This window comes from Spermophilus citellus, assembly GCF_964194105.1.
Source record: "Spermophilus citellus genome assembly, chromosome: 1".
Classification (NCBI taxonomy): Eukaryota; Metazoa; Chordata; class Mammalia; order Rodentia; family Sciuridae; genus Spermophilus; species Spermophilus citellus.
In genome coordinates this window covers 93445570-93677122 of record NC_138182.1, presented here as the reverse complement: position 1 = coordinate 93677122, position 231553 = coordinate 93445570, and the positions used below count along the sequence as shown (strand labels likewise).

General features: G+C 38.5%; 2 protein-coding genes and 1 pseudogene across 5 annotated transcripts in view; 1 reads left to right on the top strand and 2 right to left on the bottom strand.

The window, feature by feature from the left end:
• The first annotated feature begins 51092 nt into the window (after positions 1 to 51092).
• On the top strand, positions 51093 to 51847 carry LOC308645092 (malignant T-cell-amplified sequence 1-like; annotated as a pseudogene). The gene is made up of 2 exons: positions 51093 to 51194; positions 51394 to 51847. The product of its transcript is annotated as a malignant T-cell-amplified sequence 1-like (transcript).
• Positions 51848 to 61523: 9676 nt separating this feature from the next.
• Positions 61524 to 209165, bottom strand: MIPEP (mitochondrial intermediate peptidase). 2 transcript variants are annotated; one of them, XM_081304798.1, is made up of 20 exons: positions 208853 to 209165; positions 206100 to 206273; positions 203282 to 203370; positions 201643 to 201729; positions 196487 to 196550; positions 190973 to 191155; positions 190041 to 190197; positions 184312 to 184360; positions 182554 to 182614; positions 178681 to 178733; positions 163963 to 164169; positions 162446 to 162599; positions 160721 to 160798; positions 158878 to 159082; positions 157412 to 157521; positions 136209 to 136283; positions 130563 to 130682; positions 94842 to 94963; positions 91736 to 91809; positions 61524 to 61788 (listed from the first exon to the last, which is right to left on the bottom strand). In XM_081304798.1, exons 1-20 carry the CDS (start codon positions 209039 to 209041, stop codon positions 61691 to 61693), a joined length of 2349 nt encoding a protein of 782 aa, XP_081160924.1. In that variant the 5' UTR covers positions 209042 to 209165; the 3' UTR covers positions 61524 to 61690. The 2 variants fall into 2 exon arrangements, with proteins under 2 accessions (XP_081160924.1, XP_081160925.1); XM_081304799.1 differs by lacking the exon at positions 163963 to 164169 and having other exon boundaries at positions 208853 to 209164.
• A 7166-nt stretch (positions 209166 to 216331) lies between these two features.
• LOC308649884 (complement C1q and tumor necrosis factor-related protein 9A-like) overlaps positions 216332 to 231553 on the bottom strand; it is a 19101-nt gene continuing 3879 nt past the window's right edge. For both annotated transcript variants that reach the window (XM_081295739.1, XM_081295738.1), the window contains 3 exons: positions 227905 to 228092; positions 225757 to 225819; positions 216332 to 217265 (listed from right to left, as the gene is read on the bottom strand). In XM_081295739.1, the coding sequence (XP_081151865.1) occupies positions 216493 to 217265; positions 225757 to 225819; positions 227905 to 228070 (1002 nt within the window). In that variant the 5' untranslated portion in view covers positions 228071 to 228092 and the 3' untranslated portion in view covers positions 216332 to 216492. The remainder of the gene's footprint in view (positions 217266 to 225756; positions 225820 to 227904; positions 228093 to 231553) is intronic.

The following is a 231553-nucleotide window of genomic DNA, read 5'->3' as shown; positions in this document are numbered from 1 at the left end:
TGTTTTCCATGCTGTGGAAGCTCATGACAAGAATGAGACAAGGGTTTCAAGCACAACCAAGTCAAATCATGGGTTTTCTAGTTTTGTGTATATGGAATATACTTTTTAAATATTCTACTTTAGATCAGGTGTTGCTATTAGGTTAATCACTGCTGTCAGTGCTAGTAAAGAAAAAGAAAAAACCATCATTGCTTTAAGATAGTTTGAATAAATTTAGATTTCATTACTGTTTTGCAAACTAGAATTTATAAATTTGTAAATTATCATTTTCCTATACAAATAGTTTTGTAAGACTTTTTTATTTGTGAATAAAATCAATACTTGTGGGAGCTGGGGATGTGGCTCAAGCGGTAGCGCGCTCGCCTGGCATGCGTGCGGCCCGGGTTCGATCCTCAGCACCACATACCAACAAAGATGTTGTGTCCGCCGAGAACTAAAAAATAAATATTAAAAAAAAAGAAAGAAAAACTTAAAAAAAAATCAATATTTGTTGTTCTTATGTATGTGTCCAGTAAGAAAATCATTGGTTTTGTGGATACAGGTATATTTTTAAATTTCTTACCAGAAGTTCACTTGAGGGTTGTGCAAAGTCCTGTTCCTTCAGAGAAAACCCTCTTTGGTCCCCCAAACTTTAAGAGGGTGGATGCCACAAAATCCTTAGTAAGTTTCCTTGTTATATTTCTCAGGTATGTCAAGCTACTGAAAGATTCCCAGAATTACTTTGAGAAGTTTTTTTCCAAGATTTTATCATGATCTTATTTTTTCTCTTCATTTTATGACACAAAATGGTGGGAGAAAAACTTTTTAAAAAGTTTTGTGGTCCTTCATTTTGTAGGTCAGTTGGGTGTCTACCAGCCACAGAGTAGACTGAAGGAAGGAAAGAATGTCCACAGAGCCACAGTGGTCACTGCAGGAGTGTCTTTTTCCTTCATGGCTCAACTTTCCTTCTTTCTTGATCTCTTCCTTCCCCTCAGCAGAGCTCATCAGACCGTTACTAAATTTTGAGAGAAGAGTTTACACTTCCTGAAAAAAAAGTGTTATGTTCTTATTTTAAAGTGACACCCTGACGTCCCAATTGGCAAGTCTCTTGTGTTAAGTGGCACTGGGTTCCATGTGGAAAGGACACTCGTTTCCCATTATTAAGGTCTTTGCTGTTGGCTACTTGCTATTATGAGTTTGTTCCATTATAACTTGAGAAGGTAGTAAAGAATCAAAATGGCACAAATAAAAAATTTAAATCAAGTATCATAACCAGTAAAGTTATGAAAGTAAAATTTAAATTTATCAAGTCAATCATTTTCAAACTAAGTGGTATCTTGAGAATTTCCAAAACCTTCTATCCTATCTAACAAACATCAATAAAACTTGGTTATGTGATTATATAGATTTATAATTATGTTGAATAAAGGAGATGGTTCACAGTCATTTTCATTCTCTCACAGTTCAGCCAAAGGAGGATCACAAGCCTTCTACTCCAAAGATTGAGCAGACCCAGTTTGGGTCATTTCGTGAACTATCAGTAGCATTTAAGTCAGAGTGATTTATAGCTGCTTTCAAATTAGTCTTTCCAGAAATCTTGAATTTTAAAAACTTTGCAGCAAAAACACTTTCTCTAGATCCATGGGTGGTCTTCTGAGGTTTCAATTCTAAATCAATAAAGACAAAGGGTTCTTTCTCTTGAGTTTGATGGCATAAGCTATTCCTAGGTAAGAGCAAAATAGTTGTGTCCTATCAGGTTTTGTTTAGGGTGAAATGTAACCAGCAGAACTATGCAGAGGGATTTTCCTTACTTGGGTTGACTATTGACAGTAAACAGAAGATCTGCAGAACGCTCTGCTGGCCATCTCTTAATAGCAGGTTGGGAGAACAGGTGGCCACACATCAAGGCCCGAGGCACCATGTCGCTGCCTCCATCTAATTCCCTAAAGTTCTGAACACAGTCTTAACTCCTCTCAGAAGGCGCAATCTCCTAAGAGGCCTTTCCTTGTGTCAATCCTCAATTCAGTCATTTAAAAGGTGTTTATATAGTAGTATAGAGTGTTTGCCGGATTCTAAATACAATGCCAGGGCATAAGCGGATACTGCGAAATATGAGGGGGGCAGGCCTTTCAACTATTTATTAAATAGTTCTTAACTCTAAAGACATAGATGCGAATTCTTGGGCCCAGGGGAGCAGTGATGCTCTGGGCAGCCAGGAAGGAGCACAGGGTGGGAGGGAGGTCTACTCTGAAGACTCCCATGGCACTTACCAGGCAGGTGGGAGGCTGAGGTGGAAGGGGGTAGAGCTGCATGAGGAAAGGCACAGCTTGTTGAGGGGACGTGAGGAGCAGGGCGTACTGGAGCACAAGGGGCAGGCTGAGGTGGCCGAGGCTGACAGGGGTCCCGTGTGCCCCTCCCAGGGACTTGAACATCCCCCTCCAGAGGATTTGCTCACCTTTAAGCAAATGTCATGACATGAAAAACTCTTTAAAATGGTCAATCTTCCAGAAATTTGGAAGTGCAGAGTGAGAGGGATTTGACCTCTCTCCAGAAACAGAAAATTCCCACTAATGAGAAGTGGCCACTGTCCAGGGATAGAGGTGGAGAGTCAGTGCCCTGGTTGGAAATATTGAGCGTGAGCTCGTTTCCCCCATCATCTAGGTCACCTTGAGCCTGTCCCAACTTCCACTGCCCAGTGCTGACCATCAGGTGGAGGTGGAAGATTTGGCTGAGGTACCTAGCTGCTAACATCCAGCCAATATTCTGAGTCTTTGAGGATGCTCAAGGCAGGGATGACAAATCTCCTTGTGTGGCCTCACCCCTCCCTGCACCTGTTGAGAGCACCAGGCTTCAGACTCAGGGTCCTGCTCAACCAGAGCTCTAGCCAACCATGCCTGCAGGTCTGAGTCAGCCTTGAGGGCAAAACATCTTTGTCTACCTACTTCCAAATCAACCAGTCATCCTTACCCGAGGACTGACATCTTACCAAATCATCTATTTTTTTCTCAACACTGCCCCCACAAACACCCTTGTCTTAGAAATGCTACTGCCATGGCTGTTTGTTCTTTTCCTGGCTGAGCAGCATCCACAGGAAATCTACAGGGACTGGGAGGCTGGCCTGTGGCTTGGGGAAGGCAGCAATGCGTGTGCATCCTGTACCTGTGGGCTTTTCTGCCTGCTCACCAGGGTCACACCCTCCATCCCTCCATGGCTCCTCAGCACTAGCTTCTGATCATGTCCAAGAACTGTTCATATATTTTAACTGCAAATAAATTCACTGAGGCATTTAGGTTAATAAATGAGCCAACCAGAGGTGGAGCTCAAGCATAAAGTTGAGGGAACCCAAGAATCCTCCCCAGATTCTATTATCAGACCTGAGGGAACATGCTAGTATATTTTTGTTGTTGTTGCTGTTGTTTTTCAGTACCAGGGACCACATCCCCAGCCCTTTTAATATTTTATTTAGAGACAAGTTCTCACTGAGTTGCTTAGGGCTTCACTAAGTTGCTATGGCTGGCTTTGAAATTGCAATCTTTTGGCCTCAGCCTCCCGAGCTGCTGGAATTATAGACGTGCCGCTCTGCACACGGCACTTGTATGTTCTTGAAGGACCTAGAACCAATCAGCATCAACTCCCATGGTGATGTGACCAGAGGGTTGCATCTTTCTGTAGAATGAAGGTGTTGACACTAATGTCACAGAAACCTAGCACTGGATCTTGAGAGAGAAAGCTAAGAGGGAGCTACAGTGTCTTTCAAATGGAAGATTCAGGAAGTATGGGGTTAATGAGAGAAAGGGGCATTGGAATGAATTCTTGTAGAAAAGAAGTTGTTCCTTCTTTCGTTATTGCCTTCTCCTTCCTTCCATAGCCCTCATTGTGTTTCTAACAACTCCTAGAGTCTTGGTCTCCAGCTCTCCAGCAACATAGTCTGTCCAGCAGATGGAGAAGCAGTTTCCTCGGGGGTCTAACAGCCACTGAGTCAAATCACAGAGCAACACATGAAATGAAACAAAGGAAATGCAGCCCAGGGTCCCATCCCTGTGCATCTTACTATAGATTCTATTTCCTGGAGGAACCTAATATGGAATAAATCTGCACAGGAATCCCTGAGCATGGTGATTGACCCTAAGGACAAAAGCACGTTTACAGATGGTATTTCCTGAGGTAGAAGCTTGGTGAGGATGTGATGGAAGGTCTCTTTGGAAAATGTCTGCTTTCAGTTTATAAACCTGTCAACTACCAGTAACATTGTAGATCTCAGATACTGAGAAGGGGTCCAGGGATGTTAACTTTATGTGTCAGCTTGACCAGGCCACAGTCCTAGAATATATGGTCAAACACTAGTCTGGATGTCGCTGGGAAGATATTCTTTGGTGAGACTGACATATAACTCTCCATGGGTGGGCTTCATCCAATCAGTGGAAGGACTTTAAGAGTAAACACTGAGGTCCACCCAAGGAAAAGGGAATTCTGCCCAAACTGCATCCTCTACACTGAATCACAGCTCTCCCCTGGATCCCCAGCCTGCCCTGCAGATTTCAGACTTGACAGCCTCACAATGCATGAGCCAATTCCACACAACCATCCTAATTCCCTCTAGTAAGATAGATGGTAGATAGATAGATTGATTGATAGAATGATAGATAGAAGAGTAGATAGATAGAGATAGATGAATGAATAGGAGATAGATACAGATAATATATACAGTAGTATATTGATTAGAGATAGCTGATAGGTGACTAGGAGTGAGAGATTGACAGATCAAGAGATACGCACGCACACACACACACACACACACACACACACACTATTGCTTCTTTTTCTCTGGGACGCTCTGACCTGTACAGGAACTGATCAGTCAATAATTCCCCAGGCTAAACAGAACAAGTCTGTGGTGTGACAATCAAGGGAAATGTTTTAGTAGGGCAAACTGTTAGGCTTTCCAGGGACTCAGAGATTTCTTAAAAGCCCAAGTCACATAGCCCAGAAGTAGCCCAGCAATCTGTCAGTCTGGAATGGTTAGAACTTCTCACCTTTTTCTTCAGGCACCCAGATTTTTTTGCCCCTCTCCCTGACCCTTCCCCCACTCTTCCTCACAGTGTGGACTTTGCCTCTCACCAAAGATCAAGGGGAAAGGCATGGATCAAGTGGTTTCTGATGTGATGTCTGGATATTAGTTGGAGGAGAATAAGGGGAAAAAAGTGGTTGTTCTATTTCTGAAAGAATGGCCAAAATGATTTCTTTGGACATGAGCCCTGGCATTAAAGTATAATATTGTCACTTGTTATTAGACACAAAAAACAGGCTGTATGTGTGGTTTCAAGCTCTGAGAGCTGCAGTCCTTGTAATTAGTTCATCTCTCCCGGCAATCCAGGGAATTCTTTTCCCTTTGTGGTAAAGAAAGCAATGAAGCAATGCCCAGACAGAGCCTGACGTCTCCCAGTGACTCAGGAAAAATCCGAGAAAAGCCTATCTCCTACGATTCCCAAGCATCGTTTCTGAATCCAGTAGAAACTTGATAACTTCCCCCTCCCATAGAAGCCAGCCCCACCTCCTTAATCTTACAGGTCCCTTTGAAGGAATACTCTGTTTTCCTTCTAAGCACACATTCTGTGTAGCTCTTCAACTTTGGCATTTGGGATCCTGGTTACAGCATCCTCCAGGATATTTTCATTATTGGTCCAAAGTCCCAACATCTATTTCCATGAGTCTTCAAAGCAATGGTGTAATCTGTCAGTGTGGATCAGGTGCTTAAATTTTGGAAAAATATACACGACACATTTGAGGTGTCTAGTGTCATGACTAGTTTTTCATCAAACTTCAGTCCAAATCAGTGAAGAGGTACACAGCTCACCAAGCCTACCCCAGCTTTGAAGACACATCCAAGAGGTATATTTCAAAGTTTTAAGTAATAGCAACTTGATCAAAATGAGTCTCCCCACCAAAGGGCATATTTGAACTTCATGGTATTTGTCTATTCAAGGTTTGTTTATATTTCAATACTTAACAGCCTCACCTTGTACACTGGACATTTCTGTTGAAAGTCATGAATCTATTCAAACCAGAGTCTTCACCCAGAGCTTTGCTGATAATAATGTGTGATATTTAACGATGACTCATTTTCTATTCAGTACTTTTACACCCATTACTTCATTTGATCTTCACATTTCACCCTGTGAAAAGATGAAGTAACCAGCCCCAAACTTAGCGTACGGTAGAAAACGTGCAAACGTTTTCAGATGTTTCCAGCCGGTCAGTGCTAGAGCTGAGTGAGGTTTGAACCCTGGATGTTTGACTACCTCAGGCTCCTCTTTCTGCCATGCAGTACAGTTCCACTGAACGTGAACAGAAGCCCAGAGTTTCATGGCCATGTCCATGCAGAATGAAGTCAGAGGGTTGTTACAACAAACAAGAGACTTGTTATTAAACCTGGCAGCCCCAGGAAAAAGCTAGGAGGAATGTTTTTATATATGTAAAATGTTCTCAATATTTATTTATTGTGGTGCTAGGAATCAAACCCAGGAGTTTGCACATGTGAAACACTGAACTACATACCCAGCCTGCTCTAGAAAGAATCTTAGAGATTGCCTGGCCTAGTAGTTTCGATACAGTGATTCATGCATGATGCCCTAGAGTTTAAGGTGGATGCCTTGGGGAGTGAGAGAGGGGCCTGAGGTGGAGGAAATCAGAGGATTTGGGCCTTATTCCAAACACAGGACCATTAACCTCTTCATCTTTTAAGTGGAGGGACTTCATCCTTGGTCTCCTAGCTCCAAATACCCATGATTCATCCGCCTGACCTCAAGCAAGCAGGTCAGAGACCCAGGGACACTGTCCTGACCTGTTCCACGTCCCCACGTCCCCACATCACTCACGGCCCTTTCCAACCTCAGATCAGATCAGGCGCCTCCTTTATCAACTCCACGAGCCTCTCTGATCTCCCAGCTCCTCCAGACTGAGCATGCCATCAAGGCCCTTCACAAGGAGCCCGGTTGGTCCACTGTGCCCCTCCTCCCTCAGCCTCTCATTCAGTCCCCATCTCTTACCCCACCCCGTCCCCAGATCTCTGCGGTGGGCACGTGGAACTGGCCGAGCTGCCGGATGTGCCCTTTTCTTTCATCTCGGCAGCAGATATTTGCTCTGCCCCTGACCCTCGCCAGCTCTCACCTCCAGGTCTCCCTGAGGAATTCAAGCTCTAAGCCTCAAATCATTAACTAATTCCTATGTGAAGTTTTCTCGGTTTACAACTTTCTTTCCCTGAAAGCTTCCACTGTGATGCTTCTAGCAATTTCATCATTGTTTGGGTGCATGCCTTGCTTTCCTGTTGAGCTGCAAGTCAGGGTTTTTATCTTTCCATTTTTACAGTTTGCTGTGCTTCCAACGTGGACACCACTGAACTCATGTAGAGGCTTGATGCCTCCTGTGCGATGGCATTGAGGTGGTGGGACACTCGGGAGGCATTTGGGGTTGTGAAGGATCTGCCCTCATGAATGGATTAATGTTTTTCTCCAGAGGCTGGGTTTAGTTTTTTGAGACTGGATCAGGCCTTGGCGGACGAGATTGGTTGCCAGGAGAGTCTGTTGTTATAAAGTGGATTCGGCTTTCTCAGCGTGCCCTCACTTCCTCTCTCCCCACGTGATCTCTTTCTCACATACTTCTGCCTAGTGATGCTATCTGCCCTGAGATCCTTGCCACACATGGATGTTGGCACCATGCTCTTGACCTCCAGAAGTGAGCTAAATAAACCTCTTCAAAATACCCAGTTCCATCAAAAAATTTAACACCAAAAAAAAAGCCCAAACAAACAAACAAACAAACAAACAAAAATGGGCAAAGGAACTGAACAGATACTTCACATAAGAAGAAACACAATTTATCAACAAATATATGAAAAAATGTTCAACATCACTAGCAATTACAGAAATGCAAATTAAAACTACACTGAGGTTCATCTCACTCCTGCCAGAATGGCAATTATCAAGAATATAAGTAACAATAAATGTTGGTGAGGATATGGGGGGAAATACCGGAAAGCAGTATGGAGATTCCTTAGAAAACTTGAAGTGGAACCACCATTTGACAATGTTATCCCACTCTTCAGCATATACCCAAGGGGCTTAGAATCAGCATACTATAGGGACACGGCCACATCAGTGTTCACAGCAGCTCAATTCACAATAACTAAGCTATGGAACCAAACTGGGTGCCCTTCAACATATGAATGGATACAGAAAATATGGTATATATCACAATGGAATATTACTCAGCCATAAAGTAGAAAGAAATTATGGTATTTTGCCAGTAAATGGTTGGAACTGGAGACTATCATGTTAAATGAAATAAGCCAATCCCCCCAAAATAAAGGCCTAACATTCTCTCTGATATGTGAATGCTGACTCACAATAGGTGACTGGTGGCAGGGTGTGGGGGCGGGGAGGTGGAAGCTCACCAGACTGGACACGGGGGATGCAGGGAAGGGAGGGGGGATGGGAATGGGAAAGACAGTAGAATGAATTGGACATAACTTTCCTATGTTCCTATATAAATACACGATGTGTTAACTCCACATCATGTACAACTACAAAAATGGGAAGTTATACTCCATGTATGTATGATATGTCAAAATACGATCTACTGTCATGTATAACTAAAAAGAACAAATAAAAAAATAGCAAACAAAATATAATAATATTCAATTTCAGGTATTTTTATGATAACACAAAATAGGACATATTTCTAACCTAGAATACTGGTTGCTGCAAATGTTTATTAAACATTTGCTGACTGAATGAATAACTCTCAGATCCCTCATAGTCCCTTGGTTCTTGAAATAAATAAAAAATCTGTTATTCTGACTGACACATCCCTCCTGTGTCAGTCCTCATCTACCTCCCAATCAACTTACGCTGCTCTCTCAGCAGCTCTCTGAGGACTCCCTTCTCTTCAAACCCTGGACATTTGCACTTGCTCTTCCCTTGGTGGCTAACTCAGTCTTAACCGAAGACTTTGACTTTGGTGCATACTCTGAAAGCCATTCCCTGACCATCCTTATCTTTTTTTACATAGCACCCTGCTATACCACCATTGCCTTAATTACTTTCTTCACAACACTGAACAGTTATTAATATTTGTTATTCCTGGTCTGCCTCCCAAAATAATTATTAAGTTCCAAACAGGGAAAGACTTTATCTCATTTATCATTAAATCTCCAGACTGGAACACCACATGGCATATAGTAGGTGCTTAACAGATATAGAATTAAATAAAGTTAAGAAATCTGTGTGGTGTATTGATTTACTGGCTTCATGTGAACTTTCCTGACCCTTGGTACATTTATTTCTGAACGTTATCTACTTTTTGGGAAATTGTTTTAGCATCAGACTAGACAAAACATCTCTTTTGTATTTGAGGTTGACATAATAATCAATCAGATTCAAGGATTTTTCCTCAAAAGAAGGGCTGGATTTATAAAAAGGCAAATGAATACAGTGGTTGAAAGCTTTAGGTTCTGAAGCAGATGGACCAAACATGAATCCTGACCACAATACAGCTGTGGGACCCTGTCAAGGTCCTGTGGTCTCTTTCAGTACCTGGTGACTGCATTACCAAATGGAAACACAACTGTCTCTACCTTACTACAATTCTGAGATTTGAATGAGAACCTAATGCACAAAAGCCCAGGGTTAATGTTCATCCATTTCCCATTATTGCCTTATACATTTTTCCAGGTGCCCAGTGACTACTGTCCATGAGGGGAGGCTGGGCTTGATGAAAATGGACGCTAAGACAAGGGACAAAGAGGAACTATTCTAGTCTGACTTCTGCCAACCCGCTGAGGGAGCCCAGGCACATCTTCTCCAGATGTTGCTTTTCCTGTTCTATAAAATACAGGAGTCCGATTTCACAAGCTCTCTGGGGCCCTCTTGCTCTGCAGTGAAACCTGGGGTCCCAGGGGTTCCAGAGGCTGACTTCTCTCCTGTTGGACTCACCTTCTTCACCTGCCACATGCCTTCTGCAGGAAAATTTCCTCTCCTCTCATTATTGTTATCCCCCCAAAATGGCAGGACCTGGCTGTGAATTCCCTCCACCACCATTTCCAGACACTGTTGGAAGGGAAACTCCAGGATGCTATCAAAAGTTTGCAGACTGCCAGGCTCATGGCACACACCTGTAATCCCAGTGGCTCAGGAGGCTGAGGGAGGAGGACTGTAATTTCAAAGCCAGCCTCAGCAACTTAGTGAGACCCTATCTCTAAATAAAATATAAAAAAGGGATGTGGAGGTGGCTCAGTGGTGAAACCCCTCTGGGTTCCATCCCCAGTATCAAAAAATAAAACATAAAAAAATAAAAAGTTTGCAGACCATAGATTTTGACAGCTGTCAGGGTCCCTGGGAGGTCAGCTGATGTTTTTCCCCCTCCTCTCCCAAAAATGTTCTTCACCCATTGATGAATCAATGAATAACAAAAATGTGAAACATACATACAATGCAATATTATTCATTCTTATAACTAAACTTCTGACACACGCAACAGCATGGATGAACCTCAAAGATTTGATGTTAAATAAAATATGACAGAAAGATGAATTCTGTATGATCTCATATATAGGAGGCCTCTAGAGTAGTCAAATTCATACAGACAGAAAGTAAAACAGAGGTTGCCAGGGACTGGGGAGAGGGAGCAGAGGGAGTTCTTGTTTGAATGTGTACAGAGTTTCTGTTGGGGATAACGGAAAAGTTTTAGGTATAGATGGTGATGATTATGGAACATCGTAAATGTGATTAATAGCACTCAACTGCATATTTACAGATGGCTAAAACAGTAAATTTTGTGTTATCACAATATATTTTTTGATTTTTTAAAATGACACATAAAATTGTATATATTTACTACGTATAACATGATATTTCGAAGTATAAATTATATGAAATGAATAAATACAGTCAATTAATAAATGCAACCTCTCACATAATTATCATTTTTGTAGGAAAAAACCTTTACATCTGCTCTGTTAGCATTTTCAAAATTCCATTCATTATTAACTATAGTCATCATTCTGTGCTTCAATTTACCACTCCTGGCTTCTGAAATTTTGTACCCTTTGACAAACATCTCCCCAAACTTTCTCCTTCCAATTATCAAAAACCACTATTCTACTCTCTGTTGGGGAAGCAAATCAAGTCAAGATGGTGCCTGGCACTTTGCCAGGAGGAGTGGTTTGTGAGCCAATGCCAGCGAGCCATTAAGATGGTGAGGACTCCTTATTGGCTGACTGCTGTGTCTAGATGATGTTAATTGAGTTAAGCTGTGTGTAATGAATTGGGTATATATACCTCTGCTGTCCCACAGAGAAGCGGCTCCTGCTATCTTGGGTGCCCACTACTTTGAGTTCCCGCTCAGTTCCCGCTGAGTTCACTCCCAATAAAGTAGTTCCCGTTTCAACCTTCAAGTTGCTTGTCACCTCTCAGTTATTTTGCCCAGCCGGACTTTGGCAACTCTCTACTTGGATAAGACATTTTAGGTTCCACACAGGAGTGAGATCATGCATTCGTTTTCTTCCCGTGCTCAGCTGATGTCAGTTAGCATATATCCTCCAGGCTCATCCTTTTTCACAAATGACAGATTTCCTTTTTTTCTGAATCCATCAGTGGACACTTAGGTTGACCAAATCTTGTCTATTGTGACTAATGCTGCAGTGAACGTGGAACTGCAGATGTCTCTTCAACATACGGTTTTCATTCCTTTGGATGTAGACTCAGTAGCTGGATGGCTGGATCATATGCTAATTCCAATTTTAGTATTTTGGGGGAACTTCCATGGTGGTTTCCATGATGGCTGTACTAATCACATTCCCACCAACAGTGCCCCAGGGTTCCCTTTTCTCCATGCCCTTACCAGTGCTTATTACCTTCACTCTTTTTGCTAATAGCCAACCCTGAAAGATGCGTGGGAACATTTTTTAGATGTAATGTATTGTCTAAATCAGGACTCTCTGGGACCAACCCAAACAGACAGATCCCCACAACCACCTCGGGCCAAGTTGCAGGTGATTCTGTAATGAGGCTTGCAAACAGCTCATCCACTGTCATTTGACAGATGAGGAGATTAAGCCAAAGTTCCTGAGTAATTTCCCTAAGGTGCACAGGTAGTAGGAGAGGAAATGGTAGCAGACCCTCAGCCCAGGGCTCACACTGCCATCTCCAGAAGAGGACACTTTCCCAGCACTTTAGATAACTTGGGCACATGCTCCACAGAAGAACTGGAAGAAGAGTAGGAAACACCTGCCAGACAGAGGTGGTGGCTGAGCCTCCCTCTGCTGCTCATGAATGCCTTCAGCGTGCCCAGGCAGAGAGGGTAAGGCTGAATCACACTGTGTCATCTGTTTATTAAGACAACGGCTAAGGAAAGCCCAGGTCACCTCAGCAGCTGGGAACTGACAAAAAGTCCTTCTTAAATTAAACTTTAACCCTTGGGAGGGATAGGAAGTAGGGTCACTTCTTCTTCAGGGGCTCTGTTTCCATCCAAGGGAAAGAGAAGGACATTTGGAGGTGAAAGCTGATAGCGGTCCCAGTTCTGTAAGCTTCTGCAGCTGGGCAGGAAAGATTGAATCTGTGTTTCAGCCAGTGTCCAAGACAGGGCTTGTGCTGGCCATTGGGGGTGTGGGGAAAGGATAGGGTGGTTGCCTGAGTTTTGTCAGCTCTGAAAGGTTCATCCCAAGGAGAGTCCCTTTCTGTCCCAAGGTCAAGTCAGCATAACAGGCATTGACTGAGCTTTTTGAGGACCAAATTCAGGGTGCCTGGACCTGACATGCATATGGTCTTACAGTGTTCCTTAAGATCCAAACTGACCCACTCAAGGCCAGCTTTAGTCACCAAAGCGCTCCAAAAGGATCCAGGTTTCTGTGAAAGTCAAGGGAACTTGTGTCAGGCCAAATGTATGCCATGGTCACCAGGAAAGAACCATAGGGAGATACTGTCCAACACACCCTGTTCCCGTGTGCCGTCATGTTTCCACGTCCCTCGGGTTCAGTTCATCCCAACCCTACCCCAGTGATAAAAACCAACTCTTATGCTAACCTACTTACAGACATTAATGCATTTGCTCCCTGGGCTGTGTGGGAAAGGTATAACCAGGTAGTTTGAGGGCCTGGTCTCATGCTTTCCAAAGAGATGTGGGTAGGGATGGAGTGGGAGTGGCAGAGAGACAGAAGATGTTTCATCGTTCATGGTAGACTTCCAGATTAGGATAAGTTGGCCCAGTTTTGCTGCAGGGACCCAGCTAGGCCCACCTGGACATGAAAGCACCTCCAGAATTGGGTGTCAGGGCTTTCCACCATCATGCAGAAGGGCGGAGGTGAAGAAAGTGGGAGACCGTGGAGGAGCTGGTGGAGATTTCCCAGGAAATCTCCCAATACCTGGCAGGAAGTCCCCTGTATGCCTCCAGGAAGGTCATGGCAGCAAGGAAAGGTCCCTTCCTTGGTGGGTGGGGAATGAGGGGGGACCACAGATGCCAGGTCAGCAGGTGTGGAGGAAGCAGTGAGTCAGAAGAGGCACACAAGTGGCAGCTGCTGGGAAATAGGTCTCAGCAGATGGCATAGCATATCCCGGGCCCAGGCATTTGCCATGATTCACATGCTCTGTGGGGTTCTGAGATCTGACCCATAACTGTGGGATAAAGTTGTCTATACTCTGAGGGAATGAAAACTGACTTGGAAAAAACTCATTACCACATAATACCCAGAGAACCAAGAACAGCCATGGAAGCTGACTCATCTCAAGCTTAGGCACTGCCCATACAAACCTTCTGTAGAAGTCCATTGGCACAGACAGAGAGAGAGAAAAAAAAAAAACAAGGAAAAAGGACCAAACAGAGCCCTCTTCCCTGTCTTTCACAAAAATATCTCATAAGAGAAAATTACCCATCATGAACAAACCAGCAGACACAACCAAGGGCAAGATTAGCCCTTCAAGAGCTCGCTATAATATAGCCAGTGTCTAGAAGACAATGGGGAACATATTTTTCAAATGATTAGATATAAAAAAATATAAATTATGGGAAACAAAAAACAACATATTTGCAAAACAAATGAATAGAGCTTCTGAACCTAAAAAATAGAGTACCATCATCCTGTAGTATCTACAGAGGTTGTTTCCAAGACCATCAAGGATGCCAAAAATCTGGGAATGCTCAAGTTCCATATAAAAAATGGTATAATATTTTCATATGATACATGCATATTCTCTCATAGGCTTTAAATTATCTCTAGATGATTTATCATTTCTAATATAATGTAAATGCTATGCAATAGTTGTTATGCTATATATTTTCAGGGAATAACAAAAAAAATCTGTACAGACACAATTTCTTTTTCAGATATTTTCAACCTGCATTTGGTTTAATTGGTGAATGCAGATCCTACAGTCACAGAGGGATAACTGCAATTGAAATTTTGGACTCAATAAATACAGAAAAGACATGGTTGAAAAGAAAATGAATTAACTGGAAATCAAATCTGAGGAAATGGAAAGAATGTAATAATAATAATATAATAATTAGGAGTTCCAGAAAAAAAATGATTATTGAAGATAAGGGAAAGAAACTATTCAGAGCACATTTTTCAGGAACAAGGTTACACATCTATGATATCATCCTGAGACTCAAGTGAAAAGGGCCTTGCTCTGGGCCCTGCACCTTGGGGGAATCTGGCACTTTGTGGCAGCTTTCATGAGGTTTTCTACATCTCCTTCCACGTCCCCAGAGGCTAGCACAAGTATCATGTGGGGCACAGTCTTACGTCTCCCATTTAAGAGACTCTCTCTCTGTGCCTGACTTATGAGGACAATAAATACTCTGAAAGACTTGAAGATTTGTACCTATGGGCGATCCCAGGTCCCTGTAGCTAGGCGCTGGCTCCAGAGAGCAGCCTGATGAGTAGATCACTCTCTGTGGTCCAAGTACAATCCATTGAAATTCTTGGGTATGGAGAGGTGGCCAGTGCCTCATTAGGGGGTTCTTCTTCCTGCTCAGGAGGGTGTAAGCCTCCAAAGAAATTAAACTCTAGAATAATTAGTGAAGAATAAAAGACAAAATCAGAAAGATAGTTTCAAAAAGGTAAAGCCCCTGATAGAATCAATACACACAGGAGTTTGAGCTAGACAATTAGAAAATGGCTCCTGTGATTTACTTAAGGGGGTACATCAAAGGGGTAAGGTTTCAGGGGTGGAGTCTTGTTTTGTGATGTCTTGCAGTCAGCAGGCATATTGGCAGGTCACACCCATCTCAGAGGGGCTGTGTGACTACAGCAGGTCACCCCATCTCAGGTGCTGAATGGGACCTTTGGCAGAGTTGAATAGGGCTCACAATGTGTTTGGGCAGTCAGCCAGAGGAACTGTCCACTGGAAGTTCCCAGACACCAAGTTCTCAACTCATTACTCTGCGATGTGCCATGTAGTCCACGCACAGCCCACAGATGGCTCTCAACACTTGGAATTATGTGTGATTGGGCTGCCAGATTGATGCTGACGTACTGATTTTAATGATTAAAATGGTTTCTATAGCCAAGAACCCACAAAAAGTATTTGCTCAAGGGGCTTCTCACAGACTACCACTTATCAGCAATAATAAATATCCATGCATAAAGCTGTTAGGGTAAATTTAGAGGCTAATACCATGAAAGACAGACAGAACATCAGGCAGATGGCCTACACATGAAGGACAGACACGATGGCCTCAGAGTCCTCCACAGCCATAGAGGTCAGACAACTCTGGAACAATGTTTTAAAAATGCTGCACGAAACCATCAACCTAGCATTCTGCCTCCAGATAAAACCTGACTTAAATGCAAGGGTAAAAAATGGACATTTTGACAAAAATGGAGAGAATTTACCACTCACGGAGCCTCACCCCAGAATTTTAATAGAGAAAAAAGAAATTAACCTGGTTGAAAGAGTAAAGTGGAAGAAGCAATCACGAGCAAACAAATCAAATAAATACCTGGGCAAATCACTATGAGTTAGTTGTACGTGGCCATGATAATTCTGGTTGGTAGAGGATTTGGATCAAAGTGTGTGCTCATTGTCGTGATTATGGTGAGGTCAGTACACATGTTAAAATACCTCAAGTTTTACTCTTTAAAATAGGTCACAATTATTATTAATTGTGCTACATCATCAAAATTGCTTTAAGAGGATAGAAAAGTAGAACTAAAATTCTCAAGAGTGATTTCATGAGAGACCAGAAATAAGATCAGAGTTAAAGTTTCTAAGTTCTATTATTCAGAAGAAAGTTAAAGATACTACCATTAGACACCATAAAGTCAAGAATACAATCAAAAAATTTAAGTGTAACCTACTAAAATAAAAGAGAGATAGATGACATAACTTCCACACCATGAGAAGCAAATAGTTGGAATAAAGAAATCTTGAAGTTTAAAAAAGAAGGGAAAAAAACGAGCAGAAGAAAAATGATGGTAAATAGAGAGTACAAAATAATATTATTAATATCTCAATTGCTACAATTACAGTAAATCATCTAAACCTTAACATTAAATGCTAAGATCATCAGATTACCTAAAAACAAAATCTGGCTATGGACAAAAGGCATATCTGAAACAAAACAATGAAAGCTTGAAGTAAATTGACAGAAAAAATGTCCAAGGAAAAATTAAATCTAAATAATGCTGGGTTTGCTGTATTTATGTCAGATCAAGTAAACTTGATTCAATAAAGCAAAACTATCTTCATTAGGCCCTTTATAGAAGGTCATTGTATAATCACAAGAAACAACAGGAAAGTATAGCAGTATATGAACCCGATGGCATAGGTTCAAATATACAAGTGAGCAAAAGAAATATGCACAAAATATATACCATGGGCAGAATGACACAGTGAATGGGATTAATTGACCTTCACAGTGGGGATTTTAGCACACTTTTCACAATAAATTCAATAAAGCTCCAATCAAAACCCGGATGGTTTTCTGTGAGAGGTACCGATTCTAAGAATTTTCTGGAAGAGTGAAGAATAGTCAAGACATTCCTGAAGATGAGCTCGGTTCAGTGCATATCAGATGTCAAGACTCTATAAAGAGAAAACAGTTATGACAGTGCAGCATTAGCCAACTGACAAGTGGAACATATTGGAGAGCTCAGAAATCAGGCCACTGACACATGAAAACATGACATACAACAAGTGGCACTGCCCACACGAGGTGCTCAGTTCGTTTTTTTGTGGGCGGGTACCAGGGATTGAACTCAGGGGTACTCGGCCACTGAACCACAAACCCAGCCCTATTTTCTATTTTATTTAGAGAAAGGGCCTCACTGAGTTGATTAGTGCCTCTGTTTTGCTGAGGCTAACTTTGAACTTATGATCTTCCTGCCTCAGCCTCCCTAGCTGCTGGGATTACAGGCATGTGCCACCATGCCCAGCTTGCTCAGTTCATTTCTATGTAAACATCTTAAATAAAATTGGAGGTACAGTTCACTCCTGCCTCCAAAATAAATTCTGTTTGAATTAAATATCTAAATGTTCAAAACAAAACTTGAAAGTGTTAGAATAAAAGAAAGGAGATAATTTGAGGGGGCTTGTGTAAGGAAATATTTCTTTAATGAAACATTAAAAAACATAAACTATAAAGAAAAAGATGGACACACTCACTGACATTCAGATTTCAAATAAACATGCTTATCACTAAAGTCACCATGAATTGATAAGACAAACCATAGGGAGAAAACATCGCAAAGCGTATAACCAATAGGGGATGAATATTCTTATTGATGAGAAAAGAAAGCTATAAGCTATCAAGGTGGTAGATATTTTTAACTCTTAAGAAAAATTGAATGACAAGCATTTGGGAGTTGTGGTGGGGAGGAGTAGAAACTATAACCTCTGAAGCAACTTTGGAAAAACATTAGTAACCATTTAATCTATTTTCCAAGTGTGTATTGGATATCAAAAGAGGAGATAGGAGGTGCTTAGTAAGGAAGACGATCCAGGAATGGGTGACTGGCATTGTGCCACATGGTGGCATCGTTGGAAAGTTGCTCAGCATGAGTCGGGAGTCACTGGCTAGAGGATGAGGCAAGGTCAGGGATAAAGGCCCCACGGCCCAGAGACATCCACACCCATGGTGGGAACTCACCCTTGGGACTCTATGCAGACAGGTAGCCAACCAAGCTCTTGGAAAGTCCTCTTCTAATGCTGACAAGAAAGCAAGGTTGGTTGTGAGCTGGGGATGTACTTGGTGGTAGAGCACTTGCCTAGCATATAGAAGGCCCTAGGTTTGATCCCTAAACCACACACACACACACACACACACACACACACACACACACACAATGCGGTCTGTATGTTCTGGTTTTCATTTTATTTTTATTTCAGCAGGACAACCTGGGAAGGGCATCCAGAGAAAGTCCCTAATAACACTTGTAAGTTCGTTTCCTGATGTTTCTTTAGCAGGGCCCAGGCAAAAATTCCACATCTCTGTCACAGCCTGCAGGGACCCAGAGCCTTCTTTTAGCTGAGGGGGTTCAAATGCAGGACACCTAGCTCAGAGATAACAGACCAAGCCAGTAACAGCTTCTACCTTGGAAAGGACTAGAAGTCCCTGAGGGTGCCTTTCCCAAGACTTACCACTGCAGGTGCCCACAGAGGGCATGGGGGGCGACAGGTTCAGGAAGGTCAGGAGCCCTCTGGCCCTGTGCAAGCTCTTACACTCAGCACTGTGCTCTTCTTTTCAGCAGCCGGCTGGCTGGAGTGATGAATCTGATACCAGTCCTCTTAGCAGGAGCCTGGGAGAGGAAGAATGTCCTCCTTTGAGGGCCTTCGGCTCACATTCCTCTGAAGTCTCTCCAAAGCAGCAGGCCTCCTCCCCTCCCTCCCCTCCCTCTCTGGGCCTCTGCCGGTTTAGAAGGCTACCTGAAGCCCTCTGATCCCGGCACTGCTGCCCTTTCTCACTCAAACAAAGGGCCCTCAGAGAAGCCAGTGCCTTTGATTGGGCCCACAGAGGGGAGGAGAAGGGCCTCTCGATGACACGTGTACATGCAGGGGGCTCGGTATAGGTCTGAGTGTGACAAACCCACAGTGGCCTTTCTATGGCCACACAGTGGCTTTGGAGATGTCCTAGAGTCAGGGCTGCCATTGGGGCACATAACTTGTGTGGTTGCAGATGGCCCCCGACTCAGAAGGGTCCAGAGCTTGGATTCATGCTTAGCTTGCTGTCAAACTCCTGAAACTCAAAAATTTTTAAACAAGGGACACCATCTTTTCTTTTCTAACTGGGCCTCATAAACCAGGCAATGGACCCATTTCCTGAGATGCTGGGCCTGCCTTGTGGGGTGGAAACTTTGGGCCTAACTGGTCAGTGGACAGCAGCATTTTCATTTGAGTGGCAAGATCAGGAGGAGGCCCAGAGAAGGAGAGACTGAGGGAAGTGTGTGATGAGGCACCACGTGCATCTCCTCACCCTGACGTCCGACTTCTTCATGCCCTGAATGGGCACTCCGTTTTCTTTTTTTTTTTTTATTGATTATTTAAAGGATTACAGAGCTCATGATATATCATCTTTCATACATTTGACTCAAATTGTGTTTTTTTTTTTTTTTTTTTTTTTTTTTTTTTTTTTTATTGGTTGTTCAAAACATTACACAGCTCTTGACATAGCATATTTCTTACATAAGCTTTGAGTGAGTTATGAACTCCCATATTTACCCCCAACGCAGATTTCAAAATCATATCATTTAAATATCCCCATTTTTACAAAATGCCATATTAGTAACTGTTGTATTCTGCTACCTTTCCTGTCCTATACTATCCCCCCTCCCCTCCCCTCCCCTCCCATCCTCTCTATCTACCCCATCCACTGTAGTTTATTTCTCTCCTTATTAATTTTCCCATTCCCCTCACAGCCTCTTATATGTATTTTTGTATAACAATGCGGCTCTCCCTCCATTTCCATGTAATTCCCATTTTCTTTCCCTTTCCCTCCCCCTTCATGTCTCTGTTTATTGCTAGTCTTTTCTTCCTGCTCTTCCTCCCTTCTCTAATCTTAATTGCTCTCATTATATCAAGGCAGTCATTTTGTATTTGTTTTTTAAGGATTGGCTAGCTTCACTAAGCATAATCTGCTCTAGTGCCATCCATTTCCCTGAAAATTCTATGATTTTGTCATTTTTTATTGCTGCATAGTACTCCATTGTGTATAGATGCCACATTTTTTTAATCCATTCATCTATTGAAGGGCATCTGGGTTGGTTCCACAGTCTAGCTATTGTGAATTGTGCTGCTATGAACATCGATGTGGCCACTTTGGAAATCAGTATGGAGATTCCTGGGAAAGCTGGGAATGGAACCACCATTTGACCCTGCTATTGCCCTTCTCGGACTATTCCCTGAAGACCTTAAAAGAGCATGCTACAGGGACACTGCCACATCGATGTTCAAATTGTGTTTTGAACTCCCATTTTCACCCCAAATACAGATTGCAGAATCACATCTGTTACATATTCACATTTTTACATAATGCCATATTAGTGACTGTTGTATTCTGCTACCTTTCCTATCCCCTACTATCCCCCCTCCCCTCCACTCCCCTCCCATCTTCCCTCTCTACCTCCTCTGCTGTTGTTCAATTCTCTCCCTTTTCCCCCCTCCCCCTTGCCCCTCATGACCTCTTATAATTTTATGTATCATTGAAGGTCTCCTACCATTTCCGTATGCTTTCCCTTCTCTCTCCGTTTCTCTCCCCCCATTCGTCTTTGTTTACTGTAGTCTTTTCCTCATGCTCTTCCTTCCTGTTCTGTTCTTAGTTGCTCTCTTTATATCAAAGCAGACATTTGGCATTTGCTTTTTAGGGCTTGGCTAGCTTCACTAAGCATAATCTGCTCTAGTGCCATCCATTTCCCTGCAAATTCTATGATTTTGTCATTTCTTAGTGCTGCATAATACTCCATTGTGTATAGATGCCACATTTTTTTTTTATCCATTCATCTATTGAGGGGCATCTAGGTTAGTTCCACAGTCTAGCTATTGTGAATTGTGCCGCTATAATCATTGATGCAGCCGTTTCCCTATAGTGCGCTCTTTTAAGGTCCTCAGGGAATAGTCCGAGAAGTGCGATAGCTGGGTCAAATGGTGGATCCATTCCCAGCTTTCCCAGGAATCTCCATACTGCTTTCCAAATTGGCCTCACCATTTTGCAGCCCCACCAGCAGTGTACAAGTGTACCCTTTTCCCCACATCCTCGCCAGCACTTGTTGTTGTTTGACTTCATAATGGCGGGCACTCCGTTTTCATGTACTGAAACATCAGTTCCTCTTCTCACCTCTTCTCCCTACATAAACCTGGCCTGTTACTGGGGCTCTGGGTCTGGAAGAATGTTGGCCAACCTGTCCACAGGAACTCAGTCACCTGCCCCTGCCCAGGGGACAAGAATGCACCCGACTCCCTCTGGTTTCACTGAGTTGAAATCGTCTCAAATTAACTTGAAAATGAGGACTGAACCTTTCTTTGAAATCTTGATATTGCTTAATCAGAGGACACCAGATGATTTCCTAAGTATGGGGGGTGGGAACACCACCTGGCAGTGGCTTTATAGGGCTGCAGAGACCCTCGACACCAGGGTATCAGTGATACTTCTTTTTTTTAACTTTTTTTTATTATTGGTTGTTCACAACATTACAAAGCTCTTGACATATCATATTTCATACATTAGATTCAAGTGGGTTATGAACCCCCAATTTTACCCCAAAAGCAGATTGCAGAATCACGTCGGTTACACATCCACAATTTTACATAATGCCCTATTAGTAATTGTTGTATTCTGCTACCTTTCCTATCCCCTACTATCACCCCTCCCCTCCCCTCCCATCTTCTCTCTCTACCCCATCTACTGTAATTCATTTCTCTCCTTGTTTATTTTCCCATTCCCCTCACAACCTCTTATGTGTAATTTTGTATAGCAATGAGGGTCTCCCTTCATTTCCATACAATTTCCCTTTTCTCTCCCTTTCCCTCCCATCTCATGTCTCTGTTTAAAGTAAATCTTTTCTTCCTGCTCTTCCTCCCTACTCTGTTCATAGTTGCTCTCATTATATCAAAGAAGACATTTGGTATTTGTTTTTTAGGGATTGGCTAGCTTCACTAAGCATAATCTGCTCTAGTGCCATCCATTTCCCTGCAAATTCCATGATTTTGTCATTTTTTAGTGCTGCGTAATACTCCATGGTGTATAAATGCCACATTTTTTTATCCATTCATCTATTGAAGGGCATCTGGGTTGGTTCCACAGTCTAGCTATTGTGAATTGTGCTGCTATGAACATCGATGTGGCAGTATCCCTGTAGCATGCTCTTTTAAGGTCTTTGGGGAATAGTCGCAGAAGGGCAATAGCTGGGTCAAATAGTGGTTCCATTCTCAGCTTTCTCAGGAATCTCCAAACTGCTTTCCAAACTGGCCGCACCAATTTGCAGTCCCACCAGCAATGTACAAGTGTACCCTTTTCTCCACATCCTCGCCAGCACTTGTTGTTGTTTGACTTCATAGTGGCTGCCAATCTTACTGGAGTGAGGTGGTATCTTCGGGTGGTTTTGATTTGCATTTCCTTGACTGCTAGAGATGGTGAGCATTTTTTCATGTACTTGTTGATTGATTGTATATCCTCCTCTGAGAAGTGTCTGTTCAGGTCCTTGGCCCATTTGTTGATTGGGTTATTTGTTATCTTATTGTCTAATTTTTTGAGTTCTTTGTATTCAGTGATACTTCTTACCTGAGGATCTAGGGTCACTTTGGGTTTTTGCATTGCTGTTGTTGTTATTGTCGTTTTAAATCACTTTGTGTTTTGGAGGATGGGGCTCGGTCCTTACTTCCTGTGCCTTACGAAGGAGTCCTGAAAACCAGCATGGGGAGGTAGGAGCCAGTGGAGCTGCAGTGAGAGAAAAAAATTGGAAGAAAAGTATGAAAATTGAGTGAACCTCCACAAATTGGTAAAGGAAAAGCCAGAATCCTACATTTTTTTCTAGACCTCACAACACTTCAAATCATTCTTTCTCAAAAATAAAAAGGCCAGAAAAGTTGTACTTTATGGAAACTACAAGTATTCCTTATCTGAAGTGCTTGGGAACAGAATAGTTTCTGATTTCCTTTTTTTTTTCTTCAGATTTTAGAATCTTTGCATACACATAATGAGGTGTGTTGGGGAAAAGACCCAAATCTAACCATGAAATTCATTCATGTTTCATATAAAACTTATACACATAGCCTGATGATAATGTCATGCAATATTTTTAGTGCACTTGCCTTTCAGCTCTAACTGAGATAAAATGTGGAATTTTCTCCTTGAGGCTTTATGTCAGAGCTCAAAAACTTGCAGATTTTGGATTTTCAGATTAGAGATGCTCAAACTATAGGATTTTGAATAAGTCACACCATTCTTTGAAGATCATCCACCCAATTCTATGGGCTTTAGTCATAATGGGGTGGTATGCGGTATTCTGCCAATTTAACTCTACAGAGTAAATCTGAATTGGAAAGGACCTCATAGATAATTAAGAACCACATATAAACAAGTCAATATGGGGGGCTGGGGATGTGGCTCAAGGGGTAGTGCGATCGCCCGGCGTGCGTGCGGCCCGGGTTCGATCCTCAGCACCACATACCAACAAAGATGTTGTGTCCGCCGAGAACTAAAAAATAAATATTAAAAATTCTCTCTCTCTCTCACTCTCTCTCCTCTCTCACTCTCTCTTTTTTTTTTTATGTTGTGTCCGCCGAGAACTAAAAAATAAATATTAAAAATTCTCTCTCTCTCTCTCTCTCTCTCTCTCTCTCTCTAAAAAAAAAAAAAAAAGACACAGACATCATTTTATTCAAGTAGCAAATATATGTCTATCTCCAAATTTCCCTATGGTTTGTATAAATGTCCTCCATGGGTTTTTAATTTCCCATTCAGTTTCTTTTTTTTTTTTTTTTTTAATTATTTTATTGTTGGTTGTTCATAACATTACATAGTTCTTAACATACCATATTTCACAGATTGATTCAAGTGGGTTATGAACTCCCATTTTTACCCCGTATACAGATTGCTGTGTCACATCAGTTACATTTCCATTGATTTACAAATTGCCTTTCTAGTGACTGATGTATTCTGCTGTCTATCCCATTCTCCACACTCTCTCTTTAAAAAAAAAAAAAAAACAACAAGTCAATATGGGAAAAATGAGATCCAGAGAGGGGAAACAACTGGCTTAGAATCGTTTTTGTCATCATGCTCTCATCACCATAAATCAACAGAGACATCAACCTCACACTGTATTTGGGCACTGTGTTCCCCACTGTTCCCCAAATAACCATCGTGGTAACAGGACTTGAGGTGAAGTAGTTAGGAAATGCCATCAGTGTAGGGATTTGGCTCCAATTGTCCCACAGCTGAAATCCCTTCCTAGAGCTCCTGGCTCTCAGGACGGTTGATTCTGAGTTGTCAATCTCAGGTGGGAGATGAGCTCCTGAGATAGGGTTACAGGCAAAACGTCTTTAAAGTCAAAGATGAGATGTGCAGAGATCAAAGATGGCTCCTGGATCAGGAATGCCTATGGTAAACCTGTTCAGTCTCATTTTCTCCTAAACCAAAATAACTCTAAAGATCCTGAGATAAATAGCCGACATACAACAGAAGAAAAGCAAAAGTACTAAAAATGATGTCTTCAGGGCTGGATGGTGAGTCAGAAAATGTTGAATCTAAATCTATTGAAGATCCTATTTTTACAAGGGGTGGATTTGAGCCCTTCTAGGGATAGGACAGTCCTTGCTTTATTTATAAGGTTCTTGTAGGAGGAGAACCCTTCCAGTCCAAGAAAGCTTTCTTTGTCACATCATCCCATGCCATCATGCTCTCATCACCATAAATCAACATAGACATCAACCTCACACTCTGTTTGGGGCACTGTGTTCCCCACTTTCTCCCAAATAACCATCATGGTAACAGGATTAACTGTTGGGATGTTTTTTCTCAAATGTACATGCAACCCCTGCAATGATTTAAATATGGTTTAAGTGTGTTCCATAAAAGTTCACATACTAGAAGCTTGATCTGCAGTTTAGCCATGTTGGAAGGTTGCAGAACCTTTAAGAGGTTGGGGCTAGCGTGTAGTGATTAGCTCATAGAGGGCATCTCCCTCAGAAGAGAGTAAAGTAGTTCTCATGGGACCTATGAGAGTGGCTCTTATGAAAAGAACAAACCTGGCCCCTGAATCTCTGGCTTGCTTTCTCACCAAGAGACTCTTCTGCAGGTGGCTGGTTGCCTTTCCATTTCTCTGCCATGTTGTGACACAGCCAAGGGATGATCTGTGCTAGGCACCATGCTGGCACCATATTCTTATGCCTCTGGAACTCTGAAGTTAATAAACCTCTTCATTTTATGAAGTTGCCAAACATGAGTAGTTCGTTATAGCAACAGAAAATGGACTAAGGCAATCTCTTACCCTAGTATTATCCCATCTACATCCTGTGAAAGAGATGGGAAATAGAGTTAGTCTCCATCCATGACATAATAATGTCTCACCCGCAAGAATACAGAGAAGTCATTGAATCTATTTCCCAGTAAAGTGATCTCAGAAAATCTACATTTTCATCATCGATCATCTCTCTGAGTCCTTTCATCAGCCTTAGTGACGGGTCCTACTAGGAAGAACATGGTCAACTGAGCAAGCACTATCTAAGGGAGAAGAAGGCGATGTCTATTGGGTCCCTGGGAAAGTTAATTCCTTTTGACATTGCCTCCCTATTGAAAAGACTGGGTTGGACGACTGTCCATTAACTGAAACTAAATCAGCCTCCCACTCAAGGAGACTCGAATACAAATAGCAAGAGGCAATAATTAAGGGCAGTAAATAAAAGGAGGGCCAATGTGGAAAAAATGCAAGCTATTACTCTAAGGAGGACAAGAATCCCAAACATAGTTATTAATGGCAAGGAGATAAAGTATTGGAAAGTACAAACACTGAAAGAGACCTCAGGGGAATGAGAAAAGGCCAACAAATTATATGGGAGCTTGCAACATGATATGGCTGAAGCAACCACACGAAACACAAATAATTCTGAATTGCATAGTTGAGGTATCAAGTCAAGGACTAAGGAAGCGAGAGAGCTCCCCACAAGCCCCCAGGGACCCTGGTCAGAGCCCTCAGAAGGAGAGCGATTTAGATGAGATGGAAGGAATTGGAAAGAAAGTGAGCACAAAGGGCTAGGATCGGGGTGGGGGGACTGGCTTTAGACAGCAGCCGGCAGAGTCTATGCGAGTGGTGAGTAAGGACAGAGATTGTGCAGGTGAGGACCATGCAGCAGGATGACCAAGAGCCTGGCAGGACTGGATGGAAGAAGCAGCTAAGCAATGTGGCTGTAAGGTGCTGGGACATGACCAGCTGTGGGGACATCAGGAAGCTGCAGGGCCGTCAAACTGTCCCTTCTAAAATAGTAGGCACCCTGGAAGCCCAAGCAGCACTGCAAACCATGCTGGGGTCTATACAAAGGGGCAGTTATGTCCCCTGGGATCTTTGGGCATACTCAGTGGGAAGTCTTTATGTGCTTCATGGTCATGACCCCATCTGGGAACGCAAGGGCTCCAGTTCTCAAGAACCGAGCTACCTCTTCCCATCCTCACTCACCAGATGCCTGGCTTTTGGGAGATGCTTGGGCAACTCAGTACCTGCCCCAGGCTGGTAGGGACTAATCCATCTTTTGAGTCTTCAGCATTTTGTGACTTCAGTAAGTGCTGATGGAGCTGCTTTATGCCCAACCTCAGTCTTTATGCCAACACTGAGGTTCATGTTCTTTTTGCGTACTCTAAGCATCTAGCATTCTGTGCTACATGCTTATAGTACACAAAAAGAACATGAACCTCCGTGGGCCACAGGAACAGGGAAGAGGAAGTGGAAGTAGATGATCTCACAGGAAGCAAGAAATGCAACCATGCAGATGTGAATGGTGGTGGCTGCCCAAGCCAACAGGGGAAACTCGATAGAGAATCATGTGGAAGTTCTTGCAAAAGAAACGGGGTCTTCCCTGGCAGAGGAAGGGGTGAGGGCTGCCAAGGCAACCAGGCAGCTCTCCAAAGGCAAGAAGTATAACTTTGGGATGAAATGCACACATGCTGAATATGAAACTGTCACCCCAGGCAAGTTACTTCTCTGTGCCTCAGCTTTCTCTATAGGATAAGGATTAAAAACAGTATCTACCTCCCAGTGTGTCTGTTAAGGATTATACATGCTAATATATTAAATCCCTTAGAACCCCATCTTATAAAGTACAGAACCTATTCACAGGTTCTGCATCTGTGAATTCAACCAACCACACATAGAAAATATTTTTTGGAGGAAAATTGCTTCTGTATTCAACATGTCTAGACTTTTTTTCCTGTCATCATCCCCTAAAAATACAATATATCCACTAATTTGCATAGCATATACATTGTAGTAGGTATTGTAAGTTATCTAGAGACAATTTAAAGTGTACAGGAGGATGTGCATAGGTTTACACAAATACTATGCCATCTCATATAAGGAGCTTAAGCTTGCTCAGAGTTGTATCTGCAGGAGCCTGGAACCAATCCCTCTTGATACCAAAGACAACTGTGCTCATTAAATATGAGTGATTGTCTCTTTTGTCTTCTGCTCAGATAATCTGAAGAAAATTAGTTTCAGTGGGTGGGACAGGAGACAGAAGCCAGCCAAGGGCAGAAGGGAGGCACCGATGTTCTGGGTCTTCCAAAAAGTGAAATGAGAAATAGCTCTCAACATCTTATTTTACCAATTTAAAAATATATCACTTTTTTCATTATACTTAAAATTACTTTTCAATTACATAATATACAAAACTAAAATTAAACCACTCTGGTATTTTTAGATTGCATAATTCATGGAAGCTGTTGCTTAAACATGTATTTGCTTGTGGCCAAAAGAACAAACAAATGTCAGAGTTTAATTATTTGGCCCACACACAAAATGCATAACACTAGAGCAGTTTGAGGACAAAAAGTGGGTTCTACAAAAATAGATTATTATCCAAAATGGTAAAATTAGCAATCAAAGCAAAAATTTTGTTGTTGTTTGTTGGTTTGCAATGCTGGGGAAGGAACCCGGGGCCTTGTACCTGATGGGCAAACACTCTACCACTGAGTTCCAGTTCCAGCCCCACTAGAGCTGACATTGTAAAGCTCTTGAATTCCACCTGGGTGACCTGCTCCAACCTCCAGTCCTTCTTTCAGGCTCTTGTCCTGAAGGAACTAGGAAAGAGGGCACGGAAGGGCAGAGGGACAGGCAGATACTAGCAGAGAATGAATGCTTGGGGTCGGAGGGATGCTGATTCCTGCTCTATGATTGTAGAATCTGGATAAATTTCTTCCATAAGGAAGAAGCCAGATTTTTTTTCATATATATATATATATATATATATATATATATATATATATATTTTTATTGTGGATGTGTCCTTTTTGTTAGAACACATAACATAAAATTTACCATCTTGGGACTGGGGTTGTGGCTCAGTGGTAGAACACTTGCCTAGCATGTGTGAGGTGCTGGGTTCAATACTCAGCACCGCATATAAATGAACAAAATAAAGGTCCAAATAAAATAACACCAATTTTGTTTAAAAAATAAATTTAACCATCTTAACCATCAATAAGTTCACAGCTCAGTGTTATTAAATACTTTCATAATGTTATATAGCACTGTCACCATCCATTTCTGGAACTTTATTATAAAGCTGACACTCTTTGCACATTCAACAATAGTTCAGAAGTTACTGACTTCATACTACTTTCACCCATGCTTTTTGAATATGCGTACATCCCTTCCTAAAAGCTACACATTTTATAAGTAAGGGTTGAAGGGTGCAATGTGTTGTGCCCTGCGCCTCTGTGGGTGGGGACCCAGCCAGTCCCTCCTGTAGTCTTCCTCGACAGAGTGGGATACCAGCTGGGTTTCCATCAGGGGTCCTGGTGGACAGGGCCACTGAGTGTTAGCAGGTCTCTGTCCTGCTCTTGGCAGTGACCCCTGGGTGGGTCTGGCAGATTCCTTCTCTTCTCCACTCAGTCCACATGGGCCCTCATCTCTTCTATTCATCCAGCAGGTGGAAGATTTGGGGCAAGACTTGGAAAGAGGGGAACCTTTGGGGCCCAGTCCCCAGCTACATGCTCTTTCGCATTTCCAGAGTGCTTTGTAGCCTAGTAAATAGCAACAAACTACTTTGGTTTACCTGGACAGGGTAATTGGGTTGAAGAGAGGTCTCCTTCTACATCCCTGACCAGAGATGCCTGGGTAAGCGCAGAAGCTCATATGCCCGTGTCTGCAGCCGTAACAGCCTCTTTTACCATCAGAGCCACCAAAGCCCAAGTTCCTGGGTCCCTGATCACAGCTGATCCCTGAAGCCCTGATAGTGCCCACTCCGTAACCTAAGAGCCAACGATTGGGACATCAGAGGAACACACAAATGTCGGCAAAACTGAACTCCACTGCAGCTAGGGCCCATCGTTCCCACAAGTCCCATTCCACCCCTCACTGGGGTCTGGCTCAGCTAACCAGATGTCTCCTAAAGCACTCAGAAAACTCTGTCCTGTTCTCTGATGCTGAGTCCATCTGCTGGGCCATCTGCAACTTGGAAGCCAAACTTAGCGGGTAGTGATTATGAGGTGGAGGAATAAAGGGTTTGGAATCCAAAAGAGTAACACAATGGACATTATCAAGCCCTGGGGAAATACAGCTGCCCTGGAGGCCCATGAGGGTTCTTGCCTAAAGTCTGCTAAGAAATCTAGGCCCTTAATAAATAAGAAATGGAATTTGGGCTGGGGATGTGGCTCAAGCGGTGGCGTGCTCGCCTGGCATGCGTGCGGCCCGGGTTTGATCCTCAGCACCACATACCAACAAAGATGTTGTGTCCGCCAAGAACTAAAAAATAAATATTAAAAAATCTCTCTCTCTCTCTCTCTCTCTCTCTCTCTCTCTCTCTCCTCACTCTCTCTTAAAAAAAAAAAAAAGAAATGGAATTTGGTCCCAGAGATGACCACATGGCCTCTTGCAAAATTAAGGTAACTGCCCTTGGGCTTCTATTCCACTGTGCATGCAGGCTTCATAAAAGTATCCTTTATCAAGGAATGCTTGGGAATTCTTGAGGCTTTTTAAAAGGCTGAGGTCTGAGGACAGGATCTCATAAGGGCAGAAGTCTTGAAATAACTATCAGATAGGTGATTCCCTGGTAAAATGCTGGATGTCTTGATATCTTAAAAGGAGAATAACAAGTAAGAAGGGTCCCTCTCTCACTGCAGCATCCAAAATCTAAAGAGTTAAAAAAAAATGCTCAGAGGTCAGGAAACTCTATACTTGATTTCAACAGCAGCATTCCCTCAGCCCACACATTCCCACTAACCACCCAGTGACATGCTGCAGGTCGTGCCAGATGCCACTTGAAAGAGTGGTTTGCTCCGTGCTTGCTGGAACTGCAAGTCTGCAAATCGCAAGCCTTTGATAAATGTGTCCTGATGAATGACCCACTAACTCTCTGTCTGGATACTGTGCAGGGGGCTGGGACTCCCAGGCTGGAGGGGTGGCTGCTTTCCACATTGGCCTGACACAGATTGGCTGCACACGTAGCCAGAGCCTCCCTGCACTTTCTCCTCCATGAGAGTTCAGAGGACTCAATGATGCTCTCACATACCATGCAACTGTGTGTGCTGAGCAGTTATTGTGACCTACTGTGCTGGGAATAGATGTACACTGTCCGTCAGTCAACTGCCATGCCTGATGTTATCCTGCATGCTGGGGATGCTGTGATGAGTACAACAGTGATTTGCTGTCACACAGACAAATAGGTGAGATGATTCCTTCTACCAATGAATGCTATGAAGGAAATCACGCAGGCACATGGGAAAGTGAGTGATGACGTGTGTACAGTTTCCAACTTACAATGGTTGGATGTACAATTGTTCAACTTACGATAGAGCAAAGGCATACCCAGGCAGCCATCGTATTTTCACTTTCAGTACAATATCCAATAAGTTACAGAAGATAGTCAAGGCTGTTATTATACAATAGTCTTCGTGTTTCAATGTTTTTTGCCGCATTGTAAGCTAATGAAAGTTTTCTGAGCACATTTAAGATAGAATAAACTAAACTAGGGCATTAGGAGTTTAGATGTTTATCAAATGCATTTTCCACTCATGCTATTTTCGACTTATGATGGGTTTTGGGGTATGCTCCATTTTAAGTGGACAGTAATGGTGGAGCTGGGAATGCACGAGGTGCTGGGCTTCAAGTTGACCCCTCTGAGAAGAAACAGTTACATGGAGATCTGTGGGGAGAGTCTTTCAGGCAGAAAGAAAACAAGTTCCTAAAATAGGATTTGATTGGAGCCTCAAGAACCAAACTTGAGATGGTGAGAGTTGGAGTGTGAAAGGAAGGCTTTCCATGGAGCTGTGGAGACAGAGTCTGGAGTTTGGATTTGATTCAGGCTTCACTATGAGTCCCCACACCCAACCTCAATTCATGCCACTGCACCCAGCTCATGACTAACGCATATTCAGTTTAACTCATTCATGACTTTCAGGAAAGGCAGGCTGGCCATCCCCATAGTGCATTTCAGAATGTTTTGGCAACACTGGAATAACATGACATGAGAGTCAATTTTTTTTCTTTCCACACTTTTTATTGGTGCATTATAGTTGTACGTAATGATAGGGTCTGCTGTTACATATTCATACATGCTCACAATATAACAATATAATCTGGTCAATATAACTCCCCACCACTCCCCCTTCCTTCTCCCATCTCCTGATCCATTTCCTCCACTGACCTCTCTTTGATTTTCATGAGATCTGCCCAACTCCTTTCTTTTCTTTTTTCCTTTCTAGCTTCCACATATGAAAGAAAACATAGGAACCTTGGCCTTCTCAGTTTGGTTTATTTCACTTAACGTAAGTTCCATGCATTTTCCTGCAAATGGCATAATTTCATTTTTCTTTATGGCTGAATGAAACTCCAATGTGTATATATACCAGATTTTCTTTAAGCTTTCATCTGTTTATGAACACCTAGGCTGCTTCCACAGTTTGACTATTGTGATTGTGCTACTATCAACACGGGGACACATATATCACTGTACTATGATGACTTCAATTCTTTAGGATAAATACTGAGGAGTGGTATCCCTGGGTCATATGGTAGTTCCATGTCTAGTCTATTGAAGAAACTCCATGCTGATTTCCATAGTGGTTGTACTGACTAATTTAGAATTCTACCACCAGAGTAAAGGTGGTCCTTTTCCTCCACATCCTCTCCAGCATTTATTATTGTTTGCATTCTTGATGACGGCCATTCTGACTAGTATGAGATGAAATATCAGTATAATCTTGATTTTCATTTCCCCAATTTCTAGAGATGTTGAACATTTTTCATATATTTGCTGGCTATTTCTATTTCTTCTTTGGAGAAGTATCTATTTAATTTATTTGCCCATTTATTAAGTAGGTCATTTGGGTTTTTTGGTGTTAAGTTTTTTGAGTTCTTTATATACTCTAGATATTAATCCTTTGTAAGAAGAGTAGCTAGCAAAGATTTTCTCCCATTCCACAGGTTCTTTCTTTACATTCTTAATTATTTTCTTTACTGTGCAGAAGCTTTTTACCCATTTATTAACTCTTGGCATTATTTCTTGAGCTTTAGGTGTCCTATTGAGAAAGTCATTGCCTGCACCTGTGTGCTAGAGTGTTGACCCTACATTTTCTTCTAGGAGTTGCATAGTTTCTGGCCTAATTCATGGGTTTTCATTCCTTTTTGAGTTGATTTTTGTGCAGGGTGAGAGAGAAGGGTCTAGTTTAATTCTTTAACATATGGATAAGCAGTTTTTCTAGCACTATTTGTTTAAAAAAAAGCTGTCTTTTCTTCAATTTATGTTTTAGGCACCCTTTTCAAGGATCAGATGACAGTAAATATATGGATTTGTCTCTGTGGCTTTTATTCTGTACAGTCTATGTCTGGTTTTATGCCAGTACCATGCAGTTTTTGTTACTCTAGCTCTAAAGTATAATTTGAAGTCAGGGATTATGATGCCTCCAGCATTGTTTTTTGGCTTAAGTTTGCTTTGGCTATTCTGAGTCTTTAATTCTTCCAAATGAATTTTAGGACATCTTTTTTTTTTCTAGTTCTGTGAAGAATATCATTGGTATTTTGATGGGGATTGCATTGAATCTGTATGTTCCTTTTGGTAGTAATGCCATTTAAACAATATTAATTCTGCCTATCTTCGAACATCTTTTTGTGTCTTCTTCAATTTCTTTCTTCCAGTGTTCTATAGTTTTCATTGTAGAGGTCTTCACCTCCTTGGTTAGATTTATTCCTAGGTATTTTTAATTTTTTAGGCTATTATTAATGGAATTGTTTTTCTGATTTCTTTTTCAACAGTGTCATTGTTGGTATATAGAAAAGCTAATGATTTTTGTGTACTGATTTTGTAACCTGCAACTTTGCCCAATTTGTTTATTAGCTCTAGCAGTCTTTTGGTAGAGTTTTTTGTTTGTTTGTTTGTTTTAGATCTTCTACATATAGGAATCATATCATCTGCAAACAGTGATGATTTGACTTCTTCTTTTCCTACTTTTTATCCCATTTATTTCCTTCTCTTGCCTAATTGCTCTGGCTAGAATTTTTAAAACAATATTGTCTTGTTCCAGATTTTAAAGGAAATGCTTTCATTCCCCCCCCCCCAGAATATTGTGATGTACAGCCTAGTCTTCTTTAATATGTTGTTGATCATGATTTGCTAATATTTTTGTATCTAAGTTCATCAGGGATATTGGTCTATAATTTTCTTTCATACAGGTGTCCTTATCTGGATTTGGTATGAGTGTAATATTGGCTTTATAGAATAGATTTGATAGTGTTCCAGCTTTTCTAGTTTGTGAATAACTTGAGGAATATTGGCATTAGCTCTTTTTTAAAACTCTGGTAGAATTCAGCTGAGAGTCCATATGCTCCTGAGCTTATCTTTGTTGGAAGGCTTTTTATTACTGCTTGTCTCTAATTTCAAGTTATTGGTCTGTTTAGGTTTTCTGTGTCTTCTTTATTCAATTTTGGCAAATCATATGTGTCTAGAAACATATCCATTTCTTCTAGGTTTTCCAATTTATTGGAATATATGTTTTCAAAATAGACCCTAATGATCTGCTGAATTTCTGTGATGTTAGTGGTGATTTCTCCTTTTTCATCTCTAAGTTTATTGATTTGGGTGTTCTCTCTTTTTATTTTGGTTAATTTGGCTAAGGGCTTATCAATCTTGTGTATTTTTTCAAAGAACCAACTCTGTTTCATTAATCCTTTGTATTTTTTATTCTTAATTTCTTTTTTTCTCTCTGATCTTAATTATTTCCTTACTGGTTTTGGAATGGATTCATTCTTTTCCAAGGGCCTCAAGATGCATCATTAGGTTGTTTATTTGGGATCTTTCTGGTTTTCTTATGCAGACACTCATAGCTATAAACTTTCCTCTTAGAATTGCCTTCATAGTGCCCCAGAGGTTCTGGTGTGTTGTATCATTGTTCTCATTTGAATCCAAGAATTTTTAAAATTTTACCCTGATTTTTTCACTCCCCCAGCCATTATTCAAAAGTACATTGTTTAATCTCCATGCGTTTGTATAGTTTCTGTAGGATTTGCTCATGTTGATTCCAACTTCATTCCATTATGATCTGATAAGATGCAAGGAATTGCATCAGTTTTTTTTTTTTTTTTTTTTGTATTTGCTAAGAGCCACTTTGTGGTTGAGATAGTCAAATTTTAAAACTATGACCTGAATGCAAAGTATACCTGGTGGCTAAAATTTTAGAAGACTCTTCTGAAGTCTATCTAGAGACCAACTAGATTTGCAGCAACTGGATGCCACCAGCTAGTGATCTACAGAGAGATCTGTCTGACTTAGGATTCCTGTGGGATAATAGTCACCTACTATCAGGGACTGTTGCAAACAAAGGAACCAGGGGAAGACAGGATCCTCATTGACACCCAACACAAGGCCCTGCTCTGGGGCTCCTTGGCGGGCATGCATGGGGCAGGCAGCAATGGACCAGTGGGGAAGAAATCAGGAATTGCAGAGCCCTGCAGGTCACAGAGCTGCAGATTCTGTTCCTCTCTAGAAGAGGGAAGCCACCAACAAGGGCTACACATTTGTCCAGAGATTCAGCTTGATTGTCCCTGGTGACCTTAGGAGTCCATAAATTAAAATAATGCTCATAGGCTACTCATTGCAGTTTTCCAGTTCACTTTCTCAGTCTTGAATCCTCTCTCTGCCCTTTTCTTTTTATTGCCCCATGAGGTTATTTGCTCTGTTGGAAGAAGTGCTAGTTGGTCTTTTGGGGTGGTGTGACCTGCCTGGAATTAGAAGATGCCTGGTGAATGGCCAAGGAGTAAAACATCTCCAGGTGACCCATGTAGATGCAGGTACCTGGCTCCTTACATGGGGCAACCAATGCCTGGAGCCCCAACAAAGGTGGTCAGGTAGCTTCTTGTCTAAGTTCAGGTTGTTCAGCCCCTCCCTGTCCTGAGGCTGGCAGAGGAGAAGGGTTGCCTGCAAAGTCCAGTATTCTTGAATCATTGAAGTTTTCATTCTTGGAGGGGATCAGGTAAATTTTTCAAAGGCCAGAGCATATCTCAGAGGGTCTGTCTTCATCCCCCCCCAGAGGATAAAGAGGTTTCTACACCATGGGGACATCTCAGGCTCCATTGCTCTTGACATGAGAATAACTACATAGGAAAACAGATTCTTTTTAAATTTCTCTCCAAATAAGTACAGACAGTTCCTGTTATGGGAGAAAACATGTCCCAAACAAGGGTCTGAGCCATTCTCAGAGAGAAGGGGGAGCAGTGAATTTCAGCACGTGCCAATCAAAGACATAGAGGTTTGTTTAGGAAAGTAGATAAATATTCAATGGGAGCGTTCTCAAGGGAGATGCCTTTGGGGTAAGGCAAGAAATAGGCATTCAGGGAAGAATGAGGATTATCTCCAGAGGGAGGGGCAGCAACTCCTTGGTGTGGGGTGTTAATGTTTACAGAAGGGTGCTGCTAGGGACTACACTAAAGTGGAGGCAGGGTGGAGCTACACAATTTTGTGCCAATTTTCCTTGCACTTGTACTTTGCTCTCCTGTTATAAGGGCATGGTCAAGGGTATGGGGCCAAGGACTTGTAACTCAGGAGCTGGAATTGTTTCTGGGTGCTTTTTGCATTTCAATTTCTCAGTGTTTCCTTTGAGACTCAATATATCTCTTTATCCCAAATTCCTATCTCAGTCTCCAACCTACTAAGGTTCAACTTAAAACACTTCAACTTTACAATGATTCAAAAGCAATGTGCATTTAACAGAAACTGCACTTGGAATTTTGAATATGGATCTTTTTACCAGGCTAGTGATACCTAGTGACATCCTCTCTTGTGGTGCTGAGTAGTGACATGATCACAGCTGTTAGCAAGCCCCACGATCATGAGAGAAACTACTGGCCCTCTACAGTGTGCTTATAATAAATTCCATGAGATATCCAACACTTTATTATAAACTAGACTTTGTGTTAGATGATTTTACCCAACAGTAAGCTAACAGAAGTGTGCTGAGTGTGTTCAAGATAGGCTGTGCTAAGTTATGGTGTTTGGTAGATAAGGTGTATTAAATGCATTTTCGATTTCTGTTATTTTTAAATTTATAATGGTCTTACTGGAATGTGACCCCTTTGTGGTCAAAGAAACTTGTACATGTAAGGGGCTTTCACCTACCTCTCCCCCTTCCCTTTCCCAAAGCAATGGAAGGTATTTCCTAAATGAACTGTAGATGGAAGTCAATGTGTAAAGTCTGTCCTCCAGGGCTCCCCCATTACACACACACACACACACACACACACACACACACACACACAGTCCCCCAAGAACCCTGATGAAACTCCCAGGGATCTCAGGCTTTGTGTGAGACACTACAATGAGAAGTTCCCAGAAACAGCTCTGGCTGGGTTTGCTCTGTTTCTCTTGCTGCCCTAGCCTTAGCAGAGACACAGAGCTTCAGGGTACCACCGGACTCCATTGGAGGCTTCTCCTATTCGGTGGGAGGAAGAATGTCATAGATAACTTTGGAAATCTGGAGCTGACTGTGGAAACCCAGTCCAGGAAAATGCACACACATAAAACTTGCATGTAAAATTAGATGCTCTCTGAATGGCCCCTGAAGCCCGTTCATGCACAGTTAAAATGCACCACAGCTGCTGCAAATGCATCTCCATTAATGAAGCCATGTTCATCTTAGGTTGTGGGTGAGACCCGGCACAAGTAATTCTGTTGCTGAATAAACAGCATTTGGTCACTATGTGAGTCAACCTCTCTTCTAAAGGTTGGGGGAGTGAACAGTGATCAGATAGATGAGGTCTCTGCAGTCATGAGTTTACCTTTTGGATGGAGGAGTGACAGTAAACAAGTATTCAAAGCCACATGATAATTTCAGACCCAGTCATTGTTTCAAAGGGATAAATGAGATGAGTGCAAGGACATCACTCATGCAGAGACCCTTGGGAGGAGAGACCTCCTGGAGCAGATGGCACTGGAGTAGAGACTTCCAGGTTGAGAGGACTCCCTGTGAAGTGGGAGGGAAAACACTCAATAAGGATGAGGGAAAGGCAGGTGGCAATGAATCTGGGTGAGGAGCAGGGTGTAGGGAGATGCACCAAAGAGGGACACAGCCTAGTCCTGGTGAAAATCGACGAGTCAGGATGGAGCCGTGCTGTGCATACACAATGACCCTGGGGAAGGATGGGTGCCCTCCTCCCATCCACCCACATCTATGCCTGCCCGTGCAGCCTTATTCTACTCTGATGGGTCAGCAGGCAACTGGCTTCTGCCTGGAAATGGCCCATTCTGGTCTGCATCTTCTCTCCTTGAGGGCAATGGCAGCAGCTCTCAGATTTGCAAGCTTCTCATGGCTGTGCACACAGGGACTTGCCAATGCCTAGTGCCCCATAAATAGTTGTTGAAAGAAAGCAGCCACATCCTTGTGAGCCAGACCTCCGGCTGTGTTAGTGTTGGAATGATTTCTGACCAGCCTAAGGGCAATCTCAGCTGAACACCAAGGGGCCACCTGAAAACCCCACTGTTGGGTAGGCGGTTTATTTGCAGTTGTGGTGTACAAATGTTTTAAACATGTACTTGTGCCAGGTGGTGAATTTTATAAACCAAATTATTAACTATGTAAACAATTAAATGTGTAAGTAAATAAACTCCCCATGCTGTTTGTGGCAGGGATTTCCTACAGTGAGAGATGAAAATCTGGCCCATAGCCTTTATGAAGACCCTACCTGGGGCTGGCCCTTTTCTCTCTCTCCCTCTCACTCTCTCACCACACACACGCATGCACACACCCTGATGGAGAGTACATTGTTCAGATGCACAAAGGACATCAAATCATTCAACAAGTCCTTGTCCCATTTACCAAACCTGGTCAGTTTTCCAGCTCTTTACCTTTGTTCAGAGGGTGGCCTGCTACCATAGGTAGCTGCTTTGATATTCCATCTCACTTTAGGATGCTGCTGATCTTCCAGAGGGACAATTATAGGTAGGTTTCCTGCCTTCTTTTTCTAGATTCCAGAAACACAAGGGGTTTTTCAAGTTTGAGCCCAGCAGCTCCTGCAGGGAGGAGTGCCCAGAATAATGGATGAGGAGCTTGGGGCTGGGTCTGGTCCTGCCTCTTGCTGCCAGGACTCCTGAGGGCCACCGGAGGTGGTACCCAAGATCTTTTCTAAGGTGCCTGTCTGAGGACAAAAGCAGGTCATAGGTGGGAACCAAAGTCAGACAATAAAGCAGTGAGGAGAGCCTGGACACTCCCTTCCCTGGCTTGCCTTTAATTGGAGAGGGTAGGGAGATGGGGAGGGTAACTTGGCAAAGACTCCACACAGGTGTGGGTACACATCCTGACTGATGGACCCTGAATGTCACCGTCAGCCCCCAGATATGAGGATCATAGGCAGTGTACATAGGCTCTTGGGACAACTCCCAGGTGTAGAAATTCCAGGGTCCAGAGAGTTTACTGGGTAGTGTTTGGGTCAGAAATTCTGAAAGTATCCAAGCACTGCCAGCCACCTGTCCTCCTGTGAGGTCTGGGAGAGACAAATTTACACACAGAAAAGGGAGGGAGAAAGAGGTTGCTTGCAGATCTGCCCATCCCAGAAACAGGAAGATGATTCTAGAATGGGTGCAGGTTTATTCACTGCCCACTCTGGGCCATGTATTGGTCCCATTTTTTGATGAGGACATTTAGGCTCATCCTGCCTCAGGCCAATAGAACTATTAAGTAATGTATTTTTCCAGAATCATCCTTTCCCAACTTCAATATGATGTCTCCATAGTTGGAAAATAAAGTCTATGTATAAAAGTGAAAGGAAGAGGGATGACCTCAGGGCTCTAAGCCTTTGAAAACACTCACCTGTTCTTCTATTGTCTTCCTTAAAAACTCCTCCCTCCAGACTGCTCAAAACTGGCTGGGTGTGGTGCTGCATGCCTGTAACCCCAACAGCTCAGAGGCTGAGTCAGGAGGATCGCAAATTCAAAGCCAGATTCAACAATTTAGTGAGGCCCCAAGCAACCTTACATGTTAAGTGCATGCACTTAACATGCACTTAGCAAGACCCTGTCTCAAAAAAAGGCTGGGGATGTGGCTTAGTGGTTAAGTGTTCCTGGGTTCAATCAATTCCTGGTACAAAAAAAAAAAAAAAGACTGTTCAAAATTGAATTTTTTTAACACTGAAGCACAGATGTTTTGCCAATCAAGTTCACAAAGATCAACAAGAAAGGACTAAGCCAGAGTAAATGCATGTTAAGGGAACACGTTCTCGTATTACCAGTGTGGTAATGTGAATTTTTTTTTTGGTGCTGGGGATCAAACCTAGGGCCTCATGCATGTTAGGCAAGCCACTGAGTCACATCCCAGCCCTAAATTGATGTACACTCTCTAGGCGGAAATATGGCAAAATGCATTTTAAAACATAAACATGTTTAAATCCTTCAGCCCAGGAATTCCCCTTCTAGGAATTTATCTTGAGGAAATTACCATAAATTCACACAAAGATTAATTACAAGGAAATCTTAGTTCAATGTTATTTAAAAACAACCTAAATATACAACAGGCCCTTTGTGTGTCACGGGAGGATGCCTCTTCCCTTGGTTTGAGGGGTTTCCACAAACCTGATTTCTTTTCCCACTTTTTCCTTCCCTCCAAAGAGGGGCCCTGGGCTTTGCAGTGGTTGGTGGGTACAGACATTGGCAGAGGTGTCCAAAGATTCTTTACTTGGGGCAGTAGCTGCCTTTCTTTCTCTCTCTAGCCCTGAGGGTCAAGGCAGGGCAGGTGACAAGCTGTCTGCTCCCTAGATCTAAGCTTTTCCTGCGAGGATTCTTCTACGGAAGGGAGTCAGCAAGCTCACTGTCTCTGACGGTAAGGGATGCCTTCCAATTTCACCTCAATCAGGAGAAAGGCTCATACTCTGGTTCTCCACCTGCCGTTTCTTAATTGCTTTGAGTGAAGAGATGGGTGTTCCTTATCAGTTCTCTCAAAAACCCTCAGAATCATTTAGTGGAATACTTTGTTGCACAGTATGGCAAAAAAAAAAAAAATAAAGTAAAATAAAGTTTACAGGAAACAAAATATGTAATACATAACTGAGAAAATGGGGGATGGCAATATGCTGAGGTTCTCACTTATTTTTCATTTTCTAAATTCTTTACATAAATTTGTGTTGTTAAAAATAAAATAAAAATCCATATTTAATAAATTGTTTTCTCAGAGCAAAGCCTACCCTGAAGCCCTGGTCCCAGTCCTGGCTCCCATGTGACGTCACATTTTCCTCTGCATCCTCACCCCGCCTTCCACAGTTCCGCTACCTTGGTATATGTTATAAATGTGTGCTGAAATACCTCCTCATGCTAGATTGACAGTTCCTTGAGGAGGAGACCTAGCAGATTCATCCCTGTGACCACAGCCACCTGCATACTTGGTTCTCAGCTGATGCCTGGCCAAAGTGGAGATGAGCACAAGGACAAGCCACACTTTAATGAATGAGAGTCCCAGTGCCAAAAGGGCAGCAGCAGTAAAAGTGGTGAGCAGCTCTTCAACGCTGAGGCAAGGACAGTGGGTGGGAAGTCCAAAAGTGAAATCAACCCTTCTTGGAGACATGATCTTCCCCAAGGGGCTTCTCTGCAGTTGGTTACCACCATGGTCTGGGGGCAGTTTAGGTGTTCCTCTGCCTTAAGGAAGCGAGTAGCCCAGTGAACTTCAGAGTTTCCTCCACATCTGACTCCAGGTTATGTGAGACTTTGTTGCTCATTCTATAGATCAGGGCATGAGGCAAGCAAGCAGGGTGAGTTAAGATCTCTTTGGGACCCTGTAACCATTTGACTCCACTGCTCCCCCGGGTCTGCAGGGCTGGAGGGCTTTGTCTCTAGTCCACAGAAGAGCAGTTGCAGTGGAACCATCCAGTCTGTAGCCCCCGCCTCCGCCAGCTACAGGATGTCTGATCCTAGATTTATTTGCACCTTGAGCATCCTAACCACTGATGGTAGTCCTTCGGTGCTGGGGAGATACTCTGATAGCATTATTGTAAGAAATCCGCTGTTTTAATCAAGCTAGTTTCAGTTTGCATTCTATCATTTGTAATCAAGGGAATAAACACATAAAATGTTCCTTTTTTCTTTTTTTGTACCAGGGATTGAGCCCAGGGGCATTTAACCACTGAGCCACATCCCCAAATCTTTTCATTTTTTATTTTGAGACAGGGTTTTGCTAAGTTGCTTAGGGTCTCATTAAGTTGCTGAGGCTGGCCACATACTTGAGATCCTCCTGCCTCAGCCTCCCAAGCCAGTGGGATTACAGATATGTACCACTGTGCCTGAGAAAATGTTCATTTTTAAAATTGGTACATAAGTAATAATTATACAGAATCCTGGGTCTCATTGTGGCATATTTACATGTAGTTAACATAATTTGATCAATTTTAATCCCCAATTCCTCCTCTTGCCCTCCCTCCCTTCCTCCCCCGATTTCCTTCCTCTACCCTACTGGGTGGAAAGCTTCATGAAAATGAATGTAATCCTTGCACAAAGCCCATACTAATCTCCTTTGTATTGTTCCAATTTTAGTGTATGTGCTGCTGAGGCAAGCACCAAAGTTTCATGTTTTAAAAAAAACCTGCAGAAAGAAGTTACAGTGCCGAGCATGGTGGCACACACCTGTAATCCCAGCGGCTTGGGACACTGAGGCAGGAGGATGGAGAAATCAAAGCCAGCCTCAGAAAAAGCAAGGCACTAAGCAATTCAGTGAGACCCTGTCTCTAAATAAAATACAAAATAGTGCTGGGGATGTGGCTCAGTGGTCCAGTGCCTGAGTTCAATCCCCTCCTCCCCCACAAAAAAAGAAGTTGAAGTTACAGTGACAGAGTTATTTTGTATAACAAGAGTTTCAATTTTTGTTATTTTGTATAAGAATATTTCTATTTTCTGTGATAATATTTTATCCATCTCTGAAGATACAAAGACTAATAAAGAGTGGTTAAGAGGAAATTAAAGGAAAAGAGAGAGAAATAAGGATTGTGAGCATTAATATGAGCTTGGTATGTGAGAAAAATTACAATTTCACAACAAAATGGAAATCTTTCATCAATTGGAAAAGCAAGAAGAAACACTTGCACTTCTATCAGACATTGCCTTTTGAAGCCTGTCACTCTGGTGAGTAAGAAAAAAACAGTAAACATACCCGCCATGGTCAGAAAGAAAACTGTTATGGCAAAAGATCATGTAGCAAGAACTACAGGTTAATCTTCAATGAAGCAAGTTGATCTTCAATGAAGCTTAGATGAAGACACAGTCAGTGGAAATACCACACACCAGACACTAGAAGAGTTATGGGGTAAATAAAAATGAAAGGACGCAAGTCCTGGCCTCGATTTATTCATATATGAGTGGGGATATTAACATTGATATATAATTTTAGGATTCCTTTTTTGAAAAAAAAAACAAGCCTGCATTTTTGAGGTATAATTCATACAAAATTCACCTATGGTCTAATTTGATATCTTTTAATACTATATATATATATATTTTTTTTTTTCAGAGCTGAAAATTGAACCCAGTGCCTTGCATGTTAGGCAAGTGCTCAACCCATTGAGCTTCCCCTCCAGCCCTACATTATTAACTTTAAAAAACTGTGGTAAGATACAGAAGACTTTCCCATTTTAACTGTTTTAAGTGTATAATTCAGTGACATTAATTACATTTGTATCACTGTGCAACCATCATGGCTATTTCTAGAACTTTTTCACTGTGTGAGACAGAAACCCTATGACCTCTAATTTTGCTAATTCAATCTGCAATACTCAATGATAGATAAACAGGAATAAATGAGCAAGAACCAGAGAAACAATCATTCAGCACTAACTCTCTGGTTATATTGCTCCCATCTCCAGCCTCTGGTAATCTTTAATCCATTATTTGTCACTATATATTTGCTTATTCTAAATATTTCATGTTAAGTCCAACCATATAATATATATCCTTTGTGTCTGTTTAATTTCATTTGCATAATATTTTCAAGGTTTATCCATGGAATTCAGTACATGTGTCAGAATTCCATTCGTTTTATGGCTGAGTAATATTCCATTTTCTAAATACGCCACATTTGTGTAGTCCATCTATTGCTGGACACTTCTCTCATAGGTTGTTTCTATCCTTTGGGCTATTGTGAAGAAAGCTTCATTGGATATTGGTTTAAAATATTTGAGTTCGTGCTGTAATTTTTTTGGCAGTAGGAGTGGAATTGCTGAGCTATAGGGTAATTTTATGTTTAGTTCTTTGAAGAATATAAAAAACTTATGTTCCTGGTGATGATATACTAGGTATTTGGGTCAACTGTCCCATCAAAGACAATTTAAATCTGGATGAAATATGTCTCAAAGTATTATTAAAAGTATTCAAGAGCCAATCATGTAATATGAAACTGGTTGAGATCCTGGAAATAACAGAAGTTCAGAGTGAGCTTAACACTCAGGTATCCTTGGCAAGTCCAGAAAGATAGTTAGCTATGAGATTGAACTGTTCTTCTGAAACCTCTGGGAACACAAGTATAAACCAAGGATGGAAAAAGAGAAGGGAAGGTGTGAGACTGAGGACACAGTGAGGTCTATGTTTAACTGAAGACCCAGAAGACACAGACAGAAGCAGTATCTGAAGAGACAGCGAAGGACCCAGAATTTTCCAAAACAGATGAAAAAAAATTGATCATGAACCCAAGTTATCTTAATAAATCCCAAATAGGTTAATTGATAAGTAATAAATGAGATAAACAAATCTTAGGTATATCCTAATGAAACTACAAAAAAAGAGAAAAATCTTTAAAAGAGGCATAATGGGAGGGAATAAAAGCAGATTTTCGAAGAAGCAAGTCGTGGACTGACTGACAGTGTCCCAAGAGCAACAATGGAAGCCAAGACAAAGTGATATGTATAAAGTCATGAAAGAAAACTTCTAACCTGGAACCTTATGCCCAGAAGAAACATGCTTCAAAAATGGAATGAGAAAGTCTGATAATAAAACATTGGAAGAAATATAGATGTTCATAGATAAGTGAGAATAAAGATTTCACAGATAAGTGAAAACTGACAGCCTTTTCAGTAGAATGATATCAAAGAGAGTTCTAAAGGCAACCTTCAAACACATGGCAAGTGAGAGGCGCAAGACAGAACAGAGTACTCAAAATGATAAATATGCCTGAATCTTAAAACCAACTCTGTGAATATTAAAATATACAGTGACACACATTATACATGATATAGCCTATATAATTTCTGTGTTATATTGTGACAAAAAATTTTACAGGAAAGAAAAAAGGTTTATTTTGGTTCATGGTTTCAGAGATTTCAATCTATGGTCATTTGGCCCGATGCTTTGGGTCTGTGGTGAGGCTGAATATTGTGGTGGTGAGTATGTGGTGGGGCAAAGCTGCGTATATGGTGGCATCCGGGGAAACAAGAAAGAGATCCCCTTCAAAGGCACATTCTGATTTCCTTACAGTAGGTCCCACCTCCTAAAATTTCCATCACCTCCCCATAACTCTACAGGATGGAGAACAAGTCTTCAACACCTAGACTTTGAAGGGCACTCCAGATCCATATCGTAACATCTCACCCCTGGTCCTGAAGGTTTGTGTGCATCTCACCATGTAAAATGCATTTAGTCCATCTCCAGGAGCCCCTGAAGTCTAAACTGTTTCGACCTTGCTGAAAACTCCAAAGTCTCCTCTAAGAAAAAAGCAAACTCTTAACTGCAAACTCCTATGAAAATTAAAAGCAAGTTACATAATTCCAACATAAAATGGTGAGACAGTCACAGGGTAAACATTCCCATTCAGAAAGGGAAGAACAGGGACATGAAGGAGAGATGGGACCAAGCAGGGCAAACATTAAATCCTGTAGCTACATGTCTGACATCTTGGGTTTATAATGGCATGAAATGTGCTCCAAAAAGCTTGGGTAGACCTGCCCCTAGGTCTTGAGGGCTACAGCCCATGTGGCCCTCTCTCGGGCTGGCTGTCTTCACTGTCTGTGGCTTCACTCAGAAGGAATTGCACATGTCTGCCATCTCTGAATTCCTCTAGTCTCCATTGCAACTTCAGCTTTATTCTCAGAGATTTACACATTGACTACTAAGGGACTTCTTGCAAGAACTTCACCTCTACCACACACTGCCTGAACCCTCAGGCTTTCCTTTGAAATCCTGGTGGAAGTCTCTATGATCCTGTAACTCTTGAATTCTGCATACCTGCAAAACGAGCATGACATAGATAATGCCAGCTTCTGCTGCTGACTCAAACAGCAGCTGTGGCTGCTTGGACCATAGCTGCAGCAGGCTCTGAGAGGCTGACTGGATGACACGAAGAAACAACTCCCTACATGGAGCTGGGTGAATAGGGTGCTCTGGTACTCTTTTCTCAAAGCAGTCTTTGAAATGGGTTTACACTCCTATACCCTTGAACCTGTGATGGGTGGCTGGGTGGGGGTCTTGCTAAACACTGAAATGCACTCAAGCCATATTTTCTGTACACAAGTTTTTGCCAAAAGAACACAAATGGCATCAATTCCAGTTCTCAGTAGAGTCCCCATTTCCATCTGAAACCTCATGAACATGGCCTTTACTACCTACATTCCTATAGGAATAGGAATAGTCTTCTTTTCCCATCAGAATTGCCCCGTAAGCTCTATGTACAGCATTCTAGGTGTTCTCCACCTGTTTCTTCAAACTTCCAAATATCTCCCTCAAACCAATTCCAAAAGCTTATGAATAATATTGTCAAATATATTCACAGCAACGACCTTTCTTTTGGGTACCAATTTTCTGTGTTGGTCAGATTTCCATTGCTGTGACAAAATGCCTGAGACAATCAACTTAAAAGAAATGTTTATTTTGGTTCACTGTTTCAGTTTATGGTCGCTTGATCCCATCACTTTAGCCCTATAAAAAGGCCCCATATCAGAGGGGAGAGCTTGTGGCGAAGCAAAACTGCTCACATTGTGGTGGCTAGGAAGCAAAAAAAGAGAGAAAGGGGATGGAGTCCCAACATCCCCTTTAAAGCTACATTCCCAATAACCTAACTTCCTTCCACTAGGGCCCAACCTCTAAAAGTTTCCACCACATCCCAATAGTTTCACAGGTTGGTGGTCAGGTTGGTTGTAAAACATGAGAGTTTGAGGGACACTCCAGAACCAAAGTATTAGAGTTTCCAAGAAACATGCTTACCTCCTCGCATGTGTGAGGCACTGGGTTCAATTCTCAGCACTGCATATAAATAAGTGAATAAAATAAAGGTCCATCAACAACCAAAAAGCATATTTAAAAAAATACTTTTTCCAAACATATATATATATATATATTTATATATTTTTTTTAAAGAGAGAGAGAGAGAGAGAGAGAGAGAGAGAGAATTTTTTAATATTTATTTTTTAGTTTTCGGCGGACACAACATCTTTGTTGGTATGTGGTGCTGAGGATCGAACCCGGGGCCGCACGCATGCCAGGCGAGCGCATTACTGCTTGAGCCACATCCCCAGCCCCCAAACATATATTATTTTTATGATTACAGTATTGACTATGCATATATAGAGCCACAAGGCTTCTATTAATTTCATAGGACTGAAATTAATCAGAATATCTACTCTGACCACAATGCAATAAAGACAGACTTCTAAAACATGAATTACACTGTAGGAGATTATATTTTGAACTGAATGATAATGACGATGAAAACACTATGTGTTAAAATTTCTGAAATGCAATTAAAGCAGTTCTTAGAAGAAAATTTATAGTCTTAAAATTATATTTTGGAAAAGGAGGCTGAAAATTAAGTTACTGAACCACATTCACATGAGAATAAGAAAATAAGAACAAGAAAAATATAATGAAAATTGAAGAAGAGAATAGATAGATCTTAAATTAATAAAAATAGAACAGAACTAATAAAAAACTTTAAAAAGAGGTATTTTAACAACTAATTATATCACAGGGTCATAAAAAGTAAAGGAACATATATATACATATGTATATGTGTGTGTGTATATATATATATATAGTTTCATACACACATACATATATGTATATATACACATATGTAGGAAGAATTTGGTTTAATGTGGGTATTCAGGAAATGTTAATTACCTTCTTACTTTTATATAATACCACTAATAGAATTTATAAAAATACCATTCATTAGAGGTTTACTCTGCCCCATCGGATGTGCTAGATACTTATATGCATTTTTCTATTAAATGCTCATTAACCTCTTCCTGGAAAAAATAATAAAAACAAATGTAAAAAGAGGACCAAAAAAGTCTAACATTTGGTAAATTTATTATTTTATTTTTTTCAGTACCAGGGATTGAACTCAGGGGCACTCAGCCACTGAGCCACATCCCCAGCCTTATTTTTGTACTTTATTTAGAGACAGGGTCTCACTGAGTTGCTTAGCATCTTGCTTTTACTGAGGCTGGCTTTGAACTTGCAATCCTCCTGCCTCAGCCTCTGGAGACACTGAGATTACAAGTGTACACCACCATACCTAGCACAAGATTGATAAATTTATAGTCAGACTACTCGAAAGAGTGAGAGAGAGAGAGAGAGAGAGAGAGAGAGAGAGAGAGAGAGAGAGAGAGAGAGAGATTAACAACAACAACAATGTAGGTTTACCCTAAGATCATTCACATGAGCTTTACATAGTCTGGAAGGGGGGATTCTGACAGATCTTATAAAGCACAGGAATCATAAAAAAAATGGGGCAGGGCAGATGACTCAAAGCCTAGATGCTGACCACCAACAAAATTAATATAAGGTCAGCACTGAGGGAGAGGCTGTGCACGGCCCAGGCACTCCATGAGGCTGGAGGCCATGGAAGTGGATATCCAGAGTGCAGAGGACGGTGGGTGGCAGTGTTGGCCTGGGTACAGAAGCTGCTGTGGAGTGCTGGAGGAGATGTGCCCTGCCACAGCCTGGGGAGGCCCCTCTGCCAGGTGCAATCCTTGAGTTTAGGTTCTCATTTTCATTTTCTTAAATGGAGCTGAAAGTCTCCTTCTTAGTGAGCTCAGGGCTCTTTTCTTTCAGCTCCCACTCTCTGGATCCCTTGGTGTTACAGTCTGAGCGTTTGTGTTCCTCTGAAGTTGTTGTGTTGAAATCTTAAACTTCAGGATGATGGTGTTGGAGGTGGAGACGTTGGGATGAGATTAGTTCACAAGGGTGGACCCTCCAGGAATGAGGTAAGTGCCCTTACAAAGAAGGCCAGAGACAGCCTCACACCTTCTTCTGAGAAAACACACGAAGTTGCTATCCATGAACCAGAAAGGGGGCATTCACAAGACACTGAATCTAGAGGCACCTTGATCTTGGACTTCCCATTTTCTTGTGAGCAATACATTTCTGTTTTTTATAAGCCACCCCATGTATGGTATTTTGTTATACTACCCAGTGGACATCTTGCTTTAGTCTTCCATGAACCATACAGCATCTGCATTATGTTGCTACATTCACCTAGTTCCGATGCATTTGTGACTTAACTTGTATTATGAAACCATGTAACACAACAGAGGGTGCAGAGGATGGAGGTGAGGACATTCCCGTGCTCTGCAGATCTTACAGAAGGAGAGACAGTGAACAATTTCTTTCCAGCACATTTGGTCTGCTCCCTAGGGAAGATCTCCTAGGCTCCTTAGCTTCCAGGCTGAGCTTGGACAGAGAACCACTCTCCCAGGCCAGTTCTAATGTTCATCCAGAGGCCCAAGCTCCTCACAATCAGCAAACCACCATCAACAGTTCTGAGTGTAACTGGGGCCTAGGCCTCAATCCTATGGGACACCCCTCAAGAGTATTGTCATCCGCTTCGTCTCCCCTCCCTGTTCTGGCTGCCTCTGCTTCTTATCTTCACTTCTGTGGGGTAAATGGAAGTTAAATCCCTTAATGAATTTAGGCCTTAACAAGCCAGAGCCAGGTACTGCTTTCTTTTCTTTTCTTTTCTTTTTTTTTCACAAGAAAAAATTATATCTGGTTCATTTTTCTTCTGTTCTGTAACCAAGATGGGTATAAAGTCCAATGGAGTCTGGCAGGAGATGTGCTTCTGTGGGTCTGAGATGGTCAAGAAGCTTCCCACAGAATTAGTGCTCTATTTGCCAATATGGTAAGAGGAGGAGATGGAACTTTTTAAAGGCAGGGAAGACACACACATCTGAAGCTAGAGAAGAAGGAAAAGATAAAAGACACAGAAACCATAGGAAACTGGGAGTTCTTAGGCACTTTTGGCAAGGGCTGGTACCCATTAGTCACTTAAGAGTTAAGCAGTAAGGGACAACCAAGGTAACTCAGAGAAGCACTGGGAAATGTCTGCACTGGGTCCTAACAGCTGACATTTTTTTCTCCCAAAGATCCTGGAGCAATAAATAGGGTCCCCAACAATGGTCTTCATTTTCCAATGACAAAGTGAAAAGGTGTCTGAGCTAACCCAGCCTTCCTCCTGGACAGGACTCCCTTCTGAAGGCTCCTGATCAGGCATTTCCACCGTCAGCTGCTCAGATTTTTAGCAAGATATTCCTTATGTCGAGCAGACCCAGACAGTCTGCATGCCCTGGGTCACTGATAGGAACCACACATACATCTGGCCACCCTTCCCACCAGGGTGGTTTTCAGACTTCTGCAGAAGGTCAGTTTGCCTTCCTTCCTCCACTCTGTGTGATTCTTTTCAGCATGCTCATTCACTAGGGGGTAAGGATCTGCCATCTTTGGCTCCCTCACCTGCATGAGGTCTGCTTTCTTCAAATCGGGGTTCTCTACACAAACAGCATTAATGGGATGTATATGCTTTTTATCTATCTCTATATAAAATATATAGATAAATAGAATAAGCATATAGATGTGTGTTTACACATAATACACGAAATATATACATATACATTGTGTGTGTGTGTGTGTGTGTGTGTACACAATGATCATCTTGAGAATGAGATTTGTTTTAAGGAACTGACTCACCAATTATGTGGGTAATGGAGGCTGGCAATTCCAAAATCTTCAGGATTGACTGGTAGGTGGAAAACCAGGAGAGCCGACCATCCTGATGAAGCCCCAAGTCAGTATTCTTTAGGTGTCCCTCTTGCTCTGGAGGTGGGGGTAGAGTAAGTCCTTTGGTCTATGTTCTATTTAGGCCTGCAACTTATTGGATGAGGCTCACCCACATTCTGAGGTGGCAATCTGCTTTATTAAACTCTACCGACTTATACGTCAATTAAAAATACCATAGAAACATCCAAAATAATGTCTGACTACCATGGGATCCACCTATCTGGGTACCGTGGTCCAGCCAAGTTGACACATAAAATTAACCATCACAATGTCTGTTTTAAAAATGTGGAGCTTCTGTGTAACAACAACAGCTCCTATTGTCAGTGCTGGCCTTCCTTGTGTAAGGAACCCATTGTCACTGGACCCTTGCTAATTTAATTTCTTTCCTATTCCGGCCCTCCCTCCTTGTTGCCCTCTTGGATGGTGTTCAAGAAATTTGATGAAAAAGAAAATGTGTCCAACGCATCCAGAACAAAACATCATTTATTAAGGTCATTAAGAACCAATCCTGGGGCTGGGGATGTGGCTCAAGCGGTAGCGCGCTCGCCTGGCATGCGTGCGGCCCCGGGTTCGATCCTCAGCACCACATACCAACAAAGATGTTGTGTCCGCCGAGAACTAAAAAATAAACATTAAAAATTCTCTCTCTCTCTCTCTCTCTCTCTCTCTCCTCTCTCACTCTCTCTTTAAAAAAAAAAAAAAAAAAAGAACCAATCCATAGGGCAATTTTCAAGTACTGAACCGTGGCTTAATCAAATCATGCCTAAGAGCAAGCCTGTCAAAATAGTCCAATGCCATGAACATACAGAAATCTTTACAGTAAATGGAGAATCACTATTTTTTAAACAAGGAGAAGGGCCTTTTAATCCAACTCTAAGTTTACTTCACAAATATCCTTTTATTCTGCCACACCAGCAGGTTGATAAAGGCGCCATCAAATTTGTACTCAGTGGAGGAAAATCAGGTATCGAGGCTTAACTTCTCCTGGAGCTAAGCTTTACCCTGCTGCAGTAGCTACCACTGTTTCAATCATGACAGAAGGCAAAGAGCATGCTCTGTGTGTTGGAGTCATGACGATGTCTGCAGAAGACATTGAGAAAGTCAGCAAAGGCATTGGCATTGAAAATATCCATTATTTAAATGATGAGCTGTGGCATATGAAGACATACAAATGAGCCTCAGAAGGAATGCACTTGGGCTAAATACAGATATTGTGCTGTATCTGTGTGTGACAGCATGAAGACAATGCCTCTGTGGTTATGCTGAATAAATTCTACAGATGCTAAAAGGAGGAGGAGGAGGAGGAGGAGGAGGAGGAGGAGGAGGAGGAGGAGGAGGAGGAGAATGTGATGCACAGTATTGAACACAGCAAACTAGGTTCATACGTGTGAGGCTCTGTGAGGGTGAGGGGTGTGTGATACAGCACAAGTTTCCCATATCTCTGGGGCCACCCTGCTGCCTCCACAGTGGACTGGTACAGGTTCCTATGCTCCTCAGGGGCAGCTGGCCATGTTATAAGCCATTCCATCTCAACCCCTTCCCGTTATCTTTCAAGTTTCTTGAAAGAATATTCTATATTTATTGCTTCTATTTCCTCATCTTTCATTCTTCCTTTTCCTCTGGCTTCCTTCTCCACCCACCATTTCTTCAGTCCCAAATTCAGTGGGAGCTGTTGACTCAGTATCCTCCCTGACTCTCTGCAGCCTGAGTGCTACCCTATTCCACAGTGCAAAACCATCCCTTCCAATCCTTTCCAGCCTGTTCAGGTCAACAGTATGCACCAATGGGCGCTAGGCACTGCTGGGTGCTGAGGACAGAGGTCACGCAGACCAGGTTTCTCCATCACTTCTCTTAACTCTGTCTCTCTCCAGACTCTCCCCTTTCATGGTTTAGAAGGAAAAGCGGAGATATAAACACAGCACAGGCACTCCTTCAAACAGACATTATCCACTTGCTAAATATGGAGGTTCTATGATGTACAAGATACACTGTAAGGGACCCACCCACCAAAAGTTAGCATATGGCCTTTCACCTTAGGGAATGACAATTCGGGAGGGCCTTTGGACAGGTTCACAGATAAGTACAATATAAAAGAGCAGAACAATCTGAAACCTTCTAAGAGGACTTAATTACAGGCCATGAGTCAAAGGAGGGAAATCATCCTATGACTTCAAGTAAGTGATGGGTGAACCTTGAAGGAAGAACAAGACTGGAGTCTGTGGAGTAGGAGGGATGGTGCACTGTGGAGTAGGCAGAAGCAGCAGCTTGCAACAGAACAGCTGAGGGAAATGAGGCCACTGTACACAGGACCAGACTGCGGTCAGCCTTTAGTTTCATGCTGATCACTGGCAGGTATTTTCAAATGTTTAACAAGGACTCAGTGTGGGCTTTTGTGATGTGCTTTAGAAGGGTTCTCTGGGAGGGACTGAGCCAGTTCAGGTGACAGGAGGCATGGAGAAAGGAGAGGAGGGAAGCTGGATGCAGTGGCCTGCACCTGTAGCCCTAGCAACCTGAGAGGCTGAGGCAGGTGCATCGTTTGAGCCCAGGAGTTCAAGACCAGCCTGGGCAACAGAGTGAGATCCATTTCAAAGAAACAAAACAAAAACATATGGGGGAATAAAAGGACAGGAAGAAGACAGAATTGGCAAGGAAGAACAGGGCATCATTCATTTTGTAGGGGAAAATGAATGTGAAATAATCTTTCTAGTCTTGAGTCTCCCTGGTTCTTGCAGGCAATAATCATTTTTTAAAAATTAGACCTTATGCTTTAAAGCAGTTTTATGTTCACAACAAAAATTGAGACAAAGGTACAGAGGTTTCCCACCTTTGCACAGCCCCCCTCTTCCATCAATATCCCTATAAGAGTGGTGCATTGGCTAAAATCAAAAAACCTATGTTGACATGTCATAATCATCCAGAGTCCATAGTGTACATTAGTTTACACTCACTCTTGGTGGTGTACAGTCTGTGGGTTTGGACAAATGACTTTTGAATCCTTTGTTACTTCATCTTCCAAGAATAGACTTTCTGACTTCCAAATGGAGCAGGCAACTCCCTTGGCCTGGCACTGGAAACTTCCTTCCAGTGGCTTTTCTAACTCTCTCCTATCACTTACTTCAAGTTCTCCCTCAATTGTCCTCTCAAATCCTTGTCCACTTGCAGCCTCACACCAAGATTCCCTGGGTTACTTAGCACCTACGGACCACACTGTTGGTACCTGGAGAGCAAGACTCATGTTCAATTCATATCTGTAGCACCCAGTCTGGTGTTCAATAAACGAGCAGTAATTAATTCAGTCTCTGAATGAATAAACTAAATTGATTTACACATGAAGAGGTGAGAATAAAACAAACATCTGTGCTACAGGTGTCACACTTTGTATCTCACACATGCATGTGTATCCTCTAGTGAGGGCAGGGTTGTGTTCCACGGCTCCAGCTGGGGTTAATGCTGCTCTAGCACAGGATGTCAACTAATGCCATCCTGAGTAAATCTCCTGGCCTTTGACTTCTCCTGAGCAACAAGGGCTTGCTGTGCATTCACATGTGATGTTTGAGGATCAAACCAAAGGATCGCTAGCCAACAGGGATAAGATTCTTATTCTTCCCTGTTCCTGCAATATTCATCACATTCGTGATTCATCACTCTGGAAGTTTGGTATCCATGTCGTTCTGGCTTTTTTTTTTTTTTTCCAAGCTAAAAAGCAAAAGGACTTTAGGACACACAGTGAGCCATAAAGAGCCATCTGTGGTATGGAACTCGCTAATTTAATAAACAATCTGCAAACAATGAGAGCACTATTAGAAACATATTGTGCTGGGCAGAGGTATTTACACTGCTTATCTTTAATCTTTCTCAGCAATCCTCATTTTGTGCACATTTACAATCTTTGCTCTTAGTACGCACATGCTTTTTTCCAACTGTAACAAATTGTTTAACCTAAACCTTGCCTCTCCTAAGGCGTGTACCCCTGAAGACGCCATTGGTCTTGGAAAGAAGGGAGTGTCGAGTCTTGGAGGACTCTGGATGGAGCCTGCCCTGCCCTCCAGGCAGCGAGTGGTCCTTTTGAATCAGGGCTAAGCACTCATTCTGTGCTTTATTCCTATTCAGCTCAGATTTTTAAACTTGGGATGCCTTTGCTGGCGAACAACTCTGGTTCATCCCTCCATGTGGCCTCTGTGGCTGTGCGGACAGCTCTTCTGACATGCTGTGGTGCCGGGTCATCCCAAAGCCCATGGCCTGAGTGACCAGGCCTTCTCTCCACAACCCCCACCTTTCTTCTTTGTAAAAATAAGAAAGCCTTCAACTAGCTCTATACGGCAATCACTAATGATTGATTTTGAAAGGAATATCTGAAGAAATAGAAGCACAATCTGGTACTTTTACTAAATTTAATGAGATTTAATAATTTGCCTTAAAACAGTATTTTTTTAGGAGTTGGAAAAACTCAAAATTGAGATGTTCAGAACTGGTGGACTTCGAAACACAGCCTGACAGGTTCTAGCTACAATGTATTACCCTTTGCATGTGAAGATGTTTCCTACCTGCTCCAGGCTCTTAGTAAACTGCCCCTCCTCCTGCACCATGGGTAAGAAAGAGCAAAAATAACTTCTTTGATGCTGAGTCAACATAAAAAGCCGTGAAGAAACTTTCCCCAAGATGTTTCTGGTGGGTGTTTGCTTCTTGGAGCCTCCCATCTTCTTGCCCAATGAACTAACAGGTGAGTCAGAGATCTGGGTTTTGCCACTAAGAGCTCTCTCCTGGCAGGTATGCCTTTTCTACAAAGAATTCACAAAAAGTATGTTGGTACAGAAAGAACAGCTGCAATAGGTCAAAAGAGGTTTCTGTACAAATCCTAATGGAAACATACAGCTGTGGTAGGATTTCTTTGTTGTGGCTGATTTGGTCTTGGTTTCCTTGGTGTCCTATGTAAATTCCAAACAATACGGCACGTTTCTTGATAGGTTGTATCAGTCGGAGTTCTCCAGAGAAACAGGACCCATACCAGATACACTCATGTGCACATGCATGTGCACACACACACATACACATAGCTAGAAAGAGATTTATTATGAGGAATTGGCCATGTGATTATGGAGGCTAACAAGTCCCAAATTTGGCCATCTGCTATCTCCAGACCCAGGAACTCCATGATGAAATTCTAGTCTGAGTCAGGGGAGATGTCCCAGGTTAGCAGGTAGACAGGAAGAAAAAGGGCAAATTCTTCCTTCTTCCATTTTTAAAAAATTCTTTTTAGATCCTCAACAGATTGGATGAGGCCCACTTACATTAGGGAGGACCACTGATTTACTGAGTCCCCTGATTTAAACACTGATCTCATCTTGACACATCCTCATGGAGACTCCCAGAAACAATGTTTAATCTGGGCACTCTGAGGCCCAGTCAAGTTGACACATTTAATTAACCATCATATAATTTTTGTAGATTCATCTTAAAGTAGTGATAAGGGCAAAAAGGAAAAATTTCACAACTTATCTCAGTTGCTTTAAGTGATAACTAGATCTGACGGAGTGTTTTTGCTTTTTTGTTTTTATTTATTGTGATGTGGGGGATCAAACCCAGGGCCTCACTCATACTAGGCATCTGATGTATTTTTTAAGTTTCCAGGGAAACCCAAATCCAAATGTGAAATTTCTTCTGTGTTAAGCCTTCTACACAGTATTTCCTGATAGTTCCTCCTTTCAATCCCTGGACCTTCATAGCCAGACTACACTGGAGGGCTTTATTGATTTTCTGATACATATTTGGCAATTGAGTTTGGCAAAAAGAAAGCCACAATGAGTAAGACATGTTCCCTGGATTACAGATAATGAACACATTAAGTATGACAGGGAAGGTAAATACCAAGCATGAGGGTGAGGAGCCAGTGAGCCATCGGGGCTCCACTTGAGCAACTTGGAAGATGGCAATGCCATTGATCAAGAGAGGAACTTAGGAGTATTTGGGATGGACGATGAGTTTGATTTTACAAGTCAAATGCGATTTGTCTTTAAGACATATAAGTAATGTGGACCATTTGAAAAAATTTCTAAAAAATGACATGCCACTTGACAACCCACATGGCAACCTGGAAAAGAACATGTTTATAGTTTTTTGTTTTGTTTTGTTTTTGAGATGAGATCTTGTTTTGATGCTCAGGCTGGTCTCAGACTACTGGACACAAGTCTCACAAGCAACTGCATCTATAGCCATGCAACACCACATCCAACTATGTGCATTTTGGAAGGGAAAATGTATACAACGTTCTGTTTGGTACTTTGGGTCTCCCAAGGTGAAGTACACTTTATGTTTATGCAGTTGACGTATTTACATATCCTGAATCTTTTATGTTCCTGAATCCTTTGTTATTTTACATTATAAAATGAGAACTTCTTGGAGGAAGTTGGAGCTTTACATGTTGTCAAGGTCTATTAACCACAGATATCTTGAGTTCCTTTTTGAGTCAGTCTTCCAATTCATACCTGTCATTTATTTCCAAGTTTTACTTATGGCCAGTTCCTTCTAGGAAGTGTCTGCAACTGGCACCCATATACATTTTATCATTGTTTTTGTGTTTCAAGATGAATCTCCTTATGTTTCCAAGCTGAGCTTGAACTCCTGGGCTCAAGTGTCCCCTGCCTCAGCTTTCTGAATAGCTGGAACAACAGGTATGTACTAACACACTGGGCGAAGGTGGCTTTTATATCATCTCCTCTAAGTGTCACTCTGTTGGTGATCATTTCCCCCAAAGATTGCCGGAGGAGAAAATGTTTATAAGCATGACAAGCACAGTGCCTGTGGACCTGCAATCAACCTCTGACCATGAGAGTGTTATGGTCATGCGTCTGAATTTCAGTAAGGCACTAGAGTTCTTCATTATGTTTTAATAGATTGAGTAGAGGACTGTTACCTGGATGACAGTTCAAACGATGCAGATGAAGTAGTATAACAACCTTAAGTGAAGTCTCTGATGGCCAACCACGACCTTGCACCTGGTTCCCATTTCCTATACATTTTTTTCTAAATCAAGACTGAGTCATGATTTAGATAAAGATGTAGCTGACATATTTACCAATCCTACCTTGCCATCACCATACCATCTAGATTCTGGTTTACTGATAAATATTCCAGAAGGTTTCTGCCTCTCCTTTCACCTCTACCCTTCTCTGAAACAAGTTCTTATCTCTCTTTGTCTAATGGGTAACATCATCTTTTACTTCACGTCTGTCCATGGGCGCCGATGCCCCAAGCAGGAAGATGGTGCACTGCAGAAGGCCAGGTGGCTGGGGTGGGTCATGAGGTCAGTCAACACTTCATGGTCCTGTCAGGGTGGACACTTAGGAGCCTGAAGAAACGTGGGTATTTTGTATTTTCTTGATTCAATTATGTTAAATTATATGCATCTAGAAATTTGTCCATTTCTTCCAAATTTTCCAGTTTGTCAGCATCCAGTATTTCTAAATATTCGCTAGTTATCCTATGGATTTTCATGGTACCTGTTGTAATATATCCTTTTTTTTTGTCTCTAATTTTATTTATTTTGGATTCTCTCTCTCTCCCTCCCTTTTGGTTAGTTTGGCTAAGAGGTTACAGGTTTGTGGATTTTGTCTGTCTTTTCCAAGACTCCATCCTGTTTCTTTGGTTATTTGCTTTGTTTTTCTAATTTCTATTTCATTACTTCTGCTCTGATCTTGATTATTTCTTTCCTTCTACTGATTTTGGGATTTTTTTTGTTCTAGTTTTTCTAACACCTTGAGTCACATCATTGTTTTATTTATTTAAGCTCTCTCCCCCCCCCCTCCTTCTTATGGCACTTCTAGCTATAAGCTTCCCTCTTAGTACTGCTCTAGCTGTACCCCATTGATTCTGGTATGTTGTTTCCGTTTTCATTTGATTCTAAGAATTTTTTAACTTCCCCCCAATTTCTTCAGTGACCCCACCGTTCATTCATAACTACATTGTTCAACCTATATGTGTTTGTAAAATTCCTTAGTTTCTCTCTCTTGCTGTTGATGTCTAGTTTCATTCTGTCATGATTCAATAAGCTACAAGAAATTACTTTGATTTTCTGTATTTGTTAAGATTTGCTGTATGGACTAAAATATGATCTATTTTGGAAAAAGTTCCATGTGCTGATGAAAAGAATGTGTGTTCCACAGCTGTGGATGGAATATTTTGTAGATGTCTTTCAATAATTTTTAAAGCTGAGATGTTTCCTACACCCTCCTATTATCTGAAAGTGTCACTTTGCATCACTGTCTTTACCTCTCCAAACTTTTTAAATTGTCCCCTGGCCCTTAATGGTGATGACAATTGTATTCTGGGATGACCACAATTTTTGTTTTGTTATAGGTAAGTCTGTTACTTTTAGCTGAATGCTTTCAGTAATTATTCCCCAGTCATGTGAAAAATGTCAATAGATACTCCAAAAGGGGGATGGGTACTATAGTCAGATATATTTGGGAAATACTGAGTCATGCATGCAATGCTAAATATGTTTAGTAATCTTAAATTTGCTAATATGTGCAGTGAACTTTCAAGGTTTCTGTGCATTTAATGACAGGGATCCTTATGAGTTTATGGGACACTAAGTAACGGTTCCTCAGAAGTGTTCTGCAAAGCCCAATTTGGGATATGTGGGGTCATCATTTTATTTATATTTTACCTCTCAAAAAAAGCAGAATGTTTCTATGTGTTGGATCCTTTTACTTTTCTGGTCTGGAATTCAGAATTTTTCTTTTTAAAATATTGTGCATAATATTCATAAAATTTACCATTTTGGGCCCATTTTTAAATACATGGTTTAGGGGCATTAAGGATATTTACAGTGATATTTGTTGTACAAGAATATTTGTACAACCATCAAGGATTCCCCTTTTAAATTCTGCACTTTTTGTTCTTTCCTGATCAAAAAAACTTTAATTCAATGCATAGCATTTATTCATGGGATCACTTATGAACTGCTGTTCGCTTGTTTGGGAAAACAGGCGTACAAAAGAATTTATTTCTGGTGATTCCTTTGGTTCTCATTTTCCTGGCTTCATTCTCTGTAGTTCTGTGATTCAGAAGAGGTGCCTTTCCACCCTGCATCCTCACCATCTGCTGCCATCACATCCCTTTAACCTGCATTCTCACAGTTTCTCAAGCTCATCTTGACAATTTTGCTCTTTTCTGCTTCTCTATGTTCTAAATCATTGTGCTGTGGTTTTAGTTTCTCTGAACTTTTTTTCTTATTTTACTTATCTCCCTCCTCAGCTTATCTTATTGTCTTTCCCCCTTTGTTTCTTCTCTATGGATTTCAGATTCATAAATATCATGTTTTCTGTAATCTCAAGAATACCAGAAAGATTTTCTACAGTGTGCTTTACCTCCTTTTAAAAATAATTTTCAAAATTACAACTTCCACACCTTCCAGGTGACGGAAGGATGTTTCCTGTAGGCTCCACATAGATTTCCTTTTCTGTTTCCACTCAACTGAAAAAAACATTTATAAAGACGCAGGGGTTTGTCACTGTCTGGACACCTGGAGCTGGTGAAAGCACCTTTTCAGATTCGACTGTAACTGACTGGCAGGTGGAGTTCTCCAAGTCCATTTCCCAGAACGGAGCTGGCATCTGCTAGTGCAAGTCTGCAAGGATAAGATCTTTCCCTCCCTAGCTCGATACTGAGAATAAACAGGGTGGGACACAGGATCAGTTCTCTGCTTCCTCGGGCACTGGCACTGGGGCACTTCCTGTCGCCAACACCACCCCAACCCCTTTCCCGATTTTGCTTTGGGCGCTGAGCAGATGCCATGGCCAGGATTGCCTTGTTCTCCGATTGTATGCTTCCTGTGAGCTGCAGTTTCCAAGTGTTCCTGTTTAGAGAAACTCAGAACAGGAGGAGCAGGAAGAGGGATAAACTGCAGCACTGTGGCTGCCACAGAAGCCCTGTCCTGGTGGTATGCCATTTGCTCTGCTTTTCAGTTGTTGTAAATTTGGATTTGCACATGTGGATAGGAGGTGAGAAAGGAGGAAGGGTCAGGGCCCCTGGCATCCAGGGGGACTGGGCATGAGGCTCACTGATGACATCTCTTCATCTGGTCCCATCTGTTTATGAGCTTGTAGACACTCCTTCACAGTCTGTGAATAGCTTGAATGTGTGTCCTACTTTGGGAGATTTTGACTCTTTCTGCTTCATCATTGGTCATTTAGTGAGAAGCAGGAAGAGGCTGTTGGCAGACAGCATTTCAAACTGAAAAGCTATAATTAACTTCTTGACTTTAATGGTGGGAAAAACCCATTAAATGGTTTCTTTCCTGATATTAACAAGAATGCAATAACACAGTATGCAACAGCAGAAAGCAGCTAAATTCTGGATAAAAAAAGACACAGTTTGAATCCTGTTCCCTATGTACCTGTTGCTTGACCTTGGCAAGCCAGAAAAGTATAAGTTCAACATCTTTCACTCCTGAGTCCATCTGTGTAGTCTCTGAACAATCAGAAAAGTCAATGCAAGTAATTACAAGTAATTTGGAAACTGTACTTGTTCCTGGTTACTGTTACTCAGAGTGTGTTTCAGTCTAGTATAGTGGTCTTAAGAAATGGTAATTATTTAAAAAACTATATGTGTGATCCATGTGAAGACTGCTTCCACCTGTGTGCTAAACCAAAATAATTTTGCTTTTAACTAAGTCTCTAAAGTATTAAAGATCAAAAAGAGAGAAGGGGAAAAATTTAGGGGAACAGTGATCACAATACAGAAATGCCCAAATTTTAACATGTAGCACCTTCATATAGAGTGTAGATTTTACTAGTTTGCCTGAGTAGATTACCATATGTCCCAAATTTGCCATAACAGGTGAAAAGCAAGTATAATTCAAACAAGTTATTTATTTCAAGTTCCATCAGTTTAAGGTTTGTCAGGAGTTATTACATAAGTGAATACTGAAATCAGAAATGAGTTCTCACAGCAATAACATTTGTAAGAAATAGTTAATATCTACATGACTTTGATTTAAAAGATCCAAGGTATTTCCATTATTTAGAATCCATGAGGAAAGTTTCAAAATCCAGATCCAAGTCAGAAACAAGGGCATTCACAAAGTCATCAATAGAAGGACACTTCTGAAGCATACCTGCAACCAGAGGAGATAAGCACCACATTACTGGGGGACACCAGGAGGGACAAGGACATGGATTCAAATCAAACGCTCTGGCTTTTCAGGAGAAGATTTGGCTCTGTAACGTGACTATGAGGCTATTTCATAAAGCCCTGGGCACTATGAGGGCCCTGAAGCTAATTTTTTTTTTTTATTTTAAAGCATTTTTATTCTTTAACCAGTACTTAGCTTACAGATTTAGGCCCCAATATATTTCCCAAGACTTTTTGTTACTGAAGCTGTCGTTAGCCAGTTGGAATGATGTTAGAAGACTGAGTTGTCTAGTTATGTTTGACTGGTATGATTCAGAATATAGTAAGTTTAATTACTTACTGAGTTTTATTACTGAGTTCTACACACTTCAAAACCAATCAAGTGTAAATCTTACATCAGAATCAAGTTACTGGCTTTCCTCCAGGTCCCTGTCTTAGAGAACTCATACCTTTGGAAATTACTAATTGTGTAATATACAAGTCACTGAAAAGCCCTGATACTCAAATTTCCTCATCTGATATACACCGTTGTTATAAACTAAGAAGGAACAAAAAGCAACGAAGCACTGTCTGGCGAATTAAATACAAACCTCAATTTATCTATGTTCTTCACTCCAAGGAAACCAAAGGCAAAGATTCATGAAACCAATCTTGTTGCTTCAATCTATATTCTTGGTTTCTTTAAACCAAGGACTGAAGAGGCTCTGTACTGACATTTAATTTGAGGGATCAACCCTATAAAACTATTTCCAATACCAAGACTTTAAAAGATTGCCAGAATATTCTATTTTCCTATGTAATCTCTGAAGCAATTTAATAAATGGGAATTGAATATTTGCTGGGTGTAAAGAAAAACTGCAGAAGGGGGTACCCATGTGGGGAAGTTAACCTTGACCCCCTCTTATACTTCAGCTAGGAACTAAAATGTAATGGTTACACACATCAGTGTAAAGGATAAAATTATGAAGTGTCTAGAAGAAGTGTCATAGAATATCTTTGAGATGTGATAGTAATGTTCTATATCTGGATAGTGATTTGAATTATATAGGTACGTACATGGGTCAAAATTAATTGACCGGAATGTTTAAGATTTGCGCATCTTGTCTAAAAATTTTTACCTAAAAAAAGTAAACAAAAATCAAGTGCTAATGAATGCATTATGAGCCAGAGTGTCTAGTGGTAAAATGTATTGACATCTGCTACTTACTCTGAAATGCATTAAAGTATATGACAGATTGATGGGCAGATAGAAGGAAGAACAGATATAAATATTTCAAACTGTTATTATAATGAATTTTTATTTTATAGAACCCAAATGGCAAGCATTTGAGTGTTAGCATATTATTCATTCAACTCTGTCAATGTTTGAAAATTTTCAACATAAAATTTTGGTAAGAAGTGAGTTTTAGATGTTAACAGCATAGTCATTGGGAGAACAGAGAGAGACTGTTCCAATGGGGAGATTCAGATTTGTGAAGATGAGATCTGAGCAGAAACTTAAAAGTTGAGGAGGATTTGGATTGAAATTTGGGTCTTTTAGGGAGGGTACAATATAAAATACAAAATGTCTGTTGGACACAAAGTTACTGGCTTTGTGGTGTGGTTAGCCAAGAACAATCTGAGCTCTGAACCACTCACCAATGGGACAAGAAGGGTAAATTGAGCTGGGGCACAGGAAAAGCAGGACAGCAAAGAAAGAACAACTGCTTGCCAAATTTAATAAGCAAGGGGATGCTCCATGTGGAGATGTCCAATCTGCAGATGGCAGTGAAAATGTAATGGTCTGCAGAGAGTCCGAGTCTAAGACATGGATGTGGTCATTCCCACCAGGTGGTGTGTACAAGACTGGAAACAGGCCAACATAAGATGGTAGCTCTACATCCATACTCGAAAGCCACTAACTAGGCCTAGTGTAGCTGACAATAGCAAGAATATTATAATATTTTCAACTGCAGATCAAAATATTTTCATCCTCATTTAAGTTCAAATTTTAATGGCTCCATCTTAGGAGTTAAGCAGAAGTTACTGGAAGAGAATATCATTGCCATGGCTTAATTTGTATTACTAACGTTCAAAATGCAATTTTCTTTTACACAGTAAAATAATTCCTATGGATGAAAGCAGGTCTCTCCTTTTATCCAGATAAGTGACTAATGAGGGGAATGCTGGGTCTCTGATGATCACTCAAGTTGCACATTTACACTGTACTTTCTAGATGAAGGCTATGTAAGTAGACTCAATCTGATTATAAATCAGTCTTTGCGCATTTCCTATGTGCCAGGTTTCTTGATGCAGAGCATATTTGTGGAAAAATATTTAGACAGGGCTTTCAGTCAAATGTGCTAACCCATTATACCGTTTTCTTCCTTTTAATATTTGAAACATTTATATAATTACAAGACTGGTCGTTTATAATTAAATGACTAGAACTGTCAGAAGGTAAAACCATTTATTCGGAGCCAACCTATTCAAGTAAGTATGACCCTCCTATTCCTTTGAAGTGGTTCACTTCAACTCAACCAACTGCCAACATAAATATGACCTTGCTTTCTCCTCGGCAGACAGACCTAACTAGCATGCTTCCTACTCCAATTTCCCATCTGAACCATTTCTGCATTTTAGAGAAGAGAGACTATGGTGACCTGAGAAAAACACACTTGTGGTCTTTTCTCATAAAACATGGTGAGACTTAAATGGCTTGGTAATTTTATCAGTGTGATTGCTAAAGATGAAAGTTGCAAAAAGGAGATCAGGACCTGAGGGGAACAAGAATAACAGTTAAGTACAAAAATTCTCTGGGTACATTGTTACAGTAGCCTCACTCTCATTAGATTTACATGTTTTACAAGTGTCAACATGAACAAACACCAACACAGAGATTTAAAAGAAAAATCCAATGTTTCAGGTAGTTCCACAAATAAGAAAAATTGAAGTTGGCTGGTATGGGTATAGTCCAAAAATATTCTAAGAACACGATTTTTTTTTAAAGCTGAAAACGATATCCCCTTTGTCTACAAGGTTTAGTTTAAAAATGGTGATAATTAGATTTGTATTTTCTTAGGACCTTCTTGAGAATAGATTGGAGTGGGTGGAGGTGGCAAATGTATTTATTTCATGGAAGAAACAACCCAAATTGCAGGGGAAATGGATGTGTTTTTTTTTTTTTTTTCAAAAGGGTTCACAAAAACAACTAAAAACTTCACAAATGGAAAGAGAAATGTGTCAACAGCAATAGAAGAAAGGCAAAACTTCAACAGGGCACACGTTGCCCATATTAGTTTGTGAAAAGGAAAATAGTGAGTTAAGTTACATCTAGTCATCCTACTCACAGGGATAGATAATAAATAATTAGTAGTTAAAGAACTACATTCTTACCGCTCTGCTCATAGTGGTGTATTTCATAAGCTTCAAATACAGGGTGACTATTGTAGGCCTGACTAAAGTAAATTATGATGTCAAATGGGTTTCAAGACTAACTCTTGAAGCAGTTAAGGTTCTCAAGTTGCACTGTGTGCTACTCCCCCAAGTGGCTGTTGACAGGAGCTCAAAATAGAGTGGAGAGAGATGCCTCCTGAGGGGACTAACCTAGAGAGCTGGTCTAGAAAGGGTTTGTCAGAGATCACCATCCATACCACCAACAAATGACTAGAGCTACTTACAGCATGTTTACTGAGTGCCAGGCACTATACTAACAGTGCTAACTCACTTGCTCCTCAAAGTGCACCTGTGAGGGACCCACCTCACAAACAAGATGACAAAGCAGTCATACAACTCTTAGGTTTGTTTGCTTTTTAACCCTAACAATTTGATCCCAGATCCCATGCTCTTTAGGAACTATGATATATTCCTCATGCATTCAAATTCTATAAGATAACATACATACATAAATATGATCCATATTTGAATATCAGCATTCTTGTGTGGAAAAATACTGAAAAAAATTCCCCTTGTTTCTGCATGATACCCACGACCCTATGTAGCCAACTTATTCAGGGTCCCCTTACCCTTAAAGACAACCAAAATGCTCACTGGTTCTTGAACAATTCTGTTTTATAGCACACATTTTGAACAGAAACAAACTGGATTCTGCTGCGAGGGCAGCAGGGGTATTGGCTTTGCTCAGCCGTGTATCACTGGGACACTCATGGACAGGCACTCACTTCGTGACATATCAGAGCACAATGCTCTTAACCTTGATTGTGGCTGGAGTTCTTGTCTTGGCGTGATACTGGGAGAAGTGGTGCCTAAGAGTTTTGTGCTTAAGGATGTTTTCTGGGTGGCCTCCAAGTAACTGTGGCAACTCCTTGCAACAGAAGCCCTTACATGTTTAAGGGGCTCCTATCTATGCATATTTTCATGCTTCACCTAGAAAAATTTCTGCCAGCTCCAGTATGAATTCAATACATGTACAAAGCTACAAGTGAACGCCCTGTTATTTTGTAATACACCAAATAATCTAACCAGACCTCCATTTAAAAATCAGCATGATCATAGCCTGAACTCTTTAACTCCTTAAATGGCCTTTTGGATGTATGACTAATATTACTTCTTACAAACATGATTGAGAGCAACTGGCTGGCAGTTTGAATATGCCTCTAAACCAACCCTGCAAAGACACAATCTTGTTCTGGCTCTCTTAACTAAGTGCCTGGGCTGAAATAATTAGTATATTGTTTAATTTTGAAAATATAGGAGATTGCTGGGATAATTTAAAAAAATTAGAATTATTTTAAGCCTTGAAAAATAAGTATAAGAATTGCATCTCCTCTCTCAGTGTATTTCATATATTGCTTAATACCAACTAAGGATGTCCAACAAAATAAATATATGATTGAGTTTGATAAAAGTTTAATGAAAGATGAAGAAGGATCAATTAAGTACTACAAACAGAACCTTTGTTAAGGGCTCATCCATTCATTCATTTCTCTCTATCACTACCTGAGTGCCTAATGTGATTTTTAAGCTGGCAGGAAAAAAAAATCACACACTATTTAAGAAGATGATGTTATTCATTTATTTATTTTTGTGGTACTCTGAATTAAACCCAGGGCCTTACACATGCTAGGCAAATGCTCTACCATTGAGCCACATCCCCAATCTCACAAAGATGCTATAAAATATACAAGAATTACTGAGACTCTTACAGGAATTATGATCTAATGGGTCTAAAAGTAGAGACCAATCTTATTGGTGGTACCTGAGGACTAGTTAGAAATGCAAATCATTGATCCCAGCCAAGATGAACTAAATCAGAACTGGGGGTAGCCCAGCAATATGTGTTTTAACAAGCCCTCTCAGGGTTTCTAGAACATTCTAAAGTGTGAGAATTGCAGCTCAGAAGGACTGGAGGAAACCTATTAAACCTGAAAAGTAGAGGTGGATATTCTTCTGACAACTAGACCTTGAAACATACTGCACAAGAAAGATGTGATTTTCTATTTAACTAAACTAAAAAATATTTCTCAAGTGAAATTGAGAACAATCACATCAAGCAAAATTAGAATTTATGTGGGACACTGTTCAAAGTTATGATGGCTAAGACCCAAGGGCATAGCTCAACTAGCTGGAAAAGCACCTAAGTGGTCAAGTGGATTTGCATAAAAATAACCTGAAAATCTGTGGAGGCTTGGAGGAGGCCCAGGAAGCCCTGGCAGAACTGTGGAATTGTGTGCGAGCTGTGACTCTGGACTTGCTAATTTGCTTAAGAAGTCTCCCAGATGGAGCACTCTTGGGAGGCCAGAGCAATATTTTTATTAAAAAGATTTAAAAACAAGATATTATTTTGGTTACCAGCAACAGGGTTTGTATTTGTCAGTTATTGGCTCTTCTATGAGGAAAACACTTCTCAGAAGCTTCTTTCATATATCAGTTCAGCCTGTTCTCAGCTTGAAAATCAGGTGCCAGAAGGCGCCCTGGTGGAGTTCCCTCTCCAAGGAAAAGACTGGTGGTTAGGTCAGGCACTGGAGTCTGTGGGGTGTCAGGGGTTCTGCTAAAGTGGGGTTTTCATGGTGTGCCTCTTGGTAGAAAGGTAGATAGGAATGGTCTAGGTGTGGACCCCCTGTTGGGGTTCTGAGGTGACAGCCTCTGCCTGAACGCCAGGCTCTAGCAACCCTGCAGCTGGCAGAAGTGTGACCATTCTTCATTCCATTTGGACTGAAAGTCTGTTCATGGAGTTATTAGAAATAAAATTTACCAAGTATCTATGTGCCAGATACTATGTAAGACAGCAGATATAAGTAAGGCCCAATTTCTGTTCTTAGAAAGGTCATTAGCTGGGAAAAAAATCACCAAAATACAAATGTTCATGGAAAACAGAGGTATATACCAGGTACAGAGATGGTACAGGAGAGGGAGTGATGAATAACTGGGCATGGACAGTCAGGAGATGTCACAGTTCTATGAGGAGGCAGAGAGTCTGTGAGGAATCATGTAGAACCAGTTACCCCACAGACTGGAGGCTGAGTTACAACCTGGAAGAGGGTCCAGGTTGGATGGAGCATAGAGGAAAGCCTTACTGGATGCTGCTCATTTTTCTATTTTGACACCCATTTGCTGTCTTGTTAGAGGAACAATTTTACTATATGCTCAGGTAAGGGTAATTTTGTTCCCCAGAAGACATTTGGCAACACCAGAAGACATTTTTGTTTGACACCGTGGAGTGCTACAACTGGTGGCACCATCCTACCATGCAAAGGTCAGGCCCCCAACAAAGGTATATCAGATGGCAAACATCAACACTTTGCTGTGGGCTGATGAATACAGCCTGATGGGAGTCTTCATCAAAGCACCCCTCTGCCTTCAGGTTGCTGACCAGGACAGTCAGATGTATTCTTCCTGGAACTGGAGCCTGAGCAGATTGAGAAAAGATCCGAAGATTACTGGTGCCAGACCCACTCTGGCACCAGGACTTTAAAGAACACACCGGTTCCTTTCTGATCCCTGTTCTGATTTCTCCCTTTGATTCTGCGGCCTCCTCCATATTGTTCCAAAAAAAAATGCCTTTTCTGCTTTAGTAAGCCAGAGTTGGTTCTTTACCTCTTTCAAGAGGAGTCCCAATTGAGATTTAATGATGTCTGGCAGACATGAACATTTTTGATTAAGGACCAACTTTGCCAAGTTTGTTCTAGGAGAGGATATTTTTCATTTAAATGATGCTGTCTCTTCTTTGATAACTAAAGTCCAGTTGAGAGGCAAGACAAATTTATTGCCCAATCTCCTCTCTCCCAAACAGGAGGTATTCCTGGCTAAGGCGAGAAGAGAGTGTCTCAGTGCCACACAGCCTGGACAGGGATGTGGAGTTTGGTTAGGAAAATGTAGGGTGGGATATCTTGATCCATCCTTGGTGGGTCCTCCTGAAACTGCTTCTGTCCTTGTGGAATCAGGGAAGAAAATTTCCCTTCAATCCTGGGTTTCACAGATCCAAGCTCCCAAGAGGTGAGGTTTGGGTGCTCTATATTGTAGGTCAGGTGAATAAAGTTCCGACACAGATCAGAAGTGGTCAGCAATTACAGGCCAAGGTGGCCAGGAAAAATGGCTCACTGGTTCTTTAAAAATCAAAGCTAATAGCTAATCACTGTACTTGGTGTAGATTAATTAATTGTATGCTGCTCAGACAGGTTTATTATATTTGAGGCCTTCAGGTATTTTAGAGACAGTTCAGTGAATCAAAAAGAGCCTCAGGCTACATGAAGAAAATATCCTGGGGGATTCCTAGTCCTAGGAGACTCACCAGCCCAGCTATGAAAATAAACAGAGGAACTACCCTGCGATTCTAAAACAGCCAGAGGGGCACTATGCTGTCTTGAATTTAGAACTGAATGGAACATTATCTGGTATACTGTGGCCTTTTACAACTTAAAATGACAGTTTAGTTCTCTTTTGACCAAACAAAAGTTTTCCTTTGAAAGAATCCAAAGAAGGAAAACAATCCTTTTTTAAACACAATTTTAGATATCTCTAAAGGCAATATATCCTAATGGTTGGAGCAAGTGTTTGGTAAGTTATCACCCTGGGCAAACCAACTGGGGTTAAGGGACCTCAGTCCAGTCATTTAACTTCCCTAAGCCTCATTTCTCCTGTAAGTGATGAAAAGTAAAATACCAGAGTCTAATATAATGTTTGAAGTTCATGAAATCGGCATCAGGTTATCTACATAGCTAAATTACTATGAGGATTAATTAAGAGTATATTTAATGCAAAAAAAAAACTGCTTAGTAACTGGCAATAATAACAATCAGACCTGAAAGTCTATGAAAATCTACTTCCTAGTTCAAGAGTTGAAGGATGAGGTTACTCATCATTTTTGTACAAGGTGATTGTCCTATGATTATCTGTTACTATCACAAATCTTTTTTTTTTTTTTTAAATATTTATTTATTTTTTTTTTTAGTTCTCGGCAGACACAACATCTTTGTTGGCATGTGGTGCTGAGGATCGAACCCGGGCCGCACGCATGCCAGGCGAGCGCGCTACCGCTTGAGCCACATCCCCAGCCCACTATCACAAATCTTAAAACTATAAGCTCATGGGCTGGGGTTGTAGCTTAGTGGTAGAGTGTTTGCCTAGCATGTGTGAGGCACTGGGTTCAATTCTCAGCACCACATATGACAAAGTAAAACAAAAGTCCATTGACAGCTAAAAAAAAAAAATTAAAACTATAAGCTCATGAATCATTACTTATTTATTTTTGAGCTTTTTTCATCAGATAACTGTCTATCCAATAAAGTAAACAAATTAAAGATGTAACTAAAACCAACCAATTTTTCTGTTAGAAAATTTATCAAGCAGAGATCACTAGGGTAATGAGAAAGTTCTAGAGATGGATAATGGTGATGGTTGCACAACATTGTGGATGCTTCTGAATTGTATACTGGAAGATGGTAAATGATAAATTTTATGTTCTGTCTACCTCAATTAAAATAAATAAATAAATAAATTAATTAATAAAATAAGACATTTAGAAGTACCCTAACCAGAGCTTTGGATTCACCAGGGCTCTACTCTCCCACTCCACCAAACATGACAATACTGTGGATATACAGAAAAGCAGATTATTTATACAGACATGGGAATTTGTGAAAAGAAGAGCTGAGCATTCCCACAATCACTACCAACTCTAAAAATATACTGTAATAGTTAATAGTTATTTTTTAATGGAAAAAAAATATATGTGCCAAACTCAGCTCAGACTGATTGAGAATTATAGCTTCAAAGGCTGGCTTGGCTGTTTGAAAAATCTTTAGTGAATTTTATGAGATCAGAATTCTCATTCCAGATCTTTCTCCCAAGCCTGGGGCAACCGTGTGACTCGCCTTCTCAACTTTGAAGTATTCCTCTTCTACAAGGCTGTGGTTGCCCACATCTTTTGCTAAAGGTTAATTCCCACTATCTACAATCAGTTTCTGGGGAAATTAGACCATCAGCCAAAAAGTGAAATTCCTCTCTTCCTTTGAACTGAAGAACTCCACTTCTCTCTAGGCTGGAATAGTAGCTGCTGCTGTTCAAATAAGAGAGAGGCTGGAGTTATTGGTTAGATTGAAGTGGAGCCCTGCTAGAGAGAAGCTGGGCTCACATAAGTGCTTGGTTCACATGTGAGCTTATTTTAATTTAATCATTAGGTTTAATAATTCCATTCACAATTACATTTTTGGGTTATGAAACATTTTGCCTTTTGGAGCTCAATGTCTTCCTTAGACAAACACACCCACACATTAAACATGGACACACCCTCTTGAAGAATCAGTGCATTTATGAAAAGGAAGCCATTGCCTGCGAATGCAGGTGCTCACTTCCATTTCTTTCCTCCAAAAAGTTCTCAGCTATTTTAGAAGCTATGTTGAGTAAATATCTAAATAAGCCAAAGATTAGGGATCCTGTTTACTTGGCTATTATTCTGGGTTGCCATTTACCTTCATTATTGAACTTATGTTGAAATCCTAAAGCTATCAAATTCTACCTCTCATTCCATATTATGCTTTTGTCATTTATCCCTTTTCTGCTGTGCAAGAAAAGAAGGCTCCTGCCAAATGAGTGTGTTGTAAAGTACAAATCTTTTTCTGCATGCATACATTCACATTCGACAAAATAAAATAACTTTATTTTGCTATAAAATCTTGTACTGTATGTAAGGCAGTGAGTACCTTATCAATTCTAGTTGGCATATGCCATCTTGCAGCTTTGTCCCCCTAATATCTTACTGAGAACTCACCAAGATCTTCTTGGAGCATAGTGTATTTCTGATAAGTTAATTCAGTTGCCAAAATTATAAAAGAGCAAGGGGAAAAAATACAGTGGAATATGCATATGCCTATTTCCAAAGCAAAAGCTTCATGGTAAAACCTGAAAAAGAAGTTTAAGGAATTACTCGCCCACAGAAGACTGAGTCACTGTGCCTGAATCTGGATCCTGATTCTAGGCCCTCGCTACTGGGTGACCTTAGGTATATAAGTTAGCAAACACCCCTTAGACAGTTTAGATAATTAAATAACACTCTGCACATCAGGAATACCCCCAGAAAATGCTTTCAGGTGTAGTTATTGTTATTGCCCTCATTGTTATAGTTACTGTGACTACTATAACTCTCCCCTGTTCATTCAAGTCTAAAATATAAAAGTAGTAGAAATGAGATTTACTGGTTAATATCCAACATAAAGAATCACTTATTTTTGGGAAACTGGTATGTAAGACTGTTGTGACATTTTAATAAATCCGTGTCCTAATGTGAAATGCATGTACACGTAAAGAAGACAAAAATAAATCTAGTGTTGAAATTTCTATTATTTTGAGTGTGTGACTTAAGGTTTTAAGAATTTGGAAAGCTTGATTTTGTTTAAACCGTTTGAAGAGGAAATATAAGAGGAGGTAGGCCTTCTTTAACCCTACAACTTAAGCAAACGAAATGTACATTTGGTACTAGGGAAACAGTAAGAAACTAAACATGTTACCTGACATGCTCCAACTTAGGTGATGGGTCAGAAAAATAACTTGAAAATGCTACTCAAATATTTGAGATGTGCAAACTCTGAGATTAAGGAGGGATTATTCTATAAGAAAAACTTTAATGTAAAGATGAACTACTAAATAAAAAAGATAATTGGGCTTAGGTATGCTAATTGCATAATCAAATTTCATTATTAATAGTGTTATGTAACAGTCAAAAGGAAATCGTTTCTTTTAGAGCTAGTTGAAAAACTCAAATAAACAGCAGAGGACAGCTTATAAATGATCTTTTAGGAAATGATCCAGTTAAACCAAAAGACATTTGCTAGTCCCTATGATCTATGAGAAAATTTCCAAGTCAGTTAGCAAATGTCAATTTTACTTCTTCAACTAAAAGGTGCTCTAAATCTCTGTGATTATGATTTTAAACCTTTCATTGTTAAACTTTCCAAATGTGAATTCATCAGTATATCCCCAACATCAGTCCTGTCCAAGATATTCATGGCTCCTCACTGCCTTGGCCCTTGAATCTAGATCTAGAGCTTTAGGGAAATGACATCTGCTTTTCTAAGCTGTTTTTAGTCCACTGCCCACAGCACATTTCTAAGGTTAGAAAACCAGTTAAGAACACCATCTGTAATCAACACCTTTATAGAACATTTTAAGAATTTCCCTTAAGTAATCAAAGCACTGAAAGAATATTATTTACATTATTTTAGAAGGTAGTATACGTTCATTCAACAAAAATGGATTGGTGGTATATTTTTCACCATGAGTCTACTACAAGATATTTTCTCAGTCCTGAAATAAAGTCAAACTCCAGACACGTTATCTCAAATAGTTAAACAAATGCAAAAAAGACCCAACAAATGTACACAGTAAGTAAAAAACAACAGCTTGCTACCATTCAAAGACAACATTCAAAACAAGCATTACACACCAAACGTAACCAGTAATAAAAAGAAGTTGAAGACAAAGACAGTGTCCAAGAACTGAGCTTCCAGAGGCATCCAAATAGGTACACCGTGAGTTAGTCAGACACCTCAAGGGCCCCAAAATCAAAACAGCAAGGTGACTCCTGACCATGGTATTTAATAGCCCTGCAGCACTCAGGGGCCAGTCAGCTTCCCAGACCTCCATCTCCTTATATGTGACATATAAGAACAAGTGGCAGCTACATCAGAGATGCTCCTGTATCACATTCAACCCACTTTCATTATTTCATTATGTCACTGCCTTTCCTGCAGAGTGTATTTCCTTCCTGCATGCTATTGAAAACAGAGTACTGATGATCTGAAATGATTTAGGCAGTAACTTCTGATCCAGGGTTTCGTGAGAAGTGCTGAACTCTGACCAGCAAGAACATAAAGGGGAAATGCAGGCACCTTCCTCTTGGCTAACAGGGTTCCCACCAGACCCGTCTCTCTGGTTGTAGTACCATCAATACTCACTCACCCCTGCACAGAATATCAAGACATTATACTGAAATGAAAAGTGATTAAGACAAATTTAATGCCATACAGAACTGACAGAGGATTTTCAGGTGAGAAGTCAAAATTCTAGTCAGGTACCTAGGTGCATACCTACAGTCGCTGCCACCTATAACAGGATAGCTTGAGCCCAGGAGTTTGAGACCAGCCTGGGCAACATAGTGAGACCCCATCTCAATTAAAAAGAAAAAAAAAAGTTAAAACTCTGTCTGTTAAAACTGGGGTAGGGGGATCAAGGGATAGTAGAGGCTTCTGCATTAAGTTTAGTGTAAGAGAGCAGAAGAAAGACTATAGTTTCCTTACAAAGACTGACTTTCTTGTTTGGTGTAAAGAGATTAATATGTCACATAGCTTTTCTTGCCCTATATTGTAAAAATTACAGAGTGCTGAACAGTATCTAGTGTGATGGTTAACCTGATGTGTTATAACACCAATTTCCCACAGCAATTGCTTATTCATGGTGTTTCAGAGTTATTTTTAGAAAATTGAAAATTGCCACTCTTTCCTCAGGGCTTCACTTACAGCCACCACACACTTTTGCATACCTGTATCTTAAAAAACTTTAGCTTTAGTTCTTTGCATCTCACATTCTAGGAATCTCTTTAGTTCAAAGATTGGCTTTTTCCTTTCTATTGTATATATACTTGAGTAGCTACTGGAAGGGTGGGTGCATCTGATCTTCACAGAATGCAACCTAACTCTACTATACCAGGTTGACTTGGTGGTCTTCCATTATAACAATTATACAATGAAAGAATGATCTATTTTATTCTCTCTTATAGAACACTGGTCATGTGTAGTATGATAAATGTCCATGGTATTTAGGAGGAAAGCTAATAAAAAGAATAGAACATGTGCCATCTTGGGAAACCAAATGGTGGCATTCACTTAGGCATCTTCTGTCCTGCTAACAAAGTCTAACCAAAAAGGACAGATGCCAGTGAAGGGGAAGGCCCGCCGGTTTCTGATCAAGGTTCAGTGGGGGAAAGGAGCTATGCAGGTGGTGGTAGGAGGCAGAGGCCAAACTCCTACCCAGATATCTGAGAGGTGACACGGTGACAGGAAGAGAACAAGAGGGAGTGAACACCGATGTATACAACACCTTTGCTATCTATAGTTTTTCTTTTACGTTATTATAGAGATTCACAAAAATATTTAGGCCTATAAAATACTTGGAAATATATTTGTGATATAAAGATTTCAGAACCAGGCAAATAAAAACCAGTTCTTGCTCTAACATTTTTTTTATACTACAAGAAACATCTGACTCTTGAAGTCGATTTTGATATTGATACATATGCTCAGTTAACAATCTTTATTAAAGATCTACGCATTGAGCCTTACAACAAAGCTGCAGGTGCAGCCATGAATGTGACCAGTTTAACTCCCCTCAGAGAATTAGGACTTTACTGGAGGCAGAGACCATAATAAGCTAATAAATGAAATAATATATGATAAAATTAGGGCAGGAAAGTAGGTAGAGTAAGGGGGGCAGTCAAGAAGGACAGGTAAGCCTTTTTTGTTATAACAGGGAATGGAAAGAGTCTATGCAAGTCTGTGAACAACCCATTGAGATTCATTAGAATGATTTACTTCGAAGAGCATAGATTTGTTTGGCATGTTAGTACCTTCAAATCATCTTTTCATACTTAATAAAGCTGTGTGAGGGTTTTTCCCCCCAAGTCATTTACAAATGTGCAATACATTCTGGGGAGGGCACTCATTAGCCAAGGCCCATGGCCCTTGGGCATGCTCCGGCACTCACTAATGCTGGGCCTCCACACAGGGGGCATAGAGGTCAGGCAGAACCTGTCAGGTGTTAGTACTTATCTCTCTCTTAAAAATCCCACTTGATTAAAATATTAAGAAGCAAAAAGACATTTAAAACAATAAACTCAGGAATAATCATCCAAAGGCAGCATGCATCTAACTGAGTATGCCAATTTTTTACCACATAATGCCAATATTTAGGGATTAATCCAATTGTATAGTTAAAAGTTAACTGCATATTTTAAAACTAGAATAACTACTAATTTTCAGTGCTATAAAACAATAAAAAAATGCCTTTTCTGTTTAAGTAACTATGCCTACACTTCGACAATAGGGCAAATTAATCAAGCTGATGTAGAACAATGACAGTTTATTTAGCTTTCTTACTTTAAATGTCAGCTGTACTTTTGCTGACAGACAGGACTTGCTGCTCCTTGACTGCCGTCATGTTTGTCTTGTACAAATAACACCAACCTTACAGCCACGCGATAAGCATATTTGGCCTATTGCCTATTAGGTTGGTAACTGGGTTACTAAAAAAAAAAAAAAAGAGGACTAATGTTCATTACCTTAGATGATGTATCAACTTGATATTTTGGGTCGATTTGAAAAAAATGTGTCATCTCATCAATTAAAGCTATCTAAAGGCAAAACAAATTTGCCTTGTAAAAACCCAGGTTTCTCATCACTAGAACTTGTTGGGGCAGAAGGGCTATTTGATAGGCAATTCCACTCAGGGTCTCTTGAGTGATTTAGTAATTGGATCCCCTTGGCTCAGGTGCTTTTGCACTGAATTCCACACAGTGGCTGACCTGTTTAGACCAGCAGGCCTCGCTTTTGCCTTTGCATTTCTACTTTATTTGTTCTCACATATTACATTCCAGGTAGCTGTTGCCTCCCCTGCTGACTATGGTGTCTCCCATGGCTCTCAGTGGCCATGATGTGGCAAATAAAGTATCATGAGGATGGAACCATGGGGGGCATAAAAATCTTACCAAGCCAGCGTTCCCTATTACTAATATCTTACAGTGGTGTGGCACATTTGTCAGAACTAATGAGCCAATACTGACAGAGCATTATTAACTAAACACATACTGTATTCAAAGCTCCTTAGTTTTTATTTAATGTCCTTTTTCTGTTCCAGCATCCCATCCAGGAGGCCATACTACATGTAGTTATGTCCTTTGGCTTCTCTGGGCTGTGACAGTTTCTTAGACCTCCCTGTTTTTGATGACCTTGACAGTTCTGAGGAGTGTTGTTTAGGTGTGTAGTAGAATGTCCTCAATTTGTTTCATCTGATATTTTTCTCATGATTAGACTGGGGCTGTGGGTTTTGTGTAAGAAGACCATAGAGGCAAAGTACTCTTCTCATCACAGCACAAGAGTAGGTACTATACATATGACTGATTATTGTTGATATTGACCATGACCACCTGATAGAGGCAGCCTGTATCAGATTTCTCCACTGTAAGGTGCCTCCTTTTCTCCCCATTGCATACTTGTTCTTTGAAGGAAGTCACTCTACACACAGTCACTCTACACTCTTCATGGGAAATTTGCGTATTGAAATTGAACTCTGCATCATTATTCATTCGTATAATTGACATCAGTATGGGTCTATATTTTATACTCAGTGTTATACTGCATTAATTGATTGCTCAAATTGTCCCAGCTTTTGCCATTGAGAGTTCTGTCAGTGGGCTCCTGACTACCTGTGACATATGCAGCATGTGTTTCTGAGCAATCCTCATTTTCTGGCATTACAACATGCTTCAGGTTAATTTTGTATCTTCCCTGCTGCAGGCCTAGAATCAGCCATTTCTCCAAAGATCCCTGGTTCTTTACTGGAGCATGGCATGATCTCAGCTGGAAATACTCAACGGTATTGAAACCAAGGTTTTTAAAGAAGAGAGCAAATGTCTTTATAAACTGCTTATATTGATCTCCTTGGGGTATTCGGGGGGGTGACATTTTGGAGTATAAGCCATGATCCTCTAGTTTGTGCTGTGAACAAAAATAATATTTAATGAGCTACAAGAGATGATGTAGGATAATTATGGCAAAACTGAATGCGTTTTGGCAAGTATAAAGCTCTGAAGAAATGTAAAGTGTTAAATAGTTTTAATCAGCTTAAGGTAAGGCCCCGAGGGCTTCTAGACCTTCATTCTGAGTCAGTTTGGAAGGGAGTTTCAATTTTCTGATAACTGACTCATTTATCTACTATTTCTTCTCAACTTATCTGATCTTTATTTTTTTAAAACTCTGTCTAGTTATTACTTTGTATCTCTTCTTACAAACTAGAGACATAAAAATAAAGCTAAAAGATTCTTTCTAGAAAGGAGGACAAAAATAAAAGTGTTTAATATTTACCAACAGACACCTGGAATATTAAAATCTTTCCATCCCCTCTAAAACATCTTTATGTAGGGCTGGGGCAAGAGCACCAGTACCCATGAAGCCAGAGGCAGAATCCTGAACCTGGAGGGAATTTTCCCCCAGGATCACAGAGTTAGAAACCCATTGGCTAGCTTTGCCTCCAAAGTCTAAAGGAGCATATAGGAAACAAAGATTTACTCCGGATCCGCAGCAGTTCATCAGGCAGGTCTTTCCCCAGGCAGTGAGAATAGTTAGGTTGTAACATTAAAACAATAACACAAAAGACTTGAGGATCATGAGGGAGTAGTTCATTAGGGTACTACCAGGCCTCAAGGATCAAGTTCTCCCATTTGGTACAAAACAGGTCAATTTCAAATCAAAATTCCATGGGCAAGGCAGCAGTGGCGAGAGTATAAACCCTGACCAAGTTTCTTTTTTTTTTTTTTATTGTTGGTTGTTCAAAACATTACATAGTTCTTAATATATCATATTTCACACTTTGATTCAAGTAGGTTATGAACTCCCATTTTTACCCCGTATACAGATTGCTGTATCACATCAGTTACACTTCCATTGATTTACATATTGCCATTCTAGTGTCTGATGTATTCTGCTGTCTATCCTATTCTCTACTATCCCCCCTCCCCTCCCCTCCCCTCCCCATTTCTCTCTCTACCCCCTCTACTGTAAATCATTTCTTCCACTTGTATTATTTTTCTCTTACCCCTCCTTTCCTCTTATATGTAATTTTGTATAACCCTGAGGATCACCTTCCATTTCCATGCAATTTCCCTTCTCACTCCCTTACCCTCCCACCTCTAAACCCTGTTTAATGTTAATCTTCTTCTCAAGCTCTTCCTCCCTACCCTGTCCTTGGTTACTCCCCTTATATCAAAGCAGTCATTTGGCATTTGTTTTTTAAGGATTGGCTAGCTTCACTTAGCATAATCTGCTCTAATGCCATCCATTTCCCTCCAAATTCTATGATTTTGTCATTTTTTAAAGCAGAGTAATACTCCATTGTGTATAAATGCCACATTTTTTTTAATCCATTCATCTATTGAAGGGCATCTAGGTTGGTTCCACAATCTTGCTATCGTGAATTGTGCTGCTATGAACATCGATGTAGCAGTGTCCCTGTAGCATGCTCTTATTAGGTCTTTAGGGAATAGACGGAGAAGGGGAATAGCTGGGTCAAATGGTGGTTCCATTCCCAGCTTTCCAAGAAATTTCCATACTGCTTTCCAAATTGGCTGCACCAATTTGCAGTCCCACCAACAATGAACAAGTGTACCCTTTTCCCTGCATCCTCTCCAGCAATTGTTGTTGTTGGACTTCATCCTGGCTGCCAATCTTACTGGAGTGAGATGGTATCTTAGGGTGGTTTTGATTTGCATTTCTCTGACTGCTAGCGATGGTGAACATTTTTTCATGTACTTATTGATTGATTGTATGTCCTCCTCTGAGAAGTGTCTGTTCAGGTCCTTGGCCCATTTGTTGATTGGGTTATTTGTTATCTTATTGTCTAATTTTTTGAGTTCTTTGTATACTCTGGATATTAGGGCTCTGTCTGAAGTGTGTGGAGTAAAGATTTGTTCCCAGGATGTAGGCTCCCTGTTTATCTGTCTTATTGTTTCTTTTGCTGAGAAAAAAACTTTTTAGTTTGAGTAAGTCCCATTTGTTGATTCTAGTTGTTAACTCTTGCGCTATGGGTGTCCTATTGAGGAATTTGGAGCCCGACCCCACAGTATGTAGATCATAGCCAACTGTTTCTTCTATCAGACGCCGTGTCTCTGATTTAATATCAAGCTCCTTGATCCATTTTGAGTTAACTTTTGTGCATGGCGAGAGAAAGGGATTCAGTTTCATTTTGATACAAATGGATTTCCAGTTTTCCCAACACCATTTGTTGAAGATGCTATCCTTCCTCCATTGCATGCTTTTAGCCCCTTTATCAAATATAAGATAGTTGTAGTTTTGTGGATTGGTTACTGTGTCCTCTATTCTGTATCATTGGTCCACCCGCCTGTTTTGGTACCAGTACCATGCTGTTTTTGTTACTATTGCTCTGTAGTATAGTTTGAAGTCTGGTATCGCTATACCGCCTGATTCACACTTCCTGCTTAGCATTGTTTTTGCTATTCTGGGTCTTTTATTATTCCATATGAATTTCATGATTGTTTTATCTATTTCTACAAGAAATGCTGTTGGGATTTTGATTGGCATAGCAATGAACTTATAGAGAACTTTTGGTAATATCGCCATTTTGATGATGTTAGTTCTGCCTATCCATGAACAGGGTATATTTTTCCATCTTCTGAGGTCTTCTTCTATATCTCTCTTTAGGGTTCTGTAGTTTTCATTGTATAGGTCTTTCACCTCTTTTGTTAGGTTGATTCCCAAGTATTTTATTTTTGGGGGAGATATTGTGAATGGAGTAGTTGTCCTCATTTCCGTTTCAGAGGATTTGTCGCTGATATACAGGAATGCATTTGATTTATGCGTGTTGATTTTATATCCTGCCACTTTGCTGAATTCATTTATTAGCTCTAATAGTTTCTTTGTAGACCCTTTTGGGTCTGTTAGGTATAGAATCATATCATCTGCAAATAGTGATAATTTAAATTCTTCTTTTCCTATTTTTATGCCTTTAATTTCTTTCGTCTGTCTAATTGCTCTGGCCAGTGTTTCGAGGACTATGTTGAACAGAAGTGGTGAGAGAGGGCATCCCTGTCTTGTACCAGATCTTAGAGGGAATGCCTTCAATTTTTCTCCATTCAGAATGATGCTGGCCTGTGGCTTATCATAGATTGCTTTTACAATGTTGAGGTATGATCCTGTTATCCCTAATTTTTCTAGTGTTTTGAACATAAAGGGATGCTATACTTTGTCGAATGCTTTTTCTGCATCTATCGAGATGATCATATGGTTCTTATTTTTAAGTCTATTGATGTGGTGAATAACATTTATTGATTTCCGTATATTGAACCAGCCTTGCATCCCAGGGATGAATCCTACTTGATCATGGTGTATAATTTTTTTGATATGTTTTTGAATCCGATTTCGCCAGAATTTTATTGAGGATTTTTGCATCTAGGTTCATTAGAGATATTGGTCTGTAGTTTTCTTTCTTTGAAGTGTCTCTGTTTGGTTTAGGCATCAGGGTGATGTTGGCCTCGTAGAATGTATTTGGAAGTTCTCCCTCTTTTTCTATTTCCTGAAATAGCTTGAAAAGTATTGGTGTTAGTTCCTCTTTAAAGGTTTTGTAAAACTCTGCTGTATACCCATCCGGTCCTGGGCTTTTCTTAGTTGGTAGTCTTTTGATGGTTTCTTCTATTTCCTCTATTGTTATTGGTCTGTTTAGGTTGTCTATATCTTCCTGACTCAATCTGGGCAGATCATATGACTTAAGAAATTTATCTATGCCTTCACTATCTTCTATTTTATTGGAGTATAAGGATTCAAAATAATTTCTGATTATCTTCTGTATTTCTGAAGTGTCTGTTGTGATATTGCCTTTTTCATCCTGTATGCTAGTAATTTGGGTTCTCTCTCTTCTTCTCTTTGTTAGCATGGCTAAGGGTCTGTCGATTTTATTTATTTTTTCAAAGAACCAACTTTTAGTTTTGTCAATTTTTTCAATTGTTTCTTTTGTTTCGATTTCATTAATTTCAGCTCTGATTTTAATTATTTCTTGCCTTCTACTTCTTTTGCTGTTGTTTTGCTCTTCTTTTTCTAGGATTTTGAGATGAAGTATGAGATCATTTATTTGTTGGTTTTTTCTTTTTTTAAGGAATGTGCTCCAAGCAATGAATTTTCCTCTTAGAACTGCTTTCAATGTGTCCCATAGATTCCGATATGTTGTGTCTGTGTTTTCATTTAACTCTAAGAAGTTTTTAATTTCCTCCTTAATGTCTTCTATAACCCATTGATCATTCAGTAACCTATTGTTCATTCTCCAAGTGATGCATGATTTTTCCTTCCTTCTTTTATCGTTGATTTTCAGTTTCATTCCATTATGATCAGATAAGATGCATGGTATTATCTCTACTCCTTTATATTGTCTAAGAGTTGCCCTGTGACATAATATATGATCTATTTTTGAGAAGGATCCATGTGCTGCTGAGAAAAAAGTGTAACTACTTGATGTTGGGTGGTATATTCTATATATGTCAATTAAGTCTAGGTTGTTAATTGTGTTATTGAGTTCTATAGTTTCCTCATTTAACTTTTGTTTGGAAGATCTGTCCAGTGGTGAGAGAGGTGTGTTGAAGTCTCCCATGATTATTGTATGGTGGTCTAAAAGACTCTTGAACTTGAGAAGAGTTTGCTTGATGAACATAGCTGCACCATTGTTTGGGGCATATATATTTATGATTGTTATGTCTTGTTGGTGTATGGTTCCCTTGAGCAGTATGCAGTGTCCCTCTTTATCCCTTTTGATTAACTTTGGCTTGAAATCTATTTTATTTGATATGAGTATGGACACTCCTGCTTGTTTCCGCAGTCCATATGAGTGCAATGATTTTTCCCAACCTTTCACCTTCAGTCTATGTATATCTTTTCCTATCAAATGCGTCTCCTGTAGGCAGCATATTGTTGGGTCTTGTTTTGTGATCCATTCAACTAGCCTGTGTCTCCTAATTGGTGAGTTTAAGCCATTAACATTTAGGGTTATTATTGAGATATGGTTTGTTCCTCCAGCCATATTTGTTTATTAATGTTACTAAACCTGATTTGTTTTCCTCTTTGATTACTTTCCCCCCTTTACTGTCCTACCTCCCACTGTTGGTTTTCAATGTTATTTTCCATTTCCTCTTCCTGTAATGTTTTGCCAAGGATTTTTTGAAGAGATGGTTTTCTAGCTGCGAATTCTTTTAACTTTTTGTTTATCGTGGAAGGTTTTAATTTCATCTTCCATCCTGAAGCTTAATTTCGCCGGATACACGATTCTTGGTTGGAACCCATTTTCTTTCAGTGTTTGAAATATGTTATTCCAGGATCTTCTAGCTTTCAGAGTCTGTGTTGAGAGATCAGCTGTTATCCTGATTGGTTTACCCCTAAATGTAATCTGCTTCCTTTCTCTTGTAGCTTTTAAAATTCTCTCCTTATTCTGTATGTTGGGCATCTTCATTATAATGTGTCTAGGTGTGAATCTCTTATGATTTTGCACATTCGGCGTCCTGTAGGCTTCTAGGATTTGGGATTCTGTTTCATTCTTCAGGTCTGGGAAGTTTTCTCGTATTATTTCATTGAATAGATTGCTCATTCCTTTGGTTTGGAGCTCTGTGCCTTCCTGTATCCCAATGACTCTTAAGTTTGGTCTTTTAATGTTATCCCATATTTCTTGGATGTTCTGCTCATGGTTTCTTAGCAGACTTGCTGAGCTGTCTATGTTCTTTTCTTTTTTTTTTTTTTTTTAAAGAGAGAGTGAGAGAGGAGAGAGAAAGAGAGAATTTTTAATATTTATTTTTTAGTTCTCGGCGGACATAACATCTTTGTTGGTATGTGGTGCTGAGGATCGAACCCAGGCCGCACGCATGCCAGGCGAGCGCGCTACCACTTGAGCCACATCTCCAGCCCCTGTCTATGTTCTTTTCAAGTTGAAATACTTTGTCTTCATTGTCTGATGTTCTATCTTCTAAGTGATCTACTCTGCTGGTAGTATTGTCAATTGAGGTTTTAAGTTGGTTTATTGCTTCCTGCATTTCTAGGATTTCTATTTGTTTGTTTCTTATTACCTCTATCTCCCTGTGAAATTGATCTTTTACTTCCTGTATTTGTTTATGTAGTTCCTTGTCAAAGTGATCTTTCATTGTCTGATTTTGCTGTCTCATGTCTTCCTTGAGACTCCAGATCATCTGAAGCATGTATATCCTGAACTCTTTATCTGACATTCCATCTGTTGCAGCTATTACCTCTTCTAAAGTTGAGCTGACCTGCATTGCTTGTGGTCCTTTCTTTCCTTGTCTTTTCATACTGCTCGCATTTCTTTCTGCTTGGTGAAACTGTTGTGTTTTTGAAATTTTCCCCCTATTTATTTGTATTGCTCTTGTATAGATGGGAGATCTCCCTTGCAGGGCGGGTAGTGGCTGTGCTCCTCCTCTAATTAGGGTGATCTATCTACCACACTGGTTGGTCGCAGGTCTGCCCACCCTGCGGGCGAGGGTGGCGGCTCTGCTCTGCCTGCACTCCAATTGTGGTGACGTAACTACCACGCCCTCGGGTCGTTGGTCCTGATCCGGATGTGGGCTGCGGCTTTGCTAGGCCCCTACTCCAATTGGTGTGACGTGTCTACCACGCTGGCAGGCCTCTAGGCCTGTTCCGCTGGTGGGTCGCAGGTCTGCCTACCTTGCGGGTCGGGTGGCAGTTCTGCTCAGCCCCCACTCCCAGTGGGGGTACCTGACTGCCTCTCCAACGGGTCGCTGGGCCTTTTCCGGACACGGGCGGCGGCTCTGCTCCACCCCCACTCCAATCAGTGTGACGTGACTGCCTCGGTGCTACGTGTCCACCATGCTGGCAGGCTTCCGGGCCTGTCCTGCCAGTGGGTTGCAGGTCTGCCTACCTTGCAGGCTCAGACGGCGGCTCTGCACAGCCCCTACTCCAAATGGGGTGACTTGGCTACCGCGCTGTCGGGTCGCTGGTCCTGTTCTAGGCGTGGGCGGCTACTCTCTTTGGCCCCAGCTGCAGTTGGGGTGTCGTGATACCACGCCGGCGGGTCACTTGGCCTGCTCTGGGCGCAGGCGGCAGCTCCACTCTGCCCCCCAGGCCCCCACAGCACCCAGCAGGATCCGGACCGAGAAGCAGTCTCCGCAGGTTCCCCAGCCCTGGGCCAAAGCAGCTTCGGGAGCCAGAACCCAGCCTCTCCGATCCCGGCCACGCTCCGCTAGGAGCAGGCTCCACAGAGCGACCCCCGCGGGTTCCCCAGCCCCAGGCCAAAGCAGCCCTGGGATCCCGAGCCTGGCTGCTCCAAACTCTCCCAGCTCGGTGCACGCTCCGCTAGGAGCAGGCCCAAAGACGCAGTCCCTGCGGGCTCCCCAGCCCCGGGCCAAAACTGTTCCGGGAGTCAGAGCCCAGCCGCCCCTCAGTGCACGTTCCACTTGGAGCTGGCCTCAGCACGCAGTCTCCGCAGGTTCCCCAGCCCTGGGCCAAAGCAGTCCGGGGAACCAGAATCCGGCCGCTCAAAGCCCGGCGCACGCCTTGCCAGGAGCGAGCCCCGAGGAGTATTCTCCTCAGGTTCTCCAGCCCCGAGCCTGAGCGATCTGTCTGCGAGATGCAGGCAAATACCAGCCTGAAATCACCTGTTCCGTAGTTGAATGAGCTGAGATCAGTAGAAAACAGGGATGATTACATCAGCTCTCCATGATGGCGGCTGCTGTCCTCCTCCGTGGTCCGACTGGTGTCGAGAACCGAACTGGACCGCTTCTCTCCTCTGTCTCAAAGCCGGAACTCAGCACTAAGCACGGCCATTGCACCGCTGGCAGGAGCCCCCAGAATCCGCATCGCTGTACTCCGGATCCGGTACCTCGCCGCTACCCAGCGCGCGCCGCAGACTCCATCCGCGGGGCGGTCTGCCGGCCAGGCTCTGCTACCCTCCGTGCGGAGAAATCGCCCGCAACCGAGCCCCCGAAGCCGAACCCCGCACGATGTAAATCCGTCCTCTAGATTCTGGAGCACCTCAATTTCACTGGAAATTCCCAACAAGGTAGCCTTCAGCCATTTCACCTCGTCTTTCTCCCGCACAGTGACGCGGCGCACTGGGGTGATGCACTCCCATCGCCGCCATCTTCTCAAAACCCCTAACCAAGTTTCTTTATTCACAAAAATGAGGACTGACATGACAGAGAATTAAATTAGGTAACTGCAGACAGAACCTACTTCATGACAAGTTTTTAATAGTTTCTTTTTTTCTTTTTCTGGCTATCTAAACCTAAAAATTCAGGAAGGGCCATATGCAAGAACTTTCAGTAATGTAATTTTCAATAATATAAAACAAAAAAGATAAAATACTGTACAGAGGAAGGCATGTATAGTTTCTAGTCTGAAGAGCCATATAATTCCACTCTTCTATTTGTAATAAGAAAACAAGTCTGTTTCCTATTAAGGCCAAAATATGACTTCCTTGCTACTCAACAAATCTTAGGGCATGCTTATCTTTCTAAAAAACTATACATTTTCTAAAATGATTGTAATGGAAACTGTAAATGGATATTGTTCTATTGGTGTTAACTGGAATCCGAATGGAAACTGAACCCTGTATCAAGCTAATCACAGTACAACTTAAAAAACATTCCAGTATATATTTTACAAAATGGCAAAATGAATGGAAATGTCATATCATCATGGTTTTAAGCAAAAAAAAAAAATTGAGTTCTCTTATTGCTCAGAAATATGATCCTTAACATAAGCTGAAAAACATTGTAGGGTATATGAAGGAACAGCAGAAAACCTTCACATTGACAACTGAACAGAGGACTAAACCTCACTCAGAATGCTCAGCAACAAGAAAGTTGGTTTCAGTTGGGCATTGCCACATTGGTTCAGTGGGGGAATAACCAAATATCATACTTATCATGTACATCTTTATATAAGCTATGAATGTGTTTAAAAATTGATAAGGTCATACTATCTGTAATGTTTTTTATTGCTATGTGTGCACACATGTATACACATACACATTACTTCAGAGATGGACTGATAACAGGAGAAGAGAATCAGAAAGTGTTTTGGAATCAAATCACATTATACCTCCTACAGCTCCTCCTACAGTAGCAGAACTATTAACTGCAAATCCAGTTCTATTCCACCACGGTTTTCTTCTCTAAAGAAGGAAATAGTGTTTTAAACACTATGGTGTTCTCTTCAAGTGGTATTTAGGGTGTTGAAAAGAAAAAAATGCACTCTTTAAGAAAGGCCCCTGCTGAGCTTCCTGTGGAGATCTCTCTGTACAAAGGGAACTGCTAAATAAATGCCTTGTAGCCTGGAGTTAGAGAGTAGAGACTCTTGGTTGCCTAGCAGTGGCCTTTAACTGATGAATGTGGAGCAAACAAGGGGAAAAAAGAAAAAATGGAATCCTGTGTTCTCTGGGACTTGCTTTAGAAGGAGTTCTGACCACTGAGGCTCTTCTGTAAGTGGGGACTAAAACTGCAGAGGAATTCAGTGAATGAGCACGGCCAAGTTCCTAAAGGATGATTCATTCTGGAAAAGATAAGTAATCTAAAAGTGTACCCATGCAGTATTTATTATTCAAAGATCAAAAGCTGTCTCTATTTGATTGCTCTGATATATATCATTCAAAGACTGTAAGCACAATACATAGACATTGGGGCACTAAGGAATGGCTTGGAGTTCATCTGAAACAAAAGTCTTGATGGGGAAGGTAAACAGAGTTGTGATTTAGTCAGGAAGGTACATAATTTGAAGGTAAGTATTCTATTTGCTTCTTGCTACATAATAGAATTTTTTTATACTTACGTAGTAAGTAGTTAAAATATATAAAACACTTATAAAAAGTTATATTTTCATAAGAGTGATCCCAACTAGATTGAATATGCTTTTTTTTTTTATATCACAAATCTCAGTAACTTTACCAATCACTCCTAGGCATACCCCAAAATTAGGTTATGAGCCATCATCTAAGTTATTCTGTTTTGGGGTATAGGCTGGTGGCATGAAAGAAAATGAGAAGCTACTACAGGTCTTGTCTTATAAATCCAACCCTATCGAGTGACAATAAGCATACCCTCTTTATAGGTCCCCCATTCATCTTTGGCAAGCAACAAATCATGCGAATTAATGAGATTTGACAGAACAACATGAAGAAAAATATTAAAGTGTAAAAGCAGAATTGTTCTATTGGTGTTAACTGGAATCTGAATACTTTAGCACCTCTGGTTTGAATCACTGACATATTTTTATCTCAAGAGTTATGTGGATTTTAGTGCAAAAAATATTAAATTTCTTAGTACAAAAATGTTTTGGATAAAGAACAGAATTTTTAGCAAGACAGTTGCACTATTGTCAGGAACAGAATAGAAAAATACACTAGCCAAAAGATAAAATGTGGAAAATATTAATTTTTCTTTTGATAGAACTATATGAAAATTAATATTTATTTGTGGACAGCATTTAGAGTTTGGCCTCAAAAAGGACAGGTAAGCAGAGCTTCCAGAGGTCACACCTAACAGGAGCTATCTCCAAGAGGAAGGAATTCAGGTGCATCTCTCCCATTCTCACTTCATGGAGGATTGTCTACACAGCACTGCAAACCACCAGTTACACAATTTTAAATGGAGAAAGGATAGCATCTTCAACAAATGGTGCTGAGAGAACTGGAAATCCATATGCAACAAAATGAAATTGAATCCCTTTCTCTCACCATGCACAAAAGTTAACTCAAAATGGATCAAGGATCTAGGAATCAAACCAGAGACTCTGCGTCTAATAGAAGAAAAAGTTGGCCCTAATCTCCATCTCGTCAGGCTCCAAATTCCTTAATAGGACACCTATATCACAAGAGTTAAAATCAAGAATCAACAAATGGGACGTGTTCAAACTAAAAAGTTTTTTTCTCAGCAAGAGAAATAATAAGTGAGGTAAATAGGGAGTCTACATCCTGGGAACAAATTTTTACTCCTCACACTTTGGATAGAGCTCTAATCTCCAGAGTACACAAAGAACTCAAAAAGTTAAACAACAACAACAACAAAAACCAAATAACCCAATCAACAAATGGGCCAAGGATCTGAACAGACACTTCTCAGAGGAGGATATACAATCAATCAACAAATACACAAAAAAATGCTCACCATCTAGCAATCAGAGAAATGCAAATTAAAACCACTCTAAGATACCATCTCACTCCAGTAAGAATGGCAGCCATTATGAAGTCAAACAATAACAAATGCTGGTGAGGATGTGGGGAAAAGGGTACACTTGTACATTGCTGGTGGGACTGCAAATTGGTGCGGCCAATTTGGAAAGCAGTATGGAGGATTCCTTGGAAATCTGGGAATGGAACCACCATTTGACCCAGCTATTCCCCTTCTCGGACTATACCCAAAAGACCTAAAAAGAGCATACTACAGGGACACAGCTACATTAATTTTAATACCAGCACAATTCACAATAGCTAGACTGTGGAACCAACCCAGATGCCCTTCAATAGATGAATGGATTAAAAAAGTGGCATTTATACACAATGGAATATTACTCAGCACTAAAAAAAATAACAAGATCATGGCATTTGTAGGGAAATGGATGGCATTAGAGCAGATTATGCTAAGTGAAGTTAGCCAATCCCTAAAAAAACAAATGCCGAATGTCTTCTCTGATATAAGGTGGGGTAACTCAAAATAGAGTAGGGAGGAAGAGCATGAGAAGAAGATTACCACTAAACAGGGATGAGAGGTGGGAGGGAATGGGAGGGAGAAGGGGAAATTGCACGGGAGATGGAAGGAGACCCTCATCATTATACAAAATACATATATGATGGTGTGAGGAGGAAGAATAAAAGAGAGAAATGTGTCACAGTAGACTGGGTAGAGAGAGGTGTTGGGAGGGGAGGGAAGGGGAGGGGGTATATAGGAAGGGCAGCAGAATACAATAGACACTAGTATTGCTGTGTGTATATATATGGCTCTATAACCAATGTGATCCTGCAATCTGTATCACGTGGAAAAATGAAAATTCATACCCCATTTGAATCAAATGTATGATATGTCAAGATCATTGTATTGTCATGAGCAACTAATAAAAAAAAGTACACAATTTTAAAAATCAGTTGCTTACTGTTATTAGCCAATTAATTTCACTTTTTCCTGGGTCAGTAGCAGACCTTTGGTTAGGTGTCCTGTTTCATAGGTTGCAGAAAAGCTTGGTTTCTGCTCTTGGAAGTACCAGGTTTGAATTCTGGCTCTTCTATCCACTGCCTTGCTCATGGGAAAGGGACCTGGCCTGTTTAATCATCTGTAAAATGGAGGTAATGATAATTTCTACCTCAAAGAGTTACCAAGGAGATTAAATTAACTAATGCATAAAAATCATCTAAAACAATTATATCTGGGTGCAGTGGCATGCACTACAAAGTCTAAGCTACTCAGGAGGATTAGGCAGGATTCCTTCTTCCTGGGAGATGGAGGCCAGCCTGGATAACATAGCAAGATCAGGTCTCAATCAATCAAACCAGTTCTGGCTATAGTAAAGTTCAAGAAAGGCCCATAAGCATTAATGTGTACTATTATCAAAAGATGACAATTTCGAGGCATATTCCACTAATGGCTACTTGGAACTGTGGGATCAGTGGGTGTACTGACTTGTTTCATAAACCTGTTGTGGTGTTAAACATATGGAACCTGGATGAGTACCTGTCCCACGTGAAAAAGCTGAATGAATAAATGCAAACACCACAAAAGCAGGATTTCTGTACTTTACCTCTTACACTTAAAAATTTTGCCTAGCATGTTATCAGCACTCAATAAACATTTGATGAATAAATGAACGGTTGAAGGCAAGGATCTGGAGGAATGCTTAAAAGGGTAATAGCAATTAGATTCAACCTATATAGGCAAGGACACCTTTAAGTTAGACCAATTACTATCAGGACCTACTCCATTGCTACAATGAAAATTACACTTCCCCAATATCGGGAGTTTATTTCCTAAATGCAATTTTGTCCAACAGTCAGAAGGTTTAGCAGCAAATATTTGTTAATATATTGAGAGTATTCAATAATACTTGCATCTTACTAAAATATTTGGGCAAACATTCCACAAAAAATCATAATGGCCACTTCCAATTGCAGTTAAAATTTTCTGTGAAAATATTCATATATAAAAATAACCACTCAGTGGTTGGGGCTGTAGCTCAATGGTAGAGTGCCTGCCTCACATGTGCAGGGCACTGGTTCGATCTTCAGCACCACATAAAAATAAATAAATAAAGATCTGTGTCCATCTACAACTAAAAAAATATTTAAAAAAACACTCAAAAATTTCATAGGAAAAAAGACATTGTATCTGTATCACAAAAAAGGTGATTTAATTAGGTTTTATTTTTCAATAGGTAAAAAATCTACCTTGGTGCCTTGGTATTTCTAAGGAAAAAAAATAAAGAAGAAATAAATGAGTTCTCTATGCTGAAAACAATAAACTGGGGGGAAAAACCCACATTATGACCTGTTAAAATATAACACTGCATTTTTTGAGAATTTTAGGACTAATTTAACAATTTTCTATTAGTATCTCAGTAATATTCTGAAAGTGGGAACTAAAACAGAAAACTCATAGAATCTTTAAAAAGAAGGAAACACAACAAGCACACATCAAGGAAAAGTTTCTACATTTGGTTTTGTTTTACCTTGAACCATGAGCATGGGCTCCTTGCCCCCACCGTGGGCCAGCATCTCCCTGCGATAGCGCTCCCCAGCGGCCCTGGAGAAGAGGAGAGTGTTAGCCACACTTGCTGGAAGGGCTTGCTGGACTCCATGGACTCCCATCTTGAGTTATTCAAAGGAAGCCACTCTGGTGCCACATTCAGAAAACTTTCCACCTTATGAGAAATCAGCCCTAGATTATTTTCTTACTTTTAAAAACTGAATTCTGATTTCTGAATGATTGTAAAATAAATACATAAAACCAGGTGTGATACATTCACTGTTATCAGGATAACAGAATTTTTGGCTTTCTGTTTTTTTAGCATATAGAAAGGATTATTTAGTTTATGTTGTATAGAATAAGTAAAAGATGATATCCTATTCTGTACAGCTCTTAGGATTATTTTAAAAGAAGGTTTGAAATTATTCATGCCAGTCTTTACTTTCTGAAAAAAAATTGAGACAGCACCTAACAAAGACAGACAAATAACACTCTGAAATAAGAGTGCAGGAAAGACAGCTGGCAGGAGAGGGTAGATGACAGCAGCAAACCTCAGCCCAGAACCACAGCTAAAGGACCAGAAGACTTGACGGTGTGTGTGCTAGTGGTGAAGGCAGAGACGGAAATGCAGGTGGTTCTCAGCTTCTCAGACTCTTCACCAGTGAGCTGTACCTATGTGACACTGACTTCCACAGAGAACACTGTATATCTGTCTATACACAGGAAGGCAGGTTTGGAATTTTTTTTTTTTTTTTTTTTTGCCGTGCTAGGGATCAAACCCAGGGCCTCATGCATGCTAGGCAAATGTTGTACTAAGGAGTAGCACCCACTGCCCCTTAGAGACTTTTCTTCCTTCCGTCCTTCTTTTATTTCAGTATTAGTGATTGGATCCAGGGGCACTATATCACTGAGTTATGTCCCCAGTCCTTTTTCATTTTTTTTTTTTTTTCTGTAACAGGATCTTGCTAAGTTGCTGAGGCCAGCCTTGAACCTGTGGTCCTTCTGCCTTGGCCTCCCAAGTCACTGGGATGACAGCTGAGACTTTTTATAGACTGAAATTCCCCACATTAAAGACACTTAGAAACAAACTAATGCTATTCCTTTATGTTTTGTGGAAAATGTTACTCTTTTAACACAATTGACTATACATTGTGATGAGATGACTTAGGTAAATTGAGATTATTTTCATTCCACTGGCTCTGGAACATCTTTATACCCAGGTAACTTGGTGAACCTATATACATGGTCTCTAATTGGACCTTTTGAGAGCATTACAGCATCCAAAGCATGTTGGCATCAAACGTCACAGTCACACCCTGAAATGAATGCTAAGGTAAGGCAGGAAGACTGCACAGAGGTGTGGCCCTCTCATGGAGGGACAAGAGCCTTGCCTGACCCCGGGTCGGGTGGCTTAAGGTCCCCTTCAGGCCACAGGAGGCAGCACCCCTTTTCCTGCTCCAAGCGTGCCGCTACTCTTCAGGGCCTGATGAAGGCTCTCTGCCTGATTATTGATCACAAGTGGGATCAAAAGGACCCTTTGACAGAGGTTAGGAATTTTCTAGTCTACTGAGCACTTTTACTAGCTTATTTTTATGTGTTCATAAAAGTATGGCAACTACATGTCTAGGCAAGAATGCACACATAACTAAGATACAAATATTTGGAATATATGTTTTTAATAGTATGTGGTTTTCTAGTATAGTTCCTTCAAACAAGATAATATTTTGCCCATTTTATAGAAATCTCCAGTAAAGAGTTGCAGTCCCTGAAATTGATTTACTATAGTCAAGTTTGGCTGTAGATCCTTTGAAAATAATAAAATCCAAAGAGCAGACCAAGTGTCTGCAGTCTGCAAAGGGCAAGACAAAATAACATGTGGATACCAAGCTGTAAAACATTTAAAAATTCTGTGACATCAGATTTAAGTTCAAAAGATTTTAGAATTGAATGTGACTATAAACTGCTGAGAAAAGCCAAATCTGTGTCAAACTGTTTGAAAGCTGAGAGGTGTGAAAGAGACAGGCAGGAGCAAGGAACTGGAAGAAGACCGAAATGACCATTGACCATCGTCAACAATGGAGATGTGGCTCAAGCGGTAGTGCGCTCGCCTGGCATGCGTGTGGCCCGGGTTCGATCCTCAGCACCACATACCAACAAAGATGTTGTGTCCGCCGAGAACTAAAAAAATAAATATTAAAAAATTCTCTCTCTCTCTCTCTCTCTCTCTCTCTTTAAAAAAAAAAAATTAAAAAAAAAAAAACAATGAAGCCCTGAACAAATCACTCTCCTCTGAACCTCAGTTTACTATAAAACGTAGCTGTTGAAGCCAAACTGCTGTGAATGTCATATGTCAACTCCAGGGCACGCTAAAACTCTAACAGGATGTGTATTTTAAACCATGTTAAAGTGGTGAAGATAATAGGAAGGGTGCTGCATCAGGGACTGTCAGTGAAGCGGCCCCTTCTTGAGACTGCCCCTGCCTTCCATGGAGGCTGTCTCCCCAGGGAAGGAAAATGTTCCAAAAGAAGACAGAGGGGTAATATCCAGAAAGAACCATGTTACTATCAACAAACAATGTTGCTGATGGTGCTGCTCCCAACTGGGGAAGAGTTAAAAAACCTTTGTTGGGCAGTAGAGAAAAAAACTATATCCTCGTGGGTAAAACTTTAGATGCGTGTGCCAAAGTCAAGAAGCCTGTCAAAAGTGACAGGAAGCTCTGAAAGCAGAAGGCACTGACAGCAGGAGTGGCTGGAAAAATGGAGAAAATATAAGGGAGCAAAATGGGAAAGCAGCAATGGGTTGTCTTGTGCAGAAGCCGAAGAGTTACACGGGGTCAGTGGAGGCATGTGGAGGGTACCAGGCAATTCTACAGAACACAGAGTTGTGGAGTAAGGTGGAAGTTCAAGGCCACCATTGCCTCAGGAAGAGGCTCACTGGAGGGCAGGGCTCCAAGATGAGTCTGTCTCACAGAGTTCCCACTTCCTGCCAGCGTCACCTGGGTTCCAAGTGATTGACGATGGATATAGTGTGATAGGGATTACTGTGGTTGAAGGAGGCAATGTTTTATAAACTTACACAGCCCTTATTACCTGTTAAAAGGATCCTGTAGAAAACATTCCTTCCAAACCATGGACGCTACAGCTCTGGACATCAGGTAAGAGTAATATTTGGCACCATAGCCCACAAGGTGGCTGAATCTCAGCTGCCAGGCCTGCAAAAACAGAAAGACAGCAAGAGAAATAATTCAGTCTTTGCATTTTAGGAATATTATATATGAGAGCACAATGGAAACATATAAACCTGTGCATGTTTTAAGTTTCTCCTACAGAGCTATGTCATTCACAATATTAATATTTTTACATTTTATACACTGTTATGAGCTCAATTGTGTCTCCCTAAAATTTATATGTGAAGCCCTAACATAAGGCTGGTACCCTCAGAAAAAGAAGAAATTTGGACAAAGATACTAGAGCATGTGCAGAAAGGAAAGGCCATGCAAGGATATAGAGAAGGCAGTCATATGCAATACAAGAGAGAGGCCTTAGGAGAAACAAACCCACAGAAACAAATGCAGAAGAAATTTCATTTGTTTAAGCTACCCAGTCTAGGGTATTTATTATGGCAGCTCCGGCTGACTGATACATACACAAAGAAATTCTTAAATGATGTGAATATAATCTTCAAACAGATTTTCTTGTGTGTGTGTGTGTATCTATCTATCTATCTATCTATACATACATATATACATATACCTCCAAATATGTTTAACTTTCTTATTGAGTTTACTTACTTAAACTAATTTTAATACATTTTATTTCATTTGACAATTTAGAAAAAAAACTCATGAGTTTACTTATTTTTAATAATTTGATAAGTTTTACTTTGCAATGACCATTTGCTGCAAGAACTGTTCTTCAGTTCTGGACTGGTTTTTCTAAAGCTAAAAATATCCGTATTTTATCATAATTTTAAAAATTTTATCCATTTATTACTTCTAATTAGGTATATATGACAGCTTAATGCATTTTGATTCATTTTACACAATTGCAAAACAACATTTCTCTGGCTGTACAAGATGTAGCATTGCACCATATGTGCAGTCATACACGTACCTAGGGTAATGATGCCCATTTAATTCCACCATCTTTCCTGCCCCCATACTCCTTCCTTTCCCCTACCTCCCCTTTGCCCAATCACAGTTCTCCCATTTTCCCCATGGCCCTCCCCCCATTATGGATCAGCACATACAGAGAACATCCGACCTTTGGTTTTTTGGGATTGGCTTAATTCGCTTAGTATGATATTCTTCAGCTTCATCCATTTATTTGTAAATGCCGTAATTTTATTCTCTTTTAATGGTGAGTAATATTCCATTGTGTATATATACCACAGTTTATTTATCCATTCATCTACTGAAGGGCATCTATGCTGGTTCCATAGTTTAGCTACTGTGAATTGAGCTGCTATAAACATTGATGTGGCTGCATTACTATTATTTGATGATGAGTCAAAAAGGCAAGAACATAAGAAAAATGGGATAGAATTGAAAAATTGTTTATATGAAGGCAGAGAAGCTGGAATCTGAGTTTTTTTTTTTTCCATAAATAAAAGACTAACACTATGAACCAAAGGTAATCCCTGGCTTCTGCAGCATCTTGATGAAAAGGTGAAGAAATTCTCAGGGCTCCCTGCCTTCCCTAAGCCTGTTCAGCTTATTTTCTAATCATGACAAGGAAGAAACTGCCACCACTCACGTGTTCAAGTTTGTTACTCTGAGATTCACTTCTGCAATAGAAATGTAGAGAGGAAAACCCAGGAGGATGGCAAGAGGGTTGATAATGTAGCAGGCCTGGACTTTCACAGTTCTTTGGACAGCAAGGAATACCTGGTCATGGGCATCAGAGAGAATTTTGAGAGAAAGCATCCATTCTTTCTGAGAACAAGGATGTAGCTATTATAAGAAAGGCCATGTGGATTTTCATGGGAGAATACTGTTCCAGTGGAAACTTCCAGTCCCATAATATTGCTCTTTCTCTGTACTGAAAAATTGAAAACCCCCATACTCTGGCCAGGAAGAGGAGGGCCACATAGGTACAGATGCATAAGAGCAGGACAGCGTTTTTCTCTTCGTAAAACTGTCTCAGCAGAAGCTGGGTTATGAACCCTATTCTCAACACTTGGACTCTAAATTTTTTACTTTTCTGAAATGAATTTAATACATGGTCTTCTACTTTCTTCTAAAATAACCTTTACCTGACATTAAATTTTTTTTTTTGTAAAAGAACCAGAGCTCTTAAGATCAATAACGATTCCATAATCAATCTCGTAACTCCCTAAAAATATAAATAAAGTATGATCCACACTATAACTCTTGAAACTAGAGAAGCATGCAATCATACACTTCAATGGTATACTTTGACATTTAAATTTTTTTTAAAAAATGGGATTTTCTTTTGGGTGATAATCATTCTCTAATTCTCTAGGAAATAAGATATAAATAAAATCCTTGCTCCAACTCTATGAACTAGATAAGCAAATTCTAGTTAATATATTAAGAAACAAATATTTCTGAAAAGATGGTTCTTTCATCACAGAAGTGCGACTAATCTTAGGACATTCTCTGAGCCCCCTACTCAACACGCAGTGAGTTTAAAATATGGCCATGTGGCAGTTACTCTCTAAATGTGTGCATTTCTTTAAGATAATTAATCTGCCTGGACTGGGCAGGTTAGGGAGGTATGCAGGAGCACTCCAATCAATTTAAGCCGACAATAACCCTCAATGTCTACTCTCCCTTTTCTGCAAAAAGATGATTGAAAACAAGGTGGGCACCCTGGGAGTCCTGTGCTGAAGGGAAGAACCATGTCCAGTACCTGCCTGTGAGTGCACCATCTGTGAAGGCAGTGTCTAGCACGGATGCTATGCAGGTACACTTGCACAGCTGGCTGTCATCTCCCTCTCAGTCACAGTAACAAGGCCTGAACTCTATCTATCACAAGACACTCCTCACCCCAGGCACACTGGCTCCCAGAGGCTCAAGAGAGGCTGTGCCCTTGTGATGGGAGAAGCTGTGCACTAGAAATGTGGCCCAAATGTCTTCAGTCAGCAGAGTCTCTTGAAGCAAAGAAGCAGAGAGGTAGACAGAGACTTTTCACCCTATTTAAAGGCTAGTAATATTTAGAAGAAAGTAAACCACCCAGGCCATCTATGGTCCAATTTCAGAATAGCAAACTGTGACTGACTACATTTTTAATTTAAAGGGTTGGGTCTTTGGAATTCACTTATAATGCACACACAGTTCTGAAGAGTCTGTCTTATTTAAAAAGGAGTCTTGTATATTTTTGATGTTATTCTGAAAACTCAGTCTGCTAAATGTTGCTTAAAATGTGGACCATTGGTGATCTTTCATACATGAAGCAATTTGGAAGAGATGATATCTTTAGTAATAGGATGTGGCCTGAAGTTATATTGGCTCTGGTGCTATGGATCATACAAGCATCTCTCAGAGTGAAATACACAGCACACAGTTAGGGAGCTTTCTCTTTGAAATGTTTTCTTCATGGTGATCTGCCAGATCTAGTTTGTCAGCCTTTGCAATATATGCTGAATTTAACTTTGTTTAGATTTGACCTGAACACAGTTTTGTTTCATCTTGAGAGCAGGTCTACTTCAACAGCATCCTGATTTGAGGTTAAAAAAAAAAAAAAGTCTAGGTTTCTTAGTTTCATCAACTCATAACTGAATTCCATATAAACAGAGTAGTAAAAATAAGCCCTTTCAGAACTGTAGACAGAGACATCAGGATTTCTGTGACACACCACTGCCTAAGCTGCCACATCTGCCTTAGAGTCTCATCCCTACCTGGACATAGATATTCTCGCTGTGTCTTGCTCTTTAATTACAGGTGCTACACCCTTCCCAGACCTTACAACCTGCTAAATCAATTATACCTACTTGACACCTTTCATCAGAGGTTTGTAACTTTATGGACAACCAGACCTACAATTCCACTGCTATTTGAACACAACTGCTGAATTCCTTCTAATTTAACTTAACATTACATCCTTGTTTCTATTCTACTCTTTCATCTGAAAAAATGTAAGACAGCATTTCAGGTTAAGCACTGGAATTAGCTCATTTTCTTCCTTATAAATCAAAATTTTCTTCTTTTTAGGGGGGAATTGTCAAGCGGACAAGTGTCCACCCTTCCCTCAATGTTTGACAGACAGGTCTGGTTTCAAAAACAAATGATGCAAACATCTTCATAATTTTCCTTGTATTCTTGCTAGAAATGCAGACATTCAAATCCTAACACTATCCCAAGGCATGGTTATCTAAACTTGTCTTGGGTTAGATAATCTCAGTGAACCCATCTGAAAGACAGAACATAGAGCTGGTGGAGCAGCATGTCAAGAGCCCCGTGGGTAATGTTATTTGCCTTAGAACTCTTCAAAGAACGTGAGACCCTTTGAGAGTTTTTATTTGCCTGTTTCTCTTCTCTGACTTTATGATTTTCTAGGAATGGAAAGGCAGCAATGTAGCTCTTTACTATTTTCCCTTTCAAACCTGGAATAGGAACTAGAGGGAGGAAGTACTCGCTCACCCCACATTAAACAGTGAGTGATGAAACCAACCATTTCTCTTAATTGCACTATTAAATGGAGCATCATTTCTTCATTTCCAGTGATATGTGTATAAATGCATTTACCTAAAATATATTTTAAAACAATCTTATTATGAGACAATACAAACTGCATGCAAAAAGGAATGGTATCCATTGCTTCCTTACTGTGTGTCATTCTGTACTGAAATTTTCTTTAGATCATGAACCACATGATCTGTCCAAATATACACTCAGTACCGTACCTGTCAGAGCATAACAGAAATTCAGTAGACTCTGCTGGTTGGCTGGCTGGACAGGTGGGGGGACACTATGTGATTCTTTCAGACTGATGTTCATACATGATATCTGTCTCTAGCCCACTCACCCTAGAAAGCCTCTTGTAGTAGTGGAAGGAAGTTATAGCCATGTTGGGAAATCCCACTGTCAGACATCTAAGGGTCCTCTAGAACTAGGAGGGAGTCTCTGAAACCTGGGAGGCCTGCAGGACCTGAAGAAGGGGTCTCTATAACCTGAGAGAAGCCATTATGACCTGGGCAGGGGGCTACTCTAGAATCTGTGGGCCATCTATAGATAGCAAGAAGCCTGTCAGTCCCACCACCACAAAGAAATGAGTTCCACCGACAACCTGGTAAAGCAGTCAAGCCCCAGATGAAACCACAGCCTGGCTGACATCATTGCCACAGCCTTCTGAGGCCCTAAGCACAGGAAGTGCTAAGTAGTACAGATGCCTGACCCCCAGGAATGTGAGATGTACACTGTTGGATGTCACTATGTTTATGGTGACTATTCCACAGCAGCAGAAAACTAATATCATAACCTTACTGTTTTAAGAAACAGCATAAGAGAGAAAAAAAAACCTAGAAATACTGGAGGGGTACCTATACTTCTTAAAGGCCTTTCCCGTTAGCTTGGAAAAATGTAAAAATTAGAACTCTACTTTGGACAAAATAAAAGCCATGCGTTGGGAAGATGCCAGCTTACCAGACCTATCCACTCACCTTTGGCTTGTGAGATGAAGGAAAGAAACCAACTGTACATCCACCCTGATTTCAATTACTGACACCTGCCACAAGCCACATTCCTGTTACATCAGACACCTGTAATTTTCCACTTCATTTCTACCATATCTGCTAAAGCACATATCAAAACACACCACAGAGCTATTTTTTTTACAGCTGAAAATGAAGTTCTTACACAAGCAATAATAGAATTACAGACTAAAACGTTAATCCTGCTCTCTAATATGTAAAAATATGTATCAGACATACATCCTTGTCAACAATGGCATATAAAATCTGAATAATTTATAAAAATATCATTTCATGAGAATCCTACAACATCCTAATGACAACTAAGAAAATATTTTCTATACTAATGACAGTATTATAACCTACTTTAAAGAGACTAGGCCCAGTGTTATAAAAAAATACTTCCTAACAATCCAATTCTCTTTAGGCAATTAATAGCAACAGGACAGGCACACTGCTTATATCCTCCTTGAAGAAAAAAGGGACAATAAAACAGCATGCCCTTGAATGTCCCCTTTCTGTCCCCAAGAACCTAGCCAAGTTAAGGGAACAATAGGAGCAAATCTGGGCTAGAATCTCCAGATATCTAAGGACACTGGCTTTCTCTCATGTATTCTGGGATTTAAGGCAAGCTGGTATTCTCTGTAGAAAGCTGCTTTCTGCATGTATACCAGACAGTTCTCCTTGGGATGTTGGTCCATACAAGGAGCAGAGCAGGTGAATATTGATGATGTCATTGGTTTTGCAACTTAACCTATAAAATACTTCCTGCCTGCAGTAACTGCTGCAGACAAGAGCACCACTGAGTTCCCCGAAGCCTCTGGACAAAGCATTGTGAGGAGGAAGAGTCGTGACTTTCTGGCTAGGTACTGGAGGAACTGCATGTAGCAGAGGTATATCTGTGCAGTCTTTCACCACCAGACCTCCCGGTAAACATTTCTCAATTAACCCTGTAGCTTGTATCTCATCTTTGTGGGCCTTCCTCGCCTGTCCCATGGCCCTAGCACAACGGGGTGGTAGGTGGTATAGTGCTAATGATGCACAACATATTAAATAGGAGTCTTTTTAGTATGTCAACTTCAACTGTCAATTTTATTTATATATGAATTTTAAAATTTTTGTAAAACAAAATCCCTGGAAATCTAGTCTTACACACCTATCAAAAACTAACATATTAGAAGAGCAAGGACTAAAACAAATTTATTAGGTGAAATATGAAAAAGTATACTGATCTAATTAAATGAGATAATAAATGAGAAACAAGCAACAAGCCCAGCTGGAATTAAGGAATGTTGGCTTCATTGCTTCCTAGTAAAAATTCTCAACATGGCTTTTTCTGTTGACTGTAACATCTCAAGAGAAAAAGGTAGATTGTCCCTTCATTCTAGAGAAGTCATGGTCCAATAATACAGAGGATTCCAGCTTCCATAGTCAGGAAGGCACTGGAAAACAAGGGAGACCTTGGCAGGAATAGCTACCGTCAGGGCAGTCTTTGGTAGTTAGTCACATGAGACAGGTGTAGTATAGGCACCAAAAGAAGAGGGTACTGCTTTTGTCTTCATATGATCACATATGTTAGCTTGGAAAAAACATAAAAATTAGAACTCTACTTTGGACAAAATAAAAGCCATGTGTTGGGAAGATCACAAACTACCCAGCAAAGGAGGTGGGTATGTATACAGGATCAGAAAAAAAAAATATGAAAGGAAAACTAAAAAAGGATATGACCGTCCTTTGTAGACAATGGGATTTTCTGCCCCTCTGTACAGAGGAATATAAAAACAGTGATGCAGCAGGGAGTAACTTCTCAAAGGAAAGAAAGTCCCAAGGAAGGTACATCACCTCTAGAGAGCATGCAAGTAGGTATGCAAGGGAAGGAGGTGTGCAGAGAGATGTGATCCCAATGTGGGCAGAATCTCTCTCCACCCAACTGCACCCTTCAGGGCTGGCACTAAGCTTGAGAACCAAGTTCTCCACTCACCTTGGGATACCAGACAGACTGTATCCCTGCCCTGTAAGAGCAACTTAGAATATAAAAAGGAGAAGGACAAACAGAATGATTTGGTATCAAAAAAGCCTATCAACTTTTCTTGCATGATATGGGCAAGGAGAATCCTAGAATTTCTTCCTTTGATCCTCATAGGTTAGACTTCATCTCCTGTCTCTGCCTCCATCACTCTGCTGCAGCCACAGTGGTGACTTGCTGGTCCAAAACACAATAGGCAGGGAGCAACCTCTGAATCCCATAGGTCCTTGTCCTTGCTTTTCTCTCTGCCCCAGAAACTGCCCCCTACAAGTAACCATATGTCTCTTTTTCTCATTTTCTTCAGTATCTATTCAAATAATTCTTTAATCAATAAAATCTTTTCTGATAATTAAAAAAAAAAAAAGACCCTGCTTACTGCCTACTAGTTCTGTTTCCTGCCCACAGGCAGTTAGGCCTCTGTTTGTGGCAGCAGGGGCCCACTTGTGCCTTGGATCTCTACTTATGCTGGTCCTCTTTGTGGGAGTGATTGGGCTCTCAGGGATGGTCATATGGGCCTTCTGGGTCCCCTCAGGGGGTGGTGTACCTCCCCACCATGGCACTGAAGTCCTGACTTTCAAAGCCACTTCTCTATCATGGAGATACCCTGCTGGGCTCCCCATTAACCTAATCAGCCAGCACATGAGACTGGTTTAGGGAGGGACAGATGCACTAGTTTAATATTTTCAAAATGCCATCCCAATTACAAAAGAGCTTTTCTTGTGCCTTTAAAATCTTTGTAGAGAAAACCTAAGGCTGTTCTAACTTCTCCTGTACTCCTAGAGCCTCAAGTATGTGTTTGTTAATATCAGGGCTTCACTGTCATATAGACACATAGTTCTTTCCTCTTTACCTAGAAGCATGACTCAAAATTGATAAACAGACTCAAAAATCATCCATCCCTCTTTCCAAAATTCATTGAATGCTCATGACATGCTGGGTAGTGGATCTTAAGTGGATACTAAGGACCCTGTACTCATAGCCACATAGTCTCCTGGGGAAGACTTGACATAAAGAATCATTGTCTGATTCAATGTGGCTGCTTAACCATCACCAGATCCATAATCTTGCTCACCCTAATCTTGCAAACGTAACTGTGTCACACCCACCTCATAGAACAGTTATGTGGGTTAAATAAGAGAAAGGAGTCCTCAAGCTTGCACTGCTGGTCCTCTGGGATGGCTTTATTTGCCAGCTACCAACTTGGTCCTTTGGTGAGCAGAGAGGACCCTGGGTACCTCATCGTATCTTATTACTAGCACAGTGTCTTCAACAAATACGCACACAGAGGATGATAAAATAAGTTTAAGAATTAGACACAAATTACTGCAATTTATATAAAATATACATTTATAAGTCCAAATCTTTTTCATAATTAGTTTCAATAATCACTAAAATTAAAAAGGTGTCAATGAATAGGTAATATACAAGTTACGGTCACACACACACCCCTGAATTTCTGAAGTGACAAATCAAAATTAAAATGCTTCTCACAGAATTAAGACTCATCCTAGATTCTTCCTGATTAGTTATATGATTTCATCTGAAATCTATGAAGTCTGGTGTCTACATATCTATATCTTCATCTCACTAGCTCTTGCCTATTAAGCTTTAAATGATGTTCACTCAACTTCCTTGGTTGGAACAACCACTGCTTTCCAAACTTATTTTCTAATTCTCCTATTGAAAGATCCCTCCAGGTCATATGGACAAGTGAATCTCACTCCTTTATATTACCTAAGATGTATACAACTGGACATCTGCAATTAGGAAATATGTCTTACCAAGGGTTCTTCTCTTGCTGGATGAAAGTGAGTTAATAAAGATGGTAAAAAACACTTTCACCCCCAGGAATACTTCACAGCCACCTCCTCCGCCCCTTAGGAATGCTATGAAGGCATTCCAGAAGTTTATTAACTGCATGTTCTCAAGTATAGCCCAGGGCATGTGACAGTTTGTCATCTGCAGGGCATGTTGCTACCTGCATTTTGTGCAACATAACTGACAGGAATAAAATACATGACTGATCCATGGAAATTGTTAGGGTTGTTTGCTTTCTACCAACATCAATACCCTCTGATTATCTCATCTGAAGAGTTTCCAAACTTCCTGATGAAATAGCTTTTAGCAATTTTTTTTTTTTACAAAAAACCCCCAAGAAACTAAAAAAAGAAAAAAGAAAAAGGAAGAGGAGGAGGAGAAGGAGGAAGATAAGAAAGAGGAAACAAACAGAGTTGTACCTGAAACATTGAGAATTTGGATAATGCCAAATAGCACATATCAATGAAATTTTTTACAAAAAGGATTAGGTAAAAATAATCAACACCCTTGGTTAAAATTAGTATACACATAAATAAAGCAGCCCTGAAATTTATTAAAACTGCTCATATCAAAATAGTATCAACTTTTTTTTTTTTATTCATTCATCCACTGAAGGGTATCTAGGTTGGCTCCACAGTTTAGCTACTATGAATTGTGCTGCTATAAACATGGATGTGGCTGTGTCCCTGTAGTATGCTGTTTTTAAGTCCTTTGGGTATAGTTCAAGGAGAGGGATAGCTGGGTCAAATGGTGGTTCCATTCCCAGATTTCTAAGGAATCTCCATACTGCTTTTCCATATTGGCTGCACCAATTTGCAGTCCCACCAGCAATGTATGAGTGACCCTTTTCCCCCACATCCTCACCAACAATTACTGTTGTTTGTCTTCATAATAGCTGCCATTCTGACTGGAGTGAGATGATATCTTAGAGTAGTTTGATTTGCATTTCTCTGATTGCTAGAGATTTTGAGCATTTTTTTCCACATATTTGTTGTTTGATTGTATATCCTCATCTGAGAAGTGTCTATTCAGGTCCTTTGGAATTTTACTCAGCAATAAAAGAGAAGAAAATCATGGCATTTGCAGGTAAATGGACGGTGTTGGAGAAGAGAATGCTAAGTGAAGTTAGCTAATCCCACAAAAAACAAATGTCAAATATTTTCTCTGATATAAGGAGGCTGACTCATAGTGGGGTAGGGAGGGGGAGCATGGGAGGAATAGATGAATTATAGATAGGGAAAAGGGGTGGGAGGGGAAGGGAGGAGGCAGGTAGAATTAGTAAGCATGGTGGAATGTGATGGACATCATTATTCAAAGTACATGTACGAAGACACGAATTGGGTGTCAACCTACTTTATATACAGAGATATGAAAAATTGTGGTCTATATGTGTAATAAGAATTGTAATGCAAAAAAAAAACAATAAACCAAAGTACATGTATAAAGACATGAATTGGCGTAAACTCACTTTATATACAAAGATATGAAAAAGTGTGCTCTATATGTGTAATAATAGTTGTAATGCTATCCACTGTTGTTTTTATCTAAAAAAATAAAATCAGTTAAATAAAAAATAGTATCAACTAGCATTATGTTACAATGCTATAACATTTTATATATTATATGTGAGTTATATAAGAATGTTTGGATTTTTTTTTTTTATATTGCCTAAATTTGAAGGTTCAAGGTTTGATCCTTGAAAAGGTCAGCAATGAGAAATGGTTTAAGGCTAAAATGAACTAATAGTCTTGTATATCCTTCTAAATCTATAGATTACTAAGTTAAATCTTATCCTACATAATACTAACCAGAACACACTTCTGAGGTTAGTTGATCTCTCACTTTTATAGCAATGTAGTCTCCTCCTTCAACGGAGTGAATCAAGTCTACCAAATGTGACCCATCACGACCTTTCCCTGTCCTAAAACATTATGTCAACATTGGCCTTTGAGATAAAAGACGTACACCGCATAATTAACTCTTTTTAAACGATACAATCCAGTGATTCTTAGTATATTCACAAGATCATGCAACCACCACTGCCATCTAATTCCAAAACACTTTCATCACACCAAAACAAAACAAACAAACAAAGCCCCTAGATCCATTAGCAGTCAGTCATTTCCATTCCTCTTCCCCCTAACCCCTGACAACCACTAATCTATTTTCTGTCTCAAGAGATTTACTTATTCTGGTCCTTTCTTATAAGTGAAATCACAACAACATGTGGTGTTTAGTACCTGGCTGCTCCTCCTATGCAGAATGTGTACAGGATTATACACACTGTAGCATGCATCAACATCTCATTATTTTTTATGATTAGTATTCCATTGTATGGATACACCATTTTCGTGTAGCTATGTATGCACTTATTGATTTTTAGAGTGTTCCTACTTTTTGGCTATAGTGAATAATGTTGCTATGAATATTCATATACAAAATTTTGGGTGGGCATGATTTTAGTTCTATTGAGTTGAATTCTATTCCCACCTAGGAGTGAAATTGCTGGGTCATGTAGTAATGCTACTGAACTTTCTGAGGAACTGCAAAACTCTTCCAAAGTGGCTACAGCATTTTACATTCCCATCAGCAGTGCGTGAGGGTTCTAATTTCTCCACATCCACACTAACACTTGTTATTATTATTTTTTAATTGTATCTACCCAGTGAAAGTGAAATGGTATCTCATTGTGGTTTTGATTTGCAAATCTTTGATCAATGACATTGAACATCTTTTCATGTGCTTATTGGCCTCTTTACCTTTCTCAGAGAAATATCTCTTCAAATCCTTTCCTCAGTTTTTAATTGACTTTCCATTGTTGAAGTGTCAGACTTCTTTATATATTTTGGAGATCAGACACACATTCTTTGGGTTGTCATTTCACTTTCGTGATAGTGTCCTCTGGGTACAGAGTTTTAAATTTTAATGAATCAAAATTATCTTTTTTTTTCTTTGATTTCTTGTTGGTATCAAACCATTTCCTAATGCAGAGCGATGAATATTCACAACTGGGGCTGGGGATGTGGCTCAAGCGGTGGCGCGCTCGCCTGGCATGCGTGCGACCCGGGTTCGATCCTCAGCACCACATACCAACAAAGATGTTGTGTCTGCTGAGAAGTAAAATAAATATTAAAAATTCTCTCTCTCTCTCTCTCCTCTCTCTCTCTCTCTTTAAAAAAAATATTCACAACTATGCCTTTTTCTAAGAACTTTTAATTCCTCAATTTAGGTCTTTAATCGGTTTTGAGTAATGTTTCAAATATCATATCATGCAAGGGTCTGATTTCATTCTTTTGCATGTAGATATCCAGTTGTCCCAATATCATTTTTAAAGGACAATTCTTTCCCCATTGAATTGTTTTGATACTCATATCAAAAGTCAATTGGCCATAAATGAATGGATTTACTTCTGAAATCTGAACTATATTCCACTGACCTATATATTTACTCTGTGCCAGTACCATCCAGTCTTGATTACTATATCTTTGTAGTAAGTGTTGAAATTGGTAAGTGTGAACCTTCTAAAGTGTTCTTTTCTAAGAGTGTTTTGGTTATTCTGGAACCCTTGTATTTCTGTGTAAAATTTCGTGATCAGACTGTCAATTTCTACCAAACAGGAGTAGAGAGTTTGATACAGATTGTGTTGAATCTGTAGGTCAATTTGGGGAGTATTTCTGTGTTAACAGTAAGTCTTCTATTCCATGCACATGAAACACCTCTCTATTTATGTGGGTCTTCCTTAAATTATTTCAATGATATTTTGTAGTTTTCTCCATATAAACCTTGGATTTCTTTTCTTATACGTATTCCCCAATATTTTATTTTTATGGGGCTATTTCAAATAGAATTGTTTTCTTCATGTAACTTTTAAATTTTCCATTGCCTAAGTATACAAAAACAAATGCTTTTTGTATACTGACCTTGTATCCTGCAACCCTGTTAAGCTTTTTTATTCATGTTAATATTTTTTCTGTATGTATTCTTCAGGATTTTCTATATATAGGACCATACAAAACAAATCCCCATTTTACTTCTTCCTTTTTAGTATGAATACATTTATTTTTATTGCCTATTAGCTCTTGTTAAAACCTCTAGTTTAATATTGAACTGAAGTTGCAAAGGCAGACATTGTTGTCTTATTATTTTAGGGGAATGTTTTCAGTCTTTCATCATTGAGCTGGGGGCTTTTCAAAGGTGTTCTTCATAGGCTGGAGATCAGCAACAACTCTTGATTTCTTCCTTCAATTAATGTCAATCAATTCTCAAGTCCTGACAATTTTATCTCAAAATATTCCTGTAGTTTTACCCTGACTTACATTCCTACCATCAGTGTCCAGATTTAGATTTTGCTCATCTCTTGCCTAGATTACATGAACTTTAGGGCAGGATCTATGTGTATATATGTTTTCTGTGACCAAAAAAGTTACATTCATTAAAGAAGATAAGGATGCACTAGAAAAGAAAGAAAAGAACAGGAAGAAGTCCCAAAACCAAATGAAAAATAGTGGGAAGAGTAAGGGGATAAAATTAACGAAATCTCCCAAAATAGAACACAAAGCAAAGCATAATAAGCAGCACAGGAAATTGCACAGTAGAAACTTCTGTTTTTTGCTTTTTTCAGTTGTTGATAGACCTTTATTTATTTATATGTGGTGCTGAGAATGGAACCCAGTGTTCACACATGCTAGGTAAGTGCGCTACCACTGAGCCACAGGCCCAGCTTGAAACTTCTGTTTTCATAGCATGATGGATTTGGTTATTTCCAACAACCCTCCAGAATGAAACGATTAAAAGACTGGATAAAATATATTTTCAAGAAATTTTTGTAAATGTGTTGCTAAGAGAATAAAACATCAAAATGATCTTGTAGACTACTTTCACAACTAAAAAATTGATGTTTTTAAGTATATGGTAATATTCACTATATTTTAATTTTTGCTTTAATCTAGGACTTGGATAGATTTTTAACTTCCTTTCTTCTATCTCTGTCTCCTTTAGGCCATCCCCATACCTTATCTATTTCCCTATAATTTCTATCCGCTCATGCCAGTACTCTGCTTACAAACTTCAAACCTCTAAGGTCTCCCAATTCCCTCTAAGCTTGTGCATAAGCTTTTCAGCAGACATAATGGACTCTCTACTGTTTGATCCCTGTCTTATTTTCAACCCTACCCAAAGTCCCTGCTATCATAACAAACTCCCTATCAGCAAGCAACCCTAGACTGAAATATTCTCTAACACCTTCTATCACATCTCACTTGGTCCTCATTCCTTTCTCCCTAGTGTGATTCGATCTATGGTAAAATCTGAATTAGAAGTGACCAGGACAGATAAAATGTCATTTCTGACTTCATGAGGCAAAATTTAACACTTCCCTATCTACAACAGAATTCTCAGAGCACTGCATCATATCATTTCCAAACTATCTAATATATATACACACACACACTCATCTGTCGGTCCAATAAAATAACACACATGAGAAGAAATGGAAGTGCTGGGATCTAGCAGGAGTTAGAGTTCTATTGTTCTAAATAATTTTGTTCTAAAACATCTCTATCTGAAAAAAGTTTTATGATTGACTTGGCAAAGAAGATGAAATAAGCTAAATCATGGGCAAGATAGGTTAAAAATGGACTTTTTTGGACTGTGGGTCATTATCTACCAGGGGTTTGTAAAATCAGGACAGGAGTTAGGACTAGCATTAAAGAGATAAACAAATAGAAGAGAAAACAATAAAAAACTGTGCATATAGTGAAGGTAACTTTTAGTTTGTTTCAGCTTTTCATCAACACTTGCATACACATATATGCTTAAATGTACTTATACATATTTGTACAATAGATCATAATGTAAAATGCATTTATTACCATGAGTTTGGTCAAAATGCTTAAAAGCTAATGAGTTAACAGTTTAAGGACAAAGGTAAGAAAGTCAGTGCTACTGAAGTAGATATGATCTAACATGCAAAAAGTTTAAAATGGGTGATTTCATAGCATATACTGCTTTTACCTATCAGTCAAGAAGACCCTGAAGAAAGAGAGCCTCTGTGGCTCTCTGTGGGTAACATTTCAAAATATTTGTATTTTTCTAACACAGTAACAGGATACAGACTCAGTGATATGCAAGTTTCTACTGACCCCCCACTTGTATTGTTCCTATCTTCACGGTATACCTGAAATCTGATTACCATCTATAGAAAACAAGGGAATTTATGTTATAGATTAAATTTATAAGTTGGTTTCAGCTAACTGTTTTGAGATGTAGTGTTTTTCTGGAAAAAAAAGGGTAGTAAATTTCAGAAGTAATAAAAATGTACAAGTAGATTATGCGAAAGTAATTCAGATTACTGAGTTAATGGTAAAGGTTAACAGCCTAGATTTGACAACCCACTATGGCTAGGTAGTATACTATCAACAGGAAAGCTGGGTGAAAAGACATGGGAACTATTTTTGCAACTTATGAACAATGAGCTATTTCAAATTGGAAAATGAAAGAGAAGAAGCTGATGAAGTACTAGATGGAGAATATTAAAAAAAGTGAGAAGGAACAGAATAGCAAAGTTAGTGAGGATATCAAATTAGAAGAAAAGGACTGAAGAGGAACAAGGAACTCACTGACAAATCTAAAGAAAGAAAATGTGATATAAGAAGAAGAAAGCGGAATATGAGATTTCTGAAGGAAATATTGTCGCGGTGGCAGCAGCTGCTCTCACCTTGGCTACCATCAAAGTCAAGCGCCTGGCTGCTGTGGAAGAGACAATGATCAAGTCCCTGGTAGCTCTCCTGGCCAAGACACAAATGAATAAACAAAAATCAAACTTAGATATTTTGAGGAGCTGGAAACCATCATGAACAGAGAGAGAACAAAGCCCTAGAACAGCAGAGGCAGTAGTTGCTTACTGAATACCAGAACTTCCACATGGAACAGCTGAAATATGCCTGACAGCAAATGACAACAGCAGCAGCATGGCCAGAACCCTCAACAGATGTACAAGAGGACCCTGCCTGGCTCCTGTGGAACAGCAGGGCATCCTGGCATGATGCCTCATCAGTAGCCATCTACCTCCCTGCCCTCCATCAGATGCTACCACTCATCCACCCCAGTCAGGTCAGATAATAGACCCAGGTTCCATGATGCCTGGGTGGCCCCTGACAGGCTTAATGATTCCCACTGTCACAGCCAATGTCCACCTTGCCAGGAATAGCCCTGTCACTCTTGGTATGTCTTCAATGCCAGGAAACATCTTTGGGACCTGGGTACCCCAACACAGCACCAAACAGCATGTGATCTAGCCTAATTTTACACAAAAATCTAAGGATAGCAGTTCAGGAGCTGTGAGGGCCTCCCAGGAATATCCAGCTTATTAGCAGCTACCTTATCAGTAGCTGCTGAACAGACAGTTCATCAGCAAGAAGTTATTGATAATCTATTGTGTGCCCAGCTAGGCTAGACACTGTGAAAGAAAGAAAAAAATAAAGACACAGAACTTGCCTGAGAGAGAACTTATTGTTCAACTAAAGAAATAAAAAAAAATTAGTAGAGAGAGCCATTAAAATACAATAAAATCAAAATAAAATTTAAACAAAAAACTGTTTGAAATAAGAAGTTATTGGAAAATAATTCAAATTACAGTGTTTTGTGGACTCCAAGGAACAGTGCCAGAAGGCTAGTTGGGATTATGGCACCACAGAGACTGTTTTGTTACTCACTAGCGAGACAAAGCTGCTTAGAACTGAATTCTCTTATTCTAATAAGAGTGTGTCATTTTGTTCTACTTTCTTTCAGTACTGTGCTTCTCTAAGCTGAGCTTTGGCAACATATCAATCTCCACAGTCTTTCTTTTAATGTATTTCTTTACTCACTTCAATTTTAATTCGATGCGGGACTGGTTCAACTTTTCAGAGGATATACTAAGTTTTTAAGAGTGAAAATGAGTTAGAAAAGGTGGTTATGAAATAAATGTAAACTATCATTTGATTTATAGACATACATTGCTTCCATTTAAAGGACTTAGCAGGGTGAAAGGGTTGTTTAGACTGTACTTTGGCTTAAGTGGAAAAAAAGTTACTGCTGTAATTTTATAAATCATTTCAAATACTGTTTGATTTTGGCTTTTAAGTGTCAGAATTTTTTTTAAATGTTCTAAGAAAGTTTGGTTCACTTTTCATTCTCCATAAATCAGCAAGTATTTCAAAGCTTCCCCGGGACACAGAAAAACATACACATGTGAAAAGAATGATTGCGTCACACTAAGTCAGGGATCTGAAGAGAGTATATGTTAAAAAAGCAACTAACCAGGAACTCTTTTTTATAATTATTACATATACATATTACAAATTAAGATGTGCCAAAGACACTGAGATAAACTATCCTAACACATTAATAGCCACATATGGTTATGGAAAGCCACTACCAGGGCAAAACTCTGCTATGTTGGTGCTCAGGTGACTTTCCATGCATTATTGTGAAGAATAGGTGGCCTAGAAAATGGTTATCTTTGAGGAACAGGGGGTCACCCTCAAAACTCACTGCCGGAAGAATGCTGAATACACAGATGTTAATCAATTTTAGTCAATCAAAACCAATTTTAATTGTTTTTTTTCTGTTCTGACCGATGCGACCTGCAACTGATGACATTATTTTTCCACACATCCTTTTTAGTCATTTAAAATCCCCTTTCAAGTACTGCATCATTTATTATATTTTCAATAATAATAACAGTTGTTTCTTGTTTATCATGTGTCAGACATTGAGTACTTCTGACAGTTATTTCATTTGATCTTCATCACAGCCCTATAGGTTGTACATTACATCATCTTTTAGACAGAGATTGGATACACAAGACCCACAACTTCAGCCATCTGATTCTAGAGCTCCATACTCTGTTCCTCCTATAGGGTAGGTACACTGTGCCTAATTAAGCTTACCCTCCTCCTCGGAGCCACCTCTGCTCATGCTTTAACTTCTCTAAAACAGTTTTCACTTTATACAATCTACTTCCACACATAACTTTCATGTTCCTGTCTTTGGAATTCAAACATGCCACTCTTTACCTGGAATCTTCTCTTCTCTCAAATACACAAACTAGCCCTCTTTCAAATAATAGATCAAACCAGGATCATCCATTAAAACCATAAATAAAACAAGAATGTTCATCTTCTCCATTATTATTTAGCATTATTTTGAAAGTTCAAACCATTGAAATAGTCAAGGACAAATGGAAACATGTAAACATTGGAAAGGGCAGTAAAATCATTATTTATAAATACTTTTAAAATCTAGGAAACCCCTAAGTATCAGAAATGGTAAGTGTTCATTAAGATTATCAGCCTCAAAGGATGTGGAGGAAATGAAACATTTATACACTTTTGGTGAGAATGTAAGTTAGTACAGCCACTATAGAAAGGAAATGAAGAAGCCAGCACACAAAAGGGACACCTATACACCCATGTTACTGTGGCACTATTTGCAATATATAAGCTGTGGAATCAGTTAGGTGTCCATCAACAGATGAATAATGGATAAAGAGAACTGGAAAAAAAAATCTGTCTCCTACAGGAAAGTGGATGGAACTGAAAGGCATTATGTTAAGAGAAATAAGCCAGACATAGAAAAACAAGTATTACACAGATGTATATGGAAACTAAGAAGAAAGAAACAGACAATCTGTAAGTGGAAGAGGGAATTTTAGGGACTGGGAGGGAGGAAAAAATGTGGATGGACACAATCACTACATGATGTATGTATGCATGGAAATACCATGAGTGATCGATGGTGAATCTCATTAATATGTGCAATTAATAAGCATGAATAATTATAATTAAAAAGACTGCCAGCCACAGAACCAACAAATTAAAACAAATAACTTACATATTAATGATCATTAGCTAGAAAAAAAATAAGAGATAAATTTCCCATTCATAATGGCCAAAAAAAAAAAATTCATGAGATGAAAATATTTAGCAAGATGTTAAGGAACATCTAAAAAGAACATGATAAATGTACCATACAATGAAAGGTATAGCCAGATTAATGGGATAGTGAAGCAAAGGCTATCTGTGCTAAAAACCAACTGTCAACCAAAGCTCCACACATGACTATTCAGCTTTCATAAGAACCCCTGAAGTGGTAGGCCAAGAATGCAAACTTTCTGGTGTAAGAGAACTCGGCATCAGACAAAGCAGACTTTCTCAAATCCAAGGGGGAAGGATGGTTATTCCAAAATCCATCAGAAAAGCTAACACTGGATTCAAATCTTATAACTTACAACCAAAATAAATTTAAATAAACAAAGATTTTAAAGTGAAAAACAAAATCATAAGAGTACACAAAAAGAAAATGTGGGCAAAAATTTAAAGAATCTTGGGTTAAAAGAAGGTGTTTTTAAGCATGATAGAAAACTAAGTCTGATAGCTTTAATACCAATGACAAACAAGCAAACCAACAAAAATGAAATCTTCTCAACATTAATAAAGTAATAAATGATAAATAACAAAATGGGTGAATATAACAAAAAGAATAAAATTTTAATATTTCTATAAAATTCAGTAACAAAAGGAAAATCAATATAAACATAAAAAAATGACAGATACTTCATATAAAAAGATGGGGAAAAACAGGGAAAGATGTTGGTTTGCTACTAAAAAAAATTGGAAACAAAAATAAGAGTTTGAGTAAAAGTTAAAATCAGCAAATAAGATTGTCAAGGGAAAACGACTTGGACTGTAACTTTGCAATGTGTACAGAATATAAACTGTGCATAGCAGTACCACTGTTAGGAATTTATTTGAAGGCTAAAGTCTTCAAGTGCACAAAGCATTATGCATCCTTGAGGTTATCTGCAGGCCTTCTATAATGCTGAAAATGGACATAGAACCTTGAACTAGATTTCATACCAAGAGCCAGGTGTGGTGGCACATGCCTGTATCCTAGCTGCTCCAGAGGCTGAGGCAGGAGGATTGCGAGTTCAAAGCCAGCCTCAGCAAAAGTAAGCAAAAGCTAAGCAACCCAGTAAGACCCTGTCTCTAAATACAGTACAAAACAGGGCCAAGGATGTGGCCCAGTGGTTGAGTGCCCCTGAGTTCAATCCCCGGTCCAAAAAAAAAAGACTTGAGGCCAAGAGAACAATGTTTGGGAGCAGGGCTTCAGATCAAGCAAATGGAATGTGAATACTAACTTCAAATAAGAGCAGAGCCTGGGAAAACACACTAGGGGTGAAGGGAAGGCCAGATGTTGGCCTACAGATGAGTGCCAAGCATACCATCCATTCTGTGCAAGGTACCAATGCACTATGCATACACAGTGAAAAGGTTCTTGAAAAATGGTTGATGAACAAAATTTAAACTTCATGTCTTAGAATTTCTATAATAAAATACCAGAGACTGGGTACCCTAAGCAATTTTTTACTTAATTTAAGAATTATTTGTAAACATTGAAATGCAGGATTATTCTTTAATCATATGGATTACTTTAGTGAGGTTATGCCAAGTAACAATGCAATAACACAAACCCCCCAGACCATGTGTTTGTTTCTTTCTTGAGTATACAACTGTCCATCTCAGGTCACCATGCTCTTCCCAAGTAATCAGTGTCTAATTGTCCATCAAAGCCTATGTCATCCAGAATACCACTGGTTGATGGGCCAAGGGGAGGGACAGTAAAGTAGCCCTCAAAGCCACAGTCTAGCAATGATATCTCTTCTGTTCACATTTCTTTGGTCAAACTGAGTCACATGGCCACAACTAATTGCATGGGACAAGAAAGTGCAATTCTACCACGTGCCAGAATCATGCAAACTGGACTATTATTGAGCAGGTCTAATGACAACCATGTGGACATGCCATAGTTTACCTAATATTCCTTTAATGTGGACTCTTACCAATTTTTTGTACATGTGGTAATCATCAAGTATACAACTTTATTTGGATTTCTTTTTAGTTCTTTAGAATAAATCCCTAAAATTTACATTATTATCTTAAGGGGTATGTAAGCTCTTCGGGTTCTTCACCCTTACTGACAAAGCTATTTATCCTCCTATGTTACAAATATAAAAATATCTACCCCAGTGTATCAACACTGGTACTAGCATGGTGTCCTTTTATAAAACATTTATTAATTTGATACATGAATATGTCAGTTCACTCCTATTTCTACTTGCATATTCTGGAGAGCTAGGAAAATCAAACAATTTTTCAAACATATTAATCATTTACTATTTTCCTCTTTTGTGACTCTCTTTCTTATGTTCTTTGTCCATTATCCCATGAATATTGAGATCTAAAAAAATTTTTTTGTTCTGTTATCATTTTATTTGTATGAACTCTTTAAGTAATAACATTTATCATGGTTCTTTAAATTTTTAAAACCAACCGGTTTGCCTCTGATTTTAAATCACTTTTAAGTGTTTAGTCCATCTGGAATTTATTTTATAAACTGGGAAATCAAACGATAGGGAATATGTATGCCAATGCTGCATGGGATATCTTACATAAACTAAGTAATCCCCCCCCCCATTCTGTCCCTATAACACAACTTTAAAGTTTGGAAATCTGAGGCAAAGCTTCTTAGTTTAGCCTAAAACTAAATGTACAACCTGGCCTCTGCCATTACCCAGAGCATCAGGAACAAAAACATAACAAACAAACAAAAAAACCCAGAAACATGTACTTTCCTTCTGTAAACTAACATCCAAAACATACCATCTTGTGTACCCTCCTTTGTGACTCAGTTTCTGCAGTGTGGTGGATCTTGAGTTTGTCTCACTCTACTCCATGCACTCTGAATGGGACCAACCCTCCATTAGTGGGGTTCCCAGAGCTCCAGGTACTCTGCCAAGGCTTCCAACTCTCCCAAGTTCACCACAACAAATCACTAGCGTTGATACCATCCAGCTTGCTGACACAATGACCACAGGTAGCACTAGGCTCCCCAAAGCACTCTGTTATCTCATTTTCTGCCTCATCTTTCTCCTCCCCCATAATCTACTGAACTTTTTGAAATTCAGTCATCAGCAAAATCATCTGAATTTCCATCTGTCTTCTTTGCATGTTCCCTTCACCCTTTTGTTCTATAAGAAACCTGTGTCTGCACCAAGAACTGTACTACCCTTACGATCTGCTCAGAAGATAACTGCTTTCTCCCAGACTTCACCTGTCATTGGCCTGGAGGAGAAGCAGCGGTGTTCTTTGTGTTCACTGCCAGTTCCAGACATCCTTCCTTTCTCCTCCTCAAGAACAGCTCTAACTCTGATTTCTCCAACTATGGACTGTGTTGACTCTTCTGCTGCAGTCATCAGTGGGATCATCAGTTAGTCCCACTTGTTTCTTGACTATTTTTTACTTTTGTTTGGCTTCATTTTTCACCAGTCCTATTCCTGTTATAATCCCACCAATATCAATGTCTCCATGGTAGAAAGAATAATGTCCCTTCTCCCAGAGAAAACTGCATCTTAATTCTTAGAACCTCTGAATGTCACCTTACGGAGGAAAATGGATTTTGAATATGTGATTAAGATAAATATCTAGGGACTATCCTAGCGAGATTATTCTGGATTATCCAAGTGAGCCCTAAATACAATCACAAGAATCCTTATAAGCAGGAGGCAAGAAGGTCAGAGAGGGAAAGTGATGTCACAGGAAGGCAGAGACTAGAGCCATGTGGCCAGGAGATAAAGTATGCCATCAGCTTCTAGAAGATAAAAGAAGCAAGGGATGGAGTCTCCCCTGGACCCCCAGAAAGGACCAGTCCTGCTGACTCATTGATTTTAGCCCCTCAGATTGATTTTGGATTTCTGGCCTCTAGAACCATACGAGAATATATTTTTATGCTGTTTTCAGCCACTAAGTTGTAATAATTTGCTACAGCAGTAGGAAACTATTCTGGCCCCTTGATTCACTGATCAGCCAGTCCCAATGCTCTCCTTTCAAACGCTACTACCCTCAAGAGGGTCCTCCACGCTGGCCACAATCCTACCTCATGTTTTTGCTCCCCTGACTCCCACTCCTGCATGTTCCTCTCAGACACCAGCACTATTATCCCATTCACACTTTTGGCTATTGACCCTCCCCCTCTTTGCTCCCAGCAAACGCTAACCCCTGTAGGCATATAACAAAGTTTTCTCTCATCTCTTCCAGTGATTTCCTCCCTCTCTCCTGAATCATCAGGGGTTTTTATTGTTTCTTGACAATTTTTTGCTTTTTTTTCTTTGTTTTTTGTTTTTGCAGTTTTAATAGATTTTTCTCATTAGCCTGTGCATCTGTTATTCTTCTTATTAAAAATCAAAATGAAATCAATCAAATGAACAACCTCACTCTGAATAGCTCTATCCCTGCACACCCGTCAAGTCTGATTTCTCTCCTTTTCTTGCAGGAAAACATCAAAGATGCCTATTTTTGCTGTCTCCAATTTTTCTCTTTCCATTTTTTCTTGAAACCTACTCTACTCAGCCTCTGTCCCATCAACCATCCACTTCTTATTTAGGTCACTTTTGAACATTGTTACACTAGGCACCAAGTCTTCAACACATGAGCCTTTGGGGAACATTCTAGATCTAAACTACAACACCTGGGGACAAAGTGTATAAGTGCTACAGGAGTCTCTGAGCTATTATAATCATACATCTTGATCTGGTAGTAGTTACACAGGTAAATGCATTTCTAAAAATTCAAAAAGAGTACAGTTTATGTGAATTATATTCTCAATAAAAAGGTTTAAGAAATCTTCAATTTTATTGGATACCTACTGTGATAAGTAACTATGCAAGGAAAATAATGAACAAATCAGAAATGAGTTGTCCTCTTGTGTGAATTTCACTCCAGCTGAAATTTCACCCTAGTTGGGAACATGACTGATCTGAGGAAAAGGGCCCTGGTGCTATGACATGGTATCACAGAGGGACTGACCAGAGCTGAAGAAATGACATTTCAAACAGAGGCAAAATGAGCAGGAAAGAGAGAGCCAAAGCACACGTGCCAAGGACCCAGTGCCAAAGGAAACAGAGCATGCTGAGCTGGATGACACTGGGGTGACCAAGCCATACAGGGACTTACGGGAGGGCAGAGGGCCCTGACCTTCAGATTAAGTGTAATGGAAGCAATGGAAGGATGCTAAGGGGAGCAGTGTTATAATCAAGTTAATATTCAGAATGGCCCTCACTAATGGCTGTTTGGAGAGCATTATAATTTAGGGGAGCATTATAATTTCCCAGTCTAAAGTCAGCCGATTAGGGGGAAAAGCAGTAAGGAAAGGAAGTGACTGAGAACTGCAGATTTTGTCTTTATATTTAACAGAGGTAATTCTATCTTTAAATCAGTGTGCAACCAACAGTAACCCAGGTTGCTTTCAGGAAAGGAACCAAGACTAGAATTAAGGTAGGAAGGAAACTATACTATAAACTCTTTATAATTTATGAATTTCTAAACACATGCGTATATTACTCAAAATGTAATAAAATTTTAAAATTAATACTCTCCATTGCAATGTTTCTATAGGGCTAATATTGCCCTTGGAGGTCCTGCTGATGATAAGGCTGAGGTAAACAGGCATTAAAAGGAGTCCCTCTGGGCACCCATCACTTCATGAATAATAGTGTGAGACCTGCATCCTGCTCACATTCCTTCTGGATGAGACAAAACTTGATTGACCTTACAGAATCACCAGAGAAAAGCCTTCCTGAAATGTAAATAGCTTAAATCTAAAAGACACATGTGCATCATTTAAAATACAAAGAAAGAACTTCTAATATTCTGGATTTTCAGTTCATGATATCCAGCCCATGTCAAATTTCAGACCAAATAAAAGTGCAACACTATTCATGAAAACCAAGATAAAATGAAAGTTGGTGACTTGGCTCAAAGTCCTATATTATAAAAACAACCCGGGCAGTCATACAATTTCCTCATGACTAAATCGGTGAAATCTAGAGTTGCAGCTGTCCCACAAACTAAAACCATATAAATTTTTAGAAAATGAGTCAATTGTGAGATTAAAGATTTCAATTTATAACACTTCTGTGTTTTAGTTACAAAGTCATAAATAAATCTAGCATGACAGAGAAGGTAAATATTTTCTCAGTTGTTTACACAGCCAAAGAGGAAAGGAATTTAACATGCAATTAACCACTTAGGTGTTTCTAGATATGCCCCAGATGTTTTTGAATTTAAGATAAAAAAAAAACAAAAATAAATATTGTTTTCTTTCATCCAACATTTGCTTAGCAACAACCAATACTACAAAGTAGCTCAACCTGGGCAGAGCCTTCACCCCACACAAGTTTCCATTTGCAGGAGACCAGGAAACAAGAATAGGAGGAAACAGAACTTATTCCCCAGGAAAAACTTAAGAAGAAGGAATAGCATTTTACCACATAATTTAAGTTGAGTATTCTCTGGAGAGAGAGAATAGTAAACTTTAACTACTCTCTGAGGCGCTTGTTCCATTGTTGAACGGGCAATATATTTTTGTAGACATTGAAAGAGACCTCTATGCCCTTCTTTAAACCAATATCTGGACAAGTGTGAGATAAGAAGAACAAAAGTCAAAAGCAGACCTTAGATGTCTATAATAAAGAGATGCCCCCCAATCATGTGAACATGGTTTCTCTTACCTACCTCTAAAATAAATAATTGGAAAATATCTGATTGCACTTTTAATCAAGAAGGAAAAATTTATTTAATAAAAATTATCATTTATTAGATAACTTCTTTAATAGATAATTATATTATTGCTTTTTCATTCTAAAATTAAAGATTTTAAAATGAAAATCACCAAAATTTTGATACTACATAAGATCAATAAGCAGTGATACAATTTCCTAGTGGTTGAACTAAAATTGTGAAATTGGGAGCTGGAGAGTAGCTCAGTGGTAGAAGGTTGCTTAGCATGGTAAGGTAATGGGTTCAATCTTTAGCACTGTCAAAACCAATTATAAAAAAAAAAATTAAAATGTAATTATGAGGTCACCTATGAAAAGCTTTAAACATTCAGCATTAAAATATAACAGCAATTGTTAAAATAAATATGAATGCTCAAATATCAGCTAACTTTATGCATTTTTCTCTCTCTGCCCCCCCCAACATATGTGTATAGAGAAAGATAGATATGCGCGCACACACATACACACACACACACATTTTTTGAACAAAGAAGCTCTTAAAAATTGACTACTGACTGAATAGGAATAAAACCTCCATGATAATAAAAAAAAGCCTTAATTACACACCAAAACTGTGTATAAAAATATCATTTTCACATGGTAGGTGCTTACATTTTTCTTCTTTTTGAGATTATTAAAAAATAAAACTCACATAGTAAATATTAATTTCATCTCCTATCCCTGTCTGTCTTTCCACATGGTCAGGAGGGCTATTTGAAAGTTAATCTGAGATGCACACACAATATAAACATCTGTCTTTACCACTGGCTGAACTCCATTTCCCAACTGGTAAATTAGCAGTTACTTTCCTTTGTACATATAATCATGGCCACAGCAATGTCATTTTAGGAATCTGCTCCAAAAATCAAGCAATTTCAACGTGGGAAGCCCTCAGATTACATATAAATTGTATAAAGAGTTCATTTATTATTCTGTTATTTGGGAACTCAGAACACACATCCAAAACAAATGTTCTATAAACAATATTTCAAACTACATATAGTCAATGTAGCCCTAAAATAATACAAAAGAGCAGAAGAACTTTATACTGTTGTGACTGTTGTGAGAGCAGAAAAGAAAATAATGTGTTTAAGATTTTGGGTTTTGCTGGTGGTTGAAAAAAGGCTGCCGTACTGACTTGGGCCAGTTTGCACCCTTTGACAGATGCTCCTGTCCCTCACAGATTGACTATTCTTTGGTGGTGTCTCTTAGATTCCCCCAGCCTCACCCAGCAGACTCTGTTCTATACTGTCTATTCCAATAGCTTCTCCTACTCTTTCTAGGTAATGACTCACAAATCTACAGAGCTCCTGCCTTGAACTGTTCCATGGGATTCAGACCCGCAGATCTGACAGCTGAATATTCTACAGTCACATCAAACTCAACTCATGATCTCTGCACCATATAAAGCAGCTACCTCTACTGGACACTATATTTCACTGACTGCCAGCCCCAGCCCCACAGATGGCCCCATTAAAGCAATGGATGTCACTTCCCACCACTACCTCCCCCAACCTGTCAAGCACCAAACACCCAGGTCTGTCTGATGGCCACCCTGTGGTTCAAACCACTCTTCCAGTCTTCTCAATCTTCTTTTTCCCTTTGCTTAACCTCCCATTGTCCAGCAGGCACCATGCCCAGGGAATACTACACCTCAACAAATGCTTGATAATGCAATAGTAATGGAAGTGGGTTACCAGATAATCCAGGGAGGAAGAATGCAGAAGTCTGATGAAAACACAAAAGGGACCTCTCTTCCTCATGAATGCTTTACATGAAGGAGCCTCTCCCTAGAAACTAAACACTAGGGTCCCAACATGTCCCCTGTATTTGCTGTACTATGCAACAGAATGTCCCAATCTTCTCAGTTTTTAGTTTCAATTGATTTGCTCAAAACTTAAAGCAATTTGAAGAGCTCAAGAAATACTTTGCTTCATAATAAAATGTCTGTCGGGGCAGCCAGATATCAACCATCAATGAATGTGCATGTAAATACAAGTCATTCCTGTACAGAATCCATGAGGGCAAGGATTTTGGTCCATTTTATTCATTGTTATGTCCTATCACCTAGATCGTGTATAGTACACAGTAGGCACTTAATAAAAATATAACATACAAGTATACATTACAAATGTGTCAATTTTTAAAAATAATTTATAAACATTATCTATAATATAAATAATACAAATAAATTTATGTGCAAATATAAAAATTGGGATTTGGAAATACTGTAATTTTCTTTATATTCAATAACAAATAAAGTCATATTTTATGTGTCTGAATAAATTCAGCACAACTCTCCCGTTTTCTAACAACAGGGTATGCAAAAATGGGAAATCATGCCTAATGTGAAATATATACATATCCCTTCTGTATAATTAGACTTAGTAGAGATAAGTCTTAATAGAAAACAGTTTCCTGAAGCAGCAGCCTATTGAAAATAATATACCTTAAGTGTGTTGCAGAAATCAGGTATATTTGCTTTCTTCCCCAATAAGCATGCAGCACACATCTGAGTAAATGTACAGACATTTACATATAGATTATGTAAATTCACATCTTCCCTGCCTCAAGTGAAATGGAATGATTGGTGTGCCACTTTAACCAACTTGTACTCTGTGTCACTCTACGAAGTTTGTGCCAGATAAAGAAATGAAACCTAAATGTGTAATGGGTACTATTCACAATACGTCCTCTTGCACATTCTTTGTTGGTGTTTGTTATAATAATGTCTAAATATCAAAATATGCTTCAGTAACTTTTCCTGAAATAGGTCTTCCTTAAGCAACTTTTATGTCATCAGGATGGTAAGCATTAAGTTACAAACTGAGAAGAAAGACAACCTTCCTAGACACATTATTAAGATATTTTCATTCAAAGACTTACAGTGCTCAGGACTTTCTTTTTCTGTATATATTTACTGTTTTCAATTTGAGCTCAGAAAAGGATCAGAGAGTGTCTCACTGGCCATGAGATTTATTCAGGTAACAGCACTCCCCTGAGAAGAGTTGGGCCGGAGACACTGCTTTACAACCAAAATTCACAAATCTACAACTTAGTTCAAAATGCTGAAATATAACTGCATCATTAACAGATCTTCAGAAACTGTAGTCTCTTCATGGAGCCAGTTGCTCATGTTCTGTGCCTGAAAAATACTCATCAGGCCATAGTCACAGGGTCAAAGTCTGGAAAAAAGTTTCATCCCAGACCTCTTCAGATTTGACTGTCTAAACCACTTCAGAGAGATGTATGAAAAGGCAAAACTACAAACGTGGAACACTATTAAAGCAAAAATATAACATGTTTTACTCTTTGAACTAAACAAAAGAAAGATGTACAATCCCTTAGAAACAAAAGGTTTTGAGGCCAAGAGAGGGTTATTAGTATAAAAACAAAACAAACATATCTCACTATACTCTAAATGGAAAAGAAGTGGTCATAATACAACACAAGCCTGTCGGTACATGTTGTAAAACTGCTCTCTATTCACAACTGAGCAGGAACATTGGATTTTTAGCATCAAACTAATATTAGTAGAAAGAAAGAATTAAACTTGTCTATATTTTTTAGAGTGATTTATCACTCACATAAATATTAATACATTGCTGACACAATAAGGCTATTTATTTCTTTGTAGAGTAACATCCATAATTTGATATGGAACAATGGTGGAACTACATCATTATCTGTTACAGCAACATAGTTACAAGTAATATAAAGGCAGTTTTCCAAAACATGTCCCACACAGGTCTAGGGCCTAGAAATAATCTAGGAAGACATCCATGGTTAGCAAGTGGGGATAGAGCACCAAAGACTCACAATTCTCATCAGTACGTTGAAGGTCCTGGAGGAGAGGCACTGGCTTAATGTTGTTTAAATCAATATTTCCCAAAGATAATTGACAGGACACTTTATTCACAAGATGAGTCATCAATGCACTTCAGAAATGCTAATAAGACACATACATAGTCCATGTCTAATAGCTTAGACCACATTACACACATCCATGTAATCTGTAGAGACTATAAAAATTATGAATAATCTCTAGGTTGTTATTTGAATCATATTTTCCTTTTCTCATTGTTTAATTTGATGGAATAAAATTATTCATGGCAAATAAACAATTTCTGGAAACAAGTTTACGGGTGAGCACAATAAAGTCCTCTTCTGTCCTACATGAAAGTTACAGCCTCCCTACCATTCTACCTCCCCTCAGTGCTGCTCAGTACCCCTGCCTATGCAGCATCCCAACCTTGGTCTCATCAAGTCTGCCTTCTGCACAGTCTTCAAGTCCTTTCTAACCTTCCTTTCCCACAGCTGCTCTGCTAGCTCAAACCACCATCAGCTTTGTCAAGGCATACAACAACCCCCAGCAGGTCTCCCCAAACCCACTCTTTACCCTACACACTACAGCCCAAACCAGTTTTTCAAACTGAAAAATATATACCAAGGATGTATTTCCATTAACAAAGTAGAATGCAAAGTCACCAACCACTTATATCCACCAATCAGTTCAAAACATTAAATATTGCAAGATTTCTCTGGTCCATTCTTTGGCCAGAGGTATGCACTATTTGAATTCTGTGCTTATTATTCCCTTATATCTATGACAATGGACTACCTAGCTTTGCATGATTTGAACTTTATATAAATGCATTACTTTGATTCCTAAGAAATTCACTTACTTTGCCTTGTGCCTGTTAGGTTCACCATCTATATTCCTTGATTTCTACTATTGTATAGTATTCTACTTGATGAAGATGCCACAAATTATTTCTCCATTTTCCTGTTGATGATCACTTGGGTTCTTCCTCCTCCTTCTTCCCCTCACCCAAAACCAGGCTCCCTTTATTTATTTATTCATTTATTTAGTACTGGGGATTAACCCATGGGCTCTTTACCACTGAGTCACATCCCAGCACCCCCACCACCTTTATTGTTCTAATTAGTAATATATGACAGCAGAATGCGCTTCAAAGAGTCACACTATAATGCAACCATACATGTGCATAGAGTAATAATGTCTGTCTCATTCCACCATCCTTCGCACCCTCATGCCCCATCCCCTCCCTTCACTCCCCTTTGCCCAACGCAAAGTTCCTTCATTCTTCCTTAGCTGTCCACCCCATTATAAATCAGCATCCACATATCAGAGAAAACATTTGGTCTTTGGTTTTTTTAGGATCGGCTTATTTCACTTAGCATGATATTCTCCAACTCCATCCATTTACCTACAAATGCCATAATTTAATTCCTTTTTAAGGCTGAATAAAATTCCATTTTATTTATATATATATCACATTTCCTTTATCCATTCATTTATTGAAGAGCCTCTAGGGTTGGTTCCTTTTTATTTTTTATTTTGAGACAAGGTCTTGCTAAGTTGTAGGTCCTCACTAAGTTGCTGAGGCTGAGGCTGGCCTCAAACATTCGATTCTCTTGCCTCAGCCTCCCAAGTAACTAGGATTACCTGGGCATGCACCACTGCCCCTGGCCTCCCCCCTTTTTTAAAAAAGAGTTTTTACAAATTCTTATAAATTCTTATTTTTAACACAGAGTACAGAAAGTATATCTGGCAGAAAAAGTACAATACATTATGTAAATAGGAGTTTCACTGGACCATAGGGTAGGTCCATATTCAATGTAAAAAGACAATGTCAAATTGTTGTCCAAAGTGGTTGTGCCAATTTTCACTTGAACCTGCAGTGTGTAAGACTTCCTGTGACTCAATATCCTTGCCAACATTTGGTTATTTTCAACCATTTTATTTTTTGCCAAACTGGTAAGAGTAAAATCATATTATAAGGTGTTTGTAAGTAGCATTCCTTGATTAATACTGAGATCATTTTGTGTGATTTATTGTGTATCCAAGTTGTCTGCCCAAAGTACTTTTAAAATACTCTTTGCCAAGATGGCAATTGAAAATTTTAAAAATAAAAAACATGGAAAAAAATATGTGTTGAATACATACTGAAATATCTGCTTCCACTTTCTACTTCCATTTCAGTTTTAAAATATTTTTGATGCACAGATTTTCATATTTTAATATTATATTTAACTTGTACTTTTAAATTTCAACATAAATTTGACAATTATTTGCTTTATGATTAGCACCTTTTATAGAAGATGACTTTGAGTATAAAAAATACTATATTAAAGATATTTTTCATATTATTTTCTAGAAATTGAGAATTTTACTTCCTACATTTGGGTCTTTAGCCCATTTTACTTTTTATATTGCATTCTCGGGAGACAGATATCCAGTTTTAATGTTTTCTATAAGTACTTGCAATTTCTATAGCACCATTTTAAAACTGGAGGAGGGTGGTGTTGATAATCCTTCTGAGCCCACATATCCAAGCTGTCAACCCAGCTTGTAGTCAAGAATGGAAAGTGTATTGAGTCTGCTTTTGGGCTCTTGCATCTATTCCACTATGCATCCTCACAGCAGTATTACCCTATCTAAATTCCTATGGCTGTCTTTGGCTTTTGTTGCAATTGCTTCTTTATGGTTTTATTTATTTATTTATTTTGCAGTGCCAGGGATGAAACTGTGAGACTTGCACATGCTTGACAGGTGCTCTACCACTGAGCTATACCCCAGCCCCTGTAACTATCTAAATCCCAAATGGGCAAGTTAAACAACTTGTGGTTCTTCAAAATTGTCCTGGCCACTGCTCTTCTGTATAAAATTACATAATTAGCTTGATAGGTTCAAAGAAACATATAGAGAATGACATTATAATATTAAATGCTTAGATTATTTGGAGAAAATGTGACATCTTTTTGAGGTTAAATTTTGCTATCCATAAATGTATAGTTTTTTGTTCAATTATAATTTTGAAAATAGTTCGAGTAAGGTTTTATCATTTTTGACAAAAAGACAATATATTTTTTAAAAAAGATTATTTTGGTAGATATTTTACACTTTTTGTTGCCTTAATGGTATCCAAAAAATTATTTTCAATTTGTCTGTCATAGGTAGAGATGGAATTAATTTTAATATATTAATGACATGCAAAAAACTTGCTAACTTCTCTAATTTTAACAACTTACCTGTGGATACTTTTTGTTTTATTTGCAGAAAATCAATTATCTGCAAGTAATGACAGTTTTGTTTCTTCTGACTTCTTACATATTTTGTATTCCTAGTCTTCTTATGAATGTTACATTTAGGAGTTCCAATATACAGCCTGGCTTTATTCTTTATTTTTATGGAAATGTTTGTTATAGGATTAATGAATGAATTGATGAATGAGGAAATGTAAAATTTCTAAGTAGGAAGAGTGCAATATTTGTGCAAATCAAGCAAAGTATCAGACATTAAAATACATATATGTGTATTTGTTTGTGTGTTTGTGTGTGTGTGTATGACACACAGGAAGATTACAAGTTCGAGGCCAGCCTCAGCAACTTAGTGAGATCTTATCTCAAAATACAAAAAAATAAAAAGACCTGTGAATGCAAGTCAGTGGTAAAGCATCCCTGGGTTCAATTCCCAGTACCAAATAAAAGAAAAAGAGCCCCCAAAATACAATACACAAGCTTTAAAATAATGTCTTCTCTAAACATAGCTAAACTTCTCCTAAGGATCTCTTAAAACAACTTACACTAAGATGCTACTGAATGTGAATGTGGGAGATAACCCCAGTGAAGAGATAAACCTTTTTATTTTTCCAAAAGGAATAGGATAAGAAGAGTGGACTTTATATCATCCTTCCTTTTAAGTTAAAAATGACTTATAGATCATTGGTTCAGAATATGATTGCCAGTGTCATTTCATTCTTATATATTAAATGATTTCATAGAAGAAACTTAGATGATAAAGGAAGTTTGGGTTGTATTATAAAAATAGGCATAGCTATATTATCATAAGACTTAAGAATGATAACACATAAATATGTCCAATTTTTATGCTTTATGCTATTGGTTTTAAATAAAAAGGAGTTTAATTTAATTTTTTTTTTAAAAAAAGATAAGATAAAGACATGCAGGAGGCAAGCAACTCAGTCACAGATGAAGTTCTGTAGCTTTGGAAAGTGTTATGGTTTGTATGTAAGGTGTCCCTCAAAATCTCACCTGTGAGACAATACAAGAGGGTTCAGAGGGCATATAATCAGGTTGTGATAGCCTTAAACTAATCAATGGATTAATCCCTGATGAGGTTAACTGAGTGGTAACTGGAGGCAGATGAGATGTGGCTGGAGGAGGTAGGGCATTGGTGGTGTGACTTTGGGCAATATATTTGCTCCTGGCAAGTAGAGATCTCTCTCTCTGCTTTCTGATCATCATGTGAGCCACTTCCCTCTGCCACACTATTCTTCCATGATCTCCTGCCTCACCTCCATTCCTGGGGAATGAAGCCTGCTGTCTATGGACTGAGAACTCTGAAAGTCCTAAGTAAACCTTTCCTCCTCTACAATTATTCTAATCATGTCCTTTAGTCACAGCAGCATAAAAGCTGACTAAAACAGAAAGCCTCCCAGATATTTCCTCTTTTTGTTCTTCCTACAGTTTCACTACTTATTAGTTATATTGTAACTACATGGAGTTTAACTCCCATCAATTTTTTAAATAAGCAAAGTGGACTATAAAATGAGAGCAAAAATATACAAGTCCAAAAACCCATGAATCAGTAAATATTTTGAAAACAGGAAAAAGCTAGCAGAATCTAGGCAACTGTTATGTTATGTATTCCACGGGTGAATTGTTATATTATTTTTGGCACTACAATTTCTCACTAATACAGATAATCAAGAGTTCAATAGTTTGCAGTACTAGAACAATAAATTATGTGAGCAACAATAGGTAGTTAGGAGTAGAGTGGTAGAGCTCATGCTTAGCACTTGAAAGGCACTGGTTTTGATCCCTAGCACTATTAGAAAAATTAAAAAAAAAAGATATTTAGAGCTGGGAACAGTGGTAGAAGCCCATAATTCTAGTAATTGAAAAGCTGAAGCAAGAGTTCCAGCCTCAAAATAAAAATAAAAAGGACTGGGGATGCAGCTTAGTAGTAAAGTACTTTTGGGTTCAATATCCAGAAAATAACAAAGAAGTTGTTTAGTATGACTAGCATTTTACATTTAGAGAAGATGATTAAGCTTCTAATAAGAAACTATTGAAAAAGAATATCATACAGATAAAATGGTAAATATAAATTATTCCCATGAATGTCTGAGTGTTAACATTGACAGTTCACTGGACAATTCTAGTTTAGTGATTAACTGAATCTCAGCACAATATATTCTAATATCTAATTCTATAATAAATAAAACAAGTTGACATTCCTTTTGCATTGTAAAGTTTATACAGTACTTTTATATTAGCTCTCTATTAGACTAAGACAGAGGAGATAAACCTAGATTTACTGGTAGCCATCATACCACCTAGTCAGAAAAACCTTTCTGAAAATGCAAAGAACTCAAGAGAAGAACAGAGGGGACAAATGGAAAAAGAAACCTTTCCCAAAATATTACTGGTGAACTAGATCCATTTTGGCTAGAACCAGATACCCTCCTGCACCTCCAGTTACAAGATTCAATAAATTCACTCCTTTGCTTAAGCCAATATGAGCTCAGTTTCTATTGCTTGGATCACCACCTACAGAAACACCAGCAAAGTCATTCAATGGCACACAAGGGATTAAAATGCTGGACTCACAGTATTTGGAACGTAGGGTAAGCCATAAAATTTCTCCTGTGTTTCCTTGAGGATGTCTGTGGTTGGTTTCCTCAGGGGATGCTTCCCATGGTAGATTTGATCCAGAGTGGCATAAAAGACCTAGATAGATAAAAATATCTATTAGTTTTGATAGTTCACCCTCATATTTAAGATGGGATTGACTAAAGGACCTATCAAGGAAAGAAAACTACAGACCAATATTTCTGATGAACTCAGATGCAAAAATACTAAAACATTAGCAAACTGTGTTCAAAAACATATTAGGAAGATTGAACATCATGACTAAATTGGTTTTATTTCAGAGATGCAAGGATGGTTTAACATGAAAATCAATAAATGTAATTCATCACATAAATAGAATTAAGAACAAAAATCACTTAGTCATCTCAATATATGGAGAGAAAGTCTTCAACAATTCAGTACCTATTCCTAAAAAAAAAAAAAAAAAAAAAAAAAAAAAAAAAAAAAAAAAAAAGATTGAAAAAACTAGGAATAGAAATAACCTAACTCAACATAATAAAGGCTATATACGAAAAACCCAAACCCAACCTCACAGTAAATAGGGAAAAACTGAAAGCATTTCCTTTAAAATCTGAACAAAACAAGGATGTCCACTCTCATCACTCCTATTTAATATAGTGCTAGAACTTCTAGTGAGAGAAATAAAGCAAGAGAAGGAAATGAAAGAGATAAAAATAGGAAAGGAAGTCAAATGATCTCACTGTTTGCAGATGATATGATCCTATATGTAGAAGATCCCCCCTGCCTCCCTCCAAAAAAAATCCACCAAAAGACTGCTAATAAACAAATTTGGCAAAGTAGCCAGATACAAAAATCAACATCTTTTCTATACACCATAATAAGTCTGTTGAAAAAAAATCAATAAAAAAATTCCATTCACAATAGCCTTAAAACCACCCTCAAAACCAACCTAGGAATAAATCTAACCAAGGAAGTGAAAGACCTCTACAATAAAAATATAGAACATTGAAAAAAGAACTTGAAGACAAAAGAATATGGAAAGACCTTTCATGTTCATGGAGAGGCAGAATTAATGTTGTTAAAATTGCCATACTACCAAAAACAATATATAGATTCAATGCAGTCCCCATCAAAATACCAATGACATTCTTCACAGAACTAGAAAAAAATGGCCTAAAATTCATTTGGAAGAATCAAAGACCTAGAATAGTCAAAGCAATCTTAAGCCAAAAAACTAATGCTGGAGGCATCACAGTATCTGGTTTCAAATTATACTACAGAGCAATAACAACAAAAACTGCATGATACTGGCATAAAAACAGACACATAGACCAGTGGTACAGAGAAGGAGATACAGAGACAAATCCACATCTATGGTCATCTGATCCTTGACAAAGATGCCAAAAACACACATTGGAGAAAAGACAGCCTTTTTAACATTTAGATGGTGCTGGGAAATATGATTATCCATATGTAGAAGAATGAAACTAGATTCTTATCTCTCACCCTGCACAAAAATCAACTTGAAATGGATCAAAACCTAGGAATTAGACCAGAAACTATGCAATTCATAGAAGAAAATGAAGGATCAACACTCTAGCATATAGGCATAGGCAATGACTTTCTCAATAGGACACCTAACACTTAGAAAATAATGCCAAGAGTTAATTAATGGAACAGCATCAAATTAAAAAGCTTCTGCACAGCAAAGGTAAGAATTAAGAATGTAAAGAGATAACCCATGGAATGAGAGAAGAACTTTGCTCACTACTTTTCTGATAGAGGATTAATATCTAGAATATATAAAGAACTCAAAATAACTTAACACCAGAAAATCAAATTACCTAAAAATGAATGGGCAAATAAATGAAACAGAAACTTTTCAAAAGAAGAAATAAAAATAGCCAACAAAAATATGAAAAATGTTCAACATCATTAGCACATTAGCAATTAGGGAAATGAAAATCAAGAGTACACTGAAATTTCATCTTATATCCATCAAAAAATGCAAACAAAAATAAATGCTGGAGAGAATGAGGAGAAAAAAGGAATACTTTTTATACTGTTAGTGGGATTATAATTAGAACAACCACTATGGAAATCAGTATGGAGGTGCCTCAAAAGTCTAGGCATAGAACCACCAAATGACCTAGTTATACCACTCCTTGGTATTTATCCTAAAGAGTTAAAGTCATCATACTACAATGATACATGTATATCCATGTTTATAGCAGCATAATTCACAATAGCCAAACTATGAAACCAGTGTAGGCGTCTATCAATGGATGAACAGATAAATAAAATGTGGTATATATACACAATGGAGTTTCACGCAGCCATAAAGAAAATTGAAATTATGCCATGTGCAGGAAAATGGATGGAACTAGAGACCATTTTGTTAAGTGAAATAAGCTAAACTCAGAAGGTCAAAGGTAATATGTTCTCTCTCATACGCGGAAACTAGAGAGGAAAAAAGAAAAAAAAAAAGAGGAGGCAGGTGGAATCTCAAGAAAACCAAAGGAAAGGATCCAGGGATGAGAGGTGGGGAGGGAGGGGTGAAGTGCTAGGAAGTGATAGTGGCCAAATTATATTGTTGATATCTTCTGCATGTACAAATACATAACAATGAATCCTATCATTATGTACAACTAAAATGTATTAATAAAATACGTAAAAGGTTAAAAAAGAAAGAAGGGGGTCAACCAAAGATGTCATGAGAGAACGAGAATAATAAGTATAAACCATAGTTGAAAATGTTCAGAAATATAAACATATATGAGGGCTGGGGTTGTGGCTCAGCGGTAGAGCACTCGCCTAGCAAGTTCGAAGCCCTGGGTTCGATCCTCAGCACCACATAAAAATAAAAAAATAAAGGCATTATGTCTAACTACAACTAAAAAATAAATATTAAAAAAAATAAACATACATGATTTGAGATACACTCTGTACCACAGTTATGACCATGTCGAAGATTAAAAGAAATGTTCTCAACCTTTTCATGATTAAGGATATTAAAGACTTTTGAAATTTATCCACAAGTACTCTTTATGTGTAATGCTGCAAGTTAAAATTTGTGGCCACAAAAGTGAAACTTTGTCATTATATATGAAATTAGAAATATGAAGAAAAAAAAAGAAGAGTGACAACTTGTGACACCCAAGATCTAACAAATCATGTTTGGTTTCTTTCTAAAATTCAGATAGATCTCAAATAGGAAAAGTTAAATGAACAGAACTGTAGTCTTGTGACTGGAGATGAAGGAACACTAAGTAGGTGGGATGAAGTTGGTAGGCACAGTCATCTAGCACATGGTGAGTACAGGTGTTATAAAGAATCCTGATGCAGCTGTTGGAGTCTGGAGTGAGGGCCACATGAGACTGCACCCCTGGTGTCAGAAGTATGAAGGAAGCAGCTGCCACGTTTGGGCAATTCTGGCTCAATGTGGGGCCAGGAGAGCAGGATCATTCACCTCTGAATAGAGGACATAGGTCATTGAAACATAATAGGAGAATAAAACATCAAAGAAAGTCTGAATATGAACTTTGTGTTTTCAAAGTACTGAAAACTAAATTTTGCATAGAAAATCCAAAGTAAAGATAAAGGGTATTTTTGCTGCCAACATTTCACTTCAATCTTAACATGGTTTGGAATTTACCTGATACAAGAAAGGCAAAAATGCTTTATTTAAAGGAAAAACTTTGACATGCAATTATGCCTCTGCTATGTATCTTTCTGATTCAGAAGTGGAATTTGTAGAGAATGTGCAGCTGTTGACTTGAAAGAAGTGAGGATTAGTCTGGATAAAAGAAAAAATTTAAATGACCTCTAGCTTTTGGCTTAATCTAGATATAGCATTATGGTTCTAAATTATAAAGCCAAGTTAAAACCTTCCCTAAAAATATAGACATTTCCTAAATATAAATATTGCTTTCCTCTAACTGGTAATCTAAACATATAGCTAAAAACAGTTCTTTCAATTCTATATTCTATAATGAGTAACAATGAATAATCAAAGAAACTGAAATTACTCATCTATGTCTTACCTATTCTTCTCAGTAAATTTTAGGAATTAAAACTTAATTATAACCTGAACTGAGGTGGTTTTTGTCTCAATCTATAGATAAGTCAAAATGTAAGAGTTTCATTTCTTCAATTATGCCTTTAACAAATGATATAAACATAGACTGCCTTTTTTGAACTATAAGTTCAAAATCAGCAAAATAAATGTATAATATTTCATGCTGATTTGCTGATAAATGAAATAATTCTGAAGACATCAGTCAATCTGCCAACCCAGCAGGCTAAAGAAACTTATAGCCATGGAAAAATAAAGAGCCTATTTTAAAATTATGCATGATTTAAAAAAATTCACAATTTAAAAAATACTGTTTATTCCCCCTTAGAAAGCTGATTCACTTCCTTTTCATCTTTGTTTGACTCCATATTATAAGCATAATGTGAAAACTGGATACGAGTATCTCTACTGGCAAGAATTTCCCCCTCTTTCTCTGTCTCTGGCTAATCTTTTTGGAGAGGGAAAGGAAGGAAAGATTTTTTTCATCTTAAAGGAAGATCATTAGAACAACTGTTCCAAAAAGAAAGCTATAACACAGACTTTTAGAAAAAGGCAGGTCTCCTCATACATATACCAGCAAATCACAAGTTTTTTGCCAAGTAATATTAATTTTTAAAAATAACTCAGAAATCCTTTTTTAATTATACTGACAAATATAGACATGAAATAACATCAATCAAATATAAATTCATGGCTTTGTCTACTGCATTTTATATGTGTGTGTACATACACACACACACACACACACACACACACACACACACACTTCTTCTTTTTCTGAAGTGCTAGGGTTCCAACCCAGGGCCTTGTGTATGCTCTATCATTTGTGCAAGTGCTTTTACCAATGAGCTATACCTCTGGCCCTGAAATATATATTTTAAGGTATAACAAAAATACAGCTCACTTGTTACCTTCTAAGACTAAATTTTATAAAACTATAAAACAAATAGTGTTTTCACTCTTAAACAGGCAAGTGGATCATTATAAAGTTAATATTGTGTAAGATAAAAGATTAGTGTTTAGGCTGTGGTGACACAACTCTCAAGATCTGATGAAAACAGTAAGAACTCCATAAACAATCTCAGTAGTTACAAATATCTAAACATCTGGTATCATGCAGACCTGGCACACATGGTTCATAAAATTTTTCTTTATTCAGGAACCTGGGAAATTAGTTTTGAATATTATCTAAAATTAACAATAATTACAGTTTAAATTTCCCATCTAAAACCACCAAGTTTAGATAAAGATACCAAATGAGTAAGAATATATACGATTGGGTTTGAGCCCTAACTTGGCTATTTGAAATGTCTGATTTAGAAGTTTATAGTCCTTCTAGGCTTTGATTTTCCAGCTAAAAATGGGAAAAAAACTTATGTAACACCTACCTTGTAAGGACAGTGCAAGGATTGAAGAGTCAATTTTGGCCAACTTCTTTGAACTTAGATGAAAGATGTCTTAGAAGCATAATTATTATAATAAATGTGTAGCACTGGCAGGAATTTAAAGTTCTATATTTATAGGGGATAATGACTCTGGAAAACTTTGGAACAAAGTTGCATACACACCTGAAGTTGCATATCGGCAGCAGCACAAACCTTCTTAGAGTCACAGAGACGAGACACCATATTTTTTGGCAATGGCTTAATAAAATAAAAGAAGATATATGTGAGTAAACTGCTTAACAAGTCACTGTATTATGTACGTTTTTGAGTCAGGAAATTTAAAAATAACATTATGTTGAAAGCGAAAAACAGAATCTCATTATAGTTTTCAAATAACTTTTAAATATTTTAGTTGATGGCACAGATGAAGACATTCCATTTAATTTCAAACTGTCAAATAAGGGTTTGCACATGAAAATGCAGGATTAAAGGGAGAAATGATATTGGCACTGATCTTTACAATCTATTTAAAACCCCACAGGGATACTTTTTCTGTTCCTTTGTTTCCATGAGAGTCTGTTCAAGTGCTCTCTTGACTTTTAAGTGCACGAAATAACTGACTATTGGACTAAAAGATTAAAATGTCAAGAAATAATGATAATCCATGATAATCCATGGTGCCAGTAGTATTAAACTTGAATTGATATCCTGACAAATTGGCATGATAATAAATTGGAGATTCTTATTTTTCCAACCTGAAAGAATTATAAAACTTGGACACTCAGTACAAAGATACTAATTAGGCCTAATCCTATAACATACACATCCTCTTGGAAATAACTTACTAATGCAGTTGAATAAGTACTTTGCTCAATCTTTAACATCATTAATATTGATGGTTATTGAAGAAAGCTAGCACTTTATACAACTCTACTTACAATCTATTGTAAATTAAGTTAATACAACTATATTTTAAATTTAAGTCAACAGCCCCTTTAAAGAGAAACACTTTATATAAGAGATGGTAGCAGGTGACTCATAGTCTACTTGTCCAGTCTATATTATTGGCCTGTGAATGAGACTGTAGACTCACATGTAGAATGGGAATCAGCCACTGCCATCTCTATGCCTGGGGCAAAGAACAGGGCCTGGCCCATAGCAGCCACCAATAATCACCATTAGTGATTCACTTCTTTTTTTTTTTTTAGTGAGATAATACATTTTTTTTTTATTGGTCGTTCACAACATTACAAAGCTCTTGACATATCATATTTCATACATTAGATTGAAGTGGGTTATGAACTCCCAATTTTACCCCAAATGCAAATTGCAGAATCACGTCGGTTACACATCCACTATTTTACATAATGCCCTATTAGTAATTGTTGTATTCTGCTACCTTTCCTATCCCCTACTATCACCCCTCCCCTCCCCTCCCCTCCCATCTTCTCTCTCTACCCCATCTACTGTAATTCATTTCTCTCCTTGTTTATTTTCCCATTCCCCTCACAACCTCTTATATGTAATTTTGTATAGCAATGAGGGTCTCCCTTCATATCCATGCAATTTCCCTTTTCTCTCCCTTTCCCTCCCATCTCATGTCTCTGTTTAATGTTAATCTTTTCTTCCTGCTCTTCCTCCCTGCTCTGTTCATAGTTGCTCTCATTATATCAAAGAAGACATTTAGTATTTGTTTTTTAGGGATTGGCTAGCTTCACTAAGCATAATCTGCTCTAGTGCCATCCATTTCCCTGCAAATTCTATGATTTTGTCATTTTTTATTGCTGCATAGTACTCCATTGTGTATAGATGCCACATTTTTTTTATCCATTCATCCATCTATTGAAGGGCACCTGGGTTGGTTCCACAGTCTAGCTATTGTGAATTGTGCTGCTATGAACATCGATGTGGCAGTATCCCTGTAGCATGCTCTTTTAAGGTCTTCAGGGAATAGTCCGAGAAGGGCAATAGCAGGGTCAAATGGTGGTTCCATTCCCATCTTTCCCAGGAATCTCCAAACTGCTTTCCAAATTGGCCGCACCAATTTGCAGTCCCACCAGCAATGTACAAGAGTACCCTTTTCTCCACATCCTGGCCAGCACTTGTTGTTGTTTGACTTCATAGTGGCTGCCAATCTTACTGGAGTGAGATGGTATCTTAGGGTGGTTTTGGTTTGCATTTCTCTGACTGCTAGAGATGGTGAGCATTTTTTCATGTACTTGTTGATTGATTGTATATCCTCCTCTGAGAAGTGTCTGTTCAGGAGTGATTCACTTCTTAAGTGAAAGTTTGATGGTGGCTCAGACCAAATCTGCAGCCTTTCCTGTTCTCATTCCATTTTATAAGAAAAGCAAACCATGATTCATAATGTGGTCGGGGCGGGCGGCATGGGAGGATTAGATGAACTCTAGATAGGGCAAGGGGGGGAGGAGGGAAAGGGAGGGGACATGGGGGCAGGAAAGAGGGTGGAATGAGGACATCATTACCCTAAGTACATGTATGAAAACATGAGTGGTGTGATTCTACTTTGTGTACAACCAGAGACATGAAAAATTGTGCTCTATATGTGTACTATGAATTGTAATGCATTCTGCTGTCATATATAACAAATCAAAATAAAATTTAAAAAGAAAGAAAAGCAAACCAGGAAGAAAAGATGATTTTAGAGTTAAAATACAAACTGAAACAAGTTATATAGTGTAAATTGTGGTACAGGTCAAAGGCCTGGGGCTTTCTGATACCCATCTGGTATGAAAGAAAAATTTCCTCAAATGGGGATTTTTTAAAGTCAAGATTTAATTAAGTCACACCTGCCAACTGCTTGTAGCAAAATGTTCAGGTTCTTTAAACCTTACTTTATATGACAGCTTATGTTGACAGGATTCACGCTACACCTAGGAGATATTTCATGCTTTGCAAAGTTTTAATAGTTTTATTTTCACAACACAAGTATATGTGAAAGGATGACAGTTTCTCATTTAACTAACAGCCATAAAGATCACTGTAAGTGCTACTGCATTAGGCATGAGGGACCAAAACTGGTGAATAATAGAGGATACCTGCCCAAGAGCTTCCTGGTTAGCTTCTCCATATAAGCACCTATTTCAATTACTAACAACAATGAGTGCGAAGAAGGTACAGTGCTTAAGGACAGTATGAGAGCCACGACTGGGGAGATGACATAGAAGTAAAACACCGCAAAATGAAATGGGTGTTAGCTAGACAAGAGACGGATGGGTGGGAGAGAGAAAGAAGCATTTTAAGCAGAAGAAACAACAGATTCAAAAGTCAGAAAAGAGCAGGGCTTCTGGAAAAAGGTGGAGAAGAGCCCAGGGAATGAAAGAGGGAGCCCAGATGGGTCAATCCATTCAGCAACCCCCAGGCAAGCCAACCAAGAGCCCTGGCTCCACCCTCAGGCATCACTCCATGGGAAACCACTGGGGAATTTTAAGTAAAGACTTTGTGGGGTCAGTTTTGTGTTCTAAAATTTCTCTGGCTACAAAGTAGATGCTGAACAGGATGAAGGCAGGAATGGATTAGGAAAATCCCCTAGAAGACTACAGTTAGCAGACAATGCTTAGCATCTGCACAGATGCTCTCGGTAGCTAAGTTCCCATGAACTGAAGAGGAGGAATGGGGAGAGACAGAAGGTGAGCACACACCACCTGGCCTGTTTTTGGAAGTGGCCGAGAAGTGCACAGGGAGGGAGGGAAGCAGCAGCAGTTGGGAAGGTTGGGCAGAAGGAGAAATTTTTGTTTCAGGTTAGGAAATGCTTACGCTGGCTTAAGAAAAAAAAATGCTGATGGCCCTTAGAGGGGACAAAAGCTCAAGCTGTAGAAAGAAGAGCATGAGGTGAGCTCTTGAGAAGGCAGGAAGGAAAGCAGTACAGATGACAGGGAAAAGAATAGCTCAGTGAGAAGAGCAGGTGGGAGGAGACCCAGAAGGTCCCCCTTTGGCATTAACTCTCCCTGAGCCCAGAGGAAGTGGCTGGGAGGGAGTGGGAGTCTGAGGGTTAAAGAGATGAGGCAAAATTGTGCAGGTGTCACACACACCAATCCACTGCAGTGACACCTCTTTGCACTGAGGTGTGTTTTGGCAGAAGCAAGCTGCCCCCACCGAAGGCCCTGATCCGGATACGGGGGCACCAGAGGTGGATAAAGAAAGGGAGAAGTAGAAGGGCAATTGAAAGGCATCCTGTTGAGGCAAAAGTGTGGACCCGGGAGGGGAGGACAGGCAGGCCGGCTGCTTGGCCCACAGCTGCACTTAGCCTGCGTGAAAGGCTCAGCTCTTTGCTCTGTAGACAATTACAGGAAATGCCAAGTCTTAGCTCTACAAGCCAAAGGCAACATTCCCCTTTCCGTTCCTTTCTGAAGTAGCTCATTTATTTGGAGGCCAACATCCTCAAGGTTCAAACCTTTATAGAAAGGGCAAACATTCCAGTACAGACTCAGTGAGGTTTAATCCCTTCCCTGCCAGGTTTGCAATAAAACAAAATATGTGAAGAAGAGCACACACAAGCATAAGAACAATTAAAAACAATTTATCAAAAATTATGTTTTCAAAAAAACCCACATGGGGTTAAATAAAATGTTACTGAATAAAGGGATATGGGGGCCTGTCTTGTACCTATGATTATTTCAAGGTGTAAAATGTAAAAAACAAACAAATCTAAAAGTTATATATCTAAGACCTACTATATATATTGTAATAAGTACAAAGAACATTTATCAAAAAATATTTTTAAAATGGATAGAAATGAAATCCTAGAATTCAGATAGAATCATTAACTCATCAAACTATATCTTAAATGATACATTTACATGAAGTAAAGTGTAAACTGGAAACTAATTCAAGTTGGCTCTAATTCTTAAAATTCTTTTTTTTAAATCTAGTTTGGTTGTTAGTTGGCTGGAATAAATGTATTTCAGCTCATGATGCAAGAGTTATATACTTATTCTCTTAGAAAATATTTCCTTTTTAAAATAAAATAACAAATTTAAAACAAAATCAACTTAAATAACAAACTAATTTTTAAGTTATATGCAAATTTTTAAAAATTATTACTAAATAAACAATATTGACAAGTTAAAAAAATAAGCTTCAATTTAGAAAAGTTTCCTGGTCAAATATTATTCTGCAAATTTCACTTTATCAATAAGACATGATAACCAATATTGAAATAATTCAGGCTATAATTCCAAAAGTGGTTATATTCACAGAATAGTGCAGGTGTTTCATATTATTGTCTCCTAAATTCAAGATTATCACATATGATATACTGAAGAAACAGATAATGATCACATCTCAAATTGCAAGTAATAAGCAACTAGATATAAATGAAAATACATTTTAAACACTAGAACATTGAATAATATAGCATTCACTAAAATGAAAATTTGCCAAAGTCTGTGGAATAAATTATGTCATCACATAATCAGTTGCATGTTTTACCAGATTCTACTTCAATCTTGATAATTACCAAGATAGAAAATACCTGCTTCCCGCTCATCTCTAAATTCAAATATAATGACATATAATTGCTTAGTTCTTCTTAGAATCTAGACACTCCCCTACTTGTTAAAGATTTTTTTTTTTTAAATCCTACTAGCATATTAGGAATGCTGTAAATCAAGAATAAAGCTCATATTAACTAATTATGTTAAAGAATGTACAAAAAAATGTCAGGTCTGGAGAGTTCTTTGGGTCTATTAAGAATGCTGGAAATGATTGGATTTTCTATTGCTACTCATTTGTAAGAAGTCTCCCAGTATTCTATTTTCTCATTTGGAAACAGCCAAACTCCTGACCACAGAAATGGTCACTTTCCATTATCCAGTTATCCAGAAATATTTCCATGACCCCTTCTTAGACTTGTCAATGTAGAACTGATACTGTAGTCTGCTTCAAAGCCAACACCTGTCTGGATGTGAAACCTACTACTGTGCTTCACTGCAACATAAAGGAAAGAGTGTAGGTTCTGAAGCCAGACCAAACTAAGCTTGAATCCTGTACAACTTAACAGCTTAGTGGCTTCATGATGGGCAATTTACTGAACTTCTCTCTAAGCTACATTTCCTCATATGCAAAATGTTAATATTATCTTTTCATGGGATTAGATGAGAATCAAACAATATATTTTAAAAACTCAGTATGTCAAGTTTAACATAGAGTAGGCGCTAAATAAAAAAAGGTAGCTAGTGCTACTTATTATTTCTACCATCTTATATAATACAATAATCATTGACTGACAAACAATTTACATTTTACTATTTTGTCTACATATTCGGTAAATGTAGTCTGGTTTAGATTTATAAGTTCTTAGAAGACAGGAATGATAGCTAAATAGTTTTCTTTCTTTAGCACTTAACAGGTTCTAAATAAGAAATGTACTTTTATAGTTTCCTGTTTATATGTTATATTTCTTTTTATTTATAAAATAGCCACATTAATCCCAGTTCTTTTTATTTTGAGACAGGGTCTTGCTAAATTGCAGAGGCTGGCCTCGAATTTGCAATCATCCTGCCTTAGCCCCCTGAGTGGCTGGAAATACAAGCATGCACCTCAGTACCTGGCTAAAATAGCCACATATTTTTAACCAAACTACACAGTTTTAGAGGAGGATACTTTCTCCAAACTGGTGATTAAGGTTTTTGGGAAAAAAATCTAATTTAATTAATATACAGTCTATATTTTAATATCTGCCACAAAATCTGGTCATTAACTCATTTTTTAAAAAAATTTTTTCACTGTAAGTACAACTGATTATCAAACAATGAGTCAGTTTTTCATCCGTAGGCTCCAGTTCACATTTTCTAAAAGACTGGTACTACTCAGAAAATGTTATGCTTCTGATGGTATTTTAATCAAATATATTCCATGCAATGGTTCTAGAGTTTGGAGCTGCACATTTTGAAGAAATGTTGACTATATGTCTTAGATGTGTTTGTAATGTCTTTTTCCCTCCTCAGGTTGCATTCAAGGTTCTCTCTTTTTATTTGGTTTCCAGCAATTTGATCACAGTGTATTGTCTCTAGGTATATTATTTTTGTCATTTATCCTGCTTGGTTTCTTGAAGCTTCTTGGATTTCTGGTTTGATTTTTATTATTTTTGGAAAATTATCAGCTACTATTCCTTCAAATAATTCTTCCAACTTGTTCTCTCTTCTCCTTTCTGGAACTCAAATTGCTTATATGTTACACTGGTTGAGATTGTCCCAAGGTTCTTGGATGCTCTGCTTCCTCTTTATCTTTTATTCACCAACTCCTTTTCTCCCTATGTATTTCAGTTGGGGTGATTTCTATTGACCTGTCTTTAAATTCAATGCTTTTTTCATCAGCTATGTCAAGTGTATAGATCTAGATACTGCCACACTTGTTAAAGATTCAAAAGAATCCTACTAATGTATCAAAAATGCTACAGATTCCTCAAAGGAAGTGATCATATGTGAACTGGGGCTTTATTTCTTGCATTTTCATTTGACTAACTCTCTCATATTCCTTCTCTTCTCCCCATCTTTTTACATATGTTCCTCATCTTAGCCACATTACTTTTTTTTTTAAGTACAGGGGATAATATCCTTTAAAAGAGTTCTTTCAATACCTGTCCAATAGCTATTTTAATTATCTGCTCTTTTAAATTCTCTAAGACTGATTCTGTTCAATGAGTCATCTTTGAGGGGAGTGTCAGGGTTGCTGCTCCTGAAGTACCTCCTCTAGGCCTGCACACTCCACCTGGCCTCTCACCCTACTCCCGGTAGTTTTCACACGCACCTGGTAGAGGTATATAGAAAACAGAGTAGGAGTGAGGGCAAATTTCCCCTGTATCAGAGCCCTTGAAAATACCAGACTGATAGCCAGTCTACAATTGGCTTCTAACAATCTGTGTTACCCGATTTTTCTGACCCCTTGTATGGCAGTCAGATCTATCACTCAGTGTTCTACAGCAGGCAAGCCAATCTGTGTCTCCTTAGACTCAGACAACTATAAGACCTGGTGACCTCAGCTCTCCATGGGTTCAAGAAGAGTTAGGATTTGATCTGTCTTTTTCTGTACTTAGGTTGACAGCTGTGCCCTTTGAACTTTCTACATCCTGGGTGGGTGGGAAAATCCTCATCAGTGTAGATCTTCCTAAGTAATACCATTTTGGGCTTTTAAAAAAGCAAAGGCAAAAAACCTGTATAAAGAGTGAGCCACCCCTTTAAGTCAAGAATTAGACATTAAAAACTATTATGAAGAACTTCCAATGCAGCATTTATGATAAGACAGCATGCTTTAGTACTCTCAAGGAAGGGAGTCAATGGGTTTTAGCCAAAAGAAAGTTCACTCAACAAATATTTGCTGACTGACAGTCCATTATGTGACTGATACAGTTGGTAAATGAGTGAACAAAACAGATAAAAATCCCAGTTCTCCAGGAACTTATATTCTAGCAGACCTTGTTATTTTTCAAAATACTATTGGGGGGAAAAAAAGCCATTTTTATTATGCTAGTTCCTATAGGCTCAAGGAACAAAAGAAGAGGATTTAAGCCTCTATTTCCTCTAGGGCTTAACTTTTTGACAGAAAGCATCAAACTATACTAATTACAATGTTTAAATATGCCAACTCTAATCATTTAAGTTAATTTGTGAGGATTTTGCACCTTAATTTAAATAATGCAGAGAGTCAACAAACAGCAATGAGGGTTATAAATGTATGTAATATAATTTCAAAGGAAATAAAATGGTAAAATGAAATGCAAAAATGTAAATATGCTAGAGTACCAACTATTCATCCGTTTGTTCAATAAAATTCTCAGTATAAGCTATTATCCTAGGTACCTTGAGAAGAATAACAAACAATATCTCTTTAACCAAACTCTATTGAAGTTCCTCCCAACTCTCTTCTCAGATTAGGTCTTGACTCAGTTTTAGAAGAGTCCTGCTAAGTCTTTGCTGTTGTTGTAACAAAAAACTGAAGCTGGGTGTTCTATAAAGAAAACTGGTTTATTTAGATCACAGAGCCAAAAGAGTCTGAAAGTCCAAGACTGGGCAGCTCCATCTGATTGGTGGAGGCCTTTTGGCAGATGGCACAACAATGGTGGGAGTGGGTGCAGAAGAGAATACATGGAGAGACAGGAAGCCAGAGACAGGCCACGCTTGCTTTTTTATGACAGCCTGTTCTCATAGGAACTAATCAGGGTCCTGTAAGAACTCTGTTAATCCCTTCTCAGGGCAGTACCCCCAAGGACCTAACTAACTACCTTCCAGTAAAGCCCTACCTCCCCACAAGTTCCACCACCTCAACATGCCACTCTAATGCTCAGCTTCCAACACACAAACCCATGAGGAACACACTCAAATCATATCCAAGCCATAGAAGTCAGTTTAGCCAGAATCTCAAAATCTGCTCATCTTCAGTAGGTCATCAGGTTCCTCTTCATCTGCACCATCGCCCCAGTGATGTCTGATCACCTTGTCTGCTGTCACCGAGCAATCTATTAAATTTGTTTAGCTAGAATCCTCTTTAATCTCTCTTATCCATGGGCATTGCCATCTTGCTCCTTGATTATAAATCCTTACTTTTGTTGCATTCGGAGTTGAGTAGGATCTGCTGCCTTACCATAAAACCCCAGTGTAGATGATCACTTTGAATAAAGACTGCCTTACGGTTCATTTTTTTTCTTTCTTCTCTCTCTTTTAATGTCAGAATACAATTATGGTCAAAATGGGGTGATGAAAGACCATAAAACTGACCCTTTCTCATGTCAAGAAGGTAAAGTCTGGTTTCTTACTCCGAATCACAGATATTTTTGGCCTAACTATAATTATAATAATAATAACTATCCAACTCTATGAAGCCTAAAGCCAAGTAGAGACCAGCAGCATCAGCATCTATGGGAACTTCTTAGACAAGACCTTGGCCCCATGTTATATCCACTAAATTAGAATCTATGTTTTGACCAGAACCCCAGGTGATTTCATGCATGGTCAAGTTTGAGATGCCCTGACTAAGAAAAACATAACCATTGTAATGACTTGAAAAACAAAGGTGAGCAAAACGAAATAATGTGAATCCACAAGTAGAAAAACTGCCCATAAGAAATGGCAATGTGTGAAAGACAGAGGACTGGACCTGTCTTGGATTTTCTATTGCTACTCATTTGCAAGAAGTCTCCCAGTATTCTGTTTTCTCATTTGTAAAATGAGAATAAAAACACCTCTGTACCAAATTAGCCAAAGATTCAATGAAGTAACAATTATTTAATCAACTTGTGAAATGTATCAATTCAACAGAATAAATTCAGATCCCTGAACCTAAAACATTTGGATTCTTAAAGTCCATCATAGCTCATGACCACATGCAGATATAGGCCCAATAGTCCTAAATTAAGACCACTATCTTTTTTTAAAAAATATCTTTATTTATTTTCATGGGGTGCTGAGGATTAAACCCAGTGCCTTACATGTGCAAGGCAAGCGCTCTGCCGCTGAGCTATAACCTCAGCCCAAGACCACTGTCTTTGTGTGACAAGTAATAGTGCCCTATTCCTTCTTTAATATGCTCTGTCCTAGGTGATAGATCACATTGTCACCTAGTAATAACTAACTTACTGGGCTCTTCATATGAATGCCAAGCACTGTGCCAGCTAGCCACAGCCTACACTTTAAAGAGAAGAAGAAGTTGACTATATTCTTGGGACAAACAAAAACTACAATGTTGGTTGATCATACATATGAACAAAATAACTGAAACAAAAAAATAACAGCTTTTCTATTATATCAACAGAGCACAACATTTTGAAAAGATTTTTTTATTTTATTTATTTATTTTTTTGTTTTTTGGTACTAGGGATTGAACCCAGAGGTGCTTAACCACTAAGCTACATCCTCAGTGCCGCAAACCCCTTTTTTGAGAAAGGGCCTTACTAAGTTGCTGAGGCTGGCATCCTGCCTCAGCCTCTAGAGTTGCTGGGATTATAGGAATATACCACCAAGCCCAACTAGAAAATATTTTAGAAAATACAAATGCTTTAACATACTTTGCACCACCTGAATTCTCTGAATATTTTTCCGTGAGCTTAACTTGTAAGCATGTAACCTCATAAACTTGCCAGACCATTTCTATTTTACTTCATAATCTCACTAGCTTAATTTATTAATGCTATAAGTTTGGCATCATATTCTTACAGAACCAACCCTCTATGATAAAATACCTTCTTGTATTTATGGATATTCAGAAAGTTTATTATTTTACAAGATGCATAAATATTAAAAGTTAAGACTTTTTCTGTTATAAATCCTTGTTATGGTAATAATTCAACTCCTCCCTAAAGAACTCCTATCATTGATGTCCACTGGGGACATGTTCGGTCTAATTATATAAAACTTGTTGAAGGGGCTGGGGTTGTGGCTCAGCAGTAGAGTGCAAGGCCCTGGCTTCGACCGTCAGCACCATAAAAATAAATAAATAAAATACAGGTATTGTGTCCAACTATAACTAAAAAATAAGATAGAAAAACAACTTGTTGAGGTATGGGCATCTAATTTGAGAAAATACTCCAGAGGCACAAAGCCAAGCACTAAAGCTGCCCAGGCTATGAGTCAGTAGCTCCCATTTTCCAGCTTGATCCCACTCTACCCCAAGCTATATGCGACAGCAAGCACTAAATCTCCATTCATATCTATAATGGAGAAATAACTGGATAGCAGCATGTTTCAACTCACTGTTTTGCTATAATCAGTATACAGATGATACACAATCAATATATTCAAAATGCTGCCTCAGTCCACAGAGATAATGTTAGGCCTAAGTTCACAGGTAATAATATCTTTTATTGTTTACTCCATTGTTAGTGGTTTTTTCCTAACAAACTAAGATGATCTGAGATTTAAAACAAAAATATTTTAAAATGCTTATGTATTATCATGGGCCTATTGAGGGCTTAAAGAAAGAGAGGGTAGAAGGCTTTGGGTTCCATGAGGTTGGACATTAAACACTTTGGAGAGGAGGTGGCTCTATGGTAGAGTGTTTAGTTTGCATGCGGTCCTGGGCTCAATAAATAAATAAACATTTTGATATGTGATAGAGTTCTAATTTCCATTAGAAAAAAGTTCATGAATACTATAAACTTGACTAACAAAACTTTTGAAGCCGGTTTGGATGAATTGTTAATTTTTAGTTTCTAAATGCTTAATTTTTTAAGTAATAAGTAAATGAGCAGACAAGTGACAAGTGTAGTGACTGGTCTAAGGTCACCTGTGCAAGGTGGTTAGGCTAGAATCAGACCCATCTCTACCTCCCACATCAATGTTTTTGTCTAGACATAACTGAGAAGCATTAAAGCTGAAAAATAAGAAAAATTCCCAAATAACCTAAAGCTTCCAAAACTAATCTAGTTCTAGCTGCACTGTAATTTTGACCTTCAATCCTTATTTATATCTCCTGAAAGAATGACAGGAAAAGATTTATTACAAGTCTGTATGTCTCCTGGGAAACAGATCTTAAGCAATTTTCGCCTTGGGCTGACTTTCAAACCCAAGGCAACAAACTAAATCTTATAATGATGCAGTTCTAAAATAAAAATACTTGAATTTTACTGTTCTAAAAAGAACACTTAAAATAGTTATGGGTACTGTATTTTGCAAGACATTCCATCAGAAGAATAGGCCTTTTCCTATGAAGGGATTTTTAACTAGGAAAAACTGGAAAAAGAAAACGCCCACAAGGTTCTAACATTGATTGATCAACTTTAACATGTAACATTTGATATTGATTGATCAAATGTACATGTAAAACTAATAAATCTACTAACCCCATGTTACCACTGTATGATCTGACAAATTAGCTGACGTGTCCAGGTCTTAGTGTCTACACAGCATGGGTAACCACATACCCACACCATAGACTCCTAGACAGAACAAACATATAAAATAATGAGCTTTGATTTCCATTATTTGTGGTTTGATAAATATTTCATGAGAAAGAAAACTAACAAGAAACATTTTGTTATAATGGCTAATGGACAAAACTGTACCTAAAATATCAGGTTCTCTCACAAACTCAATTGGATGTATTTGGTGATGAGTTTCAAAATTACCAGGAAAAAAAGTTCTAAAATAATTACTTATTTTATTTTTTATTTATTTTTTAGTTGTAGTTGGACACAACACCTTCATTTCACTTGTTTATTTTTGTATGTGGTGCTGAGGATCGAACCCAGAGTCTCGAACATTCGAGGCGATGGAAGGAAAGAATAGTTCATCAGGAAGATAAAAAAACTCTATATGCATTTAATAAAATATCTCAAAATACAGACAGCAAAAAATAGAACAAAATGGGAAATGACATATTCATCATCCTAGTAGAAAATTTTTACTTCTTCTACATCTTAGTAGAAGATTTTGGTAGGACAAAAAAGTTATATTTCAAAGATCTAAACAATAGAATTAGAAGGTTAACTTAACAGACCTGGAGGGAATCCACCAGCCACACAATAGACAAGCTGCTCAAGTACTGACAGACTACTTCCAAAACACTATCAGCACATGAGGCCATAAATAGATATCAACAAACAGCAAAGAATCAATATGAAATAAATTAATTAGATATCAATAACGAAAAGATAAATACATCCCCTGCAAAGGTTTAAAATTTTTAAATTATGTTTCTAAACAAATCCTTGGTTAAAACTGTAACAGAAATCAGAACATTATAAATACTTTGTAATAACATCATAGAATGCAGCTAAATAAAGCACTACATCATGAAATCAAAAATTTATAGCATTAAAATTTGAATGCACCTCAGGTGTGGTGGCACAAGTCTGTAATACCAGTGACTCAGGAGGCTGAGGCCAGCCTAGGCAATATAGCAAAATCCTGTCTCAAAATTAAAAAAAAATAAAAATAAAAACAGGCTGGGGATGTATGTATTTCAGTGGTAGAGTGACCCTATGTTCCAAACTCAGTACCCCCCAAAAAATGTGTGTGTTATAAGACTAACAATTAGCTAATGTTTACCTTAAGAAATCAGGGAAGGAATAAGAAAGGAGGAAGAAGAGATTAATAACAAAAGCAAAAACTATTAATGAACTAAAACAAACAAAATAGAGAGGAACAAAGTTAGTATTAGTTTTTTGAAAACACTAATGAGATAGCCAAACTCAGGCCAATATTAAAAGGGGGAAAAATGAGAAAACAATACTAGGAATGAAAAAGCACATAATTACAGATTTAACAGAATTTGAAAGATAAAAGAATACTATAAATAACTTTATGACAATAAACTAAAGAACTTAAATAAATAGATTTCTAGAAAATTATAACTTAGCAAAGCTTACTAAGAAGAAAAGAAGGCCCAAAGAGTCATATGACTACTAAAGAATCAGTCATTTAAAAAACTTCTCCCTCAGAAAATAACAAACCGTGAATAGTTTTATGGATGAATTTTGTCAAAGTTTGAAGGAACAGATGATTATCATTTTATAAAAATACTTATAGAGAACAGAAAAAGAAGGAACACATACCAGGTCATTTTATAAAATGGTATGTACTTAATACCAATGAAGAACAATAGGACAAAGAAAAATCATTAGCTGATTTCTCTCACAAATGCAAAAACGTTCTACATGCAACATATTAGCAAACATTAGCTCTATAATGAAGAGTCATAAAAAAATTTAGGAAGAAGGTTGCTTAATCTTAGAATTCAAAGATGATTTAATTTTTAACATTTATATTCACAACATTAGAAAATTAAAGGAAAAGAACAATCCAGTACCTCAAAAGATACAAGAAAAATCTGACTGATAAAATATAATATCCATTAATGATTTAAATATTTTTTTTTAAAACTTGCAAACTGAAAATTGGAAGGAATTTTCTTTTTCTGGCATCTCCACCAAATCTATAGCAAGTGTCTTTTTTTATAATAAAACTTTAGAAACATTTCCTTGTAAAATCAAGATCAACACCAATAGAGGAAGGGCACTGGAGGGAGGGAGGGCATGGGGAAGTATTGGGGAGTGAAATCTACTAAATTATGCTATGCTATGTCCATGTACAAATATACCACAATGAATCCTGTTTCTCTATATGTGTGTATACATAATATTTAAAATTATAATACACTAATTAAAATAATAACAATAATAATAATAATAATAATAGAAGGAAGATAAGTAGAGTATAGCAAGTGGATAAGGGAGGACGGGGCAGGGGAAAGAAGGTACTGGAGAGTGAAACTGATCTAACCATGTTATGTACATGTACAAATATGGCATAACGAATCCTACTATTATGTATAATTCTAATTCAGCAATAAGGCAAGTAATGTCCATTTACAACTTTTACTCATTGCTGTACGGGAGGTTCTAGAAAGTAGAGCTGTATGCCAAAAAGAAACAAAAAATAAATGGACTGGAAAGAAAGTATACAACGGTCATTATTCACAACAGAAATACTTTAAAAATTCTATAGACAAAGTTATTAATGTAATAACTTTAGCAAGGTTGTTGAAAATAAGATCAATATACAATAAAGATAAACTGCATTTTAAAACACCAACAAATACAAAATTTAATTTTAAAAAACATACTATTCATAGTGGGGTCAAAAGGTGGGGCTCTCAAGACTAAGTCTAATAAAAGTTGAAAAAGGCCCTTAGGAAAACACTAAACTTTAAAAGAATTAAAAAAAAAAAAAAACTAACAAGTGGAGAAATATGCCATAGTCATGGATTTGAAAATCCAATATGCAGAGGTATTACATCTCTCCAAGTTGATCTACGATGATGCAGTTCTGAGCAAATTCTTATAAAACATCTTCAAGAAAACAGATAACTTGATTCTAAAATGGATAGGAAAGAACACGAAGACCCTAGGCTAGATAACAAATTTTTTGAAGAACAAATTGAGGAAAACTTATCCCACCATATTTGAGGGTTTATTATAAAGCTATAGTAATAAAAACAGTGTGGCACCACTATGAGAATACTTACACAATGAAATAAGAGAAAAATCCTACAAACAGACCAGTACATAGACATGAGTCCTTGGTATATGACAGGTCCCTGGAGAAAGGGATGGAGAGCCCAGCTCATCACAACATGCAGAGGGCAATAGGGGTATGCGGGGGGTGGGGTGGGGGGGTGAAGGTGAGGAGAGTGTGAGGGTGTGTGGAGGGAGTTGTGAGAATCAGGGAAAAAAGAAGATGGAGCAGCAGTTGCTGCCAGGGAAGGGCAGGACGGACAATCAAGGATCTGTTCTATTCAGGATTTTGGCTAAGCTAATTCAGTTACATAGTTAAAAGAGTCCTGGGTAGAAATATGGTCTGAAAAAAATGGGATGGGAACAGAACCTCAGAAATGTGAAGAAAAGGCAGAAGTATTAAACTTTGACTTATTTTCAGAAATTTACCTAAAACCTGACATGAAAAGATCACAAATCTAAGGTAGGGACAAAAAGATTCTGTGTTTAGGAATCAACATCTGGGGACAGTGAAAAAAAGAAGAGGAAAATTCTGGGTACTCAAATTTTGTGTCAGAGGTAGCCTAGCTTCCCCACTGGGGTGTTTGGGGAAGGGATAAGGGTCAGGCTTCAAACTGCAGAATGCAGGTGCTTAATGTTTTCAATGTTGGGTGTAGAGTCTAAGACTATCTCTTCTCCTTACATACAAGAATGCAATAATTGCAAAGAGCACTTATGATTTTATAACAGCCTGGGGGTGGGAGTAACTATGATATTAAATATAAATAGGTAACCAACAATGAATAGTAGTTTCAGGGGGAAAAACATTGCTTATTTTCAAATGGTTTAGGGAAGACAAGGATCATGCTTTCAGAAGTGTGGGACCCCAATAGATATAATTCTACGTTCACTCCAAGCAAATGGAAAGGGATGAAGGTCAGAACCAATAAGCACTAAGAAAAGAGACTATAACCTTGTATGTCCTTAAACATCACAGGTCCACTAATGCAGCCATAGAAGGGATGAAGTTTGTGGGGAAATGCCATCAGACTACTGACCCATATTAAGTTTATCATGTTTAAAAACCTGGGCTGTTATCGAGTGTGTACCCCTCTCTGTACCTGGGCTACTGATCAATATATAATACATGCTGCTTCCACTTTGATGCTTCAGCTTGTTGAGACAGTTTTGAATCTCAAATGAGCACCTGGCATTTGTTATCTGTGTGGCACCTGCACATCAGATAAGCATACTTGTAATTCTCCAACCAAAAGGAATTCATTGGCTCCATTATGTTCTAGTTCAGATAAAATACTTGTAGGTGTCAATAAATCACTGATAGGTTATCAGAGGTTTCTGGAATGTATCTCACGATATTAAAATCCTTTCCTGAAATGCAACAGAATAGAAAATTTAGCAGAAAGATGTGACCCTGTTATTTTTCCTTATGAGCTTAAATGTATTTATTTACAAAGACTTGGATTTTAGGGAATTAAAACTACTTATCCTTAAGGCTAGGACTGCCCTTAAAATGAAAAACCTCAAGTCACTTGGTGTCTTAATTAGTAACAAGAAAAGGCAAGCCCTTTGTGAAGCTTAAAGCATTTATCTGTCCATCTCTTGCCTTCAGGCATGCTTTCCCTTCTCCGTGAAATCACAAATTTATTTTAAATTCTTCAGAGACTGTGTCTGCAAGTCCCTTAAGGGCACTGGACATGACTTCTGAGTCTGAAAGCTGGATTAATTCACAGCAGCTTAATTCCTTCTTCCACCATCTCATCTATACTAGAGGGTATTTGGGGCCTTTTATTTTCTTACAACCATCTAGTTCAAAATGGTTTTTCTTACTAAAGAATTCAGTAAGAATATAGGCACTGAGAAGCTCTCTCCTTTTTTTGGACATTATATCTCTCTCCAAGCAGTGACTCTAACCCTTCTCCACTCCTCTGCTTGCTCAGTCAAGAAATTGTAATATTTGAAAATTGACATTAGAATCAATGATGAATTTTGGACCAAGATTTAACTTATTTTTTCAAAACAAAAATTTTATTTTTCAAAATCTGAAAGGCTTCTAGTCAATTTGCACTCTTCCTTACACTTGTGTGCTTCTCATACCTGTGTTCACATGCTCCCCAGACAGCTCCCCTACTAACAAGGTTGGCTAATTTGAGATGCTTCCTGCTTCTCTGAATGGGCAATTTCCCATCTCCCTGTACTTCAGCTGTCATTGCTTTGCCATGTAATTCCACATACTGGCAGTGTCCATGTGACTACTATATTTTAGACTTGTATTACCAATGGCATTCTGGACAATAATGATGCTCTCTGATATACCCAAAGTAAGAACGCTATACAAATTTCCTCTCAAACTTGACCCTCTTCCAGAATTCTCTCATGTGAAATCTGACTTTTCCTTCTTCCTTGCTCTGCTATCTAAGTAGCCCAAGTCCTTCCTAAGTCTCACAGGGCTGGAGCATCCTGTTCCTCCTTGCCATTGCAGTGCACAATGTGGCCCTCATCACTGCCTGATTGCCATTGCCTTCACCACTAAAGAGCAAGCCAGACCATAGGTTCAAAGACGAAATCCAGGGAAGATGTTTGCCAAAGGCTGAGGAGAAAATGGGTGGTGGGGCAGAGGAGTGAGGAGGTGAGACAGCAAAGTTCTGTAAAAACAATGCTAAAACTCACTCCACTGATGAGGGCCAGTGTTGGGAGATGGGCTGGAATTAAAAGGTATGTGGGGAAAAGGGTGCCAAGACTGATACAACTTCTAGGGATGAGCAGGGCAGGCAATAATAGCAGGGGTTACAGAGAGCCCCATATAGGTAGGCTTGGAGGCCAGGGCTGTGCCCTGTACAACTTGTGCACAAGGCTCATGAACCATGAGGGAATTGGCAGTCTAAGCCCTGGACCATACAGAGTCCCAGCCCTGTTCTTCAGGAAACCTTGGTAGCTCACTGACATGAGGAATGCTTCTTTCAGACTCCAAGCTCATCTCTCCTCAATCTGTATACCTTCCAGATACCAGGGTCATTTTCCAAAAAAGTCTGATAATCTCACTTCTCTACTTACATCCCTTTAATGATTCACACTCCACCACCCCCACCACACATAAACAACAGGATACAGTTCAAACTTTTGTTTAGGATCTGAACCTTCATCATATGGCCCTACTCTCCATCCCTGGGCCTTTTCTGGCTGCCTCTCTCCTCCTTTTCCTCTAACCACACCCTCTGCCTCACCATAAGCCCTCTTGAAGATTTCTCTAGGCTTCTCAGGGGCTTTTCCCATCGGTACAAATGCACTGCATTTGGCTTTGCCTGTTTCCCTAAGAATTAAAGGCATGAGTCCTGGAATGCTGACTTACTTATTCATGGCTGTTTCTCAGATATGGACAACAGTGACTGGTATTAAACATAAACTCCACTTGAATTTCCTGACTGAGAACCTCGTGTTCTTACTATGTCATCAATAAATATCTTTGATGAAATGGATTAGGGCAGTCAGGCACAGGGTGCACACCTGTAATCTCAGAGATTTGGGAGGAAGAGGCAAAAGATTGCAAGTCCAAGGCCACCTCAGCAATACAGTGAGACCCTCAGCATCTAAGCAGGACCCTGAATCAAAATTAAAAATTACAAAAAAAAAAAAAAAAGACAGACATGGATCAGGGCTGCTGCTTGCTGGCTGGCACACTGCCTCTTCTATGTCCTTTTCCAAGACCTTGTTCCTCTAGCACACCTTCTCCAGCTTCTCCCTAATGCTCCCAGACAGTCTGAGCTAGGATCTCCCTATGACCTCACACTGTGTACCTAGCTGTGCTCCAGCAGGCCTCAGACAGGAACAATCACAGAATTCCTAATCATTCCTAAGCCCCCAAATATGTAGCTGACCCCATGGACAGGTTAGCTACTTGGTGGGGTTTTCATTTCTATACTATTTGGCCATGTCTACATAACCCTCAGAGCACCTCTTTGCATTATGATGAACAAATAGCTAATTAAATTACAAATATTTCATTTTTAAAATATTTTTTTTTTAGTTCTAGGTGAACACAATACCTTTATTTTATTTATTTATATGTGGTGCTAAGGATCAAACCCTGTGCCTCACAGGCATTAGGCAGGCACTCCACCTCTGAGCTACAGCCCCAGTCCCAAATATTTCAATCTTACCATCTTAATAACTGAAGTAAATTATAAGAAAGACTTGATCAGATTAATTACCAAGAAACCCATCCATTATCTATTGTTGAAAATGATAGATAGATAGACTCAAGTCCACAAAAAGAAATGACCAAATCATACAATGCATCTATAGACATAATCAAAACAAGAATCACAAATAAAGGTGGGTTAGGTCCCTTTTTTGGAGTAGGCAACTCTAGGGCCTGGAGACTCAAAGATGAATATAATTAACTCTGGCAACAGGGAGGTACATGATTAGGGAGAAAACCCCAGCTAATGTGATACTATGCAATCAAAGTTGTTAGAGAAGAAATATATTTTCTAATGCAAGCAGCGCAACATTGATATTACAGCTAACTTACCACAAGGTATTTCCCATTTTAATTTAAAAACCTTTAAAATTACAATGCTCCATTGAAATCTAAACCTTAAATTAAGGGATTTTAAGACTTAGCATTATATAGATAAAAAAATATGCAAGGACATTGGGAAATATGCACAACATAAAACTGAGGCCATGGAAACAAATATTTAGAAACAAAGGCTCTTTGAAGTAAGACAGGCTCAAGTGCTCTACCAAGAAGACTCCTACATACTTATTTGGAAAACAGGACACAGAACTTTCCTCATGGGGTGGTGAACTAAATAGTAGATAACTTGGCATATAATAAGGGGTAGTTATGTTTTTACATATGACTATATGCTAGGACTATGAGTCTCTAGTCCAAGGGGAGGAAAAGGAAATCAATAAGAAAACCTAAAATAAATAAAAGGAATCTGGTACTAGGAGAGGGTGACAGAGTTCTGAAAAAGTACCAAGTATTCAAAATTATCCAGCCAATCATCACTATCATAAAAGTCAATCATCTAAACCCTAAAGACAAAATAACCAATATCACCTGAGTATTACCCCTTATCTAAAACACCTGGGACCAGGAGTATTTCAAATTTTGGGTTTTTTCCCAGATTTGGGGATATTTGCATATGCCATATGAGATATTTTGGGGATGAGGCCAAAATCTAAACATAAAATTCATTTGTTTCACAAACATCTTAACTTATACACAGATTGAAGGTAATTCTACATACATTTTAGTGCACCTGCATTTTGACTATGACTGGTCACATGAGCTCAGGGGTTAAATTTTCCATTTGTGGCATCATGTCAACACTCAAAAAGTTTTGGATATTGGAGCATTTTGGATTTAGACTTTTTGAATTAAGGATGTTTGAGCTGAATTAGTAGTTCCTACCTGCCCAGTTTGATAATGTCTGGCAAACTGGTTAACCACTCGATAATCATTTGAAAAGTACTCCATCAGAATAGATGGAACCTCAGCAAAATCAGTGGGGCACCTGGTCCCTAAAATGGGAAGAAAGAAAAATATTTGGTATAAGTCAAATCAACATATTTATCTTACTTTTTTATGTATACTTTAAAAAATTTTATTTGTATTTCTGATGAACTATGATCAGTTTTAATTCATTAAATCAATACTTTACTTCTATAAAATTATTGTACATATTTACAGAAAAGTTTATTATAATCCTATATATTTTTCTTTATATCAAAAGTATAACCAAATATTTGCACAGCTGCTGAAACACCTTATAAAGCAACAGCTCACACCCTCTACAAACAAACCTGTCTTTTGCTATGCTGGTATACTTGAAATACAAATTAAAACATTCTCACAATTAATATAGCATTTGTATTTAATTCACTGAATTCCATTACCCAATGTTTTTATTCTTTATTTGTTTTAAAAGTACTTTATTCAATCTATCTATTGCTTTTTGTAACAAAGTCATTCCTTAGTAAAGAAAAATCAATATTTTAAACTCAAAATTACTTAAAGCCACAAATCCTGAAAGGACTTTTTGGTGACAATTTATGATTCTGTTCAGTCTATCTATATAGTCTTTCCAACTACCTTCTCCTTGCCCAATACTGTGTGTATAAAGTTAGTTAATAAGTAATGTGTGCCAACAATTTCCCAGGTGGTCAAATGCTGACTATTTACAGGAGTGAGCTTAAGAATTAGAGATAAGACAACTAACAGGAATGTCTAGAATATAATTAAATATGATCACATGTCAACATAAAAAACTAACAAAGCAGAACTATCATACTATTCAAAGGATAATAGTATAAGAAAAATGAAATGCACTTTATCATGCTTTTTAAACGTGCCTTACTTTGATTTTTAACAGATAAAAGAGGCAACATTCATTTACTTATTCATTCACTAACTTTGTGCTAGGTGCTAAGGAGATACATAAGCATTTCTCTTTCCCTCTCCCTCTATCACACACATACACAATGTACTCACAAAGCCACAAACATAAATTCCATGTAAAACATTAGAAAATGGAAAAAGGTACATATTCAAAAAACAGGCAATGGAGACTTACGCTCTGGTGAGAGCTGTTAGCAAAGATGAAAAAAAGCATAAAATGGTCAGGCTGTATGACAATATGCATTTATGTATGTATGCATGTATGGAAATGTAAAAAAAATCACAGTATTTTGCACAATTAAGATAACTTATAATTACAATTTTTTATAAAGTGAAAAATTTAATAAGATGAGGCAATCTAAGATGAAGAACATTATTAAATGATCACATTTTCCAAACAGCACAACCTTTTTCCAATTAAGAAAAATATTCAAGTTTTTAAAGAATTATATTAAATGAAAGTTCTCTTCATAGCTCACCAGTGACATGTTGGTACCGAGTTCGTCCCAGCATAGAATGCATGGCATGTCCCATTTCATGGAAAAGATTTTCCATCATTCCAGGAGTTAATAAGGTAGGTGAGTTCCTTGAGGAATGGGGAAGATTCAGCATAAGAACTACAACTGGGAGTTGATAGTCTCCATCTTCTTTTAACCTGCCTCCTCGAATTGTAAAATGGCAATCCTTTGAGAATCAGAAAACATACGATGAGGTGAAAGTATTAGGCAATCTAAAGAGCAAGAGAGTCATCATACTATTCTATTCATTAATATAAAACACACTGAGATGTAAGTTCAAACTTTAACTTGTTCTATTTTTATTCTATATATTTAAAAAGACACCTTTTCTTGACATTTTTTACTCTGCTAAAATTTTAATTCTTTAAAGCACTGGCAATATATTGAGCTTGTATTGACTGATTCATTCACCCAGTGCAAAAACACACACTGAAATGATGCTGTGCCAGATGTAGGAAACAAGTCATCAGAGAGCCTAGATCCACACCCTCAAGGTATTCTCAAGTAACTAGGAAGGGACAAACAACAGCTACTGGGGAAGGGACACTAATATTTATGTTGAGTCTCTACTACGTGTCGAACAATGAACTAGGGGGTACTTACCATGTCTGCTATTTGTATCACTCAGAAGTGAGGGGCCTAAATGATCCTGAAGCAATAAATCTGAAGGAACTCCCTCTGGAGCAGGGACCACACTGAGATTCACCCACTCTATCACTTATTCCTCACAACTACCCCATAAGGGAGTTATGTCACTTTCCAGGTGGGCAAACTGAAATTGTGTCTTGTAAATGTTAAATAATATGTCCAACGACACCCAGTTAGAATCACTGTATCTTGGATCTGAATCCAGGTTAACTAGTAGGAGCCAGGGCTGTTAATTACCTAACTGGAGTTTCTATCACCTATTTGGGCAAAGAGGAAGTACACAGAACTCAGAGCCTATACTCTCGTCCCCATTTTGACACCTACTAGACAAATCATCTTGGAACGTAATCTCCCTTTATAAGTGTCACTTATCTCTGGAATGTAAAGAGTACCTTGTCACATCCCAAAGTGGTCATCCAGATTTCCTAAGTTCACATCTGTGAAATCCCTTAGTAACTGTGAATCACTATTCAATGTCAGGTACCATTATTTCTATAATTGATAATCTAATTTCTTGACATCTCTCATCAAGTTGCATAAACTGCTAAAGCTGATTGGCCAGCAAATTTGGTATGGAGCTAAAGGAAAGGAAATGAACCTAACATCTTCCATACAAGGAGCTAATTGGTAGGTAAGGTTTCCACATGGACATATGTTCTGAAATTTTGAATCAGGTTCATTGTCAAGCATGGAGATGAGTTAAGAACTGGGGCTCCAGTCAGAATGTTTAGATTCAAACCCTAGAACTTTCAGCTGTGAGTCTCTAGGTAAATACATAACCTTTCTGGACTTAGTTTCCTCACAACATTAGAGCCTAGTTCAAAAGGTTGAGCATTAATAGATATGTGGTAGAACATTAATGGACATAGGATGTGTATAAAAAGGCTCCATGCATTGGATGGCACAAAAAGGGGCACATAAAATGGCAGCTATCATTATTACTATCATTAATATCATGTTCCAGATAAAAGTGACAGATACATATTTATGCAGTTATTTCTGTGACCTTTACTGTTTTCAAATACTATCCTATTTTCAAATGTATATATTTAGTATCTATCATTAGTGCCTTTTAAATATTATGAGACTATAAAAATGATACATAAAGTTCACATGAATGAAAATAAATTGCTAATCTCTGTAAAGAAAAGATCACCTGATATGGTTTGTCTGCTCGCTGGAAAAAATCACAGTAAATGTATCCCAATAATCCTTCAGATTCGTGGACGACAGCCTAGAAAACAATTTTAAATTTAGTGGTGAATGAGCCCATCGGAAACTCTAAGTGGGAAAATATTTCTAACACAAGAGCCTATATATTAAAAATCCATAGTCACAAATACTGACTTCACTTCCCACATTCCACATTACCACAAGGTAGACTCTCTTCTTCCCTCATCCTCTTTTGCTCCATCTCTCAAATAGTTTTAATTTAATTGAAAATCCAGGAAAGAAAATTCTTTTCATGGGAATCCTTTGTTCTGACTGCCCATCTTCTATAATACTTGCACCAACCATTGTTCTTCAGAGATGATTTTACAACCCACCCTAATGAGTTGGGAAGAAGTGTTGGCTGGACAATTTTAGCGGCAAAATTATTTTTCCTTTACATCTTGGAATATAATTACATAAGTACAAGTGAATTATAATCCCTGGAATCAAAAACAAGAAGATGCAGCTCTTAGCTTCAGCTGAAAAATTAGTAATATTTTTTTTATTCCCTCTCCAAAAAGAGCCTTACAAAAGAGGCACAGTTTAAAGGTAAGACACAGCCACTGTCTCCACCTTGCCTTCTTTTGTTTGTTCTGACCTTGATAATTCTATTAGAGAAAACCTCAATTTTGTGCTTTAAAGTTTCCTGCAAGTAAGTATTCATTCATTCAACAAACATCACAAAGCACCTACTAGGTCAGGACTTGATTAAGGCATTTGGGATACAGCAGTGAACACAACTAGCACACAATGCTGCCCCAGTAAGCCCATGTTCTGGAATACCAGTGAGAGCTCCTCGTTACTTAGAATTTTGTCCTTTCAGTCTTCGGTTACCAGTTTTTTTGTTTGTTTGTTTGTTTGTTTTTTAATTACATTTCTGCATTTTATCAGTCTTGATCATTTTGGAAAGTTAGTGAAATACAAACGGATATTTAGTAACTTCCATGATAAAGTGATTAGTCCCATCAATTCTCTTTTTCAATCCCCCTGTCACACCTATCCATGCACCCATGGCCCAGAGCCAAAGAGACAACTCATGCTGCTGAACAGAGTGAAGTAGGTGCAATGAGAAAGCATGCAGGCAAAAGTGAATAAGACAACTACACAAAGTTTCAGGGACAAATGTTTGAGTCAAAAAAGCCTTAAAATCTGAAAAAAAATTAAAATATTCACTCCTCAAATAAAGTGGACCTTAACAGGAGAAAAACAAACTCCAGGCTTAGGTTATTGTCAAAGAAATCAAATAAATCAGAACATGTAATAAAAGTTAGTACTGATGGAGTGATAACATTTATGACATGGGAAGGAGTTAGAAAGAAAAGAAGGGTTATCAATGGATTTTGGAACTAACCAAAAGAGACACTGCACTGCAGGTAAATAAGTGGTAATGACAAAACTTCCTATAGCTAGAATTTATAAACATATGAAGATCCAGATATGAAGAGTCAACCTTCCATCAAGTTACTCAAATTTTTTTGGAGAACTAATTCTGCTACCATATGTTTAGAACCTCTATAGAGTGTCAAAATCAAAAGTGGTAGCTGGATTATTTTATGAATCAGAAATAAGGTGGGACATCCTCCATTAGGACGAAGCTAACTTCTGTCAACTTGATTACCAAAACCAAAGGGGCATAGCTGTGGGACTGCACATTAAGTGGGAGGCTTACCAGCTTTCGGACATCTTCACACCACACCTCTCCTTTTGCAGGCTGCTCTGCATATAACGAAATGCCCAACAGCTTGTTAAACAAAATATTCAGGCCTTCCATGCAAGCTCCAAGGGAAAAAAATGGACAGTATAAACTGGGCTCAATATTGTACCTAAGAGAAGGAAGAGAAGTTTAACAGCATTTACTTTTCAATTTTTCAAGGTAAGTTCAGTTAACTTTTCATTCAATACTTAGGACCATAATGGCTAAAAAAGGATTCAAAACATAAAGGTTTGCAATTGGTCCTCGGTATCTTCGGGTTCCACATCCGAGGATTCAAACAACCTCAACAGAAAATACTCAGAAAAGTTGTGTTTCTGATGTACATGTACAAATATTTTTCCTTGTCACTGTTCCCTAAACAATTCAGGATAACTATTTACAGAGCATTTATATTGTACTAGCTATTATAAGCAAAAGATGATTTAAAGTCTCCCAGAGAATATGCATAGGTTTTATGCAAATACTATGTCATTTTATATATGGGACTTATGTATTCTAGATTTTTCATATCTGCAAGAATACTGGAACCAATCCCCAGCAAACACTGAGGAACTATTTTATTTCTATCATTTCAGGGATATTCAGATGACAGTCCAGTTATTATTAATATTATTAGGAATATAGTAATTAAGGTAGTATTTCATTCCCCAATCTTGATCCTTTTCAGTTTCAATCTTTCATTCACCTAATTAGGAGTCTGTCTCAATCACCTACACTATACATATTCTTTTATACATACTCATACACAAAACATGACCAGTTTCAATTATAATGATAAACTTTATAAAATATATTACATTCTAAAAAATATGGCATGGCATATAAATATTAAACAAAAAAAATCCTGATTCACACTAAGAAAATTTAAAATTCTCACTGGTAAAATATTTGTTTTGAAAAAAAAAATATGCCTGGAATATAAACAATCACATTTTAATGTATTTGTTTTATAATTGTATGTTTTTAAATTCAGGACAACATAACTGGCAAACTTAATTATTCCTCATTCAAAAATAACTTTTTTAAGCCCTATATATTCCAACATAAACCAAAGCAGATCCAAAATATTTGATTTGAATGTTTATTTCTAAGTCATTAAATCAGGCCAAGATTTACAACCACAGCAAAAAGAATGGTTCTAGACTAAATGTAGGTGCTCATTACAATTCTATTTTTTGGATTTAATGAATTTATATAAACATATATATATATAATATACAGAAATATATACTTAGTACAAATGAATGATTGGATTTCATGAGTGAAAATACATTGCACAACAAATCAGATTCATCCACAATAGCACAACATAATTTCTCATCCATTTTTCATAACAAGAAGATCCTTGTGTTGAAGGAGGCATCAGTGGCCCAGCACCCCCAGTCCTGGGTTCATTCACTTATGCCCAATGTCAACAAAGCTGCTGGCTGGTGGAGGAAAGGAAGGAAGAGTCTTTGTCTCTATGGACTCACAGCGGTAGAGGCAGAGAGGTGAACAGCCCATGCTGCATGTCCCCAGCCTGGAACAGTGGGCACAGTTGGTGCTCAATCAATGTTAGGGAATGAGTAAAGGAGCACTGCACGGTGAGAGGAGGAGGTGAGCATGAAGACTTATTTGAGAAGGACAGAGGAGAACCATGGAGGTCTCTCAGACAGGAATGAAGGATGAATCGGAGCTGGCTGGAAGGGGAGGCGAGGGACAGAAGAGAAGGTAGTCACAGGGGAATTCCAGGCAGAAGCAGCAGTACAACAAAAGCATGATGGCATAAAATAGACTTGTAACTTCTAGAGATGATGAAACTCAACGTGACACAGTTCATGACACAGCGATAAATGGAAAACAACAGTGTACAATACATAGGCAGGACCACAGGGCAGAGATAGGGTACACCACACTTAAGAACCGGACTATATTGTGGTGTATGATCTGCTCTGTAAACCTTTTGACTATACACCCCACCAATGAACTAAATTTTGAGTATTCAACCTACTACAAATATATTTATAAATTATATGCATGTGCTAGTTTCTACCCACTATAAACTGACATAGGTCAAAAACAGGGAACCAAATAAAAGAAAAGCATTAGAGAAGGAATAAATAAAGATAAAATATTTTTTTCTTATTGTAAATGATCTAACAGATCATTTTTTAAAATAGGAAGTTTATATTACTTTATAGTATATTTGTTCATAATCACTTGAAGTTAATACCAATTGCTTTTCCATATTCTTAATAATTTAATGTTTACAAAACTTATACATAGAGTATCATGTAAACTTATGTTCTAAATTTTTTTCCTCCAAGATAAATTGTATGTTAAAAGTTTATTAAAAATAATAATAGAAACAATATATTAGGTGATTATGGATAAGTGAAATACATGATAGCCGTGTTTTAAGAATCCTGATTATTTGTAAATGTATATTGCAAACTTTAGGGCAAATGTTTAAAAAAGTGAAAAATTAGAGGAGAGAAAAATGGAATTATGTACAATGTTCTATTAAAAACATAAAAGGAAGAAAAAAACATGAAAGACAGAAAAAGAGTGGGGAACCAAACCCCCTCAAAGAAGGGGACAATAAATGATGATAGCACATCACAAATGTTTAATGTTAATTCAACTACAGCACTAATCACTTTAAATGTCAATTGCCTAAATTTACCAATTAAAAGAAAGGTTGCCTCAGTGGATTAAATTTACATTGTCTATAAAAAACTCATCTATAAAGATAGACACATGGAAAAGGAATATAGAAAGTTACACACATTAACAATAATTAAAGTTAATATAGTTACATTAATTTCAGATATAGCAGACTTCAGAGCAAGGGAAACTTATTAAAAAGAAGCATTATATAATGACAAAGGGATCAATTCTCCAGAAAGATGTAATAATCCTTCACATGTCTAAACCTAACAACAAAAGCAGAAAAACAAACTATGTCAGGCTTGGTGGTATGTACTTGTAGTCTCAGCAGTAGGAAGGCTGAGGCAGGAGAGAATCACTTGAGATCAGGAGTTCGAGACTTGCCTACACTACACAGAAAGACTCCATCTCAAAAAAAAAAGGCAAAAACTGACAGAACTACAAAGAAAAATAAAATAGATGCATCCCCTAATATAGTTGGACATTTCAACACCTATACATCAGAAGTGGACAGATTTAGCAAGCAGAAAAACTGGTGAGAATATAGTTCAAATGAAAAGAACCTCAAAATGGAACTCTATTTTGTGAAAAATAATTAATTTATCTTTTATAATATTAAATTGGAACAGATTGGCCTTAAAATCATAAGGTCAAATTCAAACCACAGACAGAACGTGAATAAACAAATAAAATTTAACCACATATTGCTCTAGCTAGATTAATTTTATCATAAAAGACAATTCACCTTTTGGTTGTTAGATAATAAATATCAAGATAAAAATAAAGAAGAATAAAAAGAAGCTTTACATATTAAAATCAAACCCTGTCTAAGATTATAATGAGCACGTAACGTTTATTTCTACAGAAAAGAAACACAGTAAAACTAATAACAACACAGTCTGCTATATTAAACTACAACCTAAAAATATTTATTGACTTACCTAATGCCCATGACACCCATATGTGGTAGTCAGGCAAAACTCAAGGAAACAACTTATCTTAGAGAAAAAAAAATTAAGTATAGAATATAAGGTTACACAACATCAGTCTATGTGTAAGTCTACACAGTCTATGTGTAAGTTTTATACACATTAAATAAAATAATAGAATATGGAAAAGTAATGTAAAACTCCCTGGTTTTTGTTTGTTTTTTCTTTAAATTTGAGGGTGAGGGTATAGGTAAGTGTTAGAGCACATGCTTAGCAAGCATGAGGTCTCCTGGGTTCAATCCCCAGTACCACCAGAAGAAGGCAGGGGAGGATTTCAAATTATAGTAAACAAAAGGCAAAAAGTATATAATATTTTCCCCTCACTCATTGTTTCCATCCCCAGTGGCAACTACTGTTAACAATTTCTTGCAGATCTTTATAAACAATTTTCTATGTACACATATAGAAGTTTACATATATATAAAATTTTTCTACAAATGGAATTATACCATTCACACTATGCTGTAACTTCCTTGTTTAACCCTAAAAATATGTACACTATATGTTTATTTTGTAGTCCCAGGAATAGGGAGGACTCTATCTTGTTGTCAATATATAAAGCTCTATCTTCTTCTCTTTGGTCAGTGTGTAATCATCTACAGAAAACCTGCAGTAACTTAATGCATCTCCTCCTCTGTAGTGTGTACCGGCAGTGGGAGCTTCAATGGGGAAAAAAAGTATCCAGTCACTGACATCACCTGCAATTGCCTACACATGAATACAATAAAAAGAGCCCAGACTTTTAATCGGTTTTATGTATTTTAACTCTGTTATAAAAAGTGCACCCATGTGGCCACACCCCAACTCATCTTCCTGCCTTGGTCCACTGCTACTTCTACTGGGTAACAGTTACCTGCCATTAATTTCTCTCTATTAAACTGACACCACAATGAACACCATTGTCATACCTGTGTAAGCTTGTCTATAAGACAAATTGAGGAAATGAAATTTTAAATTTTGATAGGTATTACCAAATTATCCTGCCAAAAAAGTTTTTTACATTCCTCTAAATAGTGTGTAAAAATGCTACCATCCTCACTCTTGCCAGTATAATTCTGATATGTTCTTCTAATGCTTCTTTTCTTTTTTTGGCTATGTGGGCTGCATTTTCTTTTTCTTTTAAGTATAGTAATTTGGAACTTTTACAGTCTGTATTTTAGCTCCTCTGTTTGTTATCTCTACCACTTTTTAAATAATTAAATATTTTACTGGCTTATCAATTTTAGATAATATCTCTTGATTCCTCCCCTTCTAGCTTACCCTCCTGATCTGTTCTGTTATGTAGAGATACAGATATGTAAATGTTTATTTGGCTAATTTTATTGGGCACCAATGAGCACAGCAGACCTAATGGCCTTCATTTGACCACCATGTGCCAGATATTCCCAGAGTGCACTCAATGTGAGAGCAGAGGCAAAGGAGAAGAAATCCTATGGTTTAGTTTAGAAAGATTATTCTGCTAGTGATATAGAAGAGTCTAAAATGCAAATATTCATGATTAATATGGGAAGAAAGGGTTCAATATTATAAATATGTACAATTTCCCTAATTTAATCTACAAAAAAAAAATCCCGACCAAGCTCATTATGATAATGACAACGATGATGAATGCAACATTTTGTGAGTCCTCACTATGACACTGGGCTTAGCCCTTTATACATATCTCATTTAATAGCAAAATAATCCCAAAGGTGGTGTCATTACTCACATGTTACAATGGGAAATAGAAAACATGTTTACAAGATGATAATCTTCCTATTACAACTAATAAGTATATAGAAAGAGATTTTCTTTTTAAAACGATCAAAAGAGCATGTCTTTGTTTAGATTCAGGAATTGAAGTAGTTTTTCACAAACATTTGTTACAAATTAAAACAAGTACTAAAGAAAGCACTAAGACTGTATTATCACTCATTCTTAAGCACATTTTTCAAAATGCTTTCCTGAATGAGAGAGGCAGGGAGCTACTTACTGACTGTAATCGGGGACTTACAACCCAAAGTTCATCCCTGCAGCTGCATAACAGTGAGCAAAAAGATTGAAAGCTACAGATTCAGAGAAAAGAACTACAAAGAGAAATGACTGTGGTGATTACAAAGTGAAGAACAGGAAGTTGAAGGTATGTGTTTAAGAAAGAAGGAAAGGAAGCAGTAAGCACTGTCAAGAACTGAAGGTATCAGGAATGTTGAGGACTTAAACAAGTTACTGACTGGCAGATGGCTGATAACTTGGGAAAATGAGCTGGGTAGACTAACAGGGTTACACATCAGATTACATCAGAGAATAAAAAGGAGGAGGATCCAGGAAAAACTACTATAGGAGATGGGGGAGTTTGGAAGAAAAAAATGACTCAAGTGAGAAGTAATTATTTATATTTAAGATAAGGGAATCTTAGCAGGTCTGCAGACCAAGGGGAAGAAGCTATTAGAAAGGAAGAGATTGGTGTTTACGATAAAGTTAATGTAACTGGTAAAGTAGTTTGACCATAGTATCTCACACTGTCATAGTGCTTTAAAATTTGCAAAGCTGGGGCTGGGGATGTGGCTCAAGCGGTAGCGCGCTCGCCTGGCGTGCGTGTGTGTGGCCCGGGTTCGATCCTCAGCACCACATACAAATAAAGATGTTGTGGTCCGCTGAAAACTAAAAAATAAATATAAAAGAAATTCTCTCTCTCTCCCTTTCTTTTTTTTTTTAAAAAAAAGGTATCAAACAGGAAATTAAAATTTAAAAAAAATTAAAAAATAAAATTTGCAAAGCATTTCTCATCAAGAATTTCTCTTAGACCTTTTGTGATGCTGTGAGATAGATAATTTAAGAATGATTTCCTAATTTCACTTGAGTAAAGTGAGGCCCCAAGAGGCTTGTGATAATTCCAAGGCAGTCGGGAATAGGAGAAAGAGTCCTGGGCTTGAAGTTGAAATACCGGCTCTCTTTCTTACTGGTTCTGTGCTTTAAGCAAGTTATTTGCCTCTTTAAGGCCTCAATTTCCTCACTGAGAAAATGGGAATGATACTTCACAGTTTCAACACAGGTAAAGAACCTGGCCCTGCTCCCAGAACAAAGCCAACACTCAGTAAACTGCAGCCACTTTTATGACTACAGTTAGAGTGGCAGAGCCAGAGTGAAAACAGTGGTTCTTACTTCTGCTAATTCCTCTATACTCCTCAAAGCTGCTGTCACCTATAAAATGAAATGCAACATTGTTAAGAAGCCTGAGTTAATGCAGTATACATTCATGAATCACCTACTATGTGCCAGGTAACTCCTCAATGTAGACAGATACTGTACCCATAAAGAATGATTAATCCAAATGATAAAGGACACACGACCAGTATAAACAGGTCTCTGGCACAAAGATGAGGCTGCAATTAATTCTGCCTGCCAGTCAGGAGAGAATGAGAATGGGAAGATCAGAGAGAATTACAAAGGAGGCCTTGGAAAAAAAAGATGAGGTTCCAGCAGAAAGGAAGGCATCCTAAGTGGAAGAAGCAGCACCAGCAAGGGCCCAAAGGAATTGACATGAAGAGAACATACAGCTCAGTCAAGCTTGATTACCCTAGACGTTACTCAGTCACCTCAAACCTAACTTCTACCTGCATGCTGCATCACACCCTCAGTGACTTTACCAAAGGAAACTTAATTCCTTCCTGAAGAAGAACCAGAGAGGATGAAAGGATTCAAAAAACAGCAGCTACAATAGTGTCTGAGGGGAACTAAGGAACCATTCCTCATATAGACCAGCCAAGAGGCAGCTGAACTCCCCTACGAGACCCATGTCTATTTTGGTCCTAGCTTCCAATGTGATACCTCAGTGGTCACAGGCCTTTGGCCTCCCCATTCCTTAGGACCCCTTCAGGATGCTACAGACATGGCCACCCAAGCCTGGCTCAGGAGGTGGATGCTCTTCCTGCCTCATGGGGCAAGTGGGGCAAGATCTGGCTGTGAATATGAAGTTGCAACATCTTTATCAGAACTTTATCTCTCTCTCTCTCTCTCTCTCTCTCTCTCTCTCTCTCTCTCTCTCACACACACACACACACACACACATATGGTTCTGTGCTTAAGAACCATACCTTTATGGTTCTTATCAAAATAAATACCTTTATTTTGTTTATTTATTTTTCAGTGGTGCTGAGGATTCAACCCAGCACCTCACATGTGCTAGGCGAGCACTCTACCATTGAGCCACAACCCCAGCCCCAGAGCTTTTTATTTTTGTGGATATTACAAAATATACCATAAAAGAACTTTTTCTTCTATCAGAGACCCAGAACCATAGAAAAGCATTTAATATAGGTGACACATCAACCCTTCTAGCATACTGGAGCCACAACCAATGCAAACAGAATCACATTTAAGTACATCTTGAAAATTTACATGGGATACTGTCCAGTCATCACTGAAAACTCTTAGTTTCCTTTTCTCTTTTTGTTTGTTTGCTGTTGTTAAGATGGGATTGCCCAGTCTCAAACTCCTGAACTCAAGCAATTCTCCTACCTCAACTTCCCAAGCAGCTGGGACTATAGGTACATGCCACCACATCTAGCTCTTTTAGAGTTTGCTAAGAGAATTTTACTACTAATGTGTTGTAAAGAATTCCCCTGATTTGGTTCCAAAAATAAAGAATCTTTGACTCCTCTGAAGAAAGAAACAGGAAGAAAATAATTATCTATCATAGTTACTGAGTGAAATTCAGTAAGTGATCTGCTATTTGTTCTGGTTAAAAATCTGCTACCTATGGGTTTACAAATTTTCAATTTTCAAAAAATCAGAACAAATTATAATCAAAATGGTAAAATGGCATAAGTATGATTAGGTCTTTTTTAGCACAAATAATGGAATTTGGGGCTGGGATATACCTTGGTGGTTGAGAATTTGCCTGGCATGCCTGGGGTGTGAGTTCAATCCCCAACACCACAAAAAATAAAATAAAAAACAATAAAATTTAACAATATATCAAAATTCTCATCATGAAAACTAATTATGATTGAAATAAGCAAAGAAATATCAGTGAAAAAGAGATTTTTCAACTGAAGAATTCTTCATTCATCATTGAGATTTTTGTTTATTTAAAAAAAAAAAACAATGTATCATTGTCCATATGAAGCATACTCTGAGTCACATTGAATTTCAACCTCTGATGCACAGGGAATTAAGGTTAAGAAAGAACTTGGATATTACTTCCAAAAATCTTGGCACTGAACTTAGTGAAAGTATAAAACACAATTAAGTGCAGTCAATGGATCCAGGTTAAAACTGCAGATAAACACAGGCTTCAGTCTCACTCTATTCAATAAATGAAAGCAGGTATGAGACAGAACTTTTGCATCAAAAGGCATAAAATAAATGCTCAGAGGTTCATTACAGAATGAATGAGATGCCCTGCCAGAGGACATGTGTGGGCCAGGCAAAATGCACACTTGAAAAGAGCACAGTATGTGACAATATTGTCAGAGGAACTATTTTTAACTTTATCAAAAGAACAGTGTACTGGAATGCTTTTGGCATCAGAAATGATTGTCTGGGTATGATTATAATGTTATAGTTGGATGGCATTTTGAAATGTTTAGTGTAGAACGCCACAGGGAGAGCTACTGTTTTCTTTGGTTAAATAAAGGTATGGTAGCAGTGAAAGAACTGAGTGATACTGGAATCTATTTGTCTTTCAGGTAATTATATAGCACTAAAAATGAAGAAGACCTTTTCCTCCTTCCATTTCATAGAGAACCCCCCATGGTCAAGTTGGTTTTATCTTGATTTGTCTGTCAACCTAGAAGCAAGAACATTGCTTCTGCCAAACTTCCTGGTAGTCGGGGAATAATAATCCTTAGAGGTGGAGATTAGCTGTAGATATCACTGGAAATCAAGGCTGAACAAAGATAGTGTAATTCCATCACCACCATGGAGAATAAAATGAATCAATAGGCCTGACTGAAGAAAGGATAATAATAGCACAAAGAAGTGGCACCAGGTGACAGCACCCCAACCATAGTCACTAGAAACAAGTCTTACGGCAGCAGTGAGACTTCTACCTGTAGCTATCCCTCCATTTAGAGCTGCTGAAATGTTGGGAGCCAGTGTCTAGGTCTACCCCCACCCCCAACCCTCCCCAAGGAAGTGAGGAAATAAATCCTGGTGAGAAGGCACAAGTGGAAGCTGTAGAAAGAAAAACAGGCAGGATTTTTCTTCCCAAAAGCCTTGGGGGAAAAAAGATGATGGAAGCTCAGAGCACTTGCCTAAAGCTTTTCCAATGCTCAGAGGTTCATTACAGAATGAAAGAGATGGCCTGCCAGAGGACATGTAAGGGCCAGGCAAAATGCACACTTGAAAAGAGCAGAGAATGTGAATATATTGTCCTCAGACCCCTCCTCTCTTCTGGCTCAGAACAGGAGCAATCATCACCCACTTCTCCCGAAAGACAACGTCTCAGGATCAACTGGGTCTCATAAACACTAGTGAGAAGCCATCGGGTGAATGATGCGGAACTGGATGCTTTCACATTGCTGATAACAACATGTAATTTACTTTCTGAGTGAATCTATGAGTGTCCCTGCCAAAAACAGGAAATGTTTAACATACAGTCTTTAGATATACCATCCAGCTTACAGAAATAGTAGCATGTAAGCAACCAATGAAATGACACCACAAAGAAGCAACCAGATAGGGCTGGGGCTGTAGCTCAGTGGTAGAACACTTGCCTAGCACCTGTGGGGCACTGGGTTCGATCCTCATCATCATATAAAAATAAATAAATAAAGTGTCCATCTACAACTAAAAATTAGAAAAGAAAGAAAGAAAGAAACAACCAGATAAATCCAGAAGGTTCTTGTAAGACAAAACATATGGTCTCTTCAACAATTGCTTGATAATATGGATACAGAAGACATGAGATATGGAAAATTGTTATTGAGTAAGAGAGAGAAAAACCAAGTGAAATGTATAGGCCTTGTCTGGATCTGAATTCCAACAAGCTAACTGAAGGGGAAAGAGAGAAAAAAAAAAGCGGATTTAATGCTGCTATAGTTTGGATCTTGAATGTCCCCCCAAAAGCCATGTGTTAAAGTGTTGGTCCTGACCCATGGTGCTATTGGGAAGTGGGAGAACATTTAGGAGGTGGGGCCTAATGGAAGGAAGTTTAGTCACTGGGGGATGTCCTTGAAATGGACACTGGGACCCTGACCCCTTCTTGTCTCTCTCTTTCCTCCCAGCTGACATGAGGTGAGCAACTTTCTCTACCACATGTTCCTCACCATGATGTGTTGTTCTGCCACAGGCCCTAAATCAGCAAGGCCAATGGATCATGGACTTAAGCTTCTAAAACTGTGAACAAAAACAAAAACAAAAAACCTTTCCAATGTATAATAAGTTGATTAAGGTATTTTGTTATAACAGAAATCTAATATAGATACTATCAAGGAAGTATGACTAAAGCCTAGATATTAGATGGTGACAACAAACTGCTGTTGATACTAGGTAATAATGACATTGGAGTTACGTAAGATGTTCATGTTTTTTAGAGATATATGATAAATACATAAGAGGAAGATAACGGGAGTGCTAAGATTACTTTAAAATATTCAGTAACAAGCAAAGAAGTAAAGTCATGAGGGAGAGGAGTAAAGAATGCCAAAAGAGAAGAGAAATAAAAGGGAAAAAGGGGTACATGAAGCAAATCTAGCAAATCTTGATAATCATTGAATCCAAGAGAAGAACATATAGGAGTTAATCATGTCATTCAACTTCTATTTTGTAAGTTTTCATAATAAAGGTTAATTTTTAACTTTAAATCCATGGAGGTCCCTACATCTATGCAAACAAATAAAGATATAATTTCACATACCAACCAGAAGTCCTTCTGTGAGAGCCCAGTGTTTTCTGAATAATTTAAAACACAAAACACCCCTATTTTCATTATATAAATGTTCTTAAGATTTTGAGATTATATCTTAACAAGGAATAGACAATATTGAATTCCACTTCCCAATGGCATCTTAACGTAAAATAGCAGCAAAATAAATAAAATATGATTCACTGAAACTCATTATTGGCAGAAAAGAGACAAGACCCCAAAGGATTAAAAATAAAACCCAAACACTACACAGGTACATTAAACAACTCTAAAATGATGACCTCTTGGGGTAGAGGCAAGGATAAGATCAACATTTCTTAATGAACACTTTTTAACACTGTTTTAATTTTTAAAAATCATATGAATATATTATTTATTCCAAAACAAAATTTAATTTCAAATAAAATCATGTATACTTTTCATAGCTGAAAGAATTAATTTTGCCTTCCCGTAAAAATTTAACACTAAAACTTTAAAAAGAAAACAATGAGTTGTTCTTTTTAAGATATACCAATGGTTCTTTATCCAGTATTTTCTCAGATCAATCTTTGGTTGGTTTAAAAAATATTGATTTCTCCTCTTACTTCTAAAATAGGTTCTTTTCTTCTTTGGAAAGACATTTAGGAAACGTGAAATAAATCTGGAGTGTTTAACATAAAAGCAAGAAAAATATTCCCTGGCATTTAGCTTGAAGAAAAGTTCCAATCAAGAAAAGGCCCCTTCTAGTTTTCATTTTGTGTCCACCCACATATTTATGTCTTTACCTGAAATTCTATGAATTTATCAAGGATTTAGAAATCTTTTCTTTGTTCTATTCCTCTAACCTCAACCCAAATTATTATATTTTCCCCTTCTTTCTCATCTATTACCTATGCTTCTCTTCCCACTCTAATCAATCAAGATTATTAAAACCTCAAACCCAAATACCATCATTTATTCCCGGTAAGCTACTTAAAATAGATGTCTAAAAACCCCCAATCTCACAATCCCTTCTGAAGCATTTCTGCATCCCTTTTCCTGTGTTAATAGCCAAGTAAATGAACTAGTATGAAATGTTAGTTATAATACGTTAAAGCCCCACGTGGCCATCAGGCAGGTAGGTACACTCAGCAAGATTTTGCAGATGAGGAAGAAACACTAGGAAGGAAAATCTGATTGCTCACCAAACACAGATTCTGTCTCTGAGACAAAGGAGTCTGACTAGAGAAGAGAATTTAGTTTAGCTGAAGAAAGGTTTGGAGGAAGACAACTGGTGGGGGAAAAAAAATCAGAATGGCAGGCTAGATCCAATCTGGATACTCACCATCCTGGAAATTCTTCTAGGGGATGGTCCACTTCATGGGATCCTCTTTAAGTATTCCCTAAAATCTTTTCAAAGAGGGGTCAGTGCCACCTTTAAAACACTCATCTTTCAAAAAATTTTAGAGAATCAATACAAATTGTTGAATGCTTGAGAAATAAGGATATACACCTTTTTATTTATTGTTAAAAGAAAAGCATGATCAGATCCTTTAAGACCCTGAACGAGAGCTCCAATTTTATTTTGAAGGCAGTGGTGACCCCTCAACCTGAAAGAGGAAATTGATCAACAGCAGAAAGCCATTCTGCCAGATGGATGCAGGGCACTTCCACCCTGGATACTGTGATGCTGGGAAGCACAGGGCCATTCTGCCAGATGGATGCAGGGCACTTCCACCCTGGATACTGTGATGCTGGGAAGCACAGGCAACACGGTCTTCTCTTTTTTAGTATTCATTCTTAATCTGTCATCAAAAGCTCTCTAAAATTCATGTGAAACGTTCACTATACTTTTGACGAGTATTTTTTTAAAAAGGGAGATCTGCCCTCTCCTTTAAAAGATGTTGGAGAGTACCTAAAAAGCATCGTAGAGTAGATCACTTCTTAGAAGAGAGTCCACAGATAGACAATTTCATATAATAATATTATATATCTACTAACAATACTAACATATCCTTAAGCCTGACCCATGAAGTCAGGCAACTATAATCAGTTTTAGAAATAACCCTGCTGAAAGGCTGAGAGAACATAAGTAATCTGTCAAAGATCATGTGGCCCCTTAAATGGTGGCCAGGATTTGCTATTCCTTCTAGCTTCTAGGAATGTGTTCCTGGCCACAGGAATAGCTGTCTCTGGTATTTCCACTCTTTCTAATGGAGAACTTGGCAAAAAGACCGTGTCTCTGTGGCATGTTGAGGAGTCAGAACTCTATAACTACTGGGGGATCAGGGATCTGTAAGTCCTGACTCTAGAGTTGGTCAGCAACAGAAAGACTTCTCAATATTGTATTTTTAGCAGAAATGGAGAAGACATTACTATCCTTTATTTGATAGCTTTTGCTTAAAACCACATCAAACTTCTGAGGGATCTCAGATGCCTAATTAATAAATATGCTTTAAATTTCTATTGATTATATCTTTCCAAATCTTTGAATATTCATATGAAATTTCCACAGAACCATCATTCAGGCATGCTATACTTACAGAATATAATTAAAGGACAAAAATACCACTTTAATTTAAGGCTAAGGCATTAATTAAAATGATCAGGGGTGGGGAACATGATATGGAAGTAATACCATACACAAACCACGGTAGCAAAAATCAGAACCAAATACATTCAATTTGCATTACTTCTCAACATCAAAAATCAAATCAAATACTTTAAAAATGGAAAACATTAATAAGTAAATGTTAGTATACCTTTATGCCACATCTTTAACAGAGTAAGCAATAAGATTAAATCTTTCTTTAAAAGAATTTTAGAAGAAAAATTATATTTTCATGAGCAGGGTCTGAAGTTTTTAACCAAAAAAAAGATTCACTTTGAAATAATATCATATGTTAAGCCATACTATACTATAAATCCCTGTTTATCATGGCTAAATTATTATACTGAATTTGAGATACATGTGCAAAAAAATAGCTGATCAAATATTATTACCTAAAGGTTTGGTGTTAATTATGCTTTATCAATGGTTTTGAGAACAGTAATGAATAAAGGTCAAAGATGAGAAAATGAATGAAAAGGAATTATCTGATGTAGAATTATCTTAGGACATCTCATCCTGCTGATGTAAAAGAGGTCATATAAAGTTATTTTTTTCTGCTATTTCAACAAATGACAAAAGAAATAATTAAAAATTATAGTCTAATTTTAGAAAGGTTCCTTCTACCCTTTACTTGGTGCTTAATAATGCATAGGAATAAGAATATTTCAAAGCTTACACCAAATAAATACATCATCAAGATACACCTATGTTTTAGTAAGGAGAAAGACAAAAAAACGTATTTTATTCTATTACTCAAATAAATCATAACCTTAGTCAAATTACCTACGTCAAAAATTATCTAGGTGCCCCTTCAACAGACGAATGGATAAAGAAAATGTGGTATATATATATTTGATGGAATATTACTCAGTTTTAAAGAAGAATGAAATTTGCCAGTAAATGGATAGAACTGGAGAATATCGTTGTTAAGCGAAATAAACCAATCCCAAAAACCCAAAGGTCAAATGTTTTCTCTAATATGTGGATGCTAATCCACAATAAGGTGGGCAAGGAAAAATAATTACTTTAGATTAGGTAGAGAAGGGTGAAGGGACAGGAGGGGATACGGGGATATAAAGGATAATAGAATGAAACAGACTTTACTACCTTATGTACATATATGACTGCATGACCAATGTGATTCTACAACACGTACAATGGGAAAAATGAGAAATTATACCCCATTTATGTATGACACATCAAAGTATATAAATGCACTCTACTGTCATGTATAACTAATTAAAACAAATAAAAAATATTGTAAGTAAAATGCCAAAAAAAAAAAAAAGATTTATAAGAGAAAAATGTAAACAAAATGTTAAAGGGTAGGATTCTGAGATTTTTTCCAAAAAAAAAAAAAAAAACCCCTCTGGGCATATAAAATTGCTGGGGACATACATTTTTCAATGGGTTAATTTTAAACAGATCTCTATATTCTTGGGTTATAAGTAAATATACAAATGAAAGAAATAGAATATGTTTAGGGAAAAAAAGATATATCTAATACTTTAACAAAGAAAGACAATATAGAAGCTAGAAGACTGCTTTGATCGACTTGGTTCCTAAAATTTTTAGTTCATTTATATCCCTCTGAATGTGCCAAAATCATGTTGACAAAATATTCTAATAAAAATGAGAAAACATATGGAAATCACATAGGAATGAGGAAGTACTGCTTTGTTCCCTCAATGGTTCAACAAACATTTGCTGAGCACCTACCCTGGTATGTGAGACAGTAAGGGTTCTAGCAAAGTCCCAGCATTTAAATGCCCATAGTCTAGGAAGAGAACCAGGAACCTATGCACAGGAAACTTTGGAGAGAAGACAGATGCTGGATGCTGTGAGAAGATATTTCAAAGTTTTAAAGAAGGAAATGACACAAGCAACGTAAGAATGAACCAGTGGGGGAGAGGTAAAGCATGATCCTATGACACAGCACAACTTTGCAATCCAGATTTTAAAAATTTGTGGGCAGAAGTGTACCTACCAACAGAGGGGATGGGTTTGAGGGGAAACACATGTGTAAGGTGGGCACCTGAGTGCATGACAGTAGCTGCATAATTAATGTGCAAAGTGCTCAGTAAATATTTCTTTCCTTTTTCCTTCTTACATGTGTATTTCTTGGAAAACTTACCTCTCTGCACGAATCACACCACTGTAGTAGGGGGGATCCCAAGGCATCAGTTCCTACAATCAAATAATTCATAGTGATGAAGATATTGACAGTTTCAAATTTTTTATTGGTAATGTAGCCAAACTTATAACACGTAAACCAATTACTGTAAATCAGCCTGCTTAAAGAATGTAAGTCAGTTAATGTATATCAGAAAAATTTTATAAAAACCCTAAAAATTCATAGCCTGGAGGAATTTGGCTTCTCTTAATTCAATGGATAAAGAAGACCTAATCCTAGAATTTGGGATAAAGATAAACAAGTGTAATTCTGAAATGTAAACTAAAGCCAGGTGCCGTGGTACATGCCTGTAGTACCAACTACTCTGGAGGCCGAAGTGGGGAGTTCAAGGCCAGCCCCGGCAACATTGGAAACCCCATTTCAAAATGAATATATTACTTTACTAAAAAATGTAAACCAAAGACAACATTAACAAATTAAATGAGCTGTGAAGAAAATTTCGCAAAATGTAACCCAGGTATTAATCTTTAAAAACGTACTGCACTATGATTAAAATACTAAAGATTAGATTAGGGTTCTTTCTAAATGTAAGCATGAAGGTTAGGGCAGATCCCAAAACTGAAAGCAATAATTTACAATGTAAGTAAGGCAGAATTAACTCTAATCTTGGCAAAGAAAATTTGTCATAAAGAAATATCACAATAATAGTTGTTTTTGACAAATGGTTAAAAAAAAAAAAAAAAAAAAAAAGGAAAGTTTGAACATTTGAATAGATCATCCTCCCTACAAGGTGTCCAGGTGGCAAAAAGACTAGTGAAGACCCTAGACTGTAAAGTCAGACCGTCAGGTTCAAGTTTCAATCCACACCAAACTGAAAACTGCACAAGGCCAGCAACTTTTGTTTGCATGATTCCCTATTGTATCCTGGCACCCTGGACAGTGCCTGGTACATGGTAGTCACTCAAAAAATATTTCTAGAATGAACCAACAACACATCCCAAATAGGACTGCTAAATGCACTTAGATTATTAAATACAATGTCTGGCATCAAGTAGAGCTTAATAAATACAGGCTGTTTTTCTTGTCAACATCACCCTCTAAAATTTAAGGTCAGCATTATCTCCTCAAATAATGAGGTTTTCTTTTCCATGTTACATGATCACAAGCTACCTACCATGCCATATGTATGTGGCTGGCACATAAACAATAAAGTACATCAAGGGTAAGCTAAACAAAAGTAAATATAAAAGGCACATGAGTACCACAGAGGTATTAGACAAGAATAAAGAACGCTAAACTCAACTTAAAGGGGGAGTAGGAGATGAGACCTAAAAGATAAGCAGGCCTGAATCCTGAAGGGCCTGGTGGAAGACACAAAGAAATTGGAAGGGAAATCTAAGAATGGTAAGGAGTTATTGAAGAATTTTAAATAAAAGAGTGACAAGAGCAGATCTGCTTTTAGAAAAAAAATACCCCTTAGGTGGGAATCTATTCACTTATTCATATTTCAAATAAGTGTTGGCACCTACTCTCTGCTAACACTGGGCTGGGCACATTGCTAAACAGTCTGAATCTGGTATGGTTTTGAAGGGAGCAAGAACAAAAGGCTAGAAAACCAATTAAGCAACTACAATTATGATGTGAGTGACAAATAATAAAGATCCAACCAAGGCTGTGACAATAGGCATAGGGAAGCAAGAACCCATTTCCATCTTTGGGCATGTTCTTGAAATAGCAGAATGTGTAAGAACTAATAAGTGAGGATGTGAACTACCCTGGAGGATTTATTAAAATTCATCTCATGGGGCTTTCTCCAGGCTCTCTGATTCAATGGGTCTGATAAGGGGCTGGAGAATTTGTATTTCTACCAAATCTCCAAGTGATGTTTCTGGTCCAGAGACCACATTTTGGAAACCACTGATCTACAGAAAGTGGAGGGGCTGACGAGGGCAGCAGGGTGAGTGGTGGCAACATTCACCAGAACAGAGACTCATGAGGAGAGTGGGCACCTCACACATATCTGCAGAATAATATATAATAGTTAATAAACTGCACAATAACGCCGAGGTAGAATAGTTTAAAGTCATATCAGGTTTTATTGAATTTGCTTCTGGCAATTCATTTTTACTGTTTCCATACTCACCAAACCATATTCGGATCTCTTATCTGGTGCCGCAGTCTTGGCTGGGCACAGAATCACGAGCCAATCAAGCAGGAACAAAACTTTATTTTGAAAAAGCCGCTAACACTCTCAGCGCCAGCAAGTCAAAAACCGGTCCTCCCACGAGGGTGTCCGACCGGAACCGCGCGTCCCGGAACCCCCCGTCTCCTCCGACCTCCTCCGGAATTCCCTCCTACTATCCTTCCCCAACCAATGGGAACTCTCCAGCAGTCCCGTAAAGTCCCGTAACTTGAGTCCGGTAGCAGGCCAAGGTGAACAGCGGGAGTCCAGTTTGCATATGAATGTAAATTTTAACATAATCATCTCAGTGGCTAGCTGGCGTCACTTTACAACCAAAGGTGCCATACATCGTATATATGCTTGTGGCTCCTAGCAATCTGGTTTCTTAAGTAGACCTATCCACCAAGCCAAAGAGTGCAGATAACCAATACTAGTAATTTAGCTAAATATGGTTCCTATCATAAATTAACAGATTAACAGGCTACTCTAATTCCATCAAATCCAGCAATTTAAAACCTGTTTCACAGTGGTTGTATCTGAGAAGCTGGCATATAGTTTCTAACTATGCAAGGCCCTGTACCCTAAATTATTCCTGTGGTAGTAGGGGCTATTGAATCAAGAATTACCAACAGCAGCACCTATAAAAGAAAGTGTTATGGTTTGGATGTGGTATCCCACAAAAGCTCACATGTGAAACAATGCAAAAGGTTCAGAGGAGAAATGATTAGCTTGCAAGAGTCTTAATCCAATCAGTGATTTAATTCCCTGATAGGGATTAACTGAGTGGTAAATGAAGTGAAGGGTATGGCTGAAGGAGGTGGCAATTGGGGTATAGCTTTGGGGTATTTTGTATCTTGAGTGTGGAGACTCTCTCTCTGTGCTTCCTGATTACTATGTGAGCTGCCTCCCTCTGCCACACTCTTCTGCCATGATATTCTGCCTCACCTCAAGCCCCAAGGAATGGAACTGGCCTTCTATGGACTAAGACCTCTGAAACCATGAGCTCTCAAATGAACTTTTCTTCATTTACAATTGTGCTGGTCAGGTCCTTTAGTCACAGTAGTAAAAAAGACTAAAACAGAAAGGCATATACAACTCCAGAAATCCTGAGGAGGCTCCAAACTAAATGGGAACAAGGGTCCTGACATTTGGAATCCCATCACTTTCAGAGCATCTCCATCACTTGGGAAGCATGCTGGTTGTAAAGACCCTTACCCTACATTATAAGGTCATACAATCATGTGCTTTATGATTGAAAACAATGTATGTTTTTAGAAAGGGATATACTTTGTCAGTTAACACTGATCTACTTAACTGAGCACCATAAATTAGCAAACAAATAAGTGAGCATGTAAATATCAGTATTAATGTCGATGGTTAAAATTACCAACTGCTAGATTGAGTCTTCACTGAGTCTCATTGAAGGATGCTTCAAATTGAGAAGCCAACTTTCTATAGAATGAAAGCAGCCCTGGCATGAATGCTCATAATGTTAATGCACATACACACATACACATACACACACTCAAATTTCTGGATCAAATATTTCAATACCTTTAATCGCCAAACCAAGCATCAAAAACAAAACAACATAGATCTCCAGCATATCACAAGAAAGTTCTAGAATCAAGAGATAATCATTTCAGTTGATAGCCTACTCATAATAAAAATATTCCAAAATATTTACTTACAGAATTTTGAGGATTTAGTTTCATTTTCATCTGTCGCATCATCTCAAAATCTTTTATAGTTCTGTAAAACAGGTTTATCATTATTTATTAGGACAAAACTTTAATAATTATGAAAGAACTAACTTTCCAATATTCATGATAAAATTAGATATAATCTATGAACAAATGTAAACTAGCATTAATCCAAATTTTACTAAAGTATTAGAAGAGACAAGACTGCATAAATTAGTATATCACTTCAATTCCTATCTTAAAAAAAGCATTATTCAGATTAAAAAATTATACATTATACACTATTAAAAAAAAGTGCTTTAAAATCTTGCTTTAAAAAGGTAAGAAACTTACACAATATTCTCTATTAAAGAATATTAATATAGATAATTAAGATTGCTGTTCATAATTTTTTCCCTATAGAAATACACTAGTTGGCAATAATTCAACAAGTCTTTTTTATAAAATATAAATTTTTCATTAGAATTAACTCCTATATAACTATAAAATTATATAGATATGTTAGCTGAAATACTACCTATAACCACGTATAAGTGGAGAAAGAACACTGCACCACTTAACCATCACAGCAAAGTACAATAAATTGGGTTTGTTTTTGTTTTGAAGCACTGGGGATTGAACCCACAAGTGTTCTATCCCTGAGATGCATCTACTTCCCCAGTTCAATTTTATAAATTAGTTGTTATTTTGAAACTGTCTGGTTTGCATTAAAATTGAGCAATTAGAAATGTTTTTTTAAATGTTTAAAAAATATATTTTTAAATTTGAGACTAGGTCTCGGTACATTGCCCGGACTAGCCTCTAACTTGCAATGCCTCTGCTCAACCCCCAAGTAGCTGGGATTACAGGTTTGTGCCACACCTAGCTAAATACAATTAATTCTTAAATAATTGCCTAACAGTCCCTCCTCAAAAAAGCAATGGTTCACTGGTATTAAGAAGATTTTAGAATTGATAAACGTAAACCAAATTAGAAAGCAATGTGTTCCAAAACATAACTATCTAATCCAAAACAGAAATTTGAGCTAACAAAGAATGTGTTGCAATAGTCAAAAAAGGCTACTGAAATTTTAGAAAGCATTAAAAGAAAGAAAAGAGATGACCTGGCCCTCTTTTACAAACCACATGTGCCCCTTTCTGGAACCCTAGCTATTTAAGGGCAGTCGTATTTTTATCCCTCCACTAGAACTAGAAGAGCATCAATCAAAGGCAAGGACAAAGGCATAATGAAAGGACTGGGCAGTAAAGTCAGCATTGTAACAAAAGAACCCAACCAAGCAGAGGGAAATATTTTAGCTTGATGTACAAAACATTGAGGCAGAGCCACTCTTAAAATCCACAAAATGCCAAACAGATTAATCTACCACATCTGTGAATCTCTTGTACTTAGCTGGAAAGATGAGAAATGATACTTTACATGCTTGTTATAAAATTAACTCTACAGGTTAAAATAAATACATTCAAGAAGGCTTTGGGAACATTTTTAAATCACACACAAATGATGGGTTGCTAAAGACAATGGATTAATGACGGTGGACCACCTAAATTGTCAAGATTGGCACCTTAAGAAAACCACCGTATTCTTTCAAAGTAGGTCTTCACAGTGAATATGTCTTGCTGAGTGGTCTGCATAGCTAATATTCCAACATACTCTTAACAGGTCACTTCTTAATTTATTTTATATATTAAGTTCTCAATTTAAAAAACTATATAACATTTAACACTAAATAGCAGAAGAAAAACTAACCTTTCACAAAGTTTGTCAGATAGTTTCTCAAGGAACTCCATGACAGTCTCTAAAAATAAAATCCAAAGAAAACAGCTTCAATTATGAGAAATAACATGAACATACCTGAGAAAATTATATTGTGATAATCATAATCTACATACAACTCCCTTAAAGTGGTGATTTTCAAACTGAAGCAAGGTTGCTAACCTGTTATATAATAAACATTTATAGATAATCTCTTTTCTAATTAATCAGAAAAATAAATTAAACTAGCATAGTAAGCCAGGCATGATGGTACATTATCCTATAATACCAGCCCCTCTAGAGGCTGAGGTTGGAGGATTACCGGTTCAAAGCCAATTGCAGGTTCAGCAACTAAGCAAGACTCTAAGCATCTTAGCCAGACCCTGTCTCAAAATAAAAAATAAAAAGGAGTGGGGATTGCTCAGTGGTTAAGTGCTCCCCAGTACAAAACAAACAAATAAACAAATAAAACCCTGGCATAGTAAGAATCTAAATCCTTAGGTTATACTCCAAAATTAAAATTGTCAGTGAAAGGCTAAAGGAAAACATCCCAAATTTCAATGTGATTCTATCTATATGTATAAGAGAAAAAAATTATATCTTAGGCATGTCCAATTTTTTCCTAAGTTTTAAAGAGATAGCTAGACAGGTTTGTTCATAAAAAGTAGTAGTATAGTTTTGAAATATGATTTGCTAAAAATTAAATTTTAAAAATCGCGAAATATGGGCTGGGGTTATAGCTCAGTAGTAGAGCGCTTGCTTCACATGCAAGGGGCCCTGGGTTTCGTCCCCAGCACCACATAAAAATAAACAAATAAAAATGAAGATATTATGTCCATCTACAACTAAAAAATCTTTTTTTAAATCATGAAGTATGATTTACTGAAAATTGAAAGAAAATTAAAATATTGACTATTCTTATTTTTGTAAACAAGTATAGAATAATCTATTTGAGATAATACCAAAATAAGATAAAGCAAAACTATAACATTAAATATTTTAAGGTCTAACAGAATTTTTTAAGTGTATATTAAAATACTGTGTCCTTATAATTTATAAATCTATAAAAGTAATATAATAAAATTGCCATTATTTCCCACAAAAGGAAATGTTTTATGTGTATTTTTTCATTTTGCACTTTTTGCCACTGACTGTGTGTGTATAGAGCTTTCATGTGTATTTTAGTTTACCACAAACATTGTTTTTATATGTTCCAGATGATCTTTTATATGGTTTTAAGTTTCTTGCCCTCTCTTCAATTTAAGTTATCTCCTTTCCGAGTGAAAAGTCTAAGGAAAGAATGGAGGTTAACCTAAACCACGAAGCCATAGGGCTTCTTGCCACCGTCAATACTTAACAAGTCTTGGATAGATTAATTTTGAAGATACTCTTCATATTTCATATTAGTGGTGTTAGCAATTACAGAAAGAAAAAAGAAAAATTGTTATATATTCGAAAATGAAATCTCACTTTAGAATATCATACCAGCTACCAGATAGGACTATTTATAAATAAATCACGGTGTATACTTTTTCTTTTTTTTTTTTTTAAGAGAAAGAGTGAGAGAGTGAGAGAGAATTTTTTTAATATTTATTTTTTAGTTTTCGGTGGACACAATATCTTCATTTATGTGATGCTGAGGATCGAACCCAGCGCCCTGTGCATGCCAGGCGAGCGTGCTACTGCTTGAGCCACATCCCCAGCCCCTACTTTTTATTTCTTGACAACCATATTTTGCTACATTTACTCACTTAATTTTTCTGGTCACAATAATCTGCCTCAAAGAATCTATCTAGAAGAAGATGGGAGGGGAGGGGAGGGGGGATAGTAGAGGAAAGGAAAGGTAGCAGAATACAACAGTTACTAGTATGGCATTATGTAAAAATGTGGATTCTGTATTTGGGGTAAAAATGGGAGTTCATAACTCACTTGAAGCTAATGTATGAAATATGATATGTCAAGAACTTTGTAAGGTTTTGAACAACCAATTAAAAAAAAAAAGAATCTATCTAGAGCTGGGTGTGGGGATACTTGCCTATAAACTTAGCAACTCAAGAGGCTGAGGCAAAATTAAAAGTTTGAGGCCAAGCTAAACAACTTAGCAAGACCCTAAACAATTTTTCAAGACCCTGTCTCAAAATCAAAACTAAAAAGGGCTGGAGATGTGGCTCAGTGTAAACCACCCCTGAATTCAATCTCTGCTACAAAAAAAGAAAAAAAAAAGGATCTGTAAAATTGTCATATTAAAAGGACTAAATTTGAAACTCCTAAAAATAAATGCCTCACTCGCTGCAGTTATTTCCTAATTCACCCATCATATGAATGTCCATCTTACCCTCATTTATCCCTTTCTCTGCCATCCTTATACCTGTGAAGACTCCCATCTCTTCCCTGTGCACCTCCTTCATGAGATCTCAACTGCCACCTAAGCATCTGACAAACTTACTGACTCCATAAAGTCCTATGGCACTGTTTTGTCTACACTAATCATTTGGCAGTAAAGCTCTGCCAACCTGTACTATTAATATTTACTTTTACATGTATACACCTGAACTTATTATTAACCAATTATAAGTCCCCTCAAGGATACAGGTCACAGCCTATCTATGTAACTGTATTCATAGAGTCTCACTCCAAAATACCACCACCACACCAACCACTCAGTGAACAAGGTGATTTGTCAGCATTGATATATGGCTGAGGTTGCTGCAGTTCCAGTGAGCTCCAATCCATAGCACTTGAGCTAATGACAGTCCCTAGTCCTCTCTTCCTACTTGATCTTCCCACAGCATTACAGTCAACTCACTCCCTTCTTCTTAAGACTTTCTTTTTCATGACCTCCAGGAGCACATGCTCTATTTGCTTTCCTTCCTTCTCACTAATATACTCCCTTGGCACAAGAATTCATATAAAGATTCAAATGTACATTTTTAGCTCAGAACACTCTCAACTCCATGTTTGAATATCTAACTTCCTACTCAGCTTTGCCACTTGAATGCCAACTTCCATCTCAAATTTAACTTAAACCAAAACAAGGTTTTGGCCTTCCTATCTCAGTTAATAGTAACTCACTCTCTTTCCATTTGCTTAAGTCAAAACCTTTGGCTCTCACGTCAAAATACTCTATAGCCAGGAACTAGAATTATATTAAGTGAAATAAGCCAAACTCAGAAGGTCAGGTGTCATTACATTTTCTCTTATATGTGGAAGCGAAAGAGGAAAAAGGAAAAGAAGTGAGGTGGGGGTAACTCATGAAGATCAAAGGGAGATCAGAAGAGGAAAAGGACCATGGGGTAGAAAGAGGGAAAGAGGGGTAAGTGCTAGGGAGTGATACTGGGAGTGATATTGTTATATTGTGTGCATGTATGAATATGTAACAATAAATTCCACAATTATATACAACCATAATGCACCAAAAAAAAAAATTGGAAAGAAGGAAAAAAATACTCTATATCTAACTCTGACCCCATCTTTACCAGCTGCACTGCTACCAATCTGATCAAGATGCATCATTTCTTATTATGATTATTGCAGAATCGTTTCCAAATGTCATTCCATCACTCCCACCCCACTGCAGTCTTTGTTGACATCAGCAGCACAGGACTTATCACTAGATATGTCGGATCATTTCACTTCTCCCCCAATGCCTGCAATGTCTTTTCCTTTCACTTGACTCAAGGCCCCACTTCATGCAGACCTCCCTGCCAAGACCTCTGTTTTCACCTCTTTCCATTCCCCCCTCCTCCACTTCATTTTGCCCTTTGTACTCTTCCTCAAACATGTCAGTCATTTTGTCTCAAAAGTTTGGTACTTGCTCATGCTTCTGCTCAGAACCTTCTCTTTAGATGGCAACAGAATCTTTCTTGCACCCCTTTTGGGTCTACACTCACACATATTCTCAGCAAGCCCGTCCACATAACAATTGTATGTGAAACTATAATGCTGCCCCCCCACACACACTCGACCCACTTACTGAGTTCTTAACTGTCTTCCCTTCTAAGAATGCCAATTTCCTATACTGTTTTCTACACTGACCCATTTCCAGTGCCTAGAATGATATCTGACATATAGTAGGCACTAAGTGAAAACTTCTTGAGTCAATGAATGAAAACAGAGCACTGGCTTTCAAGAAGCCTATGGAGGTAACTTTATAGAGTATGTGTTTAGGTTCTAGCTCTGCCATGTTTTAGCAAAATATCCTAAACTTATATTCTTTATCTGTGGATAGAATGCCTACTTCCCAAAACCTTAGAAAAATTAAATGTGATAATGTCAGAGTAAGCTCTGAATAATAGTCCAATTCTATATTTTATAATTATATAAAAATAAAAATTAGTATTATAATCAAAGTGATAATAACAGTGACTACAGGAATAACACAAAATTTAAAAATATACATATAATGCATGAAGTACATATGAGCCTATTTAGGAGCTAAATTATATGAAACAAATTTTAACTGCTTGGCTGGTGGTATAACTCAATGGTAGAGTAATTGCCTAGCATGGGCAAGGTCCTAAGCTCCATCCTCAGCCCTGAAAAAAAATTGTATGCACGTAAAGGTTTCAAGGACAGAAGAGCTCAAGGAAAGTAAAAAAGTTTAACAGGCTTCATGAAAGAGGTGGATTGGATGCTGAGCACTGAAAAACAAAGTATGAGCAAAGGTACCCAGACCCAAATGAGTGTGACATGCCTATGGCCTCACAAAAAGCCTTAAACAGGTCAAGGGAAAATAGATATGTATGAAAGAATGGAAAACAAAATTGGATAGGTTTAAAAGAATTTAGGGAACACATGATTAAGAAAGAAGGGATAAACATGGAAGGAAGAAAAATAGCATAGAATCATGGATTCGATCTTCCCCCTAAAGAGTTTGCTTTCGGTGCCTCCACCCATGAATGGCATATCCATCCAGATGCAATATCTCCTCCTCCCTTTCAGCCTGTACCAAGTCTTATAACTTTGACCTCCAAAATTCATCTTGAATCTAAACAGCTGCACCATTTCACCCACCTAATCCTGATTCACTGCCTAAATCACAGCTGAGATTTAAAAAAATGTCTTTGAAAAGACTTATTATATATATATTATCATTGTATAACATTTTCTCTTAAACATGATGAATCATAAAGGATTCCACATAGCACGAGGCAAGTTTATTGTAAACTCAAGGATAGATGCTATCCTTTAACCCCACTTAGCATAAACCTTCCCATACAGTACTATTCTCTATGAAAGGTAGATTTGTGGGACTATGTGTTTTTATATTTATATTTAACTTTGACCTTAGTAAAAATATTAATCTTCCATCCTGTCACCCTAATTCTAACCAATTTGATTATTTCAAATATAGAAATTAATTGAGTTAGAATGAAAAGAATGTAAACTATCATCAAATGAAACTTTGGATTTGATTTACTCCCATTTCATGCATGAAATAAATAACCTTAGCTGAAAAGAATATATACCAAATTATTAGCTCTATTTAAAGATCATTCCCATCAAAAGATGTCAAAAATCTCAATAAATGGTTCTCTGAGTGTATTCAAAACAAAACACTCATTTATAGCTGTTTAAAATCAGAAGTTTGGGACTGGGGAGGTAGCTCAGTGGTAGGTACCTGCTTAGCATATGTGAGTACTGAGCTATATCATATATATCTCAGAAGTTCATTTTCATTTAAAACCCCATTTTGTCCTTAAAAGGTGGATAACTAGGCTTACCTGGCTTTTGAGCTATTGTTCCTTGGAGAGCCCTGTGGGAAAATGTAGAATAGCCTACTAACTTTGCCAGGAGGTCTCTGTTGCTTAGCAATTCTTCTAAATATTTCAGTTGACTGGCATTGGGATAAAGAAAAATCCTATAAGCAGCTTCTCGAACCTATATTTAAAAAGTGCAAGATATAAAAATCTACAACATAAAGTCCTATGCAACAATAACATAGTCCCAATCTCACCACTTTATCTATAATCATCACTTTCAAAATTAAATACTGATTTATACAAGGTGAATAAAGCTTTCAGAGTAATAAACTAGTAAGGGTCACAACAGAATACTTGACTGAAGCTGTAGCTAGGGTCTGGTGGGACAAACTTTGACCCAGTGCTATTTCTCTATACATAAAGCATCTTTAATCAGGTAAAAACTTCATGCATTAAAAATCTCAGCAGTCTATAAAGTCAGTCATTGTTGTTTTTATCATCTTCTAAAACAAAGGAATTTTTTAAGACAGGCATGGTGGTGCACACCTGTAACCCCAGCAGCTCAAAAGGCTGAGGCAGGAGGATCGTGAGTTCAAAGCCAGCCTCAACAATTTACTAGGCCTTAAGCAATTCAGTGAGACCCTGTCTCTGAATAAAATTTTAAAAAGTGCTGGGGATGTGGCTCAGTAGTTAAGTTCCCCTGAGTTCAATCTCTAGTACCACCCCCCGCCAAAAAAAAAAGAAGGAAATTTTTTATGAGACATGAAAAATTAAATCATTTTCATTATTCAAAGCATTTACGGAATTAATGATCCCATTAGTTAAAAGTTTAAAACTTCGTAACATAAAGAATTTTAATTTATCACCAAATTTTTGGTTAAAACGGCAGCAACATATATTGTTTAGTATGTCTAGATGGGACCTAAACAATAAAGAGAATGAAAAATACATACCAAGTCATTTGGTGCTTCCGCATGCAGACCATCAACTACCACATGATCCCCATCACGGACAAAGTTATGGCGAATGTGGTCTGGTAAGAGATGCTTCTCAATCTTGTTGGGAAAGTTGGTTCCCATGAGAAATTTACTACTCAAATCCAAAATTTTAACATTAAGGTCCACTGCTCTTTTACGCTACATGTGGGAGGAGTAAAAGTGATTTAAGGGTATTTTAAATTAATATTTCACAATTAATTTAATAGACAATATATAAAGGTAGGAAATCAACACATATCTAGCTGATAAAGAACATTTAATATCTTGATGTTGATTCAATGTTTATAGCAGCACAATTCACAATAACTAGAATGTGGAACCAACCTCGATGCCCTTCAATAGATGAATGGATTTAAAAATGTGGCATTTATACACAATGGAATATTGCTCAGCACTAAAAAATAACAAGATCATGGCATTTGCAGGCAAATGGATGGCATTAGAGCAGATTATGCTAAGTGAAGTTAGCCAATCCCTAAAAAACAAATGCCGAATGTCTTCTCTGATATAAGGGGGGTGACTCAAAATGGGATAGGGAGGAAGAGCATGAGAAGAATGCTACCACTAAATAGGGAAGAGAGGTGGGAGGGAAAAAGAGGGAGAAGGGGAGTTGCACGGAAGATGGAAGGAGAACCTCATTGTTATACAGAATACATATATGATATTGTGATGAGAAAAAAAAAGTGTGTCACTTTAGATTGGATAGAGAGAAAGGATGGGAGAGGAGGGGGGATAGGAAGGGCAGCAGAATAGAATAGACAATATGATTGATGTATGTATTATATGTCAAAATACATTCTGCTGTCATGTATGACTAAAAAAAAAAATAAAAATAAATCGTATGGTTAAAAAAAAAATAGGATCAGTATAGTCAGAGTACTTCTACTTTCCTTGGCAACACTTTGACCTCATTAACACCAATGTATTACAACACAAAATAAAAATATCATGCAATTGATTTATGACAATGTTTCTGGACACCGAATATTTGAGTTGAGAAGCATAAGTAAGAAAACATTCTTGTTATGTCTGAATGCATTAAAATATGCCCTGCAGATGTTTTTGTACATACAAATTAAAAGAGTAAAATCATCAATTAAAAAAAAATATATCTTGATGTTGATTAATTATTTAAGATCTCAATAAAAAATCATCTTTGATTTTATAATGTTTGTATATTTTAAGAGTTTTACAACTTCTAGAGTTCTATTTTATGTCTAATGCAATTATGTTACCAATCCTTGAAATTAATAATGTGAAAAATACAGAATCCTTCTCTGCCCCCCCATCCCACCCAAAAAAAGCCTTCCTTAAGTGAGCCAGAGAATAGAGTGCTGGATAATATCTGTTCAATGGGGGCCTTACAAAGTATTTTTAGACTAAGAAAAACTAATATTTAAAGGGCAGAACTAGAAAATATATTTACTCTTAAAAGATTAGAATAAAGGGCAGAGGGAAAAGGGAAGTAATAGAGTATTTCACAGAAGAGTAGAGAACACACACAAGAGGAAAGCCCGCTTTAAAAGTTCTGATTTGGGGGCTGGGGCTGTAGCTCACTTGGCAGAGTGCTTGCCTAGCACAAGTGAGGCACTGGTTTAGAATAAAATAAAATAAAATAAAATAAAACCATTCTGTCCATCTACAAAAATTTTTTTAAAAAAATAAAAGTTCTGATTTTGCATACTCTTGGGCTGCTGTAGAACAATAGAAAAAAAGCCATTAGACTGAGGCCTCACACAGCAGGGCAGTGTCCTCTACTCTGTGCAAATGCACCCAGCACATGGCACATGGTCCCTGTACCTGCCAGGCCCTCAGATTGTCAGTGGTGAGGATGTGGATGGTACCAACAGAACCATAGAAGTTTTATCTTGCAGCCACAGCTTTATGAAACACAATCTCCTGAGGAAATGTGCATTATTGAAGGTGTTGCCACAAATGCTTTCAGATGAAAGATAAACTACAGTTCACATAATTAGTCAGGTCCACTAGAGGACAAGGTATGGATTTCCAGTTATTTGTAACTAGAGAACCAGATGGGCTTCTAAACTAGGTTAATGAGGGGGCTTAAGGTCAATTATCTGCAAATCTTTCTAGGAAGGGGGCAATAGCTATTAATAGATTCTAAAATCTATTAATCTTCTAATAGCTATTAACAGATTCTAAGGTAAATATTTTATTCCTTCAAAAGTGATTAAGCAGTACTAATTGTTTAAAAAATTAAATACTTAAGATGCAGATGTATGTTTGATAAAAAGCTGAAAAAAATTAACTCTGTAATAATAACCCAAAGTTTTCAATATAGAAAATTCAAAACTTTGTGAGAAACATATAAGTTTTCAGAGATCCAATGGCTTTTTGGCTCAGATTTCTTTGCCTGTTTTGTTTCTGGTGTGGCCATGTATCACCACCTAATGGTAACTAGTAGAATAACTAAAAAGACAAACGATGTCTAGAAACTACATTGTAGTTCAAAAATTTTCCCCAAAACTTTCACTATAAAAATACTAAAATGTGATAAAATTAGTAATTTCAAATATTTGTATCACCTAGTAAAAGGAAAAGTAAATACTGAGTTCATGTTCTGATTTCAACAATCTGTTGGACATACCATTTCTTTGTTCTGTGGCAATTAAATATGCAATACTTTGAAATCTCTAAAAATTCTATGAACTTGTTATTAAATAACTGTAAAAAATACACTTACATTCACTTTACTATACTCATGAGGTCTTAAAATAAAATTTGAACAAAATTGTCAGGTTCAGAGGTGAACATCTAAAGTCTTAGCTACTTAGGAGGCTGAAGCAGGAGGATCACTTGAGCCCAGGAGTGGGAGGGCAGCCTAGGTAACACAATGAGACCCCCATCTCAAAGAAAGAAAGAAAAAAAAGACTGTAAAGAATATAGGCCTTTATATTTGTAGATTATGTTGGTGGGTTTACTTCATGCTCTCTTCTAAAACATGTAACGTGTTCCTTATACCCTATCCTTGTGGGGCACCTTTGAGAACAAACATGGAAGTTGTAACAAAATTTAGCAGATTTACTTTTCTTACATCTCTAATGCTGATGGGTTCTCCAGGGAATTAGTTACTAGGAAAGAGTAATATACCGTAAGGACACATGTTAGATAAAGCAGCAATGTTTATATTTCTCAAACAGAACACATATGATTTGTCAACAAGTTACAGAAAGCATTTTTATAAAGATTATATAAAATATTATAATTATCCATAAAGATCTCTACTAGTGATATTCCTTCTGAAGATATCAAATTCAATTAATGTTAGCTAGCATTATAATGATTCATGACTCAGTGATTTGATATTTCACTAAGTCTAAAATTGTTACACATTAAAAATCATGATGTATGCTCTGTCTTTGATAAGCCTTAGAGATAAGTGATGCAACAGTAACAACTTCAATAAAAGGCAGATAAATGCCTATATGCGATAAGGATACATGCCATATGAGTGAAGCAAGTAAAATGAGTTAAGATGAATACAAAATTCCACCTGGGGAACTGATACACAGACCATATGTCCTGAAGATGAATGTCCAGGGGATTTTAGCCAGGCAAACCTGGCAAGGAGGAGAAATACCCCACACCACACAAACACAGACGGAAGACAGGTGTGATGAGCTGCAATGGAGCACTAAACAAAGGAAAGCACTGAGAGGTTCTTGGTGGGAGAATATAACAAATTGATGCTTTAAGAAAAAGATTCTTAATGTTCAGATGTAGATTAGACAGAGCAACAGCATGCCTACAGGAGTCTGTATGACTTTACATAATAGCCTCCCACAACCTCTAGGTTCACCAGTTTTTTATCAATAAAACGGAAATAATGGTACCATTCTCAAAATTATCAGGAAGATATGATGTGAAACATATGCTTTAATATAGCAAAGCTCAGGTGATATAAATTATAATGACAATTAGGAAGACAAAGCCTTTGTAGGCCAGTGCAATCATCTAGTCAAGGTAATTTGACTTGGTTACTAATTATGATATGAGAGTACTAGAACGGGAAAAAATGCAAACTGCCCCTGAAACCTTCTTCCAAGTGAGTCAGAGAATATGGTATATATCACTAGTATAGAAAAGTACTAATAAATAACTGGTCTGGAGAGGGGCAAAGGTGTTTACTTTATGAATTTATAGTAGAACCCATTGACCTTGTGACCTCATGGGAAAGCATATCCCAGCTCAGGGTCAGACCAAGAGTCAGGTGCAAAGTCCTTGAAGCTACATAAAAACGCCAGACATGTGTGTGGACCCACTAACATTCAAACCCAGTGCCTATCAAAATGACAGAATTTATTGTATATTATATACAATCATCCCTCAGCATCCACAAGGGATAGGTTCCAAGATACTCCCCTTCCCTCCACAGATACCAAAGTCCACAGATGCTCAAGACCTTTATATAAAATTGTATTATTGTATTTGCATAGAACCTATGTATATTTTTCCATTTACTTTAAACCATCTCTGTTACCTAATACAATGTAAATGCCATGTTAAGTAGTTACACACTGAATTTTGGGGGGGACTAGTGACAAAAAAAAAGTCTATACGTGTCAGTATAGATGAAATTATTTTTCTGAATATTTCCCATCTGTAGTTAGTTAAATCCAGATGTGGAACCCATGAATATGGAGGGCTAGTGGTATATCCTCAAGACTGCCATTTACTTTCAAAGACATCCTGATAAACTAATCTGTTCCTAAGTAAATGGTTTAATTACACTATATTTATTTGGAAAAACATTGTTACCTTTAAAGGAAAAAATGCAGCACTCAGTTTCTTAGGATGTCATGTTCTAGAAAGAGCAGTGGCCAGGAAGAGAAGTCCTGGGAACTAAGGATAAGAACTTGAACTAATCACTTTGTCCTGTTTCCACATCTGTAAAACAAGAGGTCTGGACAATGTATCAAGCCCTTCATCCCAGTGTAAACACTGTGACTTACACTTATTGCTGCCAGAACAAAAGTGTGTGGATCTGTCAAAAACATGGGCAATGTGAATAAGGGCACTTAAGGAAATCCCCTGTACTTTCGACTGTCAATGATTTAGCCTATTTGCTTGCTGATCTTTTCTGATATTGCGCATCTTACCCTAATTCCATGACATCTCAAGCATCCCAACTGTCTCAAGCCATTTTTTAATTGTGATAGCCCAGCTTCCAGAGAGCACTACATTCAAACACAGCCTATGGGAGAATTCCATAACAATGACCTGAGCGTTTTTAAAAATATTTATTTATTTATGTGGTACTGAGGATCGAACTCAGAGCCTCACTCGTGCAAAGCAAGCACTCTACCATTGAACCACAACCCCAGCCCCCCCCACCTGAGCATTTTTGTAATATAAATATTCAAGCACTAAATAAGCACTCTGCAACAAAGAGGTCAACTATAAATGCTAGTAAAACAAGAAGGATCAAATACAGAGGAAAAGATTTACCTTTTCTTCATCTAGATGGATCCCGCTGATTTCAAAATCAAACATAAATAGTTCGGCCACTCGCCTAATATAAAAGAGTCCAGGTTATAATCATTAATAAAATTTATTAACAAAAATCAGTGCGTTTTTTGTTGTTATTGTCATCGTTGAATCAACCTTTTTAAAACTTATTGCCAAAAGTTGTTTCAACACACATACAAGCACACACATAATTTATCTGTTTTAAACAAGGAGCTTAATATCTCAGAAGTCAGAAAAAACATCTAGCTGACTGATAAGTATCATTAGCTTGTCATGTAAGAGTTTATTCCCTTACTCAGTACAAACCTGTTAAAGTCACCATCATAATTACTTATTTATTTCAACTTCATCCAAATCCCAAAAATTAAAAACATAAAACAGTTTATAGTTGGATGATTTTTCAAAGGCCCTTCGCATGAGATTTTCAGTTTTTCTTCCAAATAGTAGCAGCTACTTTGAATGTTCAATTCTTTGATGCTATGCCGGAAGCCAAGTTTCTTGGCTAAGGAAAACTGTTTTCTTTCCTTCTAATTCTGCTTTTTGTTTGGAACTGATTTCAATTGTAATACCTTCTTCTGTCAACAATATATTTTTTAATGCTTTTTTTCTGGAGATAGGTCAGCTAAATATTTAATATACTCTTTTGGCTGTCTCAAAAGAGAGATATTTATCTTCCTGATTAATGTGTCTGAGATATTTTAAATAATCAGATTAAAGTTCCTCTGAAATTCTGAAAACTAATAATGTAGTCACTTATATTCTTTCTTAAATAATGTAGAGTGCTTCACTCAAGTCCACCTTCCTCTCTCTTTCTAAACAGTCCACCTAAGAACCTAGCCCTCTCTAAGTAATTTTCTGTTTTTTTTTTTTTTAGGACAATATAACCTGAATGTATTAACTTTAAGCAACAATAATGTAAGATACAAGAGTCCCATATTATAGAAATTCAAGACTATACAATAAATTTTCTGTTTTACTAAGAGAGAAGAAAGACAGCAGGGCTGATAAACTGGTAATGGGAATTGATCAGATAAATTAATTCTATTATACATTACTTTATTATAGAAATGTATGAGAAATTATGTACTAAAATCATTAATCCCACCAATGATAACCACTATTAAAACTCTTGTACTTCCATCCGATCTGCTTTCTTTTTTGGAACTGGGGATCAAACCCAAGGCTTTGCGAATAAGTAAGAGGCAAGCACTTTGCTGCTGGGCTATATCCTAGCCCCAATCTACTTTCAATATGCTATATGATTTATTTAGAATAATTGAGACCCATACACACACACACACACACACACACACACACACACTTGTATTTGTCTTTTTCTGGTAAAATTATATCACAAAGAATGAAATTATGTCATTTGCAGGAAAATGAACAGAACTCAAGAGGGTCAAGCAAAATAAGCCAGACTTAGAGAGTCAAGGGTCATATGTTTTCTCTCATATGTGGAAGCTAGAGGGGAAAATAAAGAAAAAAGGGGGTGGGATATCATGAAAATAGAAAGAATGTCAGGAGACTAGAGGAAGGAGATAAGCGGGAGATAGCAGGTTAGGGAAACGGGAGATCCTAGGGAATGAAAATTCATAAAATTATGTTATGTGCATGTATGGACATGTCACAGTGAATCCCACTATTATGTATAATTTTAATGTTAAAAAACACATCACAAACATGAATAGATCTCCCTATATTAAACATTCTTCAAAAAGATGACTTTAAAAATTTGTGTTTTGTTCTATGGACTAAAAATAGTTCCCATTTTTCCCACTCCTGCTAAGTACGTGTCTTTAGCCTTGTTTGTTTCCTTAGGATAAATTCCAAGAAATTAAACTGATCAAAAAATACACACATTGACATATATTACCATATTATCCTTCCTAAAGACTTATCAGTTTACTTTTAACTAAAGAGGGAAACCTTCTACCTCAACCCATTAACATCACTAGTCTTATTCTGTTTCAACTTTGTTGACTGATGGGCTTTTTGCTTTATTCTGCCTTTCTTCAATGATGGCAGATCCCATTTTTTGGATGCCACGTACTGAACACAGCACTTACATGAATTATTTCGTTTAAACTTCATTGTAATCTTATGACATGCTTTTTTATTCCTGTCCAAGGAAGGATAAAACTAAGGCTTAGAGAACTACTGAGTCAATACCCGACTCTGACAGTCTAATCCCACAGCTACATCTCCATGCTCTAGACATTTTTTACCATGTGTTGCTATCCCTTATTTTGTGAAATGAAAGTCTCACAAGATTTTTTGCTCATTATTCTATAAGATGGCTGGCTTTCTTGTTTTTTTATCACCAAATAATTTGTAAGATCTCAACATAATTAAATGCATTAACCCTTTGTCATGTAAGTAACATTTATCTCATTGTGTATTTTAACTTTAAATGCAGTTCTGCCACACCAAATCTGCAATTTTTATGTAATTAAATCCATCAGTCTTCTCTCTTCTGTATCATGCCAAGAAAGATCTTCCACATCCCAGGATTAGCAATGCTTTTGTGATTTCTTCTAAAAATATTTAATCTTTAATCAATCTACTTTTCCTCCCCAAAATGCTTATTCATTTACTGAAAACCAAGTTTTTCACACTAATATGCAATGGAACCTCTGTCATATACCAAATATAGTCTTACATGTGTCTGAAATTTTGCTTTTCATTGATCTAATAGACAATTGACTGGCTTACGTATAATGCTCTTCTAAGTAATTTTTTTTTTACCTATGCTTTCATATTTATTCTCTAAGACTTCAAAATAATTTAAGTAACAAAAACAATGAAGTCTCTTTTAGATATAGAAACAAGAGCACTAAACTTACAGGTCAGTAGAGAAAAATATTAAACTTTCTTCCCTCTTATCTAAGAACATTTCTCCCAGTTGTTTCTCATACTGGGGAACAAGGAGGGGTCCATGCACAGGCACCCATGCCAGGTTCAGGTTCTGCACAGACCTTGGGAGTTAATTCCAAAGTAAATTATAGCTTTTGTTGCTATTGTGGCTGGGGTTTTCCCTCCATTATATTGTCTGGAAAGTGAGTTTTCTATGTTTTTTGCATACAGACTATATGGTTTTGGAAAGTCCCAAGTTAAACAGGTTTCTTTGTGGTTGGGTTCTCAGAGACTCTAAAGTATTAAAATTCTCCAATGGGGAAACAAATGTCAGATTTTCAAACTGATGGACCAAGAAAACCCTTCTAAGAAAAGTTCTGAATATCTGATAGAATTAATATTTCATAGAATGGATCTAGTAAGATAATGAACTACTCAATTCGAATAATTTTTTCTATACATTAACTTATCATGACAAGGTACTTTATTAAATCAATAAATCTCTGTTTTAGCCATTATACTTATACTTTACATAAAAACTAGGATATAGTTCTTTCTGGTTGCCAGCTAACGCATCTGATTGATATGCAAGTGTCATGATATTTCATTAATTATTACTTCAAATTCTAGCCTTCTCCCACTTTCAAAGCTTTTCCTTTTTAGACTACTGATATTCCATGTAGCTTATTCTTCCCAATGTATTTGTCATTTTGTTATTCGAAAGTTCCTATCAGCATTTTTTAGTAACATCTAGAAATATAGAATATATCCTATAAGTAAAAGTCCTTTGCATATAAGACGGTCTGATAGTCTGCAATTAAACTGTCAATCCTCAGTAAAAATCAGATTGAAGGGGCTGGGGCTCAGTGGTAGAATGCCTGCCTAGCATGTGTGAGGCACTGGGTTCAATTGTCAGCACTACATATAAATAAATGAATAAAATAAAGGTCCATCAACATCTAAAAAATATTTTTTAAAAAATAAGATTGAATAATCTTATTTTTAATATTCTTCATTGTTACTTTATAAAGTATAAATCTGGCACCATTAATAGGTATTCAACTTTTACTTGTTTTACTAATGAAGGCAAATATAATGCTGAAGCCTAAAATTATAATGAAACCAAACATTTTGACAACACAGCTAACTTTACTAGTATACCGAGCTACCAGGATCAATGAAGTAAAACAAGGTCAGGTACCAGCATACCAGCCAGTCAGATGAAAATAAGCCACCAAACGCTGAGCTCATTTTGCTACTCATACTGCATGGTACTCACACTCTGCACGGAGTAGCAAGATTCCATTACCAACTGGTCCCTGTGGAATAGGGCTTCAGTTGGGAATCATAGCCACATATAGAGAGACAAGAAAGAAGCAGGAAAGAAAAAGTTGGAGCCAAAGGAAATAAGTGTCCCATTAAAAAAAAAAAGATAAGCAGATCCAAATAAGGTGAAAAACAAAAATCTGTACATTATGATCCAAATATGAGCAAATAAACGACAAACCCTATTATACTTGTTTTATAAACAAATGTGACCAAAAAACTGAGATATCCAAGGTCATATATCAAATATTCTTATGTATTGACTTAGAAATTTGACTTTTTGATTCATATTCATTAATCTGTATTCTTTTTTTTGATGGTCGAACCCAGTGGCACACTACCACTGAGCTATATCCTCTTTTTTCTATTGAGACAGGATCTCACTAAGCTGCCCACAGTGGCTTCAAACTTGTGATCCTCCTGCCTCAGCATCCCTAGTAGCTGAGATTACAGGCAGATGCCATGCATCTAGCTAATAAAGTAATTTAATGAACCAAAGCAAATCATTTCAAAGATATTGATATCCACAGTAAATAAATCAATTTGGTAATATCTTCCAATGGTATCAATTATGGAACTTTAAGCATAAAGGTAAGCGTAATTATCAAATGTTTATAGTTCATTCATTCATTGGTGAAATACCTACTACATGTTGCCTCAGTGAACCAAATTTAGTGAGGTAAAATGATGATAAATAAACAACTGGATAAGATGCTGATGGAAATTACTAGGGCATTGAAGAAAAACAAAGCAAGATAAGAGAATGGGGCCTGACCTGGTGGGAAGAGGATCTATCATTTGAGTAGAGTCTTAGAAAAAGTGCAGGAGTCATGGAGATATATGGGGAGGAACATTGCAGGGAGCTATGTGTGCAGAGGATACTCCAAAGGGGAAAACTCTCAGCTTTACCACTAGAGTCAGAGTCATAACAAATGCAAAGGAAAGAGTACCTGGTTTCTACATCAAGGGAATCCATAAGCTTTTTATCAGATAGTAATTTCTGCAAACTTTGATATAATTCCACATTTGTGTTCAACCTAGAAAAAATTAAAAATAAAAAAAAAATCACTGATTTTCTTAAATCTTATTTTTTACTCTCTATATAAAAAAAGAAACCATATGAGATTGTAATATATCCATTCCCAGAGGTTAAAAGTTGGGGGTAGATTTAGTTCCCCCCCCCTTCCTTTATTTGGACCAGGAATAGCCTTATTAGAAACAGAACTATATAGTATAGAAGCAGGCAGTCTGTTAGGTAAAATGTCAAAGGTATTCACTGTCCTACAATATAAAAGAGTAAGTTCAAATCCATAGTCAGTAGTTAGGCCCAAAAAGCATAGAAAAGAAGAAGAGAAATACCCAAGCCTATCTCTTTTTTAATAAGAGGAAAGGAGTGAGGACTGGCAGGAGGCTTAATGGACAGGTTTTCCAGTCCTGAACTCAGCACTCTGAACCTAAACTTCCTGTATTCACCTGGGTGGGAGAGGCAGACCCATAGGAAAGGAAAGCATAGGACCTAAGCTTTACTGCCACATCCAGATGCAGATCTGTCCCTACTACTGGTCTGTGACCTTGCGCAAATTATTTAGATCTTAGGTTATTTTAAGGATTAAGTGAGATCATGTGTGAACCTGAGTACAATCCTCACACTAATAAACCACTGCCCATGTAGCCAGCCTGCTGTTAGCCAAAGCTCAGGAGGAAAGAGTCTACCATCCAACTTTCATCTCAACGGAGAAAGTACCTCAACCCCCAACTTTTGCTTTATGAAACAGTGTTAACAATGCTGCCTGGGCCCTGTTTTCCTGTCCTAAGTAAATTCATGTCAGGCAAGCTTAGCTTTATACACATCTGACATGGTATCTTGCACCTAAGTGCTTTAGAATATAGCACTGTCCACATTTAAGTTATTTTAACAAGCACTTTAGAGTGCTCGTAAATGGCTTAAAAACATTTCAATTTACCTCAAAATCACTTTTTAAAAACTCACTTCATCATAGCCTCAGCTTTCAGCCTGCCTCAGCCCTCCCACAAAGTTTTACAGTCCCCTTAAGGCCCTCCTAATCCCAATTCAACAGGACTGCAAGGGCACTGTGTATATGTAATTTTGGCTTCTCACCCTAGGGCCCCTAGCCATTTATGCAACAGCAATTTAATCATGTGATGATCTAAGAACTCCAATTTGCCACTAAGATACTAAAATGCCCTTATTTAACATAAACAAACAATAATGATGATGAAAGTTACTGGGTGTTTGCTATGTACCTGACACCTTATAAGCACTTACATTTATCTTATCCAATCCTCACAGCAAGCCTAAAAGGAAGGATTGACTTCATTATCCCATTTACAGAAAAGGAAAGGAACTGAGGGGAGATAAGTAACTAGCCAAAGTCACTGGCTGGGAGGTGAACCTGCTCCCAGAGCCCTCCCTTTCTCCAACCCTCTGGACAGTTGCCCAGTGGTCACACACTCACACACCACTTCCCACCCTGTAGAACCCAGACAAGCACTCTGCACAAAATTGCCTGAAGCGCAAATCCATGAAACCCTGTCTCCCAGCACTGGAGTGGAGAAGACAGCACATACTTTTCTACCATGGTGCCAATACTTCTACAGGTTTCTTCCGCAGCCTCTCTGAATGCTGGCTCAGGGTGTGCAATTTTCACAAAATCAGCCTAATAAAGGAAAAAAGACAAAACCAAAAGCGAATGTGACAGATCGCTGGCTTCCAAGATCTGAGAGTGAAAATGAAAACCTGTTTTAAAATGTGCCATTTGGCTCGAACTGTGCATTTCCATTACTGAATTTTCCCTCAACTAGAATGGCAAAGCAGCTTCTTTCTAGACATTTATTAATTCTGTTATTCCCTGGAACCAAGTTTGTTTCATTCCAAAGAAAATATTTCTATGAACTTGATTTTAGTGAAGTTTTTCTCTCAAATGAACACCAAACAAATTCTTCCTAGTCCTATAGTTCAAAAGAACAGACCCTGGTTTCAAATATGCTAAAACTTTGTAACTAAAACTGTTTGCAATATGGTTCTCATGTGTTAACCTGGCCCCAGAGAATAACTGAGAGGTGCTTTTTAAAATATTCAACACATAGTATAATCTTAAAACCAACAACCACATTCTAGGCTTTGTGCAGAAAACAAAGACACATTCTCTTCATAGCTCTTTTAGTAAAATATGAATTCCTGACCCCATTCAATATGGCATGCAATGACAACTGCTGTTGCTATGTTAATCACTAGAGTTAAAATGAGCACAAATTTTTTTAAAAAATGAAATCATGTAAAACTAGATTTGAGTTTTCATGATAACTACAATCATTGCAATAGAAAATGAAATGCAGGGAAACTACAAAATATTACATACTTTCTCTATTCTCCAAAATGACGTGCATGGCTCTAACATGAAATAAAATCACCACAAAGTAAAATTTCCTAATTTTATTATCAAATAACCTTTAATGCAGAAACATTCAAATCCATTGTTTGATACATCTTTTGTAACAACAGGGAACAATAAAATAATATTTTATACTAAAGCACTTGAAAAACAAGCTATGTAAAATTTACAACATATTTTATAAATCAAAAATCTACATGTTGCAGAAGTTACAATGTTAAAAATCAAAACTCTAGCACACATTTTAAAAGTCTATTTATAATGGTGTTGAGGAAAATAATTCTATTACATAAAAACTGTTTTAAAAAAGGAATAACAAAATGACCATTTGCTGAGAATTTATAAAACTATTACCTTACTACAATGATATTGATCATATAAGTAATAACATCTTAAAAATTTAAAAAGGAAAAACATTCTTTGAATTATTTGACCAAGATTTATGCATATAAATCATGTTCTAGATTTTAAAAGTTTTTAAAATGAGGTACTATTATACATTACAAATATTTTTTTTAAATTCAAGACAGGACAAGATATAGGGCAGAAGTTTCAAAATCTTTTAGTAAAAAGCAAAAACAAAAATGTAGAGTAAAATTCTAGAACATGGCTTAATTAAGATGGAGACTCTGACAAAAAATAAACAGTGAATTCCAGGATTCTGACTACCAAAGCCAACCTTTGACGATATATAAGTAAAATCTGTAACATACATTTTCCTTTTCAGATTTCAATGAAACAATTAGATGGATAAGGCTCCTCTGGCAGTGCATCTCCACAGCTTCTCCAGCATCAAAGAAACATGTCCTATGCACATACCAGAGGGAGATGAAGAAAACCCAGTATAACTGAACTGAGAACTGACTACTCAGAGCCCCAAATTTTCATTCCTGAGGAAGATCCTTTAAAATATGATAATTTATCAATTTTCTTAAAACTGACTATTATAGTGGTGTATAATCATCTGAAATGTGTTACTGCTCAATTCAAATGCAGAGGAGGAAAGAAATTTTCTAAAAAAGAAAAATAACCCAAAAATGAGGAAGTATGCTGAGTGAAAGAAGATAGTCTCAAAAGGTATACTGGGTTCCATTTACATGCCATTCTAGAGAAGGCAAGACTATAGGGATGGAGAACAGATTAGGCCATCGGTAAGGATGAGAGGTGGGTGGAGATATGCTGAGAGGTAAAGCTATCCAGGTAAAGCTATCACCTGGGCCTACTGTCTACCTAGTAAGATCTAAAAACAAGGAAACACCAGAATATAAGCTCCATTTAGCCAGAGATTGTGTCTGTTGTGTTCATAACTGTATTCATAGTATAGTATTCGGCTCAGCATTGAGTGAATGTGAGGAAAGAGGCATATAGTTAAATATCACGTAGACTGAATCATGAATGATCATAAATTTAGATTATGTGTACCACTAATCACCTTCACTAAACAAGATCTGACATTTTGGGGCTGAGAGAAAATCACACTTTTCTCAGCACTGAGTTTCTCAGTTGATGAAAAGATCTAGTTGTAATTCTATTTCAATTTTAAAATGTAATTAAAAATAATTGGTTTGACATCAGAAAAGGCAATACTGAAAGGTTTATAAAAAATTTTTATTCCTCTTATGAAAAAGGGGACTTATGTTATAAATGTACAAAAAAAATTCCATTAGAATTTTGATAGAAGCTTTCATGAATAAGGGACCTTTGTTAAAAAAAAAATCTTTGCTGTATTAGTAATCATTCTTTTATTACATATTACATGAATATTTTATTACATATATACATAGTAAATTAGTTATAAGTATCACCTTTCCTATATATTTTCCCCATTCCCATTGTCATACTTCAACATGACTTATACCCAACAGCTCTCAAATAATTTCAGGCATTTTTAAGCTTAGTCTAATATTAATCTTAAAAAAACAAAGGACAAACTTTATTTAAATGTTAATCATTTGAAAAAGAGATAGTCTCAAGTCTTAGACAAAGTGTCTTACCAAGTCAGCAACTCTACACAAAGCATCAGAGAGCTCATCAAAGATGAGCAAGGTCTGGGGCCCAGGAGGGGTAGAACATGCGCGCTCCACCAGCAACTCTGTCTTTCTCAAGGCTTCTTCTTGTGCAATATAAAACCCCTCTGGTGCACTGAGCTCAGGAACTCCAAAAAGACCCTTAAATCCAAACAATAAGTATAGTTTAAACCAAAGTTATGATTGGTTTGTATTAACTAAGGAATCCTGGTTTTCATTGGTATATCATGATACCTGTCACTGTGGCTATCACATCACATTACCTGTGTCACTCCACAAAGATTAGACTGAAGATGTTAAGTATTTAACTTTTCTTCAATTTTCATAAAAAACAAAAATAGAATGATATGGGTTCAATTCAGTTCTGTCACCACTGTAGCTTCAGATCAGGACAATTAAACAAAATAATTCTTGTAAACAACACTATAACAGTGCCTGGCACACTGAAAGCACTTACTTGATGTTAGTGATAATCATTATTAGCTTGTAACTTTGACTAAGTTATTTCTTATCCTAGGCTTCAATGTCTTCATCAGGTACAATGAGGATGACAGTACCTATTCTCACAATAGGCATATGGATGCTGAATTACAAAGCATATGTAAAGTATTTATGATCATACCTAGCATAGAGTAAGGTCTCAGTACAGAATATCAATTATTCTACAATTATAAAATAGGGAGGATGAATTAATTATAAAGCACGTAAATATTCAGAAAAACTTAATGAACACATTAAACTAAATCACAAACTAAAACTGGCAGCAAAATTTATACTTTCCAAAGACATTTCAGTATTTTAAAAAGACAAAAATCACTAATCTATTGGGAATGACCACTCTCTTATACCAGTTCAAACATTCTAGTTAACACCCTCAGGAAGGGAGGGGAAAAAAACAAACAGTTAGTATGCATCGATTACATGTCATGAAGTGTGCCATGTACTTTATGTAGGGTCTCTCATCTAAATCACATAATCCTAGAGCAGGAAGTATGACTATCCTTTTAGATACCCAAATATGTTTTAGGTTAGCAAAAACATGCTGAGACCACTCATTGATGGTGGGAAAGCCAGAACTTGTACCTGTTCTTTACATCTGCAAAGTCCACATTTTTTCCAATTTACTGCAATTTATATATCTGAAAGTCTTCTCTTCTGAGAAGATGAGCTCCTAGAGACAGGAACTCTGACCTTCATTTTTTAATGAGATGCCCAATAGCATGTCTAACACATAGGGGAACTCAGTGAAGGAAACAAGCAAATGGAGCAGATGCTTAACTTTATAGATTAATATCATGGAGATTTTTTGGAAACACCAACTGTAAAACTTACAAGTCTGATAAAGCCCACTGTTTGCACAAAAAGAGATGAATGAAGTTGTTAAACTCTCTTCAAGAATATGAAAAAAAATGGAAGAAAACGAATAAAATACATTTGGAGGCAGAGTAGAATGGGAACCAAAAAAATTTAATTATTTACAGTGATTTAATTTGATTAAAGAATAAGCTTTCCTGTACAATCTTCCAGATTGCTCTCAAGAATTCTAAATCTTGGAATACCTGACAAGGTAATCATAAAAACTACACAAACTTTTTTTTGAGACAAAAGAAAATATGCTATCAGTACATAATGCACAAAAGAAAAAAAGCTAAAACTAGCTATATATATATATTATCCATTCAAAACGAAGCTTATCCTTCCATCTTTCTATTCAGTAATTATAGGTAGTTCTCCTCAAACCAACTAATACCAACATTATGTACCCATATGAAATATCATGCAAAAAGAATTTTAAAGTTAATGAAGGGGACAAGATAGAAACAAACATACAAGTAAGTTCACTGCAAACATATCCTAGATTCCTCTTTATAAGGAAGGCAATAGTACAACGAAGAAATTTTGAAAGGCAAAAACAAAACTGATCCTTAACCTAAATGAACAAAATTTATACATGCAAAGTAAAACAGGAATCAAACAAGTCCTTTTCAAGCTTGACTTTCTTTGACTTTTCATTCGTTTATTGGTTTGTTCGTTCATTCATTTATTCATTCATTCAGGAGTGCCTGCTGAATGTCAGACACCATGATAGGCAGAATGGAGACAGAAATACGAACCAAAACCACCCAGTTTAATGACTTCCTAGGGTAAATCAATGTGATCAACTCTAACCACAGAACTCTAGAAATCAGGTTCGTCTCAACGGAGTTCTGTGTTTTAAAGGAATATATATATAAGAACACAGCTTTAAAATAATAAAGGAATGGGTAATGGAAGTTAGGGGTCAATGGGATTACAATTTAAGCGGCCGAAAACAAGTGTGACCCTGCAAAACGGCAACCTGATATCACCTGTGAACTTACGGGGCAAGGCCTCATAAGGCACTACCGTAGGTTAGAAGCAAAACCAAACTTGAGCAGGGGTGGGGCTGAGTATGGGGAGAGAGCGGGACCGGCAGACCAAATTCACTGCTACTGCCAGAACCAACTATTTTAAATTCATTGGTAACAGGCTGCTCACGCAGACGCGGGGCCACTAAAGACTGCCTCGCCAATCCTCCTTTAAATAGGACCCTCAAAGAGGTAGCAAGCAAGGTTACCAAGAGGGCAAAAGACACCCCACAGTGCAACGTTTTGCTATCCAGTTCCTCCAAGACCCGAATGACCTAGTCCGGAACGCCGCTGGTCATGCGGACTTGGGGAGCCCCCTCCCATGCCGCTCACCCGGCGCTCGCTGAACAAGTCCAGGCGGCGGCCCTGCGGTTTGACATTGAATGCGGCGCCCACCGGGGACCAGCTGGTGCTGACCCTTCGAGCCTGAATCCCGGCTCCGAGGCTGCCCCGAGCGGCTCGCCCCGGCCGCAGAGCCGCCAGTCCGGCTGCTAGGCTGCCCAGTCTTCGGGCACACAGCATCGTGCACTCTCAGTAACCTCTTCCCCCAGACCAGGGCCGTAGCTAGGGCGCCGCAGCTCCAGAGGGGAGCGCACGACTCCTCGTTTCCAAGGCAGCGGCCCACGCCGCACCAGGCGACGCCCTAGCTTCCGGATCAAGCCGAAAGGCCTTCAGGACGTGAGTACGTCCTCGCAAGAGCGTCGCCCCGCTACCTTCTCCGCAGCCGCTGCGGTCGTGCGCCCCCGTGTGTCTGAAGTAAGGAACAGATAGGACTTATCCCGCCTTGGGTGACTTGAACCAGGCGGAAGAATCTTTATATTTGAATTTTTCCAGGAGCAAGAAGGGAATACACAGGCCGCAGCAAGGTGAGTTCTTGATTACTTCTCCAGGATGACTCACTGCCAAAACCTGTGGAAGAATCCACAGGAGATAGCACGCAGTCGAATCAGTCTGGCCAGTCTTGTCTCCATTCTCACAGATAGTTTAAGACTACACGTGAGTGTTATTGTGTGCAATTGAGTGAATTAACTATTCGTGACTAATCTATTTTGACTCGTAAAATTATAATGAATTACAATATCAATTAGAATCTCCCTAAACTTCAAGCAACTGTACAGAAAGGAAAAGAGGTGGGGCTGTGGGATGGAAGGCCATAGGAAATTCTGATCTTAGGAATTGAAATGGAAGAATGATGGTGCTAGTTTGGGAAAACATGGGAAACTCTTCGGACAGCCCTAGGCCCCTCTAAACGAATGGCAGCCACACTAGATTTGGATTCAAGGTCCAAGTTCTTGTCCAAGACCAAAGCTTAACCTTATTAAGCTTCTGTGTTCCCATCTGCAGAAAGGAACATGTATTAGGTTCATTGTCTACTTTACAGGGGTACGGAGGGAGGAGAGGAAGGGGGTTTAACAGGGAAGTGTTTTTAACCTTGAGAAACTAATATGGATAGTGATGGGGAATCAGTGGTTAGAAAGGGGGTTATGAAAAGGGGCCTGGCCTACCAAAAGGAGGTCTCAGATGTGCCTGGACAAGCCCTGAATCACAGTGCCCAGAGACAGGCCTGCCTCTCTGGTCTGTCAGTGGAATAGGCTGCAGAATGAGGAATCAACACAAGACCAGCCCTTTGAGAATTGACCCTTCTTCAGAAGTAAAGCTTGCTGGATTGGGAGTGGGATGAGAAGATGACCCAGGAAAGCAGACAGGAGGGAGAGCCTGCTAAGACAAGCTTGTGCGCTCCTCATCTGAATGAGTCTGCAGCTTTATGCAGCAGCCAGATACTGCCTGGTTCTTATAAATCAGTGTCTAAATGGGGAGGGCATTGAGTCTTCTGTGAACTAATGAAAGAATCAAACTTTCCATCCTCTGTGTCAGCCTCCAAAATCTCTGGGATTACAGTGCGCACCAAAATACCTGGCTTACTGTCACATTTTTTTTTTTTAAAAAAGTTCTTCACTGAAGTATCTTCAGAGCTTTATCTCATCCTGAATATTATGTCCTAGGGTAAAGCTCTGCTCATTTTCACATTATCTGTTGGGTTTGAGCAGTCCAGAAACCTTCTCCAAAGTTCCAGAAAACCAGAGTGAAAGCCAAGTGCATACAATCTGTAGACAACTTCTCACCCTTCCCCCCTCAAATTTTTGGTTCAAAATCAATTTTCTTTTTTTTTAATATTTTTTTTTAGTTTTAGGTGGACACAATATCTTTATTTTATTTTTTATGTGGTGTTGAGGATCAAACCCAGTGCCTTGAGCATACCTGGTGAGCGCACTACCACTTGAGCTACATACCCAGCCCCTCAAAATGGAATTTTCACTTTATCCTGGTAGGAAGAAAAATCCCAATTGATAATGATAGAGATGATAAATAACAACTGAAATTGGGTTTAAAAGACCATTCCTATAGAATTCCTAAAAATTATAAATTCTTTATTTCATTGTTTATATATGCTCAGTTGTGATTTCATTTTCTGCTTTTTTAAATCAAAGATTTAAAGTTATTTAAAAATCACCAAATTTCTAACTCCATGTTGATCAATATCACTATCAGTAGTTGATCAGTTCTTAGTGGCTCATGTTTCCTTGTGGCAGCCAGCTCTTATGTCCTTAGAGGAGCAACCAGCCCCTTACAAAGTGGTGGCAAATGTATCATTTAAAAGAAAGAAAGAGAATATATTAGTCAAAAATGTTTATTTTATCATCTTAGTGAAAAATGTGTTTCAGATCTGACACATTTTTAGCCCAGGATGGGTTTTATGCAAGGGTACCCACCATTTATAGTGTAAACACTTAAGCTTACATGCTCCCTCAGTGGATAATGACTGGTGCTAAGTTAACAAGGTGTCTTTTGTCTCAGACAGCCTGACAGAGTTAGTTAAAACTGCATTCCAGAGTCACAGACAACCAGTGAAAAATAATTGCAAATGACAGATTAGACTCCCCCAAGTCTACTTTATCTTTTGAAGTCCTTTAGAACATGTTTTACATCATGTCTTCTATATTTGTCCCACAAAAAAAAGAATATCATAAGAACATCTTTCCTATGTGCTAGTCATAAAAGTTTTTTTTTCCTTTATGCATATGTCAGTCTGTAAATTTTGTTCCTAAGTTAGATGAGAATTGGTGCAAGTATTCCTACCGTTGGGACCATAGCAAAACCAGAATTTGTACTCGGGAAAAACAGCCTGGATTGTTGCAACTGAAAAAATGCAAAGCTGCCAAAAAATAAGGACATTCATGCTCAAAAAATGACTATAGTTAGTCATTCTGCAATAAGAGGTGTCTTGTGGGAATTTAAGGAGGCATCCACTCTAGGGGCCATGCACATGCTAGACTTGGACTGAGAGCAATGCCTACTTAAATTTCACACTCTGTCTCCCTCACTTGCCTTACCATATCCTCCTTCTGTTCCACAGGAAATGTAAATAAAAGAAAATTTAAAAAAATCTATAAAAGACATTATTTCTATGTCTGTATACTTCTAACATTTTGCATAGTCACCAAATACATTCATATCTTGTTATCCATGGAACATCAGTTCCAAGACCCCCTGCAGATACCAAACTCTGAGGATGCTCCAGTCCTTTATATAAAATGGCATAGGATATGCATAAAATCTACATACATCCCCTTATAGAGTTTAAATCATGTCTAGATTACTGAAGATACCTAATACAATATACATGTTATGAAAATAGTTATACTGTATTGTCTAAGGAATCGTAACAAAAAATTGTACATGTTTACTGCAGACAAAATTGTTTTTCCAAATTTTTTGATCTGTGGTTTGTTTTATCTGGAGTTGTAAACCCACAGGTATGTAAGGCCAACTGTAATTTTAAAATATTTTATCTATAGCAGTGCAGCTTGCTTATACTGATAATTCAGAAAAATCCCTCATCCCTAGGGAACAAACATACCACCTAAACTGTGTTGATGGTTGAATATAGGATAGAACACCTGTAAATCCTGTGGTTTCTAGGACAATCCCAATCTCAAATGGCACATTCTGTCAAATGGCATGTCCCATGTTGTGGTGTAGAAAATTCCATAGCTTAAACATGAGTCCTTTTGTTTTAACACAAGGAGAAAATTTTATTTTGGTTCATAGGTTTTGAGGTTCCAGTCCTTGACTAGGCAGACCCTTAGTTTTTATGCTGTGGTAAGACAGGATGTCATGGTGGGAGTACTTGGTGGCTCATGACCGAAAAGCAAAAGACCAAGCTTAAGTATTTACCCCAGAGATTAGAAGCTACCCTAGAACCACACACAAGTTACAATCAACACATTAATTGTGAATGTTATGTGCATAATTAACTGTCACCACCTGGTAACCCTGGTGAAACATCATCCAAAAGGTCTTATTTTTGGTTTGAGGAGCAGTACTTACAGTAAGATCATGTAAAGGACTAAAAAACTCATGCCAAGAATGATTCTTTCAAACTCAAAAGTTGCCAATAGTCTTTTTTTGCTTAGGCAAATTTTATAATTACATACAGTTTAAATTCTCAGTATAGAAAAGTATATCAAGTTGACTTAAGTATATGTAATTAATTGCAGAATTTTAGACTAGAATTGGGACCCTGTGAAATTTTTCAGTTTGGCTTTCATTGCTCAATAAAAATCAGGGGCACAGAAAAGCTAAATAGCTCATCTAATTCAAATCCCTTAACCTGGCTGAATCAGCAATTCATATATATCAACTCTCAGTCTTGGGCTTTTCCCACTATGATCATGCTTCTCCTATCCTTGGACTAGGGACCACTTAATATTCTTTTAAAAGAAAGTGATAGAAATGACAACACCTGCATGAAATTGGTTTAAGCAAAGAAAATTTGTTGGCTCACCCATCAAAATAGCCCAAGGATGGCTCTGCCTTTAGGCACAACTGGATTTAGAGGCCCAAACAATGCCATCAGAACTGATCTCTTACTACATATTCTGTTGCTTACAAGTGACTGAGACCGGTCATTTATTAATAAAGAGGTTTATGTCTTACAGTTCCAAAGACTGGAACGTCCATGGAGCATGGCACCAGCATCTTGGGAGAGCCTTTTTGCTGTACCAAAACATGGTGGAGAGCATCACATGGCAAGGAAGAGCAAGAGTGCCAGTTCAGGTCTCTCTTCCTCTTCTTAGAAAGCCACTAATACCATCATAGGGACCCCACCCTCATGACCTCATAATAATTCCAATCAACTCTCAAAGGCCCCTCCTCCAAATACCATCAACATATGAATATGGAGATAAAGTTTCCAACACAAAAAAATTTGAGTGACCCATTTAAACCACAGCAACTAGATTATGTCTAGCTGTTTGGCTTCATTCTTAGGCTCTACAGATTAGTTAGAAGCTGCCAGGAGCTTCAAGCCTTCAACCTCCCCCTTCTAATTTCAACTAAAGAAGGGCACGTCCGTGGTTAGCAAGCCCAGCTAAGTTGCAGATTGAACATCATTGGTTCTGATCAGATCAAGTGCCATCTTGCAACTGTTACCATGGTCAGGAGGTGCTATTCTGTTTAATCAGTACTGTATCCCATGTCCAACAAGCAGTGTAGAGTTTACACCATCTGAAAGACTTTTCCACATTAGGATACGGACAGTAGGGTGCCTCTACTTGAAGATGGGGAAATAGATGGGACCTGTCTAAACAAGTGTCCACTACAGGTCTGAGGGACAAGTTTCCCTTTAACCTACTCTCTTAATAAACTTACCCCTCTCCTGTTCCTCTACCCCTGTAACTGGTGTCCACAACCAGTAACTTTTTTTTTTCTCTTGCATAAACCTTTCAAACTAGGCATGGGGAGATAGCTCAGTGTTAGAGTGCAAGGTCCTGGTTAGGTTCAATCCCCAGCACTGAAAAAAATATCTTTAGAAGTTGAATAGTGAAAAGGCCTAATGGAATTTTTCTACGGTTTTGGACTACCTTGGAACCTGCAAGCTCTTTCTCCTTCCTCTTTTTACCTTTTGAAATGAGAATGTCTATTCCATACCTAGACCATCATTATATTGGGAAAGAAGATAACTTGTCTGATTTCATAGGTTTTACTGATGGAGGAATATTTTTCCCCAGGATAAATCACAGACTACCCTCTCCTATAACTGATTTAAATGACTTGATAGTGAGATTTTGGACTTAACAAACAGTTGATGATGAAATAGTTGAAACTTTGGGGGATATTAGGATGGGGGGATATTTTCTGTATATGGGAAGGGCAGCTAGTTTGTGGGGGAGGCAGAGAGCATACTGTTAATGAATTGAATTGTATCTCACGAAAATGATATGTTGAAATCCTAATCCATGATAGTGGCAAATGTGACCTTATATGGAAATAGGGTCTTTGCAGATATAAACGGGTTAAGATGGGTCATACTGGGTTAAAGCAGACCCTAAGGCAATCTGCAAGAAGAGGGAATTTTGGACACATGCACATACAGAAAGAAGACAACCATATGAAGTGGGGATAGAGATTGGAGTGATGCTGCCACAAGCCAAATGCTGCCATGGGCTACCAGAAGCTGGTCACACCAAAGAAGGACTTTCCCTCAAATATTCAGAAGGAGCCTGGCCTGCTGACATATGGCCTTGAACATATGGCCTCCAAAACTATGAAAGCATACATTTCTGTTTTTTTTTTTTAACCACCAATTTGTGGTTCTTGGTTGTAGCAGTCCTAGAAAATGAATACAGAGTCAGGGCAATTGACTCTGGTGTGTTATCCTTAGAGGAAAAAGAGGACATCATGTCCCTATATTTCCCTTTCCATTCCCAAAAAGCTTAATCAAGGGAACAATAAGAGCAAGTTCTGGCCAGAATGTCCAGGTAAACATTTCCAGTGTCCACTGGCTTTCTTTTATGTATGAGGGGAATTAGGGAAAGTTAGTGTTATCTGTAGAAAGCTGCTTTGTTGCACACCAGGACAGCTGCTCCTTGGGATGCTGGGAATACAAGGAATAGTGCAAACGAAGCCAATTAATAATGTCACTGCTTCTGTAGCCTAACTTATAAAAACCCCTCCCCCTGTGGTCACCAGTGAAGATCACAGTACTGTGAGAGGGTAGTGCTTGTCCCAGAGGATGTCCCTGGACAAAGTCTTGTGAGAGATAGGAGGTGCTATTTCCTGGCAAAGTAGAGGAAGCCCCATGTGAAATAGAGGTGCACCTGTCCAGCCTGTTGCTATTGGTCTTTCTGGCAAAGGATCTGTCAAGCCCATCACCGCCAGATCTCCTCCATAAGCATTTCTGAGTAAACCTTCTGCCTCATATCCCATCTCTGATGACTTCCTTGGCCTCTCCATAAGCTATTCCACTGCCTTAGCTCTCCTGGGATGTGGACATTAAAGTTGGATTGAGTAGCATTGAAAACCTAAGTTAGAAAGTAAGCAAAGTATCTGCAGCCTTCTGGGATTTCATTGTCATCAGCCTAAAGCTCTGATCAGCACTAAGTGGAACAAGCATTTTTTGTGTGTGTTATACTGGGGATGGAACCAAGGGCTCACACATGCCAGGCAAGTGCCCTACCACAGAGCTTACTTTTCTTTCTCACTGATGTCCTGAGAAGCATAGATGAGCACTAAATCATCATACATCTCCTTAGAACTCCGAGTGGTAGCAGTACTCTTCCTATCAGAAACATTCGAGGGGTTCCCCCAATCATGGGAATGATGAAAAACAGTAAATAAATTATAATAAACAGGGGCCGGAGATGTATCTCAGGAGTGAATTGCTTGTTTTGTATCCACAAGGCCTTGAGTTTGATCCCTAGTACTGCAAAAACAAACAACAACAACAACAAAAAAAAAAAAAAACCAGGGTAACTATTTTAAAATTTACTCTTTGGAGTATTGTAAGTGACACAGAACCATTTTTACAAGTGATTTTTCCCATTTGCACCTTTTAAAGATGATTACAATAATCTTAGGAATTATAAAAGCTAATTCTGACCAATGGTGATGCAGATGTACAGTCTTCTGTGTCACGAGCTGCTGAAGAGAAGGAAGCCTGTGAACGTTGTGTCATCGTCCTCATCTGCAAACAAGCCATTGAACCTCTCTCCTCCTGTCACCTGCATCCACACCTCATCCCCAAGCTTCAGCTCCAGGACCACACCACTGGAGGCCTGGTCCTCAGAACTCATATAACCATCCTTGGTATGCAGTATTTTTACCCCATTTTTGACCAAAGATACCTGCACATTCCGGGAGAAAACAGTGATGTGGTAGGTGAAGTAATAGACCCCAGCAACGTGGCAAGTGAATTTCCCCGTAGCCACATTATAATGGTTGAATTCGTTATAAAAGATCTTGTCAAATTTAATGGGTACATCGGAAGGAGGAAACTTGCTCAGCACTGTGAGACCCACAGTGAAAGCACTCTTTGGCAAGACTGGAGTCTCACCCATTTTTCCTTTTTCTCCTCGATCCCCTTTCCAGCCTCTTACTCCCCGAACTCCTGGCTCACCCTGGGGTCCCGTAGGCCCAGCTTCTCCCCTGGGACCCGGCTTGCCAATAGGACCTACAGGGCCAGGTAAGCCAGTGGGGCCCAAAGGTCCTTCATTGCCCGTTAGACCTTCTGGACCCGTGGGACCCACCTCACCTTTATCCCCCTTCTGCCCCTGAGGGCCAGTCTCTCCTTGGAGCCCTTTCTCTCCCATGGGTCCAACAGATCCCTTTGGCCCATGCTTCCCTGGGGATCCTCTGGAGCCTTGGTCACCTTTGATGCCTTTTGCTTCAACTTTTCCATCTGCTCCTGAATAGAGGAAGAGAAAAAAGAAATGGTCTGTTAAATATTCCCTCGTGAACAACTGACTTTTCTGTTATTGAACATTTAATTGAGATAGAGTAGTGCTGAGGTTCAGTATCTGCTCAGGGTTTAAAATTAATTAACTCCCAAATTACAGGCATGTGTGCCGCAGTCTTGGCTGGGCACAGAATCACGAGCCACTCAAGCAGGAACAAAACTTTATTTTGAAAAAGCCGCCAATACTCTGTAGGCGCTGGCAAGCCAAACCCGGTCCTCCCACGCGGGCGTCTACCGGAACCTCCCGTCTCCCGGAACCGGGGGTCCCCCGGACCTCCCCCGGAATTTCCTCCTACTATCCTTCCCCAACCAATGGGAACTCTCCATGAGTCCCGTAACATGAGTCCGGTAGCAGGCCAGGGTGAACAGCAGGAGTCCAATTTCCATATGAATGTAAATCTTAACATAATCATATCTCAGTGGCTAGCTGGCGTCACTTTACAACCAAAGGTGCCATACATCGTATATTTGCTTGTGGCTCCTAGAATCTGCCCCCTTCTGTTTAATTAAGCAACAAGCAATGTGGCTAGGGACCGTGCCTGGTAGGTTGTCCAATTTAACATATGGTTCTTACCCGTCATGGGAGAACTGACATTTAGGCGTCAGCTTCCTGTCTTAGGTTGAATCCACTGTAATCAGATCAACCCGTCACTGACTACCCGTCCAGCATTCAGCCATGCTTGTGGATAGGCCTATGCACCAGTGGGGGGGTGAGGTTCTTGCCTCACCTCTGTTGGCCCCCAAATTTAGCCTTGGTGCCAGTGGGGGGGTGAGGTTCTTTGCCTCACCTCTGTTGGCCCCCAAATTTTAGACCATCACTGGTAGAAGGGAGGAGGATACAGAAATGCCACGACACCAAGCCAATTGATGGCTCCTTTGGAAAAATTGCGTCACTGGTGATACCATCAGCAAAGATATGCCAGTATTACCACAATAAACATGGGGTGAGCTGGCAAGGACATTGCATCACTGGTGACACCATCAGCAAAGATATGCCAGCAGTACCACAATTCGGTGCACCAGATGATATTTCACAATGTATGCAACTGATATATAGTCCAGGCAAGTTCTGCAAGCAGTTCAAATTGGAGGAGTCTATCAATATGTCCATTTCCTCCCAAAGTAAATCAAGTCCTTGATTGAGCATTACTTGTTGAGTTATATTCATTGATGCATCAGTTTATACAGTTTACTGTGATAGCTATCATAGAAGCTGTAGTTTGGTTTTATCTCAGTCTTCACCGGAATTGGGATGGAGATGGAAATTCTGGCAATGATGCTAAAGAGACATTATCCTGAACAGAATTATTAAATATAATGAAAAGGAAAGGTGAAAGTAAACAAACAGATCTGTTAAACGCCTTTAAAAACAATCCTTAACAGCTGTTTACCTAATTTAAATTAAACCATATAAATCACGTGAATAAAGAAAAAATTCGGATCCATTTTTTCATGAGCGCTCCTCATATAAGAAATATGGACATACACACATACAGACATACAACACAAAACAGAAGTGTGCACACAACATACAACACATAAGACAATAGTAAATAAAGGCCTTGTAACTATACCTAGGTGAAATCTCCATTGCAATGTTTAAAAACTCCACAGTCAAAAAAATAAAACACAGTCAAAAAATAAAACTGATCAGAAAAACATTAACCTAGGTTTGTATGAGCTCAAAATTAAAATAGAACTTTATGATGTGGGAAAAATGCAATAATAAAATAGATATTGAAAAAAAAAAACACCTTGGTTAATCACTGTCGCAGATGTAAGAATAGCCAAGCTGGAGCTCTGGATGTCAGCTGTTATGGATTTGAGTCAAATCATCTTCTTTTTCTGTAGAAATTGTTTTAGTTAATCTCTCTGGAATCCAAATCGGTTGCTGTTCATCCTGTGGGAAAACACAGACAGCGCCCCGATTCCAGACTATCACTGGATCCGGGCCTTTCCATTGTCCTGTTAGAATATCTTTCCAAAGTACCTTAGGCTTATGTACATTTTTTGGGTACAAATGTCTTTCCGCAGCACTAAGTCCCGATGAATCCAAATTTAAAAAGTTTAGAGTAAAAAGGGTTATTTTAAGTTTATCTTTGGGGGATATATACCCCTTTCCAATTCCCTCCTTTTGTTTTAATAAGTACATTTTAATAGTTTGATGAGCTCTTTCAACTATGCCTTGTCCTTGTGGATTGTATGGAATTCCTGTTATGTGAGTAATGCCAAATGATGAGCAAAATTGTTTAAAAGAGGTGGAAGTATAACCAGGACCATTGTCCGTTTTTAACTGTTTTGGAACGCCCACAGTGGCAAAATTTTGTAAGCAATGAGCTATAACATCTTTAGTTTTTTCTCCGGCATGAAGGGAGCCCATCAAAAATCCGGAAGAGGTATCAACTGTAACATGTAAATATTTTAATTTTCCAAATTCTGGCAAGTGTGTGACGTCCATCTGCCAAATATGGTTAAGTATCAGTCCTCTAGGATTGACTCCAAGATTAACTTGTGGTAAAAATGTCACACAATTTTGACATTGTTTTATTATATGTCTGGCTTGTTCTTTAGTTATTTTAAAACGTTTTTGTAAAGTATTAGCATTGACATGGAACCTTTTATGAAAATTTATAGCTTCTTCTATTGTGGAGAAAATATGTATGTCATGTGTAGATTTATCTGCTAGTTCATTGCCCATACTAAGGGCTCCAGGCAATCCTGTATGTGCCCTGATATGACCTATAAAGAATGGATCTTTTCGGTCCCAGATTAGACTTTGTATAGTGGAAAACAAAGAGAAAACAGTAGAAGAAGGTGAAATCCTACCAGCATCTTCAAGGGATACTATAGCATTAACTACATATTGACTATCAGAAAATAAATTAAATACAGAATCTTTAAACATCATAAAAGCTTGTAATACTGCATTAAGCTCTACCTTTTGAGCTGATTGCTTGGGTACTAAAAATGTAAAAGTTTGATCAGGAGTAACTACTGCTGCTGTACCATTGTTTGACCCATCAGTGAATATATTTGGAGCATTTATGATAGGGGTTTTTCTTGTCATTTTTGGAAAAACTACAGGATGCTTAGACCAAAAAGACAACAAAGGATTAGATGTAAGTGATTATCAAATGAAACACTAGTTTTACACATGATTATTGCCCAAGTATTTAACTCATTAGCTAACTCATCAATTTGATCCATAGTATATGGAGTAATAATTTTATTGGGAGAAATCCCAAATACTCCCTTAGCTGCTTTTATTCCTTTGAGTATCAATTGTCCTACAGCCTCAGGATATCTAGTAAGAATAGTGTTAGGAGAATAAGATAAATGTATCCACAATAATGGACCTTCCTGCCAAAATACTCCTGTAGGAATATTTTTTGTTGGTAGTACAATAAATAATAAAGGCAAACTTATATCAATTCTATCCAAATGCATATTTTCCATATATGTTTCAATGATTTTTAATGTTTTTCTTGCTTCAGGCGTTAACATGCGGGGTGAATTTGGATCTGATGGACCTTTTAGAATATCAAATAAAGGTCCTAACTCTCCTGTTGGTATGCCTAGATAAGGCCTTATCCAATTTATGTCTCCCAATAACTTTTGAAAGTCATTAAGTGATCTGAGTTGATCTACTCGTATTTGAATTTTTGGTGGACGGACCATGGTTGAGGATAATAGAACTCCTAAATAATTAATTGGAAGATTTAATTGTACTTTATCTATTGCTATCTCTAGATTATAATTTTTCAATAAGTTTGTAAGTGTGGCATAACATTCTAGTAATGTGTTTTTATCTTTATGTGCCAATAACACATCATCCATATAGTGAAATATTTGTAGTTCAGGATTTTGATTTCTAAGTGGCTGGATTGCTTTATTAACATAAATTTGACACATAGTTGGGCTGTTAGCCATCCCTTGAGGGAGTACTTTCCATTCATATCTCTGATCAGGACCTTCATGATTCAGTGCAGGGATAGTAAATGCAAAATGTGGACTATCCTCGGGATGAATTGGAATTGAAAAGAAACAATCTTTAATATCTATAGCTAAAACATGCCAGGTTTTTGGTAAAGCAGACAATTGGGGAATCCCTGATTGAGCAGGTCCCATAATAACCATCTCATTATTAATGGCTCTTAAATCTTGTAATAATCTCCATTTACCAGATTTCTTTTTAATGACAAAAATGGGAGTATTATGGGGGGATGCGGAAGGTTTTATATGTCCTTCCGCTAATTGTTGTCTGACCAAGTCATGGGCTACTTGTATCTTTTCTTTAGTCAGGGGCCACTGAGGAACCCACACTGGTCTTTCTGATTTCCAAGTAATTTTGATTGTCTCAGTGGCCCTTTCTGAAAACCCAATTCATGTCTATTTATTTCTTGATCTATTTGAATAGGTGCTGTCATACCTTGTTCTTGTTCTCTTAATCTTTTTTCTTTCCTAAAGCCTTGTTTAGCCCTAGTAGTGGGCGCGTTAGGATTGATGTTATTTGTTAATGTCAGTCCTAATTGATCTAGGACATCTCGTCCCCATAAATTTACAGGAAGATGATCTAATATATAGGGCTGTATAGTTCCTTCACATCCTTCAGGATCCCTCCAATCTAATACCATTGTGCTTCTATCGGGATTAGTCGCCACTCCTAGGCCTCGAAGCGTTTGAGTGGCTTGTTGTAATGGCCAATGTTTTGGCCATTCTTGACGAGAGATGACACTAAGGTCAGCTCCTGTGTCCAGCAACCCATTAAAGTCATGTCCTTGAATATTTAATTTTAGCATTGGGCGAGAATCTAAATTTAAAGACAGCATAGCCCAATCTACACCTGTGGAGCCTAATCCCTTGGAACCTCTTTCTACATTACAACTGGAAAATTTATCATGCAGGCTGGGTATTATTAATAACTGTGCTATTCTATCTCCTGGTGAAATTACTGATATACCTCTTGGAGAACTAGCTATAATTTTTATTTCACCCTCATAATCGGGATCAATTACCCCAGGACTTATCATAAGTCCTTTTAGTGTAGAAGAACTGCGTCCCAATAATAAGCCTACTGTTCCCTGGGGAAGAGGTCCTTTTACTCCTGTGGGAATGATTTGAACTCCCATCTCTGGAGTTAGTACTGCTCTGGCAGAGGCGCAGATGTCCAGCCCTGCGCTCCCTCTAGTTTGTCTGATGAGGGATTTAATGGATAATGCGTCCTGGGCACTACCTTGATGGTGCTGTTGGGTTCCTCTATTGCCCCATATATTTGTGGTTTTGGGCCCCGGGGCATTGGGCCCTCTAGTCCGTTTTTTGGCAATGGAGCCTGATACCTTTCTCCACGATATCGTGGGTAAACACTTGGTCGTTGTCCGTTTTTTGATAATGGAATACCCTCTATGGTGGTTTGAGAACGGCATTCATTAGCCCAATGTTTCCCTCTATGGCATCGTGGGCAAATACCCGGTATTCTATTCCTTTGATACCCAGCTTTGTTAAACCCTCCTCTTATGGGGCAACTCCTTTTAAAATGTCCTGTTTGATTACAATTATAGCATGTTTTTGGCCTGGCATCTAAAGCCTGTTATACTGCTGCTAAGACTTGCCCTTGTTCATTAATGTCTCTACATAATTTAATATATGTGTTTAAATCTTCATGTCTCCATGGTCTAATGACCTCTCTGCAGCAACGATTTGCTTGGTCATAAGCCAGTTGTTTTATAAATGACATTACCTGTTCTGTATTACCAAATATCCTAGAGGCTGACTGAATAAGTCTATCTACAAATTCAGCGTAAGGTTCATTAGTTCCTTGTATTACCTTAGATAATTGACCTTGTAAGTCTCCATGCCCCTGTAAAGTTTTCCATGCCCTAACTGCATCTACAGCAATTTGTGCGTATACGCCAGGGTCATATTCAATTTGCTGTCTTTGACCCTCATAAGGTCCCTTTCCCAATAGCATATCTATATTTCTTTGAGGGTAACCAGCTTCTGCATTTCGCCTAGCTGTCTCCATGCAAAATTCCTCATTGGCAACCTTCCATAACAAATATTGTCCTCCGTTTAGCACAGATCGACACATGTTAGCCCAATCTGCTGGTGTCATGTCCAAGTTGGTAACAGATTCGACCATGCTTATTGTGAAGGGAGCTTGCGGCCCATAGGTTGTTACAGCCTCCTTTAATTGCTTTATTGTTTTGAAATCTAAAGTACGGTGAATTCATTGCCCTCCTGCCTGCTCAAGTACAGGGCATGCTAATCTTTGGAGTTCTGTCTCAGAATTCCGTCCATCAACTACGGGAGTTGAGGGCCGCTCAGCGGTAGATGGAGCTGTTGGTTGAATTACGCCCTCTGGTGATAGAACGGAGTTGGTAGCAACCTCCTGTTGTAATTCTCCACCTGATGGCTGCTTTTCCTCTAAGCTTGCTTTCTTTAAATTTTCTTCTGTCTGACTAGCTTGAGAGACCTTCTCTTTTGCTTGACCTAGCGTTTTTTCTACCATAGTCTGGACCTCTAACAATTTACTTAACAGTTTTTCGGTTTGTTTTTTACTGGATTCTAATCTACTATAAAGGTAACGTAACCCAATAAGATAGGATAAAACAAAGCCGAAACAGAATGAAACAAAAACGGAGCAGAGAATGGTTGTATCGATTTTCTCTTTCTCAGGGCCGAATAACTTCAAACCTTGAGCCAACCATTTTTCCCAGTTCGCCTGAGAAAATTCTAGGGCTAGGGAGCTCGAAATAAAAACAAAATAAATCAAAACAAGAACACACTGTTTTTTGAGATGGTCACCCATCCTGTCGCCTTCCCTCAGGGGCGAGCAATTCTACTCACCTCTAAGCTTCAGGCGTTCCCCGCACGGGCCGCCAAATGCCGCAGTCTTGGCTGGGCACAGAATCACGAGCCACTCAAGCAGGAACAAAACTTTATTTTGAAAAAGCTGCCAATACTCTGTAGGCGCTGGCAAGCCAAACCCGGTCCTCCCACGCGGGCGTCTACCGGAACCTCCCGTCTCCCGGAACCGGGGGTCCCCCGGACCTCCCCCGGAATTTCCTCCTACTATCCTTCCCCAACCAATGGGAACTCTCCATGAGTCCCGTAACATGAGTCTGGTAGCAGGCCAGGGTGAACAGCGGGAGTCCAATTTCCATATGAATGTAAATCTTAACATAATCATATCTCAGTGGCTAGCTGGCGTCACTTTACAACCAAAGGTGCCATACATCGTATATTTGCTTGTGGCTCCTAGCACATGTGTGCACACATACATGCATGTACACTCTCACACACAAAACACCTTTTTATTCCTGTCTCCTAAACGAGAAACGATAACCCTTTACCATCTAAGTCCACCATGTTGACCATGAAACAAGGCCAAACATTAAGAGAAACACTCTTCAGAGCAGGGCAGCACTGCAAACAGCAGATTGATTCAGGATACTAGTTAACAGTTGCTCAGACCTAGTGAAGTGATGCCCCCTAAGAAATTTCTTGTGACACAAAGTCTCGAGTATGGCATTCATCCATCTCTAATGTCCAGCCCCAGCCTGCTCATTCTACCAGTTGTATTATGGTTTTCTTTATTCTATAGATACTTGGTGCTTCTGAGTTGCTTCCGCCCCAAATGGAACATCGTGGTTGCAAGCATGGATTCTGGAGAGGTCAATGCCAGGACTCCATTCTCTCTCCATCCCTTGTGCTCATGGGATGTCAGGCCAATGAGTAAACGTCCTACACCTCTGTTCTCATCTCTGAAATCAGGACAGTAATGCTTCCAAGTTCACAGGGCTCTTGAAGCCACTGATTCAATACATGAGAAGCACTTAGAACAAGATACAGAGAACCATCTTTCTCTCCATCGGTTGCCAACTGCCAGCATTCATCCCAATTCCAGGGCCACCCTCTCCATGCAGTGGGGCCAGATGCACTGAGTCCAAATTCTTCTTCCTTGGTGCTTATCCAGTAAGTCAGGGTTCATCAGACTGTCTGCCATTGGCCAAACCTGCCTTTATGTTTTTGTAACAGCCCACAAGCTAAGCATGGTTTATGGGTTTAAATTGTCAAATATAATATTCTGTCATATGTGAAGATTATGAGGCTCAAATTTCAGTCTTTATACACACAGCTTCACTGAAACACAGCCACGCTTATTTATGTGGCATCTGTGGCTGCTTTTCACGACAATGGTACAGTTTAGTAGACACGATGCAGAGCTGAAAATATTTATTATCTGGCCTTTTACACAAAAAGCTTGCGGATCCCTGTGCTCATCGTGGGCTTCTGGAGAGCAAGAACTGAATGGCCTCCGTTGTTGGGACATCCTCAGAGCCATATAAGGACTCATCCATAGTAGCAAGCACATAATAGCTATGGTGAAATCGTGTTAGTTCCACATTAGAGCATGGTTAATAGGAAGCCCGCTTCTGACCTCGTTCTCCTTTCTCCCCGCTCATTCCATCCTTCCCTGGGCCACCGGGATGTCCTGGTTCTCCTAGGTGGAAAAGAAGAAAACAGAAGAGTTGAAATTCCAAATCTGATTTTTCTGGCCACTGGCCTCCATGGGTGGTGTGTGGAGGAGAGTGCTGGGGGTGTCTACCCCCAGTGGGCACTCCCTCCTGGGGTGGAGAGAGGCAGGCATGAGTGAGCATCTGGGCCTCTTATCTGTGTTAGATGAATGAGTTACATTGAATCAGGGCACTTCCCAAGCACCCACTTGTAAGATGTACCACACATGAGCAGCAAAGAAGGTTGAGAAAGAAATGTGTGGCTGGAGACACTGATGTTCATAATTGTGGTCACTGAGGGACTCCAAGCAGCTCAGAGCCAATGTTCCCAAGCCAGCCCTGGGTACTGTAGGACCTCCAAGTGGGAATCATCCTTACATTAATTCCTTTCCTGTTCTCCTCTTCTCCCTCCCCAGCCATAAGTCTTTCTCTTTTGTTTCCCTGCTTATTTCTCAATTCTTGCAATCTCTCCAGCAGTGACCGCTAAGCTTTCTTAATCACACAACCTCAAATAACAAAACATGAATGTGGACCTCACCAATGCACATTTATGTGCATCTGAATTGTGAACAGGTCATGTACTAAACATGCATTCATTATAAAGCATACAAACAATTTAAAAGGAAAAGATAAAGAATATGTGAATTGTTAGTGTGAGCAATATGATTAAATATTTTTCTAAGAAATAACGTTATATGCAAAATATATATATATATATATATATATATATATATATATATATATATGGAAAATATATAAAACATATATACTTCTAAGAAACATGTAAAACTAGAAAGAATGGATACAACTGAAGAAAAATGCAAGAGATTCAATAGGGAAGAAAGAAACTTGGTATTGGTTGTATGTTTTACCTTATTCCTTCTTATGTATCATCCATCTCTTTTGTGTATGTAAAATATTTTAAAATAAAAATTTAAACCCCATATGTTAAAAAATAAAACAAACACACTATTGTGGTCCCATTGGGAGGGTAAAATAATTGGGTTCATTAAGACTTAAGTGTTCCTATTAACTTGTACTGGACTTTCTGCTACCCAGAAATGAGACAGGTCTAATGACTAAATGTGACTAAAACAGCATGGATTTTCCAGAGATATTATCCAAGAGAAGACTTCACAGAGTATATTTGCATGGTGGTGGTTGGAAAGGAATAAAGTTGCCTCCTGGTAAACTTCAGCTTCACCCCGCCCACTCAATAAACTGTCAGGCCTCCATATAAAAATAAGCAATGTGTAGCTTTAAATTGAATGCCATATTGAGTAGCAGGATGAATTCTCACATTATCCCACTCTATCCTGGTCAGAATGTGAATCATCCCTTTTTCTACCCTGTGGATGCTTCCTGCCTATTAGTCACTTAGTGGCCATCTAAGTTATTATATTGACTGTCCTCAGGATCACAGTTCTTGTATTTAAGTAACCCTTATTTTATGTCCTCTAAGGGCAAGAGTAGTGATGCTGGCAATTTTATTACAGTATAGTGTTACAAATGTTATATTTTATCATCAGCTATTATTAATGTCTTACTGTGCCTAACTTATAGATTAAACTTTTTCATAAGTATATCTGCATAGAAAAAACCATAGTATATGTAATATTCTGTACTATCTATGGTTTTAGCCACTCATTGGCTAAAACCTGTTGGAGGTCTTGGAACATAACTTCCTTGAATAATATGGGACTGTTGTATTTAGCCATCAGCCCTCTCTATTGGCCTCATGTTACTGAAGATGTGTCATAAGCGTTGCTAAGGCAGGAAGATTGATGACATTGTATACTCCTGAATATGTCCTATAATATCAGAGACAATGGCTAACAAACACTATCCCCAGTGGATGAGAAGCCCATGAGGGCAGGGTCATGTCAGCCTAGTCCTCACTCCATTCCAGCACCCAGCACAGAATCTGATATGAGAGGACTCTTGGTAAGTGTTTGACATGTGATGATGAGGGTTCAGTGGGTGACTGGGAAACCACACAGAGAATAAACAGATGTGATAAGGGGTTGACGGCATCAATGGAGGGCAGCAGAAAGCCACCAGGTGGTGAGTACCTGCATTCCCCTTTTCACCCTTTGCTCCATCTCTTCCATCTCTCCCAGGCAGGCCATTGTGACCAGGATTCCCTGGGATGCCAGGATGCCCTTGCCTGCATGTGTCCTGTGAGCTTATGCTCCCTGTATAGACTCCCATGGCAAGCAGGAACCACCAGTTCCTCATGGTCCAGATGACAGAGTCTGAGCTAGAAGACAGAAACAGAAAGAGAAAAGGAGAAACCTTTGTCACTGGTGCTATGAACACAGACTCTGCTCCTTTGCAGTGGGAAATGGGCCCATCCTTACTCAAACGAGGGACAGTATGGTCAGGGCAGATGAGAGTAGAAACCTGGGAGCTGACCACAGTGGTTGCAATCAGGAAAACATTGTCTTTAGGAGGTAACACAAGTAATTAGGATCATTCTTAATGGTGATGATAAATGAGGAAGCCAAGTTTGAGATCAGGATACTCTTTTATTTATCTTTTCAATTTTGTCACTGTGACAAAATACCTGAGAAAACCAACTTAACGAAGAAAGGTTTGTTTGACTCATGGTTTCAGAGTCCTCAGTCCAAGGGAACCTGGCTTCACTGCTGTGGCAAGGCAGAAACATGACAGAAGGCCATGCTCACCTCAAGGTAACCAGGAAGGAGAGACAGAGAAAGGGGCCATGGATAAGAAATACCTTTCCAGGGCATGCCCGCACCACTCCCCCCCCATGACCTACTCCTCCAATCAGGCCCCACCTCCTGAAGTTTCTACTACCTCCTAACAATGCCATCAGCTAAGAGTACACCAGTGGATTTATCCACTGATGAAATCAAAGTCCTCGTGATCCAATTCACTTCCTGAAAGCCCCACCTCTGACCATCACTGCATTGGGGACCAGACCTTCAACACGTGACCTCTGAGGGACATTTTGTATCCAATCTATAAAACCACTTCCTGGAGCCAGAGAAGAATGCTTACTCACAGGGCTGATGAAAAGACCAAACTTGATCATAATGTACATGAAAAAAGCACATTATAAACAATAAAGCCATCGTAGAATTACCATCTATCTGATCCAGTAATTTCACTTCTGGGAATATTTCTGAATAAATTGAAAACAGAGATTTGAACTGAGAACTCATGTTTAGAATACCATTGTTTGTAATAGCCAAAAAGTGGGAAAACCCATCATGCCCATCAGTGGGTAGATGGACACACAAAAGGTGGTATGTGCTTGCAATGAAATAATGTTCAGTCTTAAATAGGAAGGGAATTCTGACCCACGCTACAACATGGATGAATCTTGAGAATATTATGCTATGCAAAAACAAGCTAGCCAAACAAATTTCTGTATGAGCCACTCCTAGGAGGCATCTAAATTAGTAAAGCACATAGAGAAAGTAGGGCAGGGGTTTCCAGGGATTGGGGAAATTAAGGGGAATCAGGAACTTGTATCTAATGGGTACAGAGTTTCACTTTGAAAAGATGAAAAAGTTCTATAGATGGATGAGGTGATGGTTGTATGATAATGCCACATGGTTTAATACCACTAAATTGTGCACTTAAAATGGTTAAAAGTGATAAATTTTATGTTAACATATATTTTACCACAATAACATACTAAATTAAAAAATTAGGTGGACACAATGGATCATGCCTATAATCCCAACAACTGAGGAGTCTGAGGCAAGAGGATCCCAGTTTGAGGCCAACTTTAGCAATTTAGTGAGGTTTTTCACTAAGCACTTTAGTGAGATCCTGTCTCAAAGAAAAAAAGAAAAAGGAAAAAAGTAAAGCATTCCAAGTAGTCCTTCTGTGATTAAATATATTCTTTGAATGTAGATCCATGAAGGATCTGCTCACATGCATATGTGTGTATGTGCGCATGCATGCACACACACACAAAAGGTCACACAATTTGGGAGAAGTGCATTTTCAAGTCCTTTTCTGTATAAATGGTGTCCCCCGCCCTCCGCCCCAGATCTTTGATTGCTTTTGAACCTCATCAGGAGCAAAGACAAAGAAACCTCAAGTGGCTGAATTGTGAACAAGGGAGGAAGAGATAACTTGGAAGAGTGTTCCAAACAAAGGGAACAGACTATATAAGCGCCTGCAGGAATGTGGATGGATACTCAAATTCATGGGACCTCCTGACAAAATCCAACCTCCACAGGAAAGTGCATAGAGTTTCATGTGCCTCTCTTCTATGGTACCTATCATGGTAGGGGTTTTACATTTGATGTAAAATGTAACTGTAGGATTAAAATTCTGGCTCCCCACCTGACAGGATTTCCCACATTGTTATATTTTCAATACCCAGTATTAAACTTGAAACAAATACTTATCAAATGAAACAAATATTATCATGGTAGGTATTTTAGGACTTAAAGCAAAATGAACACATAGGTTAGTGCAGCTGGTCATAACTCAGATCTTCATGTGCTGCTGACAGCAATGTAGATCTGCCCAACCTTTTGGAAAGGTAAAAAGCAAAAGACACTCCTATCTGTGACCCAGTAACCCATCTCTAAAATTCTTCATCATGACCCAAGATTTGTGTGCCAAACACAGAGATGACCAAAGCCTTATCTGCAATGGTTAAAAGGTGCACACTAAATAACATGTAAAAACAGAAGGTGATGTAGAATGGTATAAACCAATAAATGCATATTGGTAAACTAAAGGTAAATATTTTTATTTAAACTAAAGGTAAACATTTTTTTCTAGAAATGGTGGGGTTATGGGATATTTTCCTGTTTAAAAACTTTTTATAGCACTACACATATATTTCTAGGTAAGTATTTTTTAAATAAAGATGCTTAGATTCAGTCATTCAAAATAACTAGCTTCTGCCAAACAAAAGACTATACCGCCATCTTGTGGAAGTCTCTAAGGATCATGAGGCCCAGCCTAAGGCTAAGAGTATTTTTTGGAAAAGGAAATACAGATGTTTCCCTTCGAAGTCACAAACTTATGGCATTTCTGGAAACTGACTTGTGTTTCCTTGGAGCCAAATCCATGAATAACCTGCACCTGCATCTTTTGTGTAACTCAGAAGTGACTGATGATAGGAGTTAAATCTTAATTCCAGTAACCAGGCTTTGTTGGGAGTTTGTGCATTACAAGTTATTCCACTCATAGTTATAAACTTCCCTGTTAGAATTGTCTTCACAGTGTTCCATAGGTTCTGGTATGTTCTATCACTCCAGTGCAGAAAAGATCACAAGATCATGAAGGTGTCAAGTGAGAAAAACTCCATTTTGTTTACCAGCTAGAGAAGAATTAACGTAAAAGTAAATATTTGTCCTTCTATAATTCTTTTGAGTTTTGCATAGTTGGTGACAACCAAGCCCACATGCTGACTAAGGCAGAAAACATCTAACTTGCTTATGCTCTGTGCTTAGCACACAGACAATTTTCAATGGATATTTTTAATTGAACACACTTTGCTCCCAAATAACCAATAAAAAAAGTTGTGGTAGTATAATAAAATTTAGATGAGGGCTTGCGCTTTGATGTAGAACATTGAGGGTTTGCATACAAAGAAGTATATATACCTGAAATTTTATTAATGTTATTTTGAAAAAAAATGGCATCTGTGCCTCTCACAAAACTATGGGTTGAATGCTCAGCTTCATTAGTTCAACCTCAGTGATCACCCTCAGCTTTGAACTC

Excerpts from the sequence above, each read along its gene's own strand:
- MIPEP (XM_081304798.1), bottom strand. The coding sequence starts at position 209,041 with ATGCTGTGTGCCCGAAGACTGGGCAGCCTAGCAGCCGGACTGGCGGCT. Across the intron at positions 201,730-203,281 it reads ATTGGCACCATGGTAGAAAA|GTTGAACACAAATGTGGAAT; the intron begins GTATGTGCTGTC and ends AATTTTTTCTAG. Across the intron at positions 182,615-184,311 it reads TCTGACAAACTTTGTGAAAG|AACTATAAAAGATTTTGAGA; the intron begins GTTAGTTTTTCT and ends CCTGTTTTACAG.